The sequence below is a fragment of the Microtus oregoni genome, unplaced genomic scaffold (genome assembly GCF_018167655.1).
Source record: "Microtus oregoni isolate MIOR12 unplaced genomic scaffold, Mior012 000018F_ref0000195, whole genome shotgun sequence".
NCBI lineage: Eukaryota > Metazoa > Chordata > Mammalia > Rodentia > Cricetidae > Microtus > Microtus oregoni.
The window spans coordinates 23,458,995-23,663,370 of record NW_024543077.1 but is presented as its reverse complement, the minus strand read 5'-3'; the positions used below and the strand labels follow the sequence as shown (position 1 = coordinate 23,663,370).

Genomic DNA, 204,376 nt, shown 5'->3' with positions numbered 1-204,376 from the left:
ATCCAATGAAGTGTGCACTGTGTTCTCATCAATATCACGTCAATCACAAAGGATGTGTCCGTTAGCGGGTATTACATTAAACAAAACGTAGCACTAAAATAGGAAACGAATGCTAAGGTGAGTTGTGATTTTCTTGAGTCGCAGAAGCAAATCAATTGTTAAACATCCAAGTTATCACAGAGCGAGCTGATAAACCAATAATGAAAACCCTAGACAGACAAGGATGAGAGGCGCTGTTCTGTCAGGTCAAACACAAGGGGATACAGTAAGAACGGAATCTTACATCATTTCATTGTGACCTTGAGACCTACCCCTCACCAATAACTTACCTGTCTGTTATTGACAAGAAATGTAAAAGATTGGCAATAGGGGAAGAAAATAAACCCTTTGACACATGGCCGGTAGGATGGCACACTGATGAGCTTTGGGAATGTGTTCTAGTTTGACATTTTTTGTTGTTGCGATAAATACTCTAATCAAAAGCAACTTGGCTTACACTTCCAGGTCACGGCCCATTGTCAAGACTTACACTTCCAGGTCACGGCCTATCGTCAAGACTTACACTTCCAGGTCACGGCCCATCGTCAAGGGGGACGTCAGGGCAGGAGTTCAAGGCAGGAATCATAGAGGAATGATGCTGCTACCTCACTCTCTGGCTCACGCACAGACCCATGCTTAGCCTGCTTTCTTAGACCACCTAGGAGCTGCCAAGGGATGGTGCTGGACCCTTCCAGTAAAGACAGTGCCCCCATAGAAATGTCCATAACCAATCTGAGCCAGGCAATTCCTCAGCTGAGGCTTTCTTCTGAGATGATAACTCAGGGTGTAGTACACCAATACTTGAGGCTAACCGTGACAGAGGGATAATTAAACAAATTCCACCGAAAATTTAAAATACACTTATTATTTGATCCACTAGTTCTACTGTGACTGAAAACCAGGATGTAATTGTAAAAGTATGCCTCACTGTAAGCGTAGAGATGTTCATTAAACATTAATAACAATAATGCCTTAGACATCGCCTCAAGCATGCCTGTTTGGGAATCAGGCAAACAAACTGCGGTGTGGCTTCCTCACGGCTCCACAAATCAGGAATCAGAGAGCTTGGGCCAGGAGCAGGGTTGCACCGTAACCTTAAAGACCTTCCCACAATCAGTGTACTTTTGCCAGGCAAGTCACTCTTCCTGAAGATTTCATAACCACAAGAATGGCAGTGCACGCCTTTAGTCCCGGCAATGGGGAGGCAGAGGCAAGCAGAGCTCTGTGAGTTCAAGGCTAGCCTGATCTACACAGTGACTTCCAAGACAACCAGAGCTACACAGTGAGACCCATACTACCACCCAGCAACCATCTGTACTTCTTGTTTGTTTTTGAAAAAGAAATTACCTCACCCAATGAGCACAGTCAAATGTCTGATACATTCAAATGAGTTGATCAAGTTCAAAATGTTCAAGTCTCTATATGTACAAGTTGAGACCTTCATAAGAAAATTGAGGCAGCTGGGCATGGTGCCACACGCCTTTAATCCCAGCTCTTGGGAGGCAGAGGCAGGCAGATCTCTGAGTTTGAGGTCAGCCTGGTCTACAGAATAAGTTCCAGAACAGCCAAGGATACACAGAGAAACCCTGTCTTGAAAATCATGCCGCCCCCACAGAGAGAGAGAGGGAGGGAAAGAGAGAGAGAGAGAGAGAGAGAGAGAGAGATTTGATTTCCCATCTTCTCATTTTGGCTGTGTTGCAAGCCACCTGAATGTTCTAGACATCAGTCTCTCCCTCTCTCATATTGGGGATGAATTTGAACGACTAGGCAAGCACTGTGACACTGAGATTCACTCCTGTACTTATTTTTTTTGAGATACTATTATGTAGCCCAAGCTGCCCATGATTCTCCTGCTTCTGCCTCCTGAGTGCTGGGAATACAGGCATGTGCCACCCTGCCTAGGACGTAAAGTCAGGTCCTGTATATTGTGACATCTGGGTAATTATGTCTAAATCTAAGTGAAATTTCCATCAATCCAGATTTCATTCCTTCATTTGCTAACACTAAAGAGGCCCAGATGCATTAGAGCAAACCCTCTCGTTGAAATTGCAGCCACTGCCGGTGAGCAGACACACTTGAGATCCGCTGGTGACTACCAACTGCAGTCCCCGTGTGTCAGTTCACCAGCTTGTCCGCAGAACACACTGTGGGCTGTTGAGTGTTGAGCAGCTTCGAGCATTGCTCCAGGGTAGCTAGAATTGGGCTCCTTAATAAGTGGAGGCCAGCAAAGGCTTCACTAACTTATTTGTCGAAGTGTGACTTGCATTTAGTATGTTCTGAGTCACAGGGATCAGCTCAAATCTTCACACATGCACGCACCTTACACTAGGCTTGGCCTCCACCCAGATCAAGTGCCCAGCAGCCTTCATGTGCCACTCGAAAAAACAGACAACAGAGGCAATTGCTATCCTGGCCTTTGACACTAAAGATTTGTTTTCATGGCTTTATTCTTTTATTTTCTTATTCTATTTTCTCTCTCTCTCTCTCTCTCTCTCTCTCTCTCTCTCTCTCGTGTGTGTGTGTAAGAGAGAGGGAGAGAGTGTGTCTATTTTAACTTCTCTCTCTTGTGTGTGTGTGTGCAAGAGAGAGAGGGAGAGAGTATGTCTATTTTAACTTCTTTCTCTCTCTCTCTCTCGTGTGTGTGTGTGTGTGTGTGTGTGTGTGTGTGTAAGAGAGAGAGGGAGAGAGCGTATCTATGTGGGTGTTTGCAGGTGGGAGGCAGAGGCCCACTTGCCGGAGTATGGAATGTGTTTCCCCCTCCCTCCATGAGGATCCTGGATGGAACTCAGGTGGTCAAGCTTCCCCACCACCTCACGGGTCCTGTTAAGGTAAAAATCATGCAGAGCTAGGCTGCTTAAGCACAAGGGGACAAATGTGTTTTAATCTGCTTCATCCTTTAAAGAACACCTTTCACCGCCTCTCATCTTCCCTGAGCTCACCGTGTTCTTTTCAAAAACCGTCATGCAAAAGATCTTAGATTTAATATGGCTCTTTCAAAGGAGAATTTTTCTAGGGCCCCTCTCTTTATGGTTTATTTATGCTTGAACTTCTGGCATGCTCTAGAGATCAGAGAAAACTTAACAAGGTGGAATGAGGAAATGAATTAGAGAAGGATTTTGACTTTTTTCTTTTTGTTCAAGTCTGCTTTCCCCTCCTGTTCTAGCTCTCACCACCTTTTCCTCTGTAGCTCTGCACAGTCACAGAAATGTGTCTCACAACTCAAAACATTATGGCGTACTGGACATTTAGGACAAATGCCGGGAGAAGCTGGGGAAACGCTCAGGCTCAGGGTTTCCGAGCGAGCACTGATGGCCCTTGCAGAAGACCTGGGTTCGGTTCCCAGCGCCCACACGGAGGCTCACAACCATCTGTAAGGTCAGTTCTAGAGGATCTGACACCCTCTCCTGGCCTCTATAGGCACTGCATGCACATGGTACACAGATCATCTACATGTAGACCAAACACTTATAAATTATATGTATATATGTATACATACATACATATGTATTTTAAAAAAAGAATGTTTGCAGAAAGATTACTGAGTTTGAGCATAGACACCCCAGGGAGGCAAGTCCTGAATGGATTTTGTTTGGACTTAGGGGAATTGCTAATAGCAAATAAATAAATAATTTTTTAAAAGTGCTAATATATCCCCGGTGCATATTTACTGACAAAAATCTATGCCTACCTTTACATATTCAAAAGTTGGCTATAAATACACATGCATGTGCATTCTCTCTCTCTCTCTCTCTCTCTCTCTCTCTCTCTCGTTCTCTCTCTCACACAGACACACAAAACTAAGCAACCATGTCAGTGATATTTCAGGCTGTTACCCAACAGGAGTTGGTTAAGGAACTAGGAAACAGGCATGGAATGAAGGCTCTGGAGCCTGGATTTAGGATTATATTTGAGGAGGCAAGTATGAACACCTCATCAATAGCACAAGTGTCTATTAAAGCAGAGGAAGGTGGGGGCGTGGAGGAGAAGCACCCTAAAGGAACTCAAGCTGGGCTAACATTGGTGCCGCTTACAACACTTATTATTTATTATACATGCCAAGCGGGACTTTCAAATGATCTAGACTGCTATTATAGGCCAGTGGAGTGTGTGTGTGTGTGTGTGTGTGTGTGTGTGTGTGTGTATATATATATATATATATATATATATATATATATATATATATATATGGAGGCAGCTGCCTAAGGAGAAAACCATCCTGAAATGTCTTCATTTATTGAGCAAAAATAGTTTCAGATGACCATACCCATCAGCTAGGAGCTAAGAAATAGCTAGCAACACCGCATGACAGGACTGTCCCCTAGTAAAGAGCCACTAATCAGCTATGGTCTCAGGTTGACAAGATGGCTCAGTCTGTAAAGCACCATCCACACAAGCATACAGACCTGAGTTCACACTCTCAGAACCCAAGTAAAAAGTTTATCATGGTGGCAGGCGCCTGAGTCCCTAGCGCTGGAGGGGCAGAGGCAAGCAGTTCCCTTGAAGGGCACTGGCCAGCTCGCCTAGCCGAATTGAAACACCCAGCCTCAAAAACAAACAAACAAGCAAGATGAATGGTGATCAGAAATGACTCCTGATGCTAGCTGTTAACACACGTATGTATACACATGCATGCTCACACTCACTACACGTCACCTCCTGACACACAGAAATATACATTTTCTGTATACATCATCATCAGACGGCCGAGACTCATCACACGTCAGGGTCCCCCAGAAGAACACAGGAGACACTAAAGATGCGTGTTCATACAGGTTCTTCATGCTGGATGTGGTGGCTCATGTCGTTAATCGCAGCACTCAGGAGGCAAAGGCAAGTGGGACTCTGTGAGTTCAAGGCCAGCCATGGCTCCATAGTGAAACCCTGTCTAAGAAAAGAGCAGGGAGGGCATGGGCTTTGTTAGTCTAATAAATTTGTCCTTCCAACTTAACATTCCATATTTATTTTGGGGGACCTTTGAAGAAGATAAGATAAGACACTTTAAAGCAGATCACAGAACATTCTGTTAAACGCACAAAAGAGAAGGTGCATAGCAAACACTATTAGAGACATCATCCCCTTCCCCCCCTACCCATCCCTTCCCGTACACTCTGTGCTGAGAATGGAACCCAGGGAGTCCTACACACAGGGCAAGCGTTCTCCCAACAGCTCCGCATCTCTGGCTCTATTTGTTACTTTAAAACAAAGTCAGAGAACATTTCCTCCTTGGATGACCTCATAGATAAAATTATAAAGTTTGCAGCGTGGAAGCTGGGGATGGCGCTCTGTTGTAGGGCATGCGGCCTTCTGGTTCCATCCTCAGTACCATTAAACAAGCAAAAGAGTGAAAGCTTGCTGCTCTGGACCAAGTCCCGTGTCTGTGGCCTTTTCTTTTGTGGACAGGTTCTCACTGTGTAATACTAGGCATGGTCTTTCCCACTGACTTATAGCCCCATCCATAGTATTTTTTTTTTTACAATAAAATATTGGTTTGTGGTTACATTTAAAAAGTAAGAGAGCCCTGTCTTTTAGAGATAACTACTTTAATACTTATTACCAGAATGAAGGGTTGGTAAGGTGACTCAGTGGGACACTTGTTGTGCTAAGCTTGGGGACCTGTGTTTAGTCCTGAGACCCACCAGGTAGAGGAGAATCAACACTTACAAGTTGTCTTCCGACCACCACAGCCACGCCTTGGTCCTTGGTGTGCGTGTACACATGTGAACAAATGCCTGCACGCACAGACACAAACAAAAATAAATGTTAAACAAACACTAGGTAGGGTTTGTGGCACACACATTTAATCCCAGCACTTGAGAGGGAGAGGTAGGTAGAATTCTGTGAGTTTGAGGCCCTCTGGTCTATGTAGCAAATCCCAGGTCATCCAGGATTATATATAGAGATCCTTTCTCTCTCTCTCTCTCTCTCCCCCCCCCCCTGTCTCCCTCCCCCTCCCTCTCCCCCTCCCTCTCTCCCTCCCTCTCTCTCCCTCTCTCTCTCCCCCTCTCCCTCCCTCTCTCCCTCCCTTTCTCTCCCTCTCCCCCTCCCCCCTCTCCCTCCCTCTCTCTCTTCTCTTCTTTTTTCTCTCTCTCTCTTCTCTCTCTCTCTCTCTCCCACACACACACACACATGCACATACACACGTTAACAGCTGATTACAACTGAAATTCGGAGACACTTACATGGGAACTCATTATATTACTCTCAACAATGTCTACCTAACAATGACTGTCCAGAGTTAGGTCAGATCTCACAGCCTGAAGGCACAGCCTCTCCACAGACCTCCTCTGACTCTTGGTCCCAGCTGTAATTTCCAGAGTTCCTCCACCATTCATGATTCTGACCAACTGACTGCAAATTCAGAGGCTCCCATTGTGCCCTCAGACCTGGTGGTGCCCTCGAGTGATTCATATGACAGGAGACAATGTCATACTGAAGAGTGTAGTTTTACTACACAAGATGGCATCTGGAGCAAATGCAGACACACTGAGCACAGTTCGGGAGCAGGTAGCCCCAGATCAGAGCTTCTGCCACTCACTGCTCCACTGACACAGTGGAGCCTTCTCAGGTCAAAGAGTTTGTCATAGAGTCCAAATGACGATAGAGCCTGAAATCCAAAGGGTGTCAGACTAGTTGGCAAGATGGTCCAGCAGGAAATTCAAGAGCTACCTTGAGGTTACAGCATGAGCTAGAAGACTGGAGGGCAGCGTGAAGCTGAGTTTGTTGGTATCATCTCTTGTAGATAGGACTGAGGCCCCCTCTCCTAGAACTAAAGGTCCTCCTTGGGCCCAAGAGCCAGAGATCCCAAGGAAGGGCCCAGGGGAGGATAAAGCAGATCCAGCTGCTGCTGTACCCCAGGGGTCCCTCAGCAGATGAGCAGAACTGTGTATGAGACACACGGTGGCTGCTATTTCTTGTCAAAGAAAAACCTCAAGGCACACAGCGATCAGAACTATGTCAGAAACAGATCTGTGGGAGGGGAATCTGGCGTAGGGTACAAGGACATCATATTACACCTATCAAGAGCACGTGTTTGCCAGAGATTATGCCTGCTATTCTAGCGCCAGGTCAGCCTGACTATAAGGCAAGACTGTGTCTCAGAAACAAACAAAACAAAAACCCAAACTAAAAACAAAAGACAAATAGGTCCAGTGAGCTGGCTCAACAGGGCACTTGCTGTCAAGTCTGATGGTTTGAGTTGGATCCCTGGACCCACATAGTGGAAAGAGACAACTACCTCCCCATCAGTTCTCTCTCTCTCTCTCTCTCTCTCTCTCTCTCTCTCTCTCTCACACACACACACACACACACACAATGTAATTTCAAAGATTAAGGAATGATGTTTCATCACTAGTTCTCCTGTTTCTGGCTTAGATATTTTTAACGCTTTAACATTGTTGTTTAAGAGTCTTCTCCTGATCAGCAAGTTCGTTATTCTCTCTCTTCTTCATTGGACACATATTTTAAGAATGGAACCACTGGTTGGGTGGATTGGCAAAGGCCTGTCATCCTAACCCTGGGGAGTCAGAAGCAGTAGCGTTGTAAATTCTAAGTCAGTCTGGCTGATATAGCAAGAAAAGAAAGCTGGGCGGTGGTGGCGCACGCCTTTAATCCCAGCACTTGGGAGGCAGAGGCAGGTGGATCTCTGTGAGTTCGAGGCCAGCCTGGTCTACAAGAGCTAGTTCCAGGACAGGCTCCAAAGCCACAGAGAAACCCTGTCACGAAAAAAAAAAAAAAAAAAAAAACCAAAAAAAGAAAAGAAAAGAAAAGAAATATGAAAACCTACCATTTCATTGTTACTTGTGCACTGTAATTTTTATGTAATTAGTTGAAAATATTCTTTTATAAAGAAGGAAAGAAACCCATCTTCTTCAGCAGGGCCTAGTTCAGTAAGTCTGCCCTCCTCGCCAGGGAAACGTCTCTTTGCTACGCATTGGAACTACTACAGAAACCACAACCAATCAGAATGCAGAGTTGTGGAGCCCAGTCTCGCTGGATACAAAACACACCCCATAGGTAAGGCTTGGGGAAGACTGCAGAAGAGGGGGCAGAAAGATTGTAAGGCCCAGAGGACCCAGGGGTTGGCTGTAAGATTATAACCCCTAGGAACACCGTAGAGTCTCACCAACATGACTGGCAAACGCGACAGCAGGACTCACAGACGTGAGCTGAGCAAGGACAGCAACAACAGACATATCAAGAGGATGGGGGAGAGCCACACAGCCTCAACCCTGCACAAAGAGCTACAGGCAAGTAAGGAATGCTGAGGGGGAGAAATAGTCTCCAGGAAAGAGCACACCAATTGCTTATCCCATACTCACTGACCAGCCCTGAAAACACACCTACGACTAACAGTAGACAGACCGAACAGGTTATATTTAGGAATAAATATGTACATATATGTATACATAGATCCATTTGTATATGTGTAGGCATATATGTGTGTCACAACAACTAATGAGGAAAGAGGCCATGAATTTGAAAGACAGCAAGGAGGGGCGTATGGAAAGGTTTGGAGGAAGAAAGAGGAAGAGATGTAGTGATATAATAATCTCAGGGAAAAAAAAAGGAAAGAAACAAAAACCTAAAGTACCGGGTGAAACTCAAAATATGTTCCAGAATGATTACAATAATAAGGGTGTGGCCTTAGAAAGCCCAGTGTAGTGGCGTACACCTTTAATCCCCACTCTCAGGAGGCAGAGGAAGGAGATTTCTGAGTCTGAGGCCAGCCTGGCCTACAGAGTGAGTTCCAGGACAGTCAGGGCTACACAGAGAAACCCTGCCTTGAAAAACAACCCCAAAAAAGGGGCCTGGAGAGATGGCTCAGTGGTTAAGAGCACATACTGTTCTTCCTGAGAACCTGAGTTCAATTCCCAGCAGCCCCAGATCCAAGGGGTCTCACACCTCTGACCTGTGGGCACTTGCATCCATGTGCATTCTCTCTCTCTCTCTCTCTCTCTCTCTCTCTCTCTCTCTCTCTCTCACACACACACACACACACACACACACGGAACAATAAAGTCCTAAAAAGGAAAAGATAAAGAGGATAGGAAGAAAGAAGAAAGCCTTAGGTTAAACATTGCACACGAGCATGTTTGATTGACAGAAATAAGAACAAACAGGAACACACTCAGAGGCGAGAAAGGATCATAGATCATAGTCAATTATAGACTGGACCATTCATAAGCCAGATGTCAGCTGGTGACAGCTATTCTTGTCCCATGTGACCTCAGCATGATGGGTAAGTACCGGAAGTACACAGGCCACTTGACTGTCCAGTTCTTTGAAAGAGAAGCTTCTGCGCTGATCCTGGATGCATTCAGTCTGCGGAGACTCCTGTTTCACCCCCAAGTCTGACCCCCGCCCACACACAGCAGACCACAGCATCAGGAGGAACTGTGTGGCTCTTCCATCGGCTCACATCCTTCGCGGTGACAGCCTGTGTCATTTATTTTCCTGCTGCTTTTTGTTTTGTTTTGTTTTTCGAGACAGGGTTTCTCTGTAGCTTTGGTGCCTGTCCTTGAATTTGCTCTGTAGACCAGGTTAGCCGAACTCACAGAGATCCACCTGTCTCTGCCTCCCGAGTACTAGGATTAAAGACATGTGCCACCACCGCCGGGGTTTCCTGCTGCTTTGTATGTTAAATTACTCAATGTGATTATTTTTGATCGTCAACTTGACAGGACTTAGAAAGGCCTGGGAAGAAAATGTTAGAGGGGTTGTCTCCATCCGGGTGTCCTGTGGGGCACTGTCTTGTTTGAATTCACTGAGTGGGAAGACCCAGCCTGGAAGTGGGAGGCACAGTTCCTGGTTTGGGATCCTGGACAGGATGAGTAGTGAAAGCTAGCTAGGCGCTAAGCACACATGCACTTAGAGTTCTCTGCTGTTGACCGTGGATATGACGTGATTAGCTTCTTCAGTGATAGACTGCAGCCTGGAATAATAAAGAAACTGCTTGGCCCTGATAGGTTAAAACATAGGTGGGAGGAATAAAAAGAACAGAATGCTGGGAGGAAGAGGAAGTGAGGTAAGACGCCTCAGAGAGACGCCATGCTCCCCTCTCCCAGGAAGATGCGAGACTCGACAGCTCTGCTCTCTGGAGGAGAGACGCCATGCTCCCTCGCCCGGCCAGACACACGCAATGAAGCTCCGACCCAGGATGGATGTAGGCTAGAATCTCCCTGGTAAGCCACCTCTTGGGCTACACAGATTATAAGAAATGGGCTAGTCCAGGGCGAGAGTTAGCCGAGAAGAGGCTAGATATAATGGGCCAAGCAGTGTTTAAAAGAATACAATTTGTGTGTTGTTATTTCGGGGCATAAGCTAGCCAGGCAGCCGGGGTGCTGGGGACGCAGCTCCGCCGCTCCTATTACTACACCTGTGCTCTGGCTGCCTGACGAGGGCAGCACAGTGGCCCTCAGGTGGCGCACGGCCCATTTTCTTCCTGATTCGTGGAGCTCATTTATTTCCAACTCTGCCACTCCAACTTCGTCCACATCTTTCCAAGCTTTAAGTCTCCCAGTGACAGGGTCACGAAGGTGGCTTCCAGGCCCCAAATTCTTACTGTGTTTTCCACAGCTTTGCCATCAGGAGTTCCAAAACCATGCTGTTCCAGACCATTTGGCACACATGCGTACACCTGTCCTTCAACATGGCCGTGGTAAAACCACTGCATGGACTTACTATGTTTCGTCCCTCAGAGTGAGGCGACAAACGAGATCTCACTCCCTTATGTAAAGGGATGAGCTACTCTAGAGAACATCTTTTAAATTGACCTAGTCTTGTGAAACGTGTTGTCATTACGGGAGAGTCTTGGTTTTTAAATGAGAAATGCAAGTACAACCTGCAGACTTTTAAGCTGAAAATCTGATAACTTGAGTTAGTTCCCCTGGACCCATATGATAGGAGAAAACTTACCCCACCCCCACGCTGCCCTTTGACCTCTACATGCATGCTACGTATGCATATGTATGTGCGTGCACACACACGAGAGAGAGAGAGAGAGAGAGAGAGAGAGAGAGAGAGAGAGAGATCGCATTCATAGTACATCAGGCTCTTCCTGGGCCATATGGACTCTAACGGGACTCTGTCTTAACACGCGACCACAGGTTTCTAGATCTTGCTGCCATTTCTGACCTTGCCTGCACACAGAAGCCCAAAGGAGGGAAGACGCCCTTGGCCTGCTGGCCTAGCCCACACAGGCATCGTCTGTCAGTCACTACAACCCAGCGTCCCTGAAACACACCCCCTCTCCTCACCCATCAGGAGATAATCCACTTTGTGACATCTCTCTGGTTCAGCCCAGCAGTGAAGAAACTTGGACAATGTCTGTGTTTTCCAAATCCACAGAAACTGAGTGTTAAAACCGAGGTCTATTCTGATTATGTTCTAGTCAAGTAGCAAAGTGGTGAAGCTGACAGACACGTGGGGTAAGAAGAGAGGACTCACAACAGACACTATATAAGAGAACGGGTGTGTGCGAAGAGATCGGTCTTCAGAACTGTGCAGAGTGTAGAAATGCTTATTCTTGGTTTCTTTAAACTCGACAGTCTGTTTCCTCTTTGTAACAGTTTGATTGCATCCATATGTCTCCCATCTCGTTCACACACCCCTGGCCCCGCCTGCCGCCTGGAGGGGCTAGCTCCACTGGAAGGTCTTCCCGATGCAGCCATCTTAGACAAGCCATGGGTTTACCGCCTCCATCTGCTTCCCTCCCTCCCCCTTCCCTTGTCCTTCCTCCTCTCCTTCTCTTCTGCCTCTCATCATGGACTTCTAGACTGCTAGCATTGCCTGCTTTGAGCAGCAAGCCCGTGAGAGGAGGGGAGTTTCTGTGGAGATCCTGTTGTCTTCTAACAGACTCATGAGCAAGGTTAAAAAAAAAAAAATCTGGATATGATAGAGTTTAAGGAGTATGTCACATACACAACAAAAACCTCTTTTAGTTGGGAACACACACAAATAAGGAAGGAGACGGAGTCAGACACAACAAACCTTTCGGGTTTGGGAGGAGTCTCTTGGAATGGCTGATTAAAATTGGCTGGCCTCATGGTTTTCTAAGATTTCTCTGTGTATACAGACAAAGGCAGGCACTGTTTCCCGTTTGTCTCTGTGTTTGGAAATTCTTGTCTTTTTTACATTCAAGGTTTGGGTTCTGTCATGGTTTTCAGATAGGAAATATCCCCCACAGGCTCTTGTGATGAGGGGTTGCTTCCCAACTGCTGGTGGTGTGGGATCTATTTTGGAAGGTCCTAGAAACTTTAGAATATGGTATCTCGTAGCTGGAAGAAGTATGGATTTGAAGGTGATACTTGGCCCCTGCCCAGTCCCCCGTCCTCTGCTTTCTACCCGCCGCGTGGTGAACATTTTTCTCTGTACATTGTTCTTATCCAGTGTATAGGACCAAGAAACCCCGGAGCAAGCCCTCTGAAACCGTGACCCCAGACATGCCCCTTCTCCTTAGTTGTGTTCTCTCAGAAAATGGTTGTAGCTACACAAAAAGAATTAACATACGCCCAAGAAGTACGAGGACACTTTTTTTAAAACTCAAGTGTGGAACTCAAGGGTAATTTCTCATCATCAAGCCCTGGGGTTGGGTAGGCAGGCCAAGGCCACCTCTTGATAGACGGGCCGAGGAAGAGCCAGGAGTAGGAGAAGCTTCTGCTACAACTTGCCCATGGCTGTGACAGCACATGGGAAACAGGGTACCAGACCGTTAGTCTTCTACTCTGAGAAGGGGGCGTTCTCCTCCCAAAATGCCTTTAGCAAACGGCCCCTGTTCCCCACTGTTGACAAGGAACAACACAGACAATTTAGAAACTGTGCCTGTGATGGAGGTTTGATGCTGGGCTTTCCTTTGTTACATGTCTGCTTGAGTTCTCAGTGTTGCTGAGGTAACTGACCAGCATGAAGGCCAGCAATGGGGTCGCAAGAGGAAATAATGTCATTCTCCAGCAAGCAGCTTTTAAAAACCAGCTTTGGCAGCTTCCTGGGGGATCACACATCCTAGCTCGGTAACAGTGTCTTTCATGCTGATAAACAAAGGGACTAACACTTTTGCTCTGTAGTAGTGTAATAAGGTGTGTGTATGTGTATGTGAATGTGTGTGTATGTATGTATGTGTATATGCATGTGTATGTGTATATGCATGTGTATGCATGTATATGTGTGCATGTGTGTATGAATGTATATGTATGTATATGTGTGCATATGTATGTATGTGCATGTGTATATATGTGTGTGTATGTGCATATGCGTGTGTGTGTGTGTGTGATTGAACCCAGGACCTAGTGCTTCACTACTGAGCTACATCCCAGCCCTAAAGTGTGGGCACTATGCCACTCCAGAGAGAAGGGTCAGTTTTTGCATTGCCTTTAACACCTGAATATAATCAAATCTTGGTTAGTGAGAACTGGGCAAGCAAAGTACGGAAAAGGTAATTTGAGAAAGTATAGTCAGCACAGCCTAAGTCAGTTTGCACCGAGACATTGAGAAAAGTGGACGCAGGAAAGCATTCGTGTGGCCTTTGCAGTGCTAGCCTCCAGAGTCCACGAGGAAATAGCCTTCCTCCTGCTCCTTCGGAAGGGGGGTCTGAACGGAAGCATTGTGCCCCAGGAACCCAGGACAGCAGAAGCAGGACTGGAGGGATTAGGGGCTCTTCCTGAAGACATGTCAAGACAATTTCCTGTATTTAAACCTACCCACTCAAGCACATCCCACAGAGTATCTCCAGCCCCTTTGCGAGCACTTTGAGCCTCTTATTCATTTGTCGCTTTCCTGCTATTATTCTGATGATATTTCCAGGAGATGGGGGAAGGGACAGCAACAGAAAGAAGCCGGCTCATAAGCTTAGCGTTGTCTTAGTAAATTTTATACACGTCTGCTGGCTACAGCCTTGGTCTTCCCTCTCTAAAACAGACATGAAAATAGCAATAGAGTCCTGTTCAGACCTCACATGACCACGGAAGTGGTGTCTTAAGACCCAGCTGCTGGGGAGGTTAAGGTCAGAGGATAGGGTGAGCCAGGAATTTGATGCAAGCCTACAAAGGGGAGAGAGAGAGAGAAAAGAAGAGGAGAAGAGAAGAGAGGGGAGAGGAGGGGAGGGGAGGGGAGATAGACAGAAAGAGAGAGAGAGAGAGAGAGAGAGAGAGAGAGAGAGAGAGCAGACAGAGCTGGATATTCTGGAACTTTCCAGTCACTCAACAAATATTCATATGTGAATTAATGATGTCTGACTGGAAGTAAGGGAGAGAGGGAAGGAGGGACTTGCTATGGGTATCTGTAAAAAACGAATCCCGGAAACTAGCCCCTAAGTTTGGAATGTATGGATGCCCGAATTTCCTGTTCTCTTTCAAGAACTCTGCCGCCAAGGCTCTTGAAGACATTGCAGCAATCCTCATGCTGATTCCTTAAGGCTTGGGTTACCACAGTACCAGGAACAATAGCGCCACCTAGTGACACTTTCAGTTACTGTCTCTAAACAGTTGAACTTGACAACTTAGATCCACTAAGCACAAAGGGGATGTGTGCAGCCTGTGATTGTCATCATTTTTCAACGTGAAGTAGGCTTTCGCTGAAGCCACAGCATGTGATAAACTCTCGCATCCTCCACCAGTACCCTCGGCTACACTCTCATGGGTCTCTCCACACCAGGTCTTTCAATACTTCTGGTGCTCATGTTTCAAAGATTGTGCTTCTATGATAAGGCATAATATTGGCTTTTTAAATTTAGCATTGTTTTACTTACGAGGATGAGTGTTTTGTCTTCATGTCTGTTCGTCTGGTGCTCACGGGGGCCTGAAGAGGGAGTTGGATCACCTAGAATTAGGTCACATAAGCCAAGGTATTGGAACCAAACCTGGGTCTTCTGCAAGAGAAACAAGTGCTCTTAATTGTTGAGCCCTTTCTCCACCCCCTGTAAGGTATAATACCGATAGAATTATTTAGCAGTCTAGACAGTACTATACACATTGATTATGTTAGAGCGCACAGGAGTAATAAATGCCTCACTGCCTAGGGCTTAAGGACTCTGCCTGAATCACGAAAAAGCAGAGGCAAGCTGAAGTTTGCTCTGAAAAACACGTAAAGAGCATTCTAGGAAAGATCTGAGACCAGGAAAAGAGGCCAAAGGACCACACTGAGCCCAGTGTAGCTTCTGGCTGTGACCTGTTCCTCTAGAGGCTGCTCCCTTGGAGAACATTATCTGTAAAACAAGATACGCTCTTGTTCTTTTCGTCTGCCAGAGATTTCCTCCCTGCACCCTTCTAAACCCTGTCAGCACCTCTCTGCCCCCTCCCAAGCTTCAGCCCTGTTCAGACTGTGTGGTAGACACCTGTCTCGAGTCTCCTGCCAGGCTGTGGGGCCTGCAGATAGATTTCCACACGTGTCCTGCTCGCAATCTCGCCAGTGTTCCGGCTAGTTTTATGTCCGCTTCATACAAGCTAGGGTGTTGTTGGCTTCATCTAAGTTGTTCTATTTACCAATAAAGACTCAGGAGTCGGATACTGGGGTGAAAACCTGCTAGATCACAGAAGCCAACGAGCAGCCAGCTGAGCTTCCCTTTTGGCCAGAGACCCAGGAAGAGAGTTTCTCTCCACCCATCCCAAACCAAAATGACCAGGTATCTCTAAGTCTCTCCCTACTCCTTCCTGTGTGTCTCTCTAGCCACATCTATGGCTAATTCCTGTCAACCAGTCACTGGCTCTGCCCCCGATCCAAGGTTAATTTTATTAACAGTCTTTTTTTTTTGTTATGGCTTATTTAACTTTATTTTATGTGCATTGGTGTGAAGGTGTCAGATCCCCTGCAACTGGATCTTCAGACAGCTGTGAGCTGCCATGTGGGTGCTGGGAATTGAACCCAGGTCCTCTGGAAGAGCAGTCAGTACTCTTAACCACAGAGCCATCCCTCCAGCCCCTATTAACAGTCTTGGAGTTTCACAGTGCAATCAAATATCATACACCACTGGAGTCTTCTGAGAGAAGGGACCTCAGCTGAGAAATCACCTCCAGAAGATGTGGCTGTAGAGCATTTTCTTAATTAGTAATCAATGGGGGGGGGGCAGCCCATAGTGAGTGGTGCCATCCCTGGGCTGGGGGTCCTGGGTTCTATAAGAAAGCAGACTAAGCAAGCCAGGGAGCAGCACCCCTCCATGGCCTCTGCAGCAGCTTCTGCCTCCAGGATCCTGCCCTGTTTGACTTCCTGTCGTCACAGCTTTTGATGAACTGTTATGTGGAACTGTGAGCGAGATAAACCCTTTCCTCCCCAAGATGCTTTTTTGGTCATAGTGTTTCTTTACGAAAATAGAAACCTCAACTAAGACAACTAAGTCATGCTAGTGAGGTTTAAAGAGTTTAAATTTTAGCTTCCTTCTAACTGGAAAGCATCTTGATCGGGCTAGAGCTACCAATTATTTAATTAGGAAATTATAGGCTTAATGGTTTGGTCAGAAAGCTTCGAACCTCGACTCTGTCTAGCGAGTAAAGTTGAGCAAACCAGGTAACTTCGGTAGTTCAATATTCTCGCCCATAAAATGAGCTAACAATGCCTACATTATCCATGTCCTAGTGTTCTGGGAACTAAAAATGCCGTGACTAAGGTCTTTATAACTTCTGTTCAAGGATAACAAAGTAGCGGTGCCATTTCGGACCACCACTCTCCTGGGTCCCTCCTGGAGGCAGTTGGTTATCACACTCAGCAGAATGATATCAGAGAAACTGGGTTCCTTCTTGGGGTTCTAAGTTCCACTAGTAAGATGATTTAGGAACAGACTCATAGGGGAGCTTAAGGGTTTGAAATAAAACCCCCAAGAGAAACACTGTAAACCCCGGCAGCTGCCTGGAAGAGGACAGAGAAGAGGAGGAGCAGAAGCCATACCATGTGAGTCAAGGCTTCATGGAGATGAGCCACAGCGGCCACCCGGCCGAGAGAGGGGAGCACTGGAGAAAGAGCAAGGAAGCCGGAAGCCCCAGGAAAAGCACAAAGGCTCTGGTCAGCATCCAAAAGAAAGACAGAAGAGAAGACAAAGGAAAGGTTAAGCCTTTCTGAGAGTCAGGACAGTGAAAAGTGGGCAGACCTAACAGAGCCTCACACCAGCTTCCAGCAGCATGGAGGGCAGGGACTCAGGACACGTGGTGGCTCATAGAAGGGATGGCTATTCTCTTACCCCTGTAGCATAGTGTAGGGTGGACCTGCCTTTTGAAAGTTGGATACCCGGACAAGGGATTGATCTGCCCAACTGGATTAACCATTGTTTGTTTGAGATAGAGTCTCACAGTGTAGCCCAGGTTTGTCTGGAAGTGGCTATGTAGACCAGGCTGGACGGGAACTCGAGTAACCCTACTGCCTCTGCCTCCTGAGTGCTGGGATTAAAGGCCTTTGACATCAGGTCTGACTTTAGGTTAACTCTTTTCTTCTTGAGACTTAATTTATGTGTCTGAGTGTATATATGCCCACAGAAGTCCAAAGTGGGCATTAGATCCCCTGAACTTGGATTTACAGGCAGTCGTGAGCTGCCTGATGTGGGTATAGGGACCCCATTCCTCTACAAGAAATACTTTTGTTTGCTTTTTTGAGACAGGGTTCCTGCCCTGGAACTCATTCTTAGACCAGGCTGGCCTCAAACTCACAAAATCCACCTGCCTCTGTCTCCTGAGTGCTGGGATTAAAGGCATGCACCAGCACCGCTTGGTAACAGCAAGGGTTCTTAATCATCTCTCCAGTAAGCTGGAATAACTAAGGCAGGAGGCAACGGCATGTCTTCACCTAAAGGCAGATTTTATCCTTTCCTGTAACAATTGGAAAATACTCAGTGCATTTTGTTTATTGAGGCAGGGGCTCATGTAGGCCAGGCAAGCCTCAAACAAGATGACCTTGAACTTTTGATCCTCCTGCCTTCACCTCCCCTGTGCTGGGATCACAGGCTTGAGATGACACTTGTATTTGTATACAGTGTTAGAGATGGAACTTGAGGCTTCATGAATAAATACTAGGCAAGAACTCTACCAATGAGCTACATCCTCAGGCCCCTCCATGCCATTTAAGAGGTTTATACGTGAACACATTCCAATGGCCATGGGATCAATAAGGTTCTCAGAGGTGATGTTGGATTCAACACCAAGGGTTATTTATTGAACAGTGATTTTGCTTTGTCTTAAACAGTGAAAATACCTCCCGGCATTCTTTCTGATCTTTTTAGCAGACTGATGGAATAAACTTACATCGTAACAAGAGACTGGAGGTCAGTGGACCAAGGCCAGCCACGCCCCCACTAGCCCAGCCAAGTGGCTGCATCTCCTCTGGATGCTAGCTATGGCTCCCTAGCTGCCCCTGGGTCTTCCTTGTCACTTAATTCTATGCTCAGCTACAATGAGTTTTCATTTAGGTCATCCAACCTAAATCCACGGATTCCCTATCATTGATGACATCCTTGAGTTGACACCATCATGCTCTCCTTGTTACTGCATGCCACCGTGACTTGGGAGTCGTCTCCTGAACGGACAGTCTCATCCTGGGCTTTGCACAGGGACCCCATCGAGCAGACTTCAACTTGACCATAGCTCCTAAAGACCATTTCTGGCCACGCTCTGCCATGTAGTCTTCTTCACTACCACACGGTATTTATGTGCTGTTATTCATCATGCCTCTGCCTGGAACCCGAGCCTTGTCTCTCCTGTCTTGGCCTTTGGTGAGCAACACAAGAGCTTGCTGGGTAACAGGTACTGACTGGATAAATGGCTTGGTGTCTACTTCTGCCTTGCTTTAACTACATGACAATTCACTTAGTTTTGTGACACTTCCTAGTGACTTTGAGATTCTAAGTGTTAACAGGAGCCTCGCAGGAATGCTCGGGATTCCTCGTGGTTCTGGAGGGGAGTGCAGCTTTTCTCAGCTTTTGTCAGGGAGTAGAAGTAACCAGTAATTTCCGCTTTGGCTTATATCAGTAAGTAGTAGTAACTTCAGTAATTCCTACTTTGGCTTATCCGTCCGTGCTCCTGAGCTGAACACTGTCTCATTTAAGGATGAGGGAAGAGCTCAGGTGTAAAAGGACAGCAGGAGAAAGCAGGCCAGGGTGCTGCACAGAGTTACAAGACACAGGCAGCAAGCAGTGCGCATGCTGATTTTGAACAATGTTTAGGAGAAATAGGTGTCACTCTCACCAAACTTCCTCTTCTAAGTACTTTTCGCCTGCCTTTGTCTCCTTCCCTAAGTCTACAGAAGCACATCTATAATTGCTTGTAATGTTCATCTTTAACTTTTTTCACCAAGGTTTGAACACAGGGCCTTGCATATGCTGAGCACGGGACTCCCACCAAGCTACACCCCAGTCTGCGTATTTTTGTCTTTTGCTTTCTCCCTGGGAGAAATCCTCTGGAAAAATTTCAAACAATTGTCTTGCTGCAAGATGGTTTTAAATGTCAACAATGACCACTGAGTTCCGAATTCAGTGAAATGGAAATGTGTTGGCACTTTTGGCTTTCTGTAGACCTGTGAGCTCTGGAGTTAGTAAAACAGAACCGCGACTCTCACCAACTGCGACCAAAGAGTTGGTCACTTAGCCCTCACCCCTAACCCCAACTTACAAAAGAGGGCAAGCGGCTGGGGGTGCGGCTCTGGGGTACAGTATGCTCAACACCCAGCAACCAGTAACAGCCTGTCTCACCAAACTGGGGTGAAGGCACTCTGAGAACCGCGGAGGTGCATGCTGCACACAGGAAGTACTTCTCAGAACGACACATACGCTGACATCAAGCAATGGAAATTCTGCTCTGAAAGACAACACTCTATGCCTAGCATTTAACAGATGTCCCCCTAGTAGAAGCAAAGCTCTTGAAGATGCTAACGTGATTTAGAAGTTCTGAAGAGCGCTGTCCCAGGGATGTGAAAATCAGTCTGCATCTCACAAGGTAGCCTGAAGGAAGGGCTACCCCAAACTGTCACTCATTTGTCTTACACTCCATTTCAGTCAGCATAATCTTTATTTCAAAATAACATTTTTATTATATAAAAATGTAAAAAATCCAGCAAACCAGAACTATGGATATATTTTCCTGGGCTTTCACATTGTTGATTTTTATTCGCATGGCATTTTCAACACAATTTACAGCATTGTCCCCATTTCCAGTCTGATTATACAAGTGCTAAATGACAGAAAAGTCTGAAATAAATACATTACAAAAGAGGCAAAGCTGTGAACTAAGTGGCATGCAGAAGGTCCTACAGGTGGGGGAAGGAGCTGAGAATGAAGTGAGTAGAGTCACGTGACAGGAGCTCCTGCTGGAGTTCTTCAGTCGTCTTTGTCTTTTGCTCCGTGCTTGAGGATGCGCGTGAACTCGATGTAGTTGAAATTGCCCTTCTTGTCAATGGGGGCCTCCCTGTAGAGCTCATCCACTTCCTCATCTGTGAAGCGGTCGCCCATGGTGGTCAGCAGCTCCCTCAGGTAGTCCTCCTGGATGGTGCCTGGAGGGCAACAAGGGACGGACTCACAGATACCCAAGTACGTGACATGCCATGATTCCACAAACTCATCGTCTACCACACTCAGCCACAACACACGTAACTGCACCACTGCTTCCCATCCCAATCGCTTTGGGGTTTTCATTAATACTAAATTATGTTAAAAGCTTCAAAGCAGAGAGATGGCTCCGTGGTTAAGAGCACAGGCTGCTTTCAGAGAACCTGGGATGATTTCCAGCATCCACATAGCAGTTCAGAATCTAACCTGTAACTGCAGTTTCAAGGGATCTTATGCCCTCTTCTGGCACCAGCCATGCACACACACACACACACACACACACACACAAAATATTTATACACAGAAAAGAAAAAGAAATCATTTTAAAAACCACAGTATAGAAATAAAAAGTCAAAAATAATAAGAGGTGGATCCCAGAACAAAGACAATGTCACCCAGATCAATGGCTCAGGGAGAAAAGTCAGGAAGGAGCAAGGGAGATTCCAGGAGATGTAAGGCCAAGCAGAGGAAAGGGAGGACTGAAGGAAGAAGGGAAGGAAAAAGGAAGAAACATGGGACTGAAAGGCTTTCTTGTCAAAGCGTGCTTCTCCAAAGGGCAGGAAAATGAAGACAAACAGAGAAACCCTGAGTAACTCCAGAGACACACAGCACTTCAAATGCTCACGCTAGGAACTATGCCGTCTAGAGAAACCAGGGTCTCTGAACAGTTTTCATCTCTAAGGCGACATAATAGACCCTAAATTCTTACAACTGCTCTAGGAAGTTCGAAGTCAAATTCAGAGGTGAACAAGGTAAGCTGTAGTTTCATGGTCTACAAACAGGTATGTGACAAGACCATTTCTGGTGCATTCCTATTTTAAAACAACAGGATTTTCTTTTTAATTAAAAAAATTACACATTAAAAACATGTCCTAAAATGTGCTCCATAGACCCTAAAATGGGCTGGCCACAAACATGCAAGCAGCACTTACCTGTTGCTTCCTCATCAAAGCAGGCGAAGGCGTTTCTGATGACATCCTCGGGATCTGTGCCATTCAACTTCTCTCCAAACATGGTGAGGAACATGGTGAAATTGATGGGGCCCGGGGCCTCATTCATCATGGCATCCAGGTAGGCATCGGTGGGATTCTTGCCTGTAAGAAGACATATAAACCCACATCATGTGGCGCGCCTGGCTGCTCCTATGCTGTCATACTGTTAAGAGGGTCTATCGCATTACTCTGTGTTCGTGTGCCATGTCACATGTGTGGAGGCTGAGGACAACTTTCAGGAGTTGGTTCTCTCTTTCCACAAGGGTTCCAGGGACCAAACCCCACAGGCTTTGGGCATAAGCACCTTACCTTTCCGTGCTGAGCCATCTCGCCAGCTTCTTCATCACTTTTTCATTAAAAAACAAAACCCCAAAAGTCTCAAGTTTTGACAGGGAACACCACACTATCACATGTTGTTGATTCTACACTGGTTCATCAGGGGTTGTTATTTTAATACCAGTTATTTAAAATAAAAATCAACAGGCAGCACACGCCTTTAATCCCAGCACTTGGGAGGCAGAGGCAGGCGGATCTCAATGAATTCCAGGCCAGCCTGGCCTAACAAAGTGAGTTGCAGGACTGTTAGACAGAGAAACCGTGTTTCAAAAAACCAAATAAAAAAATAAAAATAAATTTAGAAAATCGACATTAATTTTTCTAATTATGATACAGCTGCATGTGATTTGGTATGCTTCAAAATTATTTATAAGATGATCATTTGGGTTAAAATTATTAGGTCAGTTTGGGACTGGGAACTTCTTTTGAACAATATTAAATAAAGTATGGTCAGCCCCAAGTACCATTTCTACATGCTGCTAACTGGAATCTTCTTTTGCTTTACTTTTTTGTTGGGGTGGGATATGGTGGGGGCACATCTGATCTATAGCCCAGGTTGGCCTCAGATTCTCAGGGACCCTCTGGTCTCATCCTCCTGCTTGCTGACGGAAAAGCAACCATGCCAGACTTGAACTGGGATGCTCACCAAGAGAATCCTGATCTCAGTTCCTACTGAGAACAGCAGCCAGAGACCTGACAGGGAGGGAAAGCATCTGGAGAGCTCCTCACAGGAAAGACCTTGAAACCAGTTCACCAATTGGCTATGAGGTCTGGAGAAGGTGGAAGAACGGGAACTCAAACCCAGCTCTCCAGACATTGAGGTCAGTGCCAGCCGGCCCACACAGCCTCCTTTAGTCTTAACCTGTGAAAACGCTGGCTAAAGCCAGTATCTTGAAGGTCCCTCAGACACCAAGTTGACACACGTGAAAAGAACCGTGTTGGTTATGTCTTCAGATCTAAAGGAGCACCTTAGAACTAACTATACCAAACTAGAAGCTGACGGCAGTCCAGTCTAGAACTTGGGGGAAATCTAAGAAACCTCATAGACAGCTATTTCACTGCATGGCAAATCCACCTCACTACACCCACTTAGCTCACCTGTACAACAGGAGCCACTGAGCAAGTGAGTTCGAGGCCAGCCTGATCTACAGAGAGAGTTCCAGGACAGGCTCCAAAAGCTACAGAGAAACCCAGTCTCGAAAAACAAAAACATCAAAAAACAACAACAACACAAAAACAACCCCACTTCCCTGTTTGGAAGTGCAGGGGTGACTGCAACCCAGAGGTTCAAGAGAGTTCTCAGAGCGAAATAGGAATCGAAAATGGATCTTTTTAAAAAGGTGTGTGTAGCCAGGTGTGGTAGCATACACCTTTAATCCTAGCACTGGGGAAGCAAAGGAGGGCCGGTCTACAAAGCAAGTTTCAGGACAACCACACAAGAAACCCTGTCTCAAAAAACCAGAACAAAAAACAGAACAAAAACAGACAAACCAAAAAAAGTGCACACGCACGTGGTGAGTGTGTTTGTGTCTGTTGGTGGTACATATAAAACGTATGTGTACCAGCGCTGTGGAGCACACGTGGAGGACAGAGGACAATGTCCAAGAGCCAGGTCTCTCCATCCTGGGGTTCACACACAAGGCACCAGGCTCAGCATGCACCTTTAACCTCTATGGGTTTTTGGAAAAAAAAAAAAATCAATTTCTTTCTTTCTTCCTTGCTTCTTTCTCTTTCTTTCTTTTTAAATTATAAAAAACATTACTGTAGAAGTCTCTTTCCCAGGAGTCCATCTTTGAGTAACCACTGTTGGTTATGAAGTGCTTCCTCTTTGTTCATTTGCTCATGGCCTGTCCTCCATCCACAGAAGATTATTGGCTGCATTTGTTAATGTGACTTCTGGTCTTCTGCACACAGCCACCAGCATGCTCGCGCATGCACGTGTGCGCGCACACACACACACACACACACACACACACACCCTTCGGGCTCACATAGACACAATCCACTTAGCTAACAGGAACAGTATCTGCCAGGTCTCCCTCTAGAGCTGATTTCCCCCTCGCCGGGCCCAGCCCTGAAAAGGCCCCTCCCACACCTGAAAGCTTTTCAAAGGCCAAATGGCCCATGAACTGAATCACAAGACAAATGAATCAGAGATGGATCACCACCAGGGAAAGGCACAAAAGGCTACCTAGAGAAGCCAGCATGTCATGCAAGTCCTCCTTGTCGATGAAGCCATCCCGGTTCTGGTCAATCATGTTGAAGGCCTCTTTGAACTCTTGGATCTGGGACTGGTCAAACATGGCGAACACATTGGATGTTGCGCGCTGAGGGCGCTTCTTGGTGGTCTTGGTCTTGGCCTTTTTGCTCGACATGATGGTGGTTTAAATCTGGAATTAAATGAAAAAAAATGCTTAATACATAAAGCAAAAAGGGGCACACACACACACACCTAAAGTTAGTGAATACAAGTATCTTTCTTTTTCTTTCTCCCTGAAAACAGAGTCGTGTCGTGTGTGTCACGCCCCCACGTGAATTCGGGGACCAGACTTGGGTCTTCTGCAGCCATTTCTCTCACCCCAAGTTTTTGTTTGTTGTTTTCCAAAACAGGGTTTCACAGTGTAGCACTGGCTGTCCTATATAGACCAGGCTGGACTCCAACCTGCAGCTCCACCTGCCTCTGCCTCCCAAGTGCTGGGATTAAAGGTGCCACCCAGCTCCCAAGACTAATTCTATCCTTATCTATTGGGATTTATAGAACTATATAACAGGGACTGGAGAGATGGTGGGGAGTTGAGAGCACTGCCTGTTCTTCCAGAGGACCTGGGTTCAACTCCCACCACCCACATGCTAGTTCACAACTGTTGGTAGTTCCAGCTCCAGGGGATCCAACACCCTCACACAGACTTGCCGGCAGGCAAAACTCCAATGCGCATAAAATAAAAATAAATAAATCATTAAAAGGGCTCCCTCACACAAACCTCTCACCTTTTCTAGGTTCAATTTTCCCATTTATCCCTCACAACAACCAAACATGACCGGTACTTTTATTCTTTCCACTTTACTACCACTGAAATCAAATCTTTCAGAAACCCAATTTTTCATCATCAAAATATAGTATCTATTATAGTGTATAGTGTGAACTAAGTAGAAGGATAGAGAGTTACGGTGCTCACCTTTAAACCTAATTTCCTCTTGTAGGCTTCCAAGCTACCCCTGCATTTCCCTCATTTGACAATTCTAAAGATCAGTTAAGATCAACTGCTCCCACTCCATCACCTTCCACATTGATGGCGTTGGTGTTACCTTCTAACACTACAGACATCCAGCAGCAACTTAACTGTCAAACAGAATAATTTCCATTTTTTTTTTAAAAAACAGGGTCTCATGAAGTCCAGGCTGGTACTGAACTCAACCTGTAGCTGAGGATGACCTTAAACTCTGATCCTCCTACCTCTGTCTCTCGAGTGCTGGGATTATACGCATGGCTCATGCCCTGGCTGCATTTAAACAGTGTAAATATCTGCACAGTGGTGTTCTGGTCAATGTGACAGACAGCATATACAATGGTATAGACCCACAGCTATTCTATCTGGCCTTGTGTAAGCAAACTCTACAGTGTTTGCAGAGCAACGAGACGGCCTAACAAAGGGGTTCTCAGAATGTATCCCCATTACTAGACAGCACGCAAAGTTCAAATCTAAGCCACAAACGACGAGGTATACATAACTTTAAGTCTCACAAATATCAGGGCAGTTTTTAAAAACTATTTTTGAGCTTTTATTATTTTTATACATACAGTCTGCCTTCATGTAAAGTCTGTGCAAATACGTGCAGCACCCATGGAGACCAGAAGAGGATGCTGGGTCCTCTGAGAAAGTTACAGACCAATGTCCGTCTCCATGTGCTCCTGAGAATTGAACCAGGTCCTCTGGAAGAATCAGCCAGTGCTATTAACCACTAAGCCATCTCTCCAGCCCTCAGGACAACTTTAAAAAAATATTTTTATTATTATTTTTTAAGAATTCTGTGCCAGGGTGTTCTGCCTGATGCAGTTGGTGCGCCACATATGGGCAGTCCCTTGGGACTGGAGTTACGCAGGGTTGTAAGCTGCAGTGTGGGTGCTCGCAATCCAGTTCAGGTTATCCGGAAGAGCAGTCAGGGCTCTTAACCAGTGAGTCATTTCTCCAGCTCCAATTATGATGATGATGTACATCTAAAAGTGCAGGTGAGTGTGTGGAAGTGAGAGGCTATTTGGAAACGCTTTCTCTCCTTCCACCATGGGATCAGTACCAAACTCAGTTGTCAGGCTTGCATGGCAGGCACTGTTACCCCCTGAGCTATCTCACCCACCATGGCAACTCTTTGATCTAATGTTTTATTGCATCTCTACAACTGCCCTATGAGATAGGCACTCCCTGTGTATTAAAAATTCAAGGCTGTTCTGAGGGAGGTGCATATAACCTTGTCCTTGGCTCCTGCAACGTCCTGCCTGATATTTACTATCTTAGGTCACACCAGATGATCTAACTATGAGTTATGATGGGAGGCTTTTGGTCATAAGTTATCAGCTTGACTTCTAACAAGGCTGGACACCGAGGTCGGACATGTGGAGAGCTAGGTATACCTATGCAATAAAGCCCTCATTCCCTGGCTGGCAGTACTCTGCACACTGTGACACATTGCTGCTAGGAGCTGACACCGTCCATGACTTCACTGGGACAGACAACTGAAGTTGTGTTAGGAAACCTCCCGGACGCTGCCCTGCAGGGAGAACCACAGCCATCAGTGAGTGGGAATCCCAGCAAATCAAACCCGAGTGTGGCCCCAGGGACACCTAAAGGTACAACTGGTGTGAGAAATGAGGACAGCATAGAGGAGTTCCCCTTCTGCAGGGCCACTGCTTCAGAGGGACCGACAACAACTAGCTGTCTCAGTTAGGGCTCCTACTGTGATAAACAAACATCACGGACAAAAGCAACTTAGGGAAGAAAGGGAAGTCAGGGCAGGAACTCAGAAGGAGGGGAGCAGCTTACTGGCTTCCTCCTCCTAACCACTCAGTCTGCTTTCTTATACAACCCAGGACCACCCACAGGGAGCTGGGCCTCCCAACACTTCACAGACTGGACTACTGTCCGCACTGGGTCCTGGTTTGTGTCAAGCTGATAGAAACCAAGCCGCACTCCACCCATGTTAGCTGTCTACAAAGGAACTCGGGCTTTGGGCTTTCTCTTCAGACGGTGTTTCTCTACCATCAACCTGAAACATGCGCCCAGTGTACCGATGTTTGGGTTAGCACAGCTCTGAAGTACTCCAGCTTCATGGTGCTGACTCTCAACATCATCTTCTTCTCCTCCCCGTAACTTAGTTTGATACCTGACTGCAGTTATATGGAAAGTTACACAAAGAACAGACAGACAGAATGTGGTCACTATTGGTCACTCCCCTCCTTTTGTTTTCTTTATTTTTCTGGCTGCTGCTGCGGCGGCCTTGTCTTAGCTAAGATTACAATTTTGATGATAAAACATCAGGATCAAAAGCTAGTTGGGGAGGAAAGGTTTTATTTGGCTTACACAGCATACTGAGGGCACCTAAAGGCGGAGCTCACAGAGAGTAGGAGCTGAGGCAGAGACCATTGAGGGGTGCTGCCCACTGGCTTGCTCGGCCTGCTTTCTTACATAACCCAGGACGACTCTCTGATAGAAGCCCAGGGATGAATGTGGAATATTAGATCACACCGTGACACTCAGACTGTTAATAAAATTACCTTGAATCTGGGCAGAGCCAGCAACTACCTGACAGAAATCAGCCATAGAGAAGCCAGGAATTCAATAGAGAAGACCAAAACAAAGGAAAGGGAGGGACTAAGAGTTTGGCGCTTTTTTTTGGTTTTGGGATGAGTGAAGAGGCTTGTCTTTTGGTGTCTCTGGCCAAGGTCAGCTGGTTGCTTCTCAGCTTCTGTGACCTAGCAGATTTTCACTCCCCACATCTGACTTCCAAGTCTTCACTGGTAAATAGAACAATAGACTTAGCTTAAACCTACACAGCCTAACCGGTTCTGCTGTGGCAGTGGGACCAGAATGCCTTCTAGGCTGCAGCCTGAGTAGTGGGTGGGGCATTGACTCGGGGGCAGTGGGGCAATATTATATTCAGTCACTAAGCCAACAGGAAAACTACAAGGAATGGCGCCACCCCGAGTGGAATGGGCCCTCCCCACCAACCACTAAGAAAATGCTGCAGGCTTGCCTACATGTGATCTTGTGGAGGCTCCCTCTCTCAGATTAAACTAAAATTAGGCAGCACAGGTATAAGCCCAGGTTCTCATGCATATTATAATACGTTCTTCCAATGAGCCACCCCTTGACGCTTTACATCCCAAAATTGTTAGACCCAAGTTTTTCTCGTGTGAAAAGTGTTTGGGTGAAGGCTTCACTCCAGGCCCTGGCATCCATATACCCAAAGAGTCTAGAAAGTTTGGATGGAGGCGCCACCCTGAGCCTCAGTTCAGACTCCACCTCCAAGAAAGCCCCTCAATAATAACCCCTCCCCAGAGATGCTCAAGACCACTACAGCAGGGTGTTTAAACTGTCCCCTAGAGAACAAACGTGGTTGCTGGTCAAACCTGGGTTTTTTTCTAATTCGTTCTGGTTTTGTCTAATTTGGATTACTGACTGTAATCACGGAGAAGCTTATCAGGGGGCAGAAACTTCAAAAAGTATTAAATCTTATTTCAAGATTTAGTAGATATTAGGAGTCTGAAGGCACAGATAAGTTCTACCAGCCGATCATTTATGCAAACTCACTAACTAGTAACATAAAAAAAATAATCTGTCAACTCTATCATGCTGAAAGTTAACCCAGAATATCCTACACTAAACATTTTTGAGACTTCATTAGAGTTCTTCAAGAAGGTAGAACTAAATGCAAGGATCAGCTTAAGGAGTTTGAGTAGTGGAAAAGAACTGCTGGGGGCGGCACCAGTCTCAGCTGGGACGGCAGTCTTCTGACCCCCAGATGAAGGGAGGAGCAGGGGCAGGAGGAGGGGGAGGAGGAGGAGGGGAGGCTGATGGGTGAGGATGCGATTACTAACAGGCTCAATCAGAATGTGCTACAGAGTAAGCAGGGGACTGAGGAAGCATCTGAGTTGTTCACAAGTTTGGTTTTTGCCACAACTCTCTTATGTCTTAGGTATGTACTGTCTTTTTCCTAAGCACTCCTTCCTTAATGCTTGTGTTTAAATCTCTATTCAAAGTGTCTGTGTACACGCACGGATGTGTGTGGAAGTCGGAGGCCGATGGTGGGTGTCACTACGCGTGAAGAACTCACTGACTAGCCAAGGAGCTCCAGGGATTCCTGCCACCGTGCCTCCCCAGCACTGGGATCTTAGGCGCACTTATGTGCCCGCCATTTATGTGGGGTCTGGACCATGACCAAGCACTTTACTGAGTTATTACCCAGTCCTAAAACTGTTTGTTAAGAAACCCAATTTTGAGCCCAGCATGGTGAGATCCTGTCTCAAACCACCACCAGCAACCCAACTTTGTTATACATACATACATACATAGTCTCACCCCCCCCCCACATTCTTTAGAGTTTTACTTGTTTATAGCCCAGGCTGGCTTTGAATTTATGATCTTAAGTGCTGGGAGTTTTAGATATTTTAGGGCTGGGGACATAATTCAGTGAGAGTAATTGTCTAGCTGTTCAAGGTACTGGGTTCAATCCCCTGAAGCACAAAAATAAAATATACTTCATATAACTATATGGCACCTATAAAAACTAAACATACACATCAGTTGAAAAGTGAGCAAAGGTATCAAAACCGGCAGTCTGAAGGGGAGGCCCAGAAGAAAACAGCTCTTCCTCTTGCTCTCTGAGACAAGCACCTCTGCTTCCTCACCGCCCACTCGCTCTCCAGCCCACAGAAAGCTGGCCATCCATCTCTGCCACAGCGGCCGCGTCAAGGCGACAAACTCGGGAAGGCTTCCAGGCCCTTTTCCTGTACCTGCCACTGTTCGAGCTTCCTTCCAGGACTGGCCCTCTGCATTTTCTTCTTCTTTCACCCTCACTCACTTGGCATCCAGGTTTCTCATTCCCTGCCGTTTCTGACAAGGGTTCACCATGCATCCAAGGCTGGTAGGGTTTCTCCTTCTGCCTCCCCAGTGCTGGAATTATGGCATGTACCACCACACCTGGCTCTTATGAAGAATATTTTTATAACCTGCAAGCCAGTCTCTGCCTCTCGGTTGCATCAAAATTCCCCTTCATGGCTGAAAGCGCTCTCCTTGAATGATCTCATCGACTCTCACTGTTCTGGCTCCGAGGCCTACACCTCCAGGCTGGTGCTCCACCTTTGTGCTTTGGATTCATAGCCGACTGCCTAGGAATCATGCCCATTCGGCCATCCCACAGACACCACAAAACCAACAAGCTGAAAACTGAATCCATTATCCTCCCTCTCAACTTTCCCAGCTTTCAGACTTCTCGGTCCACCCACTCACCCTGCCAGGAAGCCAAGTCATCTTCCACAAATCCCTCCCGTCTCTCAAATAGTTCTCAGATGTGCTCATCTTCCTCATTTCTCTGTCACCATGGAGAGCCCCATCTTCCTCATTCACGTAGACTTATTCCCAGCTGTCCTGCCTCTTCAATGCGGGCATCAAAAGCATACACTACCATGGATTTTTTTTAAAAACATTTTTTTAAATTCGTGTGTGCCAACATATGCACGGATGTCAGCTGACAATGTTTGAAAGCCGGTTTCCCCTCACCACATGGGCTTGGCTTCTGAGATCAAACACAGGCTGCCAGGCTTGGCAGAAACAGCCGTCACGCACTGAGACAATTCTTCAGCCCCATGTATACATATTTTACACACATGCGTGCACACACACACGCTTACTTTTTTTCCAGGAGGAGTCACAAGTGGATAACATTCAAGACGCCTTGAACTGAACGAAACTGCCTGCCTTCCCAATGATGTAAATGAAGACCAGACATTAAATGACCCCAGGTCAGCTGTGCTCACAACCCACTGGAGACAAACGTGGGCTTCTGAGCACAATTCTCTTCTACATTCGGCTCACAGAAGAGCAGAACTAGATAGAGTAGAGAAACTACATGGACAGCAGGACTGCACGGTGAGCGACCAGCAGATGGAAGGGAAACCCCGGGGTATGTGATGTGGTGCAGCAGCTCAGACTGGGTTAAGAAGTGCCAATAGCTTTATGTTTTGTTTTGTTTTTGTTTTTTCGAGACAGGATTTCTCTGTAGCTTTGAACTAGCTCTTGTATGGCCTTGAACTCACAGAGATCTGCCTACCTCTGCTGGGATTAATGGCTTGTGCCACCACCACCACCCGGCCAGCAGTAACTTCTATTAGCCATGATTGAACAGAGAAACCTTTATGCTCAATTATCAAAGTGGTGTGTGTGTGTGTGTGTTGTGTGTGCACGTGGTGGGGGCCCACCTAACCCAACACTCTACCCCTAGACTACAGTTACAGACGAGACTATTCACAGAAAACATTGCCCAGAATGTAAATTACTACCTTTAACAAAAACAAGACCCATTTTCTCTTCAAACATTTTACTATTTCTCTACATTCCTAATGTAGTGAACTAAGTGGTGTTTGTGCTCTCGAGTCACACCACAGGCTGGGGTGCAGGAAGCCGGTGTCACAAGTGATGCAAATGTCTGATATCCAAGTCAGAGCAAGGGAACGTATCATTAACAAGCAGAACTCGGTGAGTTTCATTCTGCCTGTAAGGCTTCCCCAGGCTTGGAAAGATGCTCAGAGCACATGCTGCCTATGGCTTCCAAGCTCCCTTTGATGCCTTCCCAAGTCTTTGTTATCACCATATGGCCAATATACACCGCTCTCCCAGAAGCTGGTCATGTATCAGTCATCTATGAAGTTTATAAAAAACGATGCCTGGGTCTTCGTCAAGCCTACCAGAAGGGAATGTTGGCGTGAAGGCCAAGAATTTAAACGCACCAAGTAGGAGTTGGAGAGCTGCTTCACACTGGCTGGAGTACCTGCAGAGGACCAGGATTTGATTCCTAGCACTTACGTGGAGGCTCAGAACCATCTGTGACTCTAGTCCCTGGGGATCTGACACCCTCTTCTGACCTCCAGAGGTATCAGGCATGCACACGGTGCACGGAGTGTTTACATGCAGGCAAACACTCATAATCATGAGATAATAAAATAAATAAAAATTTAAAAATGCACTATGCATTTCCAGTGTTCAGCTAAGGCTGAAACCACTAGGCCCACTCTGGCCGTGTAAATGTCCAGTTTCCCCTGGCTTTTCAAAGTTGATGGTCATTATGGGAAAATGGAGATGCGGAGGCCTGGATTCTAACTCCAGTTCTGACATGAGCAGCTGTTTGACCTTTGGCTAGTCTAGCCATCCCAGACCCCATTTTCCTCATCCATCTAAGAGGTGATTCATGAGCTACCTAGGAAGATGGCTCAGTTGGTGCTTAGTCTTTGAGCATGAGACCTGAGTTTGAGCCTATCCGAATCTGGTGATGCATGTGGGCCAGTGGTTGATGATGTCTTAAAATGAAGGTGAACACACCTGAGAAATGACACCAGCGATTGTCCTCTGGCCTGCACACACATATACACATATCCAGTAACTGGCTCATAGCCAATGACTGGCAGCCAGCAAATTACATGCAGTCTGTAGGAAGGTTTGGTTAGTACCCTCCAAGATGGCTTTTAAAATGTCTCTCCAAAAATTAGCTTTACTTAGAAACCGAATTTCAAACATCTTGAACAACTGCAGAATGAAGAACTAGACTAGACCCCCTCCCTACACCCTAATCCCACCCCCATGTTCATGCTACCTGCATGGATCCCAATGGCACGGAACTTCCCTCCCTTGCCAAGGGGTAGTTAGGCTCCCCAACAGCTGTCACAGTGAAGTGACCAGTGTAAACACAGAGCGTTATGAAATGACAGTGGTTGACTGTCACGAGAGACACTGCACCCCCTGCTCGCTCTGTTGAGTCAGTATGTAGGTGCTCGCACCAGGAAGTGGGGAGCTAGGCCTCCTACCAACAGCCAGAAGCAACTGGCCAGCCGTGTGAGGCAACCACACTGAAGAAGACAATCTTCCCTTCAGATAAGGACAACCTCACAAGACTAAAGTGTTTGGAGATTTTTGGGTTTAAAAACTGGAATTTAGCTCTTTGGCCTCGGCGACAGAAGCAAGATGACGGAAGGAACGTCATCCTTCGGAAAGCGTCGCAACAAGACGCACGCGTTGTGCCGCCGCTGTGGCTCTAAGGCCTACCACCTTCAGAAGTCTACTTGTGGCAAATGCGGCTACCCTGCCAAGCGCAAGAGAAAGTATAACTGGAGTGCCAAGGCTAAGAGACGAAACACTACCGGGACTGGGCAGATGAGGCATCTAAAAATTGTCTACCGAAGATTCAGGCATGGATTCCGTGAAGGGACAACCCCTAAACCCAAGAGGGCAGCTGTTGCAGCATCCAGTTCATCTTGAGGATTTCAATCTGTCATAAAATAAATGTTCTGGTTTCCAAAATTAAAAAAAAAAAACTGGAATTTATTAGCTAGGTATGATGACACATCCCTCTAATCCCAAGATTAGATCTCTTTAAATTCAAGATCAACCTGGTCTACAAAGTTAAGTTCCAGGACAGACAGGGCTATAAAGACCCTGCCTCAAAACAAAACAAAACAAAAAAACCAAAAGAACAAGAAACAAACAAACAAACAAACAAAAAACCCCTGGTATTGCCTTACAGGTACTCAAAACAAAATTGAGGGCAATTTGTTATATATCAACAGAAAAGCAGCAATGCCACTGTTACGTTATTTCTTTAATAGTGAGACGAGGAAACACCTTCATTTTGAGATTAGAGCCACCGAATTCTAGAAAGTTCAAATGGATCAGTCAGGTGACTAGGGAATTTTCTTTCTGGTTAAGAAAATGTGACTGTGACAGAATTCCCCCAGTTCGGTAGGTTCTCTCAAACACAAGGCTCTTCTCCCTGCCACCACCACCCTATTTCCTATGCCTCTACTGCTTTGCAGGTTTTTCTTGCTTTCTAATTGCAGCTTTCTTCAAAGTTTCATCCTTAAATGTGCTTAAAGGCTGGCTGAGAAGCGTGAGGCTCCACTCAAGCTGGGTGTGGGGCTTCACGTCTTTCCTCCCAGCACTCTCCAGGCCAAGGCAAGAGGACTGCCTGAGCTACACAATGAGCCCCAAGCCAGCCTGGTTACAGAATGAGGTTCTGTCTAAAAAACTGAACCAAACAACAGAAACCATAAAACTGAAAAATAAAAGTTATCACTCAGTGTAAGTCAATGAGGGAGGAAAGGGTGGGAACTGGCTTTGTGGGCAAAGGAATCATAAAGGATTCAAATTTTAGGGGCTGGAGTCATCAAGAGTGCAAGCTGCTCGGAGAAGACCACAACCACCTGTAACCCCAGCTCCAGGGGATCCACTGCCTCTGGGATCAGTACTCAGTCTTTTACATGCACACACCCCACACACATAACTCAACATAAACCTTCACAGAAGACTTCTCGTTCTAGCCCAACTACGCTAGGATGGCAGATGCCCAAGGTGGGGGTTGTGAGTCTTGTTGGCGAGGACAGTGTAGACAGAGTTGCAGCAGGAGAAACCCAGACTAGAAGCAGAGTGACTCCAGGGTGTTAAAACACTCTGATCTTCTCACATTCGGTTTCATCTTTTCCAAGGTCGGTCGGAATCTAGAAATTGCACAGGGCTTCCCTTGATGAGCTACTGTTTGTTCTAATTCTGAGGATCACATGACTAGACACAAGAACAACAGTTTGAAAGCAGCAATCAAAGAGAATTCAGTATACAGTCAAATTAAGATGCTTTACAAAATTAACCTAATGTACTTAATGACACATAATTGTTTTTATGCTACATACGTTAGGTTTTTAAGTTCCATAATTATCTTTCTTTTAAAGAGTCAAGCCGGGCGGTGGTGGCGCACACCTTTAATCCCAGCACTTGGGAGGCAGAGGCAGGCGGATCTTTGTGAGTTCGAGACCAGCCTGGTCTACAAGAGCTAGTTCCAGGACAGGCTCCAAAACCACAGAGAAACCCTGTCTCGAAAAACTTAAAAAAAAAAAAAAATCTTTTAAAGAGTCAAACACAGCCTTTACATCTAACACCAGGCACACTTGCCACATACACCGCAGCGCCCTCTCTTCTTCCTTCCTTCCAGGTGTTCTGGGTGTCCCGGCAGTTCCCTATTCTCTGATATCTCTATCACTTCTAAAGTGCACAAATCTGACCACTTCTGTAACTGTGTACGCCCATGTAATAACCCAAGTCAGTTACAAATGTTAAACATCACTCCAGAAAGTTTCCCGGAAGTCACTACCCAGGCAAATCTTGTTTGGATTTCTTTCCTGAGACAAGTTTTACTACATTGCCCAGGCTGACTGAAGCTCAGGACCTCCTGCCTCAGCTTCCAGGGGCTACGATAGAGGTTATCAGAGACCATCTTAACTTGATCTACTCTTGTGTGAGTGTCTTTTAAACCAAAAAGCAAATGTATATACTTGTGTAGGCCTGGTTTCTTTCTTTTGTTCCTTTTTTTAAGATTTATTCACTTTAAATTCATTTTAAATTTTAAATTTTATGTGCATTGGTGTTTTGCCTGCATGAATGTCTGTTAGGATGCCAGATTCCTTGGAACTGGAATTACAGACAGTTGTGAGTCGCCACAGTTGTGGGTGCTGGGAATTGAACCCCGGGTCCTAGAAGAGCAGCTAGTGCTCTTAACTGCTGAGCCATCTCCCCAGGCCAGCCTGGAGTCTTTCAATGTAATAGTTTTGAGACTGACCCACTGTGTTGAGTTTATGAGTGGTCTTCCTCCTCTTCTTTAAAAAACCATTTTTGAGTGTGTGGGATCAAACCAGGACCTCCAACATATCAGGCAAGTGCTACACATTCAGTCCTTTATTCTTTTCTACTCACTAGTAGAATTACACTGAAAATTACAACTTACAAATATTCTTAAGTTTTTACTTACAAAGGCTTTTTACAGCCTTTTGTCTTTCTTCTTGGATTATAAAGTCTAGAAGACTGCCTTGCACCTGGCAGGTGCCAAATAGGTAAGCAAGAACATACATATAAGTAACTTCTTTCCATCAAAAACAAATTGCATACACAAGTGTTCACGGTACGGCAGGTGTTAGAGCTGAGCGTGCACTCCTGAAGTAAGGCTTTTTTCTAAGTCAGCACACACTTAGCCAGGCTCATTTTCCAGAGCTTCCTCACAAACTCCACCAACAGGTTACCCCTGTGCTCAGCACTTGGAAGAAATATTACCAAAGGACAAGCTATGGGTGCAGCAGAGTAAGCAAGTCACAAGCATTGACTATTTAACCCTCAAAACAGCTTATAATGCGGGCGTATCGGGATCCCTGTTTTCCAGATCAAAGCTACAAAGTGGCAGAAAGCATACCTAGGGAATCCAGCCGCTCCTCATGTCCTTAGCAGCAGCTGCAACATAGCCGCCTTGAAAACTCTAGGTGAGGTGACCAGCAAGGCTAATGTGTACTTTGGGGTTCAAAAATGGTGACATCAAATATGCTGTTCGCCACACTAGTACTCTGAATCAAAGAAGCGCCTTTAGGTCTCTGCCTCCCTTCTCCTCCCTCTCTCACGAAGAGGATCCAAGCATGGGAAGCAGAAACAATGGAGTAGCTAGGGCTACCTCCCCAAGTCTGGAAAAACGTCCAGAGTTCACACCATACTCAAGAGTCCAAAGGAGCTGTCCCGGATATCCTGTTTTTCAAGCCAGTTTACTTCCTCTAAAACTGCCTACCTGCACCCACTCCCACCCCCTACAAGCTTGCTGTCTTTTTCACTCCCTTACCAGTCAGGGAGGACTCCGGGATCAACCTTCAGAGGTAGAAGGGGATTTGCTTTGCCTGCCATGTGGAACTAGCCAGAGCCCAAAGATACTGATAATGAGGGTATAATAAAACTCCTCCTTAGACAGATGGTATTTTTTAACCTTGGGAAAATGGGGACACTGGCCCCATCCTTGGCTTTCCTAAGTTTAGCCACCATCACCTAGGGATCTGTCCTTCCGAGACCAAAGTTCAGTAAGCTCAGTCTCACTAAAGCAGAAACAAGTATGGAGGCAGCCATCATAGAATTTATTTAACACAGCGGAAACAAACTTAAAGCTGTGCACTCAGAAGGGTGATCAGGCACCTGTGTGTGTGTCTGTGTTCAGTGAGAGAGTGTACAGTGGAAATTGGTGGCATCCTATGAATTTCTCAACTGATCCCAGGCAAATTACCTCACCACTTTCCGTGAGTGTAAACTAAAAACGGTTTCAGGAGATAGTCTGTAGGGAGTCTACCGAATTAGAAAATGCTGTGATTTTTCTCCAACACGCAGGACTACAGTAGAGCAAAGTCATCTTTAACGAAAAGCTGTTAGCCTGACCCCCTAAAGACCCTTTCATCGTGTTATTTCCTTATAGAGTGACTCCCTAAGGTCCCTTACATAATCTTTTTATTTCTCTGTAAGTTTTCAACACACCTATAAAAAGGCCTAACTTAGTTAACTACTTTATTTTATTTTATAGGATCCAGGCCCGGGACCTTGTATAGAGCCCTGCCCCACCCTATCTTTCTCATTCCCAGCTCTTGTCCATTATTGTTTTGTTCCATTCGGGGGGGCTGGTCTCTCGTGCTTCCTGAACATATGGTACGATGCCCACCTTTCTTTTTTTTCTTTCCTTTTCTTTCTTTCTTTTTTTTTTTTTTTTTTTTTTTTTTTGCTTTTGTTATTTCCTCCAAGACATCTAGCCAAAAACACCCAGTTCTTCCTCTTGGAGCCTTTGCTTAGTAAGTTCTCAATTCTTTACAGCTTTTTTTGAATTGTCCTTTTCTCAGATGAACTAAATCTCTGCAAGACGCCAGGTACAGGAAGAATGGATGGAAAGCGGTTCGTTTTAGCCTTTGCTAACCACGAACTCCAGGACCGGTGCCAGGCTTCCTTAGGCAGGAACCGTGGTGCACCAGCCGGCTTCTCCTCCCCCAAAGCGTCTAGAACGGATGCGCGTAGATGGCGCCGCCACACCAATAGGACCTGAAGCCTGCGGCCGCGGCAGGTGCAGGCAGCCGGGTACCAGGTGTCAGGCATCCAGGCGACGCAGGGCCTCGGGCAGGGTTCGCCAGCCCGGGACCTGCGGCAGGGCCTCATCCTGAGCCGCCTCCTCTCCGCCAGCCTGGCTGTCCCGCCGCCCGGAGGCTCCAGGCGCGGTGGCGCAGCAAGAGGGACCGACGCGGGGTGGGGGTGCCGCGAGCCACTCACCAGATCCGAGGACACACGCACGAGACGACCCGAACGGCTACTGCGACCGGCGGAGGGCTGCGGAGGGACCGTGGCGGCGCCGCACTTCCGGCCAGGGGGCGGGGCGGAAGGAGCGGCAGCGAGCTGGGCGCGACCAACCGCGGCCGGGGGGGTGTGCGGCTAGCGTGTCGCTGGACCGGGGGTCCGGGGGCCAGCGGCGGCGACTAGCCTGGCTGCGCGGCCCGACGAACTGAGTCTGGATGGCCACGAGTACGGATTCCCCAACTCACCTACACGGCATCCCCCTGCCGCAGTCGCCCCGCGACCCGCCAGCCTCCCCGGCTTCCCGTGCCGGTTCCCCGGTCCTTCCGCATTCCTCGGCCGAGGGCGGAGCGCCAGCTCTGGAATTTGACTCGGGTGGGCCGCGATCCGCCCTGGTTTTGGGGTCCCCTGGCGCCCGTAGCGGCCAGTCCGAGGTTGCTTGGTTTAGCAAAGGGCGGTTGGCCTGGTTGAACGGAACTTTAGATAAACAATTCTAGAGAAGGAATGTAACACGGAAGAGGGCGGAGGCTGAGCACTGCCCCGTGGGTTCCAGAACCGCCCTTCGCTGATTTGAAATCGCTCTCCAGCCAGTGTCCTTTACTTTCTCCCCAGTTCCAACTTTCAGATTATCAGGGCTCAGCCAATTTTGAATTATTCTTGAAGAAAGGATAGAAGAGTACGCACTGCGCAGAATTTGTTCTAGATACTATGCATAGTGTATTCTTGAGGATAGTTTTTTTTTTTTTAACTTCCCTCATTCTGGGATAATCTAGGTGAGGAGCACTATTTTGAAATAATGAAGGATAGTCAATCTAGTAATAGTCTTGATTAAGCACCCCCCCCCTAAATTTGTGCCAGGCGCTGGGGGAGTTTACATATTCTAGAAGTCTGATCAGAAATTTCTAGAAGGTAGGGACACCATTGTATATCCACCACCGAGCAGTACTTACAACAACAAAATGGTAGGGGCCAGCGAGATGGTTCAGGAGGTGAAGGTGCCTGCCACCAGGGGGAGGGGGAAGGAAATGGGAGGCGGGGGCGGGGAACAGGCAGAAATCTTTAATAAATAAATAAATTAAAATAAATAAAGAGTCTCAAGACCCACAAGGAGAACCAACTCCTGCAAACCATCCAGATGCCGGCAGCAGGGAATGAGCAACTCCCTCCCTCAAGCAAATACACATATAAGATGTAAAATAAAAAAACCCCAAATAAACCGAGGGTGGCTTTAACTCTGCACTTGAAAATCTGGCGCTGGTATTGAATAGGTCAGAGATGGATAATAATTTCCGTTTTTAATGGGTAGGAATCAGGTAATGCTGATACTATGTCTAATCCTGAGTATTCTTTCCACTTCAATGCTGTCTGTCCTTAAGTCATTGTTTAAATAATTATGTTTCTTATAAAATCTTAGGAGTTTATCACAGTCTATTAACACTTCCTACATGATGTAAGACCAGTTGACAGGCAGGCTGTGGTGGCACAGGCCTTTAATCCTGGCATTCTAGTAGCAGAGAAGCAGGCAGGGAGATCTTGAGCTCAAGGCAAACTTAACACAGCAAGACTCCTCTCAAAGCCGGGAGTGAGGCTGAAGGGTGGATCAGACAAAGGCCAGACTTTACCCCTCTATAAAAGACTTCATCATTAAGAATAGGCCCTTTGAAAGCCTTGACTTCCCTTCAGGATTTCTTCTCAGGAACCAGTGAGCAAAATAAGAAAAACTACAATTTGCATATCTGCTGCATTCAGAACCTTCGTTTTCAAGCTTCTAATTTTTATAGCAAACTTCGAAGGAAGCCTTCCTGTTTCCGATGAGGAAGCCAGTATTTAAGAACAGCCTGACCACAAATCTACTTGGGTAATGAGTGGGGTTTATTCAACCACACCCAGCTCTAGATCCATGTTGCTTTTAATCATAAAATGCAATTAGGAACAGCATTGACTTATTTTAGAAGTGGAGAAAGAGGTCAACAAAGGTTAAGTAGCTTGCTTACGCCCGCCTGAGAAGAAATCCCTGGTGTAGCAGAACTGGGACTTGAAACTGCAGATCTGCCAGAGCCCTAAACGTCTGCATTGTTCACTATACTGTTTCATTGTGGTTTCTGCATTCTGAACTACCTAATGGCTGACGCATGGCAAAGCTCCCTACACTTCTGTGACGGGGTGACCACTCTTAAACCAGCTTTCTGTAACTGTTTCTGTCCCTGTCCACTTGTCCTTCCTTCCTCTCCTCAGTCTGCCTTTTATTCTGGCCGTCCTCCCTTTGTCCCAGCTGCATGCATTCACTTCCTGCCCTAAGTCTCAGGTTCCCTGGTCAGACGCACTCAATCTGGGCACTGAGTCTCAAAGGCAACATGACCATGAGCAGACGGTGGGGTGCTGCCCCTTGGAGTGCTTTCCTGGGGCTTTTGAGATCATTCTCATCATGGAAACTCTAGAGAATGGTTCTGTAGTCAAGTCCGTTGCTAGGAGACATTTTGACAGCTTTTCATTGGCAGCCATTCTTGTGTAAGCAAAACCCAGCTACTACGCAGAGTCCCACTAGCAAACTGTTTGATTTCACTGAGGGCTGACCACCTACTACTGTTCCTAACGCCTGTTTATGGGGTTGTCCGGATGGAGATGGACACAGCGAGAGATAATTTTAGTAGTACTTTCTTCCTAGAGTGGAAATAACTTATCCCTGGCTGAAGATGTGTTAACGCAGAGGTGGTAGGTTGGGGTTTGTATTGTTTTCAGTAGAAATGGAAATTCGGCAAGACTAGCACTGAGTGGATAAGCTGAAAAAGTTATTTTGCTTAAAAAAAAAAAACAAAAACGAAATTCAAGCAGGAAACTAGGGCAGATTTCTGAGATTGTAATCTTGAAGGAAGCAAAGAGCAGTTGTTATGATCCCCTGTCCCCTGCCCCCATTCCACTTGGTGGCTCTGGCTCTCTAACCTGCTGCTCAAAGGCATTCCGAAATTGTTTATCAAATGAGGTAATGGTTTCCTTCAAGGACGGGCCTTGTTGAAGCAAACCCACCAACCCCCTTGCTTCAAGCCTTTTTAAACTTGGGAAGTTTTGAAACATTAGAAAACTAAACAGAACAAGTGTTTTCCCTGATTAGCTCAGCAACAGTTCTGAATTATCACACATAACAAAAGTTATTTTTAGGATCGAAACGATGACCTCACTTTCCCAGGCATGCAGCCACAGCTGTTGTGACTGTGGGTAGGTTAGGAGTGTCTAAAGCTCACACAGGACGACTCTCTGCAGAAACAAACATCCCTTCAATAGGGGTTGCTATAAGGGAAAAACTGTACACAACAAAAGATACTATGTGTATTTCTGATAGCTGGAAACACAACACAGAAATCTTTTTCTTAAAAGCATTCCATAGAACCTTTAGTGCTGAATAGAGTTTTTTGATACAACAAATGAAAATTAGTATACTTAGTGGCCTGATCTTATTTTAGGGGCAGGAAGTAATGTACAGAAGTTTAAAGTCGGAGGAAATAAAGCAAGAGTGTCGAACTCTAGTATCTCAAGCTGCTCAAGTGCTCACAATTATGCAGGAATTGTTTTCAAAATTGTAGACCAAGTCTAGGAAACCCAAATAGGGCAGCTAAAATCTGATTTCCCCGAGAGGGGAGAAATAAACAGGTACAGAGGAAACCAGGGCTGCTTTTAAAAAGAGGAGGAACACTGGAAGAGCTAAGCAAGCTCACAGGAATGCTGTTCACTCCATCTGCCTTGCTTCCAAGACGCAATGAAACTAAAACCAAGTGGGAAATAAACAACTAAGTATTTTATCAAGAAAGTTTAATTATCATTCAGAAAAAATTGAGTGGATAACTTTCTCTGAAAAAATATATTGACTCTGTGTGGGCTGCAGTTATTACACAGGAGGGACAAGACTGCCTGTAAGTCCCGTTACCTTACTTTCTGGTTGGATAACGACACCAAGTCCCATTTCCAGTCTGATTATAAAGATACATGTGGCCCAAAGAGGCTGAGATTATATAAATACAAAACCAGACAGCAAAAAGCAGTAAGCTAGGGCATGCACCGGGTTCTAGGAGAAAAACCTCAGAAATACCCCAGTGGCAACAGGGAACATGTAGCTGAAATTTGGAGTTCTTCAGTCGTCTTTGTCTTTTGCTCCGTGCTTGAGGATGCGCGTGAACTCGATGTAGTTGAAATTGCCCTTCTTGTCAATGGGGGCCTCCCTGTAGAGCTCATCCACTTCCTCATCTGTGAAGCGGTCGCCCATGGTGGTCAGCAGCTCCCTCAGGTAGTCCTCCTGGATGGTGCCTGGAGGGTAAAGAATGGAGGATCAGAAGACCCACACCCACTGCACAGTCCATGTATTTTCACGGGCCTGCAGCCCTAACAGAGACAAGCAGATGCTCATGGTGTTACTCCGCTGCCTGCCTGTCCCACATCCTTCCTGTTGGCTTGGTGTTCAGCAAGGCCATACAAACTGTACAAGCCAATAGCAGCCACCTGCTACCTGACATTTCCATAAAACCCTCCTGCCAAAAAGAATGGAATTACTCACAAAACAGAAGCAGAACCCCGTGTTAGTCCTCGTTTCTTTCTAGTACTAGCAGTGTTAAAGGGCTCAAGTAACTTGTATGCACAGTGATTAAGAACCCTTAATATACTATAGGTGGAAAAGAAATGAAACAGGCTTAGTCACAAAGCAAAAAAGAACAGACTCAAACAACTTCCTGGGTGTGAAATTAATACACTAAGAATACATTTCCCAGAAAGTGACATTGACAAACAAGATGAGATTAACAAAGAAACTCCAATCCTACATTTTTAAAGAAGGCCCCTAAAGTCTTAGACGGGTAGCTTTGTAGAAATCAATCACTCACTGCAGCCGACTCACATGAACGAGCTGTGGTTGGCAGTAAGCACACAACTAAAATATGCCCACCATGCACGTGCCAGGAGAGAATCACGAGTGAAGAACTTGGCGCACGGAAAGAGAGGAAAGGCTTATTGTTTTTGAGGAGCCAGGAAAAAGCCTACAAGTCACACTCACATGCACACATGTGCCTCTTCTGTGGCGGTCATATGTGAAAATCAGAAGATGGCCATGCTGCGGGGAGCTTGAAAGCTAGAGCGAGGAGAACATGCTTCCACCAGCTGGCCCTGCCAACCACGGGCATTTAAGACTAGCCTACGTAGTAATGTCGGCAACCAGAGGGCGCCTTCCCTCTCTACACACACTGTGGAAATCTTAGAAAATAGGCCCCATATGCTTTCTCCTCTACTTTTGCCAAAGGACCAGGCATTCCAATAGTTAACACTGTTAGTTTTAATGGTCTGTTTTTGGGGATATAGTCTTCTATATCCCAAAGCCATGATTCCAGACTCAGCTTCCTGAGCGCTGGGTTTACAGGCCCTAGTCCTGCAGCACCGCACCAAGCACGTCCTTCTTCTCAGTCAGCTCCATGCCAGCAGCATGCTTGACACTAGCTACCCATCTCATCCCCCATTTCATCCTCATAACAGCCCTGCAAGATAAGGTCATAGTATTGCCAGTTTCATCAAAAATAAAACCAGACCTTACCAAAGTAACCTGCCCGAATACACAGCTATCACACAGCAGAAGAGGACCTGAAACCTGCTCATCTGATACCAGAGTCTAAGGTCTTCTTGGAATATTCTAATATAGAGGTTAGATAGCACATGGGATGGATAATCTGGAGTTCAGAGATGCCTGACAGGCAAACACAAGACTACTGTGCTGTGGTCTATAGCAATCTACCAGGCTGCTCTGGTCAGCTACTCCTTTAACACAGTACTGACAGTCAGGACCTTGGGCAATTAACCTTTAAGTAAAAGAGTAAGTACGTTTCCCAAAGAAGTTGCAAATTTAACCAACAAACTTCTGAAAACGACTAATACTTAAGGAGCCCAGAAAAAGCCCACAAGTCACACTCACACACTCATGTGAAAGGGAGGAGGAGTAAGGCGTGTGATGAGCACACGAAAAGAAAGCTGGAGAAAACCTTCAGAAAGTGCTAACTCACCACACTTTAAATACTGTGTATCTTGTTACATAACTAAAACAGCATTGTGATTAAGTCACCCCGACTTACCTGTTGCTTCCTCATCAAAGCAGGCGAAGGCGTTTCTGATGACATCCTCAGGATCTGTGCCATTCAACTTCTCTCCAAACATGGTGAGGAACATGGTGAAATTGATGGGGCCCGGGGCCTCATTCATCATGGCATCTAGATATTCATCAGTTGGATTTTTTCCTAAACAAAAAGAGCCATACTCATAATTACATTACGAAATACACCAAACGCTTAATCACCGTAAACATTCTAGCAGGAAATGAAACCACTATATTGTTTGCTATTTGGGTTCATGATAGCAAAACAAGGGGAAAGTTCAGAGATCTACAATAAATATGTAATATTCCAGTGAGATGGCAGAAGGATTAATACTGCTTTTATTCAAGATCTCTCACTTTCTCTTTATAAGGACTTATTTTTAATTATGTGTGTGTGGGGGGTACATGCACAAGGGTGCAGGTACCCAGAGAATCCTCCTGCAGCTGGAGTTTCAAGTGGTTGTGAGCTACTAAACGTGGGTGCTGGGAACCCAACTCAAAGTCCTCTGAAAGAGCTGTATGCACTCACTTTCTCAGACAGCACCCACATACCTGCATGCACACACAGCCCTTCAGCCCAACCCTGAGATAGGCACAGTCGTCTGCGTGTGCCCCAGTGGGAAACACTGCTCCTAAATCAATCACTTAGACAGATTCCATAGAGCTTTAAGAATCATGAAAACATTAAGGGAATCCTAGCTAATACATCAACACTGTAAGTGAACATTACCCATTGAAGCCAGCATGTCATGCAAGTCCTCCTTGTCGATGAAGCCATCCCGGTTCTGGTCGATCATGTTGAAGGCCTCTTTAAACTCTTGGATCTGGGACTGGTCAAACATGGCGAACACATTGGATGTTGCACGCTGAGGGCGCTTCTTGGTGGTCTTGGTCTTTGCCCTTTTGCTCGACATGGTGGTGGTTAAATCCTAATTAAGAAAGAATTCAAGGGAAATAAAATCAGTATCTAAGATTACTAAGTATGGATAACAACAGAGATTAATGAAGATGAGTGGAATTGTCTTTTTATCAGTGGGGTAACCCAAGTGCGTCAAGATTTCTAGCCGTTCAGGACCATCACCCCAACAACCAAACTAAAAGAGAAAAACCAGTCTTCAGTTTTGAATTCATTCACTCTTAAAGTTGAAAGATTTTTTATAAAAGGACCATCACTTCTAATTCCACCAACATCAAGTCACAGTTCACAGCACATCAAGATTATATACATACCCCTAGTACTACCATAGAGCCTAACAACAACAGAAAAATAAAATCCAAGGAGGTGCGTGCATGTGTATGTGAGTGTGAGTGTGTGTGCACGCGCACATGCACGCACACAAGAGAGAGTGAGAAAGAGAGAAAAAAAACCTTAGATACCCAGGAAACAGTAGCAGTTCTTATACATCAGCACTACGGGTTTGCTAAGAGGTACTAACTAGTGTTCAGAAGCCTAGCCTCCTGTAGCGCACGCCATCAGAAAAAATGACCAATGGAAGAGGTCTTCCCTTCCAACCTCTACTGACAGGTGCTATTCTTCCAGTCAGAGAACATTTCAGATCGCACCCTCATTTCCGGATTCAGCGTCGTTCAACAACAGTTTGCTGAAAGGCTAACATAAAGGCATAGAAACTGAAGTTAATTCACCAGGCGTTAAGTCTTACAGACTGTACTTTATACAGAGCTGCTCTGCACTCAACACCCGATACAGCTAAGGCTTCTCTTTCAAAATCAGAGTACAAGCTGTAAGCAATTTCATTTAAAGAACACCTCAAGATCACAGATTCTATTTTCACTCTCTAATATATTTATCCCTGGAAAACTTAAAAGAACATCTAATACATAAAATGAAAATGTTTTTCCTGTGAACACGCAACTTTAAAAACACAATACAAAATGATTGAAGTGGAAAACCCCCGAGTTATCAGATAATAAAATTCCAGCATACCATTCTTCAGGGTGAGGTGGAGATGACAGCCAGCAGAATCCTGATCAGCAAGCCTAAGCCACTGCTGAGTTATATTCCTCCAGGCAGGGCTAAAACAGGGACTACTGACTCCACTCTGACCAAGATAACAGTTTTAAAGCTTACGTTCTGAAAACAACATCTAGCCATGATGCAGCAAGCACCATGCCCTTGCGCTAAAAATAAGTCTGTGGACTGCAAAGAATGAACCGCTACCTAGATTCCAGCACCCAAAGTGACCTCTAGAATGCTTCCTATGAGGTAAAAAAGCAAAAATAAAAAACAAAAAAGAAGTTAGTTCTTACATTCCTTCCTTGACCACACCACACCATCAGACCACAAACAGCTACAGAAACATCAGAGCAGCTCTGCTCACACGGCTCCCTATGGAAATCTGGTTTCAGGTTTTTGTAGGAAATCCTTAAACGAATGGTCAGTCACAAATCCAATCCATCTGCACATAGGCAGTACAGCGGGATGTCTTTGGAAAGATGCCATGCACAGCACAGAAATTATATATTCCCAAATTTCCTACTTTTATTTCTCCTTTAGGAGACTGTCTTTTACAGCCTACTGAAAGCATTCGTAAAATGCATTCGCCTATGGAGACGTACGTCTCATTTACTACACAAAGTTGCATTCTTTCCCCTGATCTAAATGGCTAATGGCAGGTATGACGGGATGAGTCTCTTAAATGCCCTCACGAACTCTGGCGAGTGGCACATGTTTACTAGTCCACAGCTCTCCAATATTAAGCATAGTCCACCTTTGCAAGTCAAAAATCATCTTCAAAAATAGCCTGTTTGTATGACAACATTGTTCCCCTTCCCCAGTGACACAGGAATGTCAGTTATGCTAAGAACAGAAAAACTGATGAGAATCAGTCAAATGGCTGACAAAGGTGGATTTTTACTCTTTAAAATCTCACGGAAAACTAAATTTGATGGGTGCACTATTAAAATTCCTTTATAAAAATGTTTAACATGTTAAAAGTCATATGTAACCTTTAAGACTATATTTCCTATTATTTAAACCATGCATTTAAAAATTAGTAAATGCACTCTTTCCGTCTCCGGCCGCCACAGGGAAAGGAGATACTGCCATGTCTGCGCATGTGCAATGGATAGTGGTTTGGAACTTCTCCAGTTTCCTGATCAAGGGGAATAAGAGAACGCACAGCAATCCGCAGGCCAGCAACTCCTGCTACAACAGGTTGACTCACAGCAAGACTATGGGAGTGCAGGCTGTGGCTGGGGGCAAAGGGGTCATGGTGGTCATGAATCCCAGACCTGGTCAGCTAAAACCAGACACTTCTTACGTAAGGACCACCATCAACAAGAATGCACGGCCACCCTCAGCAAATCAGGCACATGATTCAAAAGAACAAACACCCCCTTATTCTGGGCATGGCGGCCATCCCCAGGGCCAGTGTCATCCTGACAAGCCAGAAGCCTGTGGTGGCGAAGAGGAAAGGGACAGCCCCACCAGAGTTCCTGAGCCCCATACTCCAGAAGCAACAGAGTCCACTGACTTTTTCAACCACCAAAACATTAGTAAATGCATTACAAAACAATCAAAAAGATTCCTTTCTGGTGTTTTATTTAGCATTAACAACAGCTTCACCCAGAACTTTAGCTCATCCCATGCTTAATTCAAATGATTGTATTAGGACCAGCTAATTATATTAATGCATATCAAATGTTATTAGCATTGAACACTAGTCAAAAGTTAAAAATGTAAAGCACATACGTGACCTATCTTAAAGAAGTTAAAATATAGTTGGAGAGGCAACTATAAGGAAATGCAATGATTAGTTCAACTTATGAAATGAGCTACATACACTTCAGAGGTATGACTCTCAAGCTAAAACAATGCATAAAAATAATGAAAGAATGAAGCCGGGAATGGTGGTGAATTCCTTTCATCCCAACACCGGGGAGGTGGACAGCCAAGGACACAAAGTAAGACCTTGTCTAAAACAAGGGAGGGGAGGCTAAATAACCCAGGGCATTATCAGTTGGAAATTAGAAACTTTGTTTATAATCAAGAGTCAGCTGTTCCATCCTAATTCAAGCAGTTAATTCTTTCCAAATCCGATAACTTTCGAGCCTCAACTTTTTCAAGGAGATAAGACTGATTCTTATCTCCAATGCAGAAACTTGGAGCTTCACAGGCCTGGGATGGTCAATTAGGCATCTATACAAAACAATAGAAACTGTTTATTTTTTCACACCGAACTACAAACACGGCTGGAATAAACTTAGGTAAAGGGATCACGTGGAGAAAAGCGCTATGATCTCAAAGAGATAATGTTTGACAGAATTGGTAGAATTCTCTTTGCTGTGGTTCTAAGACACTCTTCTACTGTCTCCAAAAGTGAAGATGTAAAACACAATTCTCGTGTGAAATTGCAAATATTTTACAATCATTGTGACTATTTTTTATTTAGGGTGCATGAGAGGAACATGTGAGATCCTCCCCACTTTGGAAGCCTTGGGAAAGATCTTTGGGGTGAAACTTGAAAAGCAGGGAAATTTGCAGACTGGCCTTCTAGCGAACACATGAGGGTTTCAAAGCATCAGAAAGAGAAGGAAGGCAGTCGACGGTGGTCGGGACACTCTGGCTTACAGATGGAAAGGCGTATAATGTTTTAAGCTAAGTTAACAGTGCTTCAGCAGTGACTAATATGGGGAGGGTTGTTTTGTGCAGTTCTGGGGATTGATCCTCAGGCCTCACACATGCTAGGTAAGCACTCTACTACTGAGCTACATTCCCAGCCTGAGCGATTTTGTGTGTTAGTTTGCTAAGATGGGAGTCCATGCTTAAGGAAGACATCGGACTATGAAGGCATGGGAAAACAAAAGACAGATCCTCAGAGAGGCTTTTTATACATACCAGATTTTTCAGGATCTTTAGAAATGTAGAATTTAAAACTAAAGCTGGGTGTGGCAGTTCACAACTAGGTATATAATCCTAGCACTTGAAGCAGGACCATCTCAAGTTCTAGGCTAGCCTGGGCCTTAGTGACATTTTTTCCATAACAACAACAGAGCTGCCCGTGAAAGCTATGAAGTGAGACCAATCAATACTAAATTATACATGAGATTGCCTAAGTTAAAATAGCAGGATCTCAGAGCTCCTAAACTGGTAACACACGTAAAAAAGAAAAATCCTTTAACGAATATCTAAAACAAGCATACTTAGGAAAAGTTATATTAAAATACCTTTTAATGAAAAACCCTTAAAACTGGGTGATACATCCCTTGGAAAACTCCCATCCCAGAACCTCCTAGTGTGCTAAGACCTAGGTATTTGGCCTGCTTCAAACTCCAGATCAAATCTGTCATTTCATCAGTGCCATTTGTTTCCAAGATAAGATTTTTGGGTGTGTGTGGGCAAATTCAGTTTTTGAAAGTATATTCTCAAGTTGGGCGTTTCAGTACCAAGGAAAGCCGAGTTTTCATTTCTCAGGCACACTTCCAGCTGAGAATCGATTCAAATCTCCCAGACAGCCACACCCAAGAAGTCCGAGCACTTTTTAAAAAGTCAATTAGTTGTCAGGATCGACTCGTATGCTACATCTCACTTTTGAAGATAAAATGCTTTTCTATTAATCCTTATCAAGAGCCATTCGGAAAAAGAAAATACCAGCAATTTCAGTAAACTCGCTTTTTCCACCTTTTGATACAAACTTTTGCATATAAGAAGTTAAAATCTTAAATGATCGATCTCTGAAGTTCTAATATTTTACATATCTACTGAACGACTCTAACTAAAAATACTCCTCTGTAAAGTCGACTTAGTCCCCTCGAGAGACAAACGTAACCCCAATCTCTCCTCCCCGTTCAAACATCAAAGAAAAAGTTCTAATTAGAGGAGCGCCCTCTGAGCTGCTAAATTTGAATGGGTTCTTCCTACTAAACACGTAGCCGTACAGCTGCAACAACAGCTGCAGAGGGCGGCTGTGCTACGGTTTTGTTTTTTTTATCAGCAAACTCTCTGGCAAGTTTACGTTAGCAACTAAACATAGTTTCGGAGTCAGCTCTGTGGGGCTCCGGTTTCGCGGGCCCAGGCGTGCGGCGCCAGCGAGCTGAGCATCATCTCCTAAGCTCCAAGTTTAGCAAACAGAGCAAGTTTGCGTCCCGGCCGCCCCAGCCCGCGGCTTCCCAGCCCACAGCCGCCCGCGATCACGCAGGCACACCTGCCCAGGTGTGCTCCCCGCTTCCCCCAAGCTTCCCGCCACCCGCGGGGACGCCTTCTCGGGACGGGCCACGCATGCCCCGAGGCCAGCCCCACTCACCCTGCTCAGCCGCAAGAATCGAGGGTGTCTCGGCGATGCTCTGCCAACCGCTCTCACCGACTTAACAACTATCCAGCTGCCCCAGAACGGCCACTTCCGGCCTCCTCCAGCAAACCGGAAGGAAGCCTAGCCACCATTCCCACCGCCTCCGTGGGACGGCACCGACGGGAGGGGACCCCAGGGAAGATGTCCGAGCGGTTGGCGGGAGCACGGCGCCCATGGGCAGCACAGAGCGCGGAACTTAGAACTGAGAGGGTTGTGTAGAGGATCTCTTGTTCCAATTACTGACTCTTCGTCTTTTTCCCGTCTCTTCTGGAATTGCGATCGTCTCCCCCCTTCCTCGCGCAGATGGTTGCGTCCGTCCCGCCGTTTTCCAACGCCGGCATTCCAGAGCACGGCGAGGGGCGGGGGCCCCGGCTCCAGTCCTTGTAGGGGAATCGCGGAGGGACGCGGGGCCGCACGTGACTGGACCGGCTCCGCCCCCGAGCGCCCGCCGGCGCGGTCCCGGCTGGTACGCGCCTGTGCAGGAAGTTCGCGTGAATCAGCGTCTAGGTCAGCGCCTCGGGGTCCGCTCGGCGCCGAGAGGGCGTGTGCGAGCCTTTTGGAAAGTTGCGAAGTGGCCTTTTATGGAGTACTTCACACTCCACGTGGGAGGGAACACTGAGCTTTCAGGGCCCCGTTGTCTCTTTGGTCCAGATTCCACTCTCGCCCCCCAAAAAAGTTCCCTGGAACTTCCTGCAAGAGTCCCCTTTAGCCCTGATGGTGACTCCTGCTCCACCCATCGCTCGAGGGTGACTTGGTGAATTGGGGCTAAGTGCAGGACCCATTTACCCCTCAGGTCTCCTTTACGTGAGTCAGCTGCCAGCGATGGTTCTGGTTAAAGGGAAAACCTCCTGGACCGCTTCGCCCCTGTGAGGAATCCTGCAGAGGCTGTACCAGCTCGGACCCAGAAGCAGATTGCGACCCTGGCGAGACCAGAGCAGTTGTAGAGTTTCTTCTTCATCTCCAGAGCTCTGTCGCTTGACCCAGGAAAACGAAGGCGCTGTTCTAAATGATACGTGTTAAATAGTCCTAAGACCAGCTGTTTTCTTCATGGAACATACGTGATATGGTTTAAGGTTAACTCAGGTAAAGCCACTGAAGAAAATAAAAGTCCTAATCCTAGAGGTGACAGAAACAAAATTTCCCTCCCTTCTTTGATAATATGAACCATTTGGGGCGCTAACTAAAGATATAAATAATTGGGTAATTCATCCCCAGCTCCCTGAATCAGGACTGTCAAGAGCAGGTTCTGGGGAGTCAAGGACTTAAGGGGTCTAGCATGACTTTTTGGGAAAGTTGGGCACACAGCTGGTGGCAAGCCATGACAGTACAGAGTCAAACTGTGATAGGTTCTTGGGAGGCAGCAGCTCGCTACCCTCCATCCGGTACTGGCCTGTCACACTGGGAAGCTCGGGCCTTCAGGCCTGGCTGTTCTGCGGCGAAAAATCAAAACCCCTGTAGATGATAACAAGGAAGTGGGCAGTTCAGTTTCCCCTTCACCTGGAAAACAGTGCGTTGTTGGCTTCTGTAGGAATTCCCGCCGAGTCCCCGTCAAATCAGCCAATACGTACTAAACTGGTAAACACTGTGCCCCGAGCTGCGGTTTGCCCATTTCAAAATGAACAGTGGCCATCTCTGGGATGGGGTTGTGGGATGGAACAGAAATGGGGGAGAATTACGAGGAACAAACATGCGAAAGGTTACAGAAGAACAAATACACCTACCAGGGGAGTGCTGGAAGACGTCCCCAGAGGGCAGTTGGACTGATTCCAGGGGTTAGTGGAGGAAAGGAGAGAGGCATGTTCAATTGTCTGGAGGGGCAAAGAACCTGGCTGTTCGGAAGTTGGTTTCTGTTTGCCCTTTATTCATTTCCAGAGAACTATGGATATACCAAGTCAATGTGGAAAAATTAAGTCTTACTACTTTACCTAACGTTCTGATATGACATGTTAATGATAGACCCACTACTGAAGGCCTCTTAGCTGTTCGATGTCCCTGTTCTTTTGGAACCTGGAGGAGATCTTCCTAAAACATCAGGTGAAAACCTTCTCACTACAAGTTTGGCAGTCTGGGTTCTGTGCAACTCTGAGAGCAAGTCCCTCGGTTGACCTCAGTTTTCTATATTTCTCCACCTTGCCTTACAGGGCTTCCCGATTAAATGTGATCATTTATAATTTTATTTTTCTTAAAGATTTTATTTTGTGCAAGTGGATGTTTTGTCTGCATTTACATCTGCACACCAGAAGAGGGCATCAGATCCCACAGGACTACAGTTATAACCGGTTATGAGCTGCCACGTGGGTGGTGGGAATTGAACTCTGGATCTCTGGAAGAGTAGCCAGGCCTCTTAACTGCTGAGTTATCTCTCCGGACCCTGATTTATAACTTTAAAAGATTTTCTATATACAGAAGAGTGGCTTTTAAATAAGTGTGTGTGCGCATGCATGTGTGTGTGTACGTCAGATTGAATGTCAGCTGTCTTCTTGCACCGCTGCTTTTCACTGAACCAGAAGTTCACTGTTTCGGCTAAGCTGGCCGGCCAGTGAGCCCTGGGAATCCTCCGGTGTCTGCCCCTCAGTGTTGGAGTTACAGGCATACACAGCAAATGCTTTTACCCATTGAGCCATCTCCTCAGCTTCTGATGACTTTAATATTTTTAACTGAAACTTGGAGTAGGAAATTTATCTCAGGACTGGCAAGATGACCCTGCTTGCCACCAAGTCTGGTGACCTAAACTCAATCCTAGGAGCCTACATGGCAGAAGGAGAGAGCCAGTTTTTATAAGCTGTCCACTGACACACAATAAATAAATAAACACAATAAAAGTTAAAAAGAAATGTGTATAACTAAACAATACATATGTGATGTTTTGCAAGATTTCCTATTCTATTAAAATTGATATTCACATGGCTGCCATATATATATATATATATATATATATATATAAAATCACAGGCTTGGCATCTTAAATAACATGTTTTTCACTTTGTGGAGGCTGAGAAGTCCAAGATCAAGGAACTGTCTGGTTTGCTTCTTGCTGAAGACCCTCTTTCTGGCTCAGACACAGCCTCCTTCTTGCCCTGTTCTACATGGCAGGGAGAGGTTTTCCCTCCTTTTCCTATGAGTACTAACTGATTAGGGCCTCATCCTATGGTCTCTCTAAATTTTATTATCTCCTAGGGTTCCTCTCTTGAAATAGCACCCATGTTCCACTAATGTTGTTGTTCTTAATAGCCAAGAGTAGAGCCAGAGGTGAGGAGTATAGATTTTGGTTCTAAAGCAGTGGTTTTTAACCTTCCTAATACTGTGACCCTTTCATACAATTTCTCATGTTGTGGTGACCCCCAACAGAAAATTATTTTAGTTGCGACTTCATAACTGAATCATAATGTAAATATCTGTGTTTTTTGATGGCCTTAGGTGACCCCTGTGAAAGGGTCAGTCCACCCTCAGAGAGGTCGTGACCCACAGGTTGAGAACCTATGCTCTAAAGGAACACTTGGCAATGTCAGGGGATGTTTTGGATCATCATAACCAAAGGGCTGCTGCAGGGATGTAGAGAGTAGAAGTCAGAGATGCCATCTAAAGGGCTAAGGTTGAGAAAACTCTACACTAGTGACTTGGGGCTCAGTATTATAATGATTGTTTGGGAGTACTATGAGTACCAAAATGACACTATTTAATTTCTTCTTCCCCAGAGTAAGATGTTTATTTTCCCAAGGTCAGGGCTAATGAGAAAGAACGAGCTAATAAAACATTACTGTGTGCCTAGTACATGCAAGTTGTTTACGTAATATTTAATCCCCCCACAGCCCAGTGGGCCTGCATAGACATTTGCTTTTCTCACATAAACTGAGATCCAATAGACTTAAGTTATTTGCAAGGTTGTTCAAATAGTCATTCAAAAGCCAGAAGTATAACCTCTATGTCTTTGGTTTTCTAGAAGTAGGAGAGAAAGAAGCACAGGGCAAATCTATACTTCTCATATAGTATCTAGTTATGAATACCAGCAAATCTTTGTTATATGGATACTTATTTGGGTGCAAATAGCTAGTTGTAAATTTTAAGTGTGTGGGTGTGTGTGTTTGTAAGTCAAAGGACAACTTGTGGGACTTAGGTTTCTCCTGTTACTTCGTGGGTCCCAGGGAGGAAATGTCAATCAGCAGACATGGCGGCAAGCACTTTTACTCACTTGGCTCAATCACTTTGATTTTATTTATTTATTTATTTATTTATTTATTTATTTATTATGTATACAATATTCTTTCTGCGTGTATGCCTGAAGGCCAGAAGAGGGCACTAGACCTCATTACAGATGGTTGTGGGCCACCATGTGGTTGCTGGGAATTGAACTCAGGACCTTTAGAAGAGCAGGCAATGCTCTTAACCACTGAGCCATTTCTCCAGCCCCACTTTTGAATTTTGTTGCATGTAAGAAACTTCTGAATGTCGAGAAATATGGGCTTATATTCTTTGTGTTTTGAGATATGGTCTCATGTAGTGTCAGGCTGCATTTAAACTCCTCATCCTACTGCCTCTACCTCCCAAGTGCTGGGATTACAGCATGTGCCATATGCCTGTTTCTGTGCCGCTCTGGGAATTGAAGTGAGGACTTCATGTATACTAGGCAAGCACCAGAACAGCTAGGTCTCCAGCCATCACTCTGGCTTTAACAATAAGAAGTCTAATCCCTTGTAGGTGAGATATGTGTGGTGTAACAGTGAGCATTAGTCTAGGAAAACAGTAGGAGGAGCTCTTGTCTTTCAAATGAAAAGGATGTTTAAATAAGTCTGATAATTAAATTTACGGCACAGGCACAAAAGCTATAAATAGAATACAAATAGTATATTAAAAGTGTGTAGAAAAGTCAACATGAATGAAGAATTTCTAGTTTCTAAATTTTAGTCAACATCTTTTTCTTAAAAATGTTTTATGTTTATTTAGTTTATTTTATGTGTGAGTGTTTTGCTTTCATGTATGTATGTGTAGCATGTGTCCTTGGAGGTCAGAAGAGACAGTGTTGGATCCCCTGGAACTGGATTTATGGATAACTGTAAGCCACCATGTGGGTTCTTAGGCACTGAACCTGAGTCCTCTGCAAAAGCAACAAGTGTTCTTAACTATTGAGCCATTTCTCCCACTCCCAAATTATTTTCCATGTAATATTTTCTTTACATCTTCGAAATTTTCATAATTCATATAATGGACTTAATCAAAATTCTTTTAAGCTGAGGAATGATGAGTGAGGTGAAAGGCACATGGGACCGAGGCATACACACAGGTAGTGCAGTTGGTAGAGTGCCTGCTGGCACAAGCCTTGAGTTCGATCCTCCGCACTACATAAACCCAGAGCGGCAGTGTATGCCTGTAATCTGTGCACTTGGGAGGGCGAGGCAGGACTCTCAGGTCATCTTCAGCTACTACTTTGAGGACTGTCTCCAAAGAGGAAAGAAAAAAATGAAATGTGGAATTGAATTAAGGATATTTGAATAAACTTATTCTATGCTATTTTTTCAGTACTGATCTCAAACCCAGGGCCTTGTACATGTTCAATAAGCACTTTTCTGCTGAGCTAAAGCCTCAGCTCTGTAGCAGTAAAAGTAAGTTAAGTAAGCGCTTAGAAAATTAGAATACAGGGCTGGAGAGATGGCTCAGTGATTAAGAGCATTGCCTGCTCTACCAAAGGTCCTGAGTTCAATCCCAGCAACTACATGGTGGCTCGCAACCATCTGTAATGGGGTCTGGTGTCCTCTTCAGGCCTGCAGGCATAGACACAGTCAGAATATTGTATACATAATAAATAAATAAATAAATAAATATTAAAAAAAGAAAAATTAGAATACTAAGTAAGATGCAAGACAGAATATAAAGAAAACATGTCAACTGTACAGTAACAGTTACCTTGATGATGATACCAGACTCTAAGGGTAAAAACAGGCTGCCCCATTGTTAGAAAAACTCCCATTATCATAAGCTATTTCAAAATGTTATCTTGACATAAGTGATTCTAATTGTTAATAAATAAATGTATTGATCAGATTATATTTATTGAGTTAATTTTATAATGCCAATATTAGTTTTACCTAAAATAATACATTAAACAAGAATTATAGTTCAGGCCTACTTTAGCAACCCCTTTAGTGTCCTCTTCTGAAAAATGGCACAATAATATTAATATAATCTACTTTTTTCAGTTTTTGTGAGAATTAAGGAAGACATTCATGCAGTTTTGTCAGTACACAACTGTGGTTGTATTGAGGCCTGGAATTTTAAGTGGTAGAGCTTACCCTGACGAATTACCATGGCAGATTTCTTTGTCTGCTTGACTGGAAGAAACGTGTTAGTGATCATTTACTAAGGCAGTGATCACAGACTTCAGTGGTCCTTGCTGCTTCTCGTGTGTCTCTAGCCCTATCGTGCTCTTTTTTTCTTAGGTGTCAGTTCTATAACGTATCCCTGCCCCCTGTGCATGTGTATAAATGTACATGTGTATATGTGTGCATGTAGGGGCTGGAGGGAAACCTCACATATGCACTTTTTTGGAGGGGTGGGGGGATAGGTGTCTTTACTGGTCTGGGAATCTCCTAGGTAGGCTAGACTGGTTGGCTAGCAAACCTCACATCCCAAGGATCTCTGACTCTCATCGCCATGTCTGGTTTTTTTTTTTTAAACCATGTGTTCTTGGGATCAAATTCCAATCTTCATGCTTGCAATACAAGCAGATACTGAGCATATTCTCTGCTCATCATCAAACCTCTGTGACTTCTACTCCACTGTTACTCACAGGTGATGACCTTGCTTGTAGGTCACTGAGAAAATGGTCACTTCATCATCTACTGCCCTACATCTGCCCCAAGAGTCTTCCCTTGGTAACTAGGTCCTAAAAAGCCCATTTCTCTGTCCTCTCACCCATGTCCACACTAGTAGTTCTCCCCGCTTCTGCAATATCCAGTTCTTTTTCTATTGTATTATTCCTGTCAGCAAGAATGCTGTAATGTACCCTGTGCATAGTAGACAGAATAATAGTCCCTCAAAGATACCCATATCCAATTTCCTAGGACCTCTGTTGAGTTATATTGCAAAAAGAATTAAGGTAAATAATGAAATTAAAGCTGCTAATGAGAATAGGTAGTTATTGTTTTCCTTAGTTATGATAAAAGATAAAGTAGATATAAATATTGTAACTGTAATTCTTGCTTGATAACGGTTTTGTTATATGTAATTTTACTATGTTAAAGTGAGCGCCTTTCTTTTTTGTTTAAACAGAAAAAGGGGAAATGATGTGGGAGAGTCTTCTGTCTGTGTGTTACTTTCATTGGTTAATAAAGAAACTGCCTTGGCCCTTTGATAGGACAGCAGCTTAGGTAGGCAGAGTAGACAGAACAGAATGCTGGGAGGAAGAAGCAGATTTAGGCAGACACCATTCCTCTCCTCTCAGAGATGGACGCAGGTTAAGATCTTTCCCAGTAAACCACCACAGATTACTACTACCTGTGTACAGATTATTACCACAGATTACCATGGTGCTACACAGATTACTAACTATGGGTTAAAGCAAGATGTGAGAATTAGCCAATAAGAGGCTGGAACTAATGGGCCAAGCAGTGTTTAAATGAACACAATTTGTGTGTTGTTATTTCAGGGCATAAGCTAGCCAGGTGGCCGGGAGCCAGGAGGCAGGAACGCAGCCCGCAGCTTCTTCTACAAATGACCTGGCCTTAAATTAAGAAGATTATCCTGCATTGTTCCATTGTGACAAATGTCACAGAGTTTTCAGAGTGGAACATGGAGGCAGAGGAGATCAGAGAGTGATGTGACTGTAGGCAAATGGAGAGATGTAGGTGGTTGGCTTCAAAGGGGCAGGAGGAGCCTTTAACAGATGGGCCTTTGGGGAACACTTACCTAACAGGAAGAGTAATACTTACTCCTATCTTTCTTTTTCCCAGAGAAAGAGATCATATGAACCTCATGGAACTTCCCAGCAAGTGGGCTCAACCCCACTGAAATCAGTACCTTGAGAAAAGGCTGCATTAGCACCTGTAAATATGCTCTGGCTTTAGGCTGAATTCTCCTTTCCAGAGAAGCAATGGCAGATGAAAGTAATATCTCATCTATGTAACTTGTAGGCACTTCACACAGAATACCTCTGTTTCTGTTGACCACAGAGCGCCAAGTCAGTGAAGCACTGTTCTTGGTGCTGGTTCCTGCCCACGAAAGCCACGGACCCAGAGGTTAATCTGAAGGGCTTCCCTAGGTCGGGGTTCTTCAGTGGCCACCTGTGCGCTCCACACATTACTTGGGTAAGGAAGAAGAAAACACTATGAAGGTGGATTTGCTGCCCAGAGAACCTTCTTTTGTTTGTGTTCCCAGTGCCACCTGAACACAGTAAAACTTTCGGCTGTGCACCATAAAATTTGGGGCAAAAGCAGTAGAAAAGACACAGGGCATTTTGGGGAGTAGTTAAATAGATGATGAGAGCCATCCTGTTTGAAACTCAACCAAATTGAATGTCATCAAACTTCTTTTGGTCTCCTAAGTCCAAAATGAAATTTCTTCAACCACATAGATGGTCAGATTAGCCATGGAGGGGTTAGATACTGTTTAGATAGATAGGCTCAATTGTTGGGACACAGATGTGAGCCTGTTCCACCTTGTCTGAAGGCCAGAGAGTCTGAGCTTAATTTTTGCTCTTTCAAAGTTGTTAACAGGTGTAGCCTGACCTAGGGTGTGGTTACTTGGTGTTTTGGACATTAAGATGACCGTTAGAGGTGGATCTGCTCCATCCTGACCAAAGGTCAGAGAATTCAAGCATACTCCTGTAGTCCTTCATTTAAAATAGGAGGGTTGGCATAGGGAGTGACTGCCTACAGGATACTTGGTCTAGGGTGTGTTCATTGCTACAAGCATCAAATGCTTTACTCAGGAAATAGTGACTTGATGTCTCAAGTATTGAAGCAAGTAACTGTTCTGGTTGTCCTTTGTGTCATGTTAAAGCAGTCTTTTTCTTTCTTTCCCCCTTTTCTATTGAGTTATAAAAGCGTATGAAAAATAAACACGGGCAAATTCAGCATTCAGTGTTCACTGAATTGCCCTCCTGGTACTATTCTGTGTCTCTGTGTTTCTTTCTTATCTTAGCATTTATAATTCACACACCTCCACCCTGAAACATATGAAGCTGGTGTAGCCAGGACTATGGCAGAAGTCACCCCAAAAGGTGGCTCATGGCACTCAATAAAATTTATTATCCAAGGCAAAAGAGGACATTAAAGAAAATGCTTAGCTCCACTACATTAATTCCTATTGTAACTCTATTTCATAATAATTTCATATAAAATGCCTCATTAAAGACCATGTCTTAACATAACTTTAAAGTGTTATAAATGAACAAAATTCCACTAAGCCAGATGCTACTAAGTTTAAAAACAGAAAATTGGCCAAGGGCTGAAAAATGGTAAAAATTTGAAACTAGGAAGCTCAATACCTCTTTTCCCAAGTGCAATAAACAATGATGGAAGATATCTTTTCAACATGAAATACTGTTGGAAAATAAAATAGAGAAACTGAGGCCCATCTGCCTCTGTCTCCCAAATCCTGGGATTGAAAGTGTGTGACACCACTGCATGGCCTCTAGTGGCTTAGTTTTATCTTCTGGTCTCAGGCAAGCTTTATTTATAAAACATGAATAAAGATCACTATAGCGTGTAGTGGCATTTCATTTGTATAAATAAAGTTTGCCTGAATATCAGAAAAGTAAAACAGCCACTCTGTCCAGCCTTATATACCAGGCAGCAGTGACACACACCTTTAAATCCTGGTAGCCACACTAGCTTCCCATAGAAACCAGGCAGTAGTGGTGCACGTCCTTAATCCCAGAACCAGAGAGAACTGTAAGACGGGAGGAGACAGCTCTCTCTCACAGTCTCATCCTGAGTTTTCTTGGAGGCAGGATCGCCATTCGTACTGAGGTCAAAGCTCAGTGGCTTGCTGCTTTGCTTTTCTGGTCTTCAGGTTGAGCCGCAGTATATGTTTTGGGTTTTTATTAACTGTGATTTAATAGTGGGTCCTTATAGCATGCCCGAACTGGATTTAAACTTCACTCTGCCCTCTATAATTTTGTGACCTTTAGTGACTTTAAAGAGCTAGAGAAGCAGCTCTGCTAAGCTCCCTGAACTCTAATTTTCTCATTTATACCTGGAGATAATAAGTATCTTTTAGAGATTTGGGTTGTTTGTTTGTTTGTTTTTGTTTTTTTGGTTTTTCAAGACAGGGTTTCTCTGTAGCTTTGGAGCCTGTCCTGGAACTAGTTCTTGTAGAACAGGCTAGTCTCAAACTCACAGAGATCTGCCTGCTTCTGCCTCCCAAGTGCTGGGATTAAAGGTGTGCACCACCACTGCCCGGAGAGATTTGGTTTTAAAAAAAGTTAACATTTGTTTTTGTAAAGAACCAGTATGGTATGCAATATACAGGAGTTCTCAGCAACGATGGCCGTTTATAACAGCTTAATGGTGATATAAAAAAATCCACCTATAAATCAACATAACTCACATATATTTTGAAAAAATATGTCACCCAGGAGGAAATCCAAACAGGATTTCCAGCCCCGCAAAGAAATTTATAATACATTTAAAAATAGATGTCTCTTACATCTATTGAATGTTTGACAAAATAATCCAAACATTCTCTTTTTTTTTTTTTGGCTTTTGCTTTTGAGACAAGCTAGCCTTGAACTCATGATCTTCCTGCTTCAACCTCAGTGATTGCTCCTATTATAAGTGCATGTCACCACACTGGGCAACATTGTATTATTAATGGAGTACTGAGTAACAGTATGGTACATTTGGTTTCTGGCACTATACATCAGCCTGATTTTTCCAAATGGCAGTCTCGTAAAACATACCCTGGAACTCATAATACCATCTGGAAAAACACTTCCTAAGGAAATAATTGAAAAAGAAACTTTTGTTTGTACAGGTATTTGTAGCTTTCTTTTTAGTTCCAGACTTTTGTGACTTTAGAACTAAAAGAGGTGAGATGATTTTTCCCTCTTATGTTTCATGCCGGAATCATTTTGGAGCTTTTAAAAAGCATTCATGTCCATTCCAAAGATTCCCAGTTAATTGTTCTAGAATACAGCCTTGTCCTAAGTATGGTTTAGAGCTGCTCAGATGAGCCTAACATGTATCCAGGAAAGAGAATTGCTCTTGCTCCTCCCTATCAAGGGGCCTGAGAAAATACAAGAACCAGAGAGATTAAAAGGCCTCACAGAAGAAAACATGGGTGATGGAAGACCTAGGTGAAAATGAAGATTTACCTACTGCCTCCTTCCAATTGCAAATCCCAGAAGCACCCATGTGCTTAGCATTTAGACTAGGCAACAAAGTACAGGAGTAATACGATGCGTTCGGCAATACTACTAAACGGATGGCTATGGGCAGGATGGAAAGGAATGCATGCAGCTTGATAACCACAGTGACCAGGGTCCACACTGCCCCTTATGCAGAGCAGCAATTGTTTCTGCTGGTACTGTTGCCTCCTTTTGGGGGAGCACAGCTCTTTGTTGCCCTTCTCGGATTTACTAGAGGCAAGTCCATCTGTTAGAAGGGTGGGGCTCTGAGCATCCAGTACTCATAGGTGGTGAACTGGCCATTTTACTGCTTTGTGGCATGAAGTATGCTGCTCTCACTCATCTCTAGAACTTTTCACCTCTCCCAACCAAAATTTCACACCCATTAAATACACCACCACGGTTCTGTCTCCATGAATCTGACTCTTAGAGATAGGCCCAGCCCATAGTGGTTTGGCTGGCTCCATCACCAGCTCTGGAGACAAACAAGGCAGATAGTACTGAAAGCTGATCTGTTACTTGTCTGTTGCTCCTGGGCCTGGCTGTTTCATTGTTCTTCTTTTTCCCATCTCTGAGTAGTTCCTGGTTCCTTATCAAAGAGCCATTATATGTCAAGAGACATGCTAGATACTGGGAGTCCTATACAGAGAGACCAGCTTCTGTCTGTAGGTAATTCATAGCACAGGAAACAGAAACACAAACACACTGTTTACATATCATATGATATATATATATATCACTTATACATATTATATATATATCATATCATATCATATCATATCACAGTCTAGTGGGATTGGGGACATTTCCCCAAGGGGATGACAAGGAGTCCCCAAGGAGGGGAAGTGAAGCCAGGAAAGAAGTGTGCACGTGGTAGGCAAACTGAGAGGATGGCTCATTGGAGGGACTGAGGCATTCAAGCCCCAGAGCTAGGGGAATCGCAAGGACTTACCTGTGGTTGGAGCTCAGGAGCAGTTAGGGAAACAGAGGGGGTGGGGCTGGAGGAGTAGGCGGGCTCCAATGCCAAGATTCCCTACACTGTGCTAAGGAGGGGCCCTGGGAAGGTTCTAAGGGACAGAAGAAGGAATGAGCTGTCTGCACATGTCCTGGGCCCCCAGCTGTAGCCCTGATTTTGCCTTGGCTTCAGGACCTGGTTTACTGTAGTTCATCACAGTGCCCAGGCTTTCAGACAGTGTGTCTTAGTACTGACGCATGAGTGGATCACAGCTCTCAATAATTCTGACAAATTACATGTAATGTGTCGGTTAGTCTGGAAAATAAAGGGATTCATGAGTGAAATGTGGTTCTAATTGCTAATGCCTTTGTGTGGAAACAGTGATGAAGTCATCAGGCTTCTCAAAATGCCACATTTTGTAATTTTCTGTCTCTGGAATTCAAGCATGTTATTTGATGACACACATTAGTTGATAATGAGAGGAAAACATTACAGCCCGAGTCAAGCAAAGATTCTGTCAGAATCACAGGAAGGGGGTTGGGGCAAAGTGAAAGAGAAAAGGAAAGAGCCAAGCAGATTAGTGTTTAGCCACAGGAGAACTCAACATGCACAGAGCCCTTCATTTATCAGTGGTGAGCACAAGGGCGTGGTGAGAGCTGAAGGGCATGGTGAGAGCAGAAGGGCGTGGTATGAGCAGAAGGGCGTGGTGTGAGCAGAAGGGCGTGGTGTGAGCAGAAGGGCGTGGTGTGAGCAGAAGGGCGTGGTGTGAGCAGAAGGGCGTGGTGTGAGCAGAAGGGCGTGGTGTGAGCAGAAGGGCGTGGTGAGAGCAGAAGGGCGTGGTGAGAGCAGAAGGGCGTGGTGTGAGCAGAAGGGCATGGTGTGAGCAGAAGGGCGTGGTGAGAGCAGAAGGGCGTGGTGTGAGCAGAAGGGCGTGGTGAGAGCAGAAGGGCGTGGTGAGAGCAGAAGGGTGTGGTGAGAGCAGAAGGGCGTGGTGTAAGCAGAAGGGCGTGGTGTGAGCAGAAGGGCGTGGTGAGAGGAGAAGGGCATGGTGTGAGCAGAAGGGCATGGTGTGAGCAGAAGGGTGTGGTGTGAGCAGAAGGGCGTGGTGTGAGCAGAAGGGCGTGGTGTGAGCAGAAGGGCGTGGTGTGAGCAGAAGGTCATGGTGTGAGCAGAAGGGCGTGATGTGAGCAGAAGGGCATGGTGTGAGCAGATGAGTGTGGTGTGAGCAGAAGGGCATGGATCAAGGTTAAAACATAGTGTAGTTACTTTCTCATTATCTTAGGGGTATATTAGAGTATCTTAGAGTATATTATAGGTAGTTGATGTTCAGGGCATGGAACCTGCTTACCATTTAAGACATTGCCCCACAAGCCAGGTGGTGGTGGTGCACACCTTTAATCCCAGTACTCGGGAGGCAGAGGCAGGTAGATCTCTGTGATTTTGAGGCCAGCCTGGTCTATATAGCAAGTTCCAGGACAGTCAGGGCTGCTATACAGGGAAACCCCTGTCTCAAAAACAAACAAACAAACAAACAAAAAAAAAACCAACCAACCAAACAAACAAAAAAACTAAGAAAGATATTGTCCCATATCTCTGCCCTCATTTGCCCCCAGACAGTGTAGTCTAGGAAGAGAGGTGTCAAGGCCAGGGTTTGTGTAATGGTCTGTCTTGTCCCTTTAAGAGACAAGCCCCACCCACTCCCCCCAGTCCCCTGAGGCAAGTGGACCTTCCTTCCTTCTTTTTTATCTCTCTTCTAAAGAGGTAGCTTCTCCTCTTCTCCCCCCCTCCTTGTACCCCTTCTACCTCTCCCCTTTCCTCTTCTCTTCTATAACCCACTAAGTAAATATAAATATCTAACCTCACTCTGCATGGTGTGCCTATCTGTCTGTCTCTTACCTGCCTCATGGCTCCCGGCCTGGACCCAATGCCCCAATGCCCCTCATGGTGGGGCTTGTCTCTTAAAGGAACAGGACAGACCATTACATGTAGAAGGAGCAGTGGGCTGCTTTCCTGCCACCTGGCTCCCAGCCGCCTGGCTAGCTTATGCCCCAAAAATAATAACACGGAAACTGTATTCTTTTAAACACTGCCTGGCCCATTATCTCTAGCCTCTTCTTGGCTAACTCTCATATCTTGCTTTAACCCATATCTAGTAATTTGTGGAGCACCACAAAGTGGTGGCTTATCGGGAAGATTCTAACCTGCATCCATCTCAGAGAGGAGAGCTATGGCGTCTGCCTCATTGCCTTCTTCCCAGCATTCTATTCTGTCTACTCTGTCCACCTAATTTTCTGCCCTATTAAAAGGCCAAGGCAGTCTCTTTATTAACCAATGAAAGTAACACATAGATAAATGACCCTCCTCCATCAATTACATTTTGGATCTAGGGTGGTGGCAGAAGCCAAGGTCACTCCTTCACCTCTGCCTCAGTAAGAGTTTCCATCAGTGCCCCTGACTACCCACCCTTTTGCTGCTTGTGCAGAAATATTTTATCTGCCTCTGCTGACTTGGCCAACAGTCCTGGGCCAGATTCAACTTAGCAACCAAGAGCTTCCCTCTTGAAGCAAACATGCATAGTATGATAATTAATATTTGTTGTCAAATTGGCAGGAATTAGAATCACCATAGAAACATATCTCTGGGTCACTATAGAAACACACCTCTGGGTCACCATAGAAACACACCTTTGGGTCACCATAGAAGTACATTTCCACTATAGAAAAACACCTCTGGGTTACCATAGAAGCATGCCTCTGGGTCACTACAGAAACACACTTCTGGGTCACCATAAAAACACACTTCTGAGTGTGTCTTTAAGGATGTTACCAGAAAGGTTTAACTGAGTAGCAAAGACTCACCTTGAATGTGAGTGACACCATCCCATGGTCTGGAGTCCCAGACTGAGTGAAAAGGAGAAAGCCAGCCGACAGCATGCTTTTCTCTCTCTGCTTTCTGACTGTGAACATACGTGACCAGTGGCTTCATGTTCCTGTCACTGTGCCTCCCTCTCATGACAGGCCATGCCTCGAGCTGTGAGCCCAGGCAAGCTTTTTACTTTAGGCATTTTGTCATAGCAGTGAGCAACAGTTAATACCGAGGGTCTGGAGAGGCAGAGTAAAGGTTCTTGTGATGGGGGAAAGAAGTGAGAGAAGGAAGTGCAGGCCCAGGAAAGAACAGAAAGAAATTAATATTTGAAGGCATGAGTAAAGCATTCCACAGAAAACCAAGGCCTCTTTGGGATTGCTTGAGCTTACTGGTGGCAGAGTCTACTCCAGAGACATGGCAGTGGACAGGACCTGGGTGCTGTACCATCACAGGTTTGCTCTTTTCCAGAAGTCCTTCCCTTCTGCCTAGTTCAGAGGGAACTTGCTCAGGACATTTGCAGCCTGCAGGGCCTGATGGGAGACGGTTGGCTTCACATTGCCACTGCTCAGATAACTAGTTCTAATTTTAGATCCAGATCTAGTTCAGAACTGGTTCATTTAATAACTGGGTGAAACTTGGCTTCTGGAAAGAATTCTAGGCCCAGTCCTCTCACTATTCCCACGGCCCCTCTTCCACACCTCCTCACTCCACTGCTTGCAACCCACAGCCTTAAATGGTAACACAAACACATTTCTGGATTGTTTTCAGGGACATCAGAGGTTAAAAACAAAACAGCACCAAAGAAGGGGCATGTCAGAGGTGAGATATCAATTCCAAGCAGTTTCCTTTTGAGAATAAACTGTTCCTTCCTAAGGTATGCTGCTCAGTTTATGAGTGAGGACAGAGTAGGTCAGTCACCTTCTAGATCAAAAGCCCAGAAACTCCATCTAGAGACCGCTTGAGAAGGAATGCAGCTTTAAAGCCTAGAGGCATGACGTGGTTCTTGAAGCATTCAATGAGCAGCAAGGTAAGACATCAGATACTCAAGACCCACCCTCCCTACACGCACGTAGATGTATGTGCGGTGTGTGCACACACCACACACACACACACACACACACACACACACATACACACACACGGCAAATTTAAGCTAGTGGGGATACAAGCTAGTTACCCTACAATTGTAGGTTATTCCAACTGCAGCCTTCAAAAAACCCGGTAATTCACTTAAGATTTTTCTTATGTTTAGATGATCTGCATTGGAGAGATTGGGCTTAGAATTTGGAAATTTTTAACCACAGGGCCTGTATCAGTTATTTTTCTTCCCCTTTCCCAGCATAACGTTAGATTTCCCTCTTTGTTCTCATCTGGTAAAGGTGAGGGAATCATTTAGATGTTGCTTTATGAAGCTCTAACCGAGAATCATGTTTTCTTCCTGTGCCACGTCCTTACTGCATCGTGTCACTGAGTCCACCACCATGTAATTGTCTCTAGGGATCTTTTCACTCTGCAGTGTGCTGCGCTGTGCCTCGGTGTGCTGTGTGTGCCTCGGTGTGCTGTGTGTGCCTCGGTGTGCTGTGCTGTGTGTGCCTCGGTGTGCTGTGCTGTGTGTGCCTCGGTGTGCTGTGTGTGCCTCGGTGTGCTGTGTGTGCCTCGGTGTGCTGTGCTGTGCTCAGTGTGCTGGGTGTGCTGTGCTGTGTGTGCCTCGGTGTGCTGTGCTCAGTGTGCTGTGTGTGCCTCGGTGTGCTGCGCTGTGCCTCGGTGTGCTGCGCTGTGTGTGCCTCGGTGTGCTGTGTGTGCCTCGGTGTGCCTTGGTGTGCTGTGTGTGCCTCGGTGTGCTGTGTGTGCCTCGGTGTGCTGTGCTGCGCTGTGTGTGCCTCGGTGTGCTGGGTGCAGCCCACGCAGGGGTTTTCAGCAAATGCTTCATGCACTTAACTGAATAGATGCAGACTTTCCTTTCATTTTTATCATATTTTCATTTTCCTTTTTTCATATTGTAGATATGTGAGTTTTAGTTTAAGCCTAGGAAATAGCTTTCTTATTTTAGGTGGAATTTGGTTCTTAATTGTTTTCTTCACATTTCACTTCTTAACAATGTTTCTTTCATTCCCCCCTCATGCAGAGAGTGATGGTCTGCCACTGATTACTTTGTGTGCTGCTGTAAAGTGAACGCGAGCTGGCCGAGTGCTAGGGCCTAAATAAAGCTTAGACATCTATTTTGTCTGCAGTCACTCATCATTTTATACTCAGAAAATGCCAGCATTCTTCCAGTTAAATTAAAGAGAAAATCTATATCTGCCTTAAAACCAGGCGTTTCCTTAAGAGAAGAAACTAGCTAGAATTCTTGTCTCTCTCTGAATATAGAGGAGTGGAATTATAGAATTAAAGTACTATTTATTTATTTGTTTGTTTATTTATTTATGGTTTTTTGTTTGCTTGTTTGTTTGAGACAGGGATTCTCTGTGTAGCCCTGGCTGTCTTGGAACTCACTCTGGAGACCATGGTGGCCTGGAACTCACGGAGATCCACCTGCCTCTGCCTCCCTAGTGCTGGGTTTAAAGGCGTGTGCCACCACCGCCCGACTTGAATTAAAGTATGTTTTATAGACAATGTGGTCTCAATGAACCGCATATACCAGAAAAGTCTCTAGGCATTCTGCGAGGCAAACCTGATGAGAGTTCTTGAAGCAAATGGTTTCTGCAGTTTATAGATGTAGTTGCGTATTTTCCGTTCAGTTAGTGTGTGTGCTGTGTGTCTGTGTGTGAGAGTGGGAGAGACAGCTTGCTGGGGTTGGTTCTTCCTTTCACTCAGCTGGGGTGTTTGTCTTGTTCAGCTTGGCTGAGTATTTCAGGTCCGCTGACCCACCAGCTTCATGGTGGTCGTCCTGTCTGTAGGCCCATATTTCTGTATGGTGTAGCAGCAGGCATCAACATCTGTCTGTCATCTCGCTGTAGGACTCCTGGGGCTATAGGCTCTATAGTGTTCTGGAATTACGGATGTGAACCATTGCTCCAGACTTCTTTTCACATGGAGTCTGGGGAGGGAACCTGTGCTGTCAGGCTGAGCCCCTTCTTCCTCTTACCGTTGAAGAAGCAGAATTGGTTGGGAACAAAGAACGAGTTAGTTGGGCTGTCCCTGTCCTTGAGTTTGGAAGGACACAATAATGAATTCCTTTTCCTGAGGGTTTTGCTAAGAAACAAGGAAGTAAATGTTTACATCTGAAGCTCTGATGCATTTTGTCAATTTTCTTGAACCGAGAGGAACAAGGAGTGTTCATCGTGAAGTGAAATGGCCAGCACGTGGTACGCTGGGTCAGCCTCGAGTTCTTTCTTTCACGCTGTGCCTTTTGCCCCTGTGGTATATGTGTTACCAGCGGTGCACACAAAGCCCACATCTTGGCAGTAAAATTCCATGAAGTCCATTTTGAGGATCAGATTCCTACACCTGTTTTTAGCTATAAACACAAGCCACTTGTTTTGCACTTTTAAATATAAAGCAATAAAGTTATATTGGACACGGCCATGTAACCCAGTGAAACTGCTTTATTTGCTTTTATCAGGCCAGATTCATGGAACCATCAGCCTAATCCTACTGCTCGTGCAACTTCTTGCTGTACTGCTTCGTCTCTTCTGGGTCTGGGACTACCCTCCCTTGTGCTGCTATATTTATCTGCCTTCTTGGCCATAAAAGGCTGCCTGTGGGGCCCTGACATTCTGCTGCCTGACCACATGCATTATTTTTGAACTGGCCCCCTGATCCTGCCTCTAGCCCTGCCTCTTAACTTTCTCTGGGATTCAGCCACCTAGGGTCTTCATTCTCTCCTCCTGCTCCTTGGCCACAGCAGTGGAATATCCCCCGGCCATCTCTGCCCCAGAGACTGGTAAGTGTGACACACAGGCGGCAAATGCACTCGGTAGTTTATGTCTGTCTTCTCAGCTCAGCAGGGCAATGCAGGGGAAGGGAGAGCGGGGCCGCAGGGTGCCTGCTGGGGCCCGTGCCATTTTGCTGTGTCACTGTATTCTTTTGAAATGAAGCTGCCATTGCTGGAACTATAAGATCATATTGTTTCAGATTCAACTCCAAGTTATAGTTCAGCGGTCTGGTTGGAATCTGGACTGGACGAGGGACAGGAAGTAGTGAGGTGTTTTCCCTCCTCTGCATGCCTACAGATCTGTCTCCATCCCCTAGTGCAAATTAGGCCAGATGCACACAAATTCCCTTCAAAGCCACTAGCGCATGCTCCAGTGTGGGTGAACTCTCAAGTGCACTGTGTTATTTCTGACTTGAAAATGGTGGGGTACTAGAGAGGTGGCAGACCTGGCACTGTGACCCTGAAATTATTGCCTCCTGTAGGTAATTGTCATCAGCTTTTGGCCTCTGCTGCCAGCATTAAGAGTCCTGCAGCAAGATTACAATTACAGAGTTAGTATTTCTTCCTCAGCTCCCAAACTATTTTTAGGAAGAAAATGTAGGTTTCAGAGGCACAGAAGATGACAAAATCATCTTTCTTTTTAACAAATTCTGGCTGTTGTGTATTGGGCTAAACCTGACTCACATAAGAAAAGGAGGTGGTTTATACCTTGGTTTCAAAGGTCAGTCAGTCCTGGTGACTTAAAGTCAAGCCCTGTTTACTGGTAATACATGACCCCTATGTACTAAGTAATAGATATTAATAAAATAAATGTACTTTGGGTCAGATAACAAAGACTGGAAAATAGAATTAGGGTAATACATTTAAATAATATGTTCTGTGAAAATGATAGCATTTTGAATCATCTGGTGGTGGTGTTAGTTTACAATGTAACATAATATAATTGCATTATAATATAGTGAAAGATCTTTGTTATTTGTAAGTCACTCGTGGCACTGCCACAGAGACTTCTCTAACATTTCACGACACTAATACCATTCTAGATTAATGTATCCAAACGCTTTATACTATAAACATTATCTAGCAACTATTAAGTACAATTCTGTATATTTAATAACAGGAAAAGCAATCTATTTAAGTGTTGTTTGCTAGTAGCTATTTTATTTCTTCTTAGGAAATGCCATGTAGACTGGTATTTTCCATGGGACCTAAGATGCATATTTCTGGATTTTCTTTTTTAGAGAGTACACTTTGACTTTTTAAGCAGTTTAAATAAAACTTAGTTTTGAATTTGACAAAAATTTAAAGGACTCACTCCCCACTTAGGATTTTTAAGTAAAATAAGGTTTGAAAAAAACCTTTACTTGAAAATATTTTTCTTACATATTTTTGAAAATAATATTTCAAAATATGATGCATTAAAACTTAGGGGGAAATATCTATAAAATTATGACATACCCTATTTTCCCACATGGCGGGTAGTCTTTCTTTGGTGATGCATTATTTATAAAAGTGAATGCGGGGTCTCCGTGAGTAAAGGCACGTGAGTTCCATCCCTGGAACCCACATGAAGGGAGGAAAGAGCAGATGCTAACAAGTTGTCCTCTGCCCTCTGTGTACATGCAGTGACACAATGCACCCCACATAATTAGTTAATTAATAGATGGACCGGTGTAAATAGAAAAGTAAATACAATGTGAAGCCTCCCCTCCTGAAGCTAAATGACCAGCGGGCATTCACACTGCCAGCTGCCCAAGTTCACACTGCCAGCTGCCCAGGAGCCCAAGTTCACACTGCCAGCTGCCCAAGTTCACACTGCCAGCTGCCCAGGAGCCCAAGTTCACACTGCCAGCAGCCCGAGTTCACACTGCCAGCTGCCCAAGTTCACACTGCCAGCAGCCCAAGTTCACACTGCCAGCTGCCCAGGAGCCCAAGTTCACACTGCCAGCAGCCCGAGTTCACACTGCCAGCTGCCACACTGAGGCCTGACGTTCTTCTTTATATAGTAAGAATCGAAATGTCCATATTTTTATTTGGAATAAGTATTTTTTCTGGTTTGAAAGTTGCCAAGTGTTTATAAGATTTGGGAGAACTTGTATTCATAAACATTCGCAGACCCCGGTTTAGTTCTGGGGCTTTTCTGTTTGTACTCATATTCATCTTCTTCTCTCACCTCGGAAAGGATATCACTGTGCAGTCTTAGCTGATCTGAAACTTCCAGAGACCAGGATGACCTCCAACTCGCAGAGATCCACCTGTCTCTGCCTCCAGAGTGCGGGGATTAAAGGTGTGCGCCACCACCCAGCAATCTTTGTTTTCAGTTTCACCTACATGCAGTTGGCTCTAAGATTTAATATCCATCCTACACTATGACCGTGTTCTTCATTTGGCTTCCCACTTAAACCATCAGCTGGAGGGTGTAGCAGGTACCTTAAATGTAGGACATCTCCAACCATCCTCTGGATTTTTCCATCCCAGATGATACTTTCTTCCCTTCCCCATCTCAGATAATGGTAACTTCACTCTCCTAGTCAGGAGAATAAAAAACCTTGGGAGCATTGCCTTTTCCTTCATGTGAATGCCACTGGCTGTCCCTTCGAACCACGAGCCCAGTGTAAAGGACAAGAGGTCTAGCCTGCAGAAATGTATTTCCTTACAGTTCTGGAGTCTAGAAATCCAAGGTCAAGTGTTCTTAGATTTGATAAGGCTACTCATCTAGAGGACCCAGGTTCAATTCCCAACACCTACATGGCAGCACACTGCCTTTTGTAACTTCAGTCCCAAAGGCTCTGACACCCTCTTCTCTATACCATGTGTCAGCACACACATGGGGTACAAACATAGCATACAGGCAAAACATCAGACAATGTGAATAAGGGTAAAGCAATGGTAAGGCTTCTGATAGGCTTGTAGATGGACCACTTCTGTGCTTCCACATGATGGTTGCTATGGCTTGTAGATGGACCACTTCTGTGCTTCCATGTGATGGTTGCTATGGCTTGTAGATGGACCACTTCTGTGCTTCCATGTGATGGTTGCTATGGCTTGTAGATGGACCACTTCTGTGCTTCCACGTGATGGTTGCTATGGCTTGTAGATGGACCACTTCTGTGCTTCCATGTGATGGTTGCTATGGCTTGTAGATGGACCACTTCTGTGCTTCCACGTGATGGTTGCTATGGCTTGTAGATTGGACCACTTCTGTGCTTCCATGTGATGGTTGCTATGGCTTGTAGATTGGACCACTTCTGTGCTTCCATGTGATGGTTGCTATGGCTTGTAGATGGACCACTTCTGTGCTTCCATGTGATGGTTGCTATGGCTTGTAGATGGACCACTTCTGTGCTTCCATGTGATGGTTGCTATGGCTTGTAGATGGACCACTTCTGTGCTTCCACATGATGGTTGCTATGGCTTGTAGATGGACCACTTCTCCTGTGCTTCCACATGATGGTTGCTCCATCATTGTTTAGATACTGCCACCCACATGGTTGGTCACTTTATCATGTGTTCAGACACTGTCCTTCACATGGTGGTCACCCTATCAAGTATTTGAGACACCATCCTGATTTTCTTTTATTCTGGGGATACCAACCCTGGTGGCTAAGGGCCTCCTGATGCTCTCATTTCAGTTGAATTTTCCCCTTAAGAACCCAGTTTTTCTTTTTTTTTTAAATATTTATTTATTAATTATGTATACAATGTTTTGTCTGTGTGTATGCCTGCAGGCAAGAAGAGGACACCAGACCTCATTACAGATGGTTGTGAGCCACCATGTGGTTGCTGGGAATTGAACTCAGGACCTTTGGAAGAGCAGGCAATGCTCTTAACCTCTGAGCCATCTCTCCAGCCCCAAGAACCCAGTTTTTTTTTTAATATTTATTTATTATGTATACAATATTCTGTCTGTGTGTATGCCTGCTGGCCAGAAGAGGGCACCACACCTCATTACAGATGGTTGTGAGCCACCATGTGGTTGCTGGGAATTGAACTCAGGACCTTTGGAAGAGCAGGCAATGCTCTTAACCTCTGAGCCATCTCTCCAGCCCAAGAACCCAGTTTTTAAACGCAGTCTCATTCTGAGGGTTGGAGGCCCTTTAGCACATCAGTCTGGGGAAAGGGTATAATTCAGCCCAGTGTAGCCCTCTAATTGATCTCTTGGCTTTTCTTCAACAATCTTTTCTTCAGACATGAGCAAGGGCTTGCTTCTTCAGAGACTTCTTTTGGCGTGTTAGCTCTCTGAGTAAAAGTCACACCCTTTGTATCTCCTTTAGGAGCCTGTACTATCTGCCCTTCCTCTCTTTCTGCAGCCCCACTGTTAGCTCGCCAACACATTTGCTCTTTCTTGGTGTTTTGGCGTGGGTGTTTCATCTGGAGCACGTAGTGGTGAAGCTTGGTCTATCTGAGGGACCCTTGGCAGTAGGACCAGGATCTATCCCTGGTGCATGAGCTATCTTATTGGAGTCCATTCCCTATAGTGGGATGCCATGCTCAGCCTTAATGCAGGGAGGGTGGTGGGCTTGGTTCTGCCCCAACTTAATGTACCAGACTTCCTTGACTCCCTATAGGGGCCTTTACCCACTGGGAGGAGTGGATGGGGGAAGAAGCTGGGGGAAGGTAAGGGGGGGGGGGTGGCAGGAAAAGGGGTGGGAAGAGAACTGTGGTTGACTGTAAAATGAAATTTAAAAATAGATAAATAAAATAATAAAAAAGAAAATTAGAAATAGGCACTACAGAGTGTTTGAGAGAAAGCACAGTAGTCAGAGAAGAAACTTTGTTTGACTGTCCTAAGCAAGCAAGAAAAGAACACATAATGGCAGGGAGAGGATTTGTGAGTGCCCGGTTAAGGCGAACTTACAGTCTTTCCTATTCACTTCTCAGAACCATTGCAATCTGCATTTTTTCTACACTGGCTGAGATGAATTGTTCTTGGGGATTGTTCAGTCAAGAACTGTTCTCTTGTAGGTTGCTCCCTCCTCTCAAGGGCACACGATGTCTTTGCCTTTCTATCAGAAGTCCCACCAGCACTATGACCTCAGTTACCGGAACAAGGACCTTCGCACCACCATGAGCCATTACCAGCAGGAGAAGAAGCGCTCTGCCATCTACACGCATGGCTCCACCGCCTACAGCAGCCGCTCTTCCGCAGCACACCGCCAGGAGTCGGAGGCTTTTAGTCAAGCGTCAGCAGTCTCCTCCCAGCAGCAAGCTGCTCAGGCCTACAGTCTTGGAGCGTCCCAGTTCTCTCGAGGGACTGACGTCAGCCGGAAAACAGCCTCGGCTTATGATTATGGCTATTCCCACGGGTAAGTCAGGAGCAGCCTCCAACCTCGGGCACATGCTCTGCCTTAAATATGGCGACCGTGTTATTCCAGGTGTGGAGGGAGACCCCAGCACTGTGTCTTACCTTTCCCCTTTACTGTCTGTTTGAAATTCACGGAGTTTTGAGTCTCACTGGAGAGTCTCGCTTGAGCCATCCACTGCAGTGGTATTTCTAGAAGCAAGGAAGTTTTGGTTACTCTGGCAGCCACAGGGCCAGGAAACATTTTGATACTCAGCAGGTCTCTTGGTGCTCACAGTGTTTCGGCTTAGATTAAAAGCCAGTACAGAATATAAAATTCACAGGCGCCAGGGAGCTAATCTACAGCAGAGATGCATTGTAATTTTTCAAAATCGGAAAACCAGTGCTCCAAGTCCCAAGTTATTATTCAAGCAACAAGTATTTTCTCGATCTGGAATATTCTATACAGAAGCCCGGCCTTCACTGGGTGAGCATGAGAACGATAGGAACAAGCATGCGTTGGGTCAAATTAGATCACTGACCACACACAGCGAGGAGACTCTACCCCCAAACAGAAGGTCACGTGGGATGCTAGGAAGAGTAAATCGCAGGTGAAGGTCTGCTCTGTGACACAAACCCTGACTCTTGCTTCTTTGAAAACAGTAAAGTTAGTATAAATATGAATGGTTATATTAGAAAGTTCCCATTTGGATCTCTTTGTCTGGAGTGGGAGTTAAGGCTGCTTTCCTGACTGAGGTCTTCCAGGTGAGAGTGGGACCTTTCCTTCTTTTAAGAGATACCAATTTATTTCAGTGTATGTGTGTGTGATGGCACGAGTTTATGTGTACCACTTGCATGTAGGTGCCCACAGAGACCAGAAGAGGGTGCCAGAGCCCCTGGAATGGGAGTTTTATGTGGTGGTATGAGACACACAGTGTGAGAGCTGGGAATGGAACCTGAATCCTCTGAAGAGGAGTAGTGCGCTTGACTGTTAATCTAGCTCTCCAGCCCCAGGTAGTCCATTCTCATCAGTACCAGAAATTAGTATTAGTCAGGGCTCCCCAGAGGAGCAGAATTAATTGGTAGAATGAAGGTATATATATATATATATATATATATATATATATATATATATATATATAATGTGTAAGATATATATATATATATATAATATGTGTAATATTATACACACAGACAGATACGTATGGGATTTATTAGAATGGCTTACAGGTTGTGGTCCAGCTAGTCCAACAATGGCTGTCTACCAATGGAACGTCCAAGAATCCAGTAGTTGTTCAGTCCACAAGGCTGGATGTCTTGTCTGGTCTTCAGAATATGCCCAAATACTGAAAAAGTAGCCTTTAATGCAAGTATAGACTTGCCAGTGAGAGTGAGCGCAAGCAAGCAAAGAGAGCAAGCCTTCTTCCACTTTCTTTATATAGGCTGCCAGTAGAAAGTATGGCCTAGATTAAAGATGTATCTTCTAACCTCAAAAGGTCTGGATTAAAAGTGCCTCTTACCATTTCAAATGATTTTAATTGAGAAAAAACCCTTCCCAGGTGTATCTAAACTTTTGGGTTTTAGTTAATTCTAGATTTGGTCAAGTTGACAATCAAGGATAGTCATCACAATCCACCCCTTGTCAACTTGACACACAATCATATCTCCTTATGTCATGCTTAATTTTAACATGAAAACAATAGCTAGGTCATAATTATACCTAGCATGATATAACTATTCCATATACAATTGCAAATGCATTGTATATTTAACCAGGTATTGATTATGCCTAACATGATATAACTATCCCTTGAACAACTGCATATGCATTATAAATTTTTGAAAAATTTTAGAATTGGTGACATTGTTCCTTGAGGGATATTCTTTTAGTATCTCAAACCTAAATATGATAACCACTAATTTTCTCATATTGATATTATACTTATGCATCATGTTACATTGCATGATAAAAAAAATTGAGGAGGCCAGGGGGAGGGGAGGGAGTGGGAACAGGGATAGCTATGTATATTGAAAAAATGTAGTATTGAAAATTCTTTTTTTATTACTTAAAAAAATACCAATCCAAATTTTCACTCCCTCCCCTCCTCTTAGTCCCCTCCCTCTCCCTCCACAGACCCTCCCACCCTACCCCCTCCATTCCTAAGAGAGGGCCATGCACCCTGCCCTGTGGAAAGCCCCAGGCCCTCCCTACTACATCTAGGTTGAGCAAGGTTTACATTCAAAGAGAATAGGATCCCAAGAAACTGGTATATGGAATAGAGACACATCCCAGTGTCACTATCAATGGCCCCTCAGTCTGCCCCAGCTGTTAACCCTCTTCAGGGGGGCTTGGTTGTTCCCATGCTCATTCACTCCTAGTCCAGTTGGAGTTGGTGAGCTCCCATTAGCTCAAGCAAACTGTCTCAGTGGATGACCCCCTCATGGTCTTGAATTACTTGCTCATACTCTCATTCTTTCTACTCTTCAACTGGATCTTGGGAGCTCAGTCCAATGCTCCAATGTGGGTGATTGCCTCTGTTCCCATCTGTTTGTTGGATGAAGGTTCTATGGTGATATTTAAGATAATCATCAGTCTGACTACAAGTGTAAGGTCAGTTCAGATACCCTCTCCTCTATTGCTTAGGGTCTCAGCTGGGGTTATCCCTGTGGGTTCTTGGGCATTTTTCTAGAACCGGGATTCTTGCTAACTCCATGATGGCTCCCTCAATCAAGGTATCTCTTTCCTCGCTCTCATATCTGTCCTTCCTCCATCTCTGCTATCCTATTCCCTCAAGTTCTCCTCAACCCCCTTCTCTCCCCCCATATTCCCCGCCCCGTCCCAAATTTTTGTCTGATTCCAATTTCCAGGTGGGTCTATATATGCTTTTCTTTGGGTTTACCTTATTGCTTAGTTTCTCTAGGATCCCGAGCTATAGGCTCGCTACCCTTTGTTTATGACTAGTATCCACTTATGAGTGAGTACATACCATATTCATTTGGGGGGGGCTGGGTTACCTCACTCAGGATGATGTAATTTCATCCACTTGCATGCAAAATTCAAGATGTTATTGTTTTTTACTGCTGAGTGGAACTCTAATGTGTAAACGTGCCACACTTTCTTTATCCATTCTTCAGTCGAGGGGCATCTAGGTTGTTTCCAGGTTCTGGCTATTACAAATAATGCTGCTGTGAACATAGTTAAACAAATGCTCTTGTCATATGATTGAGCATCTTTTGGATATATTCCCAAGAGAGGTATTGCTGGATCCTGAGGTAGTTGATTCCCAGTTTTCTGAGAAGCCGCAACACTGATTTCCAAAGTGGTTGCACAAGTTTGGATTCCCACTAGCAATGGATGAGTGTTCCCCTTGCTTCACATCCTCTCCAGCATAAGCTATCAATAATGTTTTTGATCTTAGCCCTTCTGACAGGTGTAAGATGGCATCTCAAAGTTGTTTTGATTTGCATTTCCCTGATAGCTAAGGATGTGAAACATGTCCTTAAGTATCTTTTGGCCATTTGAAATTCTTCTGATGAGAATTCTCTGTTTAGTTCAGTACACCACTTTTTAATTGGATTATTCAGAATTTTAATGTCTAATTTCTTGAGTTCTTTATATATTTTGGAGATCAGTCCTTTGTCTGATGTGGAGTTGGTGAAGATTTTTTTCCCATTCAGTAGACTACCTTTTTGTCTTATTGACTGTGTCCTTTGATTTACAGAAGCTTCTCAGTTTCAGGAGATCCCATTTATTTATTGATGCTCTTATTGTCTGTGCTACTGGGGTTATACATAGGAAATAGTCTCCTGTGCCCATGCATTGAAGGTTACTTCCCACTTTCTCATCTATCAGGTTCAGTGTGGTCGGATTTATATTGAGGTCTTTAATCCATTTGGACTTGAGTTTTGTGCGTGGCAACAGCTATGGATCTATTTTCATTCTTCTATAGGTTGACATCCAGTTATGCCAGCACCATTTGTTGAAAATGCTTTCTTTTTTCCATTGTATCTTTTTTGTTTCTTTGTCAAAAATCAGGTGTTCATAGGTGTGTGAATTAATATCCGGGCAGGTCTTCAATTCGATTCCATTGTTTTTTATGCCATTACCATTACATGATAAAAAAAAAAAATTGAGGAGGCTGAGAGGAGGGGAGGGAGTGGGAACAGGGATAGCTATGTATAATGAAAAAATATGGTATTAAAAATTCTTAATAAAAAAAGTAAAGAAATTGAGGAAAGAAAACACAAATATATGTACAAATACTTTCTTATCAAAACATGACAGAAACACTCCTGTCAATTTTAATCTTTGGTTCTGCAGCTTGTCACATGGCCTTAGCTGGTGTTTATAATTCCCTTCCTCTGCTACCCATTCTGCGATTCCTCCACCCTCAGCAGAACCTTCAGCGGATCTCAGTGTTCCAGACCGCAAACTCAGTGATCACTGAAGCAGAAGTGTTACAGTGAGTCTGCAGTCCCTCAGAGAAGGGGGGTGTCGTGACATTGTACCATGGAAGCTTCTCTGGGGCAAATCCCGTGTTTTTGCAGTTGACTTAGCTGTGTTTGCTCATCTAGCCCACTGTGTTGGGTAGATGTGTGTTTCCTCAGTCTGAGACAATTTTTATTTTACAACTCTTGTTTTGTTTTGTTTTGTTTGAGACGGGGTTTCTCTGTGTAACAGCCCAGGCAGTCCTGGAACTTGCTTTGTGGCCCAGGCTGGCCTCAAACTCACAGAGATCCACCTGCCTCCCAAGTGCTAGGATTAAAGACATACGCCACCACTACCTGGCTATTTTACTTCTCTCTCTTTCTCTGGTTTTTCGAGACAGGGTTTCTCTGTAGCTTTGGAGCCTGTCCTGGAACTCTCTCTGTAGACCAGGATGTATTTTACTACTCTTAATAAAACATTTTATGGGAACTAAAAAAAAGACATGCAAGATATACAAAGTTTTAAGTAAGTCTATTTATAGTCTATAGAAAACATTACTCACTTTTAAAATGTAGACATTTCTGGGCTGTATGGCTTCTAACCACCTGCTGCCTCTAATGCACTTCTCCAAGGCTTAGGTGGCATTTTTCGTAATACATGGAATATATTCAGGCTTCCAAAATTTAAATATAAAATATATATCAAGGCGACTGGAAAAAGTGTCTCTCTCAGGGCATACAAAGGTTACTGGGGAAATAACGCAGCGGCTTGTGTGAGTCGGTATGGAGAGGGCAGAAATTCCTAAGTTCCTGTTCTACAGCTTCATGTTGTCAGTTACAGTGACCTCGAGGGAGCGTCCGGCAGGTTCAGTAACAGCAGAGTCTGCCAGGGTCTACCTGGAATGCACGATGGCAGCACTCTGAAATTCCACGTGGAGTGGAACAGGATCCTTTTGCCATCTCACTTTCATAGGTCATACTCTGCCTTGGGATACTCAGAAGGAGCTCATGTTGGCTGCAGAAATGGAAATATTGTCGCTGAGGAGGATCTATTTCTTGTAGCACTTATTTCAAACGAATCACCTCCCAAAGGAAAGTTGGGAGGAATTAACACCACATGTGTATGTGCCAGCATCAACTTGTTCTCCGGAGGAATGTTCCACAGCGATGCTCAAGGACCACATTTAGGAGAGCAGCTGCCTTGCAGTGAAAGGATTAGATGTTAAATCTCCGTCCTCCTGGATCGTCTGCTCCGGGTCTGCAGAAGATGCTGTTTTTATGATCATGAAGTTATGAGCTATATTCTTATGTATTTATTTCATTTTCCCAACCTGGAAGAATTGATAGAATGTTCTACATTTATATTTTCAAATGATTTTATTTCTTTAGCTCCACTGCAAACTTATGCTCAGACCACTTTAATTTTACATGGTTTATTTAGATGCTATGCAGTATCCTTATTTATTCATAATTTGATACATCATCTCAAACATTAGTAATTGAACTGGATTTTTGGAGAGCGTGAGGGAACCCTGCTATGGAGCCTTAGACAAACTTTACACAGGAACTAAACTATAATCATGTGTCACACCACCTGTTCCTTCTGTGTGTGTAGGTTAGTGTTTATTAATGGCTTGCTATGTTCAAAGAAGATAGAGTTCAAGATTCTTGGTGGGGACAAGATGAGCTAGAAATAGTGCATATGGGGAGGGAAAATACCAGTGCCATCCTTCCCCCTTCATATCCTGAATGTAAAAGAGAAAGAAACCTAACATAACCTTGGAGGCATTTCAATATTTCATTTTTAGAACTATGAGTAACAGATGCAGGCTTAGATCTTTATAGTTTCTTCAGGTTGTTTTTAAGTTTATTCAAAAGGAAAGGAGTTTTCCTGCTAAATGAGCTATGTCTTCTGATTGTGAACAGTGTCATTGATAAAGGCCCCTGCATTGGAATTGGGTTCCTCTGCAGTGTATGTAAACACTAGGCTAGGTCTATTTTTACCCTCTACTTTGTAGTTAGATGTCCAGTGTTAAAGTGGAAAGTACAGAGATTTAAATGTGCTCAAGGCTTGGCTGACCTCAGTCAGTCTTGCTTGGAGTCAAGGTGGTTTGCTTGGAGTCAGTATGGCTGTGGTACAGATTGGTGACTGGCTATGTTACCAATCCTTTAGCTCATGGTTACATTGAGAAAAAAAGACCCTAAAGACAGTACCAACCCTGTCAGAATGGCAAAATTGATGTTTTGTGTGACAACGGTATCAACAATAGTTATCAAAGGGGGGATGCAAGGGCTCTGTGTGTGCGTTTTCATGCATTGTGTGTGCACGCACGCATGGAGGCCGGAGGCCAGTGTCTGGTGCCCTCCTCTGTCTCTTCCCACAGTTTTGAGACAAGCACTCTCACTGACCCAGGATCTTGAGAGGTCAGCTGGATTAATGGGATGGCAAGTCCTCCAGTGCTGAAATCATGGTCCACATGGTCACAACGTTCAGCTCTCTCCATGAGTGCTGGGATCTACCTCACATCCCCATGTTTTCACGGCACACACTTCACAGCCTGAGCCACATCTCACGCCCGGATTCTGTAACTTGGACTTTCCTGATCTTCCACTTCCCTTTGATCTCCAACTAAGCAGGAAATAATAGGACATCTTTGCTTTGGTTCCAGAAGACGGTTGGCAGTATGGCTCAGTGGGTAAAGGTTCTTTCACCAAACCTGCTGACTTGAGTTCGATCCCCACGCCTGGGGTGAAAAGTTAAGTCTGTCAGCATCTTCCTGCTGACCAGGCAGTGGGGAAGCCTGCGGGAACTGTTTCAACAGGTTTGACCTTTCCCCAGCATTCTCTGGGAATGAGGAAGTGATGCACTCTCTAGTCAACCACAGGACCATCTATATTGTGAGCTGGGGTGTGTCAGTGTAACTTGTACAAGGACAGGAAAATTCAACTAAAGGCATCTCTTGATTCCATTGTTGTCTGCCTAGAATACAAGGAGCAAGCTCTCCCATTCTTGCTTTAAAATGGGCCAGGCTGAGTGTAGTGGCACATGCCTTTAGTCCCAACACGTGGGAGGCAGAGGCTGGTGGATCTCTTGGAGTTCCAGAACAACCAGGCCTACAGAGTGAATTCCAGGACAGCCAGGGCTACACAGAGAAAAAAAAAACCCACAAACAAACAAACCCAAAACCCAACCCAAACAAACAACAACACCCCTTCCCACATACACAAAACTCAACTACAACAAAAGAACTGTGTAGGTAGAAGTTTCTGTCCTTGCAGGTCCCGCAACTGTTCTTGCATTCTCATCTTGCTTCCTCTGTGTTTGGGTGGTAACTGCAAATAGAGCATCTCCTCTTCCCAGAATTCTCCTAGTGTGGTTGCCCCACCTGTACTTCCTGCCTGGCTACTGGCCAATCAGCATATTATTAAAGCAATACAAGTGACAAATCTTTACAGGGTACAAGAGCATCTTCCCACAGCAGAACTGTTAGGAAACCAGTGAAATGCTCGAAGGTTAAGGTGTTTACTGTTGCAAAGCCAGCCCACGAAACTGAGTTTAATCCTTGGAACCCAAGAAAAAGGACAAGGAAAGAAGCATTAAGTATATTAGCTATAGACTTTTCATATAGATAGAACCAAACATTTTCATTAGGGTGAGGAAGTTCCTTTCTTGTTCCATTTTGTTGAGAGATTTTAAATAATATTTACATTTTTCGTTATGCGTGCTTGAGTATATGCATGTGTACCTTGTGCATGCAGGAGCCCATGGAGGACAAATCACCCCTGAAAAAGGAGTTAAAGATAGTTATTAGCTGCCATGTGTTTGCTGGGACCTGATCCTTGGTCCTCGCAGGGACAAGTGTTAACTACTGAACCATATCTCCAGCTCCTGCTGAGAGATTCTTTTTTAACATGCATGAACACCAAATTTTGTCCAATCCTCTTCTTTTTACACATATATTAGATGATAATGTGAGTTTTGTTTTTATTCTGTTGAAGTAAATCAACCTTGAATGACGGGGTTCACTTCACTTCACTTGGTTTTATATCCTATTATACCTAGATTTTAAGGACTGGAGGTTGAAACAAACATCCCTTTGGTTTGTTTGTTTGTTTTTTTAATACATGGGATCACTATGTAACCTTGTCTGACCTGGAGCTAACTAGACTAAACTTTGAAGTCATAGAGATCCTCCTGCCTCTGCCTCTTGGGATCTGGGATTGCAGGCATGTGCCACCATGACTGGCACTTACTAGATTAATTTTTAAAAATTATTATTATTTGTGTGTGTGTGTGTGTGTGTGTGTGTGTGTGTGTGTGTGTGACTGCTTCTCTGTATGTATACCAAGTGCATGCTTGGTACCCAAGGAAACCAGAAGAGCGTGTTGGATCCCCTGGTACTGGAATTACAGATGGTCATGAGCCACCATGTTGGGGTACCCAGTACCTAGTACCCTTAACCATTGCACTGTCTCTCCAGCCCCAGATGCAGTTTTTTAATGCTTCGTGAATTTATTTGTACATCTATGTTCATAAAAATACTAGGCTGTAGCCATATCTTGATGTATTTTTTAAATTGTTTTGATTGAGTTATACATTTTTCTCTGCACTCCTCCATTCCTCTCTCCTCCCCTTCTACCCTCTCCTATAGTCCCCATGCTCCCAATTTACTCAGGAGATCTTGTCTTTTTCTACTTCCCATGTAGATTAGATCCATGTATGCCTCTCTTAAGGTCCTCTTTGTTGTCTAGGTTTTCTTGGATTGTGAATTGTAGGCTGGTTTCTCTTTGCTTTATGTCTAAAAGCCACTTATAAGTGAGTACATATGATATTCATCTTTCTGGGTCTGGATTACCTCGTTCAACATGTGTTTTTTTTTCTAGATCCATCCGTTTGCATGCAAATTTTAAGATGTCATTAATTTTTTCTGCTGTGTAGTACTCCATTCTTTGTAGTACTTCATTCTTTGGTTGAGGAGCATTTAGGTTGTTTCTGGGATTTGGCTATGACAAACAATGCTGCTAGAGCACATGTCCTTGTGGCACGATTGAGCATCCTTTGGGTATATACCCAACAGCGGCATTGCTGGGTCTTAAGGTAGATTGTTCCCTAATTTTCTGAGAAATCACCTTACTGATTTCCAAAGCAGCTGTACCAGTTTGCACTCCCACGAGCAATGGAGGAGTGTTCCCTTTACCCCACATCCTTTCTAGCATAAGTTGTCATCAGTATTTTTTTAAAGATTTATTTATTTATTATGTATACAACATTCTGCCTCGATGTATGCCCGCATGCCAGAGGAGGGCGCCAGATCTCAGTACAGATGGTTTTGAGCCACCATGTGGTTGCTGGGAATTGAACTCAGGACCTCTGGAAGAACAGCCAGTGTTCTTAACCTCTGAGCCATCTCTCCAGCCCTGTCATCAGTAGTTTTGATCTTGGTCATTGTTACAGGTTTAAGATGAAATCTCAGAGTTGTTTTGATTTGCATTTCTCTGATGGCTAAAGTTGTTGAACATTTCCTTAAGTGTATTTCAGTCCTTTTAGATTCTTCTGTTGAGAGTTATCTGCTCAGGTCTGTATCCCATTTTTTTTTTTTAAATTGGATTATTTTTTTTTTTGTTGACCAATTACTTGAGTTCTTTGTATATTTTGAAGATTAGTACTCTGTCTGATGTGGGGTTGGTGAAGATCTTTTCCCGTTCTGTAGGCTGCCATTTTGTCTTGTTGACTGTGTCCTTTGCTTTACAGAAGCTTATTAGTTTCAGGAGGTCTTATTTATTAATTGTTGCTCTCAGTGTCTGTGCTACTGGGGTTATATTTAGGAAGTAGTCTCCTGTGCCAATGTATTCAAGTGTACTTCCCACTTTCTCTTCTATGATGTTTAATGTGGTTGGTTTTATGTTGAAATCTTTGATCCATTTGCACTTGAGTTTTGTGCATGGTGATAGATATGGATCTATTTTCAATCTTCTACATGTTGATATCCAGTTATGCCAGCACCATTTTTTAAATATACTTTCTTTTTTCCATTTGATATTTTTTGCTTCTTTGTCAAAAATCAGATGTTCCTAGGTGTGTGAACTGATATCTTGGGTCTTTGTTCTTCTGTCTGTTTTTATGGCAATACCAGGCTGTTTTCAGTACTGTAACTCTGTAGTAGAGTTTGAAGTCAGGGATTGTGATACCTCCAGAAGTTCTTTTATTTGTACAGGATAGTTTTGGCTATCCTGGATTTTTTGCCTTTCCATATGAAGTTGAGTATCGTTCTGTGGAGGTCTGTGAAGATTTTGATGGGATTTTGATGGGCATTGCATTGAATCTGTAGATTGCTTTTGGTAAGATTGCCATTTTCACTATGTTAATTTATCTTGATGTCTTGATCAGAAAATACTGACCTTACAGGACACTGAACAGTGCTATTTTAACACATTTTTTAAAAATATGAAAGTAATCATTACCATTTCTTCTTTAAATATTTGATAGGATCTATAAATATAAACCACCTAGCTGTCTAATTTTCCTTGTGAGAATATTTTAGATTATTTGTTTAATTTCTTGGCTTTGGTCATTTATAGTTTTACATTTCTTCTTGAGATAGTTTTAATCATTTTGGTCTTCACAGGAATGATTCCATTATGTCTTAGTAGTCTGGTGAGTTGACCTGGAAGCGTCTACACTACTTTCCTAGGAGTCTCTTGGTTTTGTAGGCCTGGCTATAATGTGTCCACTTTCATTCTTGGTTTTAATAACTTATTTCTTTCTTTTCATGATTAAGCTACTAACATTTTTTTCAAAGTTTTCTTTGGGGGCATCTTCACTGACATTACCTGTTTCTGTTCTGTTTCCTGTTTCATTGTTTCTGCTTGAATTTTTGTTACGTTACCCTTTCTCTTGTATTTATTTTAGTCTACTTATGATAGTATATACATTTAGATATCACAGTATTTAAAGTTTCATTTTATTCTGGGCAAACCTGTCTCCATGGTATATCTTTCTTCTAGCCTTCTTTTATTTGAGACAGGGTCACTAAGTTATGCAGGCAGGCCTTAAACCTGTGATCCTCCTGTTTCAGTCTTCCCACAAGTGGACTCTAACTTCCGTATAACACAACAAATAACTGTATACAACTTTTAAAAAGAGATTCATTTCTTAAATGAAGAACCACTTCTCCATTTAATGTATTCCTTGGACTTCAGAGCTGAGTCTTGATATGTTATGTTTTATCCTTGCCTTTTGACTAGAGGGATAGATGAACAACTAACCTCGGTAGTGGGAATCCTGCTTCTGCAGTGGTGTGTGTGTGTTTGTTTGTGTGTGTGTGTGTGTGTGCGAGGGGGCACAAGTGCACAGATGTAGATGTGAGTTGAGGCTAGAGGTCGGTCTCCAGTGTTGCTCTCAGGTGCTCTCCATCTTGGTTCTTTGGGGGAAAGAGTGTCTCATTGGTCAGGAGCTTGCCAATTAGTTTAGGCTGACTGGCCAGTGAGCTTAGGGATCTCCTGTCTGCCACCACAGGACTGGAATGAGAAATACACATCATCGCACTTAGCTTTTTTAACATGGGTTTTGAGGATTAAACGCAGGTCCTCGTACTGTCGCAGCGAATACTTTATCAACTGAGCATCTCCCAGGTGCCTGCATTGCTCATTTTTAATAGCTCTTCAGCTGTTAAGACATACAGTACCATATGATTACAGGAACTGGAATCTTGATTCCACATCAGTCAATCAGCATATTTTGGATGTCAAATGTAGCTACCTAGTGCTGAGGATTGAAAAGTAATTAAGATCACTCTTCAGTAGGAAAGACAACAGAGAAGCCAGCAATGCAATGTCGCCCTGAGCACAGAAGGATGGTTGACACTGAGTTTAAGGCAAAGGCCACAAAACAGGCCCACAATGCACCACTATTCTGTAATGCTTGACAGAGTGTTTTCAGAAAGCAGTTCCTTGATCATTCCCATCCCTATCTGTTTCAGGAAACCAGAACAATTCACACAGGTCATGTGATGGGTACAAACATAATTTTAAGTAACTACATTTTAATTTAAGTTGAATAATTATTTTACTTTTTATCTGACCTGTGCTGATTTTATAACCCCAAGCTACGATTCAGTAACAGAACATCAACATCAGACTCATTCTAGGTACTGTGGTCTCCACAGTGGGGAGTCCATAAGTTGGGAAGGTATAGGGAGAGGTATACCTCTTCTTTTTATCTTCCTTTTTTTTAAAAGGTTTATTTATTTATTATCTATACAGTGTTCTTCCTGCATGTATGCCTACAGGCCAGAAGAGGGCACCAGATCTCATTACAGATGGTTGTGAGCCACCATGTGGTTGCTGTGAATTGAACTCAGGACCTTCGGAAGAGCAGAGTGCTCTAAACCGCTGAGCCATCTCTCCAGCCCTTCTTTTTATCTTTCAAACTGAATTTTGTCTTTTAATTTTCCATAATAATTCATCAAGTTAGACTGTATAGTTGTGAATATGAGAATTTATGAGTAAACAAGTATTTCTGAATTAATATTTCAATTAACTAATAATTTGATTTATTTGATTAATAGATTAATCAATCAATAAATACTTGATTAAGTATACTGTAACAACTGTGGGAGACCAGTGGTGTAGTAGAAATGATACTAACCTGCAAATCAAGACAGCTTGGGTACAAACCCCAATTCAAACACCAGCTTGCTGTATGAACATGGAAGCATGACTCTAGGCCTTGGATTCTACCCCCATGAGAAGAACCTATTAAATAAGTGTCCCTGAGATACTATATAGCTCTAGAGTTCTGTAAATACTTTTTCTGCTAAGTGTTATCCTGTCGTGGTCCAACTGAGAGAACATACTTTTGTTTGTTGAGACAGAGTCTCAGTCTGTAGCCTTTGCATCCCAAAGTGTGCTATGTAGACCTCAAACCTGTGCTAATCCTCCTGCCTCTGTTTCCCACCTGCTAGAATTACAGGTTTGAGTGTTAGCACACCTGGTGTGAAGACTACAACTGCCAGGATTACAGGTGTGTGCCAGCACACCTGGTGTGAAGCCTACACTTTTATCTGTTCAGTATTTTAATTAGATTCAGAGGTCAGCCTATTTTTGGATTCCTAGAAGATTTCCAGAGAGTGGCTTCTGGCCTTTGATTCCATTCCTTCTCCATGGTATCACCGGCCATAGATGTGATAATATACATAGCAGGAGATTTATTTAAAATCTATCAAATGTAGACCTATTAACAGAGAAAATGACATAATAATAGCGAAGTGCAAAAAAGATGAACCTAGATATAGCCACAGACAGATGCATGGGCACACATTTAATATGATTTTTTGATCAACTAAGATTCAAGAACCCAGGAAATTTCATGATCAAAGTTAGTACATAAAGAATAACCAACACAATTTTAATAGGTAAAATACCTACACAGCACTATGTATGTCAGCTTTACTCAGAAACTGAGGTATTAGAGAAGGGTTATTGCCAAAATTTATATACAACTAAAATCACAAGAAATGAATAAACTCGTATTTAGGTTTTAGAGTCAAAGAAGTTTAAAGTCTACATACTTTACTAAACTCTTCTAGGATTTGTAGTATAAAACATTAGACTTTGGTTTCATGAATCACAACAAAATAGACTGCTATTCTATTCAAATAATTACACAGATTATTACATGGTTCTTCAAAACATTGTGTTCCTAATTTAATTTTGTTTTCTAACTTCAGTAAATAAGTTGGAAGCTGGACATAGCTGCACACATCTGTAATCTCAGCATTTGGGAGGAAGAAGTAGGAGAGCCACCATGATCCTGGGCCAGCCTGACCTGAACTATCATAGTCAATCCATCAGTAAATAACTTGACATTACTAAGTCATCTGTTTAGATGGTAATTTGACATCTACTTCACACACTCTGTAAGAAACAATAACTTAGCTCGTTGTGGCACAATGAGGACCCTAAGAGAGACATACATGGATCTAATCTACATGGGAAGTAGAAAGAGACAAGATCTCCTGAGTAAACTGGGAGAATGGGGACCTTGAGGGAGGGTTGAAGGGGAGGGGAGAGGCGGGGGGGGGGGACAAAGAAAAATGTAGAGCTCAATAAAAACAATCAAAAAAAAAACTCAGCTGCTCTGATTTACCTGTGAGAATGGGACAATCTCATATGTGGTATGTCCTATTAATAAGTTCATTGTTTAAAATATTTGTCTTACAGAAAAAAAGGAGCAAACAAAAATAATGGAATATTATAACTTCTACTAGAATACAACATTGAAAAACAAGTTTGCAAAAATTTGATTGTAGAAACAAAAATAATAAGAGTAAAAATAGAAGAATAATGAGAAAATTCCACTTTCTCAAAATAATAAAGGAAGCAGTCCTCTTGATCTCGTGGTTTATTTTGTATAGTAATGGAGTAGAGAAGTGGAGGCAAATACCACTTTAAACTTAGACCTGTGTAAGCACAGGCTGTACTTTGTGACCTGGGGTATAAAATGCAGGCCTTTTGCTGGAACAGTTAGCCAGGGACAAATTTCAGCCTGGCTTCCAATTGGTAAGCAATCCACAAGCTCCACGTCAAGGTTCTAACCTTTATCTTCAGTGCTGTTCCATAGAAATGAGCTAGCTGTTACTCTGGGTAGCAGAGTGTGCCACTTCCATGTGACCACACCAGAGCATCAATGGCAGTAGCCCAGCCTGCACACGCAACACAGTCTTAATAAACAAGATACAGACACTCATTCATGCACGTGTGCTTAATGTCTGCTCAGAAACTGGACCTCTGTGCCCTCTGTAAATCTTTGACCCTTATTGTTTTGTACAGTACTATTTACTTTCTTTCATTACCCATTTTATACTGTGTGTATGTTTGGTCCATGGTTCTGCTTTTGATATAGGTAATTCTCTTTGCTTTTCTACATGTTAAAAAAGATTATTTATCTCGTGTATGTGTATGTATGTGCACACATGTGTGCACACACCTGCATAAGTCTATATGCACTGCATGCATGCAGGTGCCCGCAGATGCCAGAAGGCACTGGATTTTCTGAACTGGAGTTGCAGATGATGGTGAGCCATTTTTGAGAACTGAACCCCAGTCTTCTGCAAGAGCAATAAGTGCTCTTAATGGCACAGCCCTCTAACCAGCATCTCCAAGGGTTTTTTAAACATTAGGCAGTAGCCAAGGCTTGACTAATTTTAACTGGGAAGCTTGATATTTCCCAAGAGATACCACTCACAGGCTTCTCTTTCCTTTCAAGAATTCTGTAGACTAGGGCCTTTAATAATATTACTTTATTTTAGAATAGTTCAAGTCTACAGGAAAACGTTAAGTACAGAGAGTTCCCACACAGTCTCCTGTGGTTGACATCCTCAGCATAGAAACCAGGGAAGTTTCAGTCTTCAGCTTATACATTGCCTCCTGGGAGTATGCACTCGAGTTCATGAAACTATCTGCATTAAAAATATACGTTATTAAACTCAGCCACTAATTTTTTGTTTTGTTAATTTTTATGGTTTCTACTGTTTCCCACCTCTCCAGTGAAGTTTTTCACTGTTCAAACATGAACTACCTCCTTACACACATTTGCCGCAGTGCGCATAGTCAAATAGAACTGGCCCAAGGATTCTTTATCATACCCAACATCAAATGTCCATGTAATGAAAACTTGTTTGATGAGTTCAGGGTTTCCTCAACTGCTGGAATATGCCTGCAGTTAAGTATGAAAGGGTCTCACAGTGAGAACCCAGGGCTCTGCGTCAGAGTAGCCCAGGATCCCTGTTTGAAGAACTGTACATTTCCCATTATATTCTAAGAGGACTTGAATACAAAATGCATCAAAACCATTTATATGCTTGTCTACAAGGCCTGGGGTTTGTGTCCCAATTCTGCAAAAAGGAAGGGAGGGAGGGAGGGAGGGAGGGAGGGAGGGAGGGAGGGAGAAAAACCTTTATATAGATTGCCTACATTTCAAACACTACTTTATCCACAAAAGCTACTTGAAAATACCAACATCTTCCTCTTTTTCCCTTGAAATTTTAGAGGGAAAAAGCCATGAAACCACTCTTTTTTCTTAGTATCTGTCTAGAGTACATTTACATCTCTGTAATCTTTCTAACTCGAATTCATTTCTAAAGGGAAAAGATAATAATATTAGAGACCTAAGAGTCTAGGAAAAGCCCCCTAAGTTAGGCCCCCTCACCCCGTGCTTTGTCAACCCTTGAATATCTTCAGTGCCCTTTGTGTTCTGGCTAATGTTAGGATCTTATTTCAGACTTACAGATTCCAGCTTGCTATTAGAAGATTATTCAGCCAAGTTGAGCCCCCAGCCAAAGAGAGCCAAGCGGAACCTTCTGCCTGGAGAGGAGACAGAAAACCTGCCAGGCAACTACATGGTGCCTATTTACTCTGGACGGTGAGTGTGCTTTCCCTTTGGTGTGTAATTATTATAAGTAAGGAGTCAATAGTAGCTAGCAATTATTGAGGACTCGCTATTTATTGCTTTAAAAAAGGGCTTGGGACGCTTGGAACCCACTGAGAAGAGGGCTCATTGAAGTAAAGGGATTTCATTCTCAGACATTTCTGTCATACATTGGATACACGACAAAGGAATGATTAGGACATCATACTTTATATGGTCAGTTGACATGGGATAGAGTTTTAGATGTGAGTGATTAAATACTATTTATAGTCAATCTATGGACAGTAAAAAGAAAGATTCTAAACTATAAAGTGTAACGTGAGCAGGGTAAGTAAAGATTTGGAAGGGCAAAGGGAGGAGGGTAAGAAACGGCACCAGAGGAACGAATATGATCAAAATGTATAGAATGTCAATAAGAAGCCTGTTACTTCACAAAATTAGAATATGATGGAAATAATTTTTAAAAAATATGTATGTTAAAAAACCCAAACTGTAAAGTGTTGTGGGACTAAAGAAACCCACTGTCCACCAGAGTCTTATGTGACATAGAACATGTTACATGTCTGGGCAGCTCTGGGCTGTGCACTAGAGCAGAGTTCACACATCACATGTCAGGCCACGGACAACTGATCTCTTCCATTGTCTATTGTCATCTTTTCTGGAAAAAGCATAGCTTTATCTTTTCTTGTAAACTGGATCATATTTAAACACACTCAGTTGCCTAGGGGAACTCCTGGGCTGTTTATTCATCTTCCTTAGTCTTGTTACTATCTATCTAAAATAGGAGTGATAGCATCTACCTTGTGGGGTTTTATTTGGGTGGAATGAGATATTGTATGTGGAAGGCTCCAGAACCATACTAGGAATCACTGCCCTTGTCATTCTTAGTGGTAAAGGAAGGTGCTTGCTTCTATAATAAAGAGTTAGACTCTGATTTAGCAGGATATTTTTAAAGATGTATTTTTTGGTTTATGTGTTGAATATTTTTCTTGCATGTATATAAGTATACCACCTTCATGCATTGCTCATGGAGGTCAGAAGAGAGCATCAGAGCTCTAGGGACAGGAGCAACAGAGGGTTATGGGCTGGGAACTGAACCAGGGTCCTCTGCACGTGCCCTGTTGAGCCATCTCTCCAGCTCCACACCAGGGCTTTTTAATGGCAGATTTTCTAAGGGTAGGGATAGTGCCCGAGCCCAGAAAAATCAAGCAAGCTTGTGGTTACCACACTGTTTCTACCTTCTGCTCTGTTGTTTCAGCCAAGTGCACATTGGTGGAATTAGAGACACAGAAGAAGAAAGAATCAAAGAAGCTGCTGCTTACATAGCTCAGAGGACTCTTCTTGCAAGCGAGGAAGAACTCATAGCCTCCAAAAAGTCCACAGCCTCTAAGCAGTCCAAAATATCCAAGCAAGCCACGTCCACCCTTCAACGAGAGGAAACATTTGAAAAGAAGTCGAGGAGTGTTGCAATTCGAGAAAAAGCAGAAGAGCTGTCACTGAGGAAAACAGTAAGGCGAGCTAATGTCAATGTTCAGAAGAGTGGAAATGTGTTTAAGAAGTTGTGTGTGAGCGTGTGCGTGTGTAGTCCACACTGGGTTCTTTCAAGGGCAGAACCACGTGGGTTACAGGGAAACAAAGCTAACAGAAACAAGGAGAGAAGATGTCAAAATGCATAGGTCATATAAAGGCAAACTTTGGAATTTTAAACTTCATGGAAATTCAGATTTGAAAGATATTAAATAAGTTTCTGAAGCCACTTTAGGGTCATATCATAGGGGTGTTGCTAAATCCTAGGGTTTAGAAAACCAAACTCATTTTTAAAACCAGGAAGGAAATGATTTTACCTGAGTGTAAAATAAGGAGCAAAATGTAAAAATTAGGTCTGAGAATGCAGTAAGTTTATATTGCTTGTGTAATGCATAGAGTCACAGGTTCAATCCTCACCAACCCATAGAGTAGGGTACAATGCGATGCATAGAGTCACAGGTTCAATCCCCACCAATCCATAAAGTAGGGTACAATGGCGATGCATAGAGTCACAGGTTCAATCCCCACCAATCCATAAAGTGGGGTACAATGCGATGCATAGAGTCACAGGTTCAATCCCCACCAACCCATAGAGTAGGGTACAAGGGCGATGCATAGAGTCACAGGTTCAATCCTCACCAACCCATAGAGTAGGGTACAATGCGATGCATAGAGTCACAGGTTCAAACCTCACCAACCCATAGAGTAGGGTACAAGGGCAATGCCATTCTGTAATCCTTACACTTGAGATATAGAATCAGGAAGATCAGAAGTTTAAAGTTATCCTTGGCTATAAAGTAAGTTAGAAGCCAGTCTGGACTACATAAAAATCTACCTCAAACAAAACAAAGGGAAAGTAACATTTTGGCTTCTACTTGCTATCTTAGCACCAGAAGTAACTTTAATTTGGCAGTATTTTGTAAACATGTGGCTGTTACTTGTTTACTCTTTCAGTTAGAAGACACCCAAGCATATCGCGGAAAGTTAAATGAAGACCATCTACTACATGCTCCTGAGTTTATCATTAAACCTCGTTCCCACACAGTTTGGGAGAAAGAGAATGTGAAATTGCACTGCTCTGTGGCAGGCTGGCCGGAACCCCGTGTCACATGGTATGTTTTCTTTGTGGAAGCTGATAGAATTGATAACCAAGTTAAGTTTACATCCAGAGAAAACACCCTGAACTAGCAGTACACAGGAGTCAGCAAAGACACCTGTAAGTTTGTACATGTTTTATGAATGGGAAGAATAAATGATCTTGCACAGAGATTATACATTTTAATAACTTTATAATCGTAAAGGCAGGAGCGATGGCTCCATTGGTAAGGAGCTTGCTGTGCTGACATGAGTATCTGGGTTTGGGTTCCTGCACCCATGGAGGAGGCTGGGTGCTGATGGGTGGAGACGGAAAGAGCTCTGGAGCTTGCTGTGCTGACATGAGGATCTGGGTTTGGGTTCCTGCACCCATGGAGGAGGCTGGGTGCTAGGGTGGAGATGGGAAGAGACCTGGAGCTTGCTGATTACCTAGTTAGACAGATCATGACGCTCGGGTTCAGTGAAAGACCTTGTCTCAAAAGTACGGTGGAGAATGATGACAAAGACAGCTGATGTTGACCTAGCCTTCACGTGCATATGCAAATATGTATCTATACATAGAAAACTAAAACTCAGAGAACTTCATCTCTACCCCTTCTGCCTCAAAATCAAAAACAAAAGCAGCAATTGTAAAATGCCAAAAATGACTATAAATTTTACTATGGCAAATAGCTTATAATAAACAAAGATGAGAAATGCCACAAAACACATAATATTTCAACAAAAATGAATTTCTAAAAATTTAACTTATAAATTTTGAAATATAAAAGTAAATTAAAAATCGATTTCTATTGCCTCACACTTACTTATGACTATAAAGTTGTACCATTCAACCTTTAAAGGAATCAATAATAAATCTCTTTAAAAATCAACAAACAAATAACAAACACCGAGCCAGCAAAATGGTTTGGCATGTAACGTACTAGCCACCGAGCCTGATGACCTATGTTCAAGCTCTAAGACCCACAGTGATGGAAGGAGAGAACCAACTTTCACAACATGCCTGTACATATATTCATTCATTCATGCTCTCTCTCTTGCACACACAAGATAGAAAGAAAAAACATAGATAGATAGATAGAGATAAGATAGATACATAGATAATAGATGATAGATTACATAGATAGATAGATAGATAGATAGATAGATAGATGTAATTAAAAATTATAGCTGTATGTGATGTCACACACACACCTTTAATCCCAACTCTCAGAAAAAAAACATGAGGATCCTCATGAGTTTGAGCCAGCATGGTATATATAGTGAGCTCTAAGATTCTCAAAAAGAGGATTGCAAGTTCAAGACCAGCCTGGAGTACATAATGAGACCCTGTTCAAAAACCAATCCAAAACATACACCAACATAACTACAAATAAACAACAAAAAATGTCTAACTACTGGACGAGAGATGAACTCCATTGGTAGAGCACCTGCCTTGTGTGTGTGATTCCCGGAATTAGATCCCTCCCCCTCAAGTATCACTTACCAAAGGAGAAAGAAAATCCAAACATTCCCATGGAAATCCATGAAGATAAATGAATGCTTAGTTCTCACAAATACTATTTGATAAGTAAAAAATCCTTCTGTCAGAAATTTAAATATATTAATGTTGACTAAATAGAGTCCTTAATCAAATAGAAGAGTTCATTGAATATTTTTGTAGCTCTTTTTTGCTTTTAATTTAAATTTTTTATTACCTGTTTTTGTTTGTTTGTTTGTTTGTTTGAGATAAGGCCAGCCTTGAACTTGTGACCCTACCCACTCAGACTCCCAAACACAGGGACTGCAGGAGTGTACTGCCTTACTCAGCTCTTTTTATTTTTAAACACTAAAGATGAACTTTAAAATTATACAAAGGAATGTCTAGGAGAAAAATATTAATTTCTTAAGCATTGCTTTGTAAACTGCAGCATCTGGAACATAAGCTGGGCCATGTTCCTGGTGGTGTTTTTAAACCAGCAGTGGGGTTTCCCAGAGGCACGGCTCAGTTTTGGAGATTAAACTCCTTAGGTGCACTTCATTGGCCTGGAAAAGGAATAATTAACAAACAAAGAGATTAAAGCTCTGCACAGAGAGCATAAGACTACTAAGGTAATGGTTCTTGTCAAGCTAAATTTGAAAAATAATCGTATTGTCTGTTTTCAGTTTTCCCCACCAACAGAGCTCAGTCACAGCACATTGACCACAAATCTTGTACTTGTGGCTTTGAAATCTTTATTTCGGGGAGAGTAGCCCCTTTCTGTGGTAGCCTCCTGCTCTCTTCCCTTCTGCGTTTGGGAAGGTGACTTCCTTTTTACTCGAAGGAGGGCACTGTTTCCCAAGACTCATTCTTTATGCCAGTTCTTCCAGGAGAGAAAAGCCAGAAATTGCAGAGAAAGTACCCCTTTCATGCTCAGTGAGACATACAAGTCAAAACAAAAGAACCGGAGAGCAGCTAAGAAAGGGCTCTGTTTCTGAGAGGGCTGGCAAGATGGCTCAGTGGGGAAGGTGCCTTCCACTATCCTGAGACTGAGAGTCGCCCCTGGGTGAGGAGAAATGTTTGGAATCAGTGAGCACATAGTGACAGCTGGCTGTGGTGACAACGGGGACAAATTCAGGTTTGTGGAGCAAGGAGCTTCTACGAAAACAAATACAAGACTAGTAATCTTAAGGTTCTCTCAGAGGAGATCCCTGGAATGTAGGCCCACTTCACCGCCAGGTGAACAGACCTCCGCGAACAGGTTCCTTATGGATTCGTGTCTCCTCTTGGACATGGTGTCTTTTCTAAGAAGCAGCAGCTGGAACTCTAATTTATGTCACAACATGGACGCAAGGGGAATACTTTTCACTGGCATCCTCGTACTCACAGAGCAGGGAGCTCGTCACCAGGTGAGAGCCAATGCTGTTGGTGACCACATCGTTGGCCTCTCTGGTGCCCGACTGCAGCCTCATGGTCCCCACACCGGGTATGAATGGCAGGGAAACATGGGAGGAGGTGGGTTAAGGAAATGCGTTTGTGAGGGCTCGGTGCGGTCACGCTGCCTCCCGGATAGCAGCTAAGTCCTCGCTATGCCTTGCTGAGGCATGTGTCCCGGGTCTGATTCCCTCAGAGTCTTTTCCAAAGACAGTTTGGCTCCAAGTTTCCACTGGCCACTGTTAGGTCATGGAGTCCCGCAGCTGTTCTCCTGGCCAATCTCATGTTACTGCCGACATCTGTTTAAGTGGAACTTTGAGGTTACCCAGAGAACGATGCGCAGCAGCAACACAACACTCAGCCAGGCCAGGTACAGGACAGTTTCGGGGTTGCAGATCAGCCTGGAAGTAGAAGCGATTCTATTTGTGTGCTTTCATTCAGTAGGAAAATTGGTTACAGAGGACAGCAACACACTAGGGTAGTGAAGCCTCCATCATGGAGAAGGCCTTGTTAACATGGAGGAATGATACTTCTGTGGTGGGAAGAAAGTGAAATTTTAGTGTTTAGTAGGCTATTTTATACAGTAGCCTGCCTAGCATCTCCTGGTCTAGAGGCGGAAAGCAGAATTTATGTTGTTTCATTTGCATAGATTCTGGAAGGTTATGTTCAAACCCAAGGAGAGTAATTGGTCCTGACGGAGCGGGATCAAAGGGCATAGGCACTATGTGCTGAGCAGTTTTATATCCTCGGGCACTTACAGTAGACAGCTATATTTCCAACTTATTTGAAATGAAATGATAAGGTATAGAGAATGAAATAAAACACACACGCTTGTGGATGGGAGTGTGTCTTAGTTGGTAGAGTGCTCACCGGCATAGAGAATGAAATAAAACACACACGCTTGTGGATGGGAGTGTGTCTCAGTTGGTAGACTGCTCACCGGCATAGAGAATGAAATAAAACACACACGCTTGTGGATGGGAGTGTGTTTCAGTTGGTAGACTGCTCACCTCGCATGCACAAATCCACACAAATCCTTGGTTCTAGCCCCACAACTGCATAAACTGGGCAGGATGGCAAATGCCTATAACCCTACCTACCACTCAGGAGATAGAAGCAGGAGGATCAGAAGGGTTCAAGGCCAGGCTGGGATACAGGACATCTGGCTCCAAAACTGTTATTTGTAAGAAGGAAAATTGGTTGTGGATTATTTGAGACAGTTAGATTTGACTGGATTCTTCTCTTAACCATGGAGCCAACTCTGAAGCCCCAGATAGTTGCTTTCACAGCGGGTAGTAGCTATTTCTTTAAGATGGATTCTCACCAGTGTTCGAGGTCATTTCAATTTGCCTGGCATCATGACAGGGAAAGGATCTCAGAGCCTTCTCGTTTCACTGAATTTGACTCCACCAAGGAGCTCTCTCTACCACCCTCATCATCAACATTAGCCCTGCACTAGGCTGACGTGAGTGTGTAAGGACAGAGTATGTAGGGACAGAGTATGTAGGGACAGAGTGTGTAAGGACAGAGTATGTAGGGACAGAGTGTGTAAGAACAGAGTGTGTAGGGACAGAGTGTGTAAGGACAGTGTGTAAGAACAGAGTGTGTAAGGAAAGTGGTATCCATACAGAGCATTTGAGCAAGCCTTTGAAACAATCCCAGGGTGTAGATTACTTTCCACAGCTAGCTGATGACTGGCTAGTTTGGAATTTCACTTTCCAGAAGCAACAAGCTGTGAAGTGTGTGGGGGCAGGCCAAACCCCCTTCTTTTCCACTCTGACTTAATACTGAAGGCAGCCAGTCTCAAGTGACCCAAAACTTGAGTGCCTCATAGTGGACATTCCCTGCAGAATAGAACAAACTCTCCCTGTGACTTAGTCCTTTCGTTTCTCTCTCTGATATGGCGAGTTCTGTGGAGGCCCACAGTCAAGTGCTGTGTATTTTAAAGCAGGTTCCTCAGCCAGGTGGCCACGTTAGAAGAGCTGGGTGTGTTTAACCAGGAAGGTATGAAGGTGCTAAGTCAAGCAGTACCTGAGGGCAGGAAGAGTGGCGCAACCTCGGGAGCTGCCGGATGCCACTTGAACGCAAACTTTATAGAGATAAGAACAGCATTGCTGAACGGAAGCCAACCTAGCGTCACTCAGATTTGGTCAGGCAGCACATGCCACAGTCTTCAGTGACACATTGTCCCTCTGGTCAAACGGGCAAGAGGGAGCTGCTCAGCTGAGTTTCCCTTGATCCAAGCCATTCTCGTCAGAAAGCACACCATTTCCCTCAGACGGGAGAGTCTGAGAGTCAGGGTTGCTGATGGCTGTCTCTGATCGCTTTGCCTTGACAAGAGCTGTGTTGAAACAGCTCCCTGAAGCACTTCCCTGCTCTCAAGAGACAAAGGCAGCAGCACTGTGTTCTGTGAGTAGGGAGAAGGTCATACAGCACACCTTCCATCCAGCTGTGACTCTAGGCTAGAACTTCCCTCCTGATTCCAGACCTGAGGGAACAGGACTCCGAAAGTCTCAGCTTGCTCACCTCAAGTACACCCGTTAAATCCTCCATAGCATGGGGTGTGCATTTTCCAGAACTTGATTTCTTTAGTGAAAATGTATGAAGGTATAATTTAACTATTTATCACATAACAGTTCTGCTCGATCATTTTAATCAACACTGAGCATATGCAATACGCCAACGACTCCCTCATTGGAGTGGGGACAGAAGGAAACGTATAGCAGGACTAGCAACTTCACAGGGGAGATGCAAACTCAGCCATAACTTTTAAAATTACATCTATATAGTGTGTGCATGTATGTGTGTGTGTGCGTGCGCTCGTGTGTGTGTGTGTGTGTGCGTGTGTGTGCGCGTGTGTGTGTGCGTGTGTGTGCGTGTGTGTGTGTGTATGTGTGTGTGTGTGTGTGCGTGCGTGTGTGTGTACGTGTGTGTGTGTACGTGTGTGTGCGTGTGTGTGTACGTGTGTGTGTACGTGTGTGTGTGCGTGTGTGTGTACGTGTGTGTGTGCGCGTGTGTGTGTGCGTGTGTGTGTATGTGTGTGTGTGTGCGTGTGTGTGTACGTGTGTGTGTACGTGTGTGTGTGCGTGTGTGTGTACGTGTGTGTGCGTGTGTGTGTGTACGTGTGTGTGCGTGTGTGTGCGTGCGTGTGTGTGTACGTGTGTGTGTGTGTACGTGTGTGTGTGTGTGTGTGTGTGTGTGTGTACCGCCCATGGCGTGTGTGGGGAAGTCAGAGGACAACCTGGAGTTGGTTCTTCTCCTTCCCAACATGTGGGTCCTAGGGTCAAACCCTGGTCACCATTAGTCTTGGCAGCAAGTTCAGTTACCCACAGAGCTATCTTACTGCCCCCAACAATAATTTTGATAAACGTTATACTTAGCAGAATAACCATGATTCCAAGAGATGAAAGCAGTTCATAGTTTGGAAAACTTGTAAAGAGGAGTGTTGGAGACTTGGCATCTGACCTGAGTCTTGACAGCTGTGCTGCAGCCTAGCTGGGTGGAAAAGGAGAAATGTGTATGGGCTGGGGAAATGGTGCCTACCATGCAAGCAAGAGGATTCTCCCAGAACCCACATAAATACCAGGCAGGCATCGTGACTCACCGGTAATTTCAGCCTCAGAAGGCGGAGGCAGGGCTCCTCAGAGCAAGGTAGCTATTAGACTAGCCACATTGTTGAGCTCTGAGTTTTGATTGAGAGGTCCTGGTCCAAGGGGAAGGGTAGAAGAGCAGCTGAGGAAAATTGCTGATCTCAACTTCAGGCTTCTATATTCACATGCTCTGGAACACACATGCATGTGAACACACAGAGACACGCTCATAGTATCATGCACACAGACTCAGGAAAAGAAGAAAAATGAACAGTGTGCCTTAGAAATTATATTAACTCCCCATTTCTTTTTTTATTGTTTTTATTGAGTTACACATTTTTCTCCACTCCCATCTCTTCCTCCCCTCTCCTCTTCTACCTTCTCCTGTGACCCACATGCTCCCAGTTTACTCAGGAGATCTTGTCTTTTTCTGCTTCCTATGTAGATCCATGTATGTCTCTCTTTGGGTCCTCTTTGTTGTCTAGGTTCTCTGGGGTTGTGGACTGTAGGTTGTTGTTTTTTCCTTTGCTTTGTGTCTAAAGGCCACTTATGAGTGAGTACATATTATATTTGTATTTCTGGGTCTGGGTTACCTCAGTCAATATGTTTTTTTATAGATCCATCCATTTGCACGCAAATTCCAAGATGTCATTATTATTTTTTTTTTACCATTGTGTAATACTCCATTGTGTAAATGTACCACATTTTCTTTATCCATTCTTCGGCTGAGGGGCAACTAGGTTGTTTCCAGGTTTTGGCTATTACAAATAATGCTGCTATGAACATAGTTGAGCACATGTCCTTGTGGTATGATTGATCATCCTTTGGGTATATACCTAAAAGTGGTATTGGTAGATCTTGAGGTAGATTGTTTCCTAATTTTTTGAGAAATCACCATACTGATTTCCAAAGCGGCTAAACAAGTTTGCACTCTCATCAGCAATGGAGGAGTGTTCCCCTTATCCCACATCCTCTCCAGCATAAGTTGTCATCGGCCAACAGGCCAGCCTGACAGGGGTAAGATAGAATCTCAGAGCCATTTTGATTTGCATTTCTCTGATGGCTGAGGATGTTGAGCATTTCCTTAAGTGTCTTTCAGTCATTTGAGATTCCTCTGTTGAGAGTTCTCTGTTTAGGTCTGTACCTATATTTTATGGGGTTATTTATTCTTTTGATGTCAAAAGTTTCTTGAGTTCTTTGTATATTTTTGAGATCAGTCCTTTGTCCGATGTGGGGTTGGTGAAGGTCTTTTCCCATTCTGTAGGCTGCCGTTTTGTCTTGTTGACCGTGTCCTTTGCCTTACAGAAACCTTTCAGTTTCAGGAGGTCCCATTTATTAATTGTTGCTCTCAGTGTCTGTGCTACTGTGTTATATTTAGGAAGTGGTCTCCTGTGCCAGTGCGTTCAAGTGTACGTCCCACTTTCTCTTCTTTGAGCTCTCCGTTTCTATATCAAAATACTAAGGCTACCTTTGAGAGGTAGACTTATCTAACAGTTTGAAAGCCCAGACAGCATGGTGCCAGCTCTTATGGGGTCCCCTTGGCAGTGTCACATCATGGAAGACGGAATCGTGGTGAGCAAGCCTGCGGGGTGGTAGGTCACACAGATCAGGGAGGGCTTGCTCCTTTATGGTAACTCATTAGTTTAGAATTAACAGAACACCATAAGGCCCCCAATGATCCAAGACCCTCCTCTCTACCACATAATGCTACACCATTGGGCCCCAACCTCCCAAAACATGGACCTTAGGAGGACAAAGTTAGGGTGAAAGAGTTAACTGAAACCAATATTTTCCTCTTCCTTTATACCACTCCCCTCTTCCCACCCTTCCTTATATCCATTTCAAGAAGTCTAAAAGAAATGAAATGCAGCTATGTAGAGAACGACTTAGAAATGGAAATGCCAAGTAAGTAAGGAGCCAGGCAGACCTGGTTCAAATCCCGGCTCTGCTATGCCTGCCTTATGACCAGGGTGAGTTCCCTGATCTCTCCACGCCTCAGTTTCTCCACTGGGGAGTGAGGTTAAATAGTGACATTTCGTGGTTGTTGTGAGGACTAGATGTGCTGATGCTGTCTGTACATGGACCAGAGAGCTCCCTGCCTCCTGTGCTTATTAGCTATATTAGTTTGACCTGTACATATGAAGTAGGTTATCAAAAGGAAAGCAAGTGACCCCCTGCTGCTTCTCTCCTCCTCTTCTTTTTAAGCAATAAATAAATTTTTAAAAAAGGTTCAAGTGGCTAAGCCTCATGTGGAATCATAGCACTGGCTACTGAGAACTTAAGAAGACAAATACCACGAATGGAAATCAGTGTCTCACAGAGAAGCCCTTCTGCATGGGCTGCAAACAGGAATAGAACAGCTGGAGCTTCCCTTTCATGCTTTGAAGTTATTCTGAGTCAAAAGCCATGCTTACTTACGACAGAAACCAAGTCACCCCTCATTACAATGGTGCTGTTCACGAGAGAGCGCTAGTGGGAGGGAGATTGTGCTTTCCTCCCACAGAGAGGGCCAGCAACACAAGCGCTAACACAAAGCTTCGTTCTGCCGTGCGGGTGAGAGCCAACAATTTTGATTGTTGTTGAAGTATAATGTCCATACAAAAAAAAAAACGTATGTTACATATAAAGGAAGAGTTTGGGTTAGTGTTTGTTGGATTGTACACCAACACCCAAAATGGAACCCAAGCAATATTCAGCAGCCGAGACACATCCTTCATGCCCTGTGCCCACCTCAGGAAATCAGTGTCCTGATTTCCCCGCAGCATCAATGCGTCATTCTGTTTTCTATTTTATATAAACCAGTCGCTACCCTGTTTACTGTTTCATAACTGTAGTTTTTCATTATCATTATGTACATGAGATGCATACAGATTGTGAGTGGTTCATTTTCATGTAAATTTTAAGGAAGAGGAGAAAGCACTTTGAGAGGATTGATTGTAGTGCTAGGGAATTTAGTTAACCTCAGGTAATTTGCATTTTTTCAATAGATGAAATTGTTGAACTTCACTTAACAGGTTTATCTACAAGAACAGTGATACAGTGATCATGTGGTGTGTGTGTGTGTGTGTGTGTGTGTGTGAGAGAGAGAGAGAGAGAGAGAGAGAGAGAGATCATGCAGTTAATTATTCTTTATTCATCTTGTTTCCATTATCTTTCAGGTATAAAAACCAGGTGCCTATAAATGTCCACGCAAACCCGGGAAAGTATATCATTGAAAGTCGGTATGGAATGCATACTCTTGAGATCAACAAGTAAGAGAACATCAGTGTTTATGTGTGCTACCCAGCAGTCACTCAGGGTCACAGACAAAATCCACCTTCTTCCTGGTCCCAGTGCAGGCTTATCTCACAATGCTTCTTCATGTCCGTTTTTCTTGATGCAAACTTGGAAGGTAGCATGCATGGCTAAGTTTGCAGTGCCCATGGTACCTCTTAATGTGATATCACATTTGAATTTCCGAAAAGATGATAAAATTTATTTATCCTTCTCTATATATGAGCATATGCTATAGAAATTAAGAAGATAATTGCTTAAGTAGGCACCTCTATGTCTGTATCATAACAGAATTCCGAACTCACAGTACTGTGTTCTTTTGTTTTAATCAACAAAAGGCATAGAGGCTGGGATGGGTGCCACTGAGAGCTGGAGAGACTGAGAGAATGACCTTTCCTTCAGCTCCCCAGAAACCAGGACGTTGTGTGCCTCATCAGTCTGTGTGAGCGAATAAAGGACAGACACTGGGTTAAGCAAAATTTAAAATGGAAGCTCTATCAAAGTTTCCAAGTTATAAAAAATATATAATGTTTTCCAAGATGGCTTGAAATGCAAACCTGATTATGTGGACGAGAGAGTAAATAAGTGCCCATCTTTTTGGTTCCCACAAGGCCCATGTGCTGAGCTGTGGAGGGGAAAGGCGCCGATCATCCTCACAAGGTTTACTGCCTTCTCCCCTGTAGCAGATACTGGGCTCCAAACAGAACCTGTGTGTCTCTGGCATTCCCCAAGCCCTGAGCTGAAGTAGGATCACTTCTGCCGAAGCAACAGTGAGCTTTGTGGTTGCTCTGAGAAATGTGATTGTATTTGCCTTCCTGGAGTCTACTGTCTTTCTTTTCCGCAAGACACAAGTGTATCTCAAATGAAACTAAATAAATCCCAAGAAACAAGGAAGAACACAGAAACTAGTGTGATTAGACACAAAACAGCCTGCTTTGACATCTCAGCCTGACCTCTGGGAGAGTGTTCTTTCCTTGTTCCGCCTTTGTAAGACATCCCTATTTCTGCGCCCAGACAGCACTTGGGTTCCACTGTGAGCTGGAACTTCATGTACAGCCCCAACACCAGCAGAACCACAGTATGAAGTCGCTTGTGTTTTGAAACTAGAACGCAGAATGGCATATAAGACCAGCCTTGCTCAGGTTTCTGCTTCAGAGAGGCTGTGGGAATATCATGAGAGGTTGCTTTTTCTGTTCCCTGTCATCCTGATGTCGCCAGACTGAGACCCACCTCCTAGGACAGGACAGCCTGGTACAAAGCCACATGCTCGGCTGTGCATTTTCTCCCCCAATAATGCAAAACAGTTATTCGCTGCGTAACTTATAGCCTTAGTACTTGGTTAGCTTTTCCCTTCCTGCCCTACTGCAGCTTGAAAATTTGTAGATGACTTAGATTATAGACTGTCCCCCAGGAACAGAGACAGTCCCTTCAAGTCCTAAAGAGCCTCATGTGAGCCACTGATTTGCAGTCTGTTATGTTAGCATAGAATCTCCTGACAAAACACCCAGCAGTTACCAGTCAGCACCATGGTCACTCATTTCCCTTCGTTTCTGCAGATGCGACTTTGAAGACACGGCTCAGTACCGGGCCTCCGCCATGAATGTTCAAGGAGAGGTCTCAGCGTACGCCTCAGTGGTGGTAAAGAGTAGGTTTGCTCTTGCTTTATTCCAAGTGGATTCCAACCCCTCCCAGTGCTAAAACATCAGGCAATCGCAAAGCAGCTCACACGTGTTCTCTTTTCTTCTCTAGGATACAAGGGGGAATTGGATGAGACTCGCCTCCACGCTGGGGCTTCCATGCCTCTTAGCTGTAAGTCTAACAACCCATTCGCTGCATGTCATCTCTATGTAAATTTGAGCATAGTAGTGCTCAAATTCCAAGCCATGTTCTGAGTCCTTGAGTCTAGGGAAGCAACACGGTTTTTAAAAGGATGAAATAATTCACAATACTTATGATGTACTTGCCACGGTGGATATAATACTCAGTACCCAGCCATGGTTAGTTTGTTTTTTTAAATTTTTTGGTTACTATTCTGTTTCCAGGTTTAATTGTTTTTTCCTTATATTTTAAAAGTAGCCTGTTTATGTTTGTGAAACTGATTATATGTTCAGACTGAAAAGGACAGTGCAGCCCACACTTATTCTCTACACATTAAATCATGAATGATGGTTCTGAAAATACTTAATACCAATACTTTCTTCTGATTGGTCTTCCACTTAACCAGTTGGTTCACTGTCTGTAGATGACCTATTCCTTGACTTCCTGAATGGTTCCTAACTTCAAAGTTATGATCCCTGGTATCAGTCCTATGGAGGAGACAATGGATGGAAATGCTCTTTCCCAACCATATCAGTACTTCTGAAATCATAGCATAGTCCCCAAAGTCCCCATGATGGGCGTGGTTTATCATTTCCCAGTCCTCTGACCTCATCCTGCTCATTCCCATGGCCACATTTCTCATTTTTCTTCTCTCTAAAGCCAGGTTCTTCAAGACCAACTTAACCCTGTTTCTTCCACCGCATAGTGGCTTCTGATTGCACCTGACTTAGCACACCTTTTCCCAACATATGAAACAGAAACCCCTCTGTAGGCAGTAAATGATTGTACATAGCTGGATTCCAGTAAAGCCATAAATACGAACATTGAAATTTGGATTTTCTATGACTTTTCACACGTGATAAATATTAGATTTTTATCTTTTTTAACTGTCAAGAAATCTAACAATAAAACCCATTCATGATGATGATGATGATGATGATGAGGATGATGAGGATGATGATGAGGATGAGGATGAGGATGATGATGATGATAAGGATGAGGATGAGGATGATGATGATGATGATGATGAGGATGAGGATGAGGATGAGGATGATGATGAGGATGAGGATGAGGATGATGATGAGGATGAGGATGATGATGAGGATGAGGATGATGATGAGGATGATGATGAGGATGAGGATGAGGATGATGATGATGATAAAAGGAAGCAGACTGGCCGGGCGGTGGTGGCGCACGCCTTTAATCCCAGCACTCGGGAGGCAGAGGCAGGCGGATCTCTGTGAGTTCGAGACCAGCCTGGTCTACAAGAGATAGTTCCAGGAGAGGCTCCAAAACCACAGAGAAACCCTGTCTTGAAAAACCAAAAAAAAAAAAATAAATAAAAAAAAAAAAAAAGGAAGCAGACTGGATTTGGCCCACAGGTTTCCCAGATTCTACCATTTCCCCCAGATGGGAAGCGTGTCTGACCCAGGCCTGCAGAAGTGACAGTGGACTGCTTTGTCTCCTGGTTAGGACTGACTTCCCACTGAATACCAAGGCAGTCTCTGATGGTCCCGCTCATCCTGCACGTGGAGACATTAGAACCTGTGTGCCCTTCCAGTTGGGTTTGGGACCTTAGGGCTGGTAAAGAACTTCCTTATAACTCTCCTCTGTCCCCTCAGGCACCTCTGGAACCAGCTGGCCTCTGAAGGCTGTGCAGGATCTGATGCAGTCAGACCTCTCAGGTTTCATAGGAATATGATCACATAGAAACTAGGCAGACGGGAGATGTGCTCCAAAGAGAAGCTATTTCCCCCTTGACTAGCGGTTATGAGAATGATGTGTGATGTGTTCTACGTACTTATGTAGAACTTGATTTTTTTGCCCACATACTTTGCTCTGTTTTTATTGCAGCTGCTTTCTGCCTATGCTTATTAAAAATGCTGTTATACCTCTGAAGAGATGCATTACCCGTGTTTGTTTCTGTTGTACCCAGTTGCTGTGACCCCTTACGGTTATGCATCCAAGTTTGACATCCACTTTGATGACAAGTTTGATGTGTCTTTTGGGAGAGAAGGAGAGACGATGAGTCTGGGCTGTCGGGTAGTCATCACTCCTGAGATTAAACCCTTCCAGCCAGAGGTCCAGTGGTATAGAAATGGTGAGTCTGTAGACTGAGTTCTTCCTTTGCTTCTTAAGGAAAGATGCAAGGGCCAGATGCAGGTCTGCATCCCAGGGCTAACGTAGCCTGTAAGCTGAGGACATTCTCTGATGTACTAAGTGTTTAACATACCTTTCAAAATAATTGCACTCTCTGTGTGTGCTGGATGTGTGTACACCATGTGTATGTTTATTCCCTGAAACAGGGTGGCACTGAGTAGCCCTGACTGTCCTGGAACTCAGTATGTAGAGCAGGCTGGCTTCAGACTGAGAGATCTGCGTGCCTCTGCCTCCCCAGTGTTGGGATTAAAGGCACATGCCATCATGCCCAACTAAAAAATATTTTTGAAGGTAAGATTTCCTTGTCACCAAGTAATATGTGTAATTAAACCTATAATATTTACTTTGTAAGCTAGGTTATTTTATAGACCAGACTGGCCTTGAACTCACTCGTGAGTGCTGGGATTAAAGGCATATGCCACCCAGCTAGATATCATCCATAAGAGTTGTATAAAACTTTAAAATTATTTATGACCTTATGAAACAATTAAGTCCTAATATTATTAATTAATCAGCAGAGTAAATTTTCAGAAGCAATTCAGACATTAGTAATTTTTTTTGTTTTATTTTTGTTTTCTGAGATAGGGGTTTCTCTGTACAGCCCTGGCTGTCCTGGCGCTTGCCCTGTAGACCAGGCTGATCTAAAACTCAGAGATCCATTTGCATCTGCCTCCTGAGTGCTGGGATCAAAGGTGTGCACCACCACTGCCTGGCTAGTAATCTTACATTAATGTGATAGTCTCCTTATAATTTAAAAGTTTATAGTGAATATATTCTTTCTATAAATTATGTATACTAATATAAAAACAGACATAAAATAAATAAAAATTACCCTGTTTGTTTGTTTTGTTTTTGCTGGGACTGACTTTTGGGTAACGTAATAATGTCATCACACACTGCTCTGTAAGGCTACCAGAGCTGGGTTCAATGCTATGTAGTCACTGCTTTGACATTCATATCATTTTGTCCTTTTTATAAATGTATTTTTATGTGTATGGATGTTTTGCCTGGATATATGTCTGTACATTATGTGGATGCCCTGACAGAAGAGGCCATTAGGTCCCCCTGAACTGGAGTTACAGATCGACGTGTACACCTGGTGCTGCTGGAAATTGAACTCAAGTCCTCAGGCAAAGCAACTGGTGTTCTTAACCACTGAACCATCTCTCATTTTATCTGTGAACTTACATTTCATATGTGAAGTTCTATGGGACTACACAGCACACACATAGCAGAGAGGACAGGTCAAGTGCTAATACAGACAATCACAGGCTTGGGCTAGTGGTGGGTCATGGGCAACATGCCCACTAAGCTAAGGGCCTGGTCATCGGATGTACATGTGGACACCTGGAGCAGTCTGGGGCCCTTAAGGTTCCAACATGGTGGTTGGGACCATGACCGGGCCCAGATTGGAATTAGCAAGGCTGTGGCCCAGCGGCAGCAGCAGTGAAGTGGTAACTGTGGTGTGGCTGTGGCCCCAGAGAACAGAAGAGATTCTGCAGGGAACAGTATGGAGACCCACAGTAGGAGGTGGCTTCCCCACCTACCACAGAGCTCACCTCGGTGGGCTGTGTGCAGAGACAGGTCTGACCAGCACACAGCGAACTTAGCAGTGCAATACCACACATCGCAGTGAGTGTGTAGACTTTGCAAGTAACGTATATGAGGAGGTTAGTCTTCCTCAGAGTTTTGATCCTCTGGCTCTGAGTCTTAAAATATAATTTAAAGATAGTAGCACTCAATAGACAGAGCATGTTTTGCATATAAGTTTCTGAGTGGACCAGTTGTTAACAAAAGGACAGTTGTAGAATTAGTTTATGCTTACAACTGAAAACTCAGAGATGGGATGCATAAGCAGGAATTTTAGAATGTATATGAATCATGACTTCTAAAAGTTAAAGGACAAATCAGAATAAACATTAAAATACAATTGTATAAATTTACATTTAGAAATTAAGTTCAGACAATACAAAAATAATTTGTACAGTTAGAAAAATCTTCCTCAACATTCACCAATTCTAGAATATTAAAATTTATATTTATTTGTTGCACATAATTATGGCACTAAATTTTTCTGTAGTTTGTATGACCCTTGTTATAAGTAACAGAATATTTTAAAAACAAAAAGAGGCTGTCTTAGGGCTCCTATTGCTGTGAGGAAGCACCGTGGAGGCAAAGGGTTTCTTTACCCTGCACATCCACATCACAGTTTTGCTTAGCAGTCAGGTCAGGAACTCAAACAGGAGGGGAACCTGGAGGCAGGAGCTGACACAGAGGCCATGGAGGGTGCTACTTACTGGCTTGCTTCCCCTGGCTTGCTCAGTCAGCTTTCTTATAGAACCCAGAACCATCAGCCCAGGGATGGCACCACTCACAATTGATGGGCCCTCTCCCATCAATCACTAGTTAAGAAGATGCCCTACAGTTGGATCTTAGAGAGGCATTTTTCTCGGTTGAGGTTCCCTCTGTTCAGATGACGCTAGCCCGTGTCAAGTTGACATAAACCAGCCAGCACGGAGGCAAACTCAACTCTTTGAACTTCTCTGCTCTTTGAACAAAGAGCTTTAAAATTTAATTTTGTCAGATGTTACAAATTATGTGTCTGTCATGGAGCCCCTCACTTCTGTCTAGCATTTTCCCTAATATTAGACACCCCAGAATGGCTTAAAGAGCTACAGAGTTCTAAGAGTCAAGTGACTCTCAGTATGGAAGGAAGGAAGGGGAGAGGAGTGGAAGAAAGGGAGCTGAGGAAGTAAAGTCAACGAATTTGCTTGTTTTTTTACATTTCTAGGAGCACCTGTTTCTCCATCAAAATGGGTGAACATGAACTGGAGTGGAGACCGGGCAACACTCACATTCTCCCACCTCAACAAAGAAGACGAAGGCCTCTACACAATCCGTGTGCGAATGGGAGAGTATTATGAGCAATACAGCGCTTATGTCTTTGTCCGAGGTAAGACCTGGCGAAAAGCAGAAGACACAACCACATTTAAAACACTGAGGCCACAGTCAGTGCAAACATGTTTCCATCAGAAGAGTCATCTACAAATCCCCCCGCTAACCTGGAACAGGAATATTACTTTCCAGTGAATCTAGACCTAGTCCAAGAGATCCCCACAGGCAGCAACACAGAGGTACCTGGTTTCTGGGGCATGTTGGTCACTAACAGAGGATACTGTCTTTAGTGGGACGCAGTGCAGTAAGTGCAAAGCTGTCTTAGTTATGGAAGCCACCACGGAGGAGGCTACATTATTTGGAGAAGTTCTCTTTAATAAGCACCTCAGATGGCAAATGTATTATTTCATGCCAAACTCCTTCAATGGCTTTGATTTGATTTGGAAGGAAACGGGTGATGGGACTTAGTTCTTCTACAAGCTGTCAGTTGTTGGTTCTAAGCTTTCTTTTTCCACTGCTGTCTTGAGTGGGCCAGGTATGCGCATTGCTGTGTTGCTCTGCATGGGATCCTGGCACTTTCAGCCTGTGCTCTATGTTTTTTTCACATAATAGGCATGTACAGCCACAGAGGAGACACAGAGTAGTCTTAAGAAAACTACTTAAAAAACAATTTACTGTTGCCGCGCGGTGGTGGCGCACGCCTTTAATCCCAGCACTTGGGAGGCAGAGGCAGGCGGATCTCTGTGAGTTTGAGGTCAGCTTGGTCTAGTTCCAGCTAGTTCCAGGACAGGAACCAAAAGCTACAGAGAAACCTTGTCTCGAAAAAATCCACCCCCCCCCAAAAAATAAAAGAAAAAGAAAACAATGTGTTTCTGCTCACAGGTTTCAGAGACAGGAGTCTCCTCAGGGCCATGTGGAAAAGCTCCAGGGCCAATGGCTCCAGAGGCCAAAGGCCACAAACTTGGGAGAACTTGAACTGTGGCCTTTACTGGAGTTGTTAGACTGACTTTGGAGGAGTGTTGGATGTGGAAGTCCTCTCTGTTAAGGGTAGAGGGCAGGTAGGGGTGTGGGAGGCGGATCATGGATGGTGTGGGCCAGGTGAAGGAGAAGTGTTTTCAGGGTCTTGGTCTGCATGTCTTAGCCCTGCTGTGGGGATAGGTTGCTGTTGCTGTCACTAAGCTTCAGGTAGCCTGGGAAGAGCAGTCTCTCTGTGGTCAGAAAGAATTGAGAACATCAAAATACACAGACAATTAAAAATCTAAATAATACAGATGATTTACTAATTTTTATCTCTTGTGTATGAAATAGAAATAGGCATTTTGATGGAGATGGAACTGCGGGTGCCATCCAGATGCCTTACAATAAGACCAAAACTCCCACTCACTTTGTCATTAGAGCCTTTTATCAGTCATTGTTCTTACTTGCTTCAGGAGATTGCTCAGTTGGTGAGCTGCTTGCCACGTGAGCTCAGGCCCTGAGTTCAGATCCTGGAGCCAGGGAATGACTCCCACCTGTATCTCCAGTGCTAGGGAGACTCCTGTAAGAGGATCTGCGGGGCTTGCTGCCCAGCCACTCTTGCTGAAAATGCCAGCTCTGGGTTCAGTTAGAGGCCTTGTCTCAAAAGGTACAGTGGAGATTGATCAAGGAAGATGCCCAACATCAGCCTCTGGTCTACACATGCATCAGCACATATCTGCCACGTGCATACAACACACACACATCAGCAAAACCTGCCACATGCATACAACACAGACATCAGCACACACCTGCCACATGCATACAACACACACATCAGCAACCCCTGCCACACGCATACAACACACAGACATCAGCAACCCCTGCCACACGCATACAACACACAGACATCAGCACACACCTGCCACATGCATACAACACACATATCACAAAATTTAATTAAAAATCAAAGCATTGCATTGTTCTGACAAGAAGCCTGAGAAGGGTCCACAGACAACAACAGTAGTTAAGGACACATGTCTTCTGGGGTCTCAGCTAAGACTTTAATTAGGGTGCCGGCTCAGCTTCTGAGATGAGATAACCACTAAAGATTTTCCTTCCTACGTCTACCAGTCTCTCACTTCCTGGCCTTTTGGCTAAGCCTGTCACTTTATTTATTTATATATATATATATTTTTTGTTGTTGTTGTTGAAAAAATTTCCGCCTCCTCCCCGCCTCCCATTTCCCTCCCCCTCTTCCCACTCCTCTCCCCCTCCCCCCACTCCTCTCTCCCTCTCCTCACTCCTCTCCCACTCCCCGCACTCCATTCCCCCTCCCTCTTGAGTCTGAAGAGCAGTCCGGATTCCCTGCCCTGTGGGAAGTCCAAGGTCCTCCCCGCTCCATCCAGGTCCAGGAAGGTGAGTATCCAAACAGGCTAGGCTCCCACAAAGCCAGTTCATGCAGTAGGATCGAAACCTAGTGCCGTTGTCCTTGACTTCTCATCAGCCCTCATTGTCCGCCATGCTCAGAGAGTCCGGTTTTATCCCATGCTTTTTCAGTCCCAGTCCAACTGGCCTACCGCGAGGGGTGCACCCACCCATTGTGACAGTGGGGCTGATCTATTGGAAGCCTGTAGCTTTAGAGGACAGATGGTGGTCCTGTTGGCTCTGCTCAGCATGATGTGCAGTATCCCAGGGTCTGCTATTTCAGGCTGTGTTCCCAGACTCTCATTCCAGCTTAGGAGGGAAAAAGGAAAGAAGTGGGGGGCTGGGGGATGGGGAAGCTCACATCACTTCTGTTTGGTGAGCAGATCTTTTGAATATTCCATGTACAACAATCACCAAAGATGGCCCATGTGTTCTGTGCCAGCACTTAGTGGTCATAACACCAAACAGAAGCAGGAAGAATGAGTACTGTGGACACTCAATACTCTGTACCATAGCCATGTTGAACAATGACAAGTGATCACTAAATTCGGTCACGAACCAGCAACTGATAAAAGATGTATGAACATCCGCAACAGCTGGGAAGCATGTCAGAGTATCTTCTCCACAGAAGCACTGTGGGTAAAGTCAGGTATGGCTGAGGGAACGGAGGAGGTGGCCTTCGTAAAGGTTGCTATGGAAACAGGCTGGCTGGGACTCATCCAGAAGTTAGGTTAGCTGAAGAACCTGGGTCAGCTTGGCTAGATAATGAGGCTTCTCTTTCCCTCTGAGTGTCTCATCCCACGTGACTGGACGTTGTCTCCAGTTATGCAAACCAGCAACAAAGCAGAGATGAAACCCTTGGTGGCCTTGTCTGGGAACCCTGGCCTGGTCTGGCTGTTCTGCATTTCCCATGCCCCACCTACGCTGTGTCTGCCAGACTTGGATGAGACGTCACAGGACTGACTCCAGATGCAGAGCAGGGGCCAGCATTTAAATCCCAAACACCAGTTTTCATATCCCACAAAGTAAGGAAATGGAAAGACGTTATAATTTATCAGATGTTAATACAAAAGGGTTGAGTAAGATAACTGGAAAAAAAATTTAAAAAGGAAGATTTCTGCAATTCTGAACTTGACAACTTTTAGGAAAGTGTATTTTTTATATTACTACTACTGCTACTATTGCCCTGTTCTGAGGCTCAGGCCTGGGCTTTGTGTGCAGAGCAAACGTTCTCCCACCCAGTTTCAAATAATAATATTTGAAACGATGTATTTTAGGGCTCAGGTATAAACACACAAAGTTCTCCCACACTAACTGTATACACGAATGCCTGTAAATACATTTCCAGAGTTAAGCAGTCTTCACCCATGACTTCCTTCTCTAAGGAATAATCTAATATTTCTGTCACTCTGAGCTTCCCTGAACCACTCCCATGCCCAGTCATGGCTTTTCAGCCACAATTTATTTCCATGTCTACAAATTTTCTTTCAGGGCATCTTTGGACATCAGTGTTCTTGTGAGTCAGGCTTCCTCCACTCAGCGTTTTGAGGTTCCCTTATGTCATCATATCATAATACATAAAGTAGCTCATTCCTTCTGTTGCTAGAGTAGTATCCAGTACTGCCTGTATGTCACCAGTTGCTAAGCAACCATACCATCTCTACTGCTGGATGTTTAAGGGTGCTAGTACTACCTATATTCATGTTCATATTTATGGGACAGTTTTTCATTTCTCTTCAATATATACCCACGTGTTGAATTGTTGGATCATAGGACACATTCATATGATCTTTTTCAGAACTGCAAAGCATTTCAAATGCTATTTTATGTGTTTTTAAACTTTTCCCACGGTGGCGTGTGATGCTACTAAAAGGCATTCTTTTGGGGGTTCTGGAATTTTCACTGTTTACAGAGTAGCTTCTATATCAGCACGGTCCGCATGTAAAACACCATGTTTTATAGAAACATCGAGGAGCTGAGCATATTTGGACAGGCTTTTATTACACAGATAATATGTGTGTCATAACAATATAGGTCTTGTAAAACAATAAAAGGAGAAGAGCCTCCTATGCTGTCGTCAGAAATAGTGCCAGCAGTTGTTACATCCTCTGCTCCGCCTTAATCCGTCCCCTGCACAAGCACACACACACAGAGAAAGAGAGAGAGAATAAAATTATAGAGGACGAGATAGAAATACCATAAAGGAAGCATTGCTGTCGTCAGAAATAGTGTTACATCCTCTGCTCTGCCTTAATCCGTCCCCTGCACAAGCACACACACAGAGAGAAAGAGAGAGAGAATAAAATTATAGAGGACGAGATAGAAATACCATAAAGGAAGAGCCTGCAAGTATATGGAAAAAATGTTATTAGGAACTGAAGCATTCTAAATTACAGACAGCTGATGCTTTATCTACCATACTGAAAAGATAACAAGATTTTAAAACTCCCTTGTGGGGCTGGGGAAATAGCTCAGTGACCGCTGAATAAACATTAAGCCCGCAGCGCCCAGTAAAAGGCAGGCACAGCGCATACACCTATAACCTAAGCTTTGAGGGCGTAGGGCTGGGGCAGAGGCAGGTGGACCCCTGAGACTAGCGTTAGAGACAGTCTAGCTCGCTCCACAGACTCCTGGTTTCGTGAGACACTGTCTCAAAAAGCAGGATGTAGACCAACTAAGACACCCCTCTTTGGATTCTGGTCTCCATACATGTGTGCACGTATGCATGCCTACCCACATACACACGTGCACACACCCATACAGCACAGTACACATAAGGAAAACAACTCTCCCGTGACTCTGAGTAGCTTCAGAGTTTCTGAGGGTGTTTTGCAACTATGTATTTAAAACACGCAGTTCAGCTTCTCCAGTCCCAGGACAGAGGGGACAAAGGTGAAGATAAATGTTAGAGAAAACTGGAGAAATCCAGATGTTCACCAATATGAGAACAGTAAAATAAAATGTCTTTACATATGTATATTTTAATAAGGATGCATAAATATATATGAATAAAGTTCATGCTCCATGTAAACAATGAAATACTACACAGCGATGAAAACTAATGATGTATATCTATACTTATTGAAATATATCAAGGAAAAGAAGCAGATTTCATGAAGACCATGACCCAGGTTACTTAAAAAATGATCATATTTAACCAAGTGTGGTCAAATATGACTGTAATCCTTGAAGAAGAGAGGTGAAGCAGGAGAAACACCATGAGTTCAAAGCCAGCCTGGGCTACATAGTGAGTTCCTGAGCTACAAATAATAATAATCATTATGGTTTTGTTAGATGTGTTGTCACATGCCTATAATCCTAGCACTTAGCAGACCAAGGCAGGACGATTTGAGTTCAAGGCCAGCCTAAACTACATGTCAAAACACATCTCAAAAAAAAAATCTTTTAGTTTATAAATATAAAAATAGAACAAATCTAAAAAGGCTTAAGCCAATATTTCAGTAGTCATTATTTTGAGTTACAGAGTTAAAGGAGATTTTAAACTTCTTGATTACCATTTATTTTATAATTCTGTGCTACCTTTATAATAAATATAAACAACAAGATAATGTTTTAGAAAAAGGTTATTATTTGCCTATGTCTGAGGCCAAACTGTGACAAGTAGCAGGCTAATCTGGTATTGACCCAATTTGTCAGCCTACAAAAATTTCAGCTATTTGGAGGTTAGGAGAGAGAAAGGCAGAAGCTTGGAAGAGGTAAATGCTGGCTGCGTGGGCACTGTCTTCACATCAACGCAGCAGCAGCTGCTGCGAACCAGGCATGTGTGAGAGCGCTCCACACTTGTGTGGCTGTCATTCCCAGCATACTTGGCTCCCCACGGTGTGAGAACAAGAGCAATACTTATTTTTAACTTTTAACTTTTGCGTTTAGTACTGTCTTAGGTAGGATTTCTATTGCTGTGGTGAAACACCATGACCAAAAGCAACATAGAGTTTATTTTGTCTTTCAACTTATAAATCCATCGCTGAGGGAAGCCAAGACAGAAACATGAAGGGAGGAGCTGATGCAGAGGTATAGAGGAATACTTCTTGAACTGGCTTGCTCTGCCTGCTCCCCCCCCCCCTCATCAACACACCACACACTGCTTTCTTATAGAACCCAAAACTACCAGCCCAAGGATAGCACCATAATGGGTGCTAGCACTTTCAATCACTCATTAAGACAATGCATGACACACTTACCTTCTGGCCAATCTAGTGTAGGCATTTTCTCAATTGAGAGTCCCTCCTCCCAAATGACTCCAGCTTATATCAAGTTGACATAAAACTAGCCAGGAGGAGCACCTAGAAGAATACTAAATGAACTTAGGGCTAACAACTTTGACACAATACCTACACCCAAGATTCGTAAAAGTCTAAGATAATACAGGAAGACTTGATTGTTTATGAAGAAAAATCCCCAGAGGCCCTCCCGCCCCCATTCCACAGACACAGTCAAATTAGTGGTTGTTCTAGTGGTATTTGAACTAAGGACCACGAAGGTGAAACCTTTGCTTTTCTGGGACAGCAGATGCTGGTCACCTGAGGCTAGAGAATCAGCTATGATTAAGAAGCAACCACTATCATTGAGGCAGAATTTTCTGGGAAGTGTTTCCTCAGGGTCAGCAGATGGAGCTGTGGTCCAGAGGTGGCCAAGAGTGGATGAATGAGTGAATGAATGAATGCCTAAATAACGGAATAGATCATCAAGCCCACCCCTGCATGGCATCTTGTAAACTGTGTTACAAAAATTCCGAGCCCTGGCTCTCTGGACACCTCCTGTCTTCCGTGATCGGTTACAGTGTGCACTGTTTTGTATCACACACCAAATCCAGTGACTGTTGAGCTAATTAGACTCCACTCTGTCAACATGGGACTCTCTCCATCAGTGTGTAGACTCATCGGTCTTTATCACAGAATGCGTCTGTGCTGTTGCCAGCTGTCCCTCTAGAAAGGCGCCTCTTCTGGTACCCGCCAGCGTCCGCAGCAGCATCACTGTTCCTACGCTCTCATAAAGCTGGTGAGGAGAGAGACATGCTCCCAGGAAAACACTTGAAGGATTCTAAGTTCAGCCTTGGCCATGATTTATTAGTGTTGTTTTCCTTCAGCACACGTGTCTGCAGGAGACATTTGCCCAGAGAGCATGCCCCGATGGTTTATGGGACATGGAAAAGAATGCCCAAAATCCAAGTGATCTCAGCTCTTCACATGTAATGCAAACTTATTAACATTAAAGCCGGAAGTCTGCAAATGTTTCGGCTGTTATATAAAATACCTTTGTAGCTCACGAGCGTTACAGAAGTATAGATCATAGGAAAAGATTGTTCAGTTGACAGGAGTGTTTTCTCCTGGGTAAGTGGCTCCCGCGTGTCCCAGGATGTCCTAACTAATTCTGTCTATGAAAATGCTGTTCATATGCTCGGAAGAACTGGCAGTATGGGCCCCTCCCCCAGGGTTATCGGGGTCTTTAATTATTCTCAGTTAAGGGGCTACTGATGATATATTTTCTTTCATTTCCTTCTGATCCATTAATTAGCTGTGCCTCAGGAGTGAGGGAAGGGCTCACAGTCCGAGAGCTGACCTCATAAACAGTCAATTTCCTGTTTCCTGTGCAATCGCAGACTTTCACTAAACTCAAATGTGGGTGTTGTGTCAGAGCTCTTTTCCTAAGTACCCTCAGTTTGGAATAGTCGTTATGTGTGTTGACTTTTGTTTGTTTACCTCTTGTTCTTGGTCTGTATCTGCCAGGCTCTGTTACAGGGTTTAGTTTAGTTGACAGTATCAGAAGCTTCAGCCCTTGGTAGGCTGGCCCCAGATTCCAGGACCCGTGGTGAGACAAGTGGGTAGCAGACTAGGTGGAACAGACCTGCTCAACTCACGTCAGCTTGACAGAAGGGGGTGGTGGCAAAAAAGAGCCAGGGCAAGTGTTAGCTACCCTTTAAACGCGTGTCCCACTGACCCGACTCAGTTTCCTCCTTCCGCAGTCCCCTGCTCACCAATCATCAGTTGTTAAACCAGCACTGGGCTAAACCTCTGATGGGGCCAGAGCTGTCATGATCTTATGGTCTTGGAAACGCACTCCCAGATACGCTCAAGTGCACTTTAAAGATATTCTACAACAACTCTGGGAAGCAAGGGCAAGGAGACAAAACGCACGGATTCTCTTCAGAGCCCTTCTTATTTTCCAACATAGCGTTCTTCCCACAAAAGGGAAAAGCACACCTTGTTATATTGACAAACAAATTGTAAGATTTGAAGTTTGCTCTATGAAGCCAAATATGTAGCTACCATGTTCTGTAGGAAATGTGGGCATTATGACCTCAGTCTGCCAAGCTGGCGGAGTCTGCGTGAGCGATTAACAGGCCCCCTCTGTCTCCACAGATGCTGATGCAGAGATTGAAGGAGCCCCTGCAGCACCGTTGGATGTGGTGCCTTTGGATGCGAACAAAGATTACATCATAATCTCTTGGAAGCAGCCGGCTGTGGACGGAGGGAGCCCTATCCTTGGATACTTTATCGATAAGTTAGTGCTTGGCCTGATATCAGTCTGTGGATGTACAGATGTGTTCTTGATTGTTCCCGTTATTTCTAAGTGAAAGCTTTCTCTTCTAGTTTTCGCCTCCTCTCCCTTTCTTTCTCCATATATGTTTAATACATATATAAACATACATACATATTAGCACCTACTTATTTACATAAACTCTTTGAATTCGGCAACCAGCTTATGTCACTAACTTGGCAAGAATGTAATGACGTTGTAAACCTAACAACAGAGGCCAATGCAGAAATGACATAATTGACATTCAATATTCTTAGCATCCACGTTCCTAGTATGGCAATTATTACTGCCTTTAGGAGCACAAATGAATTCCTTGTACCATACAATATGGTTTCAAGTTATCCATATTATATAAGAAATAATAGCAAAAATTCATAGTGTTAGACTACACTCTTACGTATGAGTCCTGGTTGATTACAGTCTTCAGTACTTAGGATTTTATACGTTCATATCCACTAGATTTGGGTAATACAAGCAACAAATTTAGATTATTGGCCCAAGTATGTGAGTCTCTGACTCAGTTTCTCTTCTGATAGTTACCCCAATTCCTTCTGCTTTTGTCTGTGGAAACAATTAGAGACAGATGATCTACGTCAGTGTATTAAACTTTCTGCTTGTAACAGTAAGTAAAGTGTGCGCGCTGTGCTCAGTGCCTTCCAGAGAGATGCTTGTTTATCCGTAGACATGAAATGGGATGGAGGCTCCACCTACTTCTGATGAATTTGGAGGTTTGCATAAGTTCTTTTCTTACTGTCAGTTCTGCTTTGTTGTCTTCGACAAATAGCTGAGGGGTCTGCAAATTTTATGAAAGATTGGAGACAATCAGTGCACATTGTTCAATATTTACTGTCTGCTCTGATACTGCTCTAAACACTGCATGTGTTTATCACTAACCCATAGCCATCCCAGAGAGGCCTTGCTATCACTAACCCATAGCCATTCCAAGCAGGCCTTGTTATCACTAACCCATAATCATCCCAGAGAGGCCTTGCTATCACTAACCCATAGCCATCCCAGAGAGGCCTTGCTATCACTAACCCATAGCCATCCCAGAGAGGCCTTGCTATCACTAACCCATAGCCATCTCAAGCAGGCCTTGTTATCACTAACCCATAGCCATCCCAAGCAGGCCTTGTTATCACTAACCCATAGCCATCCCAAGCAGGCCTTGTTATCACTAACCCATAGCCATCCCAAGCAGGCCTTGTTATCACTAACCCATAGTCATCCCAAGCAGGCCTTGTTATCACTAACCCATAGCCATCCCAGACAGGCCTTGCTATCACTAACCCATAACCATCCCAGACATGTCTTACTATCACTAACCCATAGCCATCCCAGACAGGCCTTGCTATCACTAACCCATAACCATTCCAGACAGGTCTTGCTATCACTAACCCATAACCATTCCAGACAGGCCTTGCTATCACTAACCCATAACCATTCCAGACAGGTCTTGCTATCACTAACCCATAGCCATCCCAGACAGGCCTTGTTATCACTAACCCATAACCATCCCAGAGAGGCCTAGCTCTTATTACAAGTAAGAAATAGAGGGCCGGCCGAAGCCACACGCCACAAGGAAACATTATGTTGCTTAAGGTCACATGGGTAGGAAACCCAGCGCCAGAATTCCGCTATCAGCTCAACTGTCGATCAGTGCTCTCTCTGCTTCAACATGCTATAGAAGCTTCTAGAAAAGATGCCCTTCACCTTTTCCCCTGCACAAATGAAGGTTAAGAGGCATACTCTAATGCCACCATGGCAGAGTCTGAACGGGGAGGTGGGAGAGTCCAGACGGAAGCTTGGGAAATAGGTCTAGGAAAACTACTGCACCCCTCAGCTTTGCGCCACCCCGCCAGCAACTCTAGACTCTACAAAGCAGAGGTGTGGGAAGGTGGACGGAAGGCATGAGCTTGATAAGACTTTACGTAATGTTGAAGAAAATCATCCATGTTATCCCTATCAGAGAATGTAAAACGAGAGTGAAGAAGGGAAGACCCCCCCACCCCGTGTTTTATACTGATTGCTCCTGGAAGTGTCCTCCCATGAGAACTATTCAAAAGTTATCCATTTTAAACATAGTGTCATATAGGGGACGTACTGCAAACTACAAGCCTTGTGTACTAACTGTGAAAAACAAGGGATCGCGTTGTCATAAGGCTGCACAATTTACTCAAACACCGAGTCGCTAATGTTGAGCTGATTGGATTAGTAGCCTCATATTGTCTCCTGAGCAGTCCCCTGCCGCTGTTATTGGGAACCAAGTTACTTCATTAGCAAGCAACTAGAAGTAAGTGTCCAACCACTTCATTTCCCATGGGAATCTTCAGCCTCATCGTTAAAGGGACAAGCGTGACTGGACATGGCATGCAGGCCCAGCACTTAGGAGGTGGAGGTATGAGGGTCATGGGTTCAAAAACCAGCTCAGGTTACATAGCAAGACCTTGGAGGGAGAACAGAGGACGCAGAAAGAAAAGAAACAAATAGATTACAGCAACCTTCCGACCCTTGTACCCACACACACGGTGATCATCAAGGAAGAAAACAGCACACTGTTTCCCAAACTGCAGTACAGTTTCCTGTTCTGTTCTGTTTGGCTGGCTTGACTGGCCTCAAGGTCCTTCCACCTGAGTTCCCAAATGCCAGGCTTGCAGATGTGCACCACCATTCCCAGATGCACGGCTGTCTTTTTAGGTTCCGACTTGTCCTACCATAATTCTGCTTTTAAATGAAAATGCCTAAAGAAGACAAAATATCACTAACCGTGAAATTAAAAGTGTCAGCAGGACATGAGTGAGGGCTCTCCCTAAAACTCTCTATAAAGATTCTGGAGAGGTGACTCTGTGGTTAAAGCACTGGCTGCTCTTCCAGAGGACCCGGGTTCAAGTCCCAGCACCCACATGGCAACTCACAGCTGTCTGCAGCTCCAGTTACAAGGGATCTAAAATATCTTGTGTCCTTGGCAGACCAGGCACACAAGGGGTGAACAGACATCCATGCGGCCAAAACACCCATACATTAAAAATACAACAAGAAGATTCTGGATCCACACATGTTTTCCTTACTCTAACTCCTCTTCACAACACACATGCCCTCCCCCCAGCTGCTCCTTCGGGAAGAATGAGGCTTCATTCTTCAGGCTAAAAAAGATAAATTGCTGACTGGTAAGATGCCTTAGTAAAGGTAGATGCCTGTACCCTACATTCATATTCCCTCCCTCCCTCCCACCCTCCCTCCCTTCTCCCTCCTTCCTTCCCTCCCTCCATCCCTTTCTCCACCCCCCCCCCCCACACACATGCTTGAAATGTTCGAAGGAACAGCTTGAAGGACACATTGAATGTGGGTGGGATTGTCGTGAGTGTCTGAAGTCTAGCCCCAATAAGCCATGCAGGTATTGCAGGTTTTGACACAGAGACGATCTGAGGTGACAGGGGAATGTGTGCCTTGGACCTTTGCTCTTAGCCGTCCTCGGCGTAACCTGCTGACCCCTCTTTCCTCAGGTGCGAGGTGGGCACGGACAGCTGGTCTCAGTGCAATGACACACCTGTGAAATTCGCTCGCTTTCCAGTCACCGGCTTGATAGAGGGTCGTTCCTACATATTCCGCGTCCGAGCTGTGAATAAAACTGGAATAGGCCTGCCATCTCGAGTTTCTGAGCCCGTGGCTGCTCTGGATGCAGCTGAGAAAGCTAGACTTAAAAGTAAGCCCTCTTCATTTCTCTACATCTTCCCCGCACCTTTAAAAAAAAAATACTGCGGTGTCACTGCAAGTAATTCCTCTTCCGTCCACTAGAGGGCGGCAAGAGTAAAACATCTATTGGTGATCTGAAACTCCTGTGGTTCGGGTGAGTCCAAGAACATAAAAAATATTTGCTTTTGATTCATTTTCTGAGCTTTTTAAAAACCTATTTTATTTTATCTTTATAAAATCACTCAGAAAAATGTATCTTGATAATTTGTGTTCTAAACTGTAGGCCTGGAATAAAATATGGGAACAAAAGCCCAAAGTTCATTTTTATTCACGTTGTTAGTGTATTCCAAATATAACTGGATTTATGGTTCAAAGTGATTTTCTTTCTTTCTTTCTTTTATTCTTTTTTCTTTCTCTTCTTCTTCTTCTACTTTTTCTTTTTCTTCTTCTTCTTCTTCTTCTTCTTCTTCTTCTTTTTCTTTTTTGGTTTTTCGATACAGGGTTTCTCAGTGTAGTTTTGGAGCCTGTCCTGGAACTCACTCTGTAGGCCTCAAACTCACAGAGATCCACCTGCCTCTGCAGTACCCAGCCAAAGTGAATTTCTTTACCTTGAAGTCTTTGTCCAAGTATTACTATCCAATCCTGTGGGCTTCTCCATGTTGATTAAAAAACAAATTTACATCTGACCCAAATTTGGGTTTCCCTTTAGGTAATATAAAATAATCTTGAGCTGTCAAGATGGCCCATCAGGTAAAGGCTGCCAAGCCTGACTATCTGAGTTCAGTGCCTGGGGCCCACGTGGAGGAAGGAGGGTGCTAGCTCCTGCGATTGTCCTTTGACCTGCGCATGTATTCTGTGGCTTACATGCACTCACATGCCCCCATACAGACACACACACAGACTTGTGCAAGTGCGCACATGCGCGTGTGCACACACAATTAAAATATAATCTAAAAGATCTTAAAAACAATCATTTCATATATTTATCTTTTGAGCCTGAATATCGAAGTCAGGTACGTAAATTATGCCTTCAGTGGGAACCTGTATGGCATCCCCAAACAAGGGACCATAAAATGACATCCTAAGTATCCCTAGATAGTAGTAGCATCTCATTCTGTCCCAGTAGTCCTTGTCACACACTAGCCAGCAGCTGTTAGCCGAGGGCAGACCATGGAGGACACTCACGGGCCAGCAGCTGTTAGCCGAGGGCAGACGCAGGGAGGACACTCACGGGCCAGCAGCTGTTAGCCGAGGGCAGACCATGGAGGACACTCACGGGCCAGCAGCTGTTAGCCGAGGGCAGACGCACGGAGGACACTCACGGACCAGCAGCTGTTAGCCGAGGGCAGACCATGGAGGACACTCACGGGCCAGCAGCTGTTAGCCGAGGGCAGACCATGGAGGACACTCACGGACATGCCAGTGGTATTATTTGCCAGTTTTAATCTAGAGTTTCCGGACGCTGTCAGATACCTAGGGAGGAGGAGAAAAAGCTATCTCCTGCAACAGGTCCACTCTTCATTTACAGTTTTATTCTTTACCTCAGTTACTTTTAGTGTCACCACAAAATTCCAAGGAAATTCGCATTGCATTCAGTCTCTTTTCCCTGTTAAATTAGTCAATTCCATCTCACACTTTCTTCTACTCCTTTCTTTCCTAAACTGTCTATTGTCTATCTATCTATCTATCTATCTATCTATCTATCTATCTATCTATCATCTGTCTGTCTATCTATCTATCTATCATCTGTCTGTCTATGATCTATCTATCTATCATCTATCTATCTATCTATCTATCTATCTATCTATCTATCTATCTATCATCTGTCTATCTATCTATCTATCTATCTATCTATCTATCTATCATCTGTCTGTCTATGATCTATCTATCTATCTATCATCTGTCTGTCTATCTATCTATCTATCTATCATCTGTCTGTCTATGATCTATCTACCTATCTATCTATCTATCTATCTATCTATCTATCATCTGTCTATCTATCTATCATCTGTCTATCTATCATCTATCTATCTATCTATCTATCATCTATCTATCTATCTATCTATCTATCTATCTATCTATCACCTGTCTGTGTATCATCTATCTATCCTCCTATCTATCTATCTATCTATCTATCTATCTATCTATCTATCTATCATACCTTATCTCTCTGTTTATATGGTGTATTTGTGTGGGGGAGGGCATGCATGCCACAGTGCTTGTGTGGAAGTCGGAGGACAACCAGTTACTAGAAGTTGGTTGTCTCCTTCTACTGTGCTGGTCCTGGTTATTGAACTCACGATGTCATCAGTCTTGGCAGCAGGCACCTTTACCTGCAGAGCCATCGCTCCCACCCACCATTCTCTTTTCCACGCTGTCAGGGCCATAGGACGGAGTTCTGTACATTATACCTCTCTCTCCTGTCTTCCTTACTCATGTCCCATAGACAGCACTTTTCAAAGCATAATAGGAACGCTTTGCCCCCGTTCAGCTCTCATGCCTAATCTGCCTCATGTCTCTCCTGACCTTCATGATACCAGACAGAGAACTACTGTGTTATGACTGTCCTCGGTGTGTTTCTCCCAAATGTGTTGTCTCTGAAGAAGGAATGGGAAGCCTGTGGTGTGGGGGAGGGGGCTATGTACTGATATGTAGAACTCAGGAAATTCAGCTCAGTCCAGGGAGACTTTAGGTTCTGGGAAGGGCTGGGTTCCCATGGTACCTTCTACATGTTGGCAAAGGTGCATAGGAAGACGTGTAAGAGAACTAGAACCTATTTGACTAACGCGGCCAATTTATTGGTTTGTCGAAGAGTCAGAAGCATATTCGGGAATGTGCGACTTTAATGCTTGTCCTCCTTAGGTCGTCCTTCAGCGCCCTGGACTGGACAGATCATTGTCACAGAAGAGGAACCTACAGGTACAAACTCTGGCCGCTCCAGATGCCACAACTGATGTGCTGTGCAATTTAGCTTTGCTTGTAAATATACATAATCGTTTGTGAAGCTTTGGAAAGAGATGGTAGCTGAAATAACATATCAAAGAATCGTGTGTGGGGTGGCGGGACTGGGGATTGAGCCCAGGGCCTTGTGCAGGCCAAGAACACAATTCCTCCAGGCCCCAAAGAGACACATTTCATTTGAAAAGACACACTGTAGTGTAGTTGTCATATGATGAACTGTGCATATGCTAACGTACACGTTGCTAAGCCAAAGAGACACATTTCATTTGAAAAGACATACTGTAGTGTAGTTGTCATATGATGAACTGTGCATATGCCAACGCACACGTTGCTAAGCTTTATGTGTATGCACGTGTGATATCATTGCTGTGACCAAAGCAGCAAACATGCCCATGACTTCTAAGACCCTCCCCTGTCTCCAGGTCATCTCTGGCCTGCTTTCATACATTACAGTTTGTATTGTCCACATTTTACATAGATAGGGCCATACTCATTTTGTATGTTTCCTTTTGTTAGCATACTTACTTTGTGATTTATTGTCTGTGTAGGTGCACCTATAATTTAATAACAATTCATCCATGTCCTGTTAAAGTTTCTGTAAGCCAGATGTGCTTGCGTAGATGTGTGCACTTCACGTCTCTAGGGCACACCCTCGAGAGTGGAAGAGATGGCTCTCTGCTAGGTGTGAGTTTCATTTTCATAGGAGTTGCTGTTTTTACCGAGATGATTGATCCACTTTACACTCCCATCAGCACCATGCGAGAATTCCTAGAGAGACCACTGGTCCCTAGTCCTTGGGACGAGCAGTCTTTCTAAGTTAGCCTTTCTAGCATTCTTGTTGTGATGGCTCTGTCTTTGACGTGTATTCTCCTGGTACCAAACATCCTTTCACGTCTCACCTCTGTGTGAGTTGACATTCATTGTTGTTAGGTCTGAGGGTTTCGCCTTTCTTTTCTTCCCCTAAAAATGTTAGGGCATTTGCTCTTCTGTTTCAACAAGTGACCTATTTCAGGTTACTGTTTCTAGACTGTACGGAGGACCCGCCGTTATTGGGACTTGCATGTGGCTGTCAGCGTCTTGGAACTGTCTGCTGAAATAGAACCTTTACTCATGGAATTTGCCTCGGCACCACAGTCAAGTTCCACTGATTTCACTCCCGTGCACCTACTTCTGGAATCCCCACCAGCCAGTTTTGTTTTCTCTACATCAGTATCATAATGGCTACTGTTGCTTTTATGGTCTTCCTTTGTTCATAAGTCTGACTTATGGTAGAAGTCAGGGAGTCTGAGCACTATCATCTTGTGTCATTGTTCCCAGAGCTATTTAACTATTCTAATTCTTCGTCTTTTCTTGTCAATTTAAATCAACTTATCAATTTCTACAAAGATCCTGAAACTCAGATGATATTTAACACCGTTGAGTTCCTCAGTGTGTGGAAAAGCATATGCCGATCTTACCTGGGTTATCAGCCGTTCTTTCTAATGAACCTTTCTATTAGTGCAGATTTTCTGCTGAGCAATTGCTTCCCCTTTGGTCTGTGTGCAAAGGTCTTTGTTTCACCTTCCTTCTTGTCCAGATCTTCACTGAGTATAGAATTCTAGATTGACAGTTTCCAGTCAGTACTTTGAAGAACTAGTCCAGTTGAGAGGCAGTAACAACGGCACGAGGACCCATGGGTCAGGGAGGACTTGGGTCACAGGAGCGGATGGAGGTTTTGCAGCTACATGGACCAGACATCAAGATTTTAAAAATTATTCCAGTGCATTTGGAATAGCCAGATTAAAGATAAATGAAAAACTGAGAAGTAATGAAAGTAGCAGTTTGCCTAAGAAATCAGAAGAGCTGGTGAGAACAGCTCTTGTTGCTTAGAATGTGTTACACAGGGTAACCACACTGAACACAAAGCACTGACGCTGCTCCCGGGGAAACCTTAGAATGTTACACAGGGTAACCACACTGAACACAAAGCCCTGACACTGGTCCCGGGGAAACCTTACAATGTTACACAGGGTAACCACACTGAACACAAAGCCCTGACACTGGTCCCGGGGAAACGTTTCTAGAACATGTGCCATATTGTGATGCTCCAACTCAGAAACAGGAAGTCTTGCAGGATAAAACAAGTCTTTGCACATTTTAACTTTAAACTTAAAACTCTGGCAAAAGTCCTAGAAATGTAGATATTTTTCTTGAGTTGGTTTGTTGGAAATGAATGAATCCAAGAGCAGCTTCCTAAGTTAATTTCCCATGAAGAGAGCACTGCTGAGAGCTGCAGAGCTTGATGTTAGCAGCCGCAGAGATGCCCTGAGATGCAACTACGAATCAGCCCTTCCACAGTGACGTAAACACTCGCTTAGGGAGGTGTCGCAGATTCCCTCCTCTTTCCTGGTGGCACATTTTGGTCTTAACAATGCCGTTTGAGAGGGAAATGGCTTGAGAAGTTTATGAGTTTTCATCCCACGGAAACACAATTACTTGATATAAATTGCTAGATTATTGATATTTAGACCCTCAAATATTAAATTGGTCAAAACCAGTTTCTGACAGCCTGCCACAGAAGGTAGCCTTCGTTCCCAAAACGCTGTAGTTATTTCAGCCTCTAACAATCATTTAGGTTCTTTTAGTGACAGGGTGTTTCTCTGTGTTTTTGTAAAAACACTTTAAACCAGTCTTCTGTGGATAGATGAATGAAATATCAAAATCACTTGGGGTCACTATGGAATAAAGACATCCTGACTTCTTAAGGAAATAGCCACCATTCAGGAGGCGATCTATGGTTTTCATAGTTACCTGCATTTATGTAACAATTAAATTATTTAAGAAATGTAATAGCTGCACTCTCCTCATTTGAATCAATAAAATGTCAATGAATTCTTTCCCATGTCCCATCCCTGACAAGACTGTCAGTATCACATAGGGGCTTGGAATCCCACCGTCTGTTTAATGGAGGAAGAGAGAGAGAGAGAGAGAGAGAGAGGGAGGGAGGGAAGAGAGAGAGAGAGAGAGAGAGAGAGAGAGAGAGAGAGAGAGAGAGAGAACTTAGTTCCTGGTGCTGCAGATCTGTACTGTAACAATAACTATTGTCACTGTGATTTTTGTCCCTGGGTCTGCAGTACAGTTTTTCTTTGCTTGCTTCTGTGATATTCTCTTTATCACTGACTGCAGAATTTTGATTATGATGTGCATCAGTGGTTTTCCTCCTATGTATTGTGCTTCTCGGGTCTGTGGGTTTATAGCTATCCTCTGTTCTGAGGAGGTTCCACTGTTGTTCTTTATTTTTAGTGGATTCCTCTCTCTCTCCTCTACTAGGAGTTTTGGTTATGCGCCACTTGAGGCCACTGAAATTGGTTCCCAGCTCATTGGTGCTGTGTCCCCCCAGTCTTCATCTTCTTTTTTTTTCTTAATATTTATTTATTTATTATGGATACAATATCCTATCTGCATGTATGCCTGCAGGCCAGTAGAGGGCACCAGACCTCATTACAGATGGTTGTGAGCCACCATGTGGTTGCCGGGAATTGAACTCAGGACCTTTGGAAGAGCAGGCAATGCTCTTAACCACTGAGCCACCTCTCCAGCCCAGTCTTCACCTTCTTGACCATGTGGAATGTCTATAACCATGGTTTATGTTTGTAGCCGCTTCCGTGTCCTTGTCTCCCAATTATCACAGATGTTACTAATTCTGTCACCTGTGGCATTTCTGGGTTTGTTACTAATGATCCTTCCCCATAATATAGGCTTTATTTTCTTGCTTTCTATACACACTTTTTTCCCTCTCTTTTAGTTAATACCAGGTATTTTGAGTTTATATTGTTTGATGCTGGATATTTTTAAATTTGTAGAAATGCCTTTGAGCATTTTTTTCTGAGGAAGCAAATCTTTTCAAAGTGGCAGGGAATTCAGCTGTTGCAGAGGGGATGGAAGAAGGGAATGAGGGAAGAAGAGGAAGGCAGGGAAGACATTTTTCTAATGAAGATGTCGTAATTGTGAGGTAGATCCAGAGGATACCATGTGACTCCCACACTTTTGACCTTGGCATGGAAATCAACCCCGCCACCTTGTGGCCCACTCTAGCCTTCAGTTTTTCCCTTATGTACTTTGGAACCAAACACACACTTCTTTGCGTGGTTCAATTTCCCTCTACATCAGTTTAGTGGTAAATCATATAAAGACAAATCCAGTCCCAGGTTCCCTTGGTCTGTCTGTATGCTATGCACGGTGGCATCTGAATAGCCAAATGAATGAATTATTTATTATTATTATTATTATTATTATTGATAAGGTTTCTTTACACTGTGGAGCCAGGAAGAGAGAGGCACTTGTGGCTCTCCGTGTGTCTCCGGCTCCCCTGAATACGTGCACCTCACTTTACCTTGTTGTTTTTCAGAGGGTGTCATTCCTGGCCCCCCCACAGACCTCTCTGTCACTGAGGCCACCCGGAGCTACGTAGTGCTGAGCTGGAAACCCCCTGGCCAGCGCGGTCACGAGGGCATCATGTATTTTGTAGAAAAGGTAAGACCCCGGCATTATCCCCTATGCTACCTCCTATTAATTTCTGATAACAATGGAGCAGTTACAGTAGGGCAGCAGCAGGAATAACTAAACTCTTTAAATTCGCGTAGATTATGAACTGTCTCTGTTGAAAATATAAATAACACATAGAACTTCATCGTGGTGCCTCGAGACTCCCTCATGTTCCTGCGCTATAGCTTGCCTGTATGGCGGTGTTCTCTAGAGCAGCTCCCGTCTCTCTTGTGATGGAACAGCTCTAGTGATGGCTGTCAGTCTACTGGTCCTTCTGTCAGAACGATGAAACATGATGAGGGTAGAGGGCAAGAGGAATAGAGAAGTTGTACTGCTTCCAAACAGGAAGGCGAGGTGAAGCCGTATTCTTCATACACAATCGATCGGGGCTGGGCGATGAAGCAGTCTGAGATGCTGGAGAATTCTTTCCCCCACATGTCTTATAACCGTGCTGGGATCAGACCGTTAGAGGACAGCATGATGAGCTGGGCAAGGATGATGCGGGAGCCAGCTGTGTAGCCGTATCCAAAGGGGTCTGGGGAGCATTTGTGAGCGGCTAGTGGGGAAGTGCCCAGAGCTGGCCAGGGCATTACTGAAGGAAGTGATTGTGCTGCCAGCACAGAAACACGTGAGAATCCAGACCGCGTGGTACAGAATCCTCCTTCACAAGATCATGGCTTCTAGAGGTGAGAATCCAGACCGCGTGGTACAGAATCCTCCTTCACAAGATCATGGCTTCTGAGAGGATATTTAAGAATTTGTTTAACATGAAGCTCTAAGTCACTTGTTGACCAAGCATTTGCCTAGGATTTGTGATGCCTTTGCCTCAATGCCCACTGCCACAAAACTGAGATCAGGATTTAATTGAGATGGTGTTTTTGGCTGATCTGTAAAAACATTTGTGTATTTATTCAGAGTAATGTGCTATTGTTAACAAAAATGAGATTAGTGCTTATGCTTTAAGTTTCATCTTTGCATAATTACATAAAAAGTTTTTTTTATATAAAATATTTGGAATTCAGTTTTTTTCTTTCATCTGGATTATTCTGATTATTCAATTTCAGAATAACTGTTAGGTTACCTTCCCTTACAGTTACTGTGAGAGGACCCATTTCTGAGGAATATAGGTTTATGGAGACATCTATCTACAGATTAGGCGACAATATAAAAACAGGGTGCAGATATCATGTGTTTTAAGCGCTGGGACTGAACCCAGGGTTCATACGCACCAGACCACTGCTCTGACAGACTTCCCACTTTTGAGATCTTATCGCTGCCCCCTAAGTGGTTATGATTACAGGCTTGTTCCACCAGGCCTGGCCAATATACAAACTTCAGAAGTGTAGTAACATATATTGATTATGAATAATGATGACTTCCATTATGGCATTTTTGTGCAACTCATATTTTCTCTTTTCCCTTTCTTCTCCTGTTGACCCCCCCCCCCCCCCCCGTTTTTTCCCCCTTCTATTTTCTTGTCTAGTTTTGGTTTTTGGAGGTTTTGTTATTGTTGTTTGAGTTTTTGGTAATCAGTAGGTTTCACTAGTGTTGCTTACAGGAGAACAGTTGAAGAATTGTTTGTAGGAACAGAGGGGCCTTATCAGTGGATACTGCACTGAATAAAATGTTATTTTTATGTCATAAATGTCAACCATAAGCTAATGAGTACCCATGAGACCCTGCCCACTCCACCACAGTGTTGACTAACCCAAGTATGTGTGGATTTCCCAATATGCAACTTATATAGAGATATCTTTGTGTGTACACACACACACATGCATACACACACACATGTGCATGCATGTACACATGCACGCAGTGTGCCCATGGCAGCATATGTGCCAGATGTCAGACTATGAAAGTTGATTTTCTCCTTCTTCCATGTGGGTCTCAGGATCAAAATTAGGTGTTAGGCTTGGTGGCAGTTGCCTTTCTGACTGAGCCTTCTCACTAGTAAAGTATGCAAATATCTTAATAGCCTTTTATTTATCTCAAACTTGTGGATCTTAAGAATTACACTAGAGTGCCAGGAGGTGGTGGTCCACACCTTTAATCCAAGCACTTGGGAGGCAGAAGCAGGTGGGATCTCTGTGGTTCAAGGCCAGCCTGGTGTACAGAGTGAGTTCCAAGACAGCCAGGATTGTTTCACAGAGAAACCCTGTCTCGAAACAAAACGAAAACAAAACGAACAAAAAAAGAAAGAAAGAAAAGAAAAAAGAATTACACCAGATTAACACGTTATTGTCTGTGATTTTCCGTTATTAATATTTTTGGTGGTGAACATTTGTCTGATATTCCTGAGATCGATGTCTTGCTTCTTTCTTATCTGCAGGAAATTGTAAACAATAAGTTTATGACTGCTTTCCCATGTAACAAAGACTAGAAATCTTCCAAGGGTCTGGTTGAATGAAATCTAAAATTATATGTTTAGTTTCCAATTTTCTAAATGTTATCCCCAAATAAAATGTTTGTTATCACCCTAAACCTTTTTCTAATTTAATAGAAGCAATGATAGAGTAATAGCTAAATGTACATTTCTGGTAAATTTAATACACACCCATGCCCACTGCATTTCTTTGACACACTCTACAGGAAAAGGCTCTGAATTAACTCTGTGACAGTAATTACCATTTTGCTAACATAATGACGCATAACAACCCACTCAGACATGTGCTTCAGATGAGTCAGTGCTGGCTTCTGTTGACCATTTCCTTTGGTCACATCAACCTGAATTTTGAAAAGTCTCTAACTTCCCCAGATCAAAGTACATATCATTTATCATTAAACAATTGAACATTTTTTCCTATCAGCCTGCTCAGTTGTGTAAACAGAGATTGTACTTTCATTTCCTAGCCACCCAGACCTGAATAATCACACAGAAACTATATTGATTACAACACTGTTTGACGAAAGCCTCAGGCATATTTCTAACTAACTCTTACATCTTAAATTAACCTATTTCTATCATTCTATGTATTGCCATGTGCCATGGCATTTACCTCATTTTCTACATGTCTTCCTTCCTTGGCAGCTGACTGGTGTCTGCTTGATTTAGCCTACTCTCTCTCTATATCTCTATATGGATTTCCCTCCTGGCTTTACTCTGCTAAACTATTGGCCAAAACAGCTTTATTCATCAACCATTAAACACATATACAGAAGGACATCCCACATCATCTCATCTTTTCTATCTAATTAAAAAGGAATGTTTTAACTTTAACATAGTAAAATTGCATATACAAAACAGTCATCAAGCAAGAATTATAGTTATAATATTTAGTCCCTTTACATTTGGCAAATTAAGGAAAATACTCTATCATCTATCTATCTTTGTGAGTCTAAAGTTTTATATCTAATTTATCTTTTACCATAACTAATTAAAACTATAATTATATAATTGGATGTTTTAACTTTAACATAGTAAAATTGCATATACAAAACAGTTATCAAGCAAGAATTATAGTTATAATATTTAGTCCCTTTTCATTTGGCAAATTAAGGAAAATACTCTATCATCTATCATCTTTGTAAGTCTAAAGTTTTATATCTAATTTATCTTTTACCATAACAATGAAAACTATAATTATATAATTCGATGGAGTCTTCAACTCCATCAAAGACCCCAGAAGGATATAATATTACCTACGTAAACAGAAAGTGCATTGTAAGCAGCTTTCAAAACTCTAAAAACGACAGAGACATCTCACTGCTTGGACAGTCACCCGAAGTTCTTTTGTAACATTGGGGCCTCCATCTTCAATCAAAGGCCCATAGTATCCAGCAGACTTTTCAGTGAATCAGGAAATGTGAAGATCAGTTCTGCCTTGGACTGGCAAAGCTCATCCGTTGCTTTCTTCTGTGTCCTGCAGAATGTCTGGCAGTTTCTTCTGTAAAGCAGGAACCCTAAAAGACCATTCTGTCTTTTGGAAAGTTAAGCAGTCACTTTTCTGTGGGTCCTGCATGTCCAGTTCATGTAGCATACCATCAAGCAGTCCAAGCAAGAACAGTTTCTTGCCCAAATGGTTAGCCTTTTACATTGAAGGCAAATTCCATAACAAGTTTCTTCAATCCCCATCAACCTCTCTAAAGTAATTGGTGTTGCCAGAAGCAGACATGTCTCACTGTTGAGAAAAGCCTAAGTTTTAAAAATATTTTAAATGCCATATTCTGTAGGTCTTTGAAAAGTTTGAAGAATATCTATCCATCTGAAATATGTCTCTTTACATCTAGAAAACTTAACTAGCACGACTACAAGTTTGACTTTTATAGATGACTATCTATTAATTCATAGTTTTTAATTATATATTACATTTTTAATGAGCTGTATAAACATAATACCTTAAACAAGAGTAGAAATATACATATAGCAATATTGACCTTAAATTTGTATCAATAAACCAAAGTCCATATCAATGCAGTAGTGTTCATTTCTATATCATATTCCCATTTTTTCTTTAGAAAGACCTTGACTGTACCCATTAATCATTTACACTTTAAATGAAAATAAACATTTATAAACAATATTTGGGAATTTGTAGGTTTTTAGACTACTTCCTGATGATTGGGGGTGCTGTTAATCAGGTCTTTCATGGTGTATCTTGTGTGGTTGGTCCATTTCAACCAGCAGTCCTAAAACTATCATGGATGTTGAACTACCTAGGCCATCGCTTCAGGGAGTCTTATTTGGTCAAACCATATAAGCCAATAAGGAATACACAGCTTTCTAATCTCTGTGGAAACAAAAGCAGAACCTCTTTCCAAAGTAACATGTCCTTAGACCTAAATTTTGAAGTCAAGATATCTTTAAAATATATATTGTTGTTTTGGCTTACCAGCCCATACAATGAAATGTCTTTCTGTAGTTAGCTCATTCTCAGACACGTGTGTGTGTGTATGTGTGTGTATTCCAGACTCTTTCTCTTTGTGTATTTTCCATCTTTACATGGCTTTCTTTTATTTTCACTCTGTTTCTTTTACTTTATTTTTTAATTTTTGATTTGGGAAACAGGGTTTTATTGTGTATCTTTGGTTGTCCTAGATCTTACTCTGTAAACCAGACTGTCCCTGAACTCACAGAGACTCACCTGCCTCTGCCTCCCAATTACTGGGATTAAAGGCATGCACCATCACACCCAACTACTCTATTTCTTTTGTTCTTTTCTTTTCCAAGTCTACATATATTTTTTAAACACATTGTAAACCATTTAGAGTTTTTTTTTTCTGTCTGAATTTGTCTTTACTGTATATCTCTATCTTTTTTGACCACATGAGTCTTTAGTCTGTTTAGCAATCTGGCTAGGAGTAAAGCTGCAGTTTTTGTGGCTGGCTCTGCCTCATTTCTTACTTTTCTGAGAGTCTAGCTTTATGGCAGAAGTATTGGCAGGAGCCAGATTTGTTGCTACAACTCTGTGGAGTTTCTAGGTTCATGCCACCACCAAGAAGCCTGATGCTAGCTGCTCATAAACACCATTTAAGTACGTGTGGTGACAGAACCTCTTAAAAGAGCTGTGAGGTTTTTACCACTAATGCTGTCAGGAAGCCTCTCTTAAAGGAGCCATGACTCTGCTTGCCTCTAGCAAACAGAGCCTACCCGAGACAATACTGCTACCAAGAAGCCATGCTTAACTCTGTTTTTGTTGTTGTTGTTGTTGTTGTTGTTTTTTTGTCTAGAATTCCCTCCCCTCCCCACCTTTTTTTTTTTTTTAAAGCTTTCTCAGGCTTTATGTGGAAACGTTTGAACACCATTTGTATACAAAGACTGCACTTTCATTTCCCAGTCCCCCAGACCTGAATAATCACAAAGAACTGTATTAATTACAACACTGTTTGGCCAATGGTTCAGGTATATTTCTAGCTAACTCTTACATCCTAAGTTTACCAATTTCTATTAGTCTGTGTACTGCCACGTGGCCACGGCATTGCCTCATTTTCTTCATGTCTTGTTTCCTTGGCATCTGACTGCTGTCTGTTTGGCTTAGCCTACTCTCTCTATATATCTATCTCTTCTCGGATTTCCTGCTTGGATTTCCTATGCTAAGCCATTGGCTGAAACAGCTTTATTCATCAACCAGTAAAAGCAACACATACACAGAACATCCCATATCACAGTTGAATGGAAGAGAAGATAATATGTAAGAGTATGACATTTTATGGAGAAGCCGCACAGGGTGTTTTCTACTCTTACAGCATCCAGGATGCTGGAGAAATAAGGATGCAGACCATGTTAAGAGGCCTAGGATGCAATTACAGAATTCTATAAATATCCAGCAATTCTACTGTGAGTCTAATTATTTCTGACGAACCATTTATGAGGTGTTAGTCTTTGTAGAGGTTCACCTACTGGCATGTTTTTCACCCACCTAGAATGTTTATACAGCACAGTATTATCTCCTGTGCTTGCGTTTGCTGGAACTTTCACCTGGGATTTGTGCATAAACTGTGAACTGGTCTGTTGCGATACAGGCTTATAGTCAAACATTGAAGTCATGCCTGTGATTCCTAAGATGGTTGAAACTGAGGGTCTCAATAGTGAAAGAACTGGGTGAATCAGGGTCTTCCTTTTAAACTCCCCTATTCTAATGTGTTCTTTTCAGCCCCCAACTTTTCCCTCAGATATTTCACATCTTGGATACTTTCTCTCATTTCCCTTTCAAAAATCTAGTTATGTCAGGCACAAGGCAATGTTACTTTCTAGTGCTGCTTCTATCTATGGAAATGAAAATAAGAGATGTTTGCCAGAGGCCATCACTGGACTGCGCGTTTAGTTAACCTATCTAATTCTTAAAAGAAACCCTGTTAGGGTCATACTTTTGTTTTCATTATACCTCTTTTATAGATAAGGAAACTGAATAATTGATGTGATTTACACTTCTCTCCAGATTGCACAGTAGGTACAAGGCAGAAGTAAGATTTGAACATGGATAATCTTGGCATAGGGCCATAAATCCAGCTATAGGGTAAACATTTGTAATTTAAAAATCCAAATTCAATATCCAACAAGGCACTCAAAATGTTTTGGATTTTGGATTGGGGATACTTAAATAGTAAAGTATATGTAGATTTTTCTCACACACGCGCGCACACACACTTGTGGTTCCACGCGTTTGAAATAAGAGGCACTCTACCTGCATTATTTGAACTCCTTCCAAAGCTGAAATCTGCTCCTCGCAAGAACGGTGGGGGTGCAGCCGAGAGGGTTAAAGTTATGATGGCTTACAACATCCATAGCACAGAGAAAGTAGCTATTGTTTTTATTATGAAAGTAAAAATGATTAATGATTACTTATGCATTCCCCTGAGGAGGTATGTCGAGAATATAAAGATGTGGGACAATTTCATCACTCCTAGGGGCAGATCACACGTACAAATGACACATTATCATGAAATATTTTGCAGGAACACTAGAGTTTCACCTTGGATAAATCTGCCTTATAACAGATGATAACAATGAAGTCAAGAGCACCCATTTCACGTTCCAAGGCCACCCAGCTCATTACTAACTGGAATCAGACCCTTGGGTCCCTTCTGCCATGCTACTGAATCCATCCCATGTCAAGTCAGTAAGTCAGTGGTGGTCACATTGAATAGTATAGTACAAACTTCTGTGTCATCTTTGACAGCCTCTGTGCCTGTCATAAAATATGGATTTCTGAAGATTATTTTGAAAATGATTTTTTAATCTGTAGCACACTCAGGCAAGAGCAACAAAATTCATGCTTTGGCTGATATCGAGCAGAGCTGGATGGTAGGGTTAGAGAAAGCCTTTGACTTGTCTTACGACTGTGCTGACTAACTCCCGCCAAATCGGGATTCACCTCTTCATCCAAGTCACTGGGGGTCATTTTAAGGATAAGATTTATTTATTCACTTTTTTTTTTTGACAGAGTCTAACTCAGCATCTCAGCAGAAGTCCCTGTGCGGCTCAGAGTAGTTTTACACTCACGGCTATTCTCCTGCTTCAGCCTTCTGAGGGCTGAGATGACATACATGTAGCCCCATACCTTCCAATATATTTAAATTTTTTTAAAATATATTTTATGGTTTATTCTAAAATTTGGACACACTTTCACAAAGGAGCATCTTTTCATCTCCATAATCAGAGAAGAAACTTTGAGTGTCCTTCTGGGCTGAGGCAGGACAGTGAGCAAGGAGGTCCCTTGAGCTCATGGAATAGACTTCTGGTAGAGGAGAAAGCAAATGAACAACCGTGTGAATAGAGACACACAGTATAGTTGGAGAATATTTAGCTGGGCAAGGGCTAGACGGTGGTGAGAGAAGGACCGGACTCTTCTGAACTGGTGAAGGGAGGGATGTATCTAGGCCTTTCTGAGGAGGCGGCAGCCAGATGTGCACCCGAAGGATGCCCTGAGTTATAACCTCAACTAAAATAACATTCATAGCAAAATCGCACAAATTTAAGTATTGAAAACAGTTCATTGAAATGATGACCTACCCTAAGACCTAGAAAAATAACTAGCCTTGAAATAAAGACTTCTTTAAGTAGACTGACAAATTTGTTTATGTACAAGTGAAGCGAAGTGTTAAAACAGTTTATTAAAGGGCTCAAAGCCACAGCTGATGTAGAAGCCTATGGCATTCAGCTGTCCTTTTCCACACCTCCTCTCCAGCCCAGCTCTCGAAACACGGGTGGTTGTTGGCAGGTAAGTGTGTGTGAGTCCCTCTGTGATGTCCCTGTTCCTGCTGCAGTGTGACGTGGGGACAGAAAACTGGCAGCGTGTCAACACAGAACTCCCAGTGAAGTCGCCTCGCTTTGCTCTGTTCGACTTGGTGGAGGGGAAATCTTACCGCTTCCGCGTCCGCTGTTCAAACTCAGCAGGAGTCGGTGAACCCTCAGAGGCAACAGAAGTGACCATCGTAGGGGACAAACTTGGTAAGTGTGGGATCAGACTGAGCGACTGGGACACTGTGGCGAGAGAAAATTCCAAACCAAGAATAAAATAGTGTTGTTTTGCTTATGCAAAGTAAACTTCATGAATGTGACAGGTAATATAGTCTTCAGTGTCCATAGGTTACGCTTCCTAAATAACATTTTGAGCAGAATGCATTATAAAACAGAGCAAATGTATGTTTAACATGATGTGTAAACATTTGTGCGTGTGTGCTTGCCCATATGCAATGGGAAAGAAGTATGCTAAACTACCTTGAATCTGATCACCATTTTCTCTTTTACATAGATATCCCCAAGCCCCCTGGAAAAATCATCCCAAGTCGAAATACAGATACCTCAGTGGTGGTCTCTTGGGAGGAGTCCAAGGATGCCAAAGAACTAGTTGGTTACTACATCGAGTCTAGTGTGGTTGGCTCTGGCAAATGGGAGCCCTGCAACAACAACCCTGTGAAGGGCTCACGGTAATGTGCGTGCGTGCGTGTGTGCGTGCGTGCGTGCGTGCGTGCGTGCGTGTGTGTGTGTGTGTGTGTGTGTGTGTGTGTACGTGCTCCAGAATTACTATAAGCCACATGCAGTACATACAGCCAGTGGAGGAATAACACACATGGGCTTAGAGAGATGACCAAGCAGTCAGAAGTGTATACTGCTCTTGCAGAGGACCCAAGTTCAGTTCCTAGCACCCATGTTGGATGGCTCACAGTCACTGATAACTCCAATTCCAGGGGTCTGATAGTTTCTCCTGGCCTCACCTCCGTACGCAGGCACATTCTCTCCCATCACCCACGCGTATAGATATAGTTAAAAAAAATCTTTTTAAGAACACATATACACATTTACTTTAAATAGCCAAATGAATTTAAAGCTGAGCATGTCTAATGTAATACATTTGGAAACAAAGACTTGTAGTGTTAAATAAAGAAACACAGAAGTTCAGAAGTTCATTTTATGTTCTTTTCTGATTCTTTCTGTTTGAATTATCTTTTCCCATTGTTCCTCTCTGAACTTTTGCATGTGAGACCTAACAGGCTGTACCGAACATGGTATTTTTAAAAGAACAGAAAATGGAATACTAGCACTTCCCAAGTTCTGCACATCACCGTAATCAAGCCCAGGACCAGGCAGAGGGAAAGCGCCATCAAAACAAGGGCATCCTGATAGTTTTCCTTTTCTCTGTTTTCAGTGTGGGGAGAGTAGTTTGTCTTGCTTTTAATTATTTTCTCAGCCAGTTGAGCCTGCTTTATTTAGGGCCAACTTGAGACGTGGTCCCTAGGAAGAGTCTGATAGGCTTGTTGGCAGCTTCCGTCTTAGCCCTTTCCAAAGGCTGCACACTCCCAGAGGATCTGGTTCCCAGTGGAACTGGACCCTAGAGGCTGGAGACCAGCAGATAAAGGAAGACAGCAGCATGCTCCACACGGCATTCATTTTTTTTCACTCATATAGCCGTGTATTCCATCTTTATCTTGGGGCAGTCAGGAGCCAATGAAGGGCAGACACCGTTGTTAGTCATCTTCATACCCGTGATAACTATTCTGATACCTTCACCTCTAAGGTGTTCAATAATATTCACCCAACCAAGTAGACGCTAGACTGAAAAGTACGGCTCGCTTTATCAACTGCTCAACCAGTGAGTGGATAGAGTCTTAGCAGACACGTTATTTCCTGGGTTACAATCTTCAAGGCCGACTTAATGTTACGCTGATTCATGAAATGCTACGTACAGCTGTCACAGCCGTTAAGGAGGATGGTGGTTTTAAATGGGAGAAACCATGGATTCGTATTGTATTGTTGGATCTTGATATCCAAGAGGTAATTCTGGGAACTATTTTTCACTTTATTTCAGATTCCAGTGTAATTTCTCATGTGACGATGCCTTCCCTGGTGTAAAGAAGGTAGTGGTTAGGTGTCTGTGACAGGATTTATCAGTATACCTTACATTTTAAGTATATACCTGAAATAACTACTCATGATATCGTCAACACACCTATTATTCACTATGTGCTTCTTTTGTTCAGACCTACTACTGTATTTTAAAGACTAGATAGCTCACCTTTATGCAGAATCAGTATGTGGTAGGTAGTATTATTGTTCCCTGTTGAACATTTTCTGATGAACATTCAAGGTAAGTCAAGACTCCTAATTTTTTTTTTGACAGAGCGAATTTTAAAAATTGCTCAAACTGCCTTCTTATCTAAGGTGCATGTGTTACCTGAAGGTTTCATTTTTGAAAATGAATCTTTCATAAAGCCGGGCCATTCAGTTAAGCTGCTGGTCATTTTGCCTCACCCTCCTCGGAAAGGCTCTGAAAGCTCTCTCCTCTTTAGATTTACTTGCCATGGATTGGCCACAGGTCAGAGCTACATCTTCCGGGTCAGAGCAGTGAACGCAGCTGGACTTAGTGAATATTCCCAGGATTCGGAAGCTATCGAAGTCAAAGCTGCTATCGGTAAGCTCCTTCTTCGTAATTTGGCCGAAGGGAAGAATGGGTTTTCCAATTCTCCATCATGTCTATAAATGGTTTGAAGTTCCTAATTCCACTGCATGATCCCGCAGTTAAACAGTCACTTTCTCTTGGCTCCAGTTGACAGCGACCCTTCCATAGCTGGTGTGTTACAGATTTCATCACTTACCAGTGTCTGTGCGTCTGCAGTGTTTCCTCAGACATCCCCCACCGTAGGAAACTTCATTCTAACTTCATTCCATCCCGGGACCTGGCAGGCCATCCCGCTTCCATGAAGGGGTACATCACCATAACTCTGCCATCTTGTACTTAAAAGCCATTTCGTCCGCAGCAGAGCTCGGCTTCTTTTTCATAACAGGACGTTACCATGCTTTTTATAAAGCCTCTAAAACTCATGCAAGACACATGTGGTTGCTTAATCATGTCTCATCTGTTTGCAAAATAACAGAGTAACATAATTAATAAGGCAATTATATGTATCTATGTGTTATACCTCCCAATCTTAACTAGAGTGGGGAAGAGACCCAGCTAATCCAGAAAAAAAAAAAAGAAAAGAAAATCTGTAATATGCTAACATGTTAATAGAAATATTTGACTGACTATGTAACTCAGTACTAGAGCGCACAGTTATGGTGTGTAAAGCCCTAGTACCACTATGAAAAGATGAGGCAAGTGCAGTGATGCATATCTATAACCATAGCAACTGGGGAAGCCGAAGCAGGAAGACTAAGAATTCAAGGTCAGCCTGGGTTACATACCAAGACCCTGTCTCAAAATTCAGAGCAATAGGGCAACAAGCACCACAACTATATTTAACATTAGTTTTCTTCTTTGACATTATTTTAAGTAGACAGTAGCAGACATGTTCTTTTGGGAGTTGGGAGGTACAGTTCGTTACTGTTGCACTAACAGTCATGATTCTGCTATACAGCTAGGATCTTTAATATTGTGTCTTGTGAGCTTTGTGGTCCTTTCTCTATTATGTTAACTATTAGAGCATACATTTCTCAAGACTTGCTTTTCCCTGTATAAACTAAACCCTTTGGGTTGGTTCTGCAAGAAGAAATGGTTCCTGTTTTGTCTGTGGTTTGGTTTTGTTCTTGTTTCTTTTTTTTTTTTTTCAAAATATGGAGACGTTGAAATGTTCCCTGGTGTAAATTCTGCTAAACCAAGATTGTTTTCCGCTCTGCTTGTAGTCCTGATGCTTCTGTTTGTTCTGTGATCCAAGAGTAACACGTACGGGGTCTGGCTCACGTCGTCGTTTCTGTTGTTGTCTGGTGACTGTAGGGGGAGGAGTGTCTCCAGATGTGTGGCTTCAACTGAGGGATGCACCTGCTGGACTAACAGACTTCAGGGGGGGCGTGAATGGAGCCTCCCCAGCAACCTCTCAAAAAGATGCTTTGCTCAGTAGCAAACCTAACAAACCTTCAGCACCCAGTAGCCCTTCCCGCCGGGGCCAGGCGGAAGTGAGTACAGTAAGTGAATCAGTTCAGGAGGAGCTCAGCCCGCCATCACAGACGGCAGCTCCCAAGGAGCAAAGTAAACATGAGCCCCCGCAAAAGAAGAAGGACCCAGTAGGTGAGAACTGCCAAGTCCAGCTCTTCATCTGTCTCCATCAGTGTCCTCACCTCTCTCATTGTCCAGATCATATGCTTCATCCGTGTTCGGTCCTCATTTGTTGGTTCTGAATTTATGTTCCTATTCAGCATGCTTTCATCTAATACACTGTCAAAGTCACAATCAAATGTGGGATTGGCTTTTATGCACTATCTCTTCATCTTAGCCATGGCAAAATGTTTACAGGCCTTTTTGAATGAGGGGGCATTTGTCAGGGAGATACGCTAGGTCCTAGACATGAGGGTAGGAAGGACTTGATGATTAACCCAGCTGTATGAAGCTCATTGATCTTGACATGAGCTCTGACGTGCTCATGCTCAGAAGATGTAGAGGAAAACATTTCGTAATGAAGTGACAGAGTTATTAACGTCCATTGTTCAACTCAGGCTTTTAAGTGATCATTCGTACTTCATTCAGATCACTAGTTCTTAGCAGATCCAAAACGTTCGGAATGGTATTATAGCCATTGAGAAATATGTTCCGTGAGGCATGATACTTCTTCCCAGAAGGGGCTCCTGGAAGATGGCTTAGTAGAAAGCTAAATGTGAGTGGCTGGTGCTATGGGTTACTTGTGTGTTCTAGGAGACAATGTGTCACATAAAGTGTGGATATAATTTAGGTGCCTCTTATCTATTCCCCATCTCTAACCCACCCCAGCTTTCATAACTCCTCTACTTTTTTGCTTTGAACCCTTATTTATCCCATTAACTAAGAAGAAATGTAATAGTCACTTTAGGGTCTTTCCTTATAAGTGATCTGAGAGAGAAAAGGAATAGACAGACAGACAGACAGACAGACAGATAAACAGACAACTTTATTCTCAAGGTTTTCTTTATTCTAAAAGTTGTTTTGAATAGGAATGTGATCATTTATGTAACTCTTATAATCCAAACAAATCTTTGGAAATTTCCTTGATGTACTGCATATCTAGATAGATTTCTTGCTATCACTGTATCTTTCTGTCTTCATTGAAAAGTATCATTTCAGTGGTCAAATGTAAAGGGAACCAGCAAAGCCATGTAAATGTACAAGGAGTTTTGAAATATCCTTCAGATAGTTTTCTAGCTAGGCACTAACAATGCAATGATCGCTACATAGTATCTTGTGCTATGTGAAACATTTTCGCACCAGGAATCTAAAATCACAGGAGTGATTTTAAAACATTGTGATAAACATGTATCTGCCAAGAAGAAGCCACAGGACAGATTGTGCCTTGTGCTAGAGAATGTTTTTAAAAGTGCATTTAACTGAGATGTAGGATATTTTCCTGACTGGAGTGTACACAAAGCCTCGGGGTAAGTGCACATGAATATGAAACCATCGGAACTGTATGGAGATGCCAAATAAGCAAACAGAGACAGAAACCAAGATACGTACACATTCTGTTGTCATCAGAGATCAAATAAAAACAAAACCATCTTGAGGAAAATATTTCTTCCTGTGGGAAAAAGACCATTTTTTGAGGACATAGCATTTTGCCAGACATGTTTTTTAAAACTCAATTCAGTGATTTCAGTACACTTTCTCAATGTCTATGTTTTTTTCTCATACACCAAGTCAGGTGCCAAGTTTCAGTTCAATCTCACATTTTCATTGTATACTACAACCAGTGCCCTCATGCATGGCACACCAGGTAGGTATGGTGAATGTATCCAGAATTGTAAGTGCATTTTCCTCTTACGAGCTGTTTCTATCACAACAGCGGCACCATCTCCACCCTATGACATCACTTGTCTTGAAAGTTTCCGGGACTCAATGGTTCTTGGATGGAAGCAACCAGATACAACTGGAGGGGCAGAGATTACGGGCTACTATGTGAACTACCGTGAGGTAATCGGTGGGGTGCCAGGAAAGTGGAGAGAAGCCAACATCAAGGCCGTCAGTGATGCAGCATACAAGGTAAGCCTGTGTCTCTGTGGTGGGCTGCATCCTGCGAATGAGACGGTGCTTGCGTGTACACACCCAGGACCTGTTAAAGGGTGTGTGTCATTGTGCCACCGTTCATTGTCAACACTGGTGTGAGTTTGTGAAAAATATCCCTTGGTAGATAAGATTAGTATGGCTAGCTAAGCAGGGTAAGCATGATTTTTTTTTAGAATATTTACTTCAAAATGTGCATTTATTATGAAAACTGGTATTTTCTTTCAAAACTTATAAATCAGCAGTGATCATTTCACTAGCTTCAGACATTGCTAGATCCTCTAACTCTGGATTTTTTTTTTTTCAATTTTCACAGTTAAGCTCATGATGACATGGCCAGCTTACTTGACCCTCCTCCTGTAATGTGGCTGTGATGGCCAGAAAGGGGAACCGATATTCTCCTGTTGGGGAGCCCTCTACTACACTACCTGCCACAGATCCCAGTGGCTCTCTCTGTCGGCACAGCTTTGGTAGAGCATCACCTGCTGGGCCCAGTTACCAGCTCCCCAGCACTCACAGACACCCACACAGTCAAAGTCCAGAACAAGGCCAGAGCAGGCCAGGAAATAGTCCACCTGGAAGTCAGTGCCACACTCTAGCTAATATTTGAAATTTATGAAATGTCACACACAGACCAGGATGCTGACATAAAATATTCTATTTGTTTTCTGTCACGAGTTTTCTTCATGTGGCCCAGGCTAACCTCAGACTTGCAATCCTACTCCTCACCCTCCAAAGTACTAGTACTATAGGCATGCATCACCCTGCCCAGCTGCAAAGCTGTATCCTTGAATTCTCCCTGTTTCTATGTACAGCTTTTTAAAAATTACATATGGTATTCCACCATGTGATTTTACCATAATATGCCTTCCATTCCTTATTGATTGCCATGTAGGTCATTTATTTATTTTTTTACTACATCACACAATATAGCAATGAACATACCTGATAGTACATATATGCAATGATTTCTCTAGGCCATTACCAAAGTAGAGTTGTTGAGTCCGTGGCTCTCTTTTTCTTCCACTTTTTCTCTGTACTGCTTCCTAAAGTGTGTAGTTCCCGCTCTGCATCCTTGCCCACATTTTGCTGTTCAGACATCCTCAGTTTTGATCATCAGAGTGTCAAATGTGTTGAAATGTCTTTTCCTGTATATAGGCTTCATTTTTATTTCCTCTTTCATAGCATGCCTGCTCGTAGTTTTGCCCATTTTTCTCATGGCTTTCTTACTGAACTGCAGCAACCTTTAGTGCAGTAAACATGGTCAGTGATCTTGTGCCCTTTTGAGGAAAGGCCTCCTTTGTGCCAGGATCACAGAGTTTCTGCACTTGAAGATGTTCTGGACTGGTTGTTCTCAACCTGTGGGTCACAGCCCCTTTGAGGTCAAACTAACCTTTTACAGGGGTTCTAAGATCATCTGAAAATGCAGATACTTAGATGATGATTCACAACAATGGCTGGTGTTTACATGGCATGTAACTCTTAATTGTTTAATTTTCAATCTTTCTGTAATACTTTTTATGCATCCCTTAGAAATAGCCCAACATTAAGTCACGTGGCATAGACTGACAATCCTAGCACTCTGCAAGTAAGGTAAGAATTTAAGACCAGCCTGAGCACTAATGAGACTCTGTAAAAGAATAACAACAGAAAAAAAGCATAGTTCAAGCTGGGGCAGTGGTGGTGCACACCTTAAATCCCAACACTTGGGAGGCAAAGGCAGACAGATCTCTGTGAGTTTGAGGCTAGCCTGGTCTATAAGAATTAGTTCTAGGACAGGCTCCAAAACTACAGAGAAACCCTGTCTCAAAAAGAAGCAAAAAAACCCACAAAAAACAAACAAAAAAAATAAAACCAAATATAGTTCCATTTGTCTGACAGTTTATATTTTATGTCGTGTAGGAATATTAACCTTATTTTAACCTAATCACCTAATTTTGTACTTTCTACTGGGTCTTTCTGTCATGTACATTTTTCTGTTCTTTATTGACTACTTTTGGATATTTAAAACGTTTGTATAGATTTGTTAATTTTGTGTGTACTCACCTATCTAGAGGTCAGAGAACACTCACATCTTGTGGTGCTGGGGATTGAACTCATGGTGTAAGGCTTGGCAGTGTGTTTATGCACTGAGGTCTTGTACTGGCTCTGGGCATAGTTTAAACATCGTTGCATCTCCTCCTACTCTGCCTTGAAAGGTAGATCCTGTGATTTGGGGTCTATCATTCTAATTATATCATAGGTCCTATGATTTCAGATCTATATTTGCAAGTCTATCATAGGTCCTGTGATTTGGGGTCTGTCTGTCCAAGTCTATCATAGATCCTGTGATTTGGGGTCTGTCTGTCCAAGTCTATCATAGATCCTGTTGATTTCTTATGGGTAGCTGAACAAATTTAGAACTCATTGTTGTTCTCTTTGTTTTACCCTCATCTCAGAAACATAAAACCTCAAAGTATGTCATTTACCCTCTTCCTGGTTTGTATGCTACTATATTTTATTGACTTGTGATTTTTAATATTATTAATTACCTGGGCCTTTGGTTTGTTTCTGCTTTGTCTTGTTGTTTTGTTGTTGTTGTCTTTTGAGACAGGGCCCTGGCAGTCCTGGAACTAGCTGTCTTGCCCAGGAAGGCCTCAAACTCATAGAGATCCACCTATGTCTGCCTCCCAGGTGCCGAGAGATTAAAATTGTCCAACACCACTCCTGGTACAATTACTGTTTTTTAAATTTTATTTTTATTTGTGTGTATGCGTGTATATCTGCTTGTCTGGATAGGCACTATGTGTGTGCCGGTACGCTTAGAGGCCAAGAGAGGGCATCAGATTCCCTGGAACCGGATACAGGAGAGTGTTCTTTAGGCTACAAGCAGGAATGTAATTATAAAAGGGTGTGGCTTACTGGGGTCACCCTAGGATATATCCAACATGTAGAGCAAATAGGTTAAATGTTAAGCACATGGAATAAAACTAGATCACCATAGGGTATGCTGAACAACTGCTTGTGATGTTATCAATGTTATAGATTGACAACTTGAAGGAAAACACAGTGTACCAGTTCCAAGTGTCAGCCATGAACATCGCAGGGCTGGGGGCCCCCTCTGCAGTGAGTGAGTGCTTCAGGTGTGAAGAATGGACCATCGCTGTCCCAGGTAAAGTGCAAACCGTGTCTTTCCTGCAGCAAAATCTACAGTCTGGAGTTAACTAAAGTACTACCTAGCTGACATTTAAGAGACGAGAACATGCTTGCTATACTTACCTAAAATATTTTATGATCGGATTAAATAATAGGTAAATGATAGCTAGCAATGTAAACTTGAAAATCAACTCCTCCTGCTACTCTTTCAACTAAAGCCCATAGCTGCTGTTGCTCAGCCTCTGTTTGGAGGACTGGCAGAAGCACAATGTGAGTGCCAAGTGAACATTGGAAGGACTCCCAAACTTTTCCTTTGTCTCTTAAAGGCCTCTTGAGAGAATCAGTTCATATCCCACAGCAGATTTATTATTATTTATTATTAGAACCACTTCCTGCATCCTTCACAGCTGTGTTGCTTTGAAGCGCTCATCTATCAACACCCAGCTCTCCTTCTGGAGACCCAACCAAGATGGTGGCTTCTCCCTGTTGTCTGTCCTCCTCCCTTGTCGTAGTTCTACATTAAGTTCTACATCGGCTTATCATGCCTACCTAGGATGTGTGCCTGCCCCTCTCTGCTTGCCTCTCTCCTAAGCTCTAGCATCTCTATGTTCACACACCATCCTCTTCCCTCAGCAGTCTGAGAATCTGGTCTGCTGTAGAGGTGGAGGTGGTTGTGTACATGAGGAAGAAAAAAAGAAGTAAGCAGAAAAACTTACTCATGTTTACATCTCATATAGTGCCATAAAACCAAACACATACTTCAATTTTGCTTCTGATTTTGGCATTGATTTCCAAAATCTAAATATTCTGAATGACATAGGACTCCTGGCTTTAATCATCAACATATCTAATCATAGGCATGATATAATCATAAATTTTATAAACACTCCAGACCACATGAAGACACCCTGTGTGGACAGCCACCTTGCCTACTCCACTTACTCTGCCACTCCTTCCTCTGTCTGAACCCTGTCTACAGAAGAACCCAGCTCCCAAATAACTGAGATATTACTAATTATAAATACTTGGTCGATAGCTTAGTCTTGTTACTAGCTAGTCCTTACAACTTAACCCATTTCTATTGATTTATGTTCTGCTGTGTGGCTCATGGCTTGTTACTTTGTTTTCTACATGTCCTGCTCCCTCAGAGTCTGGCTGGTGACTCTGCCCTCCTTCCCAGAGTTTTCTTAGTCTGGCCTTCTTATTAAACCAACGAGTGCAACATATTTTCACAGTGTACAAAAGGCTTATTTTACAGCATCTCTCCCTTTTGTATAATTAAAAAAGGAATGTTTTAGCTTTAACATAGTAAAATTATACACAGCAAAACAGTCGTGAGGTAAGAATTACAGTTATACTACCTCACAGTCATGAAAAGTCTCGGGGTGTTCTGTATGTCTTTGAAGTGTTTGAAGACTATTTATCTAAGTATATGTTTAACCTTGAAAATATACCTAATATGACTACAAATTTGATTATTTTTATAATCAAAGACCCATATTTTTATCTATATTCTGCCACGTGGTTTGATACCTTATCACAGTTGACGTCAGGTCACTGTGAGTCACTTCAGGTGGTTTTGATTGGCTGTCTAGACAGAAGTTGTTATTTGAAGAGCAGACACACAGACACAGGTGGTGACGTCATAGCTCAGACTCTCTAGAGATGCAGCTGTGTACACACAGCACACATCATAGTGTCTTTCCTTCAGAGTGCTATCAATTCCCTTGCCTTCTGCGGACTGTCGGCTAACTGCCCTAAGAGTGATTGAAATCAGCGATGACTTGTCCACCCAAGAACAGCCCAAGGGATGCTTGATCCAGCTCCAAAGGGCATCTGGGCATGCCCTTGACCACCTGTGCCATAAGTAGTTGCTGTGGAAACTTGCAGTGGTCCCAACATGCCTCTTTCAGGAGACGGAGAGATTGCTGTAGAGAACACCAGCAGGAGAGTCAGCTGAGAGACCATAGATGTGGGTGTGAATGTACGCATAGTGAGTCTCCTCAGGCACACTGACTTCTGCTGCTCTCTCTCCCTACCTCAGGACCACCACACAGCCTGAAGCTCAGCGAAGTCAGGAAGAGCTCCCTGGTTCTCCAGTGGGAGCCTCCAGTCTACTCAGGGCGGACTCCCGTCACTGGTTACTTTGTGGACCTGAAGGAAGCCAGTGCCAAAGATGACCAATGGCGAGGTCTCAATGAGGCAGCCATTGGGAACAAGTATCTGAGGGTGAGAGGATGCCCTGTGATCTGCAGCATGCCTTTTCCCTCTAAAGAGGAAAGCTACTAACACTAAGCTAACACAGTCAGAGTCAAGTTCATATATCAGGCTCCTAGTGAGATTCCATCCACTTGGCAGCATTAAGGCTGGGGAATTTTTTGATGCTTGAAATTGTTTGGTGACATTTCACCTGAATTCCCTAATCTGGCTTTGGAAGGCAGCCACCAGCTCCTCCTCCCTCTCCTTTCCCTCTTTGCTCCGACATACCCCCTCACAGTTTTTGTTCTGCCCAATCTTAAAACGTTACTGCTCATTGCTGATCCCCAAAGGTGACCCTCATTCCTCCTCTAATCGTTTCTGACAGTGTCCTTTCCCTGGAGGGTGCCCTTTTTCAGAGTTCACACTGGTACTGCTGTAACCACAGGTTGGCTGGAGTCATGCCCTGCCTCACCCTGCTTACCCGGGCGTGCCTGTGCTCGCAGGAGCACTCGGAGCTCCTTGGAATGGGTTCACTCAACTCTTGACCTTCGTCTCAGCCTTACCATGGCACTGCCTCCAGTTTCCCTGAATGTGCTCACTGAACCTGTGCCTGCCCAACACAGATGCTGCCCGGAAGCAACAGGCTCTCGCACGTGTGCAGGCTGGGAGCTGCGAAGGAGTGTTTTCCCCTGGGCTAGGCACAGATGAGTGCCCAAAGACCCTAAATCCATAGTGGGCAACGATTATGATTCCATAGTTTATAGCTTAATTAGTGGGACTTTACCACAGCCACTCAGAATTTCCATACTGCATTCCTACGAAGCAGTTCATAACTGTATTGATAATTAGAGGAGGGAGACCGGAGTGGACGGAAGGAGACAATATAATTCCTGGTAAGATGATAGGAAAGAAAAGAGATCTGAGAGTGTGCGTGCACAGATTATGAGTTAGTCATGCTCTTGTTCTTGTGCCAGAGTGACGGAAGAGCGCAGGTGTACTGTCTCATCGCTGGTTGACTCTGGAATGTCGGTCTCTCCCTTGTGTTCCAGAAGCCCAGCTCACAGCCACTCACTACCCATGCAGCAGGTGTACTCGGGACAGGCACCTGGTGACCGCTCTGTTCCTGTTCTGTTCTCAATGTAGAATTTGGAATACATTGCATTCTGTGCACTCTGCCAGTGCCCTAGTTTAAGTTCATTTACAGACTGAACTTACTTCAGTTTTGAAATTATTTTTGAAAATTCAGTATCTCAGCTAGGTGTGGTGGCAAGCCTGTAATCCTAGCAAGAAAACCAGGAGCTCAAGGTCAGCCTCTACTAAGTTCCAGGCCAGCCTGGTCTACACGAGACCTTGTTTCATAAACAAAACCAGAAAGCAAAATTCCTTAGTTCCAGTGAGAGCTATCACTGTGTGATCACATTCTGCTGCCATCAGAACCCAACCCAGCAGTTAGATTTAAAATCTAACAGTCAGAGCATAGCACATTCCGAGTCAAAAAGCTTTGTTGTTTGACTACATGTTCCCCAGCACTGTTTGGTTTAAATCAAATTTTGAATGTTGGCCTTACCACAGCATTATGGGAGAAATTACACCTAAATTCCTTCCTAAAACAACTCTTTTTTAAAATTTTATTGATTTTCACTGAACTCTACATTTTTCTCTGCTCCCCTTCCTATCTTTCCCCTCCCGCTTCAACCCTCTCCCAAGGTCCCCATGCTCCCAATTTACTCAGGAGAGCTTGTCTTTTTCTACTTCCCATGTAGATTAGATCCATGTATGTCTCTCTTAGGGCCCTCATTGTTGTCTAGGTTCTCTGGGATTGTGGTTTGTAGGCCGGTTTTGTTTGCTTTATGTTTAAAACCACTTATGGTTGAGTACATGTGATAATTGTCTTTCTGGGTCTGGGTTACCTCACTCAAAATGATATAAAACAACTCTTTTAAATTATATGTTTTAAAAATAAAAAAGAATTTTGATAACGTCAACAGCATTGTTAATCGTAGGAACAGTAACAACACAGAGCGCAAACAATTCACAGATTTATGAAACATGTTCTCAGCAGCCATCCTGAGCATTTAAACCTGAGGGCTGGAGGACCTTTCTGCCATGCAGAGCACCCAGGTTCAGCTCTGGGCATTCACATGGCCACTCATAACCATGTGTAACTTCAGATCCCGGGGCCCTGATGCCCTCATCTTCTGGCCTTCACAGACAAGCATGGCGTGCACAAACATACCAGCAGGCAGAATACTCATACACATAAAAACTTAGGAACTAACAAACAAAAAACCCTTGGGCGTAAGGCTGATACTTGCCGAGCCCAGCAAGGAAAGGCACTCGCTGCCAGGCCTGGCTAGCCGAGTTCAGTCCTCAGACACCGTGTGGAAGGAGAGAGCCGACTCTCAAAGATCGTCCTCTGACTTCTGCATGTGTGCTGTGGCGTGGCCAGTATCCCTGTCCACTGCTTATAGACAACAGTAATAAATCATTTTAAAAACCAAGGATGTAGAATATTTTTAATTATTTCTGTTAGCATGTAAAGCAATGGGTTTCACTGTAACACTGTTAAACACATACATCATTATCCTTTTTCCCGGCCTCCTCCCAGCTTCCATTGCTTTCTCCCCCATGCCCTATTGCTGGCCTCTTTCCTCTTCCTGTAAAGTCTCCCTTCCATTTTTATATTACTAAGATCCATTAACCTCTGTTTTTCCCGTTTCTCCTTCACGTTAGGCCTTTTCCTTTCTCTTTCTATGTCCTCTACATGTAAGCATTTAAATTTGTGTTCCATGTATAAGAAGAAACAAGGTCATTTTCTGAGACTTGCATGTTTCACTTAGCACCCTGATCTCCAGTTCCACCCATTTCTCTCTTTTTTTTTTCAAGACAGGGTTTCTTTGTACTTTTGGAGCCTGTCCTGGAATTAGCTCTTGTAGACCAGGCTGGCCTCGAACTCACAGAGATCCACCTGCCTCTGCCTCCCGAGTGCTGGAATTAAAGGCATGAGCCAACACCAGCCCGGTTTATAATTTCATTCTACAGCTAAATAAAATTCCATTGTATAAATATCAAATTTCCTTCATCAATTCAACTGTTGATGGACATATGGGCTGGTTCTCTAAGAGGGTATAGAATTTTAATACACTTAGATTATTCACAAGTTTTTAAATTCACAATTATATTAGTCTCCTATTTAATGAGAAATAGGCATTACATTTACAGGGACAATGTTCATTTATGATTTAGTCCTGTAGTATATTTTTCAATTTTATTTTTATTTTATTTTGTGTGAATGAGTGTTCTGACTGCTTGTATGTCTGTGTATCATGTGTGTGCCTAGTGCTCACAGAGGGCAGAAGAGTGTGTCAGATCCCCTGGAACAGGAGTTACAGACAGCTGCGAGCCGCTATGTGGCTGTTTGGAATTGAAGTGGGGTCCTCTGGAAGAGCAGCCAGTGGTCTGAGCCATCCCTCCAGCTTCTGTAATGAACTTGTGGGCAAATACAAAATGTCTTTTTGCCAAGGGAATCACTGCGGGGTGTGTAACATAAATGCTATTTTGAACACTCTGTAGTTTATCTTTTGGATCAAAGAATAAAGCAGCTAATTCATCCAAAGCAGCATGCATTTCGGGAACATGGAACATGTTTTTGATTTGGGAGAGACTAGGAGAATGACAGGGCTGGGAGGGATTTTAGCAACTCATCCTCTGACAGCTGGTCCACGGAGAGGCGAGACCAAAGTCAGAGCCGCCTGGATGGCAGAGGCAGCCCTGGAGCACAAGCCTTGTTTCCTTGATGAGGGATTGACACCTACTGAGGAAGAGCACACCTGCTCTTGTGACATCAGACACTCATTCCTCCAAACCTGCTGATTCCAGGTGCAAGGCCTCCAAGAGGGTGTCAGCTACGTGTTCCGCGTCCGCGCCATCAACCAGGCGGGTGTTGGGAAGCCTTCTGATCTTGCTGGCCCGGTGGTGGCAGAAACACGTCCAGGTGGGTCCTTACATTTCCATTAATATTCCTCCCCAGCTTAGGGTGTCACTCAGCAGGGGAACATTTAACGGTCATGCACAGGAGCCAGAGTTTAATCCAAATACCAAAGAGGACCCCAGTTCGAGTCCAGGACCCACATAGCGGCTCTCTGCTGTCTGTAACTCCTGTTTCAGGGATCTCACACTCTTCTGCCCTCCCTGGGCACTAGGTACACACATAGCGGCTCTCAGCGGTCTGTAACTCCTGTTCCAGGGATCTCACACTCTTCTGCCCTCCCTGGGCACTAGATATACACATGGTGCACAGACATACACGCAGTCAGACATTCATTCACATAAAATAAAATTAAAAAGTAAAAGTATATTATAGGACTAAAACATAAATGAACATTGTTCTTATAAATTTAATCCTATTTCTCACTCTCAGCGAACAGTGGGTACCATCTAAGTAGTTGGTACCTATACTCTTAGCATGTGCCAATCACGTATTCCTTTACAGGAGCCTCAGAGTAGGATGAGCTGGGTTTGAAGTAGGCTAGGAGCTACCGTGGCTAGCTAGCATCTAACCACAAGGTATTCTTCCTGGACCAATTCAAAGCAAGCACCCCCAGGAGACTGTTCCTATTATGACCTGGCCTTTATCCCTGATAAGGTATTTTCCAGTCACAGAGGAAGCTGCAATAGCAGGGAGTGGGCATGCCCTTACACAGGTGGAGACTGTATAGAATTCCATTTCCGAAGTTAGACCACAGGTCAGCACACTTTGTGTTAAAGGAAAGGTAGTATTTCCAGCTTTACAGCCGTATGGTCCTTGTTAACAACCTTGGTCTGCCAGGGCATGGAGACAACCACAGACAGATAGGAGCTGTGCTCCAATAGGGCCTTTTCATGGGCATTACATACATGTGTCATATAATATCATGCATTCTGCACATTATATAAATAATATAAATTATGCATACTATAAAACTTGAATTCTATATCATGTTTCCATACCTTGAAATATTAATCTTCTTTTGATGTTTTCTCAGCTGTTTTTTTTCTCTGTTTTTGTTTTTGTTTTGTTTTGAAGCAAGATCTCATGATGTAGCCCAGGCTGGCCTAGAACTTGGTATGTAGACCAAGCTGGCCTTAAATATGTGCCTCCCAAATGCTAGGACTAAAGGTGTGGGCCACTCTATCTGACCTTTTAAAAAATCATTTAAAAATCTGAAAATCACTATTACTTGTGGGCCATATGCAAAGAAGCAACCGGCCAGATTTAGTCCATCAGCCATAGTTTGCCGTAGGTTAAACTAATAATGGGCCTGCGTGCACTGTTGACTGAGCTAACTCAGCCCTCTCTAACAGGTTCAAGGACGCCACGATGGGCCAGAGAAGACAGTGTCTCCCGTATTATGAGAACAAAGTTTCTGGTGCTCATTGCTCAGTTAGTTCCTAACCACTACAAAATGATTAGGAGTTCCATTCTTATTCAGTTTGTTCTGTTTTAAAGTTTTTATTTCTGTTCCCTGAAGTTTTGTAAAAGAAAGCAGCACCTTTTGTTTTTATTCGTTCTGGTGTGAGGACTTTTGTTTTAGTGTGCCCCTGTTTTCTGGAGGGAGAACTTTTGTTTTAGTGTGCCCCTGTTTTCAGGAGTGAAATGAACACAGGCCAAGTAGAGAATGTCCTCTTTCTTTTCCTGGTGATGAAAACATAAACAGAGAAGCTCCTACTCCTTGAAACTCTGGTTACTTGAAGGCTATCAATAGTGCACCCTCAGAGGAACAGGCTGCCCAAGACGTCCCATTTTTTCACGACTGTTTTCATCTGCTCCTTAGTTCATACATAGGTCTTTGACAAAAGTGATCTTTACAGAGTGAGGCCGGGAATGCCACACCTCAGAGTAACCTTTGCAGGGTTCCAAAGAAAGCGTAAAACTGCTAGGAAGAGACACACAAAGGCACCAGGATATGTATCTGTAAAGGCTCCCATGCAGCATCCGCCCCAGAGAGAATTTATATTACTCTATGCGGGAACTCTCTGTCTAGTAGAGGAAAGCACCTTTAAGCTATAGGTTCCCAGCTTGATTAAAGAAAACTCAATTTCTCAATCCATGCCTTCAGCGAAGGCTGCCAATGGTGGCATTAGCATAGCCATCTCTGGGGAATTGGCTCTTGACCCCCCGGGTGAAAGTTTTGTATTACTGATTTGGCACAGGCACCGAAAGCTGCAGCTTTGGCCATTCAGTTCCTGGACTAGAACTCTAGTCGGCAGCTGCAGACTTGAATACTTTCTCTGCTCACAGTTTAGGAAAGAAGTCAAAATGCTTCCCGGTGACCTTTCAGATTTGTGACAGTCAGCAGGCGTGTTCACTCTTTTTTTTTTTCTTTTTCGAGACAGGGTTTCTCTGTGGTTTTGGAGCCTGTCCTGGAACTAGCTCTTGTAGACCAGGCTGGTCTCAAACTCACAGAGATCCTCCTGCCTCTGCCTCCCAAGTGCTGGGATTAAAGGCATGTGCCACCACTGCCCGGCAGGCGTGTTCACTCTTGCAACAGGACTTTCTCAAGCTGCTACTGCATGGTAGCCCCTGTATGTGCCCTGGGAGGACCGTATGTTCATCACGTTTATGATCATGTGGGAACAGTGGAGTCTGGAGCTTGGTATAATGAGAGCTAGGACAGACATTCATAAAATTCTGCAAAGCCAAATAGGCTAGAAATCAGGATTCACGGTTTTGTAAGTTGCTGGCTAACAAAACTTAAATGTAGCCTAAGGCTTTAAAAAAAAAGCCTTACTTTTACTAAGCCTGCTTTGTGTTAGAATGAATAGGAAGAAGAAGGGGGAGAAATGTTATCCATTTCAAGATTTGGGGTGTGAAACTTGCAAACTTGGTTCAGAAAACACTCTGGTTTCTTTTCAGATCATAGAAATCCTTTACCTTTTTTATTTGAGAAGAACACCTTCACTTGTGATACATTATTGAATTCTTGGGTAGAAAGTAAAGCTTATCAAGTAACAGCACACCACAAATACACCTAACAAGATACTTCAAGTGTAATTGGGTTTCAGCTGAAAGTTCACCTAACCCACTGGAGGCAGCAGGATCACTGGCCTCCCTTTGAAGTCAAAGACGCTCCAAGGAGATGTTGCCCAGCTAACTGTGTCTAACTGTGTTGGTAACAAGAGCCCAGACAACAGCCTAAGTGTGCCTGTAGTGCTTTCCCAAGACCCTTGTTAGCTAAAGAAACTACACACACAACAGGTTAGAACTATTTAGTAAACTTGGTGATGCCCAAAGAGACATTTTCTTCTTGATGTCTTGTACTTTTAAACAGTATTTTCTACTGTTGATGGCATCGCACTAACAATGGAGGTAGAGGCCAGGTGAGCCAGATCAGATAGGAGGCGAGAGACCTGGCCTAGGGTGATCTGGAGGTCAATAGGTAGGCACTGAAGCTTGCAGGTATTCTTGCCAGAGCAACAGCAGCAGGTAGGAGAATCAGGGGATGGATAGGAGAAACCAGACAGCAAGCAGGGCCTCAAGTAGGAGCGTGACACCGGCAGCAGAACAGGTTAGAAGAATGACTTCCCCAAAGGAAATGAGTTGGGGTTCAGCTAGCAGCCTGGTGCACCTTGCAGTTCTAGTGTCTAAAACTTGGTTGACTCGGGACCTGGTACAGCGCTGAGAAGGCAATGCAGGCTAGGGGCCTCATAGTAGAGACTTCAGGGGTTCTGGCTAACTCAGAACTGTCTGGCTAACTCAGACAACTGCACTTATACCTAAGTACCACTTGGACTCCCACCATAGCTGTTCTCAGTGGTGACTGTGTCTTAGAGTCCTGCCAGGAACTCTGGAAACACTGGCACTCACTCTACTCCAGAGAAATTAAGTAAAAATTAAGTTAACCAGGCTTGAATATATGTTAGACTCTGGCTCCTTTGGAAGAGGAGTCGTATCTTTTCTTCTGTACCCCGAGGGCTTAGCATAGAGCCTGCTATATTGCATAGTAGTTAATCTGTCAGATGAAAAAAATTGCTGCCATGTTAGCTTTCTCATCACCATGACAACTATCTGACGTAAACTTAAAAGAAGGAAAGATTCACTTTCCTCATGGTTTGAGAGATTTTAGTTTATGTGGCAAGGAGGACATGATGGAGCAACCAACATTATAACAGGATACCTAGGAAGGAACAGGAGACCATCTTCAGTGACTTATATCCTCCATGTGGGCCCCAGCTCCTAAGGGCTCTGGGCTTCCCAAAGTAGTACCATGAGCACCACCACATGAGCCTATGGGGTACATTTCATAGTTAAACAATACAACCACCATGTTTTGAGCAGTGTGACTCTTGTACCATCAGAGTGTGCCCGTTATCCTAGGCATCTTATAATTCATGACTGGTTGCAAAGGATGAGATGGGAAAGGCAAGTCCAGTGGAGGCCACAGGGTAGGCACGAAGATGATTTGTAAACAGAGATTTCTGTCCTGCCCAGTCTCGCAGCTGTTCAATCCCAAAGAAACACACAGAGACCTACATTAATTATAAAATGGTTGGCCTATTAGCTCAGACTTATTATTAATTAGCTCTTACAACTTAAATTAACCCATAATTCTTGTTTGTGTTAGCCATGTGGGTTGGTACCTTTTATCAGTGAGGCATTCTTATCTTGCCTCCTCTGTGCCTGGGAGGCAACTGCAGACTGAGCCTTTCCTCTTCCCAGAATTCTCTTAGTCTGGTTTCTGCACCTATACTTCCAGCCTGGGTACTGGCCAATCAGTGTTTTATTAAACCAAAATGTGTGACAAATTTTTAAAGTGTACAAGAGCAGTATCCCACAGCATTTCCCCTTTTTTCAAAACAAGAACTCTGACTCTAATCTCCTTTGCTTAGCTTTTTTTCCTGATTATTATTCATAACAACTTGTAACCAACACTTTAAACAAAGATAAACATCCATAATACATGTTTTGGGAATGTGGGCTTAGTTTTCTAGGCTTCCTGTTGGTCAGGGGTGCTGATAATCTTATGGGACCCTAAAGAAAATTTAGGATTATGTCCAAGTCCTGACTAGAATATTCTGTGAGGCTGGATCATCTCAGCCAGCAGTCTTGAAGCTATTCTGGATGTAGAACTCCAGGAATCTGCAAAAGAGGTCCTCTGAAATGTTGGGTCATTTGGGCCAGCCACTCCTATTAGAAATTTCTTGGGGGGGGGGTCTTCCTTGGTCAAACCTGATTTTTCTTAACTCAGAATGAATCTACAGCCTCTCATTTCCTGTGGAAACAAAAGCAAAATCACTTCTTCCAAGTAACATATCCTTTGACTTAAATGTTGAAGTCAAGGCATTTTTAAAATTTATAGGTTGGATTAATCAAGCAGCGTTTATAAGCAAATGTGTTTTAACAGATGTTTCTCCTTCCTCAGCAGTCAAACAATTCAAAGACAACACAATGACATACAGTATCCAGATTCTCTGTGTATTTTTCATCTTTACATGGCTTTAATGTTTTACTCTATTTTTATTTTTAATATTTAGGTTTTTGAGACAGGGTTTCTCTGTGTATCTTTGGCTGCCCTGCCCTTGAACTCACTCTGTAGACGAGGTTGGCCTTGAACTCACAGAGATACACCTGCCTCTGCCTCTGCCTCTTAAGTGCTGGGATTAAAGGTGTGTGCCATCATATCTGACTACATTTCTTTCTTTTTTTTTTTAAAGGACTTTATCCTTTTCCTTTTCTCTTCCAAGCCTACGTATATTTTTAAACACACTGTAAACTATTTATCATTTTTTGTCTGAATCTGTCTTTATTGTATATATTCATCTTTTTCTGACCACGTAAGTCTTTAATTTGGTAAGGGATATGATTAGGATTAAAGCTGCAGCCTTGCCGCTTGGATCTTCACCACTCCTTGGCTTCCTGAGAGTCTAGCTTCATGATGGAGGTACTGGTGGGAGCCATGTTTATTACCACAATTCTGTGGTGTTTCAAAGTCCATGCCACCACCAAGAAGCATGCTGCTAGGCTGCTCATAAACACCATTTAAGTGTTTGGTGGCAGACCCTCTTCAAAGAGCCGCATAATTTTTGCTGCTAAAGCTGAGTCAGGAAGCCTCTCTTAAAGGAGCCGTGCCTCTGCTTGCCTCTCGCAGACAGAGCCCACCTGAGCCAGTGCTGCTCCCAAGATGCCGTGCTTTGCTCTGTTCTTTTGTCTGTTTGCAATTCTTTTTTTTTTCTTGCCAACCGTTTGGGTGCCATTAGCAATGCGACCATGATGACAGGTCAGGCAAGTGTGACAAGTGACAAGACTGCTCAGTGGTACGTGCCACTGCCCACAACAATTCATCTCTGTTTGAGTTAGCTGTTCTTTCAAGATTTCAAAGGCACATATGTCATACTCATGCACACATACACATGGAGCAGAATGAGAAAGCTCCTATTAGTGCTCACGTAAAAGGCTGTAGGATTACATCTCGTTATGAGATGGGCAGAAAGTAAACAGCTCACCAACATATGATCTTTTGTTATTATTTTATTATCTATTTATTGGCTTTTTTTTTTTAGAAAAGAGAAAATTGGGGTAGACTAAATTAAGTTTCAAGGGGTTTATGTTATCCTGATCATTTCTTAGCTCCTTCTCATACTGGGAGGTCAGTGCAATGCCACCTGTGAGATCACTGTGAGATCAGATGGCCCTGTGTCTACAGTAAGGATTTTTATAGGTTGAGGCACTGACTAGAGACAACTTTTCTTTTTCCTGAAGGTTTATTTCTGAGCATGTGTGTATGTGTATGTGTATGTGGGGGGTATGTGTACAAGAGCTCAGGTTATCTGTGAAGTCCAGAGAAGGGTGTTGGCTCTCGGGGAGCTGGAGTCTGCGTGGGTTGTTAGCTGCTGTGAATGCTGGGAGCCAAACGCAGGTCTCTATAGGAGAACACACTCCTAATCACTGAGCCATCTCTGAAGCCTCAGGGCAATCTTTAAAGCCTTGTCAGTCCAAAATCACCCTTCATTTTTTCTGCTCTAATCCCAATGTTCCGCATGAACCTTCATGTTTTTAAACAAATTCACAAGTTGTTCCTGAAAAATCCCGAGTCATTGAAAACTTGGGTTCCCTTTTCCAACAGACATCATGGGAAAGTGGGTTGGCCTTTCCCTTGGATAAAACTGCTCGCAGGAGTCCTTTCTTGACTGCAGAACAGCAGACGTGGGTCTTGCTTTGGACAGTACGTGTAAAATGAAGTAGGAAAGCTATGGCCACTAGGACAGTGCCTTTATTTCACTTGACGTTTATCAAAATATTTATGTCATGTGGAAGCTTTAATAGAACATGCTCCAACAAAATATCATAACAGTTTTTAACTATGTTTTTTTAAGTCACATTTTCAGCCCAGTGCCCAGAACATGTATGTACAGAAAATATGGAAGATGGAGTTTCTACCTTTACAGAATTTAATTCTGTTCTCAATAATTAAAGAACCAGGGCAACATTTTGGAGAATAAAAATGCTACTAAATAAATAGTCATCTTCATAACATTTTATATTTTAAACCTTAAGATCCAAATAGTTCAAACTGGTTTTATCTGTTCTCTTTATTTTCCAACTATTAAAATAAATTAACTACCGTCATCCATCATAGGTACAATTAAATTTGCACAGGTTGGAGAAATGTTCACACCTCTGTACTTGCTACAATGTTACCATGTGCCAATCCGACATAATTGACCAAGAAAAGTTTCACAGACAAGGAAAATGCTTAGATACTAGCTGAATCTGCAACTGATTCCTACATCACTGTCTATCCTAGAAACTAGTTATTTTTAAGTTATAATTGAATTATAAAAAACAAAGAACAACCATGTTCTTTTCCAAAATTATAAAATATCATATTTCTTAGGTTAGATGTCAGTTATAAGATAATGAGGTAAGATTCACACATGTTTGAGATAAAGGGAATGCATCAGTTAAGGTTTAAATAGCATATTTGAAAGGAAATATAGAGAAGAAAGCAACATCTTTTGTTTCACCTCATATTTCATATAATATCACCAGTTACATTACAAAAATTAATCTCTGTAATGCTTCAATGAGTTAGTCCCCTTTCTTCTCTCAACACTATTGAGGACATCAACTAAGCTTGACCATTCTATCCTGGCACACACTTGTGTTTAGAAATATTTGGCTATTAAACCTAGCCTGAGTTTGATACTCAGCACCATGAAATAAGTAAATAAATAAATAAATAATATTGGTTTTAAGTATCCAACTGTTCTATTTATCTGAGTTTACCACAATCATCAATTCTCTGATTTTCATTTTAAGACTTTGAAATTCTATTGAAAAGATTGTTTCAATAACTACTTTTTGATGCATGTACTACAACTTAACACTTTTTGCATACAGCTCAGAGCCATAAGTACCAAACTTATTTGTGGAACAGGGTTGCAATTTAGTGATATCTCTACCGGTAAGAAGGTGTTTGTTTGTATATCTTCCTTCTGGTTGTTTTCAGTTCTTAACGTGTTTACCAGTGAATCCTGGTAAAGAGCTTGTAGTAATTTTTGGGGGGAGATTAACAACAACTATCCCAAAAGCGAGAGAATTCAACTTAAAAAGAGAGCTAACTGGATCCTTCCTCATATTGTATGGGACACACCAATAACTAGAGCCTGTACATTCTATACTGATGCAAACAAATCAGGAAAGGCAGGTTACAAATCAGAAGATATAAGTAAAGTGGAACAAAGCCCTTATGATTCTGTCTAAAAGTCAGAATTATATGCTATTCTCATGATACTAAGGGACTTTAAAGAATCTCTCAACATAGTTACTGATTTTCAATAAGCGGAAAGAGTTGTTTAGCATATTGAAACCGCTGAATTTATATCAGATGACACAGATTTGACTTCATTATTTATTCAGGTACAAGATAAAATCAGTAATAGACATCATCCAATGTACATCCAATCCCATATGGGTCTGCCAGGTCCTCTAGCACAAGGTAATAGAGAAATTGATCAATTATTGATTGGAAATGTACTAAAGGCCTCATACTTTCACAAAAAACATCATATCAATAGCAAAGGTTTTAAAAAAGGACTCTTCCATTACATGGCAACAAGCCAAGGAAATTATAAGGTGTCCTACTGGTTCTTTAAACAACCAAACACCACTAGCTGCAGGAAGTAACACAAAGGGTATTCAAAGAAATGCAATATGGCAGATAAATGTGTTCCATTTTGTAGGATTTGGAAAATTAAAATATGTACACCAAACTATTGAAACTTATGTTCAGGTTTTCGATGGACAGTTGCTTTGGGTTTGGAAAATGCAGATTTGGTAATCACACATTTGCTATAAGTTATGGCCATCATGGGTATACCTGCATAAATAAAGACAGACAATGGTCCACCATATGTCTCTAAGAAAATTAAACAGTTCTTTGCTTATTATAATATAAACCACATTATAGGTTTACCACACAATTCTACAGGACAGGCAGTTATAAAAAGATCAACTCGAACTCTAAAGGACGTGTTAAATAAACCAAAAGGGATGAAAAATACCCCCCGGAAATAGATTGCATAATGCTTTATTAATTTTGAATTTTTTACATACTAATGAAAAAGAAACAACAGCTGCAGAGAGACATGGAATAGTAGAGAAAAAAAACTATGGAATTAAATCAACCAATATACTTAAAGATGTACTACTGACCTCAGAATAGAAACCAGACCATGTGTTATGTTGGGGAAGGGTTTTTGATTTTGTTTCCACAGAAGAAAAAAAACTATGGATATATCAAAATTGATAAAGACTCAATTTGAACAAGAGACACCTCTTAATTAGAAGACAGTTTTTCTTTTTTTTTTTCTTTTTTTTGGTTTTTCGAGACAGGGTTTCTCTGTGGTTTTGGAGCCTGTCCTGGAACTAGCTCTTGTAGACCAGGCTGGTCTCGAACTCACAGAGATCCGCCTGCCTCTGCCTCCCGAGTGCTGGGATTAAAGAGAAGACAGTTTTTCTTAAGGTATAAGATATATATAGGGTATAACACACACACGCACACACACACACACACACACACACACACATATATATATATATATGTTAAACTTTTTGTCATATTAATGGTCACATGGAGTACTAACTAATTCTAGAAAAAGGTTTCATCTACCTTCCTGCACATGATTTTGGGTTTGAATCTCCATCAGTTTTTTTTGCAGTGAACCATGAGCACACCTAACCCAAAAGTCTCCATAAGGAAGATGGGGCCTCACAATGATGACTCCTCCAGGAGTAGGATAGCACCATGAAGCTGAAACTAGATTGCTCAGAATAATTTCGGTGTGGCTAGCTGAGATGACCCAGCCTAACAGACTACTCTAGCTAGGACTTGAGACAAGCCCTGCACTCTCCCATTACATGTAGACTGTGCAAAAAATTAGATACAGTTGCCTCTCACAGGACTTAGCAATTAACCCAAAATTTCTTTTTAGGATCTCCTAAAGATACCATCACCACAGACAGCAGAAAGTAAATTTAAGAATACTTTATGATTCTTAAATATTTATTTATTAAAATACAAATTAATTACTATATTTCCCCTTTTGCCAGAAATAAAAAAGAAGGCTAAAACTAATGTAAGAAAGCTATATACAGTAAGTACAATGACTATATACAATATATACAGGCAGTAAGTACATCAACAATGTCTAGTTTATTTGCATTTGACAAATTCAGAGAAAATACTCCATATCTATCCCATATTTGTGAGTCCAAAGTCTTATACCTAATTTACTTTCTGTCATAACTTGCTTTCTGCATCTGGTAAACAAGGAAAACTGTAACTATAACTAGTCTTCAACTACTGCAGAGACCTGAGAAGGAAATAATATTAGTTGAGTAAGCAGGAAGTACCAGTAAGTGATTTCCAAAAAAATGTGAGTGATGACAGAAACAGCTGACCTACAGTCTTAGCATATCTGACAGACTTTTCTGTGAAGCAGGATATTCTGAAGGGCTGTCCCTCCATGTCTTGACAATGTTTGGTAGTCAAGTCACTTTCTTTTGTGTCCTGCTTGTCCAATTAGGACAGCATACTGTCAGCAGTTGAGGCAAAGTCATTTTGTTGTCCTGTGGTTTACTTTTGCCACAAAGAAAGAAAACTCCATGTGGTGTTTCTTCGATGTCCGTTATCTTCTCTGAAGTAGATTGGTGCTGCCTGGAGCAGACATGTCTCTTTGTCATAAAAATGCCTATGTTATTAAAACATTTTAAATGCCATATTCTGGAGATATCTGAAGTGCTTGAAGATGACCTGTCTATCTAAACTATATCTTACCTAATGTGACTACAGGTTTGATTATAATAGGTGACTAATTACTAAGTTGCATTTCCTTATTATCCTAAACTGGTAATAATAACCTTCAAAGACTAGAAATTTGCATTACATTGTTAAACGAGCTGTATAGGTACAATACCTTGAACAAGAGTAGAAACATATGTACAATATGTTTTTAAAAAAATTAATCTCAAATTTGTATCAATATACAAAAATTTGTACGTAATATACAAAAGTCCAATCCAATGTAAAACATTTAAAACTAATAGCTGCTTTTTAAAAGATTCAGTAATCTACCTTTTTATCTTATCATATCTATATTCTCCCTTTTTTATTTTTAGAGTAGATTTAATCATCTGCCCCTTTATCCTATCTTTTCAAAACAAGAACCTTGAATCTAATTTCCTTTGTTTAGTTTTTTTTCCTTACTATTACCAATAATAACTTGTAACCAACCCTCTAAACAAAGACAAGCATCCATAATCTATTTTGGGGGAATGTAGTTTTCTAGGATACTTCTTGCTAATTGGGGGTGCTGATAATATCATGGGGACCCAAAGAAAATTTAGGATTATGGTCAGTCCTGACTGGAGTATTCATGAGGCTGGATTATCTCAGCCAGCAGTCTTGTGGCTGTTCTGGATGTAGAAGTCATAGGAAAACCGTCTCCATTTAAGCTTAACCTGGAAGAAACCAGTTAGGGTTATCAGAACTGGTCACTAGTGAAACATAAGTAGATTCCATGTGACAGTCCGGAATTCTCCAGTGTGAGTAGGACCCTCAAGAGTGGACTTTGATCCATGAGCATTGACTCTCAGGGAGCTGTGTGTTTTTATTTCTTGGTTTGTGGCCAGGTTGTAAGTGGGTGAGGCTTTAGAGTTCAAAGGTTCTCTATAGAACTGGAACAAAGGTGAAGCTCGTAGAACTGCTCCTGTTTGTCAAACTCTAGTATTTAGCTTTAGAAGAAAAAAATAAATCAAGTTTTTAGCCCAAATAATACTTTTCTTTACAAACTTAAGTCATGTCTTTACTATAATAAAGAGCAAGCAGAGTGATTCATTTTCTCTGGAAAAGGATTACAGGTAAGAACATAATAAATATGAATAATTGGTAATGCTTCCCAAGTAAACACTATGCAAAAAGTTAAAAGAATTCGTTAACACCCATCACTTCTGTCCTCATTATAGTGATACAAATATGCTGACTTTGTATTCTCACAGTGACTCTTGAAAACTCTGTGTTGTAATACTACTTGGGCACAAAGACTCTTCAGCACCAGCCTTTGTCTAAATTCCAGCGAGCACATTGGTTAGGACTTTATAATATGGGTGTGAGCATTATGTCATGAGTCATGTGCTGTCAGGAACAGAAATAAGACAGGGCCTACAACTTTACAAGGACCATATGGCAGATGCTTCACTTCAGGAACAATTAAGCATTTGATTGATTGCTATTTTAGGTCACTTATGAGTCAACTATGATAATAAACATCTCTTTAAAATAAGACTTCAAAAAATCTGCTTAAACTAGGGTTCTTTCCACTCTTTATATGTGTTAACCATCACTTTCTGGACATATACACAGATGTGGAAGTTAAAGTGTGCATTGCCATCAGTAAGAACACAAATATGTCAGCTATTGGGATCGGGATCCAATAGCCTGTCACTCATTGTCTGGGCTCGGTTTCTTCTTGAACGTCCCTAGTAGGACATTGGCACTCTCTGCCGCCATTGATGGTTATATTGGATAGTGCCCAGGATGATGGGCGTTCATGGTGGTATCTACAGACAAAATAGATCCTTTTGGGAAAAAATCTATAGGAAAGTTTTCTAATACTTGAAAAAGAATAAAACTGTATCTTTCTGAGACTAAATACAATTTTCCTTATATTAAACCAAACCAAGTTATACAAGACTGAATTTGTATAAGTAGAGCACATTTTGCTTCTTCCAAGCTGGATTTAGCATTAGATATGCTGATGTACAAACTTTAAATTGCTATATTGGACGTCAGTTTTTCAATAAATCCTGTATCTAGTAGGTCACCAGAAAAGGTTAGAAAAACATTTTTTAAAAGTCTAGAGAGAAATTTCTAGGAGAAAGTCGAATGAGTAAACATTACATACATTCTCTCACCCAGAATTATGTCCTTTTCAAAGGAAGAATGTCTGTGGGAACATCTTCCACTCACCCCATAACCTCAGCGATTTTAGCAGCAACCTAGAGAAGATTATTACTGAATCATATTCAAATTTAAATGGGGATAAGTCCAAGGGAGGGGATGCATTTCAAGATTGATTCCTGGATTTTAAAAGAAAATAATACAGAGTTATTTTATTTGGGAGACTTATTGAAGCAAAGTCATAAATCAACGTTTCCTTTGCCTAAGACTGTTCATAATGACAATCAAATCCATCCCTCACTGTGACTTCCATGTCAGTCAGCTTCTCCTCGGTTCTGGACAGACACAGTGAGCTGTAGTGTTGACTTCACGTATGAAACACAGCAGATTTGGTTAATCACATGTTACAGAATAGAAGTTGAATTGCAGTGAACACTGGGGACCTATCCCTGGGCCAGGGATAGCTCTTAGTCTAAGGCTAAGTAAAAGAAGGCATCTCAACACAAGAATTCTTAGGTAACTAGTTTCTATGACAAGTCCCAAATGCCTTTTTTATGATCCTCTAGGTACCAAAGAGGTCGTTGTAAACGTGGATGACGATGGAGTCATTTCCTTGAACTTTGAATGTGACCAGATGTCGCCCAAGTCAGAATTCGTCTGGTCCAAAGATTATGTACCTACTGATGGCTCTCCACGGTTAGAAGTCGAAAGCAAAGGCAATAAGTAAGGAATTTCTCTAATAACTCATTCCAGTTTCACCATAAGAACATGAAATAAGCTCCTTGACCCCTACTTAACTTCCTGGGAATAAGAAGATGAAGTCATAGCTATTTTATGTCTGGCGTTATAAAAGCACATAGCCAGTATAAGCCTTAAAATACTCCTCTAATGCACGGTTCTTGGAGTAGAACACATTTGGCTAAAGAAAAAGACATTCAATTGTCAACTTTTCTCCTAGTTTATTCACTTAACATTTAAATGTTTAGTTGATCTTAGATGACAGACACCATGACTGGTAATGGAGCTCGCCAAAGTGAAAAAACACAACAATCTAGAATATTGGTCTGTTCATTAATTCATACGCTGTGTTCCAGACAGGTGCTGGGTGCCATGACGCAACAGAAAGCATAGAAACAGCCAGAGTCACCTGCAGTCTGCCCAAGAGGAGAAAAACTTAGATTCCCCAGCCAGCCAGGAAAATGTCTTTGGAGGATGTGTATTATATATATGCACCACAGCTTGGAGACAGGGTATTCATACCTGTGCCCCATCATCCTACTAGAGGTCAGAAAAGGCTCCCAAGACAGCAAGAGTTACCAGACTTTAGCTTAGTGGGAGTGAGGAGGTGGGTAGGGACATAACAAGTGTCCCACACGAAAGGAGTCTCATGTCCAGGGGATCAGCGATAGGGTGAGTTGACAGTCACACAGACCTTTCAGGCTCATTTCTAAGAAAAATATTTTGTTTTGAAGGACAAAAATGACCTTCAAAGACCTCGGGACAGATGACTTGGGCATCTATTCTTGTGGTGTGACAGACACTGACGGGATAGCATCAAGCTACTTGATAGATGAAGAAGGTAAGTTTAAAATCTGTGCACTCCTAGGTCTGATGTTGCTTTATTTTTCCTGTTATCATCATGTGACACTTGTTTTAGAAGGTAAAGGTTTGTCTTCTGTTTCCCCACACAGAAATAAAACGTCTGCTTGCCCTCAGTCAGGAGCACAAGTTCCCAAGTAAGTATCCTAGATGCGGTCACAGATTCTAGTTTTACCAGCGTCACCTTGTGATAGAACAAATGACAGCTCCCATGACATTAGGAGGAGTTTGAAGCCCTACCTGATGGCTCAGTCCTGTGATCTTAGTCACTCTGTAGGCGGAGACAAGAGGAAGGCAAGTTCAAAGCCTGCCTGGGCTACTAAGTTCAAGGCTGGACTAGACAACATGAACCCTGTCTTTACCTAAGAGCTTTAAAATACAAGCTGGAGATAGAGACAGGGAAGTTGTGAGTTCATGGTCTGGTCTGGGCTACCTGTCAGAGGGAGGAAAGTGGGGGCAAGGAGGCATGGAAGGAGGGAGGGAGAGAAGAGAAAAAGAGATAAGGAGTGGCTTGGGATATACATCACATGCCGGTGTCCACAGAAGAACTTTCTAGAAATGACACTTTCCTTTGCCATTTTTCTCCAGAAATGCCAAGGTACTGAAATAAAAAAAAACTACTTCATGGGGCTATGGTTGGTAGAGTACCTTTGTAGCACTCACAGATATCTGGATTTGAACCAGATGTGGTGGTATACACCTGTTATCCCAGGTAGAGGCAGGAATATCAGAAGTTCAAGGTCATCCTAGGCTATATAGCAAAATAGGAAGATAGAGGCCAGCCTGCGCTACCTAGGACCCTGTCTGTAAAGAAAGCAAACAGAAGAGAGAGAGAGAGAGAGAGAGAGAGAGAGAGAGAAGGAGGAGGAGGAGGAGGAGGAGGAGGGGAGGAAAGAAAAAAGAAAAGAAATAGAAACACACTTCCTGCTTCATTCAACAGAGCTGTGTGAAGATCCGTAGGTGTAGTATGGGTAATTATGTTCTTCAATTTTGGATCACATTTGTATCTCCTAACAATACTCATTTATACGTTTTAGGCAAATCTGCAATGCTGGCTTGTAATAGAATATTCAAATGTCTAAATAAAGGCAATCTAATGACAACACTTTATACTCTTGGAAAACAGGGTAAAGAAGAAGAGCCCTTCTGAACTATTTATACGTCCTAAATAAGGCACCTCCCTTATAAAAGATTAAACTCCACCGTGGACACCTAAGAGAAGGGAAAGAAAATAACACCCAAAAGGCTCACTGGTCTGAAACGATCTCTTACCCAGTGGCCAAAGTAGAGACACCTCCAGAGAAAAACAATCTGGTGTTTGAGAAAGCAGACTAAAAAGTGGTAGATACGCTCCCTCTTTTCAAGGAAGAGCCTAAAAGACTCCTCGGTGCTTACAGCATATTTAATTGTTTTCCATATTCACGGCATATTTATTATCCTTCGCTCTCCCTCTTTTGAACTAGGCTCCCCCGATGCTTACACATGTTTACTCCTTTGCGACTATGGAGTTCCAGGAGATCCCAGCACATGGCCCTCACTTCCTCTGTGTGTTTATTAGCCGTGGAACTGGAGATATTATTGTAGATGATGACTGAAAAGTTAATTTTGAAAACTGTACAGAAGGTGACAGCCTCCCTGGACATTCTTTGTTCTGTGACCCTGAGCAAATCGCTTCCATTTCCCTGGGCTTTGGTTTCATTTTCTAGCATTGGCTGTTGTGACTGTTCTTAGGACCTAATAAGAAGCTGTCTCTAAGGTACATGTTTACATCCTCGACTCAAGCCTGGTAGAAGTGGAGAGAAGTACTAATCTAGTTAGTAAATACTGTTCACGTATCCAGGCAACAGCTTCCCCAACAACACTTACACTTAGGCTACAAGATGGTGGGGAGAGAAGTCAAGACAGGGCATCACTGCTGAGCTCACTTTACCTGGGCCTCCCGTAGTCTGATGATCAGATAGGCTTGGAGGTAGTGTAATTAAGGAAGTCATAGCTGACTCATGTTGTTGTCCCCTACACTGAGAAGTTGTATCTTACATAAGCCTAAGGATTATTATAATTGTGGCTTCTTGGAGAGGGGGTGACAGCAAACTCGAGCTTCCTATTAGAGACGAGCTGTGACAATGTGGTTGGCACAAAGGGCAAGCCCAAGGGTGTGTTTCAAACTCTGAGCAAGAGCATCAAATCCCCAAGCCACAGTGATGACGTCACTAAAGGAACATTTTCAGAGATCTTCCACAAGGGTCAAAGCAGCATATCTAATTTTTTAATTCATACCCACTTCTTCCTGGTCAAGGAAAACATTATGTCCTTTTGTTGATATTTATAAGGTTTTAAAAGTCTCATTTCTCACTGAATGTAAATTTTAGATATTCGGTTCCTTTATCCTTTAATGTAGTAAATTCTCTTCTGTAAAGCCATTTTAAAAATATTTTCAAAGCCATTAAGCATGCACCTTCACTCTACCAATAATATGTTTTCTAAACTGCCAGAGAAGGTGATTTGTGTCTAAGCAAAGGAAAAGATAAATGAAAAGTATAGATGTAAAATCTGAAAATAATATGGCCTGCTGTGCCAGTAATGATATTGAGTTGCACTGTGGTGAGTCAGAGGGTAGAGTATGTGGCATCGTTAACATCCTGCCTCCCAGTTCGTCATCTGCAGACAAACTTGTCTGCATCTTGTCCCATCTATACAAGTACTGTATTGTGTGCACACACTTAAGCCTATAGCCATAAATATAGACACACTGCTATGTATTTCCTAGTTGTCAACACATTATGCTTTGTAATTATAGGAAATTATTGAAGCAACTGGAGGGAAAACAGATACCAAAATACTACTAGCCAACACTTATACAGCATTTATTATGTGCCAGGCCCTTTCTAGGGCATTTATACGGAATATGTCATTTGGACATACACTGACCTGGAAAGGCTCTGTACTGTGGTAGTTTAATTCTAGAGGTTAAGAACATGAGGCCGGGGACTAACAGCTAGACCAGTTGCATATAGCTGGTGAAGCCCAAGGGCTGACTCCAGTGCTGTTCCCATAACCATGACAAAGTCTGCCTCCGTGTAGGCACGTGCCATGTTTGTTCTGTGCCCTCAGGGAATTCATGGTGGTCTCTTTTCTTCTAGACAGTATTCTTGTGATTCAGGTCAGACAGAGAACATCAAAGGCTCCCAAGGAAGCCAGTCCCTTCCTTTGCATTGCCATTCCAAGTCAAACCACTCATGTGTTAGGACCTCCGTGATGGCATCTCCAGACGTTTCTAAATGATGCTTTCCATCCTCAAGACCTGTTTGTAGTAAGGTTGGCCTCTGGTCTTGGGGACTGTCCTTTATCTGCTTCACTCAGACATTTATCACACTGGAAAACCACAGTGTCCATCAGAGAAATGGAACTGGGACAAAGAACAGCTCAGAATAGCAGGGATAATCACGGGCTTAGCTCTGTGGCCTAGATGTAATGACTCTTACTTAGCATTCAGCTTTCTCGTCAGTAAACTTGGTGGGAGAACAGAGACTTGCCTTCCAATTACTGATCATTATTCATGGTATGTTAATGTTACCCCTTGTACCATAGTTAATTGTCTGACTGTCAAGTGAGGCACACCATATCCATGTTGACAGGCTTAAGGAGGGGAGCAACTGTTCAGGATCTTGTTTCAGCCCCAGAGTCTGTCTTCTCTCTTCAAGTGCATCTCCTCGGTACAGAATGTCCAAGCAGAGCAAACCTGTAGAGATTCTATGGAGTGGACAGAGGAAAATGCAAAGAAAGACATCTCCGCCGCTTGACTGCTACAGAGCTTGTTCCTAGCAGACTTAGGGCTAGGTGCTGGCCATCCTGGGCCATCTGAGAACTCTTCATTTTTCCTTGTGAACGCCCTTGAATAACCTTGACTAAAGCTGCAGTGGAGAGTCACAGATGTTAACCAGATGTTCCCCTATACATCACTTCACCTTCCCTGTTTTTACAATTGGGACAATAATGATTCAATAGGGGTGACATCCCAAGAATAACAGCCAAGGCCTCTGTCCTGTATTCTGAGGTCTCCCTGTATGATGCTCACTGTCTCTGTGTCTTGAAGGAAGCAGGGGTCTGCATTGCTATTGGTATTGACTCTTTTTCCTTGTTAGAATGTCTATATCAGTATTGTTGTTTGCCAGTGTGATCACTTACTATGTCTATTTTTATTTTTTCCTAGCTGTCCCAACTAAGTCAGAGTTGGCAGTTGAAATTTTGGAGAAAGGTCAGGTTCGGTTTTGGATGCAAGCTGAGAAGCTGTCTGGCAACGCCAAAGTCAACTACATATTTAACGAGAAGGAAATTTTTGAGGGGCCGGTAGGCTTTCCCCTCCCTATTTTTTTCCAATTAAACGCCTTTAATCCCAGCACTCGGGAGGCAGAGGCAGGCGGATCTCTGTGAGTTCGAGACCAGCCTGGTCTACAGAGCTAGTTCCAGGACGGGCACCAAAGCCACAGAGAAACCCTGTCTCGAAAAACCAAATATATATATATATATATATAATATTTTTATATAAATATATTTATTATATATATAAAATATAAAATTTTATATATAAATATATAAAAATTATATAAATATATATTTATTATATATATTTTTAATTATAATATATAATATATATTAATATATTACTATATATAATAATATATCATATTATATATTATATATAATATTTTATTTATATTTAATTTTTAAAAATAATGTCATCCATTGTACTATATATACATCATTTCTATCCCTCCAACTTCTTCTCCAACTCCTCCCATGATCTCCTATTCCCTTTTAAGTTCATGACCTCTTAATACAACCTGCTGAGTCCACTGAGTGTGGTTTGTATATGTATGTGCTTAGGGTTGACTACCTGGGACTGGATAACCTATCAGGGGGCTCATCTAAGGAAAGACTGTTTCTCCCTCTCTTGGCAGCCGTTGCTTGCCCATAGCTCTCATTTAGGGATGAGGCTTTATGAGATTTACCCCATCTATATTGGCATATCAACTGTGAAGGTCTTGTTTGGGTGGCCATATTGTTGAAATTTCAAAATATTCATAATCAATTCCTGTCTAATTCACACACTCACATAATGTTCCCTTTTCCAGGAATAAGATTTTTAAGCAATTTTCTTAGTTGTGCAGATATTTTAAAATTATGATTCTTTGGGGTTCATTTTAATTTTATCAGGGTTATTGCCTTCAAAGCCAAATGTTTTCCTTTCTGATTTCTCTCTCTTTATCTTTTCACGTCGAAGAAATACAAGATGCACATTGACCGGAACACTGGCATTATTGAAATGTTCATGGAGAAGCTTCAGGATGAGGACGAGGGAACATACACATTCCAGATTCAAGATGGAAAAGCAACTGGCCACTCTACTCTTGTTCTGATTGGAGATGGTAAGAATTCTGAGGGACAGTCAGGGAACACTTGGCTACTTATTTCAGTGTAAATACCTCATGGCTTAAAAGAGATCCCGTGACTGGCATCTGGAAGTGTTTAGTGTATCCTGAGTCAAATTACAAAATCTAGTCAATACTTCCCACAGTATCCCATTACAAAATCCAGTCAAACTTCCTATAGTATCCCATTACAAAATCTAATCAATACTTCCCAGAGTATCCCATTATAATTGCTAGTCAATACTTTCCATGGTATCCCATTACAAAATCTAGTCAGTACTTCCCAGAGTATCCCATTACAAAATCTAGTCAACACTTCCCAGAGTATCCCATTACAAAATCTAGTCAATACTTCCCACAGTATCCCTTTACAAAATCTAGTCCGTACTTCCCAGAGTATCCCATTACAAAATCTACTCAATACTTCCCATAGTATCCCATTACAGTTGCTAGTCAGTACTTCCCACAGTATCCTATTACAAAATCTAATCAATACTTCTCATAGTATCCCATTACAAAATCTAGTCAACACTTCCCAGAGTATCCCATTACAAAATCTAGCCAATACTTCCCAGAGTATCCCATTATAAAATCTAGTCAATACTTCCCAGAGTATCCCATTACAAAATCTAGTCAATACTTCCCAGAGTATCCCATTACAAAATCTAGCCAATACTTCCCAGAGTATCCCATTATAAAATCTAGTCAATACTTCTCATAGTATCCCATTACAAAATCTAGTCAATACTTCCCAGAGTATCCCATTACAAAATCTAGTCAATACTTCTCATAGTATCCCATTACAAAATCTAGTCAATACTTCCCACAGTATCCCATTACAAAATCTAGTCTGTACTTCCCAGAGTATCCCATTATAAAATCTATTCAATACTTCTCAAAGTATCCCATTGCCTTGAAATGAACATTACTTTAAAAAAAAAGCACAAAAATTGTTCCTGGTTTTCAGGCACAATTAAATAGTTTCACATGCAAACAAGTACATATTACTAAATTCTTCAGCCTAGAAAGCTGCAGTACAGACAGAACCATATAGATAGATAGATAGATAGATATAGATAGATAGATATAGATATAGATATGTATATATACAAACCATGACACTATTTTTTAACAATATGTGCTTACTCTAAGTTATTAAACTCTGGAAAGAAAGATGTAAAGGTACTGAATGTGTGCAACCTGTCAATCATATATTGTAACTAGACTGCAGAGGGCAGCTGTGATAAACGCCTGTGAAAGCCAACATGGCTTAAACAGTGGCCCTTCCACAAGCTGCGAAGACTGATAGATGTCTGTATTTGTAACAGCCAGTGTGGCTTCATCATTTCCTGTCTTGGCAGCTCTGTGTGTGTGTGTGTGTGTGTGTGTGTGTGTGTGTGTGTGTAAGGTAGAGAACAGTTAGTAAAGATACCCAATGTCTACTTCTAGCCTACACACACACACACACACACACACTCACACACACACACACACACTCACAGACTCACATATACACAAAGCTATTAAGTTTTCAAAGGCTGTCTCTATAAAAATCAGAACAAGCAGGGCCATCACAATCTCTGCATACCATAGTAATGAAAATAGGCCACTTAGCATGGTGGTTGTTGTGCGTATTCGTGCTGCTCAATTCAATTTCACACTTCCTTGTTTTTCAATTTCTAGTTTATAAGACGCTCCAGAAAGAAGCTGAATTCCAGCGACAAGAATGGATCAGGAAACAAGGTAAAAATAGACATTTTTTTTGTATAAAATATTCCAAGGTTATTTCTATAGCAAAGTTAAGTGAACAGCACTGCTTATGTTAATGCTTGGTAAGATAATAATTTAAAATAATTGTTATTAAATATGTAGATACTAAAATATTTTAAAACTAAACTCACAATCATAAGAAAATCTTACTTCAAACATAAATAGCCTCAAGATTTAAGATGAACTTTGATCTTGCATTTACAGCTAATTAAAAGATTGCTTATGTCATTAAAATTTCCCAGGTCCCCATTTTGCTGAGTATTTGAGCTGGGAAGTGACTGGTGAATGTAACGTACTATTGAAATGCAAGGTAAGGGGGAGCATGGGGACCGTGGGAGATGGTTGAAGGGGAGGGGAGCAGAGAAAATATATAGCTCAATAAAATCAATAAAAAAATAAAAAGAAATGTAAGGTAGGAGATGGATGTATTTTAAATACTCGTCTCAGGAGGAATAAAGATGAGACTGTATGTGTTGTAGGAGCTGTGGGTTGCATTCCACCACCCAGCTCCTGCCACTGGCTAGCTTTACCCCGAATAACAACACACAAATTGTATTCTTTTAAACACTGCTTGACCCATTATATCTAGCCTCTTCTAGGCTAATTCTCACGTATTAATTTAGCCCATTTCTAATAATCTGTGTAGCACCCCTAGGTGCGCTTACAGGGAAGATTCTAGCCTACGTCCATCCTGGGTTGGAGCTTCATTGATCGCATCTGCCGAGGAGAGGGGAGCATGGCCTCTGCTCCAAGTCTGAGCTCACTTCCTCTTCCTCCCAGCATTCTGTTCTGTTTACTCCACCCACCTATGTTTTAACCTATGAGGGCCAAGCAGTTTCTTTATTACTTAACCAATGAAATCAACAGATTGATATATGATACTCCCACATCATGTATGTGGAACAAGGACCCGTTTTTCCTCTTTCGCTATTTAATCCAGAGTGATGAGCAACAGGCGTCATGCTGTTGACTGCTCTGAGTAAACCAGCAGGAAACTGTGATAGGGAATGTGTCACCCGAGCTACAGACTGGCATGAACTCTCAAGCCACAGCTTTAGCGTCCCTTCTCCAAAGTGATTTGCATCATAAGTGCTTGGTGTTTAGGGCTAATTTTGTTTTATTTGGGATTTTGGAATTTTTTTATTTTGTTTGTATAATGAAATATCTGAGAGAACTCAAATCCAAATATAAAATTCATTTATGTTTCACATATATTTAGACATAACCCGAAGGCATTCCGTGCGTTATTTTGAATAATTTTGCAAATGAAGCAGGACTGTGTGGTGTGGAATGCTCCACTTGTGGTTCCATGCTCCACTGCCTGGTTTTATGTGTCAACTTGACACAAGCTAGAGTCATCAGAGAGGAAGAAGCGTCTGTTGAGGCAATGCCTCCATGAGATCCAGTTGTAAGGCATTTTCTCATTTAGTGATCAATGAGGGAAGAGCCCAGCCTATGGTAGGTGGTGTCTTCCCTGGGCTGCTGGTCCTGGGTTCTATGCGAATGCAGGCTAAGCAAGCCATGGGAAGCAAACCAGTAAGTAGCACTCCTCCATGGCCTCTGCATCAGCTCCTGCCTCCAGGACCCTGCCCTGCTTGAGTTCCTGTCCTGACTTCCTTCAGTGAAGAACAGCAATGGAGAAGTATAAGCCAGACAAACCTTTCATCCACGATTTGCTCTCTGGTCATGGTGTTTTGTTGCAGCAATAGAACCCCTAACTAAGACACATGCTAATGATCAGAAAGCTGCAGGTTGTGGAGCCATGGCTTTGGCCTTTAGGTTAGGGTGGCCACCTTCTGTCAATCGCAGAACATCACACGTTACTTTCATTTTATGCTAAATCTGCGTTCTAAGTGGTAGACTATTCCTGGCCCACTCCAACTCCTGTCTTATTCGGTGAGCTTCTCTAATTCAAGAGATTTGCACAGAAACATAGCTGAGTGTGCCCAGCTGTGTCTCCCTGTCTCGCCTCCATGTTCCTTTCAGGTACTGGAGTTGGGAATTGTCAGTGGTCTTAGCCTCTGGGAAGATCAGTGAGGAGGGGATTCAAAACAGCATCCTAAGCTGTCGTACACTTAGCATTTTGTTTTTAGCTGAGAAGATCATTGAGAGTTTAAAGTACTGTTTCTTATGTTCACTTGCTAGATGATCTTTTTCAGGGTGTGTGTGTGTCTGTGTGCGTGTGTGTGTGTGTGTGTTTTGCAGGGCCTTGTACTCCACCTCTGTCTGAGCTACATCCACAACGTAGCTGAAATTCTTTCAGTGTAGGAAAACATGAATACTTTTGTTTATAATGAATATATAATTACTTTTTGGTTGCTGTGATAAAGCATCATGACCAAAGCATCTTATAAAAGACAATGTTCAATTGAGCTCATGGTTCCTGAGGGTTAGAGTGTATGATGGCAGAGCAATGGATGGAGACAGGAACAGCTGAGAGCATGCATGTCAAACAGAGCAAGCAGCAGAGAGAGCACACTGGGAATATAAAGTGGTATATTATTTGTGTGTTTTTTTTTAAGACAGGTTTTCCTGTAGTTTTGGATCCTATTCTGGAACTAGCTTTTGTAGACCAGGCTGGCCTCGAACTCACAGAGATCAGCCTGCCTCTGCCTCCCGAGTGCTGGGATTAAAGGTGTGTGCCACCACCACCTGGCTATTTGTGTTTTAGTAAATAAAGCTTGCCTGAAGATCAGAGGGCAAAGCAGCCACACTAATCAGCCATACAGGCCAGGGAGTGATGGCATGCACCTTTAATCCCAGGACTTGGGAGACAGAGGCAGATGGATCTCTGTGTGTTCTAGGCCACCCTGGGCTACACAAGATGGAATCTGTCTAAAAGACAAACAGAGTATACACAAAGGTGATCCCAGCCTTGGGATCCCACACCTTTAATCCCAGCACCGGGGAGGTGGAAACAGAAGTGATATGGCTGGGTGGAGAGAGAAGATAAAGGGGAAGAGACGGGAACTCAGTGAGTGTGAAGCCTGAGGATTCATGGAGACAGGATCTCATCCTTTTGGTCTGAAGATTTTTTTTTTTTTTCGAGACAGGGTTTCTCTGTAGCCTTGGAGCCTGTCCTGAAACTAGCTCTTGTAGACAAGGCTGGTCTCGAACTCACAGAGATCCGCCTGCCTCTGCCTCCCGAGTGCTGGGATTACAGGCGTGCGCCACCACCGCCCGGCTTTGGTAGAGGTAAAAGGTCTCTCTAGTGACTGGCTACTTTGCTTTTCTGATCTTCAGGTTGAACCCCGTTATCTGTCTCTGGATTTTTATTATTTGTGCTACAGGAATGGCAGGGAGTCTTTTTAAACCTCAATGCCAATCCCCAGTGACATACCTCCACCTATAAGGCCACACCGCCTAATCCTTCCCAAACAATTCTACCAACTGGATACAAAGTATTCAAATATCTGAGCCCATGGGGACCATCCTCACTTAAACCAGCACAAGTAAACATTTCTCCATGTTTGTCTTATCCTCTTACCAGCTGTTCAGTGTGATCTTTGGGGGGGGGCGTTGTTTTGTTTTTCTGATTTTCATGAAGTCTTTACTCTTTTTTACCTCTGGAAATAGAGATCCTCTTGGTAGGTTTAGTCACTGGTGTTCACCTTATTGTAACCCTTTCTCAACTACAATAGCTTGGGACTGTTTTCTTTACAAATCTGTGTGTTCTGACTCTGGTTCAGTGTTTTTTCTAATTTAATACCCCAATGTGTTAAAAACTGCTTACCGTCATAAAATAACATGTATTTCCTTATTTCAAGGAGGGCAATTATGATTCTTCCTACAGGTGGCAAATATTAAAAAGGAGACACACATTGTGTGGTACAAAGATGAACGGGAGATATCGGTGGATGAGAAGCATGACTTTAAGGATGGCATTTGCACCCTGCTCATCACAGAGGTGGGTGGCTACAGACGCAAGAGCAGCCTCAGCAGAAACTACATTCATCAGTTGTTCCATGCCCGAAGGACTCAACACAGCTTCCATCTAACTGCTAGAGGAACGTACTTAGAATCCCAGTGGTGGAGATCCGGAGACAGATGGATCCCGGGGCTTTGTGGCCAGCTGTTCTGGCCGAGTTGGAGAGCTCCAGGTGCTAGTAAGCTCCGGGTGCTGGGTCGGAGCTGGAGATAGGGCTCAGTGGTTAAGAGCACTGGTCGCTCTTCCAGAGGACCTGGATTTGATTTCCAGCTCACAGTCATCTGTAACTCCGATTCCAGGGGATCCAATGACCTCTTCTATTAACTTTCTTGTAATCCTTCCTCAAATAAAATAGTTTGGGACTGATTTCTTTAGAGATCTGGGCCACTGTCCCCAGTCACAACATGCATATGGTGTAGAGACATATGTACAGTCAGAACACTCATACACATAAAATAAACTGTTAAAAACAAACAAACATGGCAGCTGGCTTCTGAAGAGGAATACCCAAGGTTGATCTGTGGCCTCTTCACACATGCTTGTTGTATACACATTCATGCATACCCACATGTTGGCAGAGCTTTCTGTCCCCCCAGGTCCTGCAGTTGTTCAGTCCTAAAGAAATACACAGAGACCTACATTAGTCATAAACAGGTTGGCCTATTAGCTCAGGCTTCTTATTAATTAATTCTTACACCTTAACCCATAATTCTTTTCTGTGTTAGCCACGTGGCTTGGTACCTTTCATCATTCTCACACCTGTGTCCTTTGTGTCTGGGTGACAACTTCAGACTGAGCTTTCCTCTACCCAGAATTCTCCTGTTCTTATTGCCCCGCCTCTACTTCCAGCCTGGCCACTGGCCAATCGGCGTTTTATTAAAAATAATACAAGTGACAGGATAAAAGCCCATTGTCGCACAGTATACACTCATACACACATGAACATACACTCACGCACACACGCATATATGCACACACAGAGACACACAACTGCAGAACCATATGTGAACTGTGATCAACTGTAATGTTCATTCTCTCCTTAGTTTTCCAAGAAAGATGCTGGATTTTATGAAGTTATCCTGAAAGATGACCGAGGAAAAGATAAGAGCAGATTGAAACTTGTGGATGAAGGTGACTACCAGCTGCTAGGGTCTGTCTTATGGGCTCCACAGCTTCCGGAATTACGACTGGAGCTGGGCTGGCCACAGAAGTCATGCTGATTTGTGTCCAGTGATTTTGGTTTAATTGAAATTCCAGCAGAGCGACCTACTGTTCTTTTTCAAAAATATTTTCCCTTTTAGACTTCCTAGAAATCAAAAGTATACTTTTGATCCTTAGATAAATTTATAGCCCATAGAACTCTAGAAGGCTGTTTCCAATTTAAATCATCATTTTTCTCACAGCTGAACAAAAATGTTCTCTGATCTAAACCTTCTGTGAGAAACATCCTAAAAAATGGTTCATTGTTAAGGGTGCTAAGAAAGATTTGTGTAGGAAATGTGAAGCCTTGCAATTAGCAAAGCAGCAGCTTCCAGTCTTCAGAGACTAAGGGCAAACATATCATGATAATTAGAAGCTACCTACAACCCCACCCCAAACCTCCAGTTCTCTTCCTCAGTACGCCAGGATTGAAGTCAAGCCGCAGAAGCCTTAGCGTTCACCATCCAGCTCTCAGAAGAGGTGGGGGCCACCGTATTATTGGGCAGAGGGCGTCCAAGCAGCCTAGACAGTAAATTCATTAGGAGTTGATGTCACAGATAACAAACTCCTGTAATTCAAACTAAGGCGTCCCCAGACTTGAGAAGAGTCTTCCAAAGCCAACAGACTTCCTGGAAATCTCAGTGTGGCCTTTTCTAGAATGTTCCTATAACATTAGTTACAAACAGTTCAAGGAAAACAAGTCAAAACAAGCAGAAATATTTTTAAAACCCTTATGAAAATTACGTTATTTCACCAAAACCCACTAATTATCAGTAGGTCAACAAATTCACCTCCCGTCAAATGGCTTTCGCCAGACAGGGAGTTTCCGAGAGCTACAGCTTGAAATTAGACCTTATATAGAATATGGTCATGCTAAAGTTTTGCCTGTGACCCTCTGTCTGCAGCCTTCCAGGAACTGATGACGGAAGTATGCAGGAAGATAGGTAAGTTCCCATTTCCTTCCCATAACAAATACTTCGGTACACTCCTCTCAGGGTGAGCTTACCGCGCTTGAACTGTGCTGTTTTCTTCCTCAGCTTTGTCTGCTACAGACCTGAAAATTCAGAGCACAGCAGAGGGCATCCGGCTGTATTCCTTTGTCACTTACTACCTGGACGATTTGAAAGTTAACTGGTCCCACAAGTAAGTAAATGAAAACTGACTTGCTAGGTAGATGTTTTCCCCCACTGTCCAGGGGAGGAACGAAAACAAAAATCCCACCCCTTTCAGGTAAGAGGGTTCATAGTGAGGAGCACAGGACAGAACCCCTCCCTTACTTCAGGTTAGGTCTTTCCCTCAACCCATGCATAGTGAGGTACAGTAATGGCTACAGTATGTCCTTCTTGTGATAGAATACCGTCATTCATAGACACCTCTGTAATGTAGCCGCCACCTGAGACAGCTATGTATAAGCTACCTCTGGTCTGCCAGCCACCCAGAGCTCTGCTTGCAGCCTCCTCTATATCTGTACACCTAACCCATGTGATCTGAAACAAAACCGAAGCAGTGTGCACTAGGAGATTCCCAAGTTTCCTATAATCTGTGTTCGTAGCCATTTCCCATAGAAGTCTCTTCCTGAGAGGAGCCCCGGCTTATCATTGTTGGTTACAGCAGCTGGCAGAACTAGGCGTTAGCATCTGGCACCTTGTTTGCCCACCCTCAGAAGGCTCTGGGGACAAATGTTTGAACTGGATTGAGTCTGACATTTGTCTTAATCCTAGGCTGCCTTTGTGGAATTATAGAGGAAATACATTCAAATTCACCCGGAATTACATGGGTTTCTGAACCAAAACAGACGTCTCAATCTAATTCTGACAGTATACTCAACCTCTGGGCACCCTTGAGACGTATTTGGCAGAAACAGAAAAGAGGCACCATATAGACAATCTTTAGGGATGCAGCCTCCTCCAGATCAATTTTGGTTTAGACATTCATTCCAAACTGTTAACAAAAGTCCTGTAGCATCCCTTGAGGATACAGATAACAATATCTGTTTGTGTTATAGCTTCACTGGGCACTAGCAGTCTGCTGGGCATTGTTCCAAGTCAGTAGACAGGTGGCTTCTTTCATGGCTCCGGCTCTGTGCGATAGGTATTTTCACCTCGGGGGAGAGGAAGCTCAAGCTGGGGGAGGTGACTCGAGTGTGCACACAGATAATTGAGCTGAGGGCTATGCCCGGTCAGTCTGACTCTAGAGATAAGCTAGGTCATTGTAACACACACACACATACACACACACACATGCGCACACACGCATGCATGCATGCACACACACCTCCAAATTGCATGGAAAGTTTAGGATGAGAGGAGGAGACATATATCACTTAAGTATTATTTTTAAAAAGAGCCTAAGGCTAGTGGTATAGCTCAGTGATAAAGCACTTGCCTAGCGTGCATCAGGCCCTGAGTTCAACCCCCAGCACCACAAAGAAGAAAGTAGGAAAAAAGAAAAAAGTACAGGCAACCAGAGCTGGTACTTGACTGTGCTCTTAGGCATTTTCTGAATTCTAAAAGTAAGAAGAGGCAAAATGCCAGTGTGGAAGGCTTGGGTTTGGGGCCCTTTGTTCTCTTTTTTCAGGAAATGTTGCGGGGAAGTAAGTATTAAAATTTAAAATAGACCCAAATCCTAGGAAATTCCTCTGTGACATCTAGGACATTATAATATATCAGTCTGAAGAATGAGGGGAGTAAAATTAGCTGGATCATCAATCAAAACAGTGTGTCTTAGAGCTGTGAGATTGGGTAAAGGCGCCTGAACCTGAGTTCCACCCCAGGACCTAGGTGGAGGGAAAGAACACACACACACACACACACACACATGGTAATAATCAGATAAACACAGTATCTTTAAGTTGTGTCCTTTGTAAAGGAATCATTTATTCAAGGGCTGGAGAGAGTGCTCAGTATGAAGAGTACATACTTACCTTCCAGAGGACCCAAGCTGAATTCCCAGCAACATGTCAAGTAGTTCACAACCACCTCTAACTCCAGCTGCAGATCTGACACCTCTGGCCTCTGTGCGCACCTACCCTCATGTGGATATAGTCTCCCAACACATATGCACATAATTAAAAATACATCTTTTTAAAAATTTTTTTTAAATGGGAACATTAAAAAATATTTTAAGGAACTTGCTGTTAGAGTAGCAAGGCAGCCGTTTTGGTTTCGTCTACATGAACTTCCCTGATACTGATTTGTCCATACACGGCTCAGGGGTTGAGAACTATAATTTTGTTTTCTGTAAGTCTGAGGCAAACTGAAAAAACACACCTTAAAGAGGGTGAGAGCCCTGACTGTGTGTTTATCTTCCTTAGCAAGTCATTTAATTCTATGAATATCAGTTTCTCAAATAAAATAGGAACAATAGAATCCATTCTGTCTGAAGTTCTTAACATATAGAAAGCACCATTGTGCGAGCCAGCCAGAAACCAAATAACCCATGCAAAGCAGAGGACTTTCTTCCTGTCTGATTCAAAGAAACGCTGTCATTCAGGCCCAAACCTTCAGGGTACAAATGTGTTTCTCTACTCTAGTCCTATGGCATTTGAATTGCTAATATATTTTCAGATATTTTAATAAATGCCCTCATACATAGCCTGTAGTTTTGAAAGAAAAATACTAAATCTTTATGAAAGCCAAAATTTTTTACTGAAAAAAAATTTTAAGTTCGTCTTGAAATTCTATGTAAGGTATAAACTTTGTACATGCATTTTGGGAAAATACATTTATAGATATTAGAAAATAGAGTTATAATATGATATCATCAATTGTTTTGTTAGCCCATTTATGCAAATTTAAAAAACTTTCTTCTAGTATTTTCTCCACATATAATTATAACCATATGTGCATATATATGATAATTTTATATACTGATTTTTAAAAATGTATTACATTTATTTTGTGTGTGTACATGTGCACACGCCACAGCACATGTGGAGGTCAGAGGACAGTGTTTAGGAGTCAGTTCTTTCCTTACCTTTGAGCTTCAGGGGTTCACTCCAGTTGCCAGACTTGGCAACAAGCCCCTTCGCCCCTCCACCATTCACTGGCCCTGTACTGCCCATTCTCACATAATCTCCAAGAAGTGCCTTTTGACAGTTTGAGAACGCCGCCCTGCCATGTGCTTGTTTTGTCTAGAGCTGTAGTGTTTCTTCAGTCAGATGACAATGGCAAGGGTCCTTCCGCTCTGCTCTCACACAGGACCAGAGCCCATGCCTCACTGCTCTGACAGCCACTCGGCTGCGAAGTCACTTTTGACTCCACAACCAAGTGTACGTGTATGTGCTTAAGTAGCTTTGGAGCAATATTGATACAGATGTCATGCACAGATAGTCCCCACCATTGTTTTTACCTATCCAGTTTGGCAACAGAGCATATGTATTAAATATGCAGCAAAATAGTATGTAGTTTGCCTTTTACCTTTAAATATCCCCTTAACCCTAGAAATAAACCCAAGCAAAACCAAAGATAATTATTGCCACTGAGAAGTATCGGTCTTGAAATCTGCACTGGGATCCAGGCTACAGCGGTGAGTTAAGTAGATGTTCAGACTGTCATTCCAGGGTCCTTAGAATCCAAGTCCCTGGCTTCAGTGCCCATAATTACCCTGAAGCAGGACGGCATATGCAGGTCTCATGTTTTCTGAAAGCCTATAAAGGTTTACGGCATATCACTTTGTAAGACACCGAGGAAAGAGTAATGACACTTTCCTTCGTCTTAACAGTGGGACTGGCATTAAGTACACAGACAGAGTTAAGACTGGGGTCACTGGGGAGCAGATCTGGCTGCAGATCAATGAGCCCACTCCAAATGACAAAGGGAAATACGTGATGGAACTCTTTGACGGCAAGACTGGACACCAGAAGACAGTGGATCTTTCTGGACAAGGTAATGCGCTCCTTAGCATTCACTATAGAATGAACCAGAGTGAAATGAGGTCATTACACTGGTGTTGTCAAAGAAGTTGGGTGGGAGACACTTGGGTTGAGTGGACCTGTTCTGGATTGGATTCTCTGAGTCCCAATCTTTTTGGAGGCCTAATTTGTCTTTAAGTTCAGTTTGATTATATGTCACTATATGAGTGACGCCATTCTGGTTAGATCTGGTTGGCTAAAGTCTAGTGCAGGAACTAGGCTAAAATAATGGTCTCCGATGCTTTTTATTAATAATGATTTTGGCAAGACTGTCTTAACTATCAAGAATTTAGTCAAGCAACCATGAAAAGCAAGCTAGGACAGTAACCATGGAAAGAAAGCACCACTCTCACAGCCAGTGAGAGGTGCCTTGGTGAGGAAAGCAGTTGTGCATGGGGACTGACGTCATCCAGTCCCAGACAGCAGCTGATGCGACTAGAAAGCCCGGATGCAGGGCACCGCTGACCTGTCAGCTCCAAAGGGTGCGTGGTGCAAGACCAAGGGCAGAGGGAGAGTCGACTCCGAGAGTAACAATACAGAAGCTTCCCTGTCCATAGAGCAGTGAGTGAGGAGAGTCCAGGGAAAATGCTGGGCAGAGCAGAGGAAGCTGGGGTCTAAGTCTGAAGGGTCCCAGATGTCGTGGCTGTCTGTTGAGAGATTAGGGGTTTCTGTGGATAATGGGGAAGAAAAGAAAGAATCAGGAGAAGCAACAAGAAAAGATCAAAGGTGGTGCACAGCTCCTGAATAAAACTTTCAAAGTTAAGAAAACAGCTAAAATCGCCATGTTGTTTCTCCCCATCCCCTGGCTATATTCTGCCCCCCCATGTTTTCCTAAAAAGTCTAGATGAAAGTCAGCAAAGGAGGCTGGGTCGAATTTCCTGAGCTCCTCAGTGCACTAAGATGCAGTCTTAGTGTTCATAACTCTTCATGCTTTCCAGCCTCAGGATAAATTCACAATGTATGTAGAGAGCCACTCCCCAAGCATGCACTGGGGTGTGTGTGTGTGTGTGTGTGTGTGTGTGCGTGTGTGTGTGTGTTTACAGGCCTACACTCGTGGTGCTATCTGAATCCCCTATTCTCACGCCACCCCCACCCATCATGCCTACAAAGACACACTGAGAATTTGCAGTCATGGAGAAACTGCAGCAAAGAGGCAAAGGCTCTCCTGACCCACGCTGTGCTCTGGGTTTCCCCCACCGTCCATCTGGCTGTGGGAAACACAACAGAAAGGGGGAAGCAGAAATGGGGTGGAGAGGTTTAAAACATTCCAAAAATTATTTTTAACAACCACAGCTTATGCAACTACCTCACTTTTAACGCCCTCGAAGGCCAAGGCTAGACCCTCTCACCAGTGTCGCCACAGCCACCAAACACAAGTTAGCTTGACCACACTCTTTCTTTTTTTTCTGAGTTCGATATGGGGACCAGGAAGGGTTTTATGCTATCACCCTGGTTCAAACTGAATCTCCGTCATTTTTCAGATGAGAAAAAATAAGGCCCAGCAGCTTGAAGCCTGGTTTTATCTATATTTATACGTATAAAGTATGTACAAATGGAGATGTGTCGATTGGTATTGTCTAAATATTTGCTAGGCTGCAAATACGGCTCTTGGCTGAGGAATTGGCACCACGGGTGTAAGCACTCGCTATGGAAGTCTGATGGCTCGCGTTCAGTCCCCAGAACCCACAGGCAAAGCTGATGTCACAGTACACAAGTGTGAGCTCAGTATGTCTGCCCTGAGATGGGGGTGGGAGTGGAGACAGGAGACTCGTCGTAAGCTGAGCAGCAGTGGAAGAAGAGGAACTCAACCTTACTCGACAGCTGTGGGAACTCACTCCTGACAGTTGTGTTCTGACCCCTCCACACAAGCTGACACATACCCCAACACTCATGTAAATAAATCATATCTGTGTGTGCGCTTGTGTGCATATGTGTGTGCGTGTGTGTGTGTGCGTGTGTGTTTCTTGAGCCCCAAAGGCAATGAAAGATGAAACAGTAGAATTTTAAAGCAGAGCTACATTTTCTCATGGTCTACCATCAAGTGTCTCACCCTGACATCACGGGGTAGGATTATTTTTAGAACACTGCAATTCTCATCTTCTTCTCTCACCTGTCTCCACCTTTGCCTCAGTGAGAAGAGGGACAGAAAAGGGGGAGAATATGAACAAAACATAATGATACATATTATGAAATGTCATAATGAAGCCTATTATTTTGTATGCTAACAAAAATGTATTTAAAAAATCAAAAAGAAGAAAGTACAATCTCAGGACTCTGTTCTGTAATGGACAGCACAGTGGACTTCAGACTGGTCTTAACATCAATGCGACGACCATTACTTAGTGTGCTCTCCTTCCTAAATGGACAAGAAAGACCTAACATGAAGATGTTTGAACTGTCTAGCCCAGGTGCTTACCAGGGGTAATTTAATAAGAAAAAGTCCCTTTCTTCTCTCCTCTGGATTCTTAGACAGCACTTTTATTTGAAAGACTTTTATCCCCATTTTTTTCTTGGGGAGACTGATGGTTTTTGTTTTTGTTTTTTGCTTAAGGTTGAAGGGTTGCTGAGATGAAAGCTTCTAACATCTCCTACCTCATATTTTCTACATAAAAAGTGCTTGTCTTGTTGAGAGCGCTACACGGATATAGGAAGCCATAGGCAGTCTCCCGAGAACCTGGGCAGTGACCGAACCTTGGAACTTGTAATCGGCCCTGTGTGTTGTCAATTCTGACTAAGAAATTTTTAACTTACTTTTTTTCTTTTGCAGCATTTGACGAAGCTGTTGCTGAATTCCAGAGGTTAAAGTAAGTTCCCCTTCCTGGCAAGTGCCGCTTCTGTTCAGTTACATTCCTGGAACCCTGTGTACCTCTTGCCTATCTGAGTATCAGAAACAGGGTTTTGTTTGAGCAAGCACAGGAAAAGCCCCACTTGACACGGCTAGCTGAGCTGCCAAATACCTCTCAGGCGGATCGTGGCCTGGCTCTCCTCCCCCGTTTGTGTATTAAATGCAGTTCAAGCTTGTTGCAGCTCTTCATGTTACTCAGAGCTGTAACTGAGAGAGCAGCTGTCTAAGTCTGCATTCAGTGTGTGTGTACGTGCGAGAGAGAGAGAGACAGAAAAGGACAGAGAGAGAGAGGGAAAGAGAGAGAGGGGGGAGAGGGAGAGGGAAAGAGAGAGAAAAAAAACAGGGCAGGGGGAGAGAAACTACTTGGAATGACACTAATACAAATCTTCGTTGTCTGTCTGTCTGTCTGTCTTGTCTCTCTCAACCACAGACAAGCTGCCATTGCCGAAAAAAGTAAGTAGCTACCTTCACACTTAGCACAGAGGCAGATTCAGAGTCGAACTTCATTTTCCCAGCACATCTACAGATGACAGTGGATATTTTTTCTTGCCGGGCTTGGTGTCACAAGCCTTTAATCCCAGCACTCGGGAGGCAGAGGCAGGTGGATCTCTGTGAGTTTGAGGCCAGCCTGGTCTACAAAAGCTAGTTCCAGGACAGGCAGGGCTACATAGTGAGACACTATCTCAAGAAAAGAAAATAGATTTTCCCTCTTCTTTCTTTCTTTTATGAATTGTAGATGGTCCACATTTGTTTTCCTTTAGTCTCATGTCTGTAGGAAGGTCTCAACTATGGCATCTGACTCTTGTCTCTGAAGCCACCCTAAGAAATCTCTTGGTCATAACCATATGGTAGGTATTAGGCACTAATAGGTACAGTGCATCAGAAGAAAATTAAACCCAGTGAAGAAGAAAAGAGTCTGGAACACTGCCATTTTGGAGTGAATTCATAGAAACAAGACTAAAGAGTCACAATTTGAATGAAAGTGGTGCTCATCACAGGGAGACCAGAAAGAGGCCACGCCTGACTCAGAACCTGCACATTAGAGTTGTTCTCCTGCCTTGAGCTTAGCAAGGTGCCCCACGCTGGTGCTTCCGGTACAGCTATGGGCGCCATGTGTGCAGTAAGTGAGTAAAGAAAGCCAGAGTCGTTGGGTCATTTTCTTAATTTGCATGTTGAAAAAAGTATTGAAATAACCATCAGGACAGGAAAAACTAAACAGGATTTGTGTCCTGAAGTGGTTTTGAGGGCATGATCATTGGCCCTCTTCATTGCAGTGATTAACCAGAAATTCCTGTGCTTGCAGATCGGGCCCGGGTGTTGGGCGGTCTCCCTGATGTTGTTACCATCCAGGAAGGCAAGGTGAGCATGGGGTACGATTGTCTGTGCCTCCACACAGGGAACGGTCCCACACCCCACACCAGGGTCCTTCCTTCTGTATCCTACCATCTGTCTTATTTCTTGCATTCGCCCTTCACCATAGCCAGATGCAGGGTTAAAAGTTCAGCATTCCAGTCATAATGCCTTGTCAGCCCGGCATCAGGATGAAAGTTTGTCTTGTGATGCTATATTTAGACCATTTCTCCAGAGGCACAGTTAGAAAGCAACAGAAGTCATTAGGTTGTATGGGAAAGAACCTGAAAACATTCACTCATAGCCCTGTAGCAAAAGAAGAAGGAAATTATTCCAGCACACACTGGAAGGTGGCCCATGCTAGTAAGAGTCTCATGGTTACATGGTTACAGCTGCTCCATCTCTGATGAAAACCAGCTTCTCTCCATTTGGTATTAAACTGGTGTTTCCTGGCTTCATATAATCTGAGACAAAATGAGCATCATTCTAACCCATAATCAAAGAACCCAGCAGGGGGTCTAGAGTTCAAGGCCACCTTAGCTGCATAACTGGACCCCGTATCAATAAAAATAAAACTCTTACAAGTCCAGAGACACCTGGAAGTAAGTTTACTTCACCTGTAGTGAAGTAAAACCCTTTCTCGCTTGAAAGGGCGTTGACTGTCTGCAGTGGTGGGTGTGGGGGAAATGGACAAGCAAAACTCAGGTAGAAAAGCGAGACTATAAAGTCCATTCAGCTCCAGTCTTTGTACAGGGAGAATATCACAGTCAACTTTGAGCCTCTGAGAGCAGCTTCTGTCCTGAAGTTGCCTTTGCCACTTTCCTCACGTAGTAAGGTTGCAGCCATTGGGCATAAGTGATGATTAGAATGTATATGGAAGCACTGAATCCACAACGCAGACAGAATGGGCATTGGTTGTCCACAGTGCTTATGGTGTCTGGAATTTGTGTAATCCAAAATGATTTACCTGGCCTGTAATGACCATGGTTTGACTCACTTAAAAATTATTGCATGTAAGTGTTTATTTATCGGAGAATATACCATAGCAGACATGTGCAAATCAGGGCACAACTTGCTGGTATCAGTTTTTCCCTTCTACAGTGTGGCACTGGGGAATTGAACTCGAGTCACTCAGCTTGGCAGCAGTGTTTTTGCCCACGGAGTCATCTCTCCAACTTGGACTTTTCTTTCTGAAGTGTACCCATAGTGTAATTTAGTAAAAATTTTAATTAAACTGGCATGGTGGCTCCCAGCACGTGGGCGGCATAGGCAAGAAGGTCACTGGTCAGCCTGAGCTACGCAGCCTGCCTTAAAAATCTTGCTAGTTAATGATGAGAGGTGGGCAGGGTTTCTGACTTACCCAGCTTTGCTCCCACAGCAGAGGCCATAGTGACAGCTTAAGGTCTGTCAGGAGGCTATTTCAAAGAACACGTCTTCCCTAGCAATGCCAACTTCATCCCTTGTCGGCATTCTGTCATTTAGCATCACTAGCCATGGAGAGGGGGACAAAAGACACAGTGAAATATAGCATACCGGTCTGAACTGCAGCGATCAGTGACAAGCAACGAAAATGCAAACAGTGGCAAGTGCAGGCAATGACGCAGGAAACCAGATTACTTATTCATCGCTGGTTGTCATGGTTGGAACACCGGTCAAAATTAAATCAACTCCTAGCACAAGAGCTTGGCGGTTTCTAGGGAGAAAAATGAATCATATATTTAGCATATATCCCAGCAACTGCACCTGGGCATTTAGTGCAGAGAAATGGAAATGTCAACATAAGAGCCTGTACTCTCTTCAGAATAGTCCCCAAACTGGAAATGGTGCATATGGCCCTTAGGGACACTCACATCACTGACATAAGAGCCTGTATGCTCTCTCTCTTCAGAATAGCCCCCAACTGGAAGTGGTGCATATGGCCCTTAGGGACACTCACATCACTGACATAAGAGCCTGCACTCTCTTCAGAATAGCCCCCAACTGGAAGTGGTGCATACGGCCCTTAGGGATGGACACATCACTGACATAAGAGCCTGCACTCTCTTCAGAATAGCCCCAAACTGGAAGTGGTGCATATGGCCCTTAGGGATGGACACATCACTGACATAAGAGCCTGCACTCTCTTCAGAATAGCCCCCAACTGGAAGTGGTGCATATGGCCCTTAGGGACACACACATCACTGGTCAGCAGCAAGGAAGGACAGCATGGGCAATGATGCTGACACAAAGAAGCAGTCTGGAAAGTTTGCATACTGTAGATTATGTTTACATGAATTTTTGAATTTTGATGTTTTATAAATGGAAAAATGGGTAGCAGTTGCTCCAGACTGAGAACAGAGTTGACGATCAAAATACAAAGATATGGAGCACAGTCCCACTGGCTACATCTACAATAAAACTCCCACACCTCCGGCCCAGGGATCACTGCAGAAGAGGGGGCGGAGTGATAGTAAGAGGCAGGGGATCAGGGAATCTGCTGTGGGACAGTCTATTACCATCATCAGAGTTACACCCGGTAAGTCCCACCAACGTGACTGCCTACACATGATCCAAACAAGGACAACATCAGTGGACATGCCAGAGTGGATAGGGAAAGACCAAGAAACCTGGACCCTACACAAAGAACTATAAGCCACTAAGGAATTCTGGAAGCCAGAGAAATAGTCTTTCCTAGAGAAGAGAAAATCAATTGGTTATCCAGTACCAAATGGTCAGCCCGAGAAACACACATACAAGTAACATTATACAGACTGAGCCAGTTACACACACACACACACACACACACACATACACACACACACACACACACACACACACACACACACGAATGTAACAATTAATGAAAAAAAAAGGCCACGAATTTGAAAGAGAACAAGGAGGAGCATGTGGAAAGATTTGAAAAGAGGAAAGAGAAGGGGGGAATGATGAAATTGTAATCTCAGCAATTGTATTATAATCTAAGAAAAAAGTACTAAAACACAGGGTTGAAAAGTTGGGGTGGGTCACGCAGCTTTTGAAGGACAGCACAAAGGGACGTGGGATAATGAGACCAAATCGAGTGCTGTGGCCCATTGAACAGAGCAGTCGTAAACGCAAACATAGCCCTGCACTACTTCCAGAGCTCCACGGGAACCTTGCCATTTTCTTAGTAAGGCAAAGTCAATCTGCAGCCTAAATGTTAGCGTTTCAAGGAGACTTTCAACATGGCTGGGAAGGTTTTATTTCAAATGCATTTGGGCCAAGCGCCTCTGCAACAACACAGATTGGACGGGGTTCAGGGAGCTGAGGAAAAAGAGGGAGATGGAATGGGGAAATTAAATTATGTAGAGCAGTTGTACCATTCCGCTGCCGGGCTCTGTGACGCAGATGCCACGCAGAAGTGAGCAGCCTGTGAGCGTGGCATGAGATTTCTCTACTGATACAGCCCAGAGGCCACGCCAGAGCAAAAGACGCCTGGGTGTTCAGGAAGGAGAGCAGGATGCAGGCGCCTCTGAGCGTGCTGACAACAAGCCCTCTAGACTCCCCAACGCTGCCAGCTCTTACAGATGCCGCCCAGAGTGTGGCCACCCCAGCCTGGGAGCCCTGCAATTATCCTTTAGATGGAGCAGGATCAGACTTCTCACATCCTTCTCATGAACCTGTCTTGCAGGCACTTAATCTCACTTGTAATGTGTGGGGCGACCCAACCCCTGAGGTGTCCTGGCTGAAAAACGAGAAGCCACTGGCCTCTGATGATCACTGCAGCCTCAGGTTTGAGGCCGGGAAGACCGCCTTCTTCACCATCACCGGTGTGAGCACTGCAGATTCTGGCAAGTACGGGCTGGTGGTGAAGAACAAGTATGGCTCAGAGACCAGCGACTTCACCGTCAGTGTGTTCATCCCAGAGGAGGAGGCGAGGAAGGGTGCCTCAGAGCCCCAGAAGGGTGACCAGAAGTCCAAGTGAGCAGCGAGGAGAGCAGGGCCAGCTGAGCCACCCACCCTGCAGCTGCTGGGAAAATGATTTGGGTGACAGATGGCGGGGGCGTCCCCCTGGTGTCTCCATTTTGTGCTAACTTGGGAGGAAGTTATCAAATCTCTTATTCATACATATGAGGCACCGATTAATGATGACACTTTAAGGGTTTTTATCCACAGTTTAGAGAGTCAAAAACTCTAGGGAATGGTTTCAAGGAAGAAGGCCAGGAAATGTTGGAGAGCTGTTGAGTGGGGGACAGATGGAGAGGGTGGGGTTTGAGGCGGATGAAGTTTCCCTGCAAGGTCTTAAGGTTGTGTCTTCACACTCAGTTGAAGCAGAAGCCCACGGCCCAGGCCGTGAGGGTGGTTGGTCACTGTTGATGGAGCGATGGTACATTTCTGACGGCAGCCTTGTGTCATGGCCTCCCTCGGTGTGAATAAAGTCTCCTACCTTTCCTCTCCCCCTTATCTCTCTCTGACTTAGGTGCTGCTGCTTAGGTGGGGCTTTCCTACCTCTTCCTTGTCATTATTGTCTTCTGATTTACACCCTGGGGGATAAGAACAGTGCCCCCTGGACATGGTCAGACTAAACCATCTGAGGTGAGCTGAGGCTCAGAGACCAAAACCACACTGACACTGCTTATCTGATCACTTTGCCTCCATCCGCCATCACAATGCAATGTCATTGATCTAAATGTGCCGATTAATCAAGACAAGATACTATAATGCTGAAGAGGTCTCACCTCCCTTCTGTCAAAGGTGGTATCTTGGTCGATTTCATGCCACTGTAATAGAACACCTGAAACCAAGTGACTTATAATGAAAAGAGATTATTTTTTTTTGTTCTTCTAGAGGTTCCAAAGTCCAAGATCAAAGGGCTGGCATCTGACAAGGATGGGTTAGAATCTTGTTAGGCACCTTTTTGCTACCCTGTCTGATGACAGAAGGAGGGAAAGCAAGGGAACGAATTCTCAGAGGAGAGGAAGTCGGGTCCAGACTCACTCACCTATTGTCAGGAACCCTCTCCAGAGGAGAGGGAGTCGGGTCCAGACTCACCTATGGTCAGGAACCCTCTCCAGAGGAGAGGGAGTCGGGTCCAGACTCACCTATGGTCAGGAACCCTCTCCAGAGGAGAGGGAGTCGGGCCCAGACTGACCTATGGTCAGGAACCCTCTCCAGAGGAGAGGAAGTCAGGCCTAGACTGACCTATGGTCAGGAACCCTCTCCAGAGGAGAGGAAGTCGGGTCCAGACTGACCTATTGTCAGGAACCCTCTCCAGAGGAGAGGAAGTCGGGTCCAGACTCACCTATGGTCAGGAACCCTCTCCAGAGGAGAGGAATGAGCCATTCTGTGTACCCTAACTGCATTCCGAACACTGTAGGAGATGTTTCCAGTTGTGAACGCTGGGGGCACGCTCACACTCCGGTAGTAAGAATGATGCAGACTTCCCTATACAGGAGGAATGGCTCCTGTGCATACAAAGCTTTAACAAGGTCCAGGCTGAAGCTGGCTCTTGCCTGACTGTTGGACACTCACTGCCCAGTAGGTGTCTGCTGCTGTGAACTGGGTGCAGGCAGGAGCAGGGTGCTGAGGGCTCGCTCTAATCCGGAGCTCATGTCATGACAGATTTTGCTACCCAAATCTCTCTCTGGCTTCCTCTCTGGTGATGGCAGGCCTCACTTCCACATGGATTCTTGTCATGAGGCCCTCAGCAAAGCCAGTGGGATTGCCTGACCTTGGCTGCTCTGCTTCTCAACTAAAGAAACTTCCATTTCTTTGCAAAGCCAGAAGGTTTCAAGTACTTCAATATAGAAAACAGAATAGCTAATAAATGTGTTTCTGGAAACCAAGAGAACCCTGAGGAAGGTAGCTGTCCAGACAGTCTAAATTCTTCCTGCCTCAGCAAAAAGGCTACCTGGAGCCACTGAGTGTATATCTGACAGGAAGCCAAGAGAAGAGCCCAGCAGTGGCGGTCCCCTGTGAGCTCTCCACAGTACAGTACACGTAAGAGAAGAGCCCGGCAGTGGTGGTCCCCCGTATGCCCGCCACAGGACCCCACAGTACAGCACACGTAAGAGAAGAGCCCGGCAGTGGCGGTCCTGCCCCCACCGTGTGCCCGCCACAGAACCCACGTACACACATAAGCAAGAGCCAGCAGCAGAGCTCTAGCCTTAGGGGACAAAAGTGTGTGGGAGCAGAGCCCAGCACCCTGCCCTGGGACCTACCCAGGCTCAAGAAGAAGAAGGCAGGTTGACTCACATGAAAACAAAATTGAGAAAACATGTTCTGGTTTCTGAAATTGTATGAGAACAGGAAACATATGCTCCTACCAGGAAGCCCACCATGTGGCAGAGGGATCTGATGGGCCAGGGGAGCAAAGAGGGAGAAAGGAATGCTTATATTCAGGGCAATATTTGCTGAGATCCCTCAACAAACTGAGTCTAAGAATTATTCCAACCATTACAGTGACCAAATTAAATTATCCATGCCACAGTCTCGTAGCTTTTGAAGCCATTTCTAAATGGGAAAATTCAACTAAAACCATAGACATGTTGGGATAACAGTGCTGACGTTTCCTCCTAACTCAAGTCTTGTGACCTGCTACAAGTAGGGTATGTTCTTATAAAATAAATATATAATAAGGGAAACTGACAAATTCTGAAACATTTCTAAGCCCCTGAAGTGCATCCTTACATTTTTTTCTCTTTAAAAATGTAGTCATTGAGGGCTGAAGAGATGCCTCGGTGGTTAAGATTACTGACTGCTCCTCTAGTGGACCCTGGCTCAATTCCCAGCACCCACATGCCAGCTTCCAACTGTCTGTGACTCCAAGGAATTCAACACCCTCACACACACACACACACACACACACACACACATGCACGCAGACAAAACACCGATGCATATACACAATCCTTTTTAACTTTAAAAAAGGTTTCAAAGATTTAGTCACTGAAAAAAGTTTTAGGGCTACTTTTTATAATTTGAAAAATTTTCTTTAATTTGCTAAATTTTATTTATCAATTGATATTTTTTCCATTTTAATCGTTGTTATCTGGCTTAAGCAAAACATTATCAAGAAATTAACCTTAATTGCTTATTAAGATAAGTATTCAAGTATGGAAAAATTGAGTTCTTATAAATCTTCTCATGTTATATGAAAACCTAGATTTGAAGTGATAGTCAAACACTTTAAGTTTAGAATCAGAAACCTAAGCTGTTACTAGGTTCTATTATCTACGACATCCCAACTGCATTGGAATAAAAGAGGGCTAGAAAGCCTGTTCTGTGGGTACAGTGCTTCCTCAGTGTGATGGGGCAGTTTGATCCCTGCGCCGCAGAAGTCAGGTGCTCTGAGGCACGCACCTGGAATCCCTGCACTGGGAGGCAGAGACCCAAGGGTCTTGGGGCCTTCGGGCAGCCAGCATAGCCAGAGCAAAGTAGACAGCTCCTAAGGAAGGTCAACCGAGGTTGACCACACACACGTGCGCGCGTGCGCGCGCACACACACACACACACACACACACACACTACACAGACTCTATGTAGCCACAATACTAATTTTATATAGACAGAGGCCTGGAATTTAACACTAACACCAGAACAAGAGATTGTTCCAGGTGAATTGTGCAGAGGCGGCTTAGACTAAACAAAAACGGTATTTGTAAAAGTACCACCAACTGACACAGAGAAGCTGTTTGAGCTTGCCATCTGCCTGGAGGTGGTTCCGGGGAGAACAAATCAACAGATCCCTCCAGTGCATAAAGGCTCCATGTGGGGGCCACATTTCCAGCATGGCATGGTGTGGGAGTCCCGAGCCCAAACCACCCATGGTCACGGAAATGATGTCTGGAGTCCAGAGAAGCAAATGTAAAACGATACCACAAGGGTCTTCTGTGTCCAGTCACAGAGGACCGCTGTTAGGAGGGCTGTCCTGGCATGAACAGCTAGAAAACCTGGCTTAAATATAAAGCAGAAAATGCCTGGGGCCTGGGCTAGCACACACACAGGACTGTGGTTCCTAAGGGGGCTGGGAGTGAGTTATAGCAACAGCTGTGGCTTCTCCAGCTGTTTGCCTGGACAGAGAGCTCAAGCTACAGCTCAGCCTCACGGAGCTGAAGAGATCGAGATGGGGGTTCAAAAAGGTGGAGATGTCAAGGTTGCCTGGAAGCTGTTAGGAGAATTGCACAGAGGCCAGAGGGCTGGAGCGATGGGAGCCACCGCAGTGCTGCAGACAATTCTTGGAGCACACTCAGGCTGGACGTGGTCCTCACTACCGCCAGTGCAGATGAAAAGGGTGATACACGGGGCCCTGAGCACACTCCTCAGGAGAAGCTTCTCACGTCAACCCTAGAGGCAAACAGTCCTAGACTGAAGCTGCTCCACGTCCTGAAGCTAAACAGGAAGCTGCGAGCATCTGGAGAGACGGCTCAATGGGTGAGTGTGCTTACTTTGAAAATAGGAGGATATGAGTTCAAATCCTCAGCATTCACACAAGGAACCAGCTATGGCTTCAAGTGCCTATAATTCTAGCATGGGGGGGGGTGGCAAGGACAAGAGAGCTCCCTGGCCCACCACCTAGCCCAAATTGTGAACTTCTGGTTCCATGACAGTGATGGTACACTAAGTCAGAAAGCAATAGTGAAAAACATCTTTTCTGGCCTCTGCATGAGTACATATAAGCACACATGTATGCATGCACACTCACATAGGCACACATGTGTACACACAGAGGCACACACATACGCACACACATACACACATACGCATAGGCACACATTTATGTGCACACAACATATACACATGCCCCACACACATGTAAGGAAGCTTCAAAAGGATGAAATTTCTGTAAGAGTGGAACTATGTGTCAGAATAGCATGCACACACTTCAGATGAACACTGTAACGGAACAGCAGGGACAAAATCCAAATTTAGCAGGCTTGTACACTGGGCGTGTTGCTCCTGGGAGAGCAGTAGCCTCCCGATGGCAAAGCCCTAATTTCAGTTTCCAGCACCCAAAATAAATACAAGTAACAGATTAGGGTACCTGCAAAGAAGTAGGGAGGTTATGGCTAATGACCAGAGGAAAAATAGCCATTAAAATGAGCTCAGAAATGGCATGCACATGGAACTCATGACAGAGCACATGTCAAATATGTAAGTAAATAACATAAAGCACTCATTCACATGTGGTACAGGCTGCAGCTGGTCGCACAGGCCTGCAATACCAGCTAACAGGGAGGCTGTGGTAGAAGGGTCATAAGTTCAGAGTCTGTCTGGGCAGCCTTGTGTGACTTTGTCTCAAAGTGAAAAATAAGGTAGCTCATTCGTATATTACGTATGTAGAGCATGTGCAAGCTAAATTAGGTCTCCAGTACTGCAAAAAAAGTATCTTTCATACATCCAAGAAGCAGGAGGAAAGAATAAATGCATTAAGTGGGACATGGAAGACTATAAAATATAGTGAATTTGCAAAGAAAAATACTCATAAAATTCTTTGAAGCAGTCAGAAAATGGGAATTATACTCCAGAGGAACAAAAGTAGACATCGTAAAGCTTGGTAGGCTTTAGAAACCAGGGACGACAGAGCTGAGCTGTGGAGTGCCAGAGAGCAGGGCTGGAGAGATGGTTCCGTGGGTGAAGACACTCGTCACCAAGCCTGGGGACACGCGACATCCTCAACACCACAGATGCCATACTCATCGGTATAAAGGACTTCCGCTGTAATCTAAAGCCGAGAAATCTACCACCCACAGACCTGTGCTGCAGGAAATGTTCCGGAGGAGGAGGTAGCCGGCACCAGGTGGGAATTCAGATCCACAGGGAAGTGAATAGAGGTGTAAGATGCAAACACACACGGTGAGACAGCTTTTCCCATCCCCTGTGTCTTCCCTTGCTCCTGGTGTGCCTCATCTCGCCCAGCACTGAGTACCAGCACAGCAGCCTACAAACCTACATCAGTGCCAGGCTTCTCCAGCCTCAGGGACAGTCTCACCAAGAGTGTCGCATGGGGAGAAATGTCCGCCTGCCCCTGACAGTTCTACCACCTCTCTACCCCCAACCTTGGGGAAGTCAAATTCTACCTGGGGCTGGGCCGCTTTGGAGGCCCCTGCAGTGCTGGATTGTGGTGGCCCAGGAGAAGAGGACGATGCCCAGGTTGGAAAGATATTTAGGGAGGAAATGAGTTAAGTCTTGACTGGGGGTTGCAGGATGGTAAAAGATCAGGAGGAGTCACCTCCTGTATGCAAGAGCAACTGGGTAGATGGTTTTGCAGAGGCCATTTAGAGAGGGGGGTAGCATAATAGCAAAACTAACAAGATTACTAAAATCTCAGAGGAAAAACTTATGGCTTTAGGGGCTGGAGAGATGTCCCGGTGGTTGGGTTGGAGCTAATAAGCCGTGCTGTGTCTAAGCCAGGAGCAAAGTGGTCGAGGACTGAATCTCCAGAACCACATAAATGCTTTGTGGCTGTAGCTGCTGCCTGTGATTCCAGCCTCAGAAGGCAGAGACGAGCCAGCTAGAGGGAACATGTGCACATACAGTTATACATATGTGTCTACACATACGGAGACATGCGTGCAAACACACGTGTGGAAAGGGAAAAAATACATTATAGTTTTAGAAGATAACCCCTGTAATGAGCCCTAAGTGGCAAGAGCAGGTCGCATGGGACACGTGAGGAGAAAGCAGCAGAGGACGGGACTTACACGATGCCTGAGGCTGAGTCAGAATGAGTAGAGAAAATGAGAGCGGAAACCCCGGGAACCCTAATTCTTACTGCACACCCGGTCCAAGCCTCTCGTCCCTGTGGGGGGTCCCGGCTCAGGAAATCTGCATGACAACTGCGAGGAGTTTTCCTTCTGTTTTTAATTTGGTTTGACAACAGTAGCTGTGTTGAAGGTAAGTTCCCCAACCACCAATCTGGAATTTTCTATGTTGGTTTTGCTCTTATGCCACCTCTCTCTCCCTCTCTCTCTCCCTCTCTCTCTCTCTCTCTCTCTCTCTCTCTCTCTCTCTCTCCTTCTGTCTCTCCTTCTGTCTCTAAATGGCCTCTTTTTGGCTGAAAAACCATCCATCCACCCAGTTGCTCCCACATACAGGGAGGGAAGGGAGTCCTCCTGATCAATTCTCTCTCTTACCATCTGCAGCCCCCATCAAGACTTTCTCATACTGTTTAAGGTCCCTCTTGACATTTGTGGAACAGACTGGTAACTGGTAACGCGTGCTGTTATTAGCACAAACCGTATGTTCCGGTTACTTCCCAGCATCTACTGCTGTCATCTGAAGAAGAGATCTGTGGCTTTCTGATAAAGCCGACACAGACTCACAGGTGTTTATGTTCTGCCCAGGTCTGCACTGTAACAGCAAGGCTTTTGAAAATACACAGCTTCTATGGATGGTCACCATCCTGACACGCAATGACCATCATGGCTACAGGTACTTGAGTTTTGTCTTTGACCTCGGCGCTTCAAAGATAAATAAAATCACACAAGAGAAGATTTTAGTTATTGAAATAACTTCTGATGAGTCAAGGTACACACACACACACACACACACACACACACAGAGTAATCTCGATCTCTAGCATGTACATGAAAGCTTCCAAAATCACTACCCTCATGGTCATTAACATTGAAGTGATTTCTAACACCTTAAGGAAATATTATCATAATCCAGTGCCAGGAAGCAATGGTCCTCACTTGCTAACACATATGTTATTGGTACCCAGGGATCATACAGACTGTGTGTGTGTGTGTGTGTGTGTGTGTGTGTGTGTGGTGTAGGCACATGTACGAGAGTGCCTGCACCCAAACTCACATGGAGGCAAAAGAAGGATGTTAAATGCCCTGTGCTGTCACTTCCTAGGCTGTTCCTTTGAAACAGGGTGTGTCACTGAGCTTACAGCAAGCCGGAGGCCATCAAGCCCCAATGATCCTCCTGTCCCTGCTTCCCCACCCCGTGATGAGCTACTAGTGCACACGACCAAGCTCGGCTTTTCCCTGGGTGCCAGGGAGCCAAACTCAGGCCCTCACGCTTTTACAGCCACTGTTCTTACCCACTGAGCCATCTCTCTGGTCCCCAGACTCCACCTCTGAGGGCAGGAACTTGCACTTTGAAGAAAAGGAAAGGACTACATTTAAAGGGTTGAAGGGACCGGGGATGTCACTAAATAGCAAAGAATGCGCCTACTGTGTGCAGGATCCCGGGTCTGAGCCCCAGCAGCATGAAAACTGCCAGCTCTGGAACTAATAAGCCAGGTCACTGGACAAACAGTACTCAAGGATTTCCTTCCAGAGAGTAGCCAGTCCCTTGTATTGTTCTGTGTCCTTTATCTGATGGCTCTGAGGCTAATATTGCTATCTAAACAGTGCCCGGAGCCCGCCCACTGAAAGTCCCTTCAAGCAGCTCTTCATGCCAGCCCCAGGCCATATGTGTAACCCATGCATGCAGCCCACCCACTCCAGGATGCTCTCCACACTTTAGCATTCCCTGCTG

The 204,376-nt window shown here is 43.6% G+C and overlaps 4 protein-coding genes, 1 long non-coding RNA gene and 1 pseudogene across 7 annotated transcripts; 4 read left to right on the top strand and 2 right to left on the bottom strand.

Moving 5' to 3' along the window:
- Window positions 1–20,074: 20,074 nt before the first annotated feature.
- On the bottom strand, window positions 20,075–38,495 carry LOC121458958 (myosin regulatory light chain 12B). The gene is made up of 4 exons (XM_041668400.1): window positions 38,232–38,495; window positions 24,065–24,263; window positions 21,478–21,639; window positions 20,075–20,490 (listed from the first exon to the last, which is right to left on the bottom strand). The coding sequence occupies exons 2-4, from the start codon at window positions 24,246–24,248 to the stop codon at window positions 20,318–20,320; spliced, it is 519 nt and encodes a 172-aa protein (XP_041524334.1). The 5' UTR covers window positions 24,249–24,263; window positions 38,232–38,495; the 3' UTR covers window positions 20,075–20,317.
- Window positions 33,099–33,448, top strand: LOC121458959 (60S ribosomal protein L37-like). Its single transcript, XM_041668401.1, has one exon. The coding sequence runs from the start codon at window positions 33,099–33,101 to the stop codon at window positions 33,390–33,392; it is 294 nt and encodes a 97-aa protein (XP_041524335.1). The 3' UTR covers window positions 33,393–33,448.
- A 3,546-nt stretch (window positions 38,496–42,041) lies between the features above and the next one.
- On the bottom strand, window positions 42,042–50,778 carry LOC121459022 (myosin regulatory light polypeptide 9). 2 transcript variants are annotated; one of them, XM_041668510.1, is made up of 4 exons: window positions 50,634–50,778; window positions 45,101–45,299; window positions 44,351–44,512; window positions 42,042–42,548 (listed from the first exon to the last, which is right to left on the bottom strand). In XM_041668510.1, the coding sequence occupies exons 2-4, from the start codon at window positions 45,282–45,284 to the stop codon at window positions 42,376–42,378; spliced, it is 519 nt and encodes a 172-aa protein (XP_041524444.1). In that variant the 5' UTR covers window positions 45,285–45,299; window positions 50,634–50,778; the 3' UTR covers window positions 42,042–42,375. The 2 variants fall into 2 exon arrangements, with proteins under 2 accessions (XP_041524444.1, XP_041524443.1); XM_041668509.1 differs by lacking the exon at window positions 50,634–50,778 and adding an exon at window positions 46,316–46,464.
- On the top strand, window positions 47,436–50,763 carry LOC121458774 (annotated as a pseudogene).
- A 375-nt stretch (window positions 50,779–51,153) lies between the features above and the next one.
- Window positions 51,154–59,733, top strand: LOC121459103. The gene is made up of 3 exons (XR_005975906.1): window positions 51,154–51,185; window positions 51,472–51,761; window positions 58,622–59,733. It is a non-coding gene; the product is annotated as an uncharacterized LOC121459103 (long non-coding RNA).
- Window positions 59,734–69,575: 9,842 nt separating this feature from the next.
- Window positions 69,576–196,358, top strand: LOC121459113 (myomesin-1). 2 transcript variants are annotated; one of them, XM_041668634.1, is made up of 38 exons: window positions 69,576–69,722; window positions 74,679–75,019; window positions 91,703–91,843; window positions 93,108–93,357; window positions 94,331–94,488; window positions 104,113–104,205; window positions 105,784–105,872; window positions 105,977–106,036; window positions 107,982–108,146; window positions 110,997–111,158; window positions 119,863–120,004; window positions 123,544–123,743; window positions 126,596–126,652; window positions 131,082–131,206; window positions 139,925–140,108; window positions 140,413–140,587; window positions 142,448–142,569; window positions 143,872–144,162; window positions 145,904–146,100; window positions 149,146–149,272; window positions 151,301–151,485; window positions 155,335–155,449; window positions 169,460–169,616; window positions 170,366–170,472; window positions 170,585–170,629; window positions 174,703–174,839; window positions 175,774–175,918; window positions 177,605–177,664; window positions 177,934–178,001; window positions 181,485–181,598; window positions 182,663–182,750; window positions 183,725–183,763; window positions 183,857–183,962; window positions 187,542–187,705; window positions 190,499–190,535; window positions 191,007–191,029; window positions 191,880–191,935; window positions 195,576–196,358. In XM_041668634.1, the coding sequence occupies exons 2-38, from the start codon at window positions 74,706–74,708 to the stop codon at window positions 195,867–195,869; spliced, it is 4,992 nt and encodes a 1,663-aa protein (XP_041524568.1). In that variant the 5' UTR covers window positions 69,576–69,722; window positions 74,679–74,705; the 3' UTR covers window positions 195,870–196,358. The 2 variants fall into 2 exon arrangements, with proteins under 2 accessions (XP_041524568.1, XP_041524567.1); XM_041668633.1 differs by lacking the exon at window positions 143,872–144,162 and having other exon boundaries at window positions 69,577–69,722; window positions 195,576–196,356.
- The last annotated feature ends 8,018 nt before the right edge of the window (window positions 196,359–204,376 follow it).

What these genes read in the sequence shown, in the direction of transcription:
- LOC121458958 (XM_041668400.1), bottom strand. Translation starts at nt 24,248, where the DNA reads ATGTCGAGCAAAAAGGCCAAGACCAAGACCACCAAGAAGCGCCCTCAG. An exon ending in TGACATGCTGGCTTCTCTAG is followed by an intron (nt 21,640 to 24,064) that starts GTAGCCTTTTGT and finishes GTCTTCTTACAG; the next exon opens with GCAAGAATCCCACCGATGCC. An exon ending in CTTTGATGAGGAAGCAACAG is followed by an intron (nt 20,491 to 21,477) that starts GTAAGTGCTGCT and finishes GTTGCCCTCCAG; the next exon opens with GCACCATCCAGGAGGACTAC.
- LOC121458959 (XM_041668401.1), top strand. Translation starts at nt 33,099, where the DNA reads ATGACGGAAGGAACGTCATCCTTCGGAAAGCGTCGCAACAAGACGCAC.
- LOC121459022 (XM_041668509.1), bottom strand. An exon ending in TGACATGCTGGCTTCAATGG is followed by an intron (nt 44,513 to 45,100) that starts GTAATGTTCACT and finishes CTTTTTGTTTAG; the next exon opens with GAAAAAATCCAACTGATGAA. An exon ending in CTTTGATGAGGAAGCAACAG is followed by an intron (nt 42,549 to 44,350) that starts GTAAGTCGGGGT and finishes TTTACCCTCCAG; the next exon opens with GCACCATCCAGGAGGACTAC.
- LOC121459113 (XM_041668634.1), top strand. Translation starts at nt 74,706, where the DNA reads ATGTCTTTGCCTTTCTATCAGAAGTCCCACCAGCACTATGACCTCAGT. An exon ending in CCGGAACCCCGTGTCACATG is followed by an intron (nt 94,489 to 104,112) that starts GTATGTTTTCTT and finishes ATTATCTTTCAG; the next exon opens with GTATAAAAACCAGGTGCCTA. An exon ending in TCTTGTTCTGATTGGAGATG is followed by an intron (nt 175,919 to 177,604) that starts GTAAGAATTCTG and finishes TTCAATTTCTAG; the next exon opens with TTTATAAGACGCTCCAGAAA.